This window comes from Carassius gibelio, chromosome B3 (genome assembly GCF_023724105.1).
Source record: "Carassius gibelio isolate Cgi1373 ecotype wild population from Czech Republic chromosome B3, carGib1.2-hapl.c, whole genome shotgun sequence".
Classification (NCBI taxonomy): domain Eukaryota; kingdom Metazoa; phylum Chordata; class Actinopteri; order Cypriniformes; family Cyprinidae; genus Carassius; species Carassius gibelio.
The window spans coordinates 49,230,733-49,473,994 of NC_068398.1; the positions used below are offsets into that span (position 1 = coordinate 49,230,733).

The 243,262-nt window shown below is 42.6% G+C and overlaps 2 protein-coding genes, 3 long non-coding RNA genes, 118 other non-coding genes and 1 pseudogene across 126 annotated transcripts; 3 read left to right on the top strand and 121 right to left on the bottom strand.

Moving 5' to 3' along the window:
* Positions 1 to 36,525: 36,525 nt before the first annotated feature.
* LOC127951824 (uncharacterized) lies at positions 36,526 to 38,805 on the top strand. Its single transcript, XR_008152748.1, has 2 exons — positions 36,526 to 37,423; positions 37,845 to 38,805. It is a non-coding gene; the product is annotated as an uncharacterized LOC127951824 (long non-coding RNA).
* Positions 38,806 to 46,358: 7,553 nt separating this feature from the next.
* Positions 46,359 to 49,026, top strand: LOC127951875 (uncharacterized). 3 transcript variants are annotated; one of them, XR_008152757.1, is made up of 4 exons: positions 46,359 to 46,520; positions 47,917 to 48,085; positions 48,364 to 48,517; positions 48,736 to 49,026. It is a non-coding gene; the product is annotated as an uncharacterized LOC127951875 (long non-coding RNA). The 3 variants fall into 3 exon arrangements; XR_008152756.1 differs by having other exon boundaries at positions 46,371 to 47,823; XR_008152758.1 differs by having other exon boundaries at positions 46,371 to 47,563.
* A 37,204-nt stretch (positions 49,027 to 86,230) lies between these two features.
* On the bottom strand, positions 86,231 to 90,336 carry LOC127953630 (uncharacterized). Its single transcript, XM_052552866.1, has 5 exons — positions 90,276 to 90,336; positions 89,627 to 89,959; positions 89,215 to 89,523; positions 89,017 to 89,062; positions 86,231 to 86,394 (listed from the first exon to the last, which is right to left on the bottom strand). Exons 1-5 carry the CDS (start codon positions 90,334 to 90,336, stop codon positions 86,295 to 86,297), a joined length of 849 nt encoding a protein of 282 aa, XP_052408826.1. The 3' UTR covers positions 86,231 to 86,294.
* Positions 90,337 to 116,017: 25,681 nt separating this feature from the next.
* On the bottom strand, positions 116,018 to 129,721 carry LOC127952272 (gastrula zinc finger protein XlCGF8.2DB-like; annotated as a pseudogene).
* A 15,748-nt stretch (positions 129,722 to 145,469) lies between these two features.
* On the bottom strand, positions 145,470 to 145,542 carry trnak-cuu (transfer RNA lysine (anticodon CUU)). The gene has a single exon. It is a non-coding gene; the product is annotated as a tRNA-Lys (tRNA).
* A 787-nt stretch (positions 145,543 to 146,329) lies between these two features.
* On the bottom strand, positions 146,330 to 146,403 carry trnan-guu (transfer RNA asparagine (anticodon GUU)). The gene has a single exon. It is a non-coding gene; the product is annotated as a tRNA-Asn (tRNA).
* Positions 146,404 to 146,552: 149 nt separating this feature from the next.
* On the bottom strand, positions 146,553 to 146,625 carry trnak-cuu (transfer RNA lysine (anticodon CUU)). The gene has a single exon. It is a non-coding gene; the product is annotated as a tRNA-Lys (tRNA).
* Positions 146,626 to 147,636: 1,011 nt separating this feature from the next.
* trnak-cuu (transfer RNA lysine (anticodon CUU)) lies at positions 147,637 to 147,709 on the bottom strand. The gene has a single exon. It is a non-coding gene; the product is annotated as a tRNA-Lys (tRNA).
* Positions 147,710 to 148,497: 788 nt separating this feature from the next.
* trnan-guu (transfer RNA asparagine (anticodon GUU)) lies at positions 148,498 to 148,571 on the bottom strand. Its single transcript has one exon. It is a non-coding gene; the product is annotated as a tRNA-Asn (tRNA).
* Positions 148,572 to 148,720: 149 nt separating this feature from the next.
* trnak-cuu (transfer RNA lysine (anticodon CUU)) lies at positions 148,721 to 148,793 on the bottom strand. Its single transcript has one exon. It is a non-coding gene; the product is annotated as a tRNA-Lys (tRNA).
* Positions 148,794 to 149,563: 770 nt separating this feature from the next.
* trnan-guu (transfer RNA asparagine (anticodon GUU)) lies at positions 149,564 to 149,637 on the bottom strand. The gene has a single exon. It is a non-coding gene; the product is annotated as a tRNA-Asn (tRNA).
* Positions 149,638 to 149,786: 149 nt separating this feature from the next.
* Positions 149,787 to 149,859, bottom strand: trnak-cuu (transfer RNA lysine (anticodon CUU)). Its single transcript has one exon. It is a non-coding gene; the product is annotated as a tRNA-Lys (tRNA).
* A 788-nt stretch (positions 149,860 to 150,647) lies between these two features.
* On the bottom strand, positions 150,648 to 150,721 carry trnan-guu (transfer RNA asparagine (anticodon GUU)). The gene has a single exon. It is a non-coding gene; the product is annotated as a tRNA-Asn (tRNA).
* Positions 150,722 to 150,870: 149 nt separating this feature from the next.
* trnak-cuu (transfer RNA lysine (anticodon CUU)) lies at positions 150,871 to 150,943 on the bottom strand. Its single transcript has one exon. It is a non-coding gene; the product is annotated as a tRNA-Lys (tRNA).
* Positions 150,944 to 151,954: 1,011 nt separating this feature from the next.
* trnak-cuu (transfer RNA lysine (anticodon CUU)) lies at positions 151,955 to 152,027 on the bottom strand. Its single transcript has one exon. It is a non-coding gene; the product is annotated as a tRNA-Lys (tRNA).
* A 647-nt stretch (positions 152,028 to 152,674) lies between these two features.
* trnan-guu (transfer RNA asparagine (anticodon GUU)) lies at positions 152,675 to 152,748 on the bottom strand. Its single transcript has one exon. It is a non-coding gene; the product is annotated as a tRNA-Asn (tRNA).
* A 149-nt stretch (positions 152,749 to 152,897) lies between these two features.
* Positions 152,898 to 152,970, bottom strand: trnak-cuu (transfer RNA lysine (anticodon CUU)). Its single transcript has one exon. It is a non-coding gene; the product is annotated as a tRNA-Lys (tRNA).
* A 788-nt stretch (positions 152,971 to 153,758) lies between these two features.
* trnan-guu (transfer RNA asparagine (anticodon GUU)) lies at positions 153,759 to 153,832 on the bottom strand. Its single transcript has one exon. It is a non-coding gene; the product is annotated as a tRNA-Asn (tRNA).
* Positions 153,833 to 153,981: 149 nt separating this feature from the next.
* On the bottom strand, positions 153,982 to 154,054 carry trnak-cuu (transfer RNA lysine (anticodon CUU)). The gene has a single exon. It is a non-coding gene; the product is annotated as a tRNA-Lys (tRNA).
* Positions 154,055 to 154,824: 770 nt separating this feature from the next.
* trnan-guu (transfer RNA asparagine (anticodon GUU)) lies at positions 154,825 to 154,898 on the bottom strand. Its single transcript has one exon. It is a non-coding gene; the product is annotated as a tRNA-Asn (tRNA).
* Positions 154,899 to 155,047: 149 nt separating this feature from the next.
* On the bottom strand, positions 155,048 to 155,120 carry trnak-cuu (transfer RNA lysine (anticodon CUU)). Its single transcript has one exon. It is a non-coding gene; the product is annotated as a tRNA-Lys (tRNA).
* A 1,011-nt stretch (positions 155,121 to 156,131) lies between these two features.
* trnak-cuu (transfer RNA lysine (anticodon CUU)) lies at positions 156,132 to 156,204 on the bottom strand. Its single transcript has one exon. It is a non-coding gene; the product is annotated as a tRNA-Lys (tRNA).
* A 1,011-nt stretch (positions 156,205 to 157,215) lies between these two features.
* On the bottom strand, positions 157,216 to 157,288 carry trnak-cuu (transfer RNA lysine (anticodon CUU)). Its single transcript has one exon. It is a non-coding gene; the product is annotated as a tRNA-Lys (tRNA).
* A 770-nt stretch (positions 157,289 to 158,058) lies between these two features.
* On the bottom strand, positions 158,059 to 158,132 carry trnan-guu (transfer RNA asparagine (anticodon GUU)). Its single transcript has one exon. It is a non-coding gene; the product is annotated as a tRNA-Asn (tRNA).
* A 149-nt stretch (positions 158,133 to 158,281) lies between these two features.
* On the bottom strand, positions 158,282 to 158,354 carry trnak-cuu (transfer RNA lysine (anticodon CUU)). Its single transcript has one exon. It is a non-coding gene; the product is annotated as a tRNA-Lys (tRNA).
* Positions 158,355 to 159,365: 1,011 nt separating this feature from the next.
* Positions 159,366 to 159,438, bottom strand: trnak-cuu (transfer RNA lysine (anticodon CUU)). Its single transcript has one exon. It is a non-coding gene; the product is annotated as a tRNA-Lys (tRNA).
* Positions 159,439 to 160,208: 770 nt separating this feature from the next.
* On the bottom strand, positions 160,209 to 160,282 carry trnan-guu (transfer RNA asparagine (anticodon GUU)). The gene has a single exon. It is a non-coding gene; the product is annotated as a tRNA-Asn (tRNA).
* A 149-nt stretch (positions 160,283 to 160,431) lies between these two features.
* On the bottom strand, positions 160,432 to 160,504 carry trnak-cuu (transfer RNA lysine (anticodon CUU)). The gene has a single exon. It is a non-coding gene; the product is annotated as a tRNA-Lys (tRNA).
* Positions 160,505 to 161,274: 770 nt separating this feature from the next.
* Positions 161,275 to 161,348, bottom strand: trnan-guu (transfer RNA asparagine (anticodon GUU)). Its single transcript has one exon. It is a non-coding gene; the product is annotated as a tRNA-Asn (tRNA).
* Positions 161,349 to 161,487: 139 nt separating this feature from the next.
* Positions 161,488 to 161,560, bottom strand: trnak-cuu (transfer RNA lysine (anticodon CUU)). The gene has a single exon. It is a non-coding gene; the product is annotated as a tRNA-Lys (tRNA).
* A 788-nt stretch (positions 161,561 to 162,348) lies between these two features.
* Positions 162,349 to 162,422, bottom strand: trnan-guu (transfer RNA asparagine (anticodon GUU)). The gene has a single exon. It is a non-coding gene; the product is annotated as a tRNA-Asn (tRNA).
* Positions 162,423 to 162,571: 149 nt separating this feature from the next.
* Positions 162,572 to 162,644, bottom strand: trnak-cuu (transfer RNA lysine (anticodon CUU)). The gene has a single exon. It is a non-coding gene; the product is annotated as a tRNA-Lys (tRNA).
* Positions 162,645 to 163,414: 770 nt separating this feature from the next.
* trnan-guu (transfer RNA asparagine (anticodon GUU)) lies at positions 163,415 to 163,488 on the bottom strand. Its single transcript has one exon. It is a non-coding gene; the product is annotated as a tRNA-Asn (tRNA).
* Positions 163,489 to 163,637: 149 nt separating this feature from the next.
* trnak-cuu (transfer RNA lysine (anticodon CUU)) lies at positions 163,638 to 163,710 on the bottom strand. The gene has a single exon. It is a non-coding gene; the product is annotated as a tRNA-Lys (tRNA).
* Positions 163,711 to 164,480: 770 nt separating this feature from the next.
* Positions 164,481 to 164,554, bottom strand: trnan-guu (transfer RNA asparagine (anticodon GUU)). The gene has a single exon. It is a non-coding gene; the product is annotated as a tRNA-Asn (tRNA).
* A 149-nt stretch (positions 164,555 to 164,703) lies between these two features.
* On the bottom strand, positions 164,704 to 164,776 carry trnak-cuu (transfer RNA lysine (anticodon CUU)). The gene has a single exon. It is a non-coding gene; the product is annotated as a tRNA-Lys (tRNA).
* Positions 164,777 to 165,564: 788 nt separating this feature from the next.
* On the bottom strand, positions 165,565 to 165,638 carry trnan-guu (transfer RNA asparagine (anticodon GUU)). The gene has a single exon. It is a non-coding gene; the product is annotated as a tRNA-Asn (tRNA).
* A 149-nt stretch (positions 165,639 to 165,787) lies between these two features.
* trnak-cuu (transfer RNA lysine (anticodon CUU)) lies at positions 165,788 to 165,860 on the bottom strand. The gene has a single exon. It is a non-coding gene; the product is annotated as a tRNA-Lys (tRNA).
* A 770-nt stretch (positions 165,861 to 166,630) lies between these two features.
* trnan-guu (transfer RNA asparagine (anticodon GUU)) lies at positions 166,631 to 166,704 on the bottom strand. The gene has a single exon. It is a non-coding gene; the product is annotated as a tRNA-Asn (tRNA).
* A 149-nt stretch (positions 166,705 to 166,853) lies between these two features.
* trnak-cuu (transfer RNA lysine (anticodon CUU)) lies at positions 166,854 to 166,926 on the bottom strand. The gene has a single exon. It is a non-coding gene; the product is annotated as a tRNA-Lys (tRNA).
* A 1,011-nt stretch (positions 166,927 to 167,937) lies between these two features.
* trnak-cuu (transfer RNA lysine (anticodon CUU)) lies at positions 167,938 to 168,010 on the bottom strand. The gene has a single exon. It is a non-coding gene; the product is annotated as a tRNA-Lys (tRNA).
* A 770-nt stretch (positions 168,011 to 168,780) lies between these two features.
* trnan-guu (transfer RNA asparagine (anticodon GUU)) lies at positions 168,781 to 168,854 on the bottom strand. The gene has a single exon. It is a non-coding gene; the product is annotated as a tRNA-Asn (tRNA).
* Positions 168,855 to 169,003: 149 nt separating this feature from the next.
* Positions 169,004 to 169,076, bottom strand: trnak-cuu (transfer RNA lysine (anticodon CUU)). Its single transcript has one exon. It is a non-coding gene; the product is annotated as a tRNA-Lys (tRNA).
* A 770-nt stretch (positions 169,077 to 169,846) lies between these two features.
* On the bottom strand, positions 169,847 to 169,920 carry trnan-guu (transfer RNA asparagine (anticodon GUU)). Its single transcript has one exon. It is a non-coding gene; the product is annotated as a tRNA-Asn (tRNA).
* Positions 169,921 to 170,059: 139 nt separating this feature from the next.
* trnak-cuu (transfer RNA lysine (anticodon CUU)) lies at positions 170,060 to 170,132 on the bottom strand. The gene has a single exon. It is a non-coding gene; the product is annotated as a tRNA-Lys (tRNA).
* A 770-nt stretch (positions 170,133 to 170,902) lies between these two features.
* trnan-guu (transfer RNA asparagine (anticodon GUU)) lies at positions 170,903 to 170,976 on the bottom strand. Its single transcript has one exon. It is a non-coding gene; the product is annotated as a tRNA-Asn (tRNA).
* A 149-nt stretch (positions 170,977 to 171,125) lies between these two features.
* Positions 171,126 to 171,198, bottom strand: trnak-cuu (transfer RNA lysine (anticodon CUU)). The gene has a single exon. It is a non-coding gene; the product is annotated as a tRNA-Lys (tRNA).
* Positions 171,199 to 171,986: 788 nt separating this feature from the next.
* trnan-guu (transfer RNA asparagine (anticodon GUU)) lies at positions 171,987 to 172,060 on the bottom strand. Its single transcript has one exon. It is a non-coding gene; the product is annotated as a tRNA-Asn (tRNA).
* Positions 172,061 to 172,209: 149 nt separating this feature from the next.
* trnak-cuu (transfer RNA lysine (anticodon CUU)) lies at positions 172,210 to 172,282 on the bottom strand. The gene has a single exon. It is a non-coding gene; the product is annotated as a tRNA-Lys (tRNA).
* Positions 172,283 to 173,070: 788 nt separating this feature from the next.
* trnan-guu (transfer RNA asparagine (anticodon GUU)) lies at positions 173,071 to 173,144 on the bottom strand. Its single transcript has one exon. It is a non-coding gene; the product is annotated as a tRNA-Asn (tRNA).
* Positions 173,145 to 173,293: 149 nt separating this feature from the next.
* trnak-cuu (transfer RNA lysine (anticodon CUU)) lies at positions 173,294 to 173,366 on the bottom strand. The gene has a single exon. It is a non-coding gene; the product is annotated as a tRNA-Lys (tRNA).
* A 770-nt stretch (positions 173,367 to 174,136) lies between these two features.
* trnan-guu (transfer RNA asparagine (anticodon GUU)) lies at positions 174,137 to 174,210 on the bottom strand. The gene has a single exon. It is a non-coding gene; the product is annotated as a tRNA-Asn (tRNA).
* Positions 174,211 to 174,359: 149 nt separating this feature from the next.
* On the bottom strand, positions 174,360 to 174,432 carry trnak-cuu (transfer RNA lysine (anticodon CUU)). The gene has a single exon. It is a non-coding gene; the product is annotated as a tRNA-Lys (tRNA).
* A 770-nt stretch (positions 174,433 to 175,202) lies between these two features.
* Positions 175,203 to 175,276, bottom strand: trnan-guu (transfer RNA asparagine (anticodon GUU)). Its single transcript has one exon. It is a non-coding gene; the product is annotated as a tRNA-Asn (tRNA).
* Positions 175,277 to 175,425: 149 nt separating this feature from the next.
* On the bottom strand, positions 175,426 to 175,498 carry trnak-cuu (transfer RNA lysine (anticodon CUU)). Its single transcript has one exon. It is a non-coding gene; the product is annotated as a tRNA-Lys (tRNA).
* Positions 175,499 to 176,286: 788 nt separating this feature from the next.
* Positions 176,287 to 176,360, bottom strand: trnan-guu (transfer RNA asparagine (anticodon GUU)). The gene has a single exon. It is a non-coding gene; the product is annotated as a tRNA-Asn (tRNA).
* Positions 176,361 to 176,509: 149 nt separating this feature from the next.
* trnak-cuu (transfer RNA lysine (anticodon CUU)) lies at positions 176,510 to 176,582 on the bottom strand. Its single transcript has one exon. It is a non-coding gene; the product is annotated as a tRNA-Lys (tRNA).
* A 770-nt stretch (positions 176,583 to 177,352) lies between these two features.
* Positions 177,353 to 177,426, bottom strand: trnan-guu (transfer RNA asparagine (anticodon GUU)). The gene has a single exon. It is a non-coding gene; the product is annotated as a tRNA-Asn (tRNA).
* Positions 177,427 to 177,575: 149 nt separating this feature from the next.
* trnak-cuu (transfer RNA lysine (anticodon CUU)) lies at positions 177,576 to 177,648 on the bottom strand. The gene has a single exon. It is a non-coding gene; the product is annotated as a tRNA-Lys (tRNA).
* A 1,011-nt stretch (positions 177,649 to 178,659) lies between these two features.
* Positions 178,660 to 178,732, bottom strand: trnak-cuu (transfer RNA lysine (anticodon CUU)). Its single transcript has one exon. It is a non-coding gene; the product is annotated as a tRNA-Lys (tRNA).
* A 770-nt stretch (positions 178,733 to 179,502) lies between these two features.
* Positions 179,503 to 179,576, bottom strand: trnan-guu (transfer RNA asparagine (anticodon GUU)). The gene has a single exon. It is a non-coding gene; the product is annotated as a tRNA-Asn (tRNA).
* A 149-nt stretch (positions 179,577 to 179,725) lies between these two features.
* On the bottom strand, positions 179,726 to 179,798 carry trnak-cuu (transfer RNA lysine (anticodon CUU)). The gene has a single exon. It is a non-coding gene; the product is annotated as a tRNA-Lys (tRNA).
* Positions 179,799 to 180,568: 770 nt separating this feature from the next.
* trnan-guu (transfer RNA asparagine (anticodon GUU)) lies at positions 180,569 to 180,642 on the bottom strand. Its single transcript has one exon. It is a non-coding gene; the product is annotated as a tRNA-Asn (tRNA).
* A 139-nt stretch (positions 180,643 to 180,781) lies between these two features.
* Positions 180,782 to 180,854, bottom strand: trnak-cuu (transfer RNA lysine (anticodon CUU)). The gene has a single exon. It is a non-coding gene; the product is annotated as a tRNA-Lys (tRNA).
* A 770-nt stretch (positions 180,855 to 181,624) lies between these two features.
* Positions 181,625 to 181,698, bottom strand: trnan-guu (transfer RNA asparagine (anticodon GUU)). The gene has a single exon. It is a non-coding gene; the product is annotated as a tRNA-Asn (tRNA).
* A 149-nt stretch (positions 181,699 to 181,847) lies between these two features.
* Positions 181,848 to 181,920, bottom strand: trnak-cuu (transfer RNA lysine (anticodon CUU)). Its single transcript has one exon. It is a non-coding gene; the product is annotated as a tRNA-Lys (tRNA).
* A 788-nt stretch (positions 181,921 to 182,708) lies between these two features.
* trnan-guu (transfer RNA asparagine (anticodon GUU)) lies at positions 182,709 to 182,782 on the bottom strand. The gene has a single exon. It is a non-coding gene; the product is annotated as a tRNA-Asn (tRNA).
* Positions 182,783 to 182,931: 149 nt separating this feature from the next.
* Positions 182,932 to 183,004, bottom strand: trnak-cuu (transfer RNA lysine (anticodon CUU)). Its single transcript has one exon. It is a non-coding gene; the product is annotated as a tRNA-Lys (tRNA).
* Positions 183,005 to 183,774: 770 nt separating this feature from the next.
* Positions 183,775 to 183,848, bottom strand: trnan-guu (transfer RNA asparagine (anticodon GUU)). Its single transcript has one exon. It is a non-coding gene; the product is annotated as a tRNA-Asn (tRNA).
* Positions 183,849 to 183,997: 149 nt separating this feature from the next.
* trnak-cuu (transfer RNA lysine (anticodon CUU)) lies at positions 183,998 to 184,070 on the bottom strand. Its single transcript has one exon. It is a non-coding gene; the product is annotated as a tRNA-Lys (tRNA).
* A 788-nt stretch (positions 184,071 to 184,858) lies between these two features.
* On the bottom strand, positions 184,859 to 184,932 carry trnan-guu (transfer RNA asparagine (anticodon GUU)). The gene has a single exon. It is a non-coding gene; the product is annotated as a tRNA-Asn (tRNA).
* Positions 184,933 to 185,081: 149 nt separating this feature from the next.
* On the bottom strand, positions 185,082 to 185,154 carry trnak-cuu (transfer RNA lysine (anticodon CUU)). The gene has a single exon. It is a non-coding gene; the product is annotated as a tRNA-Lys (tRNA).
* Positions 185,155 to 185,942: 788 nt separating this feature from the next.
* trnan-guu (transfer RNA asparagine (anticodon GUU)) lies at positions 185,943 to 186,016 on the bottom strand. The gene has a single exon. It is a non-coding gene; the product is annotated as a tRNA-Asn (tRNA).
* Positions 186,017 to 186,165: 149 nt separating this feature from the next.
* Positions 186,166 to 186,238, bottom strand: trnak-cuu (transfer RNA lysine (anticodon CUU)). The gene has a single exon. It is a non-coding gene; the product is annotated as a tRNA-Lys (tRNA).
* Positions 186,239 to 187,008: 770 nt separating this feature from the next.
* Positions 187,009 to 187,082, bottom strand: trnan-guu (transfer RNA asparagine (anticodon GUU)). Its single transcript has one exon. It is a non-coding gene; the product is annotated as a tRNA-Asn (tRNA).
* A 149-nt stretch (positions 187,083 to 187,231) lies between these two features.
* Positions 187,232 to 187,304, bottom strand: trnak-cuu (transfer RNA lysine (anticodon CUU)). Its single transcript has one exon. It is a non-coding gene; the product is annotated as a tRNA-Lys (tRNA).
* Positions 187,305 to 188,092: 788 nt separating this feature from the next.
* Positions 188,093 to 188,166, bottom strand: trnan-guu (transfer RNA asparagine (anticodon GUU)). Its single transcript has one exon. It is a non-coding gene; the product is annotated as a tRNA-Asn (tRNA).
* A 149-nt stretch (positions 188,167 to 188,315) lies between these two features.
* On the bottom strand, positions 188,316 to 188,388 carry trnak-cuu (transfer RNA lysine (anticodon CUU)). The gene has a single exon. It is a non-coding gene; the product is annotated as a tRNA-Lys (tRNA).
* A 788-nt stretch (positions 188,389 to 189,176) lies between these two features.
* trnan-guu (transfer RNA asparagine (anticodon GUU)) lies at positions 189,177 to 189,250 on the bottom strand. Its single transcript has one exon. It is a non-coding gene; the product is annotated as a tRNA-Asn (tRNA).
* Positions 189,251 to 189,399: 149 nt separating this feature from the next.
* Positions 189,400 to 189,472, bottom strand: trnak-cuu (transfer RNA lysine (anticodon CUU)). The gene has a single exon. It is a non-coding gene; the product is annotated as a tRNA-Lys (tRNA).
* A 770-nt stretch (positions 189,473 to 190,242) lies between these two features.
* On the bottom strand, positions 190,243 to 190,316 carry trnan-guu (transfer RNA asparagine (anticodon GUU)). The gene has a single exon. It is a non-coding gene; the product is annotated as a tRNA-Asn (tRNA).
* Positions 190,317 to 190,465: 149 nt separating this feature from the next.
* On the bottom strand, positions 190,466 to 190,538 carry trnak-cuu (transfer RNA lysine (anticodon CUU)). The gene has a single exon. It is a non-coding gene; the product is annotated as a tRNA-Lys (tRNA).
* A 770-nt stretch (positions 190,539 to 191,308) lies between these two features.
* On the bottom strand, positions 191,309 to 191,382 carry trnan-guu (transfer RNA asparagine (anticodon GUU)). Its single transcript has one exon. It is a non-coding gene; the product is annotated as a tRNA-Asn (tRNA).
* A 149-nt stretch (positions 191,383 to 191,531) lies between these two features.
* trnak-cuu (transfer RNA lysine (anticodon CUU)) lies at positions 191,532 to 191,604 on the bottom strand. Its single transcript has one exon. It is a non-coding gene; the product is annotated as a tRNA-Lys (tRNA).
* A 788-nt stretch (positions 191,605 to 192,392) lies between these two features.
* trnan-guu (transfer RNA asparagine (anticodon GUU)) lies at positions 192,393 to 192,466 on the bottom strand. Its single transcript has one exon. It is a non-coding gene; the product is annotated as a tRNA-Asn (tRNA).
* A 149-nt stretch (positions 192,467 to 192,615) lies between these two features.
* trnak-cuu (transfer RNA lysine (anticodon CUU)) lies at positions 192,616 to 192,688 on the bottom strand. The gene has a single exon. It is a non-coding gene; the product is annotated as a tRNA-Lys (tRNA).
* Positions 192,689 to 193,458: 770 nt separating this feature from the next.
* On the bottom strand, positions 193,459 to 193,532 carry trnan-guu (transfer RNA asparagine (anticodon GUU)). The gene has a single exon. It is a non-coding gene; the product is annotated as a tRNA-Asn (tRNA).
* Positions 193,533 to 193,681: 149 nt separating this feature from the next.
* On the bottom strand, positions 193,682 to 193,754 carry trnak-cuu (transfer RNA lysine (anticodon CUU)). The gene has a single exon. It is a non-coding gene; the product is annotated as a tRNA-Lys (tRNA).
* A 788-nt stretch (positions 193,755 to 194,542) lies between these two features.
* Positions 194,543 to 194,616, bottom strand: trnan-guu (transfer RNA asparagine (anticodon GUU)). The gene has a single exon. It is a non-coding gene; the product is annotated as a tRNA-Asn (tRNA).
* Positions 194,617 to 194,765: 149 nt separating this feature from the next.
* Positions 194,766 to 194,838, bottom strand: trnak-cuu (transfer RNA lysine (anticodon CUU)). The gene has a single exon. It is a non-coding gene; the product is annotated as a tRNA-Lys (tRNA).
* A 788-nt stretch (positions 194,839 to 195,626) lies between these two features.
* Positions 195,627 to 195,700, bottom strand: trnan-guu (transfer RNA asparagine (anticodon GUU)). The gene has a single exon. It is a non-coding gene; the product is annotated as a tRNA-Asn (tRNA).
* A 149-nt stretch (positions 195,701 to 195,849) lies between these two features.
* trnak-cuu (transfer RNA lysine (anticodon CUU)) lies at positions 195,850 to 195,922 on the bottom strand. Its single transcript has one exon. It is a non-coding gene; the product is annotated as a tRNA-Lys (tRNA).
* A 788-nt stretch (positions 195,923 to 196,710) lies between these two features.
* trnan-guu (transfer RNA asparagine (anticodon GUU)) lies at positions 196,711 to 196,784 on the bottom strand. Its single transcript has one exon. It is a non-coding gene; the product is annotated as a tRNA-Asn (tRNA).
* Positions 196,785 to 196,933: 149 nt separating this feature from the next.
* trnak-cuu (transfer RNA lysine (anticodon CUU)) lies at positions 196,934 to 197,006 on the bottom strand. Its single transcript has one exon. It is a non-coding gene; the product is annotated as a tRNA-Lys (tRNA).
* Positions 197,007 to 197,776: 770 nt separating this feature from the next.
* Positions 197,777 to 197,850, bottom strand: trnan-guu (transfer RNA asparagine (anticodon GUU)). Its single transcript has one exon. It is a non-coding gene; the product is annotated as a tRNA-Asn (tRNA).
* Positions 197,851 to 197,999: 149 nt separating this feature from the next.
* On the bottom strand, positions 198,000 to 198,072 carry trnak-cuu (transfer RNA lysine (anticodon CUU)). Its single transcript has one exon. It is a non-coding gene; the product is annotated as a tRNA-Lys (tRNA).
* Positions 198,073 to 198,860: 788 nt separating this feature from the next.
* On the bottom strand, positions 198,861 to 198,934 carry trnan-guu (transfer RNA asparagine (anticodon GUU)). Its single transcript has one exon. It is a non-coding gene; the product is annotated as a tRNA-Asn (tRNA).
* Positions 198,935 to 199,083: 149 nt separating this feature from the next.
* On the bottom strand, positions 199,084 to 199,156 carry trnak-cuu (transfer RNA lysine (anticodon CUU)). Its single transcript has one exon. It is a non-coding gene; the product is annotated as a tRNA-Lys (tRNA).
* Positions 199,157 to 209,580: 10,424 nt separating this feature from the next.
* Positions 209,581 to 209,653, bottom strand: trnak-cuu (transfer RNA lysine (anticodon CUU)). The gene has a single exon. It is a non-coding gene; the product is annotated as a tRNA-Lys (tRNA).
* A 788-nt stretch (positions 209,654 to 210,441) lies between these two features.
* trnan-guu (transfer RNA asparagine (anticodon GUU)) lies at positions 210,442 to 210,515 on the bottom strand. Its single transcript has one exon. It is a non-coding gene; the product is annotated as a tRNA-Asn (tRNA).
* A 149-nt stretch (positions 210,516 to 210,664) lies between these two features.
* On the bottom strand, positions 210,665 to 210,737 carry trnak-cuu (transfer RNA lysine (anticodon CUU)). Its single transcript has one exon. It is a non-coding gene; the product is annotated as a tRNA-Lys (tRNA).
* A 788-nt stretch (positions 210,738 to 211,525) lies between these two features.
* Positions 211,526 to 211,599, bottom strand: trnan-guu (transfer RNA asparagine (anticodon GUU)). The gene has a single exon. It is a non-coding gene; the product is annotated as a tRNA-Asn (tRNA).
* A 149-nt stretch (positions 211,600 to 211,748) lies between these two features.
* On the bottom strand, positions 211,749 to 211,821 carry trnak-cuu (transfer RNA lysine (anticodon CUU)). The gene has a single exon. It is a non-coding gene; the product is annotated as a tRNA-Lys (tRNA).
* Positions 211,822 to 212,609: 788 nt separating this feature from the next.
* trnan-guu (transfer RNA asparagine (anticodon GUU)) lies at positions 212,610 to 212,683 on the bottom strand. Its single transcript has one exon. It is a non-coding gene; the product is annotated as a tRNA-Asn (tRNA).
* A 149-nt stretch (positions 212,684 to 212,832) lies between these two features.
* On the bottom strand, positions 212,833 to 212,905 carry trnak-cuu (transfer RNA lysine (anticodon CUU)). The gene has a single exon. It is a non-coding gene; the product is annotated as a tRNA-Lys (tRNA).
* A 788-nt stretch (positions 212,906 to 213,693) lies between these two features.
* On the bottom strand, positions 213,694 to 213,767 carry trnan-guu (transfer RNA asparagine (anticodon GUU)). The gene has a single exon. It is a non-coding gene; the product is annotated as a tRNA-Asn (tRNA).
* A 149-nt stretch (positions 213,768 to 213,916) lies between these two features.
* Positions 213,917 to 213,989, bottom strand: trnak-cuu (transfer RNA lysine (anticodon CUU)). The gene has a single exon. It is a non-coding gene; the product is annotated as a tRNA-Lys (tRNA).
* A 788-nt stretch (positions 213,990 to 214,777) lies between these two features.
* trnan-guu (transfer RNA asparagine (anticodon GUU)) lies at positions 214,778 to 214,851 on the bottom strand. The gene has a single exon. It is a non-coding gene; the product is annotated as a tRNA-Asn (tRNA).
* A 149-nt stretch (positions 214,852 to 215,000) lies between these two features.
* trnak-cuu (transfer RNA lysine (anticodon CUU)) lies at positions 215,001 to 215,073 on the bottom strand. The gene has a single exon. It is a non-coding gene; the product is annotated as a tRNA-Lys (tRNA).
* Positions 215,074 to 215,861: 788 nt separating this feature from the next.
* On the bottom strand, positions 215,862 to 215,935 carry trnan-guu (transfer RNA asparagine (anticodon GUU)). Its single transcript has one exon. It is a non-coding gene; the product is annotated as a tRNA-Asn (tRNA).
* A 149-nt stretch (positions 215,936 to 216,084) lies between these two features.
* trnak-cuu (transfer RNA lysine (anticodon CUU)) lies at positions 216,085 to 216,157 on the bottom strand. The gene has a single exon. It is a non-coding gene; the product is annotated as a tRNA-Lys (tRNA).
* Positions 216,158 to 216,945: 788 nt separating this feature from the next.
* On the bottom strand, positions 216,946 to 217,019 carry trnan-guu (transfer RNA asparagine (anticodon GUU)). Its single transcript has one exon. It is a non-coding gene; the product is annotated as a tRNA-Asn (tRNA).
* Positions 217,020 to 217,168: 149 nt separating this feature from the next.
* trnak-cuu (transfer RNA lysine (anticodon CUU)) lies at positions 217,169 to 217,241 on the bottom strand. Its single transcript has one exon. It is a non-coding gene; the product is annotated as a tRNA-Lys (tRNA).
* Positions 217,242 to 218,011: 770 nt separating this feature from the next.
* On the bottom strand, positions 218,012 to 218,085 carry trnan-guu (transfer RNA asparagine (anticodon GUU)). Its single transcript has one exon. It is a non-coding gene; the product is annotated as a tRNA-Asn (tRNA).
* Positions 218,086 to 218,234: 149 nt separating this feature from the next.
* On the bottom strand, positions 218,235 to 218,307 carry trnak-cuu (transfer RNA lysine (anticodon CUU)). The gene has a single exon. It is a non-coding gene; the product is annotated as a tRNA-Lys (tRNA).
* Positions 218,308 to 219,077: 770 nt separating this feature from the next.
* Positions 219,078 to 219,151, bottom strand: trnan-guu (transfer RNA asparagine (anticodon GUU)). Its single transcript has one exon. It is a non-coding gene; the product is annotated as a tRNA-Asn (tRNA).
* A 149-nt stretch (positions 219,152 to 219,300) lies between these two features.
* trnak-cuu (transfer RNA lysine (anticodon CUU)) lies at positions 219,301 to 219,373 on the bottom strand. Its single transcript has one exon. It is a non-coding gene; the product is annotated as a tRNA-Lys (tRNA).
* Positions 219,374 to 220,161: 788 nt separating this feature from the next.
* Positions 220,162 to 220,235, bottom strand: trnan-guu (transfer RNA asparagine (anticodon GUU)). The gene has a single exon. It is a non-coding gene; the product is annotated as a tRNA-Asn (tRNA).
* Positions 220,236 to 220,384: 149 nt separating this feature from the next.
* trnak-cuu (transfer RNA lysine (anticodon CUU)) lies at positions 220,385 to 220,457 on the bottom strand. Its single transcript has one exon. It is a non-coding gene; the product is annotated as a tRNA-Lys (tRNA).
* A 788-nt stretch (positions 220,458 to 221,245) lies between these two features.
* trnan-guu (transfer RNA asparagine (anticodon GUU)) lies at positions 221,246 to 221,319 on the bottom strand. The gene has a single exon. It is a non-coding gene; the product is annotated as a tRNA-Asn (tRNA).
* A 149-nt stretch (positions 221,320 to 221,468) lies between these two features.
* trnak-cuu (transfer RNA lysine (anticodon CUU)) lies at positions 221,469 to 221,541 on the bottom strand. Its single transcript has one exon. It is a non-coding gene; the product is annotated as a tRNA-Lys (tRNA).
* Positions 221,542 to 222,311: 770 nt separating this feature from the next.
* trnan-guu (transfer RNA asparagine (anticodon GUU)) lies at positions 222,312 to 222,385 on the bottom strand. Its single transcript has one exon. It is a non-coding gene; the product is annotated as a tRNA-Asn (tRNA).
* Positions 222,386 to 228,009: 5,624 nt separating this feature from the next.
* Positions 228,010 to 229,974, top strand: LOC127953076 (gastrula zinc finger protein XlCGF8.2DB-like). The gene is made up of 2 exons (XM_052551969.1): positions 228,010 to 228,776; positions 229,968 to 229,974. The coding sequence occupies exons 1-2, from the start codon at positions 228,010 to 228,012 to the stop codon at positions 229,972 to 229,974; spliced, it is 774 nt and encodes a 257-aa protein (XP_052407929.1).
* Positions 229,975 to 234,850: 4,876 nt separating this feature from the next.
* On the bottom strand, positions 234,851 to 238,211 carry LOC127952274 (uncharacterized). 2 transcript variants are annotated; one of them, XR_008152892.1, is made up of 3 exons: positions 237,997 to 238,211; positions 237,564 to 237,768; positions 234,851 to 237,147 (listed from the first exon to the last, which is right to left on the bottom strand). It is a non-coding gene; the product is annotated as an uncharacterized LOC127952274 (long non-coding RNA). The 2 variants fall into 2 exon arrangements; XR_008152891.1 differs by lacking the exon at positions 234,851 to 237,147 and having other exon boundaries at positions 237,387 to 237,768.
* Between the last annotated feature and the right edge of the window lie 5,051 nt (positions 238,212 to 243,262).

The following is a 243,262-nucleotide window of genomic DNA, read 5'->3' on the forward strand; positions in this document are numbered from 1 at the left end:
TTAATAACATGTATTTTTGTCTCTTTTTGCAGGTTGCCATCAAAACAACGCGGAAATGGAACAACAGCTGTTCTCTTCAAATAGTGAGTTGTCAGAGAGTAAAGAACAGATGTTTAGTTGTTGAAAGCTCTCTAACGGTTGGTGGTCTTGTGCTGTTCTCTAGCCTGGTTGTTCCAGACGTCTGGCTACAGAAGTGGGGCTGATGCTGATGTTGAGACGTCCTCCAGTGTGCCCCTACATCATAGAAATGTACGAGTGGTTTGATCGACCCCTGGTCTTCTCACTCGTTCTGGAGTTCCCTCAACCCTGCGTGACCTTGCGAGAGTTCATCATGGATTCGTCAGGACTGAGTGAAGCGGTCGCGCGTGGCTTCATGCGTCAGTTAGTCCTGGCGGTGCAGCACTGCATAAACCACGGCGTGTTTCATAATGACGTCCATGCTGACAACGTCCTGGTGAACACCGACACTCTGGAGCTGAAGCTGATTGACTTCGGCTCCGGTCACCTGCTTGACAGCGCTGGCTATGACAGCCTCAAATATATAGGTCAGCTGCCTTTTCTATTGCACTGTGATTTATTTTGTTTTCTGAAAAATATTAATCATACAATGTCTTTCTTCCAGGAGCATTCCTGTTCTGCCCACCAGAGGTCTTCTCCAAACCCAAATACTACGCCGTCCCAACAAACGTCTGGACTCTAGGTGTGACGCTGTACATGATGGTCAACATAAAGCTGCCTTTTTCAAGTGTCAAGCAAATATTGAAAGCCTGTCCTTTCCCTTGGAAAGCTGACCTATCCAGCGGTGAGAAACTGATAAACATTTACCTCTCACTCTAGCTTTTATCAGATATTTGAGAAGGTGTTTACACACGTCAGCTCTGGTGTGTTACGTGCTCTTGACTGACTGTCTCTCTCCTCCAAACTTTTACAGCATGCAGTGATCTGATCCACCAGTGTCTGGAGCGCAGTCCAGCGAAGCGGCCCACGTTAGAGCAGATCTTACAGCACCAATGGTTTGAAAGTCAGCTCTAGGATGAAGACAGGCGTGGGATCCTTCTGTCCTCTGGGTCAGATGAAGAGAAGATCTGCAATTGTTCTCATTAGAGGTCAAGTACTGTTGTATTTTTCATTTCTGAATTATGGTCAGAAAACGAAGCAGTTATTGAACAGTACTGAACTGACTGGAAGACATTTTAATTTTCTGGTCCTCTTCTAAATAACATGATCAGATGATGAAACAGAGACTGGATGAAGACAGGGTCAAGAATACAGTTCCTCAGAGGACACACAACATCCAGTCGGCTGAAGAACCCAGGACTAGACAGAAAACACAAGACAGAGACGGAAACAATGTCTCATTCTCTGGAGATCATGAGCCATAGACCTTTCACATGAATTGGTTATGATTTCTGATTTCACATGAATGCAGTGCTTCCCGGTGTTTTTGATGATACTCTTAACCAGCGCTGCAGCTCTAATTATTGATTCAGCTTTACAATATATAATGCATAATAATTCATTATTATAGGTTTATTATTTTACATTACATTGACATTTTAAATTAAATGTGTTAAATTAAAGTGATTTCTTTTGGAAGAAATAAAAGTAGGCTCTTTTTAATCTTGTGACAGGTTGTTAAATACACAGTATTTAAAACAATGCTTCTAAATCCTGAAAAAAACAAAAAAAACTAACTTTCAAAGTAAAATGCCCAACAAGGAATTTTGGCAGTTTATTTATTGGTTAAAAACACTTATGTTACACTGCTCATTTATATCACATTCTGCTCCTTACTATCCATATGCATCTTTGCTCTTTCATGTTTTTTTACCTTCTCCGAGAGATGATGCATTTCGGTGGCACCTGTAGTTGTCCAAGAGATGTCCATCACTCCCTCGCGATGAAACAAAATGCAGAGGTAAATTAGCAGAATAAAACGTCTACTTCACAGCCTGCTAGCCTTTTTCTCTGCTCATACCATGTCCTCGAAAATCCTCATTTATATGACTTTGAGCCCTTTGTAGATACTAGTTTGATGTTTAAAATTAGTCTTGGTTGTCATAATTCTTTAATTGTCAATTTATCCTTATTGCTACACAACGAATGAATGGTATTTCTTTCAATGACAGGGAAGGGACCAGACTCAAGATGAGGAGCTCATCCTCTGAGCGTGGAGACGGCGGTGGAGATACAGGACGGGTCCGGAGAGCTTCTAGGAGCTGACGCTTTACCTCCGATGGCTGCACCCTACGCCTTCTCTGAGCTCTTCTTCTTGATGGTGCTATATCAATAATGATAACACATTTTGTACAGTGAGAAGGCAGAAAAGGATTAAACTGATTCACAAACCATCAGTGTGAGGCTATGAGTGGTTACTGTAGATATAATATTATTGCCTGTACACACCCGTGGGTCAGCAGCAGATGTTGAAGGATGTTGAACCAGTCGGCTCTGTCATGACAATATTAAATATTAATACAACATTACACACATTGTACATTACACCAGTAAGAGAAATATTAATTTAACACAACATATATGCCCTGTTGTGAACACACCTCCTGTCTCTGAGTGCTGCTGCTGCTTCTGTTTCACCTTCGTCCTCGGGGTGCTCGTACCCTGCGGCCTGGTTCTCCTCATCCCCCTCTCCATATTCCCGCTGGTCTCCCATGGGGAGACAAAGGGATCGAGGAAAGACAGGACCGCTGAGTACTTCCACTTTCTCTTCTCTGTCTCTTTTCTCCTCTCTTTTAAATATGTGTCCCTCAGAGTCTTGCACTTCTCTCTGCACACTTCCTCTGAATAAACACATGATTCAGCTGATTTCAAAGAGCTTCTCAACCAAGGGCACAATTGGGGGAAATGGCCATGAGAATTGGTGTCTAATTAGGCTTCTTCCTCTGCTCATTGGCCATAACATTCCTGAGGGTGACAACACATGGGAAATACTCATGCTCCTAAAGGACATTATTGCATTAGTTGTGGCACCTCAGTTTAATGAAGAATCATTATACATCCTTGACCTCAAAGTAGCAGAGCATAGGGACCTTCTGCAGTCAACCTTCCCTGACTTTACATTGCGATCCTGTTCTTTCAGAAAGAGAGCAGGTACAGCGGAGGAAATTCCGCCAGAGGCTTTCAGAGGACCTAGACAACACCGCTTTTCGGGTCCAGAGGGCAGATGCTGAAAAAGAACCAAAAAAAGCAATGAAATTTTGCAAATCTCATTGGCCTCCAGTGATTTCTTCAGAGGAAAGTGAAAAGATGAGACTGTTCCGGAAAAGACTGGAGAGAAAGGCTTCCCTCCAAGCCACCCCATCCACTAGACAGTCTAAGGAAGGTCTGCGGGAAGAGTCTTCTCTGCAAGCCAACCCATTCACCAGTCTGCAGTGGCCTCCAGTGATGTCTTCGGAGGAAAGTGAGAGGAGGAGACGGTTCCGGAGAAGATTGGAGAGAAGGTCTTCTCTCCAAGCCACCCCATCCACCAGTCAGCAGTGGCCTCCAGTGCTAAAAATGTCTTTAGACTATGAAATAATGTAAAATAATAAATTCACGTAAGAAGCAACAAATGTCTAATGTAAAAATCTATGTATTTTTGCCTTAAACAGTTCCTACATACACATCGCTAGCTGTGCTCCCTCCTCCATCGGCTGTATCTGCTGCAGCCCTTAAGAGGGTACCAAGGGCCACAGTCTGGAGACGGAAAAAGAGGGCCGAAGAGGACAAAAAGGCCCTAAAGCAACAAAAAGGCACTGCACAGAGAGCAGATCCAAAAGGATATCCTTGCAGACTGTGTGGACAGCCAAAGAGACTGGAGTTTGGACACAGTTTCTTTAGGGGGAAAAGTTTCTGTGCCACTGCAGCTGGAAGGACTGTATCGCAATGGCTTTCTGAGCAGAGGAGGGTTGCAGCTGCAGACAACTATGACAACGTGCCTCAGACAACTGCTTGGAGGAAGAAAAAGAAAGAGGAAGAAATTGCACAGGGCCTGCCTCAGAAAAGGCCAAAGAAATGCAAACCGCTGACTTGCTCTCTGTGTCAGCAGCCCAAAACCAAGGACTATGGTCATTTACGCTACGGTGGCAAATCGTTTTGTAGCAGTTACAGAGCAGCGGTCTATTGCTCCCCTGTAAATAATTGGCACTGATTTTTTTTTTACTCTTTTTTTGTTTTATTTTTTATTATCTGTTAATTTTAGTACAGTGTTTGTTTGTTTAGTTTATTTTTTTGTAATTAGTATTTAGTATTTCATTTACATTATATTCTTTTTATATATTTTTAAACTATTTTTAACTTGTTATACTGTTTCTTACAATTTTATTTTTATATTTGTATTATGTTTACCTTACCATATATTTCATTTTTTTCTTTCTAATGTGAACTATTTAATCTTTTCTATTATCTTTAATTTTGTTGTACTGTTTCCGCTGTTAATTCCTGTGTTTTAAAATTTGCATTTAGCATTTGTTTTTCTAGTGTGAACTATTTAATAAAATCTTTTATCTTTCATTTTGTTGTACAGTTTCTGCTATTATTTTTCAGTTTATTTATATATTTGTTAAGTAATTTGTTCACAATTATATATTTTATACTTATTATATTTTGTTTCTAGTGTGAACTATTTCATAAATAAACAAAGAACAGACTGAGTGTATATTGATATTAAATTAAACTTTAGTTTATAATAAAGTTTATTTAAAAAAAAGTGTAAATAATGTATTTAGAAAACAAGAACATTGGAATGCTAATGAATAATTAAAAAAGCTACACAAATAAAATAAATGGTCAAAACAATAACCGCCATGACGGCAAATAAATGATCTAAAATAAAATCATTTGGAAATATAAACATTGTCTTAATGAAGGTAGATAAACATTCTAAAATAAAGCCATCATTTAAGACAATTAACATGGCCTTAATGGAGGCAGATAAACCTGAAATAAGGTTTTGATCTATTGATGTAACCTTTAAGAGGGCAAATAAATGTTCTCAAACTAAAGAGCAGTCATTAAATGTTCTAAAATAAAGAATAAATATTATAATGACAGTTTGCATGAACAAATAAATGTCCTCAAATAAACAACAGACATAAAGTTAATTATTAAGTAATAATTATTTAGGACATTTTATATGTTCTTTATGTAGGCAGATAAAACTTTTGAAATAAAGAACAATCATTTTGGTCTGTGTACACAATCTTTATTAAATACAAACAAATGGTAATAGAATAAAATAAAATTCTTATATGTACAATATTTACAAATAAAACTATTTACAATGATGGATTTCCCTCATTCTTTTTTTCTTACAGCCACTGTCCTAATGTCTTTCCCTCTGCTGTGGCACAGAAGTAGAAATTGCCCACCCTGGTGTGCCCAGACTCTTTTTTTCTGGGCTGCCCACGCATATGGTTTTCGTGCAGGTTGCTGGGAATGGGGCAGCCCTTGCTCTTGAGCAAAAACCTCTGCTGCTTTCCTCTTCCTCCACAGAGTTGTTCTGCTCATTGATGCTGCTGGAGCAGAGAGGGCAGCAGCCGGTGGAGCAGAGAAGGATGCTGTGGGAGGAGCAGAGAGAGTCACTGGCTGTTGAGCAGAGAGCGCGGGTGCTGATGCAGGGGGAGGAGGTCGCTGCCCACATCGTGTGGCCTGACCTGATAGATCAGGGTTTGTGACGTAGGGGAAAGATTTAAGCGACGACCCAGGTGCAAAGGGCATTGACATCATCTGTATGATGATCATAATCTGAGAATTGTAAAATTACTTTTAACAATAAAATATAAAATATCAATAAAACTACTTACCAGACAGAAAGCGGACGCTGATTGACCTCAAACAACTGAATCCTCGTCCGTCCCCTCAGTGCTGGGCAGTTCCCCACCAGTCTCCGTATGGCCTGGTAGTCGTGTAGAATGGCAGCCCAGCGGTTCATTGAAACACCCCACTTCACCTTCTCTGCTGGATGAATGGAGCAGAGCTCCAGACATACTGCCTCTACAATTCGACTAATATTAGGCCACTGCGTAGGACCCGAGCCCTGCCCCAGCACACACCTGTAAAATGGCCTTGAACCTGCCTTGCAAAAGTCTGTCCTTGTGTCTCGGCGGATAGGAAACACCCTGTCTGTCACTGTCCGGCAGTCTGTCCCAAAGCCGAACAATGTCAGTGGCTTCCCTGTCTGAGACGCAAGGCGTTTCTCTCAGCTCAACAAGGTATCTGGCCAGGTCCACCACTCTGTCGAATCCAGGAGTCCCGTCTGGTCCTCTGCACACCTAACAAGAACAAAGAAGATCAGTTAGTATGGATGAAAATGTCCTTCAAGTGATGGCATGGCAAAGGATTCTTGTATGCATACATACATCTTCCTGTGGCTCTAGTGGCAAGTCCTGGGAGGACTGAAAGGGTGACTCTGAATCCCGAGACAACAATATAGCTTCCTTGGTCGAGACTAAAGAAAGAGGGGAGACGGTGTGGTCCTGCTCCTCTGTCTCATCCCCTAATCCCTCATCCTCTATGTCTCCCAAGTCCGCTGGGATTCCGTCTGGGACAAACTTCTCCCTGAACTCCCAGGACTGCTGCGAGCACAGATACTCCACCCCAATGAGCTCAACTGACAAAACAAAATTAAACAGAAAACAAAGTCTTAAAAAAGAAGTGCATTACAAGGGACGATACCAACAAAAAAAACATGGCCTTATAGACACAAACCTGTGTACTCTCCTGGCTTGGAGTAGTCTTGCACAAGACGACGCTGGCTGAGCTCATTGAGGCTGTGCTGGAGTGAGCCACTGAAGCAGCGCAGCGACAAGGGAGCATGTGTGACAGCAGCAGCAGCCCGGTCCTCGTTCCACCGCTCAAAACCCTCAAGCAGATAAGCCTGGAAATGTTCCAGGTTAGAGCTTGTTCCTGATTTAAAAAAGAGGAAACATTAAGACTTATTTAAATTTACAAATAACATGAAATAGACTTTCACAAAAACACACCTCAAGGTGGATGTGTATAATCTTAACGGGTATGAAGCGGTTGAGGTGGTTGTGGAAGGACTCCAGGGAAGTGGACCCCCAAGCACAGCGGTACACAAGAAGTGTGAGCCCTCGCTTTTTAACACTTCCTGTCTGTGTATACAGCTGCACTCCAGGAGGGTCCTGGATACAGGAAAGATGGCGCCTTTGAATGTCCCAGATGACGTCCATCCTCTCCTGGTCCACCAAGGGGATGCTCATGGTTTCCCTGGCATCCCTGAAGGCCTCCAGCATCAGGCCGATCAGCTGCTCTGTCTCCTCCAGGCCACGTGTGCAGCGACGACAGTGCTGCGCCAGCTGTTTGGAGGTGAGCCTGCCAGTCAACTGCTCCTCAGTGAGGCCTCTGATGCCCAGCTTTTGCTCCAGCTCCCTCCTTTTCGCCTCCCTCAGCAGGGCCACATCTCCCTCATCCCAGACGAAAATGCAGGCAGAGAGCTTTGCCATGAACAGACCGTAGAGCGGGTGGCTGTCAGTGTGCAGACCTGCAGCGAAGCGCCGCATGAAGTGCCACACATCCAGACAAACCACCAGATCACTCCAGCCGCTGAACATGGCAGCTGCTCTGGATGTTCCCACTGAAGAGCAGCAGTCTCTGTCCACATACAGGAGCGTGGGGGGAGCGACTCCAGCCGCATCGTCACATACAGGAGCGTGGGGGGAGCGACTCCAGCCGCATCGTACCTTCTCACCAGGCCCGTGGTCATGGGCAGCAGTCCCTGAGCCTCATGTGAGGTGAGCACAGACATGAGGACCTGTCCGTGCTCGTTGCCCACATTGGTGACCCAGGCTGCGGTCCCAGCTCCAGGTCCTGTCAGTTATTTGGCCACCTGTTATTGGAAAACAAAACTGTTAAATGAGCTCCAAACATATACAAAGAATCAAATCTATTTAAGATAATCTGTGATTAATATGATACCTTTTTTTTGTGGAGTCCATTTTCAGGATGGACCCGAACATTTTCAGGTGACCCTGGCTTTTAGCTCACTATACCGGGACCGGACATCCTCTGCGTGGACAGAGAGGAGCCACTGGGCAGTCGGTACAGGTGGCATTGGAGGTGGAGGTGTGATAGGCCGTGTACTCTGAAACCGGTCACACACAGACAGGTATTGCAGGGTCCTCTCCATCCAGTCCTCACTATGCTCTTCACATAGTTTGTGATATAGCATTGTGGCGCTATTGCCGAGAGTGCGTTCCCTCATCAACTTTGCCACATGCATATCACAAGAGAACCTGTTGCAAGAAACAGACAAACCAAGGCAAAGTTTTTATAAGTTAATCTAAAGTGTTTCTTTTTTTTAAGAGCAAAGATGTGATGTTTTCCACACACAATAAAACATGGGGGGTCGTTAACTCCTGAAAAGGTTAAAGGTGCAGTGTCTCAAGGTGTTAAATACTATTGTTCTGAGACTGACACCTTTGAAATTAAAGCTTAGTTCAATGAAGGTTTGTTCACACATTTCTGAAACGAAACTAGACTGGCAAACACAGTGTCTTGTGAAAAAACTTCAAAAGAAAGATAAGGCTTGTTTTCTGTACCAATGACATGTAATGTATTTTTAAAAGTAAACATTATTTTAAAAGTAAATTAAGTTGCATGATTATCCTTACAGCCTAGTTAATGGTGTAACACTGTAGTAGTTAACTGCAACTGCCTATGTATTTTGTCCTACAAAAAGATACATTTATTCATGACTCACCGGTAAGTGAGGATAGCTGGGAACATCCTGCGTTGAGCCGGATCCAGCTGGTCCAGGATGTCGTAGGACCAAGCAGCCAGTTTTTTATGGCAGCGCAAACACTCGAGGTATTCAGTCGCCAGAAAATACCAGCCGTGTAAATTCAGCACCCACCTCACTGTCTAGTAGAGCCCACAAGCAGTCAGTCGCTGACCGGACCGTCTACAGTTTGGTGAACTGCAGATCACCTTGTAGGACCACATCCTGTAGGGCATCCACAAACACAGCGGGCAGGTGAAGAACACGTCCGGCGATGCTGGAGGCTGATAATACAGCACACATGGCTGGGGAGGGTACCACCACATCTGCAGGTTGTCTGTCAGCACTGCCCTTCCACCCTGGTTTCGGAAGAGGGAGCGGCCGATCCACTCATGTTGTTCCTTTGGAAGGGAGCGCTTCCAGGCCTCAGGGAGAACAACCTATACACACACACACACACACAAAGAAATATATATATATGCACACTTATGGAGTGAAAACTGTACCACAGAAGCTCCAAACGAGGTGAGTGGATCGGCATTGAGGTTGGTGGTGGTTGATGCACTGTGAAGAAGTAATTTTTAATTTTCTAATGAGTAATAATGATTTAATTATTTTCAGTTTATAGGCATTTATGGTTACATAATACTATATGACACAAAAGAAAACAAAACACTCACCCGGTGTCTCCACCTCCATGGCTGAAGCCAGAAGATCTGCATCTGTTGGCTCTGAGTGCAGAAAATGTACAATGTTATTTATAATTATATTAGAACATGCATATAATTATGCCAGGTATAATCTCAAAACTCGCCGTGTACTGTAGCTGGCTGGGAAAGGGAGCTTTGGGTGGGAGGAGGAGAAGCCAGATGTGAAGTGTGCAGTACAGGCTGGGATGCAGAAGATGCAGAGGATGGCTGTTTTCTCCCTTTAGCCCTAATTTTCTTCCGTTCCCTCTGCAAGATGTACTTCTTCAGGGCATCCATCTTGCTGCCTGCACTGGTTTTGTTGCCTTTTATGAAATCCACATAGCTGCAACAATATAATATACATGCATGATTAGAGTAAAATACATACAAAAGAGCAATACAATTAGCAAGCAAAAGCATATATTACCTTTTCCTCTCCTTGTCCTTGGCCTCATAGAGCTCCTTTAAGGTGTTCTTGTTGTAGATCCCAAAACCCACCAGACAGTCACCCTCACAGCCAGATATTGTTCCCTCTCTCTTTGACGCACTTTGATGGCTTCTGCAACCTTCTCGAATGTGCAGGCATATTTGAGAAAAACATCTTTATTAGCCATGAGGGCACCTCTGTCCAATCTGCCAGCCTCGCGCTCCCGCTGATGTCCAGACAGGACCATGAGGGAGTAACCAAGGTCATTCTCCAGCATCCACTTGAAGGTTTTCCCTCTGTATTGACCAAACTGGATGGCACTTTGACTTTGCAGCAGCAGGTCATCAAAGGGACACCCTCCACCCTTGATAACCCTGACCTTGGCCTCCTCCAGCACAGCCTCAGGGTCCTTTGGTACAAAGGGCACCCCTTTAGCCACCTGTGAAAGGTGGACTTTCTCCAGAGGGGCTGCCTTTTTAGACGGCCTCAGCACCAGCTGTCCAGCCTCAAAACGAAGGTTGGGCTTGCTTTCCATTCTGCAACAGTAAAGAAATGCACCTGATGTTATACAAAACAATGCACTGAAAACCTGATACACAAACGTATTTATGTATTATTATTCATGATTAAGGGTAATTCATGGCATACACAAACAAACAAATAAAAAAATGTACTTGTGAAAAGGGTACATTATAAAGGGTTTTGTATTTTTTTATTTTTTTTTAATAAGGTTTGTATTGTTTTAGACGAATTTCATTTTCATTTCATCGTTGTTGATTATTAAAACTGACATAATGTGAATAAAGGGACAAACGAACGTCTCAGAAAAACTCTGAATGCATTATACATATTTAAAATGGCAATATATATATATATATATATATATATATATATATATATATATATATATATATATATATATATATGTATATATATATATATATATATATATATGTCGATGAAAATCATGAATGAAAATATACTCTTTATACCAAAATCTATTTTTTGTGGGTTAAACGTCATCATACCTTTATGAAAGACTCAAATTTTTTCTCATGCCTAATTTGAAAAAGAAAGGAAGAAAAACTGTATATTTATTGGGTGTTGAGGAGAATCATGAATTAAACTGTATTTTTTATAATGAAATATATGCTTAATGTCATCACAACTTTACAAACGACTCAGTTTTACCCTATATTTTTTTTTACCTCCCGCCTTTTTGCATCAATTGCACATGGATAAAATGCATATTGTGCGCCGGTTAAAATTATTTATTTTTTTTGTAAACCATACAGATAAAAAGTGAGAAAGAGTAAAATATGTTTACTCACCTGATCCGCAAAACTGCAGGGTAGCGACAATGCAGAATCGGTGCAGGATAAATTGCGGAAGTGCGTTTTTTAAAAAAAACTTTTGTGTTTTAAAGTGTTTTTTTTTTTAGTTAAAACTGGCGAAATTGAAGGAGATAAACAGGAAAACAGTATTGTTTAAAGGGGCTTCTGACAATTGTAAATCGCCGGCGCAAAGTCTTCGGCCAATGGGAGCAACGAGCGCCTCTGAAACAATTTGCGAGAGCCAATGGGGCGAGGGGCTACCGGGCGTGAAACAAATCGTCCGGCGGCCAATCGGAGCGTGGGGCCTGAAACAATTCCTTAGCCGGCCAATGGGGCGAGGGAAGCGGAGGCGGGACATGGTGAAACAATTCCTCCGGCGGGCCAATCCGAGCGAGGGGGCCGGTGAAACAAATCTCAACACATCCCCGAAGATTGGTTTCAGCCAGGCGGCAAGGAAGTCGACCGGAAGTTGAAGTCGGCTGTGTGCTGCCATCTTGTAGCAGAACTTCACTTGCGTTAGCAGTCCCATTGTCTCCCATTCATTTTGGCGTCACTTTGACAGCGAATAACTTTACATCTGAGGCGTTTAAAGACTCTGTTTGTCCATTATTTATTTCTAAAGATACACAACAATGTATAATGGGCTCCATTACCTTCTATGTTACATTATGGCCCCGTAGAAACAGTTTTTGTAAAAAATAGGCTAACGATTGCGTCATAACCACTCGACTCTCTGTCGCATTACCGTACAGACAGGAGGAGAAGCTCGCAGGCAATTAACTTAATATGGCGTACTGGCGTTACATTTTAAAATACTATACAAAATAATTAATCAGAATACTTACTCCTGATCACTCACACCAAAGAACTCCCCACTCAAGCTTGCCGTCTCTGCAAGATTAACGATGGCAGTTTGCACGCACAGCTACTAGAAGATTTACATCTGGCAGACAGGTTGCTGACGTCGTCAAGCTTCGTTTGAGTCTGCGCGTCAGAAACGGAAGTGCTAAAAAACGCTAAAAATGGGCTTCAATTGTCTCAGTTGAGTTCCAATGGGGTCGCTGTGTCCATTTCTTTTACTGTCTATGGTTTCAGCTTAGGTCAAAAACTACCTCGAACTCAAGCACTTCTTGTTGTACCATCTGTCTGCATTAATGGGACTGATTATAAGACAGACATGATACTTTCAGCTGGATCATGTTCAGGGCTACCTGATTTCAAGCAAATTACTCACATTGTTGCAGTGAATACAGAGGTACTTTTTGTGTGCAAAGTGATGACATCATGGTATTTTGAGCACCTTCGTTCTTTTGAGATTTGCTGCCCAGATATGCCATCTTTTTGCATACTTCAGCTTAAAGACCTGAATGATACTCTTCCACTTTCAGCCTATAGTGTACATGGTAAACTGATGGTGACATTGAAGCGTTTTATTCTTTGCTAAATTAACTCTCTTGTGTACTTACCTTCCAGATGGCTTCTAAAGAAACCATGACTTTGCAAGTTATTCTTATGGAAGCTGATATCAGAAAAGTAAAGCTGACATCAAAGCCAGGCTCAGTTGAAGAATTAATTAGTTGTTTAAAAAATACTCTGGGACTGGTCTACAATTTTACTTTACAGTTTCAAGATCCCGAGTTTGATAACGAACTTTGCAATCTGACTGTTTTGTCAGAGCTCCCTCAGAAGCCTACAGTGAAGATCATACCAGTTATTGAATTGGTGCCACTCTCTTCAGGTGAAATGGAGACATCAAGTCATATGTTGAGTGATGCCCCAAGTTGACCTCGGAATTACCCCAGGAAAAGAGAATGCCATGTCCTGATATCTTTTTGACTCCGAAATTCTCTCTGTCGATGTTGAATTTAGGCTGCGTCAAGCAAATTTGATCTACTTGAAAGATGGAACACACCTAAAAGTGACAAAGGAATTGAAACATGACATTCTTCAGAAACTTGCAGAGACCATATATTCCTTCAAAGCATACCCAACTACTGAGGATCTACGAGCTGTTGCAAAGGCACTGGTCAATACTCACCCCTGCCTTCAAGAACCAGGATCGCCTTCTGGAAACTGTGGATGGACAAACAGTTTGAAAGACAAAATGGGAAATTACCGATCCGAAATTAGGAGCCTTGGACACACAAGACGTCATGGTTAATGCTGGGAAAAGAGGAAGATACTCTACGAGCAGTGATCCACCTAACAAGAACATTAAAAAGCCCAGGAAAGGGGAGGTCAACTACTTACCTGACCTCCCAGATGGGCAGGATGCTTCCAGTCTTGAAATGCTCAGACAGCAATTGGTGGATGAAATTAAGAGAAAAAACCCTGATGCCATTTTATTAATCAGAAAATGGACATGACTCTGTCCTTGAGGAGAAAGGATGTTGTGATCAACAAGCCTCCTGTAAGGCAAATACTTCAACGTTGGCCAGCACTTTTTAGAGAAAGTCAGGTAAAGGGAAATGCAAATGATAGCAACATTTGTACTGAAATTAGTATTGATAAACACGATTTGACAATTCTTGTAACAAATGCTTTTTTCCTTGACTATTTCAGGTGTATCAAGAATTCAACCAGGTGGTTGGGAAGAACCTTAAGCAAGAATTTTATGGGTCTCTTGATCGTCACTGTCCTCAACTGATTCAGATCTTCAGGTCAAAGAGAGGTCTGGCCGGGCAGATTTTGAGCGATCTTCTGCAACAAGCCAAGGTTTGTACATTCAAGTTGATGTCATTGTTTGCTTCATTTTAAAATGCCGTCTGATATGATTATTTTTAAAAGAATGAAAATTCTTTCACTAATTTCTCACCTTCATGCCGTTCCACACATGTAAGACCTTTGTTCATCTTCAGATCACAAGTTAAGGTATTTTTAGATATTGTTCCATAGACCACAACTTAACCTCCACTTTCAAGGTCCAGGAAGATAGTAAAGAAATCGTTAAAATAGACATATCAACTATACTAGTTCAACCTTAAAAGATTAGTTCACTTCTGAATGAAATTTTCCTTATAATTTACTCACCCCCATGTCATCCAAGATATTCATGTCTTGCTTTCTTCAGTCAGAAAGAAATTAAGATTTTTGATTAAAACATTCTAGGATTTTCTCCTTTTATAGTGGATTTCAATTGGCCCCAAACGGTTGAAGGTCAGAATTAGAGTTTCATTGCAGCTTCAAAGGGATGTAAACGATACCAGATGAGGAATAAGGGACTTATCTAGAGAAATGGTTGCATACAACTAAACAAAAAAATGTCCAAAAAAATTATTATCTCGAAAAAAAAACTGTACACTGCTAAAATGTATTTTAATAATCTCCAATCTCTTGTCCAGGCTTCTGATAATGGAGACTCATACCAACTTGTGCCAGTTGGAATCCTCAGCTTAGAAAATTAAGATGTGGCTCTGCAACCCCTGTCCATCCATCTCCACCCATCCTCGTTGGGAATCATGTTGGAGGGGAATGTTGTAATGGACAATTTAGAGAACATTCCCCAGGCCATGTGTCTTCTTTTTGGTTTAACTTACGCACTGCACCTAGACTACCCAAAGTGCATGGGCAACACCTTTCTTTTCATTCAGCAAGTTTTGCTAGGTTTAGGAAAGAAGGAGTTGAAGGGCAAGATTCTGGTTGTTACAAATCAGCTTACCATGTAAACAGGTACAGTAAATGCATGTTTCTTCTGGTTCTTTCATAATTGTTAATGAAAACTTTCCCTTTCATTGAACTATGCTTAGGGTTGGACAAATGTTCATGTTGCTTATTAATACAGTGTACAACACTGTGCTTGTTAAATATTTGGAAAAGTTTTAAAATACTGTTTTAAAGATTTACAAATTGGGAAATTGGTTCTTTAGGTATTTAATTGTTTTTGTCAGTCTTGGTAAACAAAATTTTGAAAACGAAATTTGTCAGTCTTGGAACGTGAATTCAAATAAATTGTAAGTTCAAATGAATGATTGTTATGCTTTGTCCTTATTTGTAATGCAGGTGGATCTTTATTAAATAATTTACAATAAATAACTATATTTAAATTAAAGTTTTGGGTTCTGTCACTCACAACATTCATCCAGATTAAAGGTTTAATATATGTTTTTTGTGCATAACAGTATATGGCATACATAAGACTAATATTTTGGGTGGAAATCATATCTCTTCAAATTTCTTAGCTGTACCCATTTTAGTCCACCCCTGTCGCCTGGCATCTTGTTTGCTCTTTCAGATGACAAATGTATTATTGTTCTTTTTTTTTTTTTAACAGATAGTGCAGTAAGACCATGACAGCGATTCTCAGAGTAATCTTGGGGCCAGACAGCTGTCAGAGGGTGGTGTTTCCTTCTGGTCTACCTTCAACTGTTACTGACCTAGAGATTGAGATAAAGACTCAATGTAAAATAAAACAATCCTTTCTACCGCATTTTATGGATGCACTTTTTTTGGAAAAAGTACAAGACAAAAGCTACAGGGAGTTTGACCAAGTTGCTGATGCGCTCATCAAGAGGCATCCATGTTTACAAGAGAGAGGCTCAGCTACACTGTCAGAAAAAAGGGTACGGTTGGGGTCCGTTTGTGAACACTTAGGGTACAAATGGTAAATTTGTACCCTCAGTGAGTGATAGTTACACCTTAGGGTACTCGTATGTACCATTTAAGGATAAAAAAAGTACAAATATGTTTCCAACTGTCAAAGGGCCCATGTTTGGACCATTTATTCCACAAACAAAGGTACAATCACTTGTGTGACAAAAGTAGTAATTCAATATATACTTATATAAGAGCTGTTTTAAGTTTTGCTTTTAATTTAGAGCAAAAGCACAATGTAGACAAAATTATTTGACGTTTATTTAACCTTATATGGTGTACTTTAACTTGGTCTAAGTTCAAGAACGCATATTCGCAGCAGGCATTCTTTAAATTCATGTCGTCCAATGGGATTGTAGCCCGCGTGGTGCATTTTATGCGCGCAAAAAAGAAGAGAAGATTGTGCACGATGGTTATTCGACATCATGGCTGTCACACTTCAGACGTTGTCGACGGAGGATCTTCTTGAAAAACTAAAAGAAGCTGGAAAACATGTCACTGAAGACGAAGCACAGAAATTCAGAGGTACGTTTAGTTTTAAGTACTGTGAAAATCATCTGAAATGTTAGCTAACGCTAGGCCTAGTGAAAACGTTACCTGTGGGGTGTGAGGGAAACTTTTCTTCGAAAACACTGACCTGACGAAACCAATCCATTGTTATTAAATTTTACGTTTATTTTTATTATTACAATTACAATTATTTATCCAGAAATTAAGAAAGCTTTTCGCATAACTTGAAAATCAGTCAGCAGGGGTGTACAGTCAACCACACCCTCCCAGGTCATTCTGCCCCCAGCAGGGAAGAAAAGGGAGCACAGGGTCGTAACACCTCCCTCCAAAAAAAAAAAAAGATTCGGCAACGAATCAAAAAAAAAGAAAAGGATAATCAAGCAACACCAAAGGACAACACAATAAAGTAATCCAGCCGTCCAGGAAGCGTCCTCTTCACCCCACCTCGTTCTTCAACACCTCTGGGCTCTAGAGATGCACAAAAAAAAAAAAAAAAAAAAAGAGAGAGAGAGAAGAGAGAAACGTACAACACCGACGTCATGTTATACTCTAGAAAGAGTGTCAGCTATCACGTTGTCTTTTCCCCTTACATGCTTGATGTCTAAATAGGTTGTAGAATGAGACTCCATCGCATAAGTCGTTGGTTTCGATTTCTCATTCGATTCAAGAAAACCAAAGGGTTATGATCCGTATAAACGACAATCGGCGCGGCAATTGACCCCAAATATACCTCGAAGTGTTGTACGGCTAACACCAGGGCGAGGGCTTCCTTCTCAATAGTTGAGTAGACCTGTTGATGCCGGTTAAACTTCTTTGAAAAATAGCTTACAGGATGTAAAATATCATTCGAAGCTTCTTGCAAAAGAACTGCGCCTGCAACACAAGCACTCGCATCAATTGCAAGACTGAAAGACTTTTCAAAATTCAGGGCTTTCAAAACAGGGGCACGTGCCAGTAAAGCTTTACAATTTTCGAAAGCCTGCTGACATGTCTCAGACCACTGAAAAGCTATCTTCGGACTCTAAATCGGTTAGAGGTGAAATTGTCGCAAAAACTCCTGTAATATCCCACCATGCCGAGAAATTGACGCAATTCATGACGAGTGGTGGGGGTTGGGAAGCTACAAATGGCTTCTACCTTAGTCCCGATAGGTTTCACACATCCATTCCCCACTAACTTACCCAAGTACGTGACGGTTGCTTTTCCAAATTCAGATTTAGCCAGGTTGATCGTAAGATTGGCCCTAGCTAAGCGGGAGAAGAGTTCTTTTATCTGGGTAAGATGCTCAGACCAGGAAGAACTATACAGGACAACGTCATCAAGATACGCCTCACATCCAGACATTCCATACAGTATATGGTTCACTAATCATTGGAAAGTCGCGGGGGCGTTACGAACCCCGAAAGGCATTACTGTGTACTGCAGGAACGCATCAGGCGTAACAAAGGCGGATAACTCTTTTGCACGGGTAGTCAAAGGCACCTGCCAGTACCCCTTTAGAAGGTCAAACTTACTGACGTACCGGGCAGAGCCAACATGATCGACGCAATTGTCAACACGAGGTAACGGAAAACAGTCCGGTTTTGTCACAGCATTAAGTTTTGGTAATCTGTGCAAAATCGATATGAACCATCGGATTTATTCACTAAAACGCAGGGAGAACTCCATGAACTAAAACTAGGTTCAGCCAGGTGATGAGTAAGCAAATAGTTCACCTCTTGTTTTAACAAATCTCGTTTCAAAGGGTTAACTCTGTAAGCGTTTTGCTTGACAGGACAGGAAGTTCCTACATCGATGTCATGTTCAATGGCAGAAGTACGACCAGGAACGTCAAGGAAAAGAAAAGGGAATGACATCACTAACTCAATGATGTCATTCCTCTCCTTCTCTGCCAAGTAAGAAAGATGAGAAGGCAAATCAATAAGAATCTCAGAGATGTTAAGACGTCCGTTGACTTTTTCTTGAGAAAGCAGATTCCCTCATCAGCATTCTCTGAAAAATCACCACTCATACTGCAAGAAAGAGAAGACTGTTGTTCTGGATTAAAAGAGTCACAAGTGGTTACTACGCTAACAGAGACAGAAGGAACCGAAACTACATAAGATTTCAACAAATTAATGTGACAAACTTGCACTTTTCTTCGACGGTCAGGAGTATTCAGCAGATAATTATTATCTGAAAGGCATTTAATTACACTGTAAGGTCCTGTAAACTTTGCTTGAAATGGGTTAGCAGGAAGAGGCAGCAAACCCAATACCTGATCACCCACCTGGAAATTTCTCAACTTAGCCTTCCTGTCAAAAAGTTGTCGCTTTTTGGTTTGAGACTTACTCAGCTTCTTTTTAGCAATAGCTCGTACCTCATACAGTCTACACAGAAATCCGCTCACATAGTCGGAAACATTTTCAGAAGGTTTAGACATACGCCACTCATCAGCTAAAACAGCAGTAGGTCCTCGTACTGTATATCCAAACACTAGTTCATTCGGACTAAAACCAATGCTTTCCTGGATTACCTCACGTATAGCCAGCAACATCCACAGCAAGCCTTCCTCCCAATCCGCATCGAGTTCCACACAATACAATCTTAAAAGAGACTTCAAGGTTTGATGAAACCTTTCAAGAGCTCCTTGACCCTGTGGATGATAAGCACTAGAAATATAAGCGGACGCAGGACTTTTGAAAACTGTTTCGACATAAAATTTGAACGCTGATCCGATTGAATCACTTTGGGAATTCCAAAGGTCGACATAAAATTAGTGAGGGCCTTCAAGATGGACTTTGTAGTGATGGACCTTAATGGAGAAGCGGCAGGATAACAAGTAGTCTGGCACATAACAGTTAGAAGGTATTGATGACCAGTCTTAGATCGGGGCAAAGGACCAACACAGTCAATGATCAGATGCTCAAAAGGCGTGGAAACAACAGGAATAGGCTGCAACGGAGCAACAGGCACTTTCTGGTTTGGCTTACCGGTGATCTGACATATGGCAAGATCTTATATAGACAAGATCTTAGCCACATCTCGTTTTATTCTAGGCCAATAAAACTGTCGCGTAACACGATCATACGTTTTCCGGACACCGGTATGACCAGCAAGTCTTTCATGAGCTAGTTTCAACACAGATTCTCTTACGGGAAGAGGGATTACAATCTGGGCTCTAGGTTCCAGAGAAGAATCTTTATGCATGACCCCCTTCCGACAAAGCAGACCTTCATCAAGGAAGTACGAAGAATGATGATCAGAACACTTAGACCCTTCAGCAGAAAATAAGGGTTTAAGAGTATCATCGCTCTGAAGTGAAGTGACATTCAGCCAAGTATGGTGACCCATACTCAGAATTTGTGCTCTGCATTTAACCCATCCGAAATGCACACACACAGAGCAGTGAACACACACACACACTGTGAGCACACACCCGGAGCAGTGGGCAGCCATTTATGCTGCGGCGCCCGGGGAGCAGTTAGGGGTTAAATGCCTTGCTCAAGGGCACCTAAGTCGTGGTATTGAAGGTGGAGAGAGAGCTGTTCATGCACTACCCCCACCCACAATTCCGTCCGGCCCGAGACTAGAACTCACAACCTTTCAATTGGGAGTCCGACTCTCTAACCATTAGGCCACGACTTCCCCCCTGCTGAGCTCTTATTAAGTCCTGTCGAGAGATCTGTAACAGAGAAGTCAGAGAACGGTCATCAACAGAGAGATCAGCATTAGTTTCATCAAGAGTGGACAGAAACTCAGTTGTGTCAGCAGATTCATGTCGCAGTGCTGTAGAATCTTTCGGGTCAGAAGACAGCGAAGAACAGGCTTTCAGGTCTGGTTGTTTGGGACTCTTAGACACATCAGATACTTGCTCACCTGTAGTAACAGTGTAAAAGAAAGTGTCATGAAGTGGAATCTCAACAACTTGATTTTCAGATAGCGGTTTAGCCATTGAGCGAGTAACTGCACAAGCTGAGAAAAATCAGGAAATTGTTTATGGTTAACATCAGATTTCCTGGGTACAGATACTACTATGGGTGGAGCTGCCACACTACTCTCTCCCCAAACATTCCCACCAGCTAAATCATTCCCCAGGATAAACGTAATCCCTGGAACTGGAAGTGCAGAACGGACACCAACTACTACATCACCAGATACGATAGCAGAGGAAAGATGGATTCGATGCAAAGGCACTTCAACAAACCCCATCTCAAAACCTCGTACTAGTACATGGGTTCCAGTAGCAGTTTGAGGAGTTAAAGGCAAAATTCCTTCTAAAAGAAACGACTGAGCAGCTCCCGTATCTCGAAGACGACGTACTGGCACCGTTTCGTTTGAACCAGGCAATGACACATTTCCCTCAGTGATAAAAGGTGTATAATCAACGGAGGAAGTTATACACTGACCAACAGTTTTATCACTAGAACTAGATAAATGACGATCTTTCTCATCACGAGTGTCAACAGTGAATGGTGAGGTAGAAACTAAAGCAACAGGTTTCGACAATTTCTCTTTCTTCTTGAGAATAAGACAGTCAGATATTTTATGACCAGCCTTTTACAATAAAAGCAAACCATGTCCCGTGAGAGTGCCGGTTTACTAGCATATTCAGCAACTGTTGCCCTAATATTCCTACTCATCACAGGAGACTTTGTCTTAGGTTGAAAGCAAAACTTAGATTTACTCATATCGTTGGTTTTAAGACCGACTGAACTGAATGACCGACGATGGGTTAACACAAATTCATCAGCCATGATAGCAGCTTCAGAAAGTGTATTAACCTTGTGTTCAGTGAGATGCGTAGCCACAGCATGAGGAACACAATGTTTAAACTCCTCTAAGAGCACTAATTCTCTTAACTGCTCTTTAGTTGTAACTTTCATTGAAGTGCACCAACGATTCAATAGGTTATCTTTTTCTCTTGCAAATTCAACATGAGTACATTCATCAGCTTTAGTCAAATTCCTAAATTTTTGACGATATGCCTCAGGTACGAGTTCATATACATGTAACACAGCAGATTTCACAACATCATACTCACCACTCTGTTCCAGTGAGAGTGCAGAATAAACTTCTTGAGCTTTACCTGTGAATACACACAGTAACAATAAAGTCCAAAAGCTTTTCGGCCATCTCATGGATAAAGCAACCCAAAGTGATAGAAATATTTATCCACTTCCTTTTCAGAAAATGGCGGCACTAATCTCATATTTCTGTGAATATCAAACACAGGTTCACCTGCATTCGCATGCTGTTGGGGAATAGGAGGCGCTTGTGAAGCTTCAGCTGTCTTTGCTGCTAATTCTAACTCCAATTTTTTATCTGAAACGCTCTCTCCTCTCGTTCCTTCTCTAACTGAAAAGCTCTCTCCTCTCGTTCCTTCTCGAACTCAAGCTCCAACCTTCGCATAGCTAATTGGTGATCTAATTTTCTCTCTTCAAATTCTCTTTCTACCGCTCTCTCTTTCATAGCGCGATCATCACGTTCAGCACGAGTTTTCGCGGCATCTAAACACAATTGCTTTTCTTGCAAAGACAAATTTTATCTCACTTTCACTATCAACCTCCGCAGTATACTCAAACGATTCACTAGGAGCTATAAACTCAGCGCTTACCTCTATAACTCCTCTATCAATAAGTGACCGCTTCAAAGTAGTCACAATAGTTTCCTTCAGCCTCTTTTCCTGAGAAGTAAGATCAACACTGAAGCGTTCGGCGATTTGCACTAACTGCTCCTTTGTACAACTCTCAAGCAAAGCTTCTGATGGACACGCAACGAAATATTTGATCACCGAAGACATTTTGTTTGTATACGCACAATAACACAAACGAAACTACTAGCTAACACACGTGAGACGTGGTTTACAACTCTCATAAGCCACTTCAAAAAAATGCTGTCACCGTATTACGCAACCGATGTTCATTCACAAAAACTTCCGAAGATTAACCACAAGTCAAAACACATTGTAAGCACAAAGAGAAGAACGCGCTATACACACACGAGCGCAATTATTTCCTAATTTTTGTAGAATGGGTTTACCTCCAAAATCTGAGAAACTCCAGCTCCTATCTACAAAAAAACACTAACTAAATCCTACCCAGTCTTCAAAGGTGTACCGGGCTCGAGGCGGCTTTAATCGCTGAACTCTGTAACGATCAGTTAAACTGAAAGTCCGGAAGCGTACCCCCGACAGAGAGTTAAATCTCAACCCAGGATAACCCTTAAAAACAAAAATGGCAAAATAACAAACAAAACAACAAACAGTGTTCCGTCGGAAGGATTGCATACACAACCCAGCTGGATACACTCTAACTAACCGGAGTTCTCATTCATAAAAGGTGATCATTCACAAAAAATATACCATACTCACCAACATTCCTACACCAAAGGATCCCGGATGAGCCCCCAATTTATGTCACGGCCAGCTCGTTCTCGACCGTAACATAAAATAGGATCACACTTGCACAGATGGTTTGATTTGCAAGTTCGTTTATTACAATGAAAAATAATGCATTACAAAATAATATAGCATAATGTCTAGGGGTTTAAATAAAGAAATCATAATCCAAAAGGGAAGGAATGTTGACAAAGATAAACAAAAGCAACGGGTGGAGCACAAATGACTTCTCTGGAGACTGCCATTCCCCAGAGGAAAAGTAATGTGAGATGAATTAGTCCAGCATTTATTCTCTCCACAATCAGTGAAAATCAGTCAGCAGGGGTGTACAGTAAACCACACCCTCCCAGGTCATTCCGCCCCCAGCAGGGAAGAAAAGGGAGCACAGGGTCGTAACACACTGATAAATGACCATTGAAAAATACATAGATTTTTTTAATGGTAAAACCTTAAGCTCACACTGATCATATTTTTTTTTCTTTTTTTCAGAAAATGAAGTGGATGGGGAAACAATTGAATGTGGCCTCACAGAGAACATGATCTCATATTTATTTCAAGGCTTCTTGAAAAAACAGGCCAAGTTTAACAAATTTGTACACGTAATGACGGAGGTGGTAACAATAACACTAGAAACCGTGCCAGCAGAATCCTTTCAAAGAACTTTGACTACAGAAATGTAAGTATAACATTAAGTACTATGTATTTATTATATTGGTCCTATGTTTAGTCGACCGATATAGATTTTTTTTATGCCCGATGCCGATATCTTAGAAAGTAGGCTGGCCAAGCAGCACACAGAAAGAAACTCAGTTAACATATTGTGTTAACATTCCAAATGTGGAGTTTTTATATTTATAAAATGTGATGCAGTTAAGTTCAGGCTGGAATGATGTGTAAACGTAATCGGTTATGTAAACCGACTTGCAAGAAATTTGTGTACTCATCACACTGTTTATATTCAGCTGTTATTACAAAAAAAATATGTTCTTTATAGTGGCTAATCATTAATATTAATACTAATGCAAGTTCTTAACTACTACCCCATCCTCTCTGCAGAAATGCAACAAGTGGTAGACTGCCTTCTGGATTTGCCATTCCACCATTTCCTAGAAATCTTCAGGCCAAGCTTGATAACAAAGAACCATGCCAGAAGTCCTCTAAGGATAGACACAGAATCATTAGAGTTCTTCATGAAGCCATGATAGAACACACAATGTAAGTCAGCAACTTGAAAAGCTAGATTAATACTTTCAATGCATATATGAAGCAATGCTTTGTTGACATGCATTTAAAGTATTTGTTACTTAAAAGTAATGCAAATTAAAGATAATTGTATTATTTAAAGTAGTTTCTAATGGGCCAACTGGTTTTTAATTAAATCTTTCAGGTATCCAACCAATGCACAATATGTGTAGGTGGCAAAAGCACTTATCATGAAATATCCTTTCCTAAAGGATCTTGAAGGGAACGGCTATGTAAGTTACAAGCAATGGACTTTACATCATGTGAAATGATTTTACCACTGTAAATAAGAGTTACATAAGGCCATTGTTCCAATAATGATATGATCTTAAATACAGTTTACATCAACAATTTTAAATATCAAAAATTGGTGGTTCTGTTTATATGCATTCACAAAAATGACGTCAAAATCTCTTTGATGTTTCCCTCATGTGTTAGCACACTTGGCATCAGTCTCTGCTCCCAAATGCTCTCCGCTGCCTGAGCCCTCCACCCGCTCTCCGCTGCCTGAGCCCCCCACCCGCTCTCCGCTGCCTGAGCCCCCCACCCGCTCTCCGCTGCCTGAGCCCCCCACCCGCTCTCCGCTGCCTGAGCCCCCCACCCGCTCTCCGCTGCCTGAGCCCCCCACCCGCTCACCGCTGCCTGAGCCCCCCACCCGCTCACCGCTGCCTGAGCCCCCCACCCGCTCACCGCTGCCTGAGCCCTCCACCCGCTCTCCGCTGCCTGAGCCCCCCACCCGCTCACCGCTGCCTGAGCCCTCCACCCACTCACCGCTGCCTGAGCCCTCCACCCAGCCACCGCTCACTCTGTTCTCACAACCACAAGAAATCCTGACTCTTTATGATGAATCACTCTCTCCTTCATCTGTCCAAGAACCAATCATTATTCTTGTTGAACAAGATGAGTCGTGTGACATGCGTCCCGAGCGCTCGTCAGCGTCGCCCTGGCAACACATCGGAATCACCGGCACGAGCTCATCACGGGCTGAGCGGTCGCACCTGCAGCTCATCAAGGAGTGCCTATTTAGGCAGAGGAGGAAGACAGAGTGGTGAGGAATGTCTCCTGACAAAGACGCTAACCCTTACCTCCTCTTTTCCAGAGAGCAGCGTGTGACCGTCAGCCCCCACCAATGAGAGCACAGCACGGGATCCACCACTCAGGACACAGCGAGCACGAGGGACTTAAAGCGCCACGGAGAGCACCGCCTTCACCCAGAGCACTTTCATCTAATAAATCCACCCTTCGGGGACTTTTCTCTTCCATTGGTTGTCGTGTAGTTCCTCACCCCGCCACAGTCGGTTTCACAAAATCAATCTCCTGTATCAACACATCACCTCGGAAGACCTGTGGATGAATGAGTTTTTCTCATTAACTTGATTTTATATTTTTCTAGTGTATGTAGATGTTTCATTTTCTATATCATTTTACATTTAATCGGGTGGTTAAAATAAAATGCATGAACTTCTTTGTTTGCAGGATTGATCTACAGACCATATTGAAAAAAAATGGTCAGCAAAGTTGATGGGAGATTCTGTCCAACAAGCAACCAAATAAATGTGTGCATGGATAATGTTTTACTTTGTAGCCTGGGGGCATTCAAGCGTAGGTTCTTTAACCCTGAAGCAAAATTGGATGTTGTGTTTGTGGATGAAGATGACAATGGTGAAGGGGCAGTTGATGAAGGCGGCCCAACAAGAGAGTACCTAAGGCTGTTGATGAGGGCCGTCCACAAGTCAAATATCTTTGAGGGACACGAGAAAGACCGGCAGTTGTCTCTTGATACTCAAGGTAGGGAAGCCCAAATTCTTAGGACCGTACTCCTTCAACTGGCACAATTCTAGAAATGTATATCACTGAAACATGATTGCTCCCTTATTTCTCCTGTCTGATTTGTTTATTCTGTTTGTTTTTTATGTATTGGGCAGGTTTCTTCATGTGTTTGTCTGTATCGACATTTGTGTAGTTATTTTGCCTTAATTTGTTAACTCTTGGTTAGGATTTTTTCCATGATTCTTCATTTCTTTAATGTACTGAATCACCTTTTTGAAACATGTTTTGAAATGTGCAATAAAAAGTTATTTATAGTAGCACTAATATTAATCATAGCATTTTAAGGTGTTAAATTAACAAGCCTTACAGCAGAGCAAGATTTTACTGTTATTTCTTTCATTTTAGCTTTGCAGACTAAACTGTACATGTGGGTGGCAAAAATGATTGCTGTGTGTGTGGTCCATGGAGGAGTCGGTCCACATTTCTTTTCCGAAAAACTTTTCAATCAAATCTGTGGGATACCCACACCCCCGGCCACGGTGGATGAAGTTGGTGACCATGCTTTCAGGGAACAGTTAATAAAAGTAAGCAGGAGAAAGTTGTTACACATTGAATGTACAGTACAGTGACACAGCCTTATTTTCTATTATTTATGAATCGCTTCAAACATGTTCAGGTTACCTGCGTCACTTGGCCTTCAGCCTCATGGCTGCGGCCGAACCATAGCCGTGAGGATATCCATGAACATTCTCATGAACACGAGTGCTTTATTGCTTATTTATATATTATTTATATAGGGAAGGTATCTTTACAAGCCACTCACTATCTTTTTTTTTTTTTCCTCTGTCTTTCTTTTTAGATACAGGAAGCAACAACAGTCCGAGAGGCGAACAGCGCAATTGCAGAGGCAGCAGATAGTCTCAGCATTATAGGTGCCTTAAGACATGTGTCCAGCCTGGAGGAGAAGGACTCCCTTGTCCAGTCAGCTGCAGACTTCTTTGTCAATGGAAGATTGGCGACTGCCCTGGACCAGTAAGTGCCTCACCTGTCTGAAAAATGAAACTGTCATTTGCCCAGGACATTTTGCCCAGGTTTGTTGAGGGGTTAAAAACACTTGGTTTACTGGAGGAGCTGAGGAAGAATCCGGCAGTGTTTTATAACATGTTTGTCAGTGAGGAGATTCCACTGCAGGCGAAGGACCTATGCACTTTATATGATGTGGACTTCTCTGTGCATGGCAGCAACAGGAGAGACCGAGAAAACATGACAAAATGCTTTTGGCGTGACTGGTTAATTGATATTGAAGGTATGCTATTTATTGTACAAGTTATAATAACAGACTTCCTAAATACAATTATTAGTGGTCCTTATGTTGTCCTGGTTGGCAGGAAAATAAATGCTGAAAATGCCATAGTTGAAGTGACATTGTGAAGTCTGGTTGTTTGAACGTGGGTAACTCCCTTAAACTTGTTCATATTGTGTTGTAATATTTTACGAATAATGTACTTGACTGAGGCTTTTGTGGTCCTCTGTCAGCGTGCAAATTGCTCCAAAGTAACACATACAAAAGGTTAGGGCTAGACGTTATGGCCTAAACATAAAATCAATATGCGTGTTTTTCACCACTTTCTTTTGTTACAGAAGGAGAATGCAGTCCAGTCACCCTAGAGAAGGTATTGGAGTTTACATCTGGAGCTTCAACAGTGCCTCCACTGGGATTTCCACACCGTCCACAAATTCAGTTCCTTCATGAGGGCAACAGAATATTCCCAGAAGCAAATACTTGTATTCTTGTACTCCGCCTGCCACTGCACTCTTCCTATGAAGCCTTCAAACAACACATGATTGAGGGAATTTTGAAAGCTCCAACCTTTGGACTTACATGATGTCACTGTGTGTAAAACGTATGAATGGAAATTCAGATTTCACTTGAGCTATGTTTCTGCTTGAAAGTTATTGAACAGAATCCTGTTGAAGCAAGTCACTTCAACAAAAAATGTAGGTGCCGTAATCCTGTTCATTTTGCATGAGTAACAGTTCAATTCAGTTGATTGGCGGTAATTCAATATTGAGCTTTTTGAGCTAGCTCAAACTTGTGTAGTTTTTTTCTTAAAATTAGTTTTAAGTTATATGTTTATATATCTTATTTGTTTTGAAAATGTATTTTTTCTTTAGATTTTACGAGACACATATTGGGCTTATAGTTCATGGTTACTATGATGACACTGAGGTTGATCTAATGAATTAGATATCCTTTATTAACCAACTGTACGAAATTATTGGGCTTTTAATTCAGTGAGTTTGAATTCACTCATAACAGCCAGTATGTTTGGTTAATGTACATGTTAATGAATACACGGTGAATACAGAGAAGGCAAACAAAAAGTCTGGCTGGATGTCAACCTCAACTGCTTATCATAGTAACCTGTCCCCATCACAACTCAGTCTCTTTTCCGATTAGTGGATTGAAGTTAGGGTGTTTTTGGCAGTTAAACCTCTCTCCTCAACTGTTAATCTAAAATTCTCATTCAAGCCATTAAACATTCTAGGTTTTTCATACATTACCAGTGTATTCATCTTTTTTATTCATCTTTTCAATCCCCATTCAAAATAGTTGGATAATTCTACATTTTTCCAAGGATTTATATTGAATTTTCTTTTTCATGCATTTTCAAATCTTGTCTTTTAATTCATATTCCATTTAAACCTTAAGATGTTTAACATTTTGCATATATTAAGAGTTTTGTTCAACATGTTATATCTCATTCATACTAATTAGATGCTTTCCCACCTTTTCTACAAATTATAACATAATGGGAGTAGAAAGGAACCACACAAATATTGCCAGCCAACAGTACTACAAAAAAAAAAAAAAAAAAACATAACACAGCACCAAAAGTGTGCTAAATCTAGCACACCTGGCATTAACTCCATCAGCTGCACTGCCCATACCACCTTATTTTAACAGACAAAACTTAAAAGCGGTCTTTCAGTCCTGGATAATATATGCAGCCAATTAACTTTTGTCTCTGGGCTTGGAATAAGACTATACATGTGTTTGCAAAATACTGATAATTGCAAGCCTGATATTTTATCTTTAGATAAGAAAGGTGTTGGATTGCATTGTGCACAGATGTCTGTTGTTGCTGAGTGAGGATGAGTTGAGGTGGCTCTACATTAACAGCTGGGAACTCTTCCTCATCAAGTGTAGGCAGTGTTTGAATTCCATTCTGCGCTTCTCTTCATTATATATATGCTCCCTCTTGGTAATATTTTAAGGAAATATGGTATTAATTTTCAGTGTTATGCGGATGACACCCAACTTTACCTGTCTGCCAAACCTACCGGTTCTTTTCCTCCGCCATCTTTGTCAAGCTGTTTAGCTGAAATTAAAGACTGGCTTTCAGCGAACTTCTTGAAATTAAATGGCAAAAAAAATGAGGCTCTGCTTGTTGCCACTAGATCTGTTGTGTCTAAATCTAATTGTTTCTCTTTACACATTGATAATACTGCAATCTGTCCTTCCTCTCAGGTTAAAAGTTTGGGTGTCATCATGGATAGCACACTATCTTTTAAAGCTCAGATTAATAATATCACATGGATTGCATACTTCCATTTGCGCAATATTAATTGTCTACGTCCATTTCTTTCAAATAATAATACTGCAGTTCTCATTCACACACTAGTCACCTCACGTATAGACTACTGCAATGCTCTTCTCACAGGTATTCCCTCCAAACTGCTACATAAACTTCAATTGGTTCAGAATTCTGCAGCTCGTGTTCTCTCTAGAACACCTTATACTGATCACATTTCTCCGGTTCTCCAGCAATTGCACTGGCTTCCAGTAAAATATAGAGTTGAATTCAAAATCTTGCTACTCACTTATAAGGCACTTCATAGTCTTGCACCACAATACCTTACTCAACTTCTCCAGGTTTATACTCCTTCACGTGCACTTAGATCTCCATCTTCAATTTCTCTTGTGGTACCTCGGATTCGACTTACTACTATGGGTGCCAGATCTTTTAGTTATGTTGCCCCCCGCCTATGGAACTCCCTTCCCCTCGATGTTCGCAATAGCGATTGCTTGTTGACTTTTACAAAGCGTCTTAAAACATATCTTTTTATACAGGCTTTTTTATAAAAAAAAATTATTGAGACTTAAATCCACTTTATATGTATATGCTGTTTGTTTGTTGTTTGTTTTGTCTTATGCAGTGACCTGTATATTGCTTGTAATGTGACCTTGGGTGTTCTGAAAGGCGCCATGAAATAAAATGCATTATTATTATTATTATTATTAGGATGGCATCAATGTTTTGGTCGCTGTAGGGATTTTCCCCAAGCACATTGTTGACAGCTGTGCTGTCTGTTGCAATGTTTTTGAGCATGCCCTCTGTCCAGAGTTGAGATGGTGTGCGATTATTTTCTGTTCGCAACGGATGGAGGTTCCAGGCCTGTCTAAACTGCTCCAGTCTTTTTTGAATCTCAGGAAGATAAACAATATGCAGTGAAAGTCTGTGGACATCATCATCTGGGTTTAGAACCTCTGAATCCTCTAAGGAGTAGAACATAAGGTAAAAGTGCTGCAATACATCACGCCAAAGGCGTTCAATTCTCTGATTGTGAACTGAACGTCCGGTTATGAATCCTCTGTGTTCAAGTCCTTGAACTAGATGCATGAATAAAGCCACAATGATGTTTTCACCACCATGGTCAGATCTGACTCTTGATGGTAGGGCATAGAGGCATGTTGCTTTCAAAAACTGAGAAAGCACTGTTATGGCACGATTGTCTGTGCTGCAGTTGAGGTAAGTAATCAGACAGGAGTATCCATCAATTGCACCATGAATCACAAAACCCCATCTAGAAAGGTTAAAAAACAAATATTACTTGAAGATTATAATACTTTTGACAGTTGTCTAGAAACAATATAGCTGTAAACTTTTTTTACTTGCTGAAGTTATTTTCAAAATATAAAAAAAGTATAACAAGTATGGTAATAATAACCTTATGAGACGCATGTTCCCATCAATGTGCCACAAACTATTGGGGTAAGGTACATGACAAACACGTCTTGCAACTGTCTGGCTCCATCTCCTTGCAGCAGCAGTAGGATTGACCCGTGTCAACATCTCACGCTCCCTGGACCGTGTAACAAGCACACCCTGTCATCTGCAACAGATTTTTCAAAATATCTAAATTGGCATGATATTCACAAAACAATAGCACACAAATGTGAATGAAATACAGCCTAAATATGAAGACCTCCAATTACCTCATTTCCAGAATTAGGATATTGGCTCTGAAGTTGCCTCACATGTTGTTCTAGTTCACCATCATCTATTGCAGACAGCATACTTCTAACAGGTATACCCAAAAACTTTGACTTCTTGTACAAACATGATGAGGAGCATCCCAGTATTTCAGCAGTTTTTGAAGTTGTATGGCCTTGCTTCAGCAGAAATTCAATGTGTTCTCTGGTAACATCAATGGCTGGTCGGCCTCTTCTCCCTACAAAAAGAAAAAGTCAACTAAGTTTAAGCGTTTAAGCAGCATTGGACTGTTTATTTTTTGTAATTTATCATCATACCAATTCTCATACATGCACTGAAATAAAATATTGTTAATGAATAGAATAGATACACTGGAAATAGAGAGAGTTGTGGAATTGCAAATATTTATTGCTGTGACCAGTGGACATAACAGTGGTGTAAGACCAACACATTTAATGATTCACAAATAAGCACATATTAATAAATATAAATAATTATTTCTAATTAGTATAGCCATAAATGTGCAGCGCCGTTGTTTTATCCATTAAGCACAAATAAAAGATTGACAACGCCAAATGTTCAGTTTTCTGATAATATAATTCACATATATATAAGTGTGGCAATACATTATATAACAATTATATTAATAATAATTATAAAAATAACAATAGAGTTGCTTAATGCAAGTAAATGGTGGTCTAATTATTTTATGGTTTCTATACTGTTTATGGCAGAAGAATATATGATAATTTAACATGGCCCATGTTAAATGATCATATATTCTTCTATATAAAAAAGTTAGTAAATGGACTTAAACATAAAAAATAAAATAAAAACATAGAGTAGTGGTCTGGGTTTAAACATTCCACGCAAAGTGAAGCATTCACGTGTTTCTCTGAAAACCATAGATGTTAAAAATGGCCGGACTTCCCCTTTAATGTTAATGCATATGATAAAACATGAATAAAGTGATAGACTCACCTGAACTAATGCGCCTGACAGAGAAACGTCTGTCTTCCCCAGCATGGAAATTTGTGTCTATTAGAGTTTTCAGTTGAGCCAAAATGCTTTTGAGTTCATTATTTGTGTCTGGTGATAGCAAATGCTCATTTCTTTCGAGATTTCTTTCACAGTTTTCAATAGAACGACGTTCTCTCTCTCCACAAATCCCCTGTGTGAGGGCTCGTTGAATTTCATGCCATTTTCTGGTGTGTTTTTCGATTACAGCCAACGCCATGACTGCTTCTTTCTTCTTCTGTTCATAGAAATAAGGAAATTATCCCCTTCCCATTTAAGGGAAATTACATATTGATGGATATCTTAAATAGAGCAACGTCATGCACAAAAATTTACACTAGTGATAATGACGTTTGAGATATCTTTAACTTTCAGTCTGCCTAGGCAAAACTGAATTACAGATATCTGCAATTGTCATTTAAGATGTGTGACGAGTTGAATGTCGTTTTCAATGACGTCATTGCAGATATCTGTAATTCAGTTTTGCCAAGTCAAAACTGCATTATATATATCTCTATCTGTCGTTTCGACTAGTCACAATTACGTTACAGATATCTTGAATTACAATTCCAACTATCCAAAATGTAATTACGACTAGTCAGAAAAACGTTGGTGATATCTACAATGTTAATTCCGGATAGTCAAACTTAACTTTTAAATGTTAAAATGGCTTGCGATATGAGCGTGCACCTCTGGTCCATGATGATGAGGTAAGAAAGAGTAAGGAGAAGTTTGGGCACAAAAAAGTGAGACTCTCTGAACAATCTCCAGCAGCCTGTAGCAGATCTGATTTAGGGGTAAGTGGATTCCTGTAGTTCAAACCGTTTATTACTCAAGAGTCAAATTCATTTTGACATCTGAAAAGTAACTGAATTAGGGCTGTGTTTGTCATTATCGCAAATACTAAGTGTTTTTAACCTTATGCTTACTTTAGTTTTCAGACATTTAAATACATATAAGTACCGGCAAAACCATACATTTACAGTTTGTAAAATACATGCTGATGTCTAAGGGAACGTTTATAATGATCCCTACAAATATAATCTGACTATGTTTTTATTGATATCATATTCAGATTGTGTAGATAACTATGAAGTTTACACTGTTCTATAAGTATTGAGATTGATTTATAACTTAGTTTTGTGAACTAGTCATCAGTTTTTAACTCAAAATTAATAAAGTCAGTGCAGTACTATTCTCTAGAGTCACTAGGACAATAATGTTTCAAAAGAAAACTGTTAAACATTTGCATTTGGACAACTAAATTTTTAAACTGGTAATTTTTTAATATGTCATTTACATAGTGGACCCAAAGGTCTATAAACCCTAAAAGAAATCCCAGAACTTGTCAAAACTGTGGTAAATTAGTCATAATTTCATTCTAAACAAGCATGCAAAATTTAAGAGCGATTGGGCAAAAACTAACACTAAAATGGTCATAATGGTTAAAACACAGTTTTTTTGTACAAATTGCAATTATAACCACTAGATGGCAATGGAAGACCAATAATAGGCTAATTTAATGTCCTAAAAAAGTACTGTGGATTCATGCTAATACACTAAATCACAGTTATATCATTTAATATATAATGGAAGCACGCATGACCCCATCCACATTAATGGGCTGGCTGTAGAACGTGTTTCCAGCTTCAAGTTCCTGGGAACCACCATCTCGGAGGAACTGTCCTGGGCCACAAACACCTCCAGCCTGGTCAAGAAGGCTCACCAGCGCCTTTTCTTCCTCAGGACACTGAAGAAGAACCAGCTGTCTTCATCCATCCTGGTGAACTTCTACCGGTGTGCGACTGAGAGCATCCTGACCAGTTGCATCACAGTCTGGTATGGGAACTGCTCAGTGGCTGACCGCAAGGCACTGCAGAGGGTGGTGAAAACTGCCCAGCGCATCACAGGGACACCACTTCCTGCTCTTGAGGACATCCAGAGGAAACCCTGTCTACGTCGAGCTCGCAGCATTATCAAGGACTCCTCTCACCCTGACCATGGACTGTTTAACCTCCTCCCCTCCGGAAGGCGTTTCAGGAGCCTCCGGACAAGGACCACAAGATTCAGGAACAGCTTTTTCCCTAAAGCTGTCTCCTTGCTGAACTCTTCCCTCTGACACCCCTCAACACCCCCACACCACACATAGACTCCTCCCCCTCTTCAACACTCTGACTTATTTATTTATGTATTCACAACAAGCAAAAAACAGTAACCTGTTATTACTTGCACTACTGTCTGTTCATCCAGGAACACTACAATCCATTTGCACATTGTAATATTTTCTATGCACTTTACTGTCCATAGCAATACTGTAAATTATGTTCATAGTTCTGCCTATAGTGTACATACACTTTTACATAGCCCATCTGTATAGTATGTTCATAGTACACCTATCTGTATATCGTGCTTATAGTATTTAATATCTGTAAATTATGTCCATAATACTTATCTGTATAGTTATTGTACATATTATAGACCTTTATTCTGTACTTACTGCTTAATGCACTTCTGGTTAGATGCTAACTGCATTTCGTTGCCTTGTACCTACATGTGCAGTGACAATAAAGTTGAATCTAATCTAATCTAATCTAATCTAATCTAATCTAATCTAATCTAATCTTAATATCGCATTGAGTCTTAGTTTGTGAGCCTATTTTCCATATTGGATGTGTTTTACTGTCAGTCATACATCCAGGTTGGCCAAGATCATCTTAAAGTGCTTTAACCCCAGTAATCACTGCTTGCAGTTGTATTTTTTTATCATTATTAATATGGACTTTTAAATTTGATCCAATAGGCGGTTGCTGTCATTGGTGAGGATGCATAATCCGTTGAGGGTCATGTGAATGTCCTGCATATCCAGTACAGCAAGGTGCGACCAGACACCTTGGTGGTCAAAGACCGAATGCAGCAAACATTTGCAGTTAGCAAGTTTACTTCTAATTACAAAAGTTCTAATTATATATCAATCTGGCGAGGAAACTAAATATTTACTAGCCAATGACGATTGCCAAGGTTTCCGTAGAGGGTTGCATAGACTGAAGCGCATGACACTTGCAAAAATTTCAGCATCTGACGTCGCAATGAAGACATAAATACATCACCAGAACTGTTCTGAGTCACTTCACAAGCATTTAACCATTTAAATTGAGTTTTGTGATTTGCTTTGGAACCGAAATTGGTACCGAGAACCGTGGATTTTCACTGGTATTGGTACCGAATACTGAAATTTTTGTACCGTGACAACACTAGTTCTGGAGATGTTCTTCATGTGTTTTCGTCCTCATTTAGTAAGACGGCAGATGCTGAATTCACCACGCACACGCGCTCCGTGATTCTGTCTGCGTTTTTTACTTCAAGAATGAACAATGAGTCATACATAAGTTTTAAGTTAATTGTTTAAAAAAATGGAGCAAATGGAAAGAACGATCTATAGCTCTATAAGTCCCAGCCGGCACATGACCGACCTTCAACGTTGAAATATGGTTGAAATAAGGTCAGTTGTGGTTTCAACGTTGAAACAACGTTGATTCAACGTTTAAAGCTGAATGGTTGAAAAACATCCAGCACATGACCAACTTTCAATGTTGAAATATGGTTGAAATAAGGTCAGTTGTGGTTTCAACGTTGAAACAACGTTGATTCAACGTTTAAAGATGAACTGTTGAAAAACTTCCAGCACATGACCAACTTTCAACATTGAAATATGGTTGAAATAAGGTCAGTTGTTTTAATGAAACAATGTTAAAAATGTTTAATGCTAAATGGTAGAAAAAGGTTAACAAGCTTTTAAATTATTTATATTAAATTATTTAAATTAATTATTATTTTAATAGCATTTAAAAATATTTTAGTCATGATACCTATTCTAAAATCTAAAGGTATATGTTAAATATTATCATCATTAACAACAATAAAACTATACATTTCGCTGCTTTATCACACTGAAACAACTCCCATTGGTAGTTTTATTTTATTACTTCTATCATGATTGGTTAATCTGGCTGTCATTCAGGAAACTGGACAATTAATCGGTTCGCGCTTTTCTACATTTAAAAATATGACCGTTGTTGTCGTCTTTCTGTGAGTGACTGAGGCGGCTAACTGTGAGCTGCTGCTCGTTATAACTGACTGCTCGGTCGGTCCCGAATTATTTCATATTTGCCTGTACATTTTTTATTTATTTTGAGCGAATTTGAGTCGTGACCTGTCAATGGAGAACAAAAACTGTGAACACAAGAAAGGTCAGGTGTTCTGCGAGGTCCTGAAAACATCCTGTCAAAATGAGGTAAGAAAATCGCTAACTTTATCTTTATTATCTTTTGAAAATAGTAAAGTATTACCAGAGTTTACAAATGGGTAGTTTAAAGGACATGTAACCTGCAGATAAATAAATACCCGTGTGTCTATTTTTGCATTGCTTTATCACAGATGGTCAAGTTAGATGCTCACCTAATGTGTTGCTGGTGAGTTATGTGTTAATGTCTGTCTTTTAGAGATTTTCCCATATTTTCCTGATATGAATCCCATGCATTAGGTGTGTTATATATGTTTGTATTCTTATAATAGTTTCAAAGTGTTTTCTGCAACATATAAGTGCAAATGTCGGTATTTAAATAATATAATTTTAATGAATTAATGAAAATGAAAAAAGAAATAAAAAAGGATTGTTTAAAGCCATGGTTCTCAAAGTGTCAGGCCCCCTCTAGTTGTTTTGCAGGTGAATCACTAAATTAAACTAATTAATGTTAATACATTTTAACTTAATCTTTGAGTAAGTTTTTTTTTTGCACATTTAAGTATGTTACAGTTAAAGTACAGTACAGTTTTGTAACTTTTGTTACATAATTACATTTAAAATTAAATTTTAATTTAAACTTTTTTTTTTCATTTACCTGTGTATGTAAGCACAGTTGTAGTGTTAATGTTCAAACTGTATTTACCATGGTAAAGTGTCTGACAATTAATTTTCTTATTAGAATAAAACTGCCTCATTTTTTAACTATAGACCTGTAGCTGAATAGTTTGGCCTACTTCACTGCTGAAATGTAATGTTGGTCATTATGGTGCAACTTAATATTTAATAACAAATATTTTCTGAAGTGGTACTTATAAAAAGTTTGAGAATCAATGGTTTAAAGCAGTGGTCTCAAACTCAATTCCTGGAGGGCCACAGCTCTGCAGAGTTTAGCTCCAACCAGCTCCAAATCACACCTGCTTGGAAGTTTCTAGTAATCCTGAAGACCTTGATTAGCTGAATCAGGTGTGTTTGATTATGGTTGGAGCAAACTGTGCAGAGCTGTGGCCCTCCAGGAATTGAGTTTGAGATCAATGGTTTAAAGAAATGGTATAATATGAAATCCTGCTTTTTAAGAACTTTTCAGTAAACTCTTTCTTCTTTCCCCTTGTAGAGTCATCGAGGATCCAGCTTGTTCTTTAAACATTGGTAAGAAATTGTTCATCTGCTACATTGCACTGTCACTTCTGCTAGAGATGCTTTGACCTTTTGTGATAGGTTTTGATTGTGCTTAGTTTAATAAAAATTTACTGAATTTGATTTGACTTGTTTTACTACACTGCAATGTTAGTGTTCTGATTAAAACAGTGTAACTGGGGGCTCTGAAAACACTGCTTGTGAATAATTTGTTAATATTGTACATTTTCATCTGAATACATTAAATAAGTGTTTAATGAATAGTGTTGTCCACTTTGTTTCCAACCTCACTGTTACTGAACTGTAAAGTGAAAATATTGTGTGATTTATTTTGCATTCAGTTTTCAGTTAAATATATTTCACAATATCAAAGTTATTGTCAAACATTGTGAACATATCTAAACAAACTGGTTAAATCTTATGTTCCCTCCAGAAGTTTGCCCTCTGCAAGTGAACGACGCCTTGTGGTGCCATCCCAAAGAAGTTCACAATAACCCTCACGGATCTTTTCCTGGACTGTGCCCAGCTGGTGGAATGACCTCCCAATCTCAATCCGAACTGCTGAGTCTTTACTCATTTTCAAGAAACATCTTAAGACTCATCTTTTTCACCAGAACTTAACCAACTAATGCTAGCACTTTTCCTTCTTTTCTTGTCTTTCATATTGAAAACTAGACTAACTGACACTTGTCATGGCACTTGTATTCTGTTGTTGTTCTCTTGTACACCTGACTGCTTCTGTTCTTCTCATTTGTAAGTCGCTTTGGATAAATTTGTCTGTTTAATGATTAAATGTAAATGTTTATACAGGACGGTACAGAAAGTGCACAAGTGGGAGAGAGTGGAGGGGACGGCGTCAGAAAGGACCTAGCGCTGGGACACTTTCAAGGATCACCCGAAGCACAACCACACTGTATACACTAAGGCTGCTGGTTCTAACATTTTAGAGTGCCCTGCGGTAGAAATCTCATTCTGCATTCCCCACGGTAAAGAAGACACAGTCCGGGGGGGTTCCCATTAGAAATCAACTGGTGGAAGGTTCCCTTCTCGAACTGTTCAACACATTTTCACTGCACAAATGTACACAACTCTTGTAATGAGACACATTACTAAAACATGTTTTTGACAGAAACTGTAGGTTTCCACCAAAATAAAAGATCCACTGGTTTCAGTCATAAAGGTACAAGGGTTTGTCTTGTAAGTGCTGCAAAAAAATATGCATTTATGTGCCAAATTATTTCACAAAAACCTTTAAATATTATTGTATTTGGATTGTTCTCCTACATGTTTTTAGCATTACCTCCATGCATACTCTGCATAATAAAGTGTGGGATTATTTTCATCTGTTTTATATAGTATGTTTCCAAAATTAAACTGCTGTTTGACAATTTTGAGCATGTGGTAGTTTATTGAAGTTGTTTGTAAAGCCATTGCTGCCAGTCATTAGATTTTTAGCCTTGCATGTACCTTGTTGATCTAAATGCCCACTAGGATCTAGGTGTATTTACACACGGTGCAAGGTACGACGGGGAAACAACGTCGTGTTATCAACGCTGATTAACTTTTCGAAATCAACACCTCATTCAGCTTTCATCCCAGGGCTGCAGCACGACCCTAATTCACCCGTAATGCAGGTAAGACGGTGAAACAGCGTCGCGATTTCAACGGTGAATCCACGTCGTGATTTCAACGTTGATCCAATTTGCAAAATCGAAAGGTTTTTCAACGTTGATTCAACCATGGTACCTGACGTTGTTTCAACTGGGGTGCCGGCTGGGGTGAAGCATACAGACTTTATTAGAGCCACAGTAAAAAGAAAAAAGTTTCGATGAAAATGCTCACAATTTAGTATACAATTTAGGATTGTGCCGATAGATGATAGTATTGTGTATTAACGATAATAGATAGCAGATGTCTGTCAATAGTCAAGGCAATATTAGGCTCATTCTCCTATTAATGTATTAAATATTGATTATTATCATTATTATTATAAGGTGGCTTATTATAATTTGGCTATCAAACTGCACCGCTATTTCACTTCAGGGGCCCTATCTTGCACCCAGCGCAATTGACTTTGTACACAGACGCATGTGTCATTCCTATTTTGCACCCGCGCAAAGCGCGCTTTTCCCTCCACAGAAGCACGTCGCTAAACTAGTGAATGAACTTGCGCTCCCTGGGCGGTTCAGCGCAAAAAAGGAGGCGTGTTCCGGCGCAAACAATCCCTGGTGCTATTTTGCTGTTTCATTAAACAATTGCGCCACTGACCAGAAAAAACCTAGTCTAAAGTCAGTGGCGCGTTGCGCGTTGTTCATTCTGCTATTTTAAGGGCGCATGCTTGACCATAATGTATAGCGTGCACAACGCGCATACAATTCATGTAATCTACACAGATGCAACAGTTATTTTTGCAAATCATAAATTGTTACACTAAAAAATATTAACACGTGAGATGACAGAAATCATTGTGGTGTGCCACGAAGATGTGAAAAAATAGGCATAAATCTAGCTTACAAATTATTCAGGCTAATTGTAGTAATTAAGGATCAGACCTGTTTGCCCTATAGTGGCAAGACATATATGTATATGAGGACATCTGACAAATATGTTTGTCCGTCAAGAACCAGGAAAATAAATCGATGAAACAATTGTGGCTATTTCCTCCCACGCCTGTTTAACCGACGCAATTTTGGGTGGGTTTCTCCCATCCCCATACAACACAACTTCTCTGTCTTTCACTGCTCTTACAAGAACATCAGTCTCCTCGGCTGTGAACCGCTCCTGGCGTGCGCCTGGTAAATACGCCATAATAATAGCAATCCATAATGGAACTTGCGCACCTGCTTTTAAAGGGAATGTTGGATGACGCTCTGATTGGTTTATTTCACGTTACGCCCAAACCACACCTATGAATAATGAAGCTACTTCAGACCAACCCACTTTAGATTTGCGCCGGGCGCAAGAGCCATTTATCCCGCCGGGAAAATAGCAACAGCGCCGAGACCCGCCCACAAAGTTACTTGCGCTTCGCGCTTTGACACTTGCGTTTCAGATCGTTAAAATAGGGCCCCAGCACCACATTTTTCAAACACGCGCGCAAAGATTTGAGCCGGTAGTCGGTGAAGTCTCCATCCTCAAACAGACGTGCATTGTCTGCAGATATAAGGTATTTAATTGCACTTTAACAAGTAATCTGAACGGCCTATATATATGCAATATTTTAAACGAGCCCTCATTAACCGAGTTTAATGGCACAGTTATGTTAGAATGCATCTAATTCTTGTTTCTGTGGCGATGCGTTGGTCTCATCATGAGGCGCGCAGTCCGGAGCACTGTATGACTGATGCATTAGTTCAATAAAACTTTACTTCAAATATATGAACTTAACTGTTTTGAATACTTTATATTTAACGTGTTCATTTATCTCCAATATTAGGTTGTTGGACTTTAACCTGTCAGTGTTTACGAATAGATTAAATGGGAAAAAATTAATCTTGACAAACTATATATCATTTTAAAGATCCAAGCCTCAAGCATCGACGACAGATTGGTGTTTTTCAATGGAAAGCTTATAAAGACTCTATTTGTTGCATTTGTTTAACAGTACACATAAAAACATGAACATTAGAAACGCTGTACATACCAGATCCGTCATAATAATGAGTTATAAACACATCCACAGCTGTAAATCCCGGTTTGGTTAAGATGTTAAGGGTCCACTGAACGACATCTCATGGAGGACGTTTAGTCCAACGAAGCAATAACGTTGTAATATGGATCATAATTCCTTTGTTTACATTTCAGTTCTTCAGCGACAGAACTGTTTGTGTCCGTTATGGAATAACTCACGCAACATACCTGTCTTTACAGTGGAAGTTTGAGGCAGCTAAGCCGGAGCATAACACACGTTATAACCAAACATTATGTGATTGGCTTACGAGTACACCAATGATTTTAAACTTAGGACAAGCGCCATTAAAGATCATAAAGAAATCTTAAATGTATATGAAGCATTATATATTTTACACTGTTATTCTTTAACAGAAAAGAATGCAATAAGCTCATAATCATGACTTTATGAGTTTAAAATAGGAAATTTCCGATAGCACATGAAGATAGCAGAGAAGCTTGTGTTTTCCTGTGCTGGATATTATTATTATATATATATATATATATATATATATATATATATATATATATATATATATATATATATATATATTTTTTTTTTTTTTTTATGTAATTATTGGCCATGACTTAATTATTTTATTTTACAATAGATTCTGACTTTTGTGGAGCACTGATTCTGCTGCCCCACATCTTTAAAGAGAAAGTTGAGAGCTTTATCAGACTGGAAGAGGTATGAAACTGTTTAACTCTCACTTTGTAATGCTCTGGTACATGTCCAGTTATGCATTTCTGACAGATGTTGCATTGTTTTACTGATAGATGTTAACACTTTTTTTTTCTTTTCATTTCACAGTGTGATGCAGATACTCCATACCCAACCATACAGTTGGAAGAAACTGACTGGAAAATGGCTTTCTCCAAGAGGGTTCAAGTCTTTGTCAAAGTGGATGGCGTGGAGGTGTGCAGGGGAATAGGAGTTGAAGAAGGGATACATTTTACGGACTTTAATTTTTTACGGACTTTAACGGGATTTTAATTTTTATGAAGATGAATTTGAAGTTGTGAATCCTCTAGGTTCAAAGAAAACCAAGCACAAGCTTTGCGCTTTTTATTATTCAGTAGGCAACCTTAAACATCGCTCAAAACTGAAGCACATCCATCTGGCTTTATTAGTACGACAAACGTTTGTAAAAAGCTGTGGTTTAGCAACCATCTTAAAACCAATGTTAGACGATCTTAAAAAACTTGAAAGTGAGGGGTTTGTGGTAACTGTAGATGGGATTGAGAAGACTATTCATGCTGCACTAGCAACATTTTAAGCAGACAATCTTTCAGCACATATGTTAGCTGGTTTTACAATGTCATTTAACTCTGCTCAAGTTTGTCGCTATTACATGGCAACCCACAAAGAAATAAAAGAGAAATTCAGAGAGAGTGATTTTGTTTTAAGAACCCCAGAGGTACATCAGTACCATCTAACATGCATTGAAACCACAGAGGATCAAAGAATATATGGTGTAAACTATACTTCACCATTTAATGAGCTAAACTATTTTGACGTGACACAGGCATTTCCGCCTGATATAATGCACGATTTGTTAGAAGGAGTCATTCCTCTTGTAATAAAGCTAGTTCTGAGCTGGGCTCACAAAGAAAAACACATTACTATTCAAGAGTTAAATGATGAACTTCAGCAACTCTCCATTGGTCAAAATGACAAGAAAAACAAACCAGTGCAGTTGTCAGAGCGAACTTTACACAAATCTGGAATTGCTGGGTCTGCTTCACAAAAGTGGTTTTTGTTTAGGATTTTGCCTTTTTTAATGGCACACCGTATTCCTTCCAATATTAAACATTGGAATGTTTTCTTGTTATGTTGTGACATTGTTGACATTGTGATTGCCCCAAGAGTGAAAAGGGAAAACCTAGCAATGTTAGATACACTTGTTTTTGAGTTTCTGACACAGCTAAGTGATGTTTTTGGGGATGTTGTTACACCCAAGTGTCATTTTTTGACACAATACTCGAGACTAACATCAATGTTTGGACCTTTGCGTTTACTTTGGTGCATGCGTTTCGAGGCTAAGCATCAGTATTTTAAGAAATGTCATTAACATTTCCAAAACCTTAAGTGAGAGGAACCAGATGAAACAATGCTGGGAATTTTCCCAGCACAATATCCTTGATGAGTTTGAGATGGTAGTAGGTAGGAGTATAGAGACACCGTTGTCATCGCTCCGTTTAGACCTATGGAAAATTCTTTCAAATATACATGGTGATGAGGATTTCAACATTCAGTGTGTTTCAAATGTGACTGTTGACAGTGTGAAGTACAGTATGCTTTAAAAGACGTATTCATAGTTGACTATGTCCATGCAGAGGAAATTCCTATGTCTTTCCAAATTAAATACGATGTCATGTGATTGACACTTTCATGCATACACAGTAAAAGTTGACTTGGAATGGAGTGTAATGAAACCAGGGCAAGAGATGGACTTTCAGGCCCTTGACAAGTACTCTGCTGATGACAAATTGTTTGTGGTCCTCAAGAATGTTTAAAAAGTTTAAAAATTAAATGTGTAATACGGTTTTTGATGAAATGTGTTTGAGATTAAATGTTTCAAGAGTATACAGTTGCACTTACTGAAATGGGTACTGTTGGAAAAAAGATTGCTTTAAAATTCTTGATGTTCAAAACTGTTTTTAGAAAATGTAGAATGCAGTAGTAATATGTACTTAAAATAATGTAATAATGGTCTAGTGCTGCTGTTGTTAATTTCACATGTTTTATTTCATGGTTTAAAAAAATGGTTAATGAAATGCTATGTACTGTTTACAATTGATCAAATGTTAAGGTTATAGTTACAATGAATGCAGTGTGAACTGAAGGAAAAATATAGATTTTTCATTATTGTAAAATTGCTAATGATTGTAAATATATGCATCCTGTTGTGACACTGTGATGAAGCTTAAACCATTCATACTGTGAAAAATGTCAGAATTTTAATTGTTTTGAATGTTTAATAAATGTGATAAACAGTATACTGGTCTTTTAATGTGCTGTATCTAGTACAAATTTGCCATCAAAGGGTACAAAAGGCTTGGCACTGGGGCAGTACCCTTAAAAGAACAAATTTGCACCTTTTTTAAAGGTACATTATGGTACCATAGCACTATAAGGTACAATTTAGTCCACAGAGGTACATATTTGCCTTTGAAAGGTACATACTGAAAGGGTACAGATACGTACCAATATGAAAGGGTACAACAGGTGTACCCCTTGAGGGTACTGCCCCAGTGACAAGCCATTGTACCTCTAAAGGTACAAATTTTGCACATTTTTTCTGACAGTGTACTGGCTATGGAGGATGGAAGACCAGCCTCAAATACAAGTTGTCCAACTACCACACACATCTCCGGAAAGTAGGATGTCCTGGAGTTTGTGTAAATGTTTTGAAACATAAACCTGATGATAAACATAGTCCTGCCTTTGACGTTAAGAAACCAAAGAGGGGTGAAGTGGCCTACTATCCCTCCTATCTACTTGGGGAGTGTGAAGAGTCCCTGGAGACGATTAGGGTTGAACTCATTTCAGATATCAAACAGCGTAATAAAAGAGAGACAATTAGGGCTAAAATGGACAAAAAGAAATAGTACGATTTGCTCCGATGATCAGTGACTTTCAAGAGAGACGGCCAGCTCTCTTTGATTTAATGGAGGCAAGTAAAAAAGAGATTAGAGTGTGTAGATTAAGGTTAGACTAACACTTGGCTCCACTTTGCATGCAATGATGTGGCTTGCAGGCTTATTTAAATGCTTACAGAGGTTTATGTATTGTAGTATGTATGATGTGAAAGTGTGGTGGGCCTAAATAGTTTATTACATTCATGTTTGGAAATACTGCATTTGATCTACTCTTAAAAATGAAATTTCTATAAGGAAAAGAAGCATGAAAATATAAATACAAATAGAGGGATTATTGCAGCTAAGAAATAATGACATAATAACTTTACATTTGTTTCGTTGAATTCAGTTGAACCACATTTAAATTATATTTCTTCCCAACCTCCGTTTTAGATCTAACTAATATATTGTATGCATGTCCCTGTACTAATGTTTCAGATACTAATATTTTCAAATGTAGAGTTTAAACGGATCACCACCATGCCTCTACAGTCAAGGTTCCTCTCACAATTGGACGTTTTCACTGCAAATTTGCTGAAGGTATTTGAGAAGAGATCGGGGCAGCAGGGAAAGAAGATGAGAGACATGTCTGCCATGGTGACGCTAAGAATTCGAACTAACTTTCAGTCGCATTTTTCCCCATGTTGGAAAGGTTGGCAGAGGTGGGTAGAGTAGGCAAAACCTGTATTCAAGTAAATCTGGTCATCAAAATAATTATTTGAGTTAAGTTTAATTTATACTGCATCAAGTCTACGTAGGCATACATTTATACTTGTGTGTTGGTTTCTGCAATTACACCACCAAAACGCTAGTTGGTGGTAGCAATACAGCTTCCATTGTGTCGACTTTTGCCAGCCAAACAGGCTAGCAAAAGTATAAATCAAGCTAAGAGTACAGAGTTATTATTTGAAAATTTGTATTGTTTTCTACTGTAATTTATTATTAGGAAAACAAATCAAACAAACCTATGTGTTATGTCCATTGGTAGTCAATTGATGATGAAATGGATTTACCTTTGCATTCAAATAAAACAACTATCTGTAATTTGGAACAGCTTTGTGTTAAAATGCAGTCATATGCTTTGTTTTATTCTCTAAGGATGACATTGATGCTGGTTGGGAATGTGTCATCAAAGGATTCTGCATCAACCTACACGAGGATCCTGATCATCTCGTGCAGGAGTATGTGGTGAGTGTATAGTGAAGTAATAAACTAACATTGTTAGGCTCAGATCAGACAGTACTGCCCTACTGAAGCCTACTTAAAAAAAAAAAAAAAGGTGCAATTCATAGTTTTCAGTCATGTGACATGCACGGTGACCTGGAGGGCAAAACAACAGACCAACATAAGCGACTCACACCACAACTCCCCCATAGAAAAGCTGCAAAAGCAGTTACATTTTATTTGGATCACCTCTCAACTTAAGAAAAAGATGGACACAAACTGCAAGTGTTGGGCACTTCTGATCCATGTTACGGCATACACTGCCGCATTTCTATTCAAAAGAGCCAGGTCCCTGCCGCGGCTCGACTGCGGTATTGTTTACATTTACCTTGCAGGGAATCCCTCACCTACACTGTAATGAATTGCTGTAAAAATTACAGCATTATTTTACAGCCGCGGACTGTTTTTTAATAATATAGCATATTGCTGTAAACTGCAATGCATTCTGGGGTCACGTGTAGGTCTGACTCAAATTTACAGAATTTTGCTGTAAATTTCAAATCTTCGGAGCCGCATCGTCAACGGTCGAGGAGATTAACGTTAAAGACAAGAGGAGTGATTCACAACTGTGGTAAGTGACTTCAGTTTTTTATATTTCTTGTTTGGTAGTTTATAGTATATGAATGCATCTACATTCGCGGATTATATTGGTAACCCCAGATTCAAGCATCATCCGTCCGCGGGGCGCGAGGCAGAATTGCGCGGGGTTTCAGTAGCGCGGTCGCGGTAGGATTTCACACATCCCCCGGCGCTATAGCAGCCATGGACAGAAAATCTCTGGAATCCTTCGTTATGAATGACATGTTTCAGTGCTAATAGTTTATATTCACTGTAACTTAGTGTTTATCAGCACACTTCGTCGTGATTATTTTATGATGTAAAACAACTTTGCACATGCAGTCATCTGTTAACACGGGCGCCGAAATAAAACGCGTTTCTAAAGCCTCGCGGTCAGTCAGGGTCGCTCACGGAGGATGTGTGTGTCATATAAATTCTCAGTGGTGCTTTTCTAAGAGGTTAACGTAACCAGTGAGATGTAGATTTTTTTTGAGCATTTGCTAACTTCAGGTAACGTTAATGTGAAAACTTTAACAAATCTGTTTGATATAAAGTCTGCTTTGTATAGTTAGCCTAATTTATTACCTTAGGGCGACCAAATACGTTTTCCTTGAAATTATTAAATATGCTATTTATATATATGTGTCTATATTTATGTCGGCCGGCAAATCTTGTGTGTATTTTGGCACAGGGTGCACAAAGGCACCTTATCAGTGCGGTGACACTTGAACAAATGAACTGATCATGCGCGACACTGACCAATAAACAAACGAGTTGTTTTATTGCGTCTATGACTTGAATCTTATCATCAGTTGTAGTGATGGGAAGTTCGGATCATTTTACCGAATCAGACTTTTGAGTCTCGTTCAGCAAAATGAACGAATCTTTTTTCGAGTCATTTCAAATGAACGAACAACCAGAAGGTTCAGGAAGAAAAAAACAAAGTGCTTGCAGTCTGTTTCACATTAGGAGGCATTTTGCTGCATAATCGATCCACCACAAACCATATGCAACTATGGAAGCTCAACTTCCATTAAATGGACTGAAAACGCTCAAGTAACGTTATAGGTCTCAAAACGCTTGCTCTGCGCCAGTGGATACACACCATAGACAGTAAAAGAAATATGTGCATGTCACAGACTGTCTGGGCATGCACTTCAGCGTTTCAGAGATCCGCCTTTTACTTTCCGTCAACATTACATTAATTAACGTTTAGAAAATTTATTTTTGACATTTGTGAATCAGTTCAGAATCGTCTGCTTATGCATTGCGATACATTTAAGAATCACATTTTTATCCCACCCCTACTAAATATAGTATGTAATGTAAATGTAAAAATCTGAAATACAAAAAAAAAAAAAAAAAAATGGTATAGGTATTAATTACTATTGTGATATTGATTGTTTTAGGAGACACTTTGACAAGTGGGCACTGGATGCTGAGTATTGAAGGCGAGGTGGTGTGTGAGGGCACTCAGCCCAGTTTCCTGTCCGGCCTTGCCACTCTGTTTGCTGCTTATTACTAGTTTAATCTTGAGTATCAGGAGGAAGCAGTGTGTACCTTGGAGTTCATTCAAAGGTAATGGTTGAATTCTAACAACTTCAGAACCAGCATTTTATAGATAAGTTATATCAGAACATTCCTTTTAATAATGTTATGTTATCAGTGTTATTTCTGTTGATGCCTTTAAAACAATGTGTCTTAACTCGAGAAGAGAATATATTTGTCTCCCTATTTAACACCAGCAAGCTATTGAGTTAAATATGTTTTTTTTTATTATTAGTGGACATCTCCAACTTTCTTGGAGGTCCTAAAACCGCTCTTAATTACATATTGTCTGTTTCATGACCCTTTAGGTGCTTTGTGGGCATAAATCCAGAGAGAGGACCCAAAGCCAAGGGAAAAGTGCCATCGAAATAAAAACAGGACAAGTGATACAGAAGAAAATGTGTGGCAGTCAACCCACATGTTGCCACTCTTCTGTGCAAATTCCAATGGAATTTCTGAAATGTAAGGATACACACACACCAAGATTGCGTCTTCCTTTTATTGTTCTCTATCTGCCTTTGACTGTACCTCTCATCCCTCTGTCTCTCTCTGACTGTACCTCTCATCCCTGTATCTGTCTCTGACTGTATCTGTCCTCCCCCTATTTGTTTCTGAAAGTATTATTATGTTTTGTAATATATCTAATGTATTGTCCTCTTTACTCTTTTCAATATTTCTAGTCACACTTTGAATCCTGGGATGGAACTTCATCTGGAGCATAATTGTTATTTGGTTGATTTTTATCTGTTTGATGGAAAGTTTGTATGACTTCTGCAAGTGCGCGGCTCCTTCCGGTCAGTCATGCATCACTTTTTTTTTGTATGACTTGTTTGGCAATATTGGTCTATTCCTTAATGATGATAGCTATCTGAAAATGTCTTTGTGGTTTTTAAAGGATTAGTTCACCCAAAAATGAAAATTAAGTCAATAATTACTTATGTCGTTTCACACCCGTAAGATCTTCGTTCATCCTCACATAATAAGATGTGGCTCAGTGAAGCGTGCATTTCTAGCAAGATCATTTCTTTTTTTCAATGCCCAGAAAGCCTCTAAAACATTTAAAACAATTCATGTGACTACAGTTGTTCAACCTAAATATTATAAAGCGACGAGAATACTTTTTTTGCCAACCCCCCCCCCCCCCACCCCCATCTCCCAAAACAACGATTTTATTCAACTATATCTAGTGATGGGCGATCTCAAAACACTGCTTCATGAAGCTTAGAAGCTTTACGAATCTTTTGTTTCAAATCATTTGCTCAGAACGTGTATCAAACTGCAAAAGTCACACGAACCATTGAAATTTCAAAACACTTATGACGTAACGAAGCCTCATTTACTGAAATCATGTGACTTTGGCAGTTTGATATGCTCTGATTTGAACTGAAAGATTAATAAAGCTTTGAAGCTTCATGAAGCAGTGTCATCCATCACGAGATACTGTTGAATAGTCATTATTTAGTTTTTTGGCACACAAAAAGTATTTTCATTGCTTCATTACACTAAGGTTGAACCACTGTAGTCACATAAACTGTTTTAAATATGTTTTTAGTACCTTTCTGGGCATTGGAAAGGGAAATGATCTTGCTAGCAATGTAGGCATCACTGGGCCATCAGGTTTTATAAAAAATATCTTAATGTGTGTTGTGAAGATGAACAAAGGTTTTAAGGGTGTGGAATGACATGAGGGTGAGAAATGACAGAATTTTCACTTTTGGGTGAACTGTTTTAATATGACCATGTTGGTCATGTTTCGGTTATAACGCAGTTTGAATATTTCTTTGTGTCAAGGTCCATGATGGCCATTATGTTCCAAGTAATAAAAAAGAAATCATGCCAAAATTTCATATCCATTTAAAAAAAAAAGAAATAATTTTAAAATAAATAAAAATGAGTTCAAAATAATATACTTTTTATGTCATTTTTTTATGTAAATTTGAAAGTGATATATAACATTTTGACCAGTTTTTTTTTAGATTTTAAAAATGTTATTTTTTTATATTTTTTTGGTGAATTAAGTTATGCATAATATAACACTTTATGCAGTTAAAGTTAAGTCAGCAATAGGGAAAATATATTGTATGCTATCATTTTACATACTTTAAATATAGCAAATACACAGTATACAAAATATAAAAAAATTACTGTAAATTTTACAGTAAAATACTGGCAGCAGGGTTGCCAGCCAGTTACTGTAAATTTGACAGTAGTCTTACTGTAATTTAATTTACAGAATTTTACTGTAATTGAGAATACAGGAAAAATCTGTAAATTAAATTACAGTACGACTACTGTAAAATTTACAGTACCTGGCTGGCAACCCTGCTGCCAGTATTTTACTGTAAAATTTACAGTAATTTTTTAACAGTGTAACACAGCCCAGGCTTGTCTCTTTCTTCCATGATTAGTGTATAAGAAAGCACAACTACCATCCAGCAATTTGGCAACGCAAAAGTTACAAACTTAAAGTAACTGTGTATCATTTGCTTCCTGGTAGGCAGGCAGTGGAAATTTAATTTTTGTACATTTTAAGATACTTAACTGTCCCTGTAATAACACATGTACTGGTATTTCAGTTAACCAAAGAAAACATTTGTGTGTCTGCTGCTTCTTCATGCAAAAGCACATATGCCAGAGGGACTTGGATCTTTATAACTAGGGGTGTAACAAAATGGTCACGAGATGGAGACGAGATATTGACAGTGCTTTTAAGAGATCTTCAATGCTGAATCATATGAAGATTTTGAGCATGAATTTATTTTCCTGGCATTGATGGTAAAACATTTTTAAGTATGTAAAGAGTAATATAAAATTCTGTATTTTTAAGCACAAAAGTAATGTTGGAAATAACTTTGGTGCAGTTTAAAAATAAAAGTAAATCCAATGAATTATTTTTTTCAGTGTGATGTTGTTTTGCATAATTTGTATTCTGTGCCTCTGTGTTGTATGATTTTGAACTTTATCACCAATCAATTTATGAATAAATTAATTTTTCTCTTTTTCATCTTGTTCATATTATTCTGCATTATTATACATAATCTCAGTAAAACTAATCTTTAAAAATTGAATAAAATTCTAAATATTATCATCTGTTTTTAGGGTGAGTTTGTAACATATGTCCAGGAGCTACAGATTAAAACAAAAATCATCCTACATGTTTATTGTACAGTGGCAGCACAGTCTGATGAGATATTTTGCACTGTAAAATCATCTTACATGTTTATTGAATTTTTGTAGGACAGTCTGATGATGTTATTGCCACTGTAAATAGTCTACTCTAAACCATTGCCTAATAAGAATTTTCGGAAAAGTTACAATCACAGGATTGAAGCAGTAATCCGCGGTAGGATTTATTGATGAGGAAGGATAGATTGATAGATATAGCTCAAAATTTTCCCTATGGTAGTAAAATCTGACACACCGACAGAACAGCGACAGGCGAGAATCTAACGTGAACTTGGTCGAGTGTATTTTGCTATCTGGGAACATTCTGGCTTTAAATAAACAGGCATATGTTTAGGAAGTTTGAGTTATGAGATTTTTACGGTGTTAAAAATGAAACTAAAAGGTTTTTAAAAAATGCGCTCGAGACTCGCGCTCTGCGGCGTTCCATTTTGGAACGTTGGTGCATTGTGACATCACTCGACAGTCCCTTATAACCGCGCGCTCGCAGACTGTCTTCAGTCAGAGACAATGAGAATCTGAGCGAGTTTGAGTGCTAGAGAAGATCTAGATACGAAAGTCTGCAGACACAACACACACAGTGTACAGACTAAAGTCTACTAAACACTCGAGAGTTTGTCCACTCACTCTCAGCGTCACGATGTGTTCAGCATCTGAGTCCGTGTCTAATGAGACAGAAGCGGCTGCGTGGCTGGATAACATCAGCTTCTGCAGCGGCTTCTGTCAGTGGATCGACGAAGAGTTGATCGATTCACTGCCAGCGGACTCCCAGCAGCCTGTCGAGTCAACAAGGGCTTCAGAAGCAGAAGCAGAAGCAGTGAGTGCACAGCCTTCTGCTGAGAAAAGCCCCACAGGTCAGATTATTAAAAAATAAACCCTTTCATCTCATTATAAAATAACACACTTCATATAGTCAATAACTTTTTTTTTGTGAGAAATATTGTAGTAAAAAATTAGCCTCACAGTTTTTATTAATGGTTTTTTTAAGGGGATGTTCACACAGAAATAGTTTTAGAAATGCACTGCGCTACTTGTTCATTGTTTTCCAAGCAAACATGCGCAACACAGACATCTATTTTGTGGTCAGACATGTTTCTAATATGTTTCTTGTTGTTTTTCTTCAATGAAGAGATTCGTGCTGGAGGCAACAGGAGGAGCAGAATCCATGCGTTCTTCAAGAGAGCCTGGAAGGCCGTGAAGAAGCCGTTCCTCCGCTGCAGACGGACACGAGTGGAGTCTGATCCTGATCCGGCGTCTGTCCCGGGACCCTCTGAGCTCCAGAACGAGCCTGACACCGAGCCCACATCTGCTCCAGATCTCCCCGACTGGAGGCCAACTACCAGTGAGTCTGCTGTCAGATGCACACTTACTTTATCAGTTTTGAAGTGCTCTTACTTTGTCATCCTAGTGTCACCTACTTTAACACAGTTATAAAGCTTTGCTTGTCTAACAAATATTAATAACACATTTCATTTTTAAAGAAACATTTGTCACATGGATCTTATTTCATCTGTTTTTGCTACAGACAGCAGTACTATTATATCAGACATGTCATTTAATATAAAATAACAGCATATTCTGTAACCTTTTGTGTTTTTCAGAATCTTTGCACAAATTGTACACAATGCAAGATTTGATAGGAACAGGAAGCTTCGGCAAGGTGTATAAGGCAATCCGAAAATCCGATGGTCGAGAGGTAACACACTTTTACTGAACATTTGGCTCCTTGTGTAGAGATCCATGTCCACTTGATCTGAACGTGTTTAAAACAAAAGACAGATTGGAGAATGTGAGAAATATTAATAATATATGTGTTTTTGTCTCTCTTTGCAGGTTGCCATCAAAACAACGCGGAAATGGAACAACTGCTGTTCTCTTCAAATAGTGAGTTGGCGAAGAGTAAAGAACACATGTTTAGTTGTTGAAAGCTCTCTAACGGTTGGTGGTCTTGTGCTGTTCTCTAGCCTGGTTGTTCCAGACGTCTGGCTACAGAAGTGGGGCTGATGCTGATGTTGAGACGTCCTCCAGTGTGCCCCTACATCATAGAAATGTACGAGTGGTTCGATCGACCCCTGGTCTTCTCACTCGTTCTGGAGTTCCCTCAGCCCTGCGTGACCTTGCGAGAGTTCATCATGGATTCGTCAGGACTGAGTGAAGCGGTCGCGCGTGGCTTCATGCGTCAGTTAGTCCTGGCGGTGCAGCACTGCATAAACCACGGCGTGTTTCATAATGACGTCCATGCTGACAACGTCCTGGTGAACACCGACACTCTGGAGCTGAAGCTGATTGACTTCGGCTCCGGTCACCTGCTTGACAGCGCTGGCTACGACAGCCTCAAATATATAGGTGAACTGCCTTTTCTATTGCACTGTGATTTATTTTGTTTTCTGAAAAATATTAATCGTATGATGTCTGTCTTACAGGAGCATTCCTGTTCTGCCCACCAGAGGTCTTCTCCAAACCCAAATACTACGCCGTCCCAACAAACGTCTGGACTCTAGGTGTGACGCTGTACATGATGGTCAACATAAAGCTGCCTTTTTCAAGTGTCAAGCAAATATTGAAAGCCTGTCCTTTCCCTTGGAAAGCTGACCTATCCAGCGGTGAGAAACTGATAAACATTTACCTCTCACTCTAGCTTTTATCAGATATTTGAGAAGGTGTTTACACACGTCAGCTCTGGTGTGTTACGTGCTCTTGACTGACCGTCTCTCTCCTCCAAACTTTTACAGCATGCAGTGATCTGATCCACCAGTGTCTGGAGCGCAGTCCAGCGAAGCGGCCCACGTTAGAGCAGATCTTACAGCACCAATGGTTTGAAAGTCAGCTCTAGGATGAAGTCAGGCGTGGATCCTTCTGTCCTCTGGGTCAGACGAAGAGAAGATCTGCAGTCATTCTCATTAGAGGTCAAGTACTGTTGTATTTTTCATTTCTGAATTATGATCATGACATGATCAGATGATGAAACAGAGACTGGATGAAGACAGGAGGCGTTTCTCAATGTCAAGGATCCTTCCTTGGCAGGACGTGTCCTTCCAAGTCACTTCCTTCGGAGGCTGGGTGAGTCTCCTCTGTAGCATTCGGAGAACACATAAATGGAACAGACTACCAAGTGCACGTCATTGAGTCATTACGTCAGTGAAAAGGTCCGCTTTCGGCGCTGGAAAAATGGAAACGTTTGTTCTTTGGTTGCTGTACAGCATTTTTTCCGAAATGGAAATTGAATTGGTGAGGCAGCATCGGCATCAGGATCGAAGGAGGAGATTTTTAATTTATCGCCACCTCTGCCGTCAAAGACGTGGGATGGTAAGTAACATTAACGCTTTTATCATTCATTTAAAAATAATTACATCCATTATGTTATGGGTCAAATTGACCCGCACTGTTTAAACACACTTGAATTAATATGATTAAAATTGAGTTTATTCATTTAAAAGCGATTATATTGCACTTATATTGCCTGAAGGAACAGAACTGTGTCCATAGCAACGTCCATAGCAACTCTATGTCTGCAAAATGATCCCTTCAGTCTTTCTCTCCACATTTTGAACATAATGTATGTGTGTGCTTTCGCATTTGTATTTATTGCATTCAACACAAGCTGTACTGGTTTTACTGGCTTGTCGAGATGAGCATAGCTGGCATCTTCTCCATTGACACTTTTATTTTGAAAAAATAAATTGAAAAATTGTCAAATTGACCCACAACATAATAGGAGTGTTAAGCTTATTGACTGGTAACATTCTAGCTGTTAAAACACATGCAATGGTAAAATATGTGATCAAAAAGCTATATTAAGTAAAAATTACGGTGAATCACCAGTAAATGGGAACAGCTTTAAAAACCTAATGCAAATCAGTTGAGCTGATATGTTTAATAGTTTAACAAACATTAAATAAATGGCAAAACTGAAATTATACTTAAACCTTCCTCTCTTCTACATGTTGTACAGGATCAACACTACTGTGCCATCAATGCCACAGTGCCAGTAATGCAGCGGTAATGTGGAGGGGAGGACCCTCAGCCAGACTTCAGGCTGGGCAGAGAGGCCATGCAGCAGCTGATGGTGGCCCTGAAAACCGACCCTGGAGACACTCCTGTTCCTGTTCTGGCTGGCAACCCGTTCAGCCTACAGAGTTGTCTCCAGGGTCTTCAGCATGCCTCTTCCCACAGTGCACAGGGTTGTACACAAGATGATGGATGAGGTGGTGGCTGTGCTCCCCCACTTTGTGCACTTCCCTCGCACACAGGAGGAGCTCCAAGTGGTTGGGGATGGTTTTGCTTGCTTGGCTAATCACCATGCATTTGGCAAGGCAGCAGGGGCAGTAGACGGCTGCCACATTAGGATAAAATTTCCCGGCGACCCTGATGGTCACAATTACAATAACCGAAAGCTCTTCCCTTCAGTGGTGCTCCAGGCAGCCTGTGACCATCAGGGTCGCTTTATTGACATCTTTGTGGGTTACCCAGAACAGCCCCATCTTCACTAGGGGGACTTACCCTCCGACTGGGTATTTTCTCCTAGCTGACGGTGGCTACCCATGTCTACAGGAAGCCCTGGCCCTTATCACACCATATAAGAGGCCAGTGAGAGGCATGGCAGAGCAAAGGTTCAATCATTCAAAGGTTCACCATCATTCCAAAGGTCGCACAATCATTGAGCGTGGAGCGTGCATTGTGTAATCCTGCACAACATTTGTGTTGGTGTCGGGGATGTGCTTGGAAGAGGTCGTGGAGGAGGAGGACAACCAGCCACATGGGGATCTTGATGGTGGGGAGAGCCGAAGTGGAGCTGCTTGGCGGGCTGCGCTGACCAACGAGGTGTCTGCACTCCACCAGGCACCTCTTGACCATGACTATTTTTGCCAGGTGAATATTTAAGTGTGGACTATGACCTGCTGCGCTTACATTCAAGTACATACAACACCACCATTGGTAAACACCCATACAGTCAAGAAGGTAAATGAAATATACTTAATGTACCAGTGTTGTACTGTATTATGGTGACCATAAAAGTACATTTAAGTTATTTTATTTACCTACAATGATATATTAAATATACTGCAACTGTTGTAGGATCAATTATCATCTTACATGTCAGATTGGATTACCATTGGACTAACCTAAACTTTCTTCTTCTGTCTGCAGCCTTGAAGTAACAACAGCAGGAGCGGTGGCGGTGCTGTAGGCAGTGCGGCTGATGGCCACTTGTGTTCTTGTCTTGTTGTGTATAGTTGTAAATGTTTAGATTGTTGTATATAGTTGTAGATATGAGAATGTTGTTTAAAGGAATTTGCTGCTTCATGTATATAGTTTTCAATATAGAAATGTTTAAATAATTTTTTTTTTAATGCAACAAAGATGAAATTAATGCTTTCTGTAGAGCTTGGAATACTAAATCACAAAACGTTGTAAATAAGGGTGAAGATATTGTTCAATACAATTAGTTTTTCTATTGCTGTCTAAAGAACAAAGGTTTTAAAAAAAATGGATATACAGTTTATATTAAATAATTAAGAGGCAAAGACAAAACCAGTTAAATATAATTGAATTTATTTTATCCGCCAACCTCTCCAACAGCAAAAAAAAGGCAGTTTGCCCTCTCTCTAGCCTCTGCTTCCCTTCTCTCATCTGCCTCCCTCTGGTATTTGATATCCTCCTTAAGTAGTTGTAGGATTGGATCCTCTCGCTCCCTTCTCCTCTTCTCTCCTCTGTGCCCTGCTCTCTCTTTGATCTTGTCTCTCACGGTCTCCTCCTCATCGTCATCCTCGTCTCTCCCTTCATCTACCTCTTGTGCAGTGCTTGGCCCTGGTTTTTCCTCTTGGATCGAGGCAATAAGGCAAGGGGACGAGACTGCTGCAGACTGCCCTAGTGCCTCGTCCATGAGTGCAAACCAGGGCCAATTTGCTGTGGTCGCCTTGCAATCCTCTGTCCCTTGACCCGTGGCAGGACACTTACACTCCTAAACACTGAAGATCAAAAAGTTGTGATGATGTACACCACCGTTCAAAAGTTTGGGGTCAGTACGATTTTTTAATGCTTTAAAAAGAATTCTCTTCAGCTAACCATGGCTGTGCTTATTTGATTAAAAATACTACAAAAATCAGTTATAGTATAAATATTATTACAGTGTAAATCAGCTGTTTTCTATGTGAATATACAGTAATGTGTGATGTATGCCTGCTGATCGAAGCTAAATTTTCAGCATCACAAGTCTTCAGTGTTACATGATCCTTCACAAATCAGTATAATGTGAGGATTTGATGCTCAAGAAACATTTATTATTATCAATGTTGAAAACAGTCTGTCAGTTGTACAGTATCTTTCAGGATTCTTTGATGAATAGGAAGTTCAAAAGAACAGCATTTGTTTGACAAAGAATCTTTCGTAACATTATAAATATCTTTACTGTCACTTTCGATCAAATTAATTATTCCTTGATAAATAAAAGTATTGATTTCTTTCCTCCAAAAAATACAAATCTCACTGACCCCAAACTTTTGAACGGTAGTGTATTAGTACTATTGTACACTAAACTGCATATAGTTGCTGGAAGCAGGCCCAAGTCTGTCAGGTTTACATTCAAGGCTTACTTCAAAAATAACAAGTTACATTAAAATGTGGATAATTATTTCCGACATAATTTTTTTTAACAAGAAGCTGCACGCATAGGATTGTGGGTGATTTGAGAGAGCGAAGGCTACACATATGCATCCTTTCAATCAAACACACCTGATTCAACTCATCAGCTCATTATCACATGGTTTAATGAGCTGATGAGTTGAATCATATGTGTTTGATTAGGGAGAAAAAGAAAATGTGCAGTGTTGGAGTTACTCCAGGACAGGTTTTAGGACCCACTGTTCTAGTTCTATCTATTCATCTTCCTTTTCATTGACATGATTCTATTGTGAATGTAGTATTTGATTGCAGCCCAGTCTCTGTTTTTTCAAAGCCACTGGTTCTGCCTGGAGGCAGGAGTCACAGTCCTTTTTACCTGGCACTTTGCAGCCGGTTATGAAATGAATCGTGTGCCACTCACAGCCTTCACTTCATTACCTGTCCACTTGCTTTTCACCTTTCCCGCTGTCGAATGTAAACAAATAAAATGTATTAAAGATGAAACAATGGCTCTGCTAAAGTGAAACATCGAGGATTTTATAAAAAAATATATAATATTTTGTTACATCCGTTTCTTCCGATATTTCTTCCGATAAGTTATGTTTTTTTTTCTCCGTTTAGTATTTCCTGTTTTATGTCTGTTTCAAATGTTTGTGGAAGTTGGTTCAATTTGCGAACCTTCTCAGAACCTGTTTGCTTTTCCACTGACTAGAGAGCCCAGCGAACGATGTCGTTACGTCACTGTGTACATTGCCATACGTTTTAACTTTCCCAACTTCAAGCATTACAATTACAATGTTGGACTACATCGTCTTTCTGCAAATGTTTCTCCTGGCTTTGTGATCCTAAGAAGATGTTCAGAACACATTAGTGCTGCTCGTCTTGATTACTATAGACTAGTGATACCCGCCCCGTGCATCGGGGACATCACGGAAGTTACGTTGCTACTTAGACTTTCATATCATAACCTTATCAATATAGGCTATAGGTAATTGCACTATGATGGTTCGTTCGTGGACAAATCTTTTAGGTGAACGAATCGTTTCTTTTACGTAATCCACTGACCATAGACCGTAAAAGACTCATTTCTCGTTCAGTGAAGTTCCTCCCACAGCAGCGCGTTAGCGCAGTGATATTAGCAGCGCATGCGCAGCTCGTGAACATCTCTGTGAACTGTTTCATCCTGTCAAAAAGAATTACTCAAGATGTGACGGAGCATGTGACTTGTTGAATGTAGTGAACGAATACGATCTTCTCGTAGGTGAAAGAGTTGAATGAACTGATAGATCTCGTTCGTGAATTAAATGAACGAGAGTATACAGGGTCAGTGAGCCAAGCATGCAAATCTCGATCAGCAATCAGCAGATACAAAGCGCAGTTATTGGTGTACATACGCTTGTTTTCATATTTGGAATACAGACCATAACTCCACGTTTAATCCCCGATAAAACCTTGTGCTTTGTTAATCTGAACAATTTATTTAGACTATTTATTTAATGCGAGAAAGAATCAAAATTTCCACCACTAAATTCCATGAAACATAAATGGATTTTTTTTAATTTTGTTTTTAGTGACCCGCCCCGCAATGAAGTGCCAAGCTCTGAACGGGCACCAGCACTGCCTTGTTGGTAAAGTAGTACTAGTGTTATATTGACATAAATACGTCATGAGGAAAAAAACATATATAAGTCGCACTGGACTATAAGTCGCATTTATTTAGAACCAAGAGAAAACATTACCGTCTACAGCCGTGAGAGGTCATTCTATGTCATTGGTCTCAAACTCAATTCCTGGAGGGCCACAGCTCTGCACAGTTTTGCTCCAACCCTAATCAAACACACCTGATCCAGCTAATCAAGGTCTTCAGGATTACTAGAAACTTCCAAGCAGGTGTGATTTGGAGCTGGTTGAAGCTAAACTCTGCAGAGCTGTGGCCCTCCAGGAATTGAGTTTGAGACCAGTGTTCTATGTCTTCAGTGTAGACTACAGGAGCACTGAGCAGCATAGAGCGCCCTCTCACGACTGTAGACGGTCCATTTTTGAAACTTCCCCTTGCCTTCTTCTGTTAAATAGTACCACCTGCGTCAAAGTCACTTGTGCAAGATTGCCAAAGCTTTTGATGTTGGGTTCTTCCTCAAGGTCCTTCATGCACTTAGCACACTAAGTAGCAAGAAACTTGTGCAGCAGGTACACATCCTGTGTAAAGGGCAAAACATGTGATTTATTCCATTTGGCTTGATGAAGTGTACCCAGTGCAGCACCTGAAATTGATTCCGCCCATCTTTTCTCATAGAGAGTGGCAAATTGCTTGACAGACTCTGTGACGGCATTGCATTGTACAATGCCTGCAACCTTAGCCAAACTGTGACCCAATTTTAAAGCCAATGATGGGATTTTCAGGAAGCTTTGCAGGAAGTTTCAAGCGTCTCGGAGACGTTCCCGCAGTTCTTCTGGATTTAGTCTGTCATTGTTGGGCACTCGCAAACTGTCATTGGATGTGAGAAAGTCTGTCTCCTACGAAACAGAATGAGGAAAAAAGGGTTGAAAACCTCTGATGAATGGGAGGTTTATGAAAATACGAGACATATTGCTACAACAGTGTAATGCAAAGCATAAATTTCTGTTAAAGAATGGTCAAATTAAACCTATGCTCAAAGAATAACTGTCGTTGTGGTTGAAAATGAAGAAAAGTAAGTTTAATTACTTACCAGGCCAGGCCTGAGGAGACTGCAGCAGCAGAGACGGTCGGTGGATCTGGGTCTGAAATTTGGCTGGTAATTTGGCCATTTAGACTCCCAATTATATATTAAACATTATTGACATTATTGATTATTGATATATTAAACATTATTGATGCTGGTCCACGGTGGCTCTATTATGCTGTTTTTTAAAGTAAGTTCTTAATATTAATTACATTTATTTTATTTAATATGCATGTTCAGTTTGGATGTGGCTCTTATAATCAGAGTTTTGCAGAGTTTATAGTAGCCTGGTAGTAAATTGATGATGTTATTATTTTACTCTGGTGACATGGAATATGTGAATTACAGTAGGCTAATTCTAAATTATCTTAAAAAGTTGGTGTATGAAAAGTTTTTATTTCTTTATTATTATTGAAACCAATGACACAAATCATACAACAATCATCACAACAGCATACTACAAGAACGCTTCATAAGATAGATATGACATATCTTTCAAATTAACAAGTCATAAATAAAGAACAACAATCATAAATTTGTTATATTATAGTTATGAAAATGTACAATATGAGGACTCATCAATGTGTGTTAAAAGTGTATTAAAGTTCCAGATCTGACCACTAGTTGGCGTATCTGCAAATGAGCAAAAAGCATAAACACACTTAAACACTTCATGTCATAAAATTGTGATGTTTCAGGACGTTGGAGATTTTTGGTTTAGAGGCATTCTAGGAGCATCTACAACTGTTTAGTGAGCGTGGAAAAATGAGGACCCTGAAAATTCTCTAATTTTTCCGAGTGTCCTAATATTGCAGGTGTGTTATCTTAAAAATGTCCTCAGTTGTCATGAAAACAAAGTGCACCTGCATCTGATTACACAGCTGCATCTGATCACACACCTGCAGCTAATACACACACACACACACACACACACACATTGCTTAGCCCTGTCTAGCATTTCCGAGTGTTTTCTCTGTGTTTGTTCTTCCATGTCTGACCTTTGGATTGTGTATTTGGACTCGGATTATCTGCTGCCTGCCCTGATCTCTGCCTGTTACTGTTTATGATTCTGGTTATCCCTGACATACCAGACGCCATTCCTGATTTCTGCCTGTCTGACCACTCTTAAATAAATACTGCAATTGGAATGTCTCTGACTCTCTTCGTAAAAGTTGCTGTATAACTGGTCAGACTCACCTTCCCAAAAAATCCTAGTGACTTTTGTTATCTGAGCAATGAAGGCCTTAACACTTAATGTCCACTAGAGGGGGAGACAGGATTTCTGTTTACATCAGTTTAAATGGCAAGTAAATACATTCATTTCATGTGTACTGCCATAAATATGCCATATCTGTGTACAAGATTAACTTCATACTTCAAGCTGTACAACTACTATATATAGTTTTTCATAACCTCAAATTGCAAATCGAGGATCTGTTGGCTGCAGAGGAAAAATAAAAACTGCATTTTTAAATATTCTAATCAAAACACAGTAAGCTAGAAGGAACAAATATGGTGCTGAAACAGTTACATGGGTATTGCTCATCTTCAGTCTATTCAATGCGACATTCAGTGCAAGTGTGTGGCCCTCTATTCTACATTTGACTTGCAGTTTTCCAAAACATAATCATTTTTATTTGGCACCAGCTGCAGTAGTTAATGTTGTTTTATATTATATAGCTATCATTGAGCTAAGGAATACTCCACCCCCAATCTATGATTGATGTCAAAACAGAGGGATCAGCATCACTTTGACTATATATATAGTAGTTGTACAGCTTGAAGTGTGAGGTTTATTCAGATATGGCATATTCATCGCCCCCTCTAGTGGAAATTATGCATGGCGACACACTGGATGCGTGGCGCAAGCGTCTCAGACGCGCGTCTGAAACCGCGTGCATGTTAGAAATAGAACCAACGCCTATTTTTCATGCGACAGGCAAGCGTGTTGGAAGCATTTCCTGTAGTGCAAATATGTTTATATGTCATTTTGTACACAAATACATATTAATTTATGACATTTCGATGTTTGAAAGTCTATAAGTTGACAAATTCAGATATAAATGTAATTTTTTTTTTTTTAAATATCGATTTTCAAATATTGCACCTGTCAAACATAGTCTATTTTGCCGTCAATACTGTTGACAGCGTCCTTTATCAGTAGGCTATATTTAGGTGTGTAAAAAAAAAGTTGAAATTGTTGTCATGAAGACAAGAGCCTGGTCTGTCGGTGGCCTCCCTCTATGTCACCTACAGCAGCGGCAGCGCGCCAGCATGATTCTGGTGTGTAAAGACACAGAAAACGTGAAGCAGCCGCCACGCAACTGACACGCAGCAGAAACGCCACACTCACGCCACACAGCCAGTGTGTCACCGGCCTAAGTGTTAAGGCCTTCATTGCTTAGATAAAGTCAAAGTCACCTTTATTTTTATAGCGCTTTAAACAAAATACATTGCGTCAAAGCAACCGAACACCATTCATTAGGAAAACAGTGTCATTAATGCAAAATGATAGTTAAAGGCAGTTCATCATTGAATTCAGTTATGTCATCTCTGTTCAGTTTAAATAGTGTCTGTGCATTTATTTGCAATCAAGTCAATGATATCGCTGTAGATGAAGTTACCTCAACTAAGCAAGCCAGAGGCGACAGCGGCAAGGAACCGAAACTCCATCGGTGACAGAATGGAGAAAAAAAACCTTGGGAGAAACCAGGCTCAGTTGGGGGGCCAGTTCTCCTCTGACCAGACGAAACCAGTAGTTCAATTCCAGGCTGCAGCAAAGTCAGATTGTGCAGAAGAATCATCTGTTTCCTGTGGTTTTGTCCTGGTGGTCCTCTGAGACAAGGTCTTTACAGGAGATCTGGATCTGGGGCTCTAGTTGTCCTGGTCTCCGCTGTCTTTCAGGGCTGTAGAGGTCCTTTCTAGGTGCTGATCCACCATCTGGTCTGGATACGTACTGGATCCGGGTGACTGTAGTGACACTCTGATCTGGACACAGACTGGATCTGGTGGCCACGGTGACCTCGGAATAAGAGAGAAACAGACAAATATTAGCGTAGATGCCATTCTTCTAATGATGTAGCAAGTACATAGGGTGTTATGTTAAATGTTTCCGGTTCCGGTTTACCTAATTAATGCAGCCTAAAAATCCTTTAACGGATTTGGATATTAAAAGCATATTAGTATGTTAGGTTTATGCCAGGTTAAAGAGATGAGTCTTTAATCTAGATTTAAACTGCAAGAGTGTGTCTGCCTCCCGAACAATGTTAGGTAGGTTATTCCAGAGTTTAGGCGCCAAATAGGAAAAGGATCTGCCGCCCGCAGTTGATTTTGATATTCTAGGTATTATCAAATTGCCTGAGTTTTGAGAACGTAGCGGACGTAGAGGAGTATAATGTAAAAGGAGCTCATTCAAATACTGAGGTGCTAAACTATTCAGGGCTTTATAAGTAATAAGCAATATTTTAAAATCTATACGATGTTTGATAGGGAGCCAGTGCAGTGTTGACAGGACCGGGCTAATATGGTCATACTTCCTGGTTCTAGTAAGAACTCTTGCTGCTGCATTTTGGACTAGCTGTAGTTTGTTTACTAAGCGTGCAGAGCAACCACCCAATAAAGCATTACAATAATCTAACCTTGAGGTCATAAATGCATGGATTAAAATTTCTGCATTTGACATAACAAAGTCACTAGGATTTTTTGGAAAGGTAAATGTCTGACCAGTTATTCAGCAATGAGTCAGACGAGTCTGAAGATCTGAGTTGAATTTGGTGAAACATTAAAAGTTTTAGTCGGTGTCAGTTACTCTCATGATAAATAATAATAATGTTCAAATATACTGTATGTTCACTTTCTCAAGCCCAACAAAGAAGACTAAGAAGAGAAACATCATTCAATTTAGTATGTAATAAAACTAATATTACTCATTTGTTTCATAAATGTAACTATATTAATTTTCACAATTTATTAATGTCACACACACATACTTAGTGCCTTTTGACTTAAAAGACGAGAGTGGTAAATGTTACAGACATATCATGGAACTGTTCAGTATAATATTGATTTTTATTTCCACTTGACAGAAGGTGACAGAACTATTTGCACTGTATTTATCAGTGGGACAAAATTTATACAATAATTTGAACCTAGAAATAATTTAAAGGGTTCACTTGCAGGTCTCAGCAGCACGAAATGTGTGTCCAGCAACATCTGATTCAAATATTATGTTAATTAACAGTGATTGTGGTTTCAGACATTACAGTGACTCTTATTCTGTTTGAAAGAATGAAAAGACCGCACTGAAGGTGGAGCGATTCGACCAATCAGATGAAAGCAGCATTTCAGCTCTGCCCACAAGTGCGACTGAAATATTGAAGCCATAAACCAATTTGTAACGTACACGTTTTTATAATCAAAAAGTACACGGACCAACTGTCTTGTCCATGTTCTCTCACTTGAATTCTCTTCTTGAGATTTGAGTCTCTGACCTTCTGCAAGCCCCGCCTTGTTCACGCAGTGACGTGGCGTGAGGGGGCGGAGACGGAATGCATTTTCAATGTGCACATTGAATTTTGCTACATTCATTGCGGGACATTGAATGAAAATGCAATCGTGAGTGTCTTGACTGTGAGTGTTAATGCAATTAAGAAAAATAGCATTTGAATGATAATTTTGCCACAGTTTTTGCTTGAACATGTTACACCTATCTAATAATTTCTGTAATACATTTTCATTTTGCAACTTATAAAGCGTTAACATTTTTATTAATTTTACATATTAAAACTAGTGTATGAAATGGCAAATTAAAATTATGTAATTTAATTTTCATTTTGCACAAAACGTTGTACAAATGTATTGGAAAATGTAAATGTAAATACAGAAATGCATTGCCATTTTACATATTGCATTATCATTTTTAATGACAATGCAATATGTAAAATATTACAACTCACTACTCACTAATTTTCGAACCCTGGCTCTGGCCATGATAGTAAGTTTTGAATTGCAACAGAATGAGCATCGTCTGATGATTGGTCTCATGTGTGCTAAGTAGACCAAACAGTTATCTCTTATTTCATGCTAAATTAATAAAGTCATGAACACAGATTGACTGCTATGATGTTGAGCCATCCAGTAAAACGCTAAAATCTGCAAAGCAAGCCACATCACAGAACAAGAAAAGTTTGTAAATGAAGGCTGTTGAGCGCTGTTGGGGGTGGCACTACCTCGCTGAAATTAGTTTTTGAAGGGTGGGATGCCTGAGTTTATTATAGTAAAAATGAGAGAAGAAAGGACAGTCTCTGACTATAGCTACACTGTTAAAAATTTATTGTAATTTTACAGGAAATTCCTGGCAACTAATTGCCGTGAATTTACAGCAAGTAATATACAGGTAATATATTGTTTTTTTAATACAATAGAGTCCTGTATTTTTACAGCAGTGCTACTGTGATTAAAGTAGCATTATTACAGTAAAATGCTGTAATTTATTTTAATTTACTGTATATTTACTGCAACTCAGTTGCCAGGAATTTCCTGTAATTTTACAGGAGACAATTACAATATTGTAATTCAAAATATATTGTAATTTCTAAACATAATAAAATACTGCAATTTTCCATCTTCCAAAATTAAAACCAAAACTATGGCAACTTTTTTTTTTTTTTTTTTTTTATTAACACACTATGCAACATCACATATTACAAACTTATTTTATCTTTTTTTTTTCATACAAACAAAATTACAATTTCACTGAAGAATCTAGCTCACTTCCAGACGTCCAGACAGTCGATCATCAGGGGGAACATGGTAATAAATAACAAAAGGTCCCAACCAGTCTTGAACTGGGGAAGCTGTGGGGTGGGCATCAATACTAGCCCACCAACTCAAAGCCCGGAAGTCTTCTTAATAGTGTGCAGACAGGTGCGTTGATCCCCCGTCTCTTCTCTGCTTTGCTGACATCTTGGAGTTGATTCCACAAAAAGCTCTGAAAACAGAGAGAGTAAAAACAAGTTTTCATATCAGGTAATGATAAATACTGTGTAAAAAAAAAACATAAAAAGTAAACTTGCTTGTAGAAAAAAGATGACGTTGATGTATTTATTTAACATCAACACATTTAACAACATAACATTTAGAATTACATTGGCTTTTACATTGTTTTTCTTAAATATAGGGGTGCTCCGATCACGATCGGCCGATCGTTATGCGCTTCTCGTCAGTAAAGCCGGTTTTCTAATCAGCAGTTAATTCCATCAGGTGCATGATTTCACATAGAGCAGCTGTTACTACACAGAGCCGTTGTTAATAGAGAAGATGCGCAAATCACGTTAATTTTCAGCGTTTTTTGGTGCATCTTCTCAGTTAACAACGGCTCTGTGTAGTAACAGCTGCTCTATGTGAAATCACGCACCTGATGGAATTAACGGCTGATTAGAAAACCGGCTTTACTGACGAGATGCGCATAACGATCGGCCGATCGTGATCGGAGCACCCCTACTTAAATATATAATGTCACTGTATGCACTGTAAATTGAATGTCGCTTTGGACAAAAGTGTCTGCAAAATGGGTCATATGACGTTGCTAAAAAGAACATTATTTTGTGTATTTGGTGTAATGAAATGTTTAAGCGGTTTAAGGTTAAAAAAACACATTATTGTTTCTCCTCTACAGGTACTCCTCTCCTCGCCTTCTGAAACGTGTTCATTTTTACAAAGCTCATCGTTCTGAAAAGCGAAGTGTGCTCTGATTGACCAGCTATCCAATCTATCTATCATGTGACTGAAATGTTATGCCTCTTAACATACTGTGCCCTGTCCGGCAGAAGCAACGAGACAAACATTTAATTATAATGTTTATTTCATTATAATGTCAAAACCCATTATAAATGTGATATAAACATGATTTCTAGTCGTGTTCTCTTTTGGAAGGCCAAACAAAGTAGTTTCCCTTTTTAAAGAAACAGCGTTTAAGAGTGACGCTTCAATTCAAACGAACGAACAAACACATGAGAGCAATTTCAAAAGCATAAGGAGCTGTCTGTTCTGCTCTCTTTAGCTCTCGATTGACCTGTATGTTTTAGGCAATATTAAAATCCTGGCAGGGAGGTGTCCCGTATGAACGGCGCATATGGCCACCCATACAGATCTTCTTCATTCACCAAGAGCTTGTAACACTCCAAAGAGAAAGGAAAAAGTAAACTCACATCTAATGACTTTAACCCCCAAAATTTACTTAATGAAAATTGTAATGTTAAACTGCTGTCTGTCAGACTTCTCTGTGTTTACATAAATGTCTTGCAGGGCAATACCAACTCTATGTTAGACATTTAATACCAATAGCTTTGTCTCCATCCAGCTTTTTAATGCACATTTTAACATTTTGAAAACAAACAAATAAATCCTGAATGGAAACGGTTCAAATTCACATAAAATATTCTAATGTGAATAAAACTTTTTATGTGGATTGACTCGCTAATAAATGCAACATAAATGCACATTTGTTGCAACTCTATCGGCTGTTTTAAGTTGCCCCTTAAGTTTTGATCCCACAGCGTTTCATGACTACTCTCCAGTCCATTTCTAATTTACATAACAGAGCTGATGGAAATGCTCTCCAGTTATAGGGTTTCTTTGACAAATTTCTACGAATGTGCTTAAAAGGTGCAAAGGAATTGGATGGAAACCTGTCTTTTGACATCAATGCATAGAGTATATCATAGAGTCTATTTTCTTTATAAGTGTGCAAACAGTTTTAACATACCTTTAGTGCTTGAGGCCTCTTTAGGATACTGTTAGTTAGACACGTAGACAGCGAAGGTCGCTGCACTCCATTCAGAAGGTTGTTGTGGGGCACCATCACAGTTGTCCCTTCCAAAGACATCATCCATTTGTCTGCACTTAGTGCCTGTCCTGAAATGCATACACAATATGATAACTAAAAGAGCACTAGAACCCTTCACTACACACGCATGAGTGGCAGTATTGGCAGGATGGGCAAAAGTACCAATTTTATCAGGTGGGAGACAAAGTTATGGTATGGTTTTTCCTAATTTAGACTAGGCATTTTATGGATGCAATAGGCTTATGTTGAATTACAGCCTTTCCTTTCTTCTTTGACATATAACCATATGACAATTATTAACAGGACCTAAAGCAAGCATACGTATGTTCCATCTAGCAGCCAGTGTGCAGCTGATCCTGTGGAGTGTCTACAGCTGTTCCCGCGCAGTCTTTTCCTTCTGACTTGACCGTTCATGACCGTGGTACAGTTATGCCGCGTTTCCGCCGACCCCCCCTCATTTCAATAAGACGAAATATGATATCAAACACCACTGATTCCTTTCGTTCTCATTTTCATTCGTTAAACATATTAATAGCCGCAGAAATGAAGTTCAGGGAAATGTGTAACGTTAGGCCTTCATAATATAAATCAAAATATTATACCAAACAGTAGCCTATTGTTTCCTTTTTTCATTTTAACATATTAAAAGATTAACTGAATAAAGACCAAAGATTACCTGTTCGGTTCACCCAAAACGAATTATATTTTATGCCTTACCACTAAAGAGACATCACAGCCAGCGGCAAATGTCAGAAGGTCTAGCTGAGTTGAGAGTGCTCCCGACGGATTAATGATCACTGAGCTCCCGCTGATCGCGTGGAGTTGACCGTCTCCGACATCAGCGAAACGCATTTTTTAATAGACGCAGTCTTTATAAATAAACCGCATATTTGAGTTTTAAACAACTACATTCTCGCCTGAAATAGTTAAAACACTATACCTTTCATGACACGATGACAGTAATATTTCAGAAATTATCAAAAGAAATGGCGGTTGAAATTACAATGCTGCATTGCCACTCCCGAAAGTTCAGTAACGTTACCTTTGAACAAGTACCTCGCGAGCAGGGACTTTCTGAGGGGCATTTTTTTTTTACCCAGAACTTTATTTAGATCATGGTAGCTGCGGTGGAAGCACACCGAGTTCCAGCTCAAAGTCCATAGTTTCTGGGTAAAGTTCTTGCGATGGAAATTTGGATAGAGTATGAAGACGCGATTTTAACTAACTTCAGCCTATTCCACTGAATTATACCAAATGAAACAATCAGCACTCACTCAGATTACCAGTATTAATATATAAAGACTTATAAAACAAATTTTATGTTACATACCTGAGACATGTTCTTTCTTCCAAAAAAATGTTAAAATACTTCTGGTACCGTCCGTTGGCCGCGTAATTTCAAAATTCAAACAGCAGCGATCCCACAATGTTATGCAGTTGCTGTAAAAAAATGCTTCTACAGTGTAGTTACAATAATTTTACTGGACTGTCCGTTAATTTCCCATCATGCATTTGGATTTACAACAAAAACATGAATACAGTGCATTGTTGTAAAATTTATTGTAAAAATTACATCAATTGCTAACAGTGATCTAAATTTACCAGTTTAACGAACTCTTCAGTTTTCCATGCAACTTTCTAGTGCTGCTTAGTATTTGACACTTCATAAGCTCTAACATCCTTTTCTTTAATAATACATTTGATGTAAAACCTTAGCTCCACTAGATTATGACCAGACATAACCCTTTTCTCCATCATATGATTAATTACTGAGTACACAAAGTCAGCAGAATCAGAAACCCAAAATGAGCTTAATATAATTCAATTTACTAATTGTTCTAGAAATAAACCTCAATTTGTCTTAAAATGAAGTGTGTTTGCGATGTAAAGATGGACCTTGACTTTGTTTAAATACACTGTAGTGCAGTGCTCTTCATTTAGCTGTAGGTTAAACTGAGCTGCAGGTGTTCAGTGAATGAGATGCAGGCTTTCGAGCTGAAATACAGCACTCTACAGTAGTGCAGCTGTTGTGTGGATTCACTACAGAGTTTTCATCTGGATTGTGTTTCGAACTCTGACATCTACAACAGCAGTGAACAGACTTCATTAAATCACCAACATCAGAAGTGAATGAATGAAACTAGGAAAAAATTAAATAATAAATGCCATAATCACAGCAGGGAGAATGAGAAATGTGTAAGTCAACAGCACCAGGAACAAACTGCCCAAAATTAATTTGCGTTTGCAAGCAGTCAGTGATATTGAGTGAGAAAGACCTCGCCAAGTGCCATCAAAACAGAGAATGATTATGATATAGGGAATTAAACATGTTATTCACAGGGGTAGAATTTTAAAATAAATATGAGGGGGATCTATTTCTGTACAGATCAGAGGCATAAACCAGATGATCACAGAAATAAAACAGGAGAGTTTGAGTGAATGGTGAGATTTGTACCAGATAGGATGAGAAACCAGAATATATCGTTCAAACGCTACACATGCCATAAAATACAGACTCACAATCAGAGAATAGTGATGTGCACTAAACAGTGTCCGTTTCCATGAGTTTGCTGTTATTGTTAACATACAAATAACCTGTAAGAGATCTGAGAGTAAAAAGTTTGTATTTGTAAAAACAGATATCCTGACGTGTCTTCTGTCTAAATGTTTCCATTCAATGGGTGATGATTAATGTTATTGGGACAGTTCACCCAAAAATGAACATTGTGTCATTTCCTCACTCTCATGTCTTCCAAACCTGAAAAAAATCATTAATCTTCTGAACACAAATGCAGATATTTTAATGACTTCTGAGATATTTCTGTCCCTCAACTAACACTGAGTGGTTTAGTCAAAATTTCTGAAGTGATTTGATAACTTTAACTGGTGAACAGATTTAATTGAGGCTTTTGTTCACATATTTACACTGATCAGCAAACATAAACAGAACCAAGTTGGTTCTTACAGGGGTGTATTCCAGAAAGCAGGGTTAACTTAACGTGAACTAAACCCTGAACTCTCGGTTGATTAACCCCAAACCTTGCTTACTCGAGGTATGTGGTTCCAAAAACGCGTCCGGGTTGAGTTCTTTCAACTCAGGGTATGTTCCTGGTTAAGACTCAAGACATTCTCAACAGAGCGACGAATCGACGAGTCACTTATTAACGGGCGCTAAGAAAAAGCGTGCCAAGCTGTTTCTTTTTTCTTCTTTTGTCCATTACTTTTCCATTTAATCTTTAACCCTTGAGAATGTGAATTATATTGTTTTTTGGTAAATTAAAAATCACCTTGTCATAGTGTTTTATAATATATAAAGATAACTCTGATATACAGTAAGCAGTCATTCAAAAGGCCCTTTTTAACGCCACACGTAACGCCGCCGCGGCGTCTGTTAAGTGCATTTGCAGCTTTTGACCGCTGACTGGTGCTTTAATCACAAGTTATCAAACAAGCGCATGAAAGCACATTTTCGCTAATAGACGTCAGTTTTGCCTCGCTTATGTGTTACATTTGACGGCTTCATGGATTAATATGCAATGTCAATATTTTCATATATTATGCCTCATCTCTCTCACTTACAGCAGAGTCTGTGAGCAGTAACAACTTCCCCTCTGCGCTCAGAGCATTTGATATTCACTCCAATCTGCGCGCACTGATACCAGAAACACCGCTCACCTTCACTCCATGGATAAAGTATTTCAGTATGTTTGAAATGTTATGCTCATAACGTAGCCTATAAAAACATTAAAATATAAAAATAACAGGAGAGTTTCAAAGTGGCTTAATGTGTGTAAACTTTTTTCCCTATCAGATGCCAAACTTTGTGATGAAAATAACAGTACATTTTTGTCAGTTATTTTATATAAACAGATCGATTAACTTATTCAAGATTTTCAAAATCAGAAAGCCTACTGATAATGTAGTAGCACTATAAGATTACATTTGTTTGAATGCATTATTGCTAAAGCGATTGCGTGTGAATTTGCTTTATCTGTTTAAATCATGCTTTAACCTGAAAATAATCAGTAAAAGAAAGAGACAAACTCCTTAGCCTTTAATATCTTGCTCTACTCTTGCAATCATTATAACCTGATCAAGCCATAGCTAAATATGTTTAAGATGAATTGGTCCCACTTTATTACTTTATTACTTTACTACTATGTACTTACAAAAAAAAATAAGTACAATGTACTTATAGTGTTCATATTGTATTGTAAAACAATTATGCTGCTATTGAGGTGGGATAGGGGTAAGGTTAGGGAGAGGGTTGGAGGTATGGGTAAGTTTAAGGGTGGGTTAAGGTGTAAAGTGTGGGTCAACAGTGTAATTATAAATGTAATTACAGAAATTAAATACAGATGTAATTACATGTAGTTTTTTAATTTAAGTACAATGTAAAATATTTGTATGTCCACAATAAGTACATTTTACTAAATTATTAATTAAGATGTAAGTACATAGTATTTAAGGCCACTAATATAAAGTGGGTCCGATTAATTCATGCTGAATATGCAGTTATAGTATTTGCTGTTGGCATGAATTGTACTCGTGATGGAGCGCGCTTGGGCGAGTGAAAACCATGACATTCATTTACAAGGGTTTGTGCAAAAATTATTAATGCGCATTAATGACAGGGAGGCGCCGTCTCATCACTTAAATTTTTTCCTGATAATGAATTTATAATTTTTTAATTACCATCATATCGTGGTGTCTCACATACATTAAAAATATATCTACACAAAGCTTGAAACGTTTTTTTTTTTTAAACAAAAACAAATTATGTAATCTGTGAATGTTGCATTTCTCTCGTCGGAGCGAGCCAGCACTGTGAATTTCATCTTCCGGCCGACAAGAAAACATTTGTTTATTAATAAATAATTAAAATGTCTCTCTACTTCTGCATGTGCTTTGTTGCAAACTTAATGCATGTGCTTGAGCGCGGAATATATTAAAATATATTAAGTAAATTTAATATAAACCTCTGATTAGTTGAATATAACAAATGAACGACTAGAACTAGAAAAATCTTACATGGGGGCAGACCATTTTTTGTCTATAACCAAAACAACAGTCCTATATAAACCAGTTCAGCAACTTCGAAAGCCTCATAAGACACTGTCCACATGAAATAGCAAGAGATTCACACCTTTATCTCGACCCCCACAAGTCATACATAACTACCCACAAAAACCCAACCCCCTCCAGCTGAACTGAATTGGTCTGTTTTTTGGCTCTGAGGACAGATGTGTTTTCATGTTACTGGGCTGAAACTTTCTGGCACATAGTAGCGCTAATCTCTGTATTCATTATTTTCTCACAGCCCATATTATTATTTTCACAAGACCATAATGATAATAACAAATTATCAATTGATAATGAATCATTATTTTACAAAAATCATTGTTATTTGTGAACATAGCGTTTGAGGAAACCTTTAAGACCAAGCGGAATCCTCTGTTCCCGCCTCACAGCGCGCGGGACTCGCGCTCAGTGGAGCAGCTTCACTGTCTGCGGTTTGACTTTTCTGAATCAGTTTGAGGTGAATACAACTTATTGATCATGAGCCCAACATTTAGCAAGCAGGAAAACATTCATTCTAACTGAAGGAAGACGTATTTCATTGAGCTAATGCTGTTAGAGAGAGAGAGAGAACCTAGTCTAGGGCTATTCTTAAACCTGGAGCTCATTATATTGAAGCACAAATCCAAACACCAGAAACGTTATGAAAAGTATGCATTTTATTTATTCACATGTTGTATGGTTGAAATTATATTTTAGTTCACAACTTTAAGTTCCGTTGTTTAAAGGGGGGGTGAAATGCTATTTCAAGTATACTGAGTTTTTTACACTGTTAAAGAGTTGGATTCCCATGCTAAACATGGACAAAGTTTCAAAAATTAAGTTGTACGTTTGAAGGAGTATTTCTGTTCCAAAAAGACAAGTTTAGGAAAGTTTTTTTCGAGTATGGCTCTGTGTGACGTTAGATGGAGTGGAATTTCCTTATATGGGTCCTGAGGCACTTCTGCCGGAAGAGCGCGCTCCTGTATAGCAGAGCACTGAGAGCACAACAGACTTCACTGATCAGAGTGAGAGCGTCGCGAAATGTCACAAAAGGAGTGTGTTTTTGGTTGCCAGGGCAAGACAACCCTGCACAGATTACCAAAGAAAAAACAGCATTAAGGGACCAGTGGATGGAGTTTATTTTTTACAGAGCATCAACGGAGTTGTGCAAGTGTTTGTGTTTGTTCCCTGCATTTCGAAGATGCTTGTTTTACAAACAAGGTCCAGTTTGACGACGGATTTGCGTATCGTTTATTTTTTAAGGATGATGCAATCCCAACAAAAAAGGGTCTCGATCGTGTGTTGGAACCGCAGGCGGTGAGTAAAACTGCTTAAAATATCTCTGCCTCCTTGTTAGTGCATCCGCCTCCCATGCCTGAGATCCGGGTTCGAGCCCCGCTCGGAGCGAGTCGTTGCTGCTACTGCTCTCGTTCAGTTTCAGCTTCGGGATCTGATTCTGGATCATAAATAAACGGCTGAATCTGACTGTTAGCCATGGTTTGTTTTGGATGATGTTTTTTTCCTCACGGTAATGTCACAGCTTCCAAACGCTCTCAACGCAAAAGCCTACTGGCGCTCGTGATTCTTTAGCTCCGCCCACACGTCACGTTCTCTTATGAATATAATAAAACTAAAGACTTTTTGGAGTTATGAAGGATGCAGTACTGCTCTATAGGTACTCAAGATTAACAGGATATTGAGTGAAAACGAGCATTTCACCCCCCTTTAAAAAAAATGCTTTATTGGTTAAAGTTTCATAAACCTTCAGTTGATATGCTCTAAAATCCATGGCATTTGTCATTCACAGTATTTTCACCACCTAAATCACTAACCTTTAAAGTCACAATTCTATAATGGTAAAAATTACTCAGGCCAATGGTATTTTTTAATTACATTATTTTATTATTTTACATTTTATTTTTTTGAATAATTGTAGCCTACATAAATAGGTGAAGCAAAACAAATATTTGGATCGTCCCTTATATTTTTCCTTATTTTCTTAAAGAATAAACACTTATTTTCTACAAGAATAAACATGATAACATATTATTAATTAACAAAAATAATTTAAGCAATTAAAACCTTTTTTTTTTACTTGAATTTAAATACTATTAAACTAACTTTAAAACCTCAAGGAGTTTGTAAGTTAAAAATGATAAAATGTCACAGTGCATGTTAAATAGCCTAAATGAACTTAAAAATATAATTAGAACTAACAATATAATTACTTTTTTAATGAACAATTCCTGTGTAAAATGGGACAACAACCTTTATATCAAACATTTTTAAATCGTCCACAGCTGAAAATCGCTGGAGGCGGATCTGCGCCAGAGCGTGTGAACTGAATATGATGAACGAAGTCATTTTCAATGGAAAAAATCTCTGTTCTGAAGTATAAAATAATTATAAGTATTGTTAACACAGAATAACAAATTTAAATGGATTAATCGCCTATTTTCATTTGCTGCATGTTTTCTTTTTTTTTTCTTTTTTTTTTACATGCTAAAAAAGTTGCTAAGTTGCTTTATATTACATTTAGAAATAATAATGTCTGACCTATTAATGTGATAATGTACCAACAGGATATTTTTAGTTCCCTTCACATTACAACAATTCCTTTAAATTTAACAAATTTATCAGAACAAAACAAGAATGAAAAATATATAATTAATAATATAAAAATAATAATTATAATTTAAAGCTAAGCATAAGGTAAGGTTGGGCTTTCTCATTCGGGAGAAATCCAAACGTTTCCTTATTCGTGATGTAGCCCATTTGAAGCTTAAGTATTATTCATGAGGTAAAATAGGCTGTGTAGTTCACGCATTTCAGTATTGATGGAAAAAAACCATAATTAACAATATGTGGAGTAAGTTGACCGCTGCTAACGCTGAATGTCTGGTGAATGACTGCTGTTTCCAGTGAATATGTACGCGAGGCACCAGCTCGATCAAACAGCTGAAACAAATAATACTTCATTTTTGGTCACACATAAATTCAAAAATGCAAAGTGTTGGTAGTTTGAAAAATCATAGGCCTGTACATAGGCCTTATATTTATTTACTGTTTAATAACAATAGCATGCATATGATCCTTTGTGTAAAGGTCTTCTTTAAATTTTTGATGAGTAGACTGTAGCCTAAGACTATCTTACGTTTTGAAATTAACTCACTGTAAATTTTTTAATGTTTTTTAAAATTTGATACAATGTTATATCATAATGTTATTGTTGTTTTACTTCTTCCTTTTATCTCATTTTACAATTACATTAATTTTGCAATCTCACTTTGCGCCACCTGGCGGTAGTTTCGCGAATGATTTTAACACTCGACTGAATTACAGCCCATTTAGGCTGTCCACCTACTGTATGCCCACTGAAGGCTTGCTGAAGTGAACTAACCCTGGAACGTGCTCCGGAGTTAAGTTCAGAGAGTGAGTTGCTATGACTACTAACATAACCTGAAAGTTACCTTCGTTTTTGGAACCGAAAGTTGAGGTTATCCGCTTACTTACTCTTAAACATACCCGGGTATGTCACATAACCTGCTTTCTGGAATAAACCGCTGATCTCAAACGTTCTGGGAAACATGGGAATGATCAACATCAAATGATCATGATCACTGATTCTAGCCAGCAAGCGTGCTTGACCTTCTGTTTGCCATAACTGATGTGTGCATTGATTCATGTTTATACATCAATAAAATACTTTTTATTCAATCTATTCGTTCAAAATGGTTCATTCATTAATTCAGGAATAAAATCAAGTGGCTATAATATAATATATATCTATAATAATTGGTCATTGAATTGTTGTCTATAATAATTGGTCTCTTAAAGACTGATTATTTTAAGGAATGATACACCACTCTTTGCTCCTACGGTGAGTCAGTCAAGTAAATTAATTTTTATAAGATAAACTAAATGTTTCACCGGTACGTTAGAGAATGTATGCCTACACAAATGTAAACTCTGTCTAGGCTCTGCATCAGTACGGTTTTTCGTCAAGCCATTCGTTAATCTGGGCTTAGTTTCTCAATAACTATTGATCTTAGACCTTTAGAGCATTCTCTAGAGTCATTTTAGTATCATTTGTTACTGTTTCACATGTATTTCCCAAAAATGCACTTAATGCAATCTCGCGTAGCTGTGCCTTTTTTGAAATGTTAACCTAATAATGTTGCATTCCAGACAACCCGGTTTAGTGTATAATATTATACTATTATGGTATAGTGTATAATATTATACTTTACATAATAATATATACATAGAGAGAGGGAGAGAGTAATGTTATTTCCAGGTGTAATACGTGCCTGTTTTTTTTTCAAAGAATAGAATTAGAATTTTCAATCACTTTTCAAAATAGCAAGTGCTGAAGTTAGAGGGTCAAATAAAGATGGAAGAGATGGGTTTTAAGCCGATTCTTAAAGATGGCTAAGGACTCAGCTGCTCGGATTGAGTTGGGAAGGTCAAGTTATGATTAACCACATAAAGCAATCAAGTCTTTTCAGAAGATGCAGACTGAACCGCCCAATTCATCTGGGTTCCTTTATGACCTTTTGAAGCATCAAACTGTTAGTTGTGTTGACTGTCAGTGGAGGGACAGAAATCTCCCAAGATTTTTAAATAAAAAAAAAATATCTTCATCTGTGTTCTGAATGTGAACCAAAGTCTTACGAGTTTGGAACAACATGAGCGTGAGTGAATGATGACAGAATTTAAATTTTTAGGTGAAATATCTCTGTAATATGCTTAAAGTACATTATTCTTTTTAATGTATGTAATTTTTAATGTGTAAAGTTTAACTTGAAATAAACGTTACAATTTCTCTGTCCATAATTTTTTTTTTAAACAATATTGTAAGAATGTTGTTCTGAATATTCAGGTTCAAAGCTGCTAGTGTACTATTGCTTTAATAAAATAGTTCAATAAACAATAAATAAATATTGAACTACTTACATTTATGACAGAACTTGGCCAGGTCAGTTGGTTTGTGTTTCTTCTTCCACAAAGAAGTCAAAGGAGAACTTTTAGCATCACATTTCCACTTCCATGTTGTCCGTCTGATGAAGAACATAGTTGAGATGCAAACAAAAGTGAATAAACCTTTAGTCCATGTAGGCAAGTTTAACTCTAACATTTCTAATTGAGATTGTGAGATCTTACTGTCAGGTAAGGATCAAGATGACCGGGCAGCAGTTATAACATCTACTGAAATAAGACGAGAGAGTGGTGAACAGAACACAATAACATCGATGAGAAATAAAATAAACTGACTTTTCATGCAGGAATCCACAGAAGCAGATGAAGAGAGCATGTGATGTAATTAAACACGCTCAGTAAATTACTTATAATGACTGTTAAACTGTAATTAAAGCTGAAAAATGGTAGAGAAAATCTTTAATATATATATTTAGCCTCAACTACCCGAGTACACTAAAAACGCTTTCTAGTTTATTTTCACAGTCTTTTCATTTCCTCGGTGAGAAACCTGCGAACACTAAGAGAAAGCACAAATGCTCTGATTAAATACAAATATAGTTAACACCATATGAACTCATACATTTGAAAACATGATCTGCAATCATAATATCGGACCCACTTTATATTAAGTGGCCTTAACTACTATGTACTTACATTTTAATTAACAATTCAGTAAAATGTACTTATTGTGTACATACATGTTTTTACATTGTACTTATATAAAAAAAACTACATGTAATTATATCTGTATTTAATTTCTGTAATTACATTTATAATTACACTGTTGACCCATACTTTACACCTTAACCCACCCTTAAACTTACCCACACCTCCAACCCTCTCCCTAACCTTACCCCTATCCCACCTCAATAGCAGCAAAAGTGTTTTACAATACAATATGAACACAATAAGTACATTGTAGTTATTTCTTTATGTAAGTACATAGTAGTTAAGGCCACCTAATATAAAGTGGGACCATAATATCAATTACAAGACAGACATGATGTTTATGAGCTGATCGTCTCATTATTGAACACAACCCCAAAAATGAGAAGTGGCTCAGAAAAAGCTATATTAAACAACATTCAAGACGATATGAGACAATACTTGATCTTACCTGGATCAGACTGTGTCTTGAAGATGTTCATCAGTAGATGATGGTGTCTGTGAGCTGATGGTTGTTCTTTTATAGTCTGAATTCACTCCAGAAACAGCAGTAAATGAAGAGTGATTCTGTCAGATAATGAGCTGAAAGAAAGAGCAAATGAAGAAAGATGCATTAAACATAATGAATTCTTAATGCACATGCAACCACAACTTTAATAATGTAAAACCATTACATTTGTGATACAAAACCATTACATGAAATCAAAAAACAAAGCTGTTTCATTGCAGACAGTGGTATTTGTGAACCTCAGTCTTTGAGTCTGCTTCAGCTTCAGCTTTAGCTTTGGTTTAGTCAGACTCTGATTAATCGTAAAGTCCTGCTCTTCAGTGATGTTCTGCTACCTATGTTTGCAGATATTTAAGAAACATGCTAAGTTAACATTAGGGCTGTAACAGTTCACAAAATTCACGGTTCGGTTCAATAGGATACAGTGGTGTCATGGTTCGGTACGTTTTCAATACAGCAAAAAGAAAGAAATACCAGAAAAAAATTCCTACATTTTTATGAATGGTGTATTCATTAAAACAATTTTTTTTACTTTGAACAATGATGGCGCTATACTTGGCCCATCTTCAGGGGAGCACATAAAACAGCTCCGGTTTGAAGTATTCCAGCTGATGTAGCCTATTGTCAAGTTTAAATTTACTTTTTTACCTTTTATGGGTACTTTGACCTTTTTAAAGCGTTTTTATTAAAGTGTGAATCACCTTTTGAGTAATTTTTCTTTTCCAATAAGAGAATTGGGCTCTTACCAAGCAAATGGAGTCAAAATTCATCTTTGTAATACAGAGAAACACAGAAATTGCATCTGACACACTGTTTAATGCAGCTCTGAAGGACATGTAATGCTTTAACCTGCAGTTACAAATGCATAAATAATGTTTCGAGACTACAAAAATAAAATGTTAGCAACTGTTGTTTGAAATTAATAAAAATTTTAAAGTGACACCTACTTTAAATGTGAATTTAAAGTAGGTGACAGTAGATAGCAGCAAGTCACTGTTAATAAGAGTCATTACAATTGAATCTATCTAAAACAAAAGTCTAGCTAACTTCAATGCATTTTAATCGACTGAATCATGCAGTGAAAGAACCCACTCTCTATGATCACTCGCACTAGTCTAAACTAGTAGGATAATGTGCTGTAATAGGATTAGACCAACAAATTGTCCAGTTAGTAATGTGTACCGAACCGAAAGCCTGCACCAAACGGGTTAATACAAATACATGTATCGTTAGAGTGAATGTGATTTCACCAAGTACAACATGTTCCCGGATCAGTATTTCTGTTGATCCAGGAACAACATTCCAATCAACCAATCAGAATCAAGGGATACGTTTTTTTATTTATTTTTTATTTGAGTTTTAGGCTTACAATCAGGGTTAGGTGCTTCTACACCCTTGTTATATACACCTATCATTTCTCTCTGATTTTAGAAATAAATTATGGGTAGGGTTTAGTTTAGGGGTAGGGATTTGGTGTTGATCCAAGAACATGTCTTACATTGTAAAATCACAGCAACCGTATCATTACACTCCTGGTTAACATACTTGTTTATAGGGCTGGACGATTAATCGGAAAATAATCAAAACCGAAATTCATAACCTCTAACCGACGTAATTTTCCCATGTCGGTTATTTCGGTTTTTCAATCCTGTTAACACTTCCACCTTAAAAGCATACTACCCCGTGTGTAGTCACATGACAGTCAGTGGCATAAAAGCAAAACACAGAGGTGAACGCCGGTTCAACACATAGTGATGGCGAGTGAGCGGTGAGCCTTGCGTCTTCACTAAACTTTATCAGTTGTATTTGTTTTATGGTTTGGACATTCAGGCGATTAGATGAACGGATGTGTATTATTATATCGACCATGTTCGCGCAGCTGCATTGTGGCACGAACACTCATAAACAGTAGCTGTGAAGATCGTATGCACAAGAGGAACACAGAAACTAGTTGTCAGCGCTGTCCTGTGATTTATCACTAAAGTAGCTTAGAATCTCAATTAATGTTAATGTTTAATGTTAAATTAATGTTAATGTTTAAAATTAATGTTGTCATTAATGTTAATCAAAGAACAAAAGAAAATCATTCACTGATCTTGACTGAATATATTTAATAACTTTACTTGATTAATCTTTATTTTATTTATAAAAAGAAAACTATGCAGTGTTTTTAAACTTTTAATTACAGTTTCTGTACCTGAAATTTAGTTTAGTTGTATTTATTTATGATATTGCTTATTGATTTGTTTGTTCCTTTCTTATTACTTGTTTTTAACACTTTAATATTTGAAATTTATATTAATCTAGTTGTTTTTGCTATGGTATTTTTTTTTTTTTATCACAGGCAAAATTCCTTTTGCAGTGTTTTGTAGGCTGCTTATTTTTGCTCATGTAATACAGCTGCAACAGAATCCTTTGTAAAAATGTTTGACATCTAAATGTTTGATTAAATTTTTTTTATATTGGATTTTTTTATCTTATTGGAATCGAAAGTAGGAATCGATAAGAATTGGAATCGATAAAATTCAAACGATACCCAACCCTAGTAAGAAATGTTACGAACATAGATAAAATAACTGCTGATAGTCAATCATATTTACAGTACAAACCTTGTCAGTGAACTAGGAGGGCAAAAAAACCAAAAAAAAACAACAATACTAAATAATCTTTCATTAATCGTAATCGAGGTAAAATGTTCAATTAATCAAGGTTTTGATTTTAGGCCATAATCGTCCAGCCTTAATTGTCTATCTGAAAAACAATGCTACAATCAGTTATTCTCCTTTGAGGATGTGTGTTCTGTCATAATATCTGTCTCTGTTTTGGTCTGTGTTACTCTGCCCACTGACAGTTTACCCAATTATATTTTGGCACCCCAGATTGCCAAACTTTAATATTGTGAAATATTTTTAACTGAATGCAAAATAAATCACACAATATTTTCACTTTACAGTTCAGTAACAGTGGGGTTGGAAGTGCACAATGCTAATTATTAAACAATTATTTAATGTATGCAGATGAAAGTTTACAATATTAACAAATTATTCACAAGCAGTGTTTTCAGAGCCCCCAGTTCAACCATTTAGCATTAAACTTTTTCAACGTTGTTTCAATGTTAAAACAACTGACCTTATTTCAACCTTATTTCAACGTTGAAGGTCAGTCATGAGTCAACTCTTGACGAAACATTTAATTTGGACTGCAATATCCTACAAAAAGCACGTTTAAGTGTCAGAAAATTCTTAGTAAAAACTAAAGTAAAACTTTTAGAAGAGTTGGAACTTTTATAAAGAAGGCATCATCAACAGCTCCAACTACTTCAGGAAAGCCCACAATCCTTAAACAAAATCAGGGATACGCCGCACACAACCACTGCTTTTCTAAACAAATTTATTTAACTATAAAAATAAATGTATTGTTTGGTAATCAATGCAAGGCTAGAATTGAGGGGGAAAGCAGGGGAAAATATGAAAGAACCTTTCCCCCTAACCATTCCCTTTAGAAATGTTGTAGTGTTTTTAGTATTAAAGACATTTAAAGTAGATTAGTAATGTTGTGTATTATGAAAAATTTACTATGCAAATGAAATGTTAAAATTCTCTACTTATGATAATTCACAAACTAATTAACGATTGATTAGAATTTAAAGCCATTCCCCTGACATAACGTCATTGTGCTGAATATGTGACTGAGAGACCATAGAAGAGCTGACTGATGAGTGTCAACAAAAAAAGTCTTGAGAGTCCAGAAGCATTCAATGTGTGATTGAAGCCCATTAGAATTCAGTTAGAAAGCACTTATAATTCATGCAATGAAAGAAAAAATACCCATGTATGACTTTTTATATTGTGATATTCATTGCACAAGCAATGCACTTTTCTGAATATCAGCACATAAATATGCTAATAATTGTATACACTGTGTTTAGCAACGCGTTGTTAGATTCCTTGAATTAATCTGTTTTTGAACGAATCACGTGAGCCAGTGCATCCTGCTATAACAAGCTTGAGAATTTAAAGTGACATGCAGACGATATTGTCTCCTGGAGTGGGCATTAATTATCGTTATCTTTAACGATGTTATTGATCATTCTTGGTGTGAATGCGTTTTTCCTCTCTCCCATGTGGTACAGATCGGATATGACCAATGATGTGAAAACAGACTCGTACATATGTGGAAATAAATATTGTATAAATGAGATAGTCCCCTATCAACGTGAGTCATGTGTACTTGAAAAAGCAATGGTGGTGAATAATGTGGACTCTAGTGCACACCAACCACAATCACATGATTCTTTTCAGTGATGCAGTGGAGACTTTCTGGTCCTTATGTCTGCTCTGCATTGTTTGGTCAAGTGTACAGTGAAAATGCAGATCTTGGATATGGGTTACTATTACAATAAGATGTAAGCTGGTCATCAAAGACATCAGATATAGTCAACAAATAGAAATTAGGCATCAAGGACCTGCAGGGTAAATGTGGCTTTTGCAGACTAGACATGGCAAATAAATGTTTAACTTTAACCACAGAGTGTTAATCCACATCCACTGAGTATCTTAACTGGTTTGTTTTCTGTCATCTTCCTCTGTTGTGTGAGTGTTTTTCCCTTTAAGACATTGTCTGAAGCTTAATGGATTTAGATGTGTTGCATATCGCATGATTTCTCATCCAAATCAATACATTATGCATGTTACAAACCACTTTGTATATAACATGCGTAAAAGTATAACGAATTTTACTTTGTCTCACTGAATGGATCTGTACTATATATTTTAGAGCAATTAAATTGCCAAATCTCAACCACTAGGCTATAACTAACAATAAATGAAGAAGTGTCAATGCAATAAGAATATCTTCCATGACTCTTATTGCATCAAACATTGAAAATGGTGTGCATTTCCAATCCAATCTCACTCCTAGAAAACATAACTATTTTATGAGGTGAAAATTCTGTATGAATTTAATCTTTAACTTTTATTTATTCATATAGCACATTTAACTGCAACTTTGTTAACCAAAGTGTTTCACAAAAACAAGAATAAATGTAAAAACACAAACATAACTTATAATTAAAACAAACACTTATAAAAGCTTCCCATAATCAAAATTCCCTACTTAAGAGCCAGTCTAAAAAGATGTGTCTTCAACTGAGACCAAAAACCCTATATAAATGGGGCCTGCCGAATATAAAGGGGGAGACCATTCCACAATTTTGGACATCCTACCAAAAAAAAGCATGATCAACTTTTAGACTTCTTTTTGGACTGAGGGACAGTCAACAAAGTTTGATGTGTTGATCTCGGTGATTTGGAAATACTTAGGAGTTTTACAACCCCTTTGTGTGAAAACCTGGTAATTTGCATATGTAACCGGATCAGAAGTTGATATGCAAACTAGTACGATTCTTAGTAGGAGGAAGATTCTCTCCACATACTCTTAGATTGTAAAAGTTATCCGGTATAACTGAGCTGTCATGGTCTGGAGTCGTTCGCAGACATCCTGGCACCTACTATGTTTATTGGCTGAGGAAACTGTGATCATTTGTTGATCAAATGAATAATTGATTTGTTAAATCAAATGAAAAATGGTTTGTCTGATTGGTCCAAATGCTACAATATAATAATAATAATAATAATACCCTTTATTTCATGAAGCGCCTTCAACAGCACCTTCTCAAAGAGCTGAACACAACATAATAAAAAAAAAAAACAACAACAAGCAAATGCAATAAAAAAAAAAAAAGTCTTAAGTCGAACTTTAAAAACATCATAAATCTGAACTTAAAGAGGCAGGGAATTCCAAAGGACAGGAGCATAGAAAGAGAAAGACGTATCACCCATAGATCTTAGATGTGTTTGAGGAACAACCAACAAGTTTGACTGAGAGGAACACAATCTACGACTAGGAGTTTATGGATGTAACAATTCTTTAAGGTAATGTGGTGCCAGACCATGTTGTGATTAAAGTGAGCACGTACGACTGTAGAATTTAACATAGGACGTAATCTTGCAACGTTTCTGAGGTTGGGCAAAAAAGTTTTAACAAAAGCTGGTTAATGCTTAAATGATACAATTATGACTATGTTTTTCACAAAATAAAATTATGCTTTTTCTGTTATCATGTCGACAACATCACCTACACACTTCTTTTACTAACTCGTCTCTAACACCCTTGACTGACATCCTCACTGGCCAATCACAGTTGCCCTACTTGACATTAGGCGGGATTAAGTCACTTTTTTAACTAATAATATTAAATCAAACACAACTTCTTGACACAGACATGTCTGAACAGGTACATTTCTTTTATAAAAAATAGAAACACTTATGTCACAAGAAAAACAAAATACATACATGTAAATAAAATTAGAATATTAATAATAAATTAAACCAGGGTTACATCTGTAAAAAGTTTCATGTAAAATTAGATGAATCAAGGTTAGAAAATTACCATGTACTGTATTATATGTATATGGAGCAAATATCATTAATAGCTGCATGGAAATATCCATAATATCATTGCTGTAATTTGGCCTGTTATTTGTAGGGAGTATTTTATTTGAATATTGTATTCATCACTATTTCCTCTGGTCCTGTGAATTCTTCCTCCCTGCCAAAAAAATGAAACAGAAAATCATAACTTAGCTCTGGGATTATTAAAGATCTATGTGAATCATCTCAAATACTCACCAGCTCGTCTTGCACAGATGATCTGAAGAAGAATCACAGTAGAAGCAGCAAATGCTGCAAACTCAAAAATAATCACTATCACTGTAGGAAAGATGATAGACACAATCAAGAGAAAAAAAACAGACTTGATCTGTGAAACTGGGAGTCAAATCAAGGCATGGTAAAGATGTGTGGTACCTCTGAATAATGATCCAGCAGTCCTTCTGATTTCAGTTTCTGCTGGATCTGTGATCATATCTGATAGTTCAGTTCAAACATAATAAACATCATCAACATCAAATCATACTAGAGCTTCACATCACAGAAATGATGAATAAACTTGCACTGCTTTGAAATAAAATGATAGCAGATGATAGATTAAAAATCTCAAAGTGTAGGGAGAAAAACTGATGTTTGCCATTTTCCAAAAATAAATGTAATGACATTTTTTAAAAATCTTTCCCTCCAGTGTTATCTCTTTCTTACAACGGAGTTTTAGTCCCACCTTGAAAAAAAATAATCTAATGTCGTAATATTCTGAGAATAAAGTCGAAGTTACGAGAATAACGTTGAAATGTTACGAGAATAAAGTCGAAGTGTTTGGAGTATAAAGGCATAATATTACAAGAATAAAATTGAAAAGTTTTGAGAATAAAGTCAAAATATTACAAGAATAAAGTGATAATACTATGAGAATAAAGTTGAAATGTTATGAGAATAATGTTGAAATATTACAAGAATAATGTTGAAATATTATGAGAATAAAGTCAAAAATTTTCTAGAATAAAGTCGTAGTAATACGAGGTTAAACTCATAATATTTTGAGAATCAAAGTAAAAATTATGAAAAGAAAGTTAAAATTTTTTTTTACATGATTGCTGTAGTTTGTTGTTTTGTACAAGCACGTCTTCTGCGCCAGTAAGTTCTTAGTTCTACGTAAGGCCTTGCAAACATCAAAGGTAATTTAAAAGGTAAGCGTTATTAAAAACTTTTTAAAGGGATAGTTCACCCAAATATTAAAATGATGTCATTAATAACTTGTGTCGTTCCAAACCCGTAAGACCTCCGTTCATCTTGGGAACACAGTTTAAGATATTTTAGATTTAGTCCGAGAGCTCTCAGTCCCTCCATTGAAGCTGTGTGTACGGTATACTGTCCATGTCCAGAAAGGTAATAAAAACATCATCAAAGTAGTCCATGTGACATCAGAGGGTCCGTTAGAATATTTTGAAGCATTGAAAATACATTTTGGTCCAAAAATAGCAAAAACTACGACTTTATTCATCATTATCTTCTCTTCCGTGTCTGTTGTGAGAGAGAGTTCAAAACAAAGCAGTTTGTCATATCCGGTTCGCGAATGAATCATTCGATGTAACCGGATCTTTTTGAATCAGTTCACCAAATCGAACTAAATCGTTTTAAACGGTTGGCGTCTCCAATACGCATTAATCCACAAATGACTTAAGCTGTTAACTTTTTTAATGTGGCTGACACTCCCTCTGAGTTCAAACAAACCAATACCCTGGAGTAATTCATTTACTCAAACAGTACACTGACTGAACTGCTGTGAAGAGAGAACTGAAGATGAACACCGAGCAGAGCCAGATAACGAACAATAGACTGACTTTGTTCTGTCATGTTAAAAATAATAGTACTTCTAACTAAACTTCTCTGAAGTCACAACCTAATATCCCTTTAAACATGGACCAACTGCAGTGATGGGCAGCATCAGTCCTGGAGGGCAATGTCCTGTAGAGTTTACTTCTATCATCCCTAATTAAAGGGCAGTCACACTACTCTTTTCAACTTTCATTGCATATGTATGTCAGAGAGAGTGGGAACCATAGTACAAGTTTGGTGAACTCGAACCTGCAAATTCGTATGAAACCGTGTGGCCAATAGAAGATTAATACATCATGGCATTACCTCATAGCCAAATTTAAAGAACATAAGTCTAAGCTATAGCACTGCAGGAAAGTGGTGTAGATTGTTTTTACATTTTGGATTTCAGTTTTTAAAAAGACACTGCAAAACATGACATCATATCACAACCATTACAGCATACAATTACATTTTACGCTGTAATGGTTGTGATATGATGCCATGCTCTGCAGTGTCTTAATATATATATATATATATATATATATATATATATATATATATATATATATATATATATATATATATATATATATATATATATAATTTCATTAACTCACATTTCACTTACATTATATATGAATTTGAAAGTAGCAAACTTTTTTAGACCTTATTCTCAAAGTATTTTGATTTTATTCTCATAACATTTTGACTTCATTCCAGTATTTTCGACTTTATTCTTGTATTTTCAAATTTATTCTCGTAAGATTTTGACTTTATTTTCGTAACATTTTGACTCTATTTTGAAAATATTACAACTTTAATCTCGTAATTTTTTTTTATGTGGCACTAAAACGCCACCAAATATTACCATATTACCAAACATAATGTAATATGTTCAGCAGAATGGTTACCACAAAACTCTTTGTAAAGCCTAAAATATCTGAACTTCAAACACTAACAGGTCTTTCCTATTAAACTTTATTTAATCAATTCTGTTGATTTTAGTTTAACTGATTACATGCATTTCTTTAACAAGGACAGAGGATTCAGTAATACTCAAAACATTATGCGTTCATTTTTTAACTGTACCTTGTGTAGAAGTTTTTGGTGTCAATGCAGTTGATTTTGTGGTGTGGACTGAAATCACTGGTGATAGTGTATCATCTTGAGCTGTAAAGATGAATGTTAGTTCAGATGCATCAAACTGCAGAATATGACATTATTATTTTAATCAGTAAATGCACAAGATAACTTTAGCATCATTATATTAGCACATCTAGCGGAGACTCTTCAGTAAATGATTGATGAGATTGTTTTTTCACCTGAACTCTTGACAGTATATATGGCTGAGGTTTTGACTTGATCTCTTTGAGTAACTTCACATCTCCACTCTCTATTGTCATCTTCATTCGGGAGTGTTGTATTCAGTGTGATGATACAGTGATCAGATGAGAATAATATCTGATAGCTGGAGTCTGATCTCGTCAGTTTAACACCAGCCTGATTCACCCAGAACAGATCGATTCCCTCAGAACGGATCCAAACATCACAAGAGTCTGCAGTATATGAATACAACTGACAGAAGAGAGTCACAGAGCGGCCTGCACTGATCTCAGTCTGTGAGGAAGAGACTGAAACACAAAATGACACACAAATCACAGACTCTTCAATCTTCATGAGAGTTTAAATGAATAATTTTCCCTTTTTAAATTGGCATCAAATCTGTCAAATTACCATGAAGGACATGAGGAAAAACACGAGCATCAGTTCCTTGCTGTTTTTGTTGTCCTTGCAGACCTGTCCATTGTTGGCAGCTGTAAGATCCATTATCTTCTTTTGTGACGTTCTTGATGTTCAGAGAGCAGTCAGACCCCAGACTCAGTCTCTCATGTCTATCGGTGTCATTCTTTTTTATCCCTAAACCAATCAGTTCAACTGCTGCTGAATCTCTGAATCTGTTATAGAGCCATGTAGTTGATCTGCAGTCAGGAAGAGCATTATTACAGGGCAGACGGACATTTTCACCAGAACTGATGAACACATGAGTCTCATCCACTCCACTGGAACCTGAAACACAAGAACCTCTGAGTGATCATCATATGTTAATTAATGAAAACATCTAACATAACAGCATGAAAAGTAAAAGATTCAGATCAGTCTTTTTTCCTGACTTAATGTTTACCAACTCTACAGAATAAGCTGTTTTTCTTTATTAGAGAGCTGTTCGAATCACAAACACACTCTCGAGATGAAAATAATTCAGCGTCAGATGTTTGAGTGTGAAACTGTCTAGTTTTAGTTCATTAAGGAATAATCCAGTATGTTCTGTTTTTAACACAAGAAAAAAAAGTCATGTCTTATAGAGAAAGACAGATTTCTTTACCTGTGAGAAGTGAAGAGAGAAAGATCAGTCCCAGCAGAAACACATGACACTTACGAGCCATTTTCTATTTCCTCTTCATTATATGCTCTGAAGTCTTTCTTTAGATTCTTCCTGTGGTCGTTCACTTCCTCTGATCGGACTGACTGGGAGTTTAAATCATGTTAAAGTTTATATTTAGTGACACAATGCTTAAGCATAATGGAAAAGTGCTGCTTTACCTTTTGTGAAACATGTCAGAACTGTATTGTATTTTAACCATATTTGGTCTGTGCAAAAGTATGGCCTATAGACTGTGTTCAATAGCATTACTGTTAGTTTCACATCTTTCAGTAGTTTCCTGCATTCCATTCAATTCTAGAAATAATTTAGTTATTAGTCATAAAACACTATCCATGACTCACTTTTAGAAAATTTATTACACCGTTTTTAATGTAGTTTGAAATAGTTCGTATTCAAATCCAGCTTGGCCAAGCAAAAAGTCTTTGCACATGTTTGTACGAGACATAACTGAATTATATCAACACACAGACACACATTATTTTCGGTCGTCTTTTGTCTCTTTGTGTTGTAGTTTGAGTTCTAGTGTTTTCTGAAGTGTGTTCCCGCAGACTGTGGAAACTCAGTTAGTTTGACCGCACTGGTTTAACACACACAGATCTGAGATCATCTCTGAAACCAGTTTGGATGAATGATGCTGTGAATTCTCACACATTCAGATGAGATCACAGCTCCTCTTCTTACCTTAACTGAAAGTCAACTTTTCCCTTTCGCATAAAGGTTTGCAATAGCTGATACAGACCATCTACAAGTGCACTGTCAATTTCATTGGTTCAGTGTATCAGCGTTTATTTCAGTGATTTTAAGTGAAGCTGGGTTCCTCGTTCACACGCTCCACTTTAAAAGCCAGGTGAAAGGAAGAGTTTTATAATGACGGCACATACATTTATAAAACACTTTATTCAAAAGGAAGAGCAGCTGGTTCTGTGCGTCATACGTCATTACATTATTTCTGCGTCATTGCACATGCGCAGTTCTTTCAGTTTCGTGGTTCAATCCGATTGAGTGTTTACAAGCATCTTTACAATCATATTAGAAGTGGAACCACCCCTTCAATCCAATCTAAATTTCATTCAGATCAAGCTCAATCGGATCGATTAAAGGTGCCATGTGTAAAAATTGAGGTAAAAATATCCAAGAAATGACCTACACGCATCAAAAGAATTAGAAGAAATAAGGGCGATGATGTCGTTAAAAAAATGTCAAGTTATAGTGCTGCAGAGATATCAACCTTAATTAGCATTAGCATTACTAGCCCCGGCCCGACAGGTCTCGTAATTATAAGTAAATGTGAAATTGTGGAATGCATTTATAGTTTACACTCTGTTTGCACTATGATACAACAAAATTATAACACAGAAATGAAGAAAAACAGCAATGAAGAAAAAAAAGAAAACAAGAAAACGCCAATAATTTAGCCCACACATCACATTAGTCATGCTAAGAATGGAGACCATGTGGTCTAAAAAACTAATCACTGGTGATATTTGTATGTGTGCATTCTCAGTGTTTATTTGAGCTTTTATTTTTCACTCAGTAAGTACAATAAGATGTTTTATTTTGGTGCAGCTAGAAATATAGAATTAATCTCTTTTTCTATGCAAAATCTGATTGAATTATTGTTACATCTCTTAAAAAGTTGAACTGACTGTGATTATTCTAAAATTTGAAGAAAATGTTTGAACTGACATCACACAGATGCTGTCGACGCAAATTTTGCTGCATGGAGAATATATTTTCCAGTTTAGTTTATTAAAATGGCTGTTCCAATAAGAAACTGCAGCTTATGTTTTTAGCTGTAGAGCTCTAATTTTATAACTTTTATAACTTACACAGCAAACATATCACTAATAGGTGTATTTATGGTTTTATTAACGGGAAAGGTTAGATTATATCATGATCTCTCAGGTATTTCTGTGATTTGCCTTCTGCAATCCCCCCTTTCTTTTTACTCCTTTTCTTCTGTCTTGCTCCCTCCTCCTTTCTGTGTTCTCTGTCTATCTCAGTGTCTACACACATGTATATCGTCCCCTTGGAATTTGAAGGTTCTATCTGACATTTTTGTCAAAATTGAGGTATTCACATATTATTATTCTGTGACAATTTATTTACATTATGTGATGTTTTATTTTAAGTTGTGTACATTCTGGGATTTTTTATTGAAAAAAAAAAGGTTCTATCTACAGAAGTCTATGGAACACAAAAACTTTAAAGCTCAATATCTCAAAACTACTCAGAACGCAGATAGAACCTTATAATTCCAAGGGGACGATGTCTTCAGGAGTTCAAATATTCAGAGGAGGATGGGGGCTTTAAGCCAAAAGGTTATTGAATTAGACTGACTGCAGCTGACTCTCAACTGTATAGTTCAATTGAGAAATACCAGATGGAATAGCATCCATAACTGTCCCATACTCTTTAGGAGTTACTGGTACATCACAAACACTTTTACTATGATCTAAGCCACTTTTTTTGGTGAAACATTTTTGCACTTAATATATGTTAAAAGTAAAAAAGTACATTTTAAAGTTGTGAAATCATTGAAATATACTTTAAGAATCAATTAATTGTAACTAGACATATTAATTAATCTCATAAATAAAAATGAGAAGAGAGTAAGATGAACAAGGTGAGAAAGTTCATCAACAGCGTCATGGGCCACTACATTAATAAAATGGAACTGGGAGAAACTGTTCAGATGGGATGAGGTCCATTTATCGAACAAGAATTATATTTTTTTGAAAAACCTTGTGGGTGCCATTAGCTAATAATAATAATAATTTATATAAACGTCCCCTAAAACAGTTTATGTATTCACCAAACGGACAGACGTTTACTTCAAGAATGAAAAATTAGGCAAAGAGAAGTTAGTCGTTCAGTGTTTAAAAGAACGGAGCAAACGGAAAGGGCGATCTATATCATAGCTCTATAAATTAAGCATACAGACTTTATTAAAGCCACAGAAAAACAAACGTTTCAATGAAAATGCTCAAAATACAATTCATTATGTTCATTAACAATGATTTGTGGCGAATATAATGTAATTTAATGGAAAACTATGTGAATGGTGCTCTGAGGCTTGGCAGGATTTTCTTGCTCTGTTTAGCGTGCAGCGTCACGTGTCTAAACAAACAGCATGTCCTGTCTCTCTGTGCAGAGCGCCAGCTGGTCATTACTAACACCATTTTCCAGATGAAGAACAGGTTCAAGACCACCTGGCAGCACCCATGCTCAAAACATTGGCACCTACTTGACTACATGATTGTCCGTCAAAAGGATGGACAGGATGTCCTTACCAGCCGTGTTATGAGAGGAGCTGAGCACTGGACTGAACACCTCATGGTCAGATCCAATCTACTCGTGAGCATTCAACACCGTAGCCCGCCTCATACAAGGAACTCAACTGCACAGCACTGAACAATCAGACCACCAAAGACAACAAAGATCCCAGAAGAATCAGCCGACTGGCCGGCTTAAAGCCAGGCTATTTTTTGTGTGCAATTTATTTGTAAATAAGAGTACTTTGTACATTTTTGTATATTTTGGTTTTGCATATTCACCTGTAAATAAAAGAGAAGTACTTCTAGACTGTTAATTTTTTTAAATGCGCTTTATGAGTTATCCACAAAGCATTATTTTATATTTATTTTTTTGTCCTGTAAATATTTTTTTACATATTAAAACGAATTGTTCTGTACATTACTGAAAGTACTTTTACAACCATTTACGACATAGCTTAGGTTTAACATCAGAAAAACACCATCAGTTTGAGGCCACCGCTGCCTCCATGTGTTCTGGGGTCTTCAGGAGGTGAGTCTCTTGGTGAATTGCCAGCACCTCCTAAGCGACTCGGAGGACAATGTGGTGACAGTGGAATGAGGCACATGTCAAACACTCTGGAGACCACTTTGTATGATCTAGCACTAGCAGACAGAAGAGAAAAAACCAGGGTCTGGATTGTGGCACCCATTCATTGTTGGTGTTCACTTCTCAGAAGATCCTGCAGCTCTGTCAGGGCCTCGCTGCTCAGAACAAAACCATTAAAATCTGTCCAGCTCTGCCACATTCAGCTTTATACTGCAGTACAGGGGTCCGCTCTGATTTAGAGAAAGAAGGAAAAGAGAAATTGTTTAGAGCTATGACAACATAAATAGTACTAGAAATATTGATATACTTTTAGTAACTACTACTACCACATTGGGGAAAAACTACTAGTCATATTTAAAACCTTAGCTGAAGGGATAGATCACCCAAAAATGAACATCATAAACCTGGAACACTTTAAGAGTGAGTAAATGATTACAGAATTTTTGGCTGAACTATCCTTTAAGTAAAAGTATTATCTTTCATACTGAAACATACTTAAGTTATTGAGAGTATATGTGAAGGTATACAATGTTGTTTTGAAGAAAAAAAAAATATTTATCAGGATGGTGTTACATTAATATTACTTCTGCATTACTGTGTATGTAGCATTTTACTTCCGAATATGTTCAAGGTTAGTAAATTTAAAGTTGCCTACTTCATATAGCTGTTGGTTTATTTAATGTACATCATGTTGTGAAAGACCATATTTTGTGTATTTTGTAGTTTTTCAAGTCTATAATTACATTATTCAAGTAAGTTCAAGTAAGCTTGACGTACTTAACCAGCACCGCCGGTGGTGAAACATTCCTATCATCACCTTCATTGTGATATAAAACACAGGATCCACCTATCCTGGAAGGATGCCAGTGCTCATCGTACCATTTCTATGCGACAGGAGAAGGACGCTTGGACAGGAGCATTAACCTGGAACACCTGAGCCCCTTTCACACTGCCATTCCAGCAAATACAGGAGTTAAGTGTTCCTGCAATTGGTCCCTGGTCGCTAGATTTGGCACTTTCACACTGCCAGTGATGACCCGGTATATGTGCGTGCTTTCACACACAACCCTTGAAGATCCCGTAACGACACGTGACATCAGCGCGTGACGTGTAATGTACGAGTCGACAATGCTAGGCACGTTATACTTTCACTGAAGCAAGCAAACGGTCTCGGCGTCAGGGCGGAAAGTGTTGAACAAACTGATCTCTGCTTCATTACAGTTTGCACATATGTTTTCATCGCGAATGTTGATCTTCAAAACAGCCGGTCATCACTTTGACACGGAATTAGATCTGGCTTTTGTTCACACAGCGTCGTCCCGGGTCGAACCCCCCAATGTTACTAGATCCCCGACCCGGGTTCAATTCGGTAATCAATTCCGGGACGTGGTTGCTTTCACACAGAAGGCGACCCGGCAATGTTCCGCAAATATTGCGGGTCCGACGATGTCCCGCGATGGTGGAGCGTCTCATGCACTTCGGAGGGTTCCTCATGCACTTCGGAGGCGTGGCCTTAACTTTGGGATGCAGAGGACGTGTACGTGATGAACACTTCGCACCCTACACATCCCAGAATAAATTGAGCACAGGTGATGACGGAATTAATATTCAAACAACATGGCAGGTGAGACATCAGTGGCTTCTACAGATGAATTCACATTTAAATGTAAGTATCAATAAATAAATAAAAATCCAGCAAAATAAGAGTGAAAAGGTGGAGGTTTTCCTACAAAATGTGAACTTAAAATAACATTTGTACCACTGAGCACTCATTTGTTAGGTAGTTTGAGGCAAAACTTCTAATATTTCAATTGCTTTTTAGGGAGCAACGAGCAAACAGCTCAATTAATTAAATTAAGGGGTCAGAATGACCATTTATTCACGGGGGCCAAAAACTCGCCCAGCGTGGCTTGGAGGTAAGGCCATGACTTCCTTTGCAATTTTTCCACCAGGCTCTCTTGTTTATTATAACCATTAGCTGCCACCCTAGACAAAGCCTACAAACAATATGGCAATGAGTATAGAAGGCAGTAGTCTTTCAATTTGTGTTTATGTATTGCTCTCATGCAAGATGTGTACACATTTGAACCAAACTTGAGCACTTCATTTAGGACAATTCTGGAAAAAATGGGCCTGCTGGGGAAGGTTACTCGCCTGCAGGCCAAAAAAAAAAAAAAAGTAAATTAATATACACATTTACTGAAATTCATCATTTTCATGAAATTCATGGTTTATTTATTTTGCCTTAGGATTGCAAGTGTCCTGGGACCGGTGAGGGGGTGAGTGGGAAACCCACTGCTGAAACTTGACCCTTATTTGTCCTCATGGATGAGGTGTTAGGACAGAGGCCCTCAAACAACCCCCGTCCTTATTGCCTCCATCCCTGAGGAAACGGCAGCGCCAAGTTCAGCGGTGGGTGATCGTGAAGATGAGGAGCCATCAACAACACCAGCGAAAAGAAAACAGGGCCGTGATGATGAGCTGCTGGAGCTTCTCAGAGAAGACATGAGGTTACAGAAGGAGACGGAGGAGAGAAGAGCCCAAGAGAGCAGAGAGCGAATGAACCGACTGTTTGGTCTTCTTGAGAAAATGTATATATATATTACAAATAAAATAACCATTTTCTCAAGAAGACAACACCTATTTTAAGTCTGTTTGCCAACGAAATGTTCTAATTTCTGTCCAATAAATTTTTTTGTGAGTAAAAAAAATTAAAATAGATTAGTTGTTTTTGTTTTTTCTTGTGTAAATAAAAGGACTCTCCAGTAGACTGTTGCAACTTATAATTCTTACACCACATATGTCTTAAATTAAATTGCTACATTTAAAACAAATAATTTAAAACATTAATGAAACTACATAACATGACTTGGGTTTATCTTCAGAAAACCAACATAGAAATAGAGCATATAAAACAGAACAAAACATTTCTCCAAAAAGAATGCTCCCCCTCATCTCCTCCTCATGCTCATCCTCCAGGGCCATGATGTCACCAACCCCAAGGCAGATGTTATGGAGGATGGCACAGGCTGTTATGACCTGAAATAGTAAAAAAAATAAAAAGGGAACAAAAGTACATCTTCAGAAAAATAAATCTGTTTATTCTTTTACAGAATTTTTTAAATGTCTTTGCAATTCACTTATGTGAGGTACAAAGGTGTGGTGAACCTCCAGCGCTTGCAGGAAGATGGCCCTGAATCTGGACTTCATCATCCCAAAAGCACGCTCTATAATGGCGCGTGCCCTAGAATGATGTTAAAGCTTTGTGCTCTCACTCCTTGTACTGGTCTCTTGTAGGGAGTGATTTATGAACTACTTTACTTCTAAAATCGATACTATTAGAGATAGAATTGCAACCATTCAGCCGTCAGCTACAGTATCACATCAGACAGTGACATAAAAAAAAAAAAAAAAAAACACAATTTGACCCCAAAGAACTTGTTAATTATAGACCAATCTCGAATCTCCCTTTCTTTCCAAGATACTAGAAAAAGTGGTATTCTCACAATTATATTCCTTCTTAGAGAAAAATGGTATTAGTGAGGATTTCCAGTCAGGATTTAGACCATATCATAGTACTGAAACTGCTCTCCTTATAGTTACAAATGATCTGCTCTTATCATCTGATCGTGTGTGTTTCTCTCTATTAGTTTTATTGGATCTTAGTGCTGCGTTTGACACCTTTGACCACAGCATTCTTTTGCATAGGCTTGAACACTTTGTTGGCATCAGTGGAAGTGCATTAGCATGGTTTAAATCATACTTATATGACCGCCATCAGTTCTTAGCAGTGAATTAAGATGTATCATATTGATCACAGGTGCAGTATGGAGTACCTCAAGGCTCAGTACAAGGGCCGGTACTCTTGACGCTTTATATGTTACCCTTGGGAGATATCATCAGGAAACATGGTGTTAGCTTTCACTGTTATGCTGATGATACTCAGCTCTATATTTCCTCGCAGCCCGGTGAAACACACCAATTTGAAAAACTAATGGGATGCATAGTCGATATAAAAAATTGGATGACGAGTAATTTCTTACTGCTAAATTCAGAAAAAACAGAGGTGTTAATCATTGGGCCTAAAAACTCTGCTTGTAATAACCTAGAACACTGTCTAAGACTTGATGGCTGCTCTGTCAATTCTTCGTCATCAGTTAGGAACCTAGGTGTGCTACTTGATCGCAATCTTTCCTTAGAAAGTCACGTTTCTAGCATTTGTAAAACTGCATTTTTCCATCTCAAAAATATATCTAAATTACGGCCTATGCTCTCAATGTCAAATGCAGAAATGTTAATCCATGCATTTCTGACCTCAAGGTTAGACTATTGTAATGCTTTATTGGGTGGTTGTTCTGCACGCTTAGTAAACAAACTACAGCTAGTCCAAAATGCAGCAGCAAGAGTTCTTACTAGAACCAGGAAGTATGACCATATTAGCCCGGTCCTGTCAACACTGCACTGGCTCCCTATCAAACACCGTATAGATTTTAAAATATTGCTTATTACTTATAAAGCCCTGAATGGTTTAGCACCTCAGTATTTGAATGAGCTCCTTTTACATTATACTCCTCTACGTCCGCTACGTTCTCATAACTCAGGCAATTTGATAATAGAATATCAAAATCAACTGCGGGCGGCAGATCCTTTTCCTATTTGGCGCCTAAACTCTGGAATAACCTACCTAACATTGTTCGGGAGGCAGACACACTCTTGCAGTTTAAATCTAGATTAAAGACCCATCTCTTTAACCTGGCATACACATAACATACTAACATGCTTTTAATATCCAAATCCATTAAAGGATTTTTAGGCTGCATTAATTAGGTAAACCGGAGAGAAGAATTAGAAGAATGGCATCTACGCTAATATTTGTCTGTTTCTCTCTTGTTCCGAGGTCACCGTGGCCACCAGATCCAGTCTGTATCCAGATCACAGGGTCACTGCAGTCGCCCGGATCCAGTACGTATCCAGACCAGATGGTGGATCAGCACCTAGAAAGGACCTCTAGTGCCCAGAAAGACGGTGGAGACCAGGACAACTAGAGCCCCAGATACAGATCCCCTGTAAAAACCTTGTCTCAGACGACCACCGGGACAAGACCACAGGAAACAGATGATTCTTCTGCACAATCTGACTTTGCTGCAGCCTGGAATTGAACTACTGGTTTCGTCTGGTCAGAGTAGAACTGGCCCCCCAACTGAGCCTCCCAAGATTTTTTTCTCCATTCTGTCACCGATGGAGTTTCGGTTCCTTGCCGCTGTCGCCTCTGGCTTGCTTAGTTGGGGTCACTTCACCTACAGCGATATCATTGACTTGATTGCAAATAAATGCACAGACACTATTTAACTGAACAGAGATGACATCACTGAATTCAATGATGAACTGCCTTAACTATCATTTTGCATTATTGAGACACTGTTTTCCAAATGAATGTTGTTCAGTGCTTTGACGCAATGTATTTTGTTTAAAGCACTATATAAATAAAGGTGATTGATTGATTGATTTATGAGGGGGAATGGCTGTCGGAGGCATGGGTAACCTCCATCTGTCAGGATAAAGTGCCCTGGAGGAGGGTGCGGTGGACAGTGGAACGAGGCATGTCAAACACTCTGGAGACCACTCTGTATGATGTACCACATGCCAGCCAGAATAGAAACACCAGGGTCTCAATTGTAGCACCCCATCCATGTTGCCGTTGTCTTTTCAGAAGATCTAGTAGCACTGTCAGGGCCTCCTGTACAAGGTGTGTCACCATCATTGAAAAACCTTTCCAGCACTGGGACATTAAGGGTTATCCTGCAGTACAGGGGATCTGGTCTGATTTAGGGGCAGAAGGAAAAAATAAATAGTTTAGAAAGTAAATAGTAGAAGAAATATTGAGATACTTTAGGGCACGTCCTGATTTTGCCAAGTCCGATGTGTTCCTAGGTCAACATATTTTGTTGACCCTGGAACAACATTTTACTCCAAAAATATATTCTTAACCATATCCCTACACCTAAACCTAACCTTAACCATGAGTAATCCCTAAAATCAGAGGAAATGATAGATGAATGACACTGATGTACAAGCACCAAACACTGATTTTAAGCATAAACTTCACAAAATCTATAAACTGGTTCTTCAAATCTGATTGGTTAATCACAATGTTGTTCCAGGGTCAACAACGATGTTGTCCCAGGAACATGTCTCACTTGGTAAAATCAGGTTAGGCTACTTTAGGACACTACTTTTAGTAACTACTAATAACACATTGAGGAAATGTACTAGTAATATTTAGAACTTTAGTTAAAGGGATAGTTCACCCAAAGATTTTAATTCAGTAATCATTTTAACCCCCATTAACAACCATTGTATTTTTTTTCTCCATATGGTAATCAATGGGGGCAAGATCTGCTTGGTTACAAACACTGTTCCAAATATCTTTGTCCACAGCAGAACAAAGAAAGGTTTGTATAAAGGAACTTGAGAGTGAGTAAATTATTGAATTTTAATTTCAGTCCTATTAAGTGAAAGTATTATCTTGCATACTGTAATATATTTAAGGCATGAAGAGTAAAAGTGAAAGTATGTATTGTTCTGAAAAAAATAATTTATCAGAATGGTTTTGTATGGGGAAGTCGTGGCTTAATGGTTAGAGAGGTTGACTCCTAACCCTAGGGTTGTGGGTTGGAATCAACGGCTGACAATAACACGACTTGGGGGCCCCTGAGCTCAACTGCACAAAGAACCCCAAACTGCTCCCCGAGCGCCGCAGCATAAATGGCTGCCCACTGCTCCGGGTGTATGTTCACAGTGTGTGTGTGTGTGTGTTCACTGCTGTGCATGTGCACTCTGGATGGGTTAAATGCAGAAGACGAATTCTGAGTATGGGTCACCATACTTGGCTGAATGTCATGACACTAATGTTACTGCTGCAGAACTGTGTATGTTGCATTTTACTTCTGAATTTGTTCAAGTTTATTACATTTAAAGTTGCCTACTTAATATACTGCTGGGTAGTTTAATGTACAACAATGCATCAAAAGACCATATTATTATATAGTGCTGCTGTCCTGTGAGAAAAAAAACCACATAGTAACCCGCTTCGCATTTGTACTGAATACTTAACGAATGTGCTTTGTTAAAGTCCCCCACTGGTCATTTTGAAAATGAAACTAACATTTATTGTCAGAAAATTAACAAATTGTTGCTAACATCTGCAAACCATATCAGAGGCTAAATCTGAAGGACTCAGACTGGCCATACAGACCACTGTTCAGATGTCAGAGCTGCCACTGAACATTGAGCTGAACAAAAGTGCTCCATTTGTTTTCATTTACTCAGTTTTATCTTTATAGTTACGTAACTGCCTAAACCTTTCTAAATAAGTTCACCATGGTCAAGACGATAAACTATTTTAAAAGCGCACCTTAGTAAGATATCAGTCAACATTCCCCCCATCTCCTCCATTAAAACATAAAATATAAAAACAAATATTAATAATGCTGTCTCCATAACTTTTATAAATGTGCCAGGATGCCAGCTCTCCTCACCGTTGCTATGCGACAGAGCGCTAATCAGAAACACCTGGTGGCGGAACTAGGAAATCCAGCGAAGGTGGAGCATCTCACGCACTTCGGAGGGCCCTTCGTGCACTTTGGAGGCCTGGTCTTCGAAGTCCGTGGACTTTGGGCAACTTTGGGACACAGCTTCTCTCTCTCTCCCTCTCATTCTTGGTTTAACTTCCTGTTTGTGCTATCACCCGTTTAGACTCAGGTTTGTCCCTTCTCACATATGTTGGTTCTATTTATGTTATTTTTATTTTGACTTTTGTGTATTTTTAATATTCCTTTTGGTTTTCTAAAGCTATTAGGACATTTTTATTTTACCTTTTCCTTATTTTAGTTATTTGACCATCACCATCTTGTCATGAACCAGGTATCCCCTTGTCTCTGTCTCCCTCTTCTGGTTAGTCTCCTTCACACACTTCCACTCATCTCATTCTCCCCTTTCTCTTCTCTCTACACCTGCACCTCCTTTTCTGATTAGACCGTCTATTTCTAGCCTTCTCTCTCCTTTGTTCTCCTGCAGAGTATTTCCTTTATGCTCGCATACGCTCCTGATCCTGGAGTTATTGGCCATCAGAGAATGGCGACACTGGTTAGTGGGTGCCTCTGTGCCGTTCTTGGTCTGGACCGATCACAGGAATTTGGAGTACATTCGCACAGCTCAGAGACTTAACGCTGGTCAGGCTTTGCGTGCTTTGATTTAACCATTTCCTACCAACCCGGCTCTAAGAACATGAAGCCAGACGCGCTCTCACGGCAGTTCGCTCCTCCCGAGGTCACTCCTGTTAGGGAGGAGATTCTTCCTCAGGGCATGGTAGTGGGCGCAGATGTTTGGGGAATAGAATGTCTTGTTAAACGCGCATTAGCTCACTCCATCACCCCTCGCTCTTGCCTGAGAGACCGTTTATTCATTCCACCCTCTGCGCGGCTCGGCGTACTTCAATGGGGGCACTCCTCTAAACTATTCGCTCACATTGGTGTTAGGGCATTAGCTCACTCCATCACCCCTCGCTTCCATGGCACCATCGCTTCCATTCGCTCTAGATTCTGGTCTGTAGACCGTCTATTTCTAGCATTCTCTCTCCTTTTTTCTCTGCCAGAGTATTTCCTTATGCTCGCATACACTCCTGATCCTGGCTCTTCTCCCCTACCTTATCGTGTCATGTGGTGTGCATTGAACCCTCGCTAACCTCTCTTTTACCCAGCCTCCCACTGACATGAGTTGACTGTCACTGGCTATCCCCATCCGCTCACCCGGACCCGTTCTCTGCTCTCCCGGGAACCTCAATAACTGGCAGACTGACGAACCTCCTTAGATTAACCCTTTAGGCACCAGAGTTTTTTTCTTAATTTCAAAAAGCTATATCTTAAAATTGATAAAAAATAGAGACTTTTTGTAAATTATAGAAATATTAAGGATGACCCAATGTTTATGTAGGGATTACATTTTCCCATCTAATTTGCATATTATGACGTCATATGGTGGCGGCCATCTTGAATTATAGAATTTTCATGAAAAGTCACATTTAAATGATCAAATGCAGCACTTATTTCCCCCCAAAATGTCCCTCACCTTCTGTGTGCTATATTGCAAAAATACTGAATGCTCAGGTAAATAGTAAGTAATAAACAAACTGTGTAAATCATTACTTATAAATGGTAGAAACAAACTGAATGCATGTAGCGGGTGGCTTTTTGTTGTAGAGATTTTCAATTTATGACATACTGCAGGGACTCTGATTCCATGTATGAGGCACATATATTATTCATATGACACATAAACACAAGTAGACAAGACCCGTTTAGTTCAAAAGCTATGACCAATGTCACACCGCCTCTGCTCCTGCTACGAGCAGCGCAGCCAGATCTGCCTCGCGGGCGCCGAGTGTGCACAGCTCGGACTACTGTCAGTGTCATTGCGACTCCCCACCCTGCCTCCATGTTGCCCCCTAACTGTCCAGTGAATACTTCAACCTCGTCAAACATACTCAGTGGCATTAGACAAAGTCTCCATCACAATACTGTCGCCGCGATTGCGGAGAGGCACACGGTCAGAAGACAAAGCTACATGTCTAGCGCGGTAAAAATCTCCCGCCTCGTTCCCCGCAACACTAACACGACTGCTAAATTCACGATGAACTCTCTGACCCCGGGAAACATCGTTCCCACCACTGACATTGGGCAAAGGACCATCTACATTGGGCACATGGACCATCTACATTTGTGCTTGGTGTAGGGCTATACTTTCACTTTCAGAATCACAGTCTTCTTCTGAATGCAGATATTCCCCTTCAGAATCAGGGTCCGCGAATAGAAGTCCCAACACTTCATCGCGGGTAAGCTTTATTGATGCCATTAGATAATAATAATAATAATAATAATCTAATGCCAATACTCGCTGACGTTGACAATATTGCTCTGATAAAATGGCTCACTCTCACACTAGCTCCGCTTTTGTTCGCACTGATTCAATGCGCTCTAGCTCGAAGATTTTGTATAGAAGCATGGTGTTTTTTTTGAGTCAGAGATGAAGTATTACATGTCTGCCATCTGGTGCACCCTATTTTAATAGGGTGTAAAGTGAAATTTTACACCCTATTTGACAAGATCGGCCATTTTATTCAGTGCCACATCTTGTCGAGTAAACTCTACTTTGGCGCCTAGAGGGTTATTTGAAAGACATTTCTGTTTGAAAAGTTGCCTTGCGACAGACAGCCTGAGTTATTTCACCCTGTGAAGATTAATTAAAGACATTGTCTGCCTTCAAAATTGAGTCCTCTCTCTCCTTCAGCATTGTGACACATCTTCCCTCTCAGTATAGGTTAGATAAGTTCTAGCAACTGTTGTCACCTTAATGAATTGTACAGGTTTTAGTGGCCTGTCTCTTCTAAAACCCTTCTTACACCAGGCCCCTGAGCAGACGAGAAACACTTCATATTATTTCTGTTGATTACCTTGAGGTGTTTGATGTGTCCCTGCTAGCACAGCTAACAGTCTCCCTAGGTTTCATGACCATGCTACAGTTGGTAGACAGCCTAATTGGGCTTTACCGCCGCGTGTACCACTGTAATTCAGTCGCGTGTTAAAATCATTTGCGAAACTACCACCAGGTGGCGCAAAGGGACGGATTGTGAAATGAATGTAATTGTAAAATGAAATAAAAGGAAGAAGTAAAACAACAATAACATTATGATATAACATTGTAATTTCTTTAAAAAATATTCAAACATTTACAGTGAGTTAATTTTAAAACGTAAGATAGTCTTAGGCTACAGTCTACTCATCAAAAATTAAAAGTAGACCTTTACACAAAGGATCATATGCACGCTATTGTTATTAAACAGTAGATAAATATAAGGCCTATCTATCTATCTATCCATCTCTATATATATATATATATATATATATATATATATATATATATATATATATATATATATGGATAAAAAGCTAAATGTTTTCATTTCATTTTCATTTCGGTTAATTCTTGGTTTTAAAAAAATATTCACGTTCCATATGCAGAGCGAAATGGGAACGGTCCAGCATTTAGCAATAATTATTATTAACTCTGTTTTTATTGATTTTTTTCAAACAACTAACACTTTGCATTTTTTAATTATGCCTTATGTGTGACCAAAATTGAGTATTTTTTGTTTCTGCTGTTTGATCGAGCTGGTGTCTCGTGCACATATTCACTGGAAACAGCAGTCATTCACCAGACATTCAGCGTTAGCAGCAATCCACTTACTCCACATATTGTTAATTATGATTTTTTTACATCGATACTGAAACATGCATGAACAACAAAGTCTATTTTACCTCATGAATAATAGTTAAGCTTCAAATGAGCAACATCACGAATATGGAAACGGATTTCTCATGAGTGAGAGAATGAGAAAGCCCAACCTTACATTATGCTTAGCTTTAAATTATTATAATTTTTTGTTTGTTTATAGCTAAGCCTATATTATTAAATACTGCAATTAAGTTTATCCATTAGAATTCTATATTCTTGTCACGGGTGCGTACTGGACAGAGGACTCAGATGCAGAGTAAAGAAAAAGGAGAATCTTTATTCTCGCCACAAAACACAAAATAACATAAACAACAATGAAATGCTCTGGTGCACACAGAGATCTCCGAGCTGGCCGGATCTCCGAATTACGCATCCTTTGACACAAGAACAGAGGGTGAGACTGATAATGAGAATAATGCAAAACATGGGCAAAGACAAAACAATCTACTCACGACCACAGACAGAAAAGCAGAGACATATAAGGGAGTGGGGGAACGAGCGACAGGTGGGGAAGAATCAGCTCGTGATCAACCCCGCCATGATCAGCGCTGATTGCCCAGACCACGAGCTACTGAACAGACAGGACAACACAGACCACAGGGGAAGCTGAGACGGCACCCTGCACTGTGACAGTACCCCCCACCTCAGGGACGCCTCCTGGCGTCCCCGGAGGACTCACCATGACGCTGATGAAATTGATCAATGAGAGCGCGATCCAGATTATCGCGAGCCGGAACCCAGCATCTCTCCTCCGGACCATAACCCTCCCAGTCTACCAGATATTGATGACCTCTACCCCTACTCCGAACATCAATGAGCCGCTGTACAGTATAGGCAGGCAACCCCTCGATGAGCCTAGGAGGCGGAGGGGCAGAGGTCAGGGGCTGAAGGGGGGAGCGAAAGGCAGGTTTAATCTTAAGCCCCTTTCACACTGCACGTCGGACCCGCAATATTCCCGTAACATTGCCTGGTCGCCTTCTGTGTGAAAGCAACCACGTCCCGGAATTGATTACCGAATCGAACCCGGGTCGGGGACATAGTAACATTGCGGTAATCGATCCGGAACGAGCGCTGTGTGAACAAAAGCCAGATCTAATTCCGTATCGAAGTGATGACGCGCGTTATCGCGCGACTCTTTTACCGGCTGTTTTGAAGGAAGATCAACATTCGCGACGAAAACATATGTGCAAACTGTAATGAAGCAGAGATCAGTTAGTTCCTCACTTTCCGCGCTGACTCAGAGATCGTTTGCTTGCTTCAATTAAAGTATAACGTGCCAAGCGTTGTCGACTCGTACATTACACGTCACGCGCTGATGTCACGTGTCGTTACGGGATCTTCAAGGGTTGTGTGTGAAAGCACGCACATATACCGGGTCATCACTGGCAGTGTGAAAGTGCCAAATCTAGCGACCAGGGAACAATTACAGGAACACTTTACCCCTGTATTTGCCGGAATGGCAGTGTGAAAGGGGCTTTAGAAACTTGGAAAACCGGGTGGATCCTTCTAAACTGAGGGGGTAATTTGAGCCGAACTGACACCGGACTTAGCACTTTGGCTATGATAAATGGTCCAACAAATTTGGGTCCCAGTTTACGTGAGGGCAGTCTGAAGTTAATGTCCTTAGTAGACAACCAGACTCTCTGACCACACACGTAAAGTGGGGGCTTAGTACGGTGACGGTCTGCCGATGCCTTGTTCCTCTCGCCAGTCCGAGTGAGGGCTTCTCTGGTGATCCTCCAAGTACGGAGGCATCACTGAATAATCGCTTGCGTGGAGGGAACAACGGCATAGGATTCTTGAGAGGGGAATAGAGGTGGCTGGTAGCCTAAACAGCACTGGAAGGGAGACAAACCCGTAGATGAGACCGGGAGGGAGTTATGCGCATACTCTACCATGGTCAACCTGGAACTCCAAGATGACGGTTCAGCAGACGCCACACAGCGCAGGACTCTCTCCAAATCTTGGTTTGCACGCTCGGCCTGACCATTAGTCTGCGGGTGATAACCGGAAGATAGGCTCGCAGTCGCCCCCAGCTGTCGACAGAACTCTGTCCAAAACCTAGACACAAACTGGGGACCTCTGTCAGAAACCACGTTCACCGGGAGGCCATGAATACGGAAAACGTGATCTAAGACCGTAGTCGCTGTCTCCCTCGCTGACGGCAATTTGGGGAGGGGAATAAAATGGACCGCCTTTGAGAACCTGTCAACCACAGTGAGAACCACCGTCTTGCCCCTAGATGGAGGCAAGCCAGTCACAAAGTCCATCGCTATGTGTGACCAGGGCCGCGAATGGACCGACAATGGCTGAAGTAGCCCTGCAGGGGGTCGATTAGATCCCTTACCCGAAGTGCAAATCGGACAGGCCGACACAAACCGTCGAGCATCCTGCGCCACGGACGGCCACCAAAATCGCTGCTTGATTAACCTACAAGTACGAGTTGTTCCAGGGTGGCAAGCTAGACTAGAAGAGTGGCCCCACTGAAGTACGCTAGTTCGGACTGACTCAGGTACAAAGAGCAGACCCTCTGGGCATCCAGTGGGAACAGAAGCATGGCGTTGTGCCACGCGGACCTTGGACTCTACCCCCCAGGTGACCGCAGCCACAACCCGTTCGGGATGCAAAATGGCCACCGGGAGGGTGGGACTAGCCTCAGCCTCAAAAACCCACGACAGCACGTCAGGTTTACCATTCTTAGAGCCTGGGCGAGCTAAAAGCAAGTAAAGAAGGCTCCCTTTAAAATCACTTATGTTGTCAGTTAATGAAGCTCTTTTTTACATTGTGTGCAATTTGTTGTTTATAATTAGAGAACTTGAGATTAATCATGAGGACGGTTTATTAATCCGTCCATTCTTTCGATTTATGAAAGATTTAACTAAATCATGCAGGTTTAATTTATTCGTTTCTTGTTTTAGGCTAATTAGGCATAAATAATGGGAACGAAATTATACAGCGCTTCACGTTTAAACATGCAACAATTTCTTAATCAGTATACAGACAAATGTCTTTTGCCCAAGAAGTTATCTGTCAAAATAAAGTACAGGTAACGAATGACAGAAATGCAAGTTGTTTTATTAAAGGAATTTTAAAATATAAATTAAAATATAGGCATAATATATGAAAATATTGATATTGTATGTTAATCCATGTAGCCTACCCCCTAAAATAGGCTTCCACTTTTAATGCTCCGATGCAAAGTAAACCACAATTTATTTTGAATAATATAACACATAATTCATATAATATAAATAATACTGCACACATTTAAATGTATCACATCTAAAATATGGTTTAATACCATGTAGCTTAGAGAAAATATAATCACAGGTTCAGGCACAGGCTTTACATTTATCCTGCTTGAATTCGTTCGAATAAATGCACATAACTTCATAAGTACCAAACTTTCATCTGTGAATATTACATTTTAAATATATTCAATATTTTAACTATAGTCTTTTTCTTTCATTTTCCATGACTGAAGCCGTCAAATGTAACACATCAGTGACAGCGAGGCAAAACTGACGTCTGTTTGTGAAAATGTGCTGTGATGCGCTTGTTTGATAAGTTGCGGTTAAAGTGCCACTCAGCGGTCAAAAGGTGCAAATGCACTTTACAGACGCCGCGGTGACAGTACCCGCGGCGGTAAAAAAGGCCTTTAGGCTGTCTACTTAGTGTACATTCCTTTAAACAAGTGATAACAGCTTAGTCGTATCTCCTAGCTTTAACTAAATGAGGAAAGGCCTTTCTTTTTCCTCTATTTCTTTCTGATTTTATTTCAGTTTTGTTATTTGATACCTTCATAGAAACCAAACCTGTGAACCATCAGTGCTTTGAAAAATAGGTTGACCACATGTATGGCCCAGTCATTAGATGACCCCTGCTTACAGCCCCATCAACAAAGTTATTTAAACTCTCTCTTTGTGTTCACAAACACAAAGACATAGCTCCCTACCTCACAGGGTATATACAGAACTTCGTAAGTTAAATGTAATACCTTTTACTACCTTTTTTACAACCTTCAAAATATTTTTTAATACCAGCGCAACCTCAAGCTGCAACTGTAGTGGCTTTAATTAAATATCTTTCCAAATGGAATAACATACTGCATCACAATGTAACAAGGTCATTGGACTCAAAAACTGCCCACAGAGGTAAGAATAGAAATAAAGACAGAATAGGAAGGAAACATCTTCTTCATAGATCATTACTCAGTAAGTTAGTCAGTAAGTCTGATGTGTGAGCAATCTAAAAAGGAGGTGGTAGTGAAGTAAACGCAGTATAATACAAATTAAGATGATACATTTAAGTAAAGCAGAGAGATTAATCAAGATGTCACAATGGGCCTTTGTACATAGTTTTGGATAAAGCTTCACAGAAAACAAGGCTTCGCAGGGGTTATTGCTTTACTAGACAACCTTAGTCTATAATTATATCATTATTAACCTAAAGTAAAACATGAGCCAAGTGTTGGGCTACATTTGACAGTGATCGATTTGTCAGGACTGTTTTGTCAAAGTTCATTGGTTCTCCAGCTGTGGCTCACTATTGATGGTACTCAGGATACGATTAAACATACAATAAAATCATTTAAAGAAAATCCCTATAATTTATCTTTGGCTAAACCTTCAGATTAAGGCAAGACCCAGCTGGTGAATAGGATAAAAAATAACTAATAGTTATCACCTTTCTTAGTTGATTAATTACATTGCTAATTGCAAAACATTTTTGTATTACAAGTTTTCTAAAATGTTGTTTAAATATGCAAATGATACATTATTTAATGAAATATGCGCTGATTTGCATACATTTCTAGTACAAAAATCTGAACACTGGATGAAGTCAATTTTCAAAATACTTGTTTAATTTTAATCAAAAAGCCCCAAATCTAAAAATTGACAGGTGCATGAAAAAACTGTGTTTTTGCACACTGCTGTGTCTTGCCATTGTCACATTGTTCCTCCTTAAACATTACAGTAAGTCTATAACACTATGCCCATCACAAGCCATGTCAATGTTGGTAATTGGAGAGCCTAATATTTTCTGAGGGGATACTCTGAAAAGTTTAAGAACCACTGACCCACATATTTATTCAATTTGAGAGGTGGAGCAGGATCCCATGTCCTGCCTGCTTGTGTCCTAGACTGGAGCTATTAATCCTGAATTTATATATTTAACAGATAAGTTAGTCTACTCCAACCTCCATTTAATTAAATACATTTTCCAATATCATAGCTACTATTACCGAAAATCAACATTAGGCTAAATAATACAATTATCACAAATTTGTGTAAATGTTCGAATACAAACAACTATGTAACCATTAAGGTCTGCAAAGCTTTAGCCAGTCCCTCCAGGATTTAACGATTTTTTATTTTTTTTATCAAAATAACTGATTTTGCTGCGGCTTTTCTCAAAATTTGCAATTTGCGGCATTTCTTATTGTTTTGCAGTGGAAATATACCACAGACAGCATTCTTCTAACACTGTTATGACTTTTCTGACTTCGAGAACCATTGTAGGTCTCCAGACTAACGTTTGAGGACACCAGCATTAGTGCCATTTTGGGATTTATTTTGTGTGTTTTAGTTTTTATTTGTTCTCGGCAGTCGTCCGCGAGGGGCTGTCGAGCTGTGTTGTGTTTATTTTGAAATTAAAGTTGTTATTTGAAGAAAGAGAGAAAAAAAATCCCAGGCCTGGTCCTCTCTCGTCCTTTACTGTTGTCGCTCCTCTATTGTATCCTTCCATCTCCTCCGTGGAACTCGAGACCGGTGGGTGTCGCAGGTGTTGCTTATCTCCATTCACTCCACCGGACTCACTCCATTCCCACAGCTCTCGGCCCCACCCCACTTGTCACAGTCATATTTGTTTGATGTGCTTTAACCAATGTTTTATATTTGGTTTTTATAACACCGGTTTATATTGAGTGCTATTAATGTGTGTAAATTTGGAAAGTTTGGTATTGAACGAAAGCTCACATTATTTGCTTAAACTTAGAGCAAATGAAATGTCCAAATTGTGTATTGTGTGCATATTATGTCACTTTTTAAGGAATTAACCAAAGATCCACGAAGGAGGTCATCTCACGTGACGATGTCACATGATGTGTAATAAGTGTACAAAGAGAAATAGTATGGGGCATGTCTAAGCTCTGCAACAGCATCCCATTGGAAGATTTGGGATGGACCAAATCTGCTCCGATAAAATCCCAATGCTGGAACTAATTCTGTGTGTCTTGTCTTGTTGTGTCTTGACAGGTGGTGATCTGTCGTGTCGCTTAAATGCGCTGCGCTGCTCTTCAGTCTTCGCCATGGCTTGAACTACCTTCTCCAACGCTACTAGCATTCTTGTCCCTTCCCTTAGACGAGGCAATAAGCGGATCTCCATTCTTTTCAGCAAATGCAAGTAAAACAAACAAACTTAATTTCTTGCTGAAATGAGTGCAAATTGATCTTAAGCAGTAAAGATAAGACATCTCTGCTTTTGTGATTTTCTTTGTGCGCTCTAATGAATAACTAACTCCTGGGACTTCATTCAAATCCGTTATCATTCTCTTCAGTAACTGTGTGTGTGTGTGTGTGTGTGTCCATTAGGTTTTAGATCCATGTAATAGAGTAGCTCAATAATTCTTGTTTAATTTATAAAGTAGTATTGTCTTGTGTGGTTTATTTTAAGATTAAACTTTGCCTAGATCCTGAGATACCTAGCTCGTAATGTATAAATTATCATCCTGTTTGTATTCTAATTATCCATGAAGTAATATAAACAGAATTGTAAAGATATACTGATTTTAACATTCGCTGGACGAACCCCTGATTGGGTAATACTCGCTGCCATCGGTGGATTGATTGGTTTGTTTCAGGTTCACAGCCAATCAGAGTCAGAGGAGGGCGGGTCTCTTGACAGAGAGTCGATTTGAAAGAATGGAGGAGGCAGCTCCAGATACCCCACCGCGTCCAGCGCTGAAACGAAAGCGGAAATGAGTATCAAGCAGAGTTTGTCGACGAGTGTTCTCTGTTGCACACGGTGGCTTTTCAGATGCTCGACAGCATGCCTCGGGAGAACAACATTCATACACTTTATAATGAGGTTCATTTATTAAGCGTTAGTGTATTAACTAACATGAACTAACAATGAGTAAGAAATACATTTGTTACAGTATTTATTCATCTTTGTTAATGTTAGTTAATAGAAATAAAGCTGTTCATTGTTCATTTTAGTTCAGTGCATTAACTAATATTAACAAGATTTTAATAAAGTATTATTAAATGTGGAAATTAACATGAACAAAGATGAACAATTTTTATATAAGTGCAGATAAAATAGATTTAAAAAAATGTGTGTTTTACATGAATTTAGAAATGTTTGTAGATCGGTTATTTATTATGTGGTTTCACTGTTCGGATGGTGTTAATATTTTATCCAAAATCAGTGTTCACGCCACCTCATACAATTACTAAAGTTTATTAGCAATTAATGTTTTTATGAAAATATGTTTTAAGTTGTGATTTACCGCCACCGGCACGTCATCGGACCTGTGGTCATCGTGGTCCCGAGGGGTATCAGTGTATTATTTAATATAAATGTGTATATCGACATGAAAACTGTTTAAAATTGTTTTTTACTTAATTACTGTTGTCACTCCAGGAAAAAGAGTTCATACGCATGGTCTAGAATGTTCATACAGTGCATACATATTTACGCCAAGTTTATTTTTAGTTTATTTTATCCTGATATATGCATGGACATTTCCTACGCATGTTTCTATGCCCATTCTGTGCATACACAACGTTTATAAATATGAGACCCCAGTTTAAAAGAAATTAGCTTTCTCTGTCATGGTCTTAGAATTGGTCTAGTCCATTAATTGGTAACACTTTAGAATAAGGTTCCATTAGTTAATGTTAGTTAACTACTTTCGTTAACATGAACTAAGCAAGAACAATCCTTCTACAGCCTTTATACGTCTTAGTTCATGTTAACTTCAACATTTACTAATGCATTATTTAAATCAAAAGTTGTGCTTGTTAACATTAGTTAATGCACTGTGAATTACCATGAACTAACAATGAATAACTGTATTTTCATTAACTAACATTAACGAAGATGAATAAATACAGTAATAAATGTATTATTCATTGTTTGTTCATGTTAATTAATACATTAACTAACATTAACTAATGGAACCTTATTCTAAAGTGTTACCCATTAATTTAATAGGCTGATTTCCTGGAGGGAGACTAGAGGTACTTCAAGATTAAATTGAGGTTTAAATGAAACCTACGAGGAGGCAGATTTAACTTCGCATTAATGTCATTTGGAGGACACGTGGATTCCTTTGACTTTTTCAATGAAAACCAAAACTTACCTCCAGCTAGACGAGTTCTTGCAGACAGAAATAATCCATTGCAAAATTTTGATTAAATACATTTTTGAGATTGTTTCTGCATGCATGAAGTAAATGCACTGGAAATTATTTCACTTTTAGTATGGTTTGTCTCTGGGTGCTCATTATTTTAAAGTTTTTGGCATGTGATGCCTTCCATCGAGAAACTGGGGATCTATGTGGTGTCAGTGAACCAACAGTATATAAAGTCATTCACAGAGTATTCAGGACCATTTTTGACATAAGACCATATAATCTATAAATATAAATCTATACATTTCTAAGGTGTATGCACTCGCCAGTTATAGTTCTCAAACATTGTTGCACATTGGAAAGGTCTTGATTCTTGACTCTTGATTCACCAACTTTCCTCAACTCATCTCTGTATACTCTGTTTGAAAGAGCAGATCATGATGTAACATTGTTTGGTGACGGTGGGTATGTGCAGAAGAAACTGCTGAACAACAGCACTGCAGCCAGGCTCATGCTCACAAGGGGTTTAGTAGAGCACACGATTGGTGTTTGGAAAAGTTGCTTTCAATGCCTTCGGAAAACACTCCAATTCAAACCAAGATACTGCACTGTAATCACTGCAACAGCTGTTCTTCAAAACAACCTGAAACAGCAAGGATGCCCTGATCCCCCAATAGAAGAGGATGACAAATCAATTTACAACAGACCTCAGAGAAGGACTTGCATACAGAAATGCTTTTCCATTATGCCATATTAAATATATATTCTCACATTATTTACCTTTCTATCTTCTGCTTAGACCTTATACATGTAATGAGAAAATAAAATATATGTCAAAAGTATGATATATTATGAAATCATCATAACACCCACCTTGACCTAATAAAAGAATATTTCTTTCAGATTCATGTATTGAGACATTTGAGCCTGCTGCATCTCTCTCTCCATCTTCAGCTTGTTCTACTTGTAGTATCAATTCATGCTCCTTAAGACAATTCAACTTGTGTTCATGGAATTCATTATCTAGCCTTTCATGGACAGCAAGTCTTTTCTTTTGGTGACCAGTACTGGCAGACATTGCCAACCTTGCTCCTGAGGATATGGAAGGGTAAGGACCACAATATACTTCAAAATTATCAAAGAATTTTGAACAAAATCAGGCCGAATCAAAGATAATTTTTGCCAGTTCAAAACAGATGACCAAAGCAAACTTTCTGTGTGAGTTCATTTTGGCTTCTAAGCACCTTTGGGCTTCCATTGGTCCTGTCACAAATCCTGTCCATGAACTTTTGTCTGCTTGCCTTAGTCATTTGTGTCTTGAACCTAGCCAATATTTCTCATTTCTGTATGATTTCTATCTGTCCTGGAGTATATCACCTGTCTTGGATTAGCCCACTCATCTTGCCCTGTTTGGATACGGTTTACCCCTCACCTGGATCAATCGCCTGTGTTTTGGATTACTCTATATACCTGTCTGCCATTGTCCGACTCTTGCCTGTGATGACCATGTCTTTAAATAAAGCCTTGCAGATGGATCCACATGTCTCTCATCTTGTTCGCCTCGTAACAGTTCCTTAGCGGTTACACATGGTGGACGTGTTCTGAAACTCCACTTCCTTTGACATGTAAATTATTATTATTAATTAAATTTCCCAGTTTGCTTCTCATTCAATGAAGGATGGCCAGGAGAACAACATATCCTAGTCACTAGCATCATGAACACACTGGAGTGTCGAATAGCTGATCTTGCACAGATATACCTGCATCTGTACGATCGCTTCCGGAGAGACTTTAAAGATTCAGAGAAAGCATTTAATTCCTAGAAAGAAACTGCAATAAAGCTTGGTGTCGATGGCCGGGAGTTATGCAAAAAGTTATGTACAGAAACACCCAAGACAAGTTTTCCAAAGCCATGTAAAGATTGAAATTAAAGAGTAAAAGTTTTGAGGTAGCAAGTACCAAATGAGTTTCAAATAAATGGAGATAATAAATACTGCTGCTATTTAAAGTGTATACAATAAATGAAATGCCATACAAACATACAATAAACCTTTGTTTTTATCAAAAGTAAATCATGACACCACATAAAAAGGTTTAACAGTTTATCCAGTTTAATGAAATAAATGAAAGTAAACTTTTTTCACATCATGCTAAAGCTTTCAGACTGAGCCTTTCACACTTCCCATAAAGGACTGATTATGGAAATGGTTTGATTATTTTGTATTGCAAACATGGCACTTGTCTAAGAATCAGCTGTTAATCATTATTCTTTTGTCTATAATATTCTGACCATTGGAGCCAGTCTCACACCTAGATTGCCTACACTTCATTTCATTGTTGTTGTGTTTAGGGGCAACATAATTATTTACATGAATCTACACTTCGCATCCAGCAGTGTGGGTGTGTTGAAAGGTTCTGAAACACTATACTGTCGCTCAGCCTTTTCAAACTTCTTTTTGCCCACAAACGAAGTATGAAACAAACTTTGTTTGAAGTAAATCAGACCTTAAACTGCCTTCCAACTCTACAGTTCTGTTCTGACCTTTTCCTTGAAAAAAGAACAGTCAATTTATGGTCAAATAAATACAGATTAAATTGGAAAATGTTTAACATCAGATGACAGAAGCAAATTAAAGTTTGAGAGAAACAATAGCCAAAAAAATTATATACTTAATGTAGGTGTGTGTGATCCAGATGGTCATCATCCAGTATGATCTCCATTATTCCTGTCAGTAACTCATCCATCTTGTCACAGTCTTTATTTGCAGGTCCTCCACCAGTCTTAAAACGCTTTCTTCGAGCTGCAGTTTTTTTTATATATATTCTTCATCAAAACCTGTATTAAGTAACTACTATAATGACAACAGTGATTTAAAAAGCCATATAATAAAGCTGATTATTCTTACCTGAAGTTTTTTGTATTGTTCTTGTAGATGTGTTGATTTAATTAGTAATGATTAAATTCATTACAATTAGATTTCCAGGCATCCCCTTTTTTTATTCAACAGTTGATGTGTGCAATTTTTTTTTTTTAATCTTTAATAAAAGTCTTCTATTTAATTTAAAAGAATTCAGACTTGACTCGGACTCCAAGTTGAAGACTTGTGAACATCTCTGCCTTACACATTGACCACATATGAAATGTTTCTCTCTGGTGTGATTGGTCATGCGATATTTACGGCATAGTTGTGTGTGTGTAATATTTAGCGTGACAAAATCATGATGCTGTCAACACTGAATAAAGCATGATGCAAATCCCGGAAAGTACTCCCTCACTCTAATTATGACATAGTGGCACAACGTTCATATGATTTGCAATGGTTGCTTTGTCGTATCCAGCATCGACAGACTTTAGACTGTTCCTTCCGGTGTTCACACGATGTAAGTCCTCTCTCCAGTGTGAATTTTCATGTGAATTTAAGGTTTCCTATTTGAGTGAAACTCTTTCCACACTGTTTACAGATAAAATGCCTCTCGAATGTGAATCCACATGTGGACTTCAAGGTTTCCTTTTTGCATGAAACTCTTTCCACACTGTTTACAGATAAAATTTCTCTCTCCAGTGTGAATCCTCATGTGGACTTCAAGATTTTGTTTTTGAATGAAATTCTGTCCACACTGTTGGCAAGCTCTTGCCACTGTGAATTCTCATGTGGGCTTTAAGGTTGCTTTTATGTGTGAAACTCTTTTCACAACAAGAGCAAGTATAAGGCTTTTCTCCAGTGTGGCTTCTCATGTGGACTTCAAGGTTTCCTTTTTGCGTGAAACTCTTTCCACACCGTTTACAGATAAAATTTCTCTCTCCAGTGTGAATTCTCATGTGGGATTTAAGGTTGCTTTTATGTGTGAAACTCTTTTCACAACAAGAGCAAGTATAAGGCTTTTCTCCAGTGTGACTTCTCATGTGGACTTCAAGGTTTCCTTTTTCAGTGAAACTCTTTCCACACTGTTTACAGATAAAATTTTTCTTTTCAGTGTGAATCCTCATGTGGACTTTAAGGTTTTGCTTTTGATTGAAATTCTTTCCACACTGTTGGCAGGTGTACAACCTTTCTCTACTGTGAATTCTCATGTGGGATTGGAGGTTGCTTATTTGTATAAAACTCTGTCCACACTGTGAGCAAATATAAGGCTTTTCTCCAGTGTGAATTCTCATGTGGACTTCAAGGTTTCCTTTTTGAGTAAAACTCTTTCCACACTGTTGACAGGTGTAAGGCTTCTCTCCAGTGTGAACTCTCATGTGGACCTTAAGGTTTCGTTCATGATTGAAACTCTTTGCACAGTGATTGCAGGTAAAATTCTTAGATTCCATCTTTTCTTCAATTTTTAAATCATGATCTTTCTCTTTCTGCTCTTTCTCTTTCATATTCTTCAGCTCTTGACTCTCCTCAGTCAAGTCTAAAACAAGAAAAACATACAAAAGCAATTTAATATCTTTGTCAGCTTCATCAGCTTTAAATTCTTAAGATCATTGTTGTCCAAAAACCCAATCTATGTATACGAAACATGGAAGTTAACGGCGAACACTATCCAGAGGATAAACACGTTCCACTAGCAATGTCTCTGGCACATTCTCAAGATCAGGGCCCGTATCAACAAAACATTTTATCTTACCACTAAGAGTTCTCCTAAATAACATTAATAGTGTTTAGGGAAATAGTTTTATCTTAAAACCTTTTCACAATGCTGCTGAGTCAAGAGTAAAGGGGCAGGGTTGACCTCATTGCTATGGATGATATCATCATACTATCTATACACAAAGTGGCTGATAGTCTATATCAGAGATTTATTCATAGAAATATTGTAGATCACAATATTATATTGCCATATTCAAATAAAGGTTTTTAAAATGCAGGCTAAGTGACACTAATTAAACAAGTAGACTATATATTCAGTTATTTTCATCCTCATATGTACGCTTCTCATAAACAATTAGTCAGTATGCATTAGGGCTGCCCTCAGCTAAAGATTTTTCTGGTCGACTAAGTCGTTCATTTTCAGCATTAGTCGACTATTAGTCGAACTTTTATTAATAAACCATATAAATCATAATAATGAGCCTCTAATTGCCTACATAGCCTAATAAGTGCTCAATCGCATCAAGTGCATCTGCAAAATATAATAATTATGAATTTATTGGGGAAAAACAGCAAGTACACTTCATTAATGTTTTAATTTATTGTAATGTTGTAATTTATTGTTACACTAGTGCTTTCTGTTTTCGGTTTAAGATAAAGTCTGTGACAGTGACTCATCTCCGCATCACTTGTATGCATGTTTCATACGAATTACATAATGTGAGGATATTTGTTTTCTGTTTGAATTGGTTAATTTAAAAGTTTAACTCTCTATATATTTATTTGTCTGTAATAAGGCACGTATACACAAAGTTTTGAAGTGACATGCTCAAGTTCACAGAGTCCGAGATGACAGAAAGCACATCCTGTTTCCTTTATTTTACAAAATTGCAGTGTTTCGTTATTATTTTGAGTGCAAATAAATAAACGTAAAGTCTTTACAGATACAAAAGATGCATTACTCTTATCTGTATGACCAAAAATGATACAGTATTTTAAGAGCAAATGATCACACTGGCGCCTCTATCTGTCCTGCAGTAGCGTTCAGCTTCCACACTCCACACAAACATGCACACTTTTTTCTAGGCTAATATTAGATTGAGCTGCCATGTAAAGTTGCTACTACATACATATCTCAGATGATAAGCCATATTTGAGGTCGATGAATGTTGGGTGAGCATATGGATGTCCTGCCTGATGTACTGTATTACCACATAGACAATTTGTCTGTCACGGACTACATAATTTCACCACTTCAAGTGGAATTTTCTGTGACTAATTGCCTAATAAAATGTTTGTAATATGCATATAAACAGCCTTTTAATTAGCAGAATAATCATGACAGATATGAAAAAAAAAATGCAAACATAAAAGAAAACCTAATTGGACATGAGAACAGCTGTATATTAAGGATATAATCAAACATTTGCTGTTGGGGTAACCTCCAAACCAATTAGAAAAAATGTTTCTACAATGTTTATATTTCGAGGTAGATTGCTGGAAACAGCCATTTTAGGATATTTCAAATTTGGTCTTATACTCATTTCAGAAGTCCTATACTCCTTTTATGATCAGTGAGACCCCTGTGGAGAGGTTGAGCAGCTTCAAGAACCTTGGTCTTAACATCTCAGAGGACCTGAGTTGGGCTACACACATTCAAAATAATTAAGCCAGGCAAAAACTGTACCATCTGCGATATTCAGGGTCACACCAGCAATCCTGAAAACTTTCTATTCAGGGGCCATAGAAAGTGTATTGACTACACTTGACTACTATCTCAGTGTGGTATGGGAACATCTCCAGTCAAGACTCCAAAACCCTGCAGAGTTCTGCACTTATCTGAATACATTTCTGGTTCTGCTTTCCCCTCTCTGCAGGACATCTACCTCAAAGGCTGCAAAAGCAGAGCTGATAAAACCATCAAGGACTCTATCCACCACAGTAACCATCTTTTCACATTGCTGCCATCTGGAAAGCGCTTCTGTAGTCTTATGGCAAAAAACAGAGAGACTCTGGAGGAGTTTAGTCTCTTAGGCCATCAGGCTCCTAAACTCAAAACCAGCCTCTTATTAACTTCGACATGATTTATCAGAAAGATAGTTAATATACTGACATTGTCACTAACACACAGCATTTTCTATAATATTTTTTATTGCCTCTATTGCTTCTATGTAAATACCCTGTACAACCTTTTGCAGACAACAATTAGACATAGTCTCAGAAAAATGGTTGCAGGAATCTCATTTATCATGGGATCTTCTTCAGATTTTAAACAGAAACTCATAAAGCATGTGACTTTCTACCCATTACTTTTCTTTTCGGTGTATAACTGTGTATATCCGGTCACACTGTGTATAACTTTTCATCTTTTGGAAGTCGTGGCCTAATGGTTAGTGCATTGGACTCCAATTTGAAGGGTTGTGAGTTCGAGTCTCGGGCCGGACGGAATTGTAGGTGGGGGTAGTGCATGAACAGCTCTCTCTCCACCTTCAATACCACGACTTAGGTGCCCTTGAGCAAGGCATCGAACCCCCAACTGCTCCCCGGGCGCTGCAGAATAAATGGCTGCCCACTGCTCCGGGTGTGTGCTCACAGTGTGTGTGTGTGTTCACTGCTCTGTGTGTGTGCGCGCATTTCAGATGGGTTTAATGCAGAGCACGATTTCTGAGTATGGGTCACCATACTTGGCTGAATGTCACTTTCACTTTTTCATCATCAACTCTGAACGATGGACAGTGAAGCCCAAAGGATAATCTTTTAAAAGACACCAAAATAGTTTGTGTTGCACACTGAAATCAGGAACTATTGAAATTGTAAGTTAGGTTGGTCATTTTAAGCCTTGAGTCCCATAATGGGGGGGTCTGATTAACAGGTAAAATCAAGAACAACTATAGATGTTACGTTCACAGGGACATATAATTATTTTTAATACCACTATTGTTGAAATTAGTTTCACTGTTATTAAAAGGTGTGGGTGTGGTTGAATGCCCTTTTTCTTTGCTTTTGCTCTTGTCTCTCCCTTTTTTTCTCTCTCTCTCGGTTACTCCTCAGAGCAAATCATCACCACCTGTAGCTCACTTGTGAGTGAGTGCCTGAAGACCAAGAGGATATAAGGGCAGTTAAGATTCTGCCTGAATAAACACTTTTCCCCTGCTCCAGACTGAATCTTGTGCTAGCTTTTTGTGCAGAGATTATAGTTGTGTTTAGCAGTAGCTAATTTGTTTCTGCATGGACTGTTAATGGATATTGTTCCAGGTTGTGATTGAGCAAACGGTATTGTGGCTCTTTCTTTTATTTTAAGGTTAGTTGGAGCTCTTTCTTAAATTAGTTAGTGGACTATTTTGTTTATTTTAGGCCTTGCCCTCCCCTGAGCCTTCACTTCCCTTTTGTATTGTATTCTCTCTCTCTCTCTCTCTCTCTGTCTCTGTGTGTGTGTGTGTGCGCGCGCGCGCGTGGACGGACGGAGTTTGGCGTGGGTGTGAGTGACTCTGAGTTTGAGTGGATAATTTCTTTTCTTTATTTGTTTTTTTTCCCTTAATTTGTTTTGTTTTTGGTGGTAGAGTTGTTTAAGCTGACTTCGGTCAGCGAGTGCAGGATGGAGACAAACGTGGGTGATTTCTCGCGTCTGACAATCAGGCATGGCTGTAAATGCATGCCTGATGCGTCGGTATCAGTGGAAGATTGTTTGATTGCTGTGAGTGCGGTAGTTGGCAGCGTTAACATCAGGTCCGCTTCTCGTATGAATAAGGCTATAGTAATCTTTCTAAGTGAAAGCCAAATGGCAGATGGGTTGGTTGAGAGTGGATTAATAATCAGGGATAAGTTTGTGCCCGTTTTGCCTCTGTCAAGCCCATCAAAAAAGATAATTTTGTCGAATGTGATGCTGGAATGGCTGACTTTTTACTTCAGGACTTACCTCGTCTTCCAGATGAGGAGAAACATATGCTTGATCAACCACTGACCTTTGATGAATTTACTGTAGCTGTTAATGAACTTTCTCCAGGCAAAGCTCCAGGACTAGATGGGCTAAGTGCAGAATTCTACAAGCAGTTTTGGCCAGTCATCGGAAAAGACTTGTTTTTGGTCTTCTTGGAATGTTTGGAAAAGGGAACACTTCCGTTGAGCCTTAGGAGGGCTATGATAACCTTATTACCCAAGAAGGGTGACCTTGGAGACATAAAAAACTGGCGTCCTGTGTCTTTACTCGGTGTTGACTATAAGATACTTTCTAAAGTTTTAACTAATAGAATTAAATGTTGTATAGCTTCAGTCATCCATGCAGATCAATCCTACTGTGTTCCTGGTCGGTCGATTTTTAATAATCTTTTTTTGATTCGAGATTTGATTTCTTATGCCAAAGTGCATAAGTTTGATGCAGGTTTTATTTCTCTGGATCAGGAAAAAGCCTTTGACCGGGTTGATCATGGTTTCCTTTTTAAATGTTTCGAAGCTTTTGGTTTTGGTCGATCCTTTATTTCTTATGTAAAGTTGTTGTACACTGATGTGTACAGCATGCTGAAAATAAATGGAACACTTACAAGGCCTTTTGTAGCTGGCAGAGGCATAAGGCAAGGTTGTGGCCTTTCAGGTATTTTATATGCCATAGTAATTGAACCACTGCTGGTAGATTTGAGACGACAGCTCAGTGGGATTTCAACAACTTGCCCTGTATCTAGCAGTGGGGTGGTAACAGTCAGACTCAGTGCTTATGCTGATGATGTCACTGTGGTGATAAGGTCAGACGAAGATGTAAAGAATTTAATATCATCCCTCGAGGTTTATCAGAAGGCATCTTCCTCTAGAATAAACTGGCTGAAGAGTGCAACTTTTTTGATGGGTAATTGGGAGGATGGAGGCCCTCCAAAACTTCCCCAGTACTGCTCTTGGAACTTTGAGGGGTTTAAAATGTTGGGAGTGTTTCTGGGGGTGGATCATTACATGTTGAAAAATTGGGAAGGTCTTTTTGACAAAGTTTCAGGTCGTTTACAGAGGTGGAGGTGGATTCTTCAACAGCTGTCATACAGAGGAAGAGTGCTTGTAATTAATAACTTAGCTGCATCTATGTTATGGCATCGTTTTAATGTACTTGATCCACCAAACGATTTATTGCAGCAGCTACAAAAGGTTTTTATTGATTTTTTCTGGGATGGTTATCATTGGCTCCCTTCTGCAATACTTTATTTTCCAGTTAATGAAGGAGGTCAAGGACTAATTGACCTCAAAGCTAAAGTTAAATCAATGAGATTAAAAGTTGTTCAATGTTTACTGTATTCCAATGAACATATCCCATGGGTATCTTTTGGTCTGGCTCTGCTCAGAATGTTTGGTGGGTTTCACTTTGATAAGCACTTGTTTTTGATGTCTTTGCATAATGGGTTTTTTATACCTGATGTTAATTTTTATGCTTCAGTTTTGGATTCTTGGACTGTTTTAAGGAAGTCAAGAAAAGATTTTGACCATTTTGGTTTAAATGAACCATTGTTTTATAATTCCTTTCTAGGTGACAGTGATCTTAAGTCTAACACTATTGTGAAAAAATTCATCGATAAAGGTCTGACAAAAGTTGTAGATTTAATTGATGTTATCTCTAGAAAATGGATATCTTCAGAAGAAATTTGTGGTCAGCTTGGGTTAAGATCAGTAAGGATAGTGGAGCAGTTTATTGATGAGATGAAGGTTGCTTTTCCCTCACAGTTGCTCCAGTCGCTTGATAGTTTTCTGTCTGGTGGACCTATACAATGTTCTTTTCCTAAACTATTGGTGTCTCCTAGATTTTGTATTGAAGACGATCAAGAAAGGAAGATTTTGAAATGTAAAGGGTTAAAAGAGCTTAATTTTGAGACTTTGGGAAAAAAAGCGTGTTATCAGATATGCATAAAGTCAGATTGTTATAATGATATTAAGCACAGGTGTGATACAAAATGGAGAGAATATCTTAAGATTCCTGATAATGTTACTCCTTCTTGGAGGCTCTTATACAAGAGTCCCCTTTCAAAACGTTCGGGAGACTTACAGTGGAGAACTTTGCATTGTGTGTTGGCCACAAATAAGTTTGTTTCTAAGTTTAATGTAAATGTTTCACCTCTTTGTATGTTCTGTTCCGAATCAGAAACTGTTTTCCATGTTTTTATTGAATGTTCTAGATTAACACCACTGTTTGCTTTATTGGGAAGAGTTCTTGGAAATTTGGGGTTTCTCTTTAATAAGGTATTTTTTATTTGTGGATGTAAGTATTCTAAAGAACTCAGGGTGAAGTGTACCTTGGCAAATTTTATAGTTGGTCTAGCCAAGTTAGCCATTTGGAAAACCCGTAGAATGGCTGCTGAAGGCCATAATGTAGATGTGTTGAAATATTTTATCGCTTTGGTTGAATCTAGAATTAGGATGGAATATAAATTTTATCAAACCACAGGTAACTTACTTGAATTTGAATTTAAATGGTGTGTAAATGAAGGTTTATTTATATTTTGTGAAGAGGGGATTATATCATTTGATTGGTGATGTGATCTGTTTTATGTTGTTTGTGATTTATGTCATATTTTGAGCTCTATTGGTATTAAAGTATTTTAAAAGTCAAAGTCTCTCTCTCTCTCTCTCTCTCTCTCTCTCTCTCTCTCTCTCTCTCTCTCTCTCTCTCTCTCTCTCTCTCTCTCTCTCTCTCTCTCTCTCTCTCTGGGTGTCCTCTGCACTCTGGGACAGAGGATTGAAGTGTGTTCTCGCCTTTTGTTGTCTCTTCAACCTTTTTTATCTTTTTGTTACTTCCCCTTTTACCCCTAGACCCTGAGGGGATCGTAACCATAGACAACCTACAATAACTTAGCAGGTGAAATCAAACAGTAAGTCAGATCAAAATCACCAACATTCTAAATAAATAAAACTGTTTAGTTATAAGGTTAGTGCTTTTGACCTATGACTTCTGGTTTGAGTTAGTTTAAGATACTGAAATTATTACTGATTTGACTATGTATATTGATATTTACGGCTTCACTATTTATATTCAAGCATGCTAGTAATAGTTTGTTTGTAAACCAGCATTTGACCCTCTTTTTTTCAGCTTCTGAATATTGTCTTCAATGTGCATCATACTATCACAGACACGCCAGGTTCCAACACCACCCAATCACAGCACACTGAGTACTGATCACACACACCTGCCTCTCATCAGCACTCCCGTCATCCAGCACATAAGGCACTCACACCACCACTATCCGGTCAAAGTTGCATTGGCACACCCAGTGAACAACGGTAACGTAAGTGGGCAGCCACGAACGACCATGTCCTCTAAAGAGATAGGCTACATGTTATATAAATCTTTACTTAAGTAAAGAATAGATATTAATACAAAATAAACCCTAGATTGACTGCTTACATTTGCCATTATGAGGTACCTCCCCCACTGTGAGAGTAGCATCGCGCACCTGTAACCCAGCCAGCTACAAAGAACTAGTAAGCATTAAGACTTTTAACAGTTTTGAGATCAGCACCAGTGTATGGGGATACCCTGTTTACCACATAGTGGTATATATCGTGTGGAATGAAGTCGGATAGACTCTGCGATTTAATGAGGTCCGTGAAAACGGAGGAATAAAGATCCGTATCAAATCCTGCGATCTCCAAATACCGTTCTTTGTGAGCACCTACCAGATGCCCTACCTCGACCGATAACCAACTGAGCCACACGGGAGAGACGTGCTCTCCGGTCGCTTATTTATAGTCGCGCCGGTAGTGACGTCAGACACTGTCGCCGGCCAACGAGTTGGCGTTTTTTCAAAGTATGCTTCAGACACGGGTCACGACGAGGTGTTCTCCATAGTGTCCCTTCAGAGGACGCAGTGTCTCGTTCCCTCTCAGGGAACCATGGTTACATTCGTAACCTGAGACGTTTGTTTACAAGACATTGGTTGGATAAAGTGAGTGGTTTTGAGCACAGGTTAAAAACTCACAACAACCTCATCTAAAAGGCTCAAGTAGCCCATCTTTGAAACTAAACCAAAGAATCAATATTGTGAGTGAAAGACTGGACAAAATACTAGGGCTGAGAAAATAAATGGATGCATTTTGAATCGAGAAATGATCGCATAGATTCTGAGATTTTCCAAATGCATAGCAATTCTCTCTCGAGACGATTCTGAGCTTAGTAATAAGAGCAATTTATACTGAAATGAGCTGAACGATGACATCACTGAATTCAATGATGAACTGCCTTTAACTGTCATTTTGCATTATTGACAAGGTTTTCCTAATTAATGTTGTTCAGGTGTTTTGACAACCTTTTTTGTTTAAAGCACTATATAAGTAAAGGTGATTTGACTAGTTTTGAACAGCAGATGCCACTACGTACAAACTCATACTCTGCTTGTTTCCAAATTGTTCCAAAAGTTGCCAGCCACCGCAAGCATTCTTGTTCATTTTCACATCTGAACATGCAATACATCAAAATAAAGAACATATCCTCTACCTTTAAACAAACCAAATTTTCAGGTTCTACATCTGGATCATGTTCAGTAGGATGATCAAAGCAAATATGCAGTAGATCACGTCCATAAGCTCCCCCAAAGCTTAGACAGCCCTTTGCCACATCCTTGATAGACATTTCTCTCTGTAACATTAGGTAGTTTTCATTTAATTGCCATTTATTGTTGCTGATCACATTATTTTATGCATCACATGCTTACTAGGGATGCGCCGATCCGACGTTCAGTATCACTCAGATACTGGCATTTCCTGCTAGATCTGGGTATCAGTCAGATGAGACCGATTTAAATCAGATATAGTGCATAAACTATTCTATCATTATGCCCCATGAAAGCCACATAGACATTATAAAGCACAATAAAGTTTTTGTGCTCTATATTTTAAGTGTTCTGAAACTATTTCTCTGTTTAATGTGAGGTACAGGTGAATATTTGAGTCAAGTTCTCTAAACACTTCTCTCCGCTATGACTGTCTTTTATCCTCCATTCAGCATTCAAACTGCATGTCGCGTTCAGTTACTACAGTAAAAATGATCAAACTCTTTCTCAAGAGTAGGCTAATAATCAACTTCGATACAGATTTTTTTACTTGACCTACATGTTTGCATCTTTATCTTTTGCTGGATTGTAACAGCACATTTGTTTAGTGAAGTCAAAAAAAAGACTCCCTTAAAGCGTTAGTTCACCCAGATGGCAAAATTATGTAATTAATAACTTACCCTCATGTTGTTACAAACCCGTAAAACTTCCTTTTATCTTCTGAACACAGTTTAAGATATTTTAGATTTAATCCAAGAGCTCTCAGTCCCTCCATTGAAACTGTGTGTACGGTATACTGTCCATGTCCAGAAAGGTAAGAAAAACATCATCAAAGTTGTTCATGTGACATCAGAGGGTCAGTTAGAATTTTTTGAAGCATCGAAAATACATTTTGGTCCAAAAATAGCAAAAACAACGACTTTATTTTCTATTCGACTTTATCTCTAATATGCATTAATCCACAAATGACTTAAGCTGTTAACTTTTTTAATGTAGCTGACACTCCCTCTGAGTTCAAACAAACAAATATCCTGGAGTAATTCATGTACTCAAACAGTACATTGACTGAACTGCTGTGATGAACACCGAGCCGAGCCAGATAACGAACAATAGACTGACTCGTTCACGAGTGAAGAACCGGTTGCATCGGTGTTCAGATCACCAGTAGTTCTTTCGGACAGTTCGTTTCAATAAACCAGTTGAAGAAAACGGTTCACTGGTTCTTTTGCGCTCTATGTAATGGCGTCATTTGCGATGATTGCCCTTGATTCAAGTCTTCGGTTTACCCGCGGTCATAACACTAGCACAGAATCAGTTCAGTTCAGACGCTGTGTGTGTCGGTCTGCTTCCCACTGAATCACACATGCTCAGTATCATCAGCTCCTCGCTTCTCGAATCGGATGCGTCTGACAGAAACGGTTCTTGACTCGTGAACGAGTCAGTCTGTTGTTCGTTATGTGATGTTGTTAGTTCAGTCAGTGTACTGTTTGAGTAAATGAATTACTCCGGGATATTGGTTTGTTTGAACTCAGAGGGAGTGTCAGCCACATTAAAAAGGTTATAGCCAATAAAAACCTGCTACTGTCTGTGTCTTTAAAATTTAATCAAACTACAAAACAACTTTAGTAAAAAATTATCTATTATTAAATTAAACAGTGAACACGAAGCAGTTATTTTACACATAATTTTGACATTTATGGGACTGAAAACTAATGTCAGAGCTCACTTAATTTGAATCTTATTTATTCATGTTTACGATTTGTTAATTTGTTTTTAATACTGACCTGGACACGCAATTTCATAGCTGTAATTCATAGCTGGGGATTATTGGGCACATGCGCTCTACTTACGATGATTGGAATTGATTAACATACACGTTTAACTATCAAATCTGACATTTACAAAGCTCTTGTAAATCCAGAAGAGAGTTTTCGGGAAGGTCTGTATTACATGAAAATTACTCAAATTTTGCTGATATATTTACACAAGTTTGATTAAGGCCCATCGAGTGTGACGAAACATGCTCATTGATCAATATTCAGTAAAAGATTAAAAGCAAACCACAAGTTTGGATATAAAATTCTTCCACACCCACATTAAAATGGGTCCAAGCATTGGTTGGGTTGATCAGACTGACATTTTAATAAGGATCCAATGAGAATGAAAACCAACCTGTTTGTTCCCCAGTCTCTTCTTGTTTCAGACTGAATACTTCTTCAATCCTGAAGTCTTCACTCTCCTCTTTAATGAACGCCATCTCTATAATTGTGTCACGTGGATCGCAGCTGCTTCACCAGTTTTTGTACTGTCATGATGAAAATGAAGAAAAAAAAATAATAATTCCAAACTGAATCTCTTGGTGCCTCTCAAATTAACTCCTTTGTTCAGTAGTCAGTGCATTCAGTCATCTTTGTCTGAGTTAACAGCCTTCAACTGATTAGCCCAAAAAACTAAAAAAAAAAAAAAAAAAAATGGCATATGTATTTAATATTCAGAGCAACTGTAATCTATAACTGTTTACTATGAAGTGATTCATAATAAGAGAAATGAGATGCAGCTTTTCTATTACTAAGATGCGCTTTCAGAAATAATGCACAGTGACATTAGATGAAGCATTGCAATCTTACATTAAACATTAATTTACCTATTTCACATAATTTGAAGATAGCTCATATGTGCAGCGTTGACATAAAACCTTTGAAAGAGAAAAACAAACCTTTCCTCAGCCGAATCACATCTGCAGGAGCTTGATGCAGCCTTGTGATGTCACATCACCCCACCAAAATAAAAGTCCTGCTTAAATGCCAAAATGGCTGTGTCCAAATTCAGGGTCTGCATCCTCCTTACCCGGTTGAAGGAGGAGGGTTCCTCCGACGACCGCAAAACACGGAAGTCGGATGTAGATATCCTGTCGCCTAGCAACCGTGACAGCGCTAAGTAAGAAGCGGAAAAATGGACAAACAAAGAGTTATTCTCCTCATTTTAATTATTTTGGAAGAAATAAAGCAATTAAATAAATTAAATACTTTCTTTGCTCATTGTCAGAGAGTTTTTTATATCAGACTACAAGACAGTCATATCCAGGTAAGCCGTTAGCCTATTTTTATTTATGTTTTTAAGTATTCTCAAATTCATTGAGCCGAAGCATAAACTTTAGCTTGTTTTGTCAGAGGAAACTCTATCTATCTATCTATCTATCTATCTATCTATCTATCTATATATATATATATACACACACACACACATATATATATATCAATAATATATATATATATATATATATATATATATATATATATATATATATATATATATATATATATATATATCAATAATATGTATATAATTATTCATGTAATATGTATAATGTGCATTGTATTAAAACATAATTGGAGTTTATACTACATTGTCCACCGAGTGACTGAGGAGGTCATCTTCCTCCCGAAGACCCCGGAGCACCTGGAAGAAGTGTCCCGTGGGTTTGCAGGTCTGGCAAGCCACAGAGCTTTTATCAAAGCTGCAGGTGCCATCGACGGCTGTCACATCCATATCAGGCCTCCGAGCGGCCCTGATGGTCAGTGCTACAGAAACAGTAAACTGTTTCCATCCATAATCCTTCAGGCTGTTTGTGACCATCAGTCACGTACGTGGGATGGCCAAGATCGGTGCACGACTCCAGGGTGCTCCGCCACAGCCCACTGTACGCTCAGTCATCCTACCCTCCTCCAGGGCATTTCATCTTGGCCGATGGAGGATATCCATGCCCCTCATCACTCCTTACAAGAGGCAGGTACAAGGTGTGGGAGCCCAGCGCTTTAACAGCCATCATTCCATTATAGAGCGTGCTTTTGGAATGATGAAGACAAGGTTCCGGTCCATCTTCCTGCAAGCGCTGGAGGTGCACTACACTTTTGTTCCTCATGTAAGTTACCAGCCAGTGTTATATTAAATTATTTTTTTTTCAATATCACAATATACTAAATTTATATATGCTATTGCAGGTTGTGACAGCATGCACCATCCTCCACAACATCTGCCTCAGTGCCGGAGACATGTTGGCAACTGAGGATGAACCTGAGGACGATGTAGAGGAAGATGAGGGGGAGGCAGACATGGAGGCCATCAGTGGCGCTCAGTGGCGGGACCAACTCTGTGCTGAGGTGTCTGCCCTGAAGGTTGTACCACCAGGTCATGACTACCTTTGACAAGCAAGTAAACAATAACTTTAATATCTTATTTAAAAAGTACTTTGTCATGAAAGGATTGGATTCAATTTCTCCTGTTTACATATTTATTAATGCATGTTACAGATGTGACAGCCGTTGATTGAGTCGCTCTGCAAGCCCTGCTGGTGGACGATGTAGTGGACAATGGGAGGGGACATCCTGAAGCTCTCTGCTGTCCACCCTGTGATGTTTCACTTGCCAACCAGAGGACCAGCCAAGGATCCCTGCTGCACTCCATCCATGTCTCTCATCCTTTCAGAGGCTCCAGCAACACTGCCAGGGACTACCGTTGTAGTTAAACATAAAAATGGTCCAATACCTGGTCACTCAGATTAATCCTGCAGTGATTTGTTAAAATCTGTTGTCCTGTAAATAGTTCTGTAAATAGTTTCTGTATGTTCTTGAATTTTGTTACCTCAATTTTGTTTTCTGAATGTTATTAAATAATTGTACACTTTATTTTCTTTACAAATGTTCCTTTTACTTTGAAAAGTATGGAACATAAAAAAAGAAATACAATGAATGAGAAGTATTTCTTTCAAACAATTTCTTTCAAACAACTGAAGCTAACAATGGAAAAAATGTAATACCTCCCACCCCAAGAAAAAAATAAAAATTATTTGGGGACCCAACGCTCTAGAATCAGGGCCGTCGCCAGAACAAACCAAATGGAGGGGCATTTAATTTTCATAGGGGGGCACACTTTTTTTAATGATCTGAGACAGACCATAACATAAACCAATATTAGGCTATAACTAAAATAGACCACACTAGTCTTGTTTTGTTGAATTATTCAAATAAAATACTTTTAAAATACACCGTTTGATCTCAACGTCTCTGTTTATTGTCTCTTAACATTTCCAAAACCGCCAAAAATTTATTCTGAGATTGCATGCAACGCGCAGCTCAGCTGCGCAAAGGAATTGCGTATAAACAATACAATACTGTATGCTTAACTAAATGAATTACATGATTTATATATACATATACATATACTTACACACAAACTGCATATTGTAATTTGAATTAATAAAACTACTAACACAAAAATAACATATTGAAAGGTCTGCTGCTGGAGACTTGCCATTGGCTGTTGTATTTGAATAATTAATGAGTTAGGTCTTTGCAAGGTTTGGGTGCTGTTTTGGGATGTTTTATCAGTCATTTATGAATATAATTATATTTAAAATTATGTTCTGTGTAATAATGCGTTGAATAATGAATCGTCTGAATCATTTCTGAAGGTAATGTGTTATGCATTTTTAGTGTTACCGTTGTAGTGATTACTGTTCCTGTGAGCCAAGTTCTGCTGAAACAACGGTATTAGTGCAATGATCTAAATCAATAACAATCAATATTAGATGTGCAACTGCGCGCTCACACCGGCGGCGTCGGGGGCGTCAAAAATCGATTTTGTCGATCTGCTCACGATGCTGCAGAAAGATTCGTGAGCGCTCAAATGCACTGACGTAGACCGAATGCTTATTTTGTATTAGAAGTGGACACAAAGCAAACAGACTTGTTGATCTAATGCAGACTAACCACAAGGAGGGTAACGTTATAAATTGATCTCATTAAATGTTGTTGTGGACGAAATATTAAGATCCTTTACTTAAAATGAACGATCTCAGACACCTTGGTCCACGTATCACTTTTAATTATTTTTTTATGTCCCTGTACGCAAACAGGGGCACATCATAGATTACTGCAAACGCGAAACAGCAATAATCAACCTGTCCTCTATTTTGCTTGGGAACTAATGTGATCGGAGCTGCGTCCTCTGGAATCCTCTCAAGCGGCTGACTTCTACGTTCCGATTGGTTGCTGCCCAATCGCGTCATAGCTCATTACCATAAAGTTGCCTTTATTTAAACTCTGCTCGACGCTCTCAAAGGCCAAGTTGCGCCGCGCCGCTGCTCGACGCTGGTTTACATTGAAAATGAATGACTTCCGGCCACTTTGACGCTCTCGACGCCGGCGGTGTGAATGCACAGTAATGCAAGTTTGGTTAATTGTTCTGTGCGTTACGTTTAGGGGGGCACAAAAAGTCATTTGGGGGGGCACTGCCCCCCGATGCCCCCCCTTGACGACGGGCCTGTCCAGAATGGAGAAGAGCCTGTCCATCCTCTCCCTGCTCTCCTGTGCCCTCCTCTCTTCAGCCTGTGCTCTCCTCTCTTCAGCCTCTCTCTGCTGCCTCATGTCCTCCCTGATGAGGTCTAACAGCTCCTGGTCACTGTCCCTTCTCTTCTTCTTCTTCTCTCCCCGGAGCTTTATACAAACTTCTGTCTGCTCTTTCGTCCCTAGAAGCATTAAAAACAGCTTCAATCACTCGCTGTGTGTAAGGGGATATTCACACAGGCAGTAAGGAAAAAATGTTTTTTTTTTTTTTTTTTTTTACATATAAACATACAAATGTAAAAAAAAATACTTAACGCTAAAACAAAATGCTTAACTAGACAACCACTGAAAATATGTTTTTTTGAAAAGCCAGTTTTAAAAAAACTTACATCGAAAAGCATACTCCTCTCCCACTCCGCTACTGCATGCTTCGTCCGCCATTAGGCTCTACCGAAAATAATTATGGGATAGGTAGGACGGGAAAGGATCCACTACACCCATCCTTCCAATTCGGGGAAAAGGAGGACGTATTTGTGGGCCACATTTGAAGGATCTTACGAATTTGGACAGCCTTCGTCGCGGCACTGTGATGTAACATCCTTCAAATGAGTACTCCGAAGGATGTAGACCCTGAGGAGTTCCGACAAGTTGGCGGGCTGAACACACGCGCCCTCACTAAGCGGCCTAGTTCCCCGTTTTCTATTACGAATCTCCCATTTTCTAATACGAAAATAAGCTTGTTTCTCAATTACACCTACCCAGAGTGACTTTAAAGATTTCGTGTTATTGTTGTGAACCTAGAAAATGCGAAAATCTCACCAAACAACTCATCCCAAGATTATTATTATTCCTTCAGACCATCGCGTGGCTCAAACTGCAGTTTCAGAGATGGAAACAACAACTGATTCATTAGAGAAACGCCGTGATTCCTCTCACTTTACACCCACTAAAGTACATATGTCGAAAAAGCTAAAACCTCAAGAAGAGGACATCACCAACGCTACTCTGCTGCAAGCCATTACTTTCCTAACTGCTCGCTTCGATTCACAAGATGAAAAGTTAGAAGAATTGGCGAATCAAATGCGAAACAACTGCATCATGATTGCAGAGATTTCCAAAGCGGTTGAATTTAACTCGGCTGAAATTAAAGACTGCAAAGAAAAGTGCAAAGAGTTGAGCAAATCAGTCATGGATTTAACCAATGCACACAATGACTTGGAAAGCAGAACATCTGATCTTGAACGATATAAAAGAAGATGGAATCTTCGGATTAACGGCATGAAGGAGAAGTCTGAAGAGGATCCCCACAGGGAAGAGATTGACCTGATTGCCGAAATTGCTCCACACTTGATACAGAAGTTAGACGATATTATTGACAGAGTGCACCGGATCGGTAAGAAAGAATCAGGAAGACCAAGACAGATGATTGTCCAATTCACAATGCGGAAATACAGGGACGAAATTTGGAAATCAACGAACAACTCATCTGTTTGCCTTAACCGGGGAGTCAGATTTGTGGAAGATTTCACGAAGGAAGACCGTAACGCTCGTGCCGTTCTGTGGCCGCTGATTGCTCAAGCACGTAAAGAAGGGAAAAAAGCATATTACAGAGGTCCGTTTGGTTACATTGAAGGAAGACGCATTGACCCAACAAAATCCTTCACTTTACATTTTTATGGGTAACTGGTTTAGACCTAATGCCTCTAGCAAATCAAGGATCGATTATTGGTTAATCTCAGATAACTTGTTACATTTTGTTAAGGATTGCTCTATTTCACCAACACCTCTAACAGATCATTGCGCTATTGTCTTGGTTGTTGAGCCAAAGAGTAAGATTTCATAAAAAAGGGGTATTGGAAATTTAATTCTGATTTGCTTGAAAATGCAGGATTTAGTGCAAAGATTAAAGATTTAATTAAAGTAATTGAGATTAGTAATGATTTCAGCTCTCATAAAGCCAGATGGGAATTTCTTAAATTTAAAATTTGTGAATTTTCTATTAGCTATAGTAAAATGCTTGCCAAATTAAGAAGACAACATGAATACAAGATTATATTTGAAATTAATAAGTACTGTAGCAAAAATGCATTAAGTAGCATTGAAAAAAGTAATTTTATTTCTCTTCAGACACAATTGGATAACTTCAAGAAAGCTAAAGGTGCATACATTAACTCAAAGGCCAAGTTTATAAAAATGTCCTGTAAGGCCGTCGGGACCAGGGGATTAGTTTGACTTTAGTTTCTGAACTGCTAGATCGAGTTCCTCCATACCTAATTGTGCATCACAAAGATCTCTTAATTCATTGTCAATCCTAGGAATTAAATTACAAATTTTTTCAAAGAAGTCATCACATTCTTTTGGAGAAAAAATGTGATAAATATAAATCACTGTAGAAATTATTAACTTCTTTACTTACTATTGTAGGATCAGTACTTTCAGTATTATTCACCATTAGGGAAATAATACTGTTTTTAGACTGACTTCTTTTTTCTAATCTACAAAAATAGGACGTGCTTTTCTCTCCCTCCTCTATGGAACAATAGTCTGTTAAGGGGGGGGGAGAAATGGAAGGAGAAAAAGGGGAAAAAATGAGGGAAAAAGAGGAAAAAATGAGGAAAAAGGGAAGGAAAGGGAATTTTATGCCTCTACCATCAAAAGTGATATTTTAGGAAGTGTATGCTTGCAATCAATTATTTTTAAAACATTTTTCCCCTAGTTTCCTATACATTTCAATGGGAGAAAGGTTGATCACCAAGTCGCCGGTTCGAATCCCACTGTTGCCAGAAATTGAAGTTGTAACTTAATGATGTAAATCGCCATTTTTCATCAGTATAAGTCACACAAAGCATGTCCACATTAATGAAATTAGTTATGAAATGACAAATGAGCATTTTATTAATTCTATATCACTGACTGTTGATATTATATTCACTTTTCTGAGCTTTGGCACATTTATTTTGAATATATTTCTGCTCCAATAATTTTCTAAAAAAGTAAAAAATAGTAAATTTATTTCTGAAAGAATCCTCAAATTTCTCAACATTTTCAAAGTGCCTATGACCTTTGAATGATACTGTATAAAAGTAAAACATACAAAAAATGTGTTAATCATGACAAAACTTTTATTTTTCAATTTCAAGTCATAGCCAATTATTGTAATTCCTTGAATCACTCACATTTTTTTTCTTTAAGTTATTATGTTTTGCATATGCAAAAGAACAGAAAACAGATAAATACAATATAAATACAAATAAAATAATATTTAAGACTCTTGTGCATTCATTGCAAGTGCAAAAGAACGGAAAGCACAGACCATTACACAAATATAAAGCTTTAAAATGTACATGGCTCTTGTTTAGGCTGTGAGTGCAAAATAACAGAGAACACAAATACAAACAATACACATGATTAAATCTTTAAAATATGAATGACTCTTGTGAATTATTTAAAAAATGCAAAAGCACAAAAAAAAAACCTATACACATAAATAAAATGTTATAAAACTTTCTAAATGTCAATGGCTCTTTTACATTAAATAAATAAAGCTCAAGTTCCTATGTCTCTTGTGCAAAAAAAATAAATAAATAATAAAAAACCTTTTGGGAAAGGAACTATATACATATATAAATCTTTAAAATATTAATGACTACTCTTGTGCATTCTTTGAAAGTGCAAAAGCACAACAACAACAACAAAAAACTACACACATAAATAAAACATAATAACACTTTCCACATGTCAATTGCTTTGTGCAAAGAAAAACAAACAAAAAATGTGAAAAGATCTATATATATATATATATATATATATATATATAAATTTTAGAAATATTAATGACTACTCTTGTGCATTCTTTGAAAGTGCAAAATGCAAAAGCACAAAAAAAACTACACGCATAAATAAAACGTAATAAAACTTTCCACATGTCAATGGCTTTGTGCAAAGAAAAACAAACAAAAAAATGGGAAAAGAACTATATACATATATAAATCTTAAAAATATTAATGACTACTCTTGTGCATTCTTTGAAAGTGCAAAAACACAAAAAAACTATATACATAAATAAAACGTAATAAAACTTTTCACACGTCAATGGCTTTGTAAAAAACAACCACAACAACAACAACAAAATATGGGAAAATAACTATATACATATATAAATCTTAAAATCAAAGATCAGTTTCTCTTTTTTTTTTCATTTAGTTTTTTTTATATCCTCCAACCACTGCTCCTTTGGCACAGTCTCTACAGAGGGGCAGTAAATAATGCCCTTGTATTGGCTATGCCCAGTCTCCGCTGTCCTGAACTGCCCGCATTTTTTGCACGTGTTGTGCTGTACTTTGCGTGTCAGCTTCCGTACTGGGGCAGCGGGAGGGGCAGAAGAGAGGATGGTCATAGGCGCCTGTGGAGCAGCAACTAGGAATGGCCCTGTAAGTCCCTGAGAGGCCATTGGCGTCAGCCACACCAGTTGAGCACCTGGAGGTGGAGCAGGAAAGAGTTGCCGCTGGGTTTGAGGTCTCTCAGCTGGCGGTGACAAAACCGCTGGGGCTGGAAGTACTTTCCTCTTCCTCTTTGTTTGTGCCTGGCCCACGGTGCTACTGGGCAGGTGGTATTGGTGAGCTGGGCCTGTTTGGGGGGGTGCAGACGGGGGACGCACATTGGCAGGTAGCAGAGGGTCAGCCGCCACAGACAAGCGGCTAGGCAGTTGCAGCCCTTGCATTAATACTGCACTGTCCTGCCTTTTCACTCTTTTATTGTGCCACTGAACCAGTGTTGTGTGGCTTACATCCACCAGCTGCAGGGTGGTCTGCTGCATAACAGCAGCATTGGCCAGAATGCGCTGCCTGATTTTCTTGTAGTCCTCCAAGATGAGGACCCACCTGGACACTGTGCTTGTCCCCTTCTTTTTTGGGCTTTTATGGATGGCACAGAGCTTAACAAAAATGGTCTCTATCAGGCGACAACAATCTGGCCACTGGGCAAGTGGTGCTGTGGTGGTGAGTGCGTGCCTCTTCACACTTTCCACCCCTGGAGTGAACTCCTGCCTCTTTTTGGGGGACCTGAACCTCCCTGTGTCCAGCCTGCTCTGGTGTCTGGCAGCAAACACCACCCTTTGCTTATCAAAATCAAGCAGGTTCTGCCAAAGAGCAACTATATTGCTCACCTACGTAGAGAGAACAGATAATACATGGCATATGAGAAAACAAAACATGTGCAAGTGTTAACATATAACAGGTCAAGGAGGGAAAGTAGAGAAACTTGAATGTTCCATACCTGCTGGTTGGTGAGGACGAGAGAGGGCTGGTCCCTAAGCTCCACCAGATACTCTGCTAGGCTGTCGACTCTGTCCATGCCTGGCAGACCAACACTATCCAAAGCCTGAAAAAATACAAGCAAAACAAAATCAAAAATCAAAATGTGCAACATTACGAGGACGGTTAAGTGAGGAAAAAAACAACAAATACATATTTCTTTTTGTTGAGAAGCATAAACTGTAAGTTAAGTTTTATGTGTATGTCTTACAAAACAATCTGTTCTCAGATTTTATAAGAATCATTTTGATATTTGTAATTCAAAAGTAATATTCACTGCTCCTTTATTTTTTTCAGCAAAATATAAATACGTTGATTCAGTAAAATCAGATGATTTCCTGTTCAAAAGAATGTGACTGAATATTAGGGAATTGTGGCTCTGTTTACTTATGGTGTCATTAGCAATCCAGTCACATATATAAATCAGTATTAATGCACATATAACAAGGTATTTACATACCACAGACTCATCAGGAGATGCTGATGCACCTGGTGTGGAGGAGGCAGCAGCCAGGGTGGAGGAGGCAGCAGGCTGGATGGAGGCAGCAGCCAGGGTGGAGGAGGCAGCAGGCTGGATGGAGGAGGCAGCAGGCTGGGTGAAGGCAGCAGCCAGGGCGGAGGAGGCAGCAGGCTGGATGGAGGCAGCAGCCAGGCTGGAGGAAGCAGCAGGCTGGATGGAGGCAGCAGCCAGGGTGGAGGAGGCAGCAGGCTGGATGGAGGCAGCAGCCAGGGTGGAGGAGGCAGCAGGCTGGGTGAAGGCAGCAGCCAGGGCGGAGGAGGCAGCAGGCTGGATGGAGGCAGCAGCCAGGCTGGAGGAAGCAGCAGGCTGGATGGAGGCAGCAGCCAGGGTGGAGGAGGCAGCAGGCTGGATGGAGGCAGCAGGCTGGATGGAGGCAGCAGCCAGGGTGGAGGAGGCAGCAGGCTGGATGGAGGCAGCAGCCAGGGTGGAGGAGGCAGCAGGCTGGGTGAAGGCAGCAGCCAGGGTGGAGGAGGCAGCAGGCTGGATGGAGGCAGCAGCCAGGGTGGAGGAGGCAGCAGGCTGGATCGAGGCAGCAGCCAGGGTGGAGGAGGCAGCAGGCTGGATGGAGGCAGCAGCCAGGGTGGAGGAGGCAGCAGGCTGGGTGGAGGCAGCAGCCAGGCTGGAGGAGGCAGCAGGCAGGGTGGAGGAGAGAGACTCAGAGGAGGGCACAAAATGGGAGGAGACAGAGAAGCTTGGGTCATCGGTAAGACTTGACACAGTAATGTCATGGTCTTCCCCGAAGCCCTCATCTTCTTCATCCTCGCCTTCATCCACATCCTCCAGCATGTTCTCTGTCTCTTCTGAGTCAGGGTCCACCACCAGGGGCTGTCCGGTCTGACTCAGCAGGTAGTCAACACCAAGCAGCTCTCCTATTGAAAAAAATATAAGGACACACAAACATACAGGGCTTGTCAAAAATTACACATTACTGTTTTTCATGTTTTTGAAAGAAGACTCTTATGCTCATCAATCCTGCATTTATTCGATTAAATAAAAAAATACAGTAAACAACAGTTATACTGTGAAATGGTACTATGGCTTAAAATAGCTCTTTTCTATTTTAATATACCTTAAAATGTAATTTATTTCTGTGATTGAATTTTCAGCATGATTACTCCAGTCTTCAGAGTCACAGGATCCTTCAAAAATCAGTCTAATTTGCTGATTTATTATCAATGTTGAAAACACTTGTGCTGCTTTTTATATAATATGTGCTACTTTCTTGAATATTCATTAATAAAAAAAAAGTTAAATAAAGAACAGCAGTAGAAATGCATTATAGCATTATAAAGTACCGTTCAAAAGTTTGGGGTTAGTACATTTGTGTTCTTTTTGTTTTGTTTTTAAGAAATTAATACTGGTATTCAGCAAGGATGTTAGATAAATGATGTTCTTTTTAAAAGTTTATTCAGCAATGAACAATGAAAAACATAATAAAAAAATATATATAAAGGGATGACATACCAGTGTATTCAGCAGGTGGCCTGAAAGTTGGCACAAAAGGCCGACCAAACACCTTCAGGCTGTTGGTGTTGACGCAGTGGGCCATATCCCCGGAGTAGGTGAGAAGGGATGCTGGTTTGCTGGTCACTGATGCAGCCGCCCGATCCTGATTCCACCTATTCAAGCCTTCTAGCAGGTAAAGCTGGAAATTCAGTGCATTTGCACTGGTTCCTAGAAGGAGAAAAAAATATACCAATAAAAATTACAAGCCTCGCGATATGAATAACAGAAGTTGAAATTATTTCAAGCATCATACATGTGAGACACCAACCTGGAATGAACCTGTTTAGGTGGCAGTGAAAAGACTCCAGGGATGTGGACCCTCTGGCACACCGATATCTAGTCAGGGTGACCCCTGCCTTTGTGGTGGTGCCTACCTCAGTGTATAGAGGCACACCCGGCACATCCTGGATGCACTTGACATGGCGTTTCTGCACACGCCAGATGTGCTCCATGCGCACCTCTTCCAGCAGTGGGACACCCATAAGGTCCCTCCCATTTGCACCACCCAGCTCCTGCAGCAGTCTCTCAATGAGTTGGATGGTGGCCTCCTCACCTCGTGTCCTCCTGCGGCAGTAAAGACTTAGCTCCTTTTTACTGATGCTCCTGTCCATCAGGTTGTCAGTCAGAGCTGGCACACCCTCCTGCATCAGCTGTTTTTTCTTTGCCTGCCGCAACAGGCTGAGGTCTTCAGCATCCCACTCAAAGATGCAGGCAGACAGGCATCCCATGAAGGTGGGGTAGAGGGGATGGGCATCGGTGGTGCAGCCCACGGCCATCCTCCTCATGAAGTGCCAGATGTCCAGACGTATCTGAAGGTCTGGCCACTTGCCGAACCTGGTCTGCAGCTTGCTTGTTGCTCCCTCACTCACACAGCAGCCACAGTCCACATAAAGCAGCACCGGTGGTGGAATGGCAGCCTGGCGGTACCGCTCCATTACACCGGTCACCATCCTGTCCAGTCCCGGCCCTTCTTGCACTGACAGCACACTGGTCACTATCTGGCCAACCTCATTTCCAATGGAGGTTAACCAGAGTGCTGTCCCCCGTCCATGGCCAGCCAGCTTCTTTGTGATCTGGAATTTACAAATGTAATAAGACATTTGTGGTGTAACGTTAGCAATAACAATAATATTAATGTCTATCAGACGGTATTTATGAACATTACAGAACAGTTAAATATTTTTTTTTACCTTTTTTGTGGAATCCATCTTTAAGATTTTGCCATAGATGGATGTGATGCTGGCCTTTATGTGTCCAATTCTGGAGAGGATATCCCTGCCGTAAACTGAGAGCAGCCAACGACTGGTGGGGATCTCAATTGGCTCTGGAGGCTCCTGGCAGACCACCGGAGAAAGGCTGGGTCGATCGACAAAGTCAGCACACTCCCCAAGATAGTGTGCCAACCGATTTAACCATTCCTCCCCATGGTTCTCTTTCAACTGCCGCACCAAACGAGCTGGGCTGTTGCCCAGTGTCCGGTCCCGAAGCAGCCTAATGACACGGATGTCACAGGCATACCTGAAATCGCACATTGTTGCTGTGATCAGTTAAATGTTCTTTAGTCCTCACAATAACCATCTTTAGACTACTCTACTCACATTTTCTGGTGCGGCAGGTCAAGCTGGTCCCGGACAGTCTGGCTAGTGGACAGATAGTTCAGAGAACACACAGTGCACCTGAGTGTCTCTGTCACCATGACATAGTACCTATCGATGTCCAGAACCTTCCGTGCTCTGTTATGGACACCATAGCCTGTCAGGTTCTTGCCACAAGCTGGACAGAAAACATTCACCTTCCACAGGTCATAGGGCATCCACACCATCAACCGATGGGTGAAGAACCGGTCAGGTGTAGGTGTCTGGTGATTAATGAGAGCTGGGACAGGCGGCTCGTACCACAGCTTCAAATCTGGCCGCAGCTTGCCAGCGTGGAAAATAGTGCTGGCAATCCACCTCTGGTCCTGCACAGGGATGGTCTTGGGCCATTCACCTGGCAGCCAGAAAGAAGCTGGGGCCCCACTGGCTGGCTGGACTCCTCCAGGCTCCTCCTGTATGGAAGACAAGTTGTTATTCCATTAAATGTTGCACTACTTTATATCATAGCCTGTTCTATAAATAGAAGCCGCTGCACTCACAGAGGATGGAGATGGGCTGGGGGTCATCACAAAGGATGGAGCGGGAGAGGTGCTGGGAGGAGAAGGCCTAGCTGTTCCTTCAGAGGACGGAGGAGAGGGACTGGTGGTCTTCACAGAAGACAGAGAAGGGGTGGAGCTCCTCACAGAGGATAGAGGGGTGGAGGCAGTCCTCACAGAGGCCATAGCCTGAGTCCTCACTGATGAAGGAGGAGAGGGGCTGGGAAGAGAAGATGAGGATGCAGAGGGTGTAGGAGAGGGGCTGGGGGTCCTCCGATCCACTAAGTTGGGTTTTAGCATTGTCGACTTTGACCCACCAAAGCGTGACTTATTGAACTTAAAAAGAAAAAACAAAGTTAATTGATATCATGTTCATTACATAATTTTTTCTAGCCCAAACATATACATAAATCTATCCTATCAAACAAATACACAACGATTCTAATTAGACATTAATTGATTAAAGAGAAAATATTCACCATAGTCAAATTTAGAGGAGGCCTCAGGAATGAGGGTTGGGCAGAAGCAGCCGCTTCAGGAGCCGTATCAGAAGCAGCAGGAGGTGGAGCAGAAGAGTGAGTGGCAGTGGCAGTGGCAGACTGCTAATACAACCACCAAAGGGCATAAAATATAGTGAAATGGCATAACAACATTTTAATGGATATGTGATGATACATCAAATGTCATTACCTTATTAATGTGGAATCCACAATTGCAGGCCATGGAGCCTCCAAAGAGGGTGGTCTGCCCATGGGCCTGCATGGGGCATTTCTCAATCTGAAAAGATAATAATCATTGTTTACTTTACTAACTTGTCTGAACTATTGTCAGGTGATCTGCATACTACATACTATATAATGAATGAATGATAACTTTGCTTTACCTTCTGGTAGAGGTCATACCACTTGCGTTGCCTTGGGGCTGGTCTGTTGCCTTCTCCAGAAGGCCAAACCCCACAGCGGGCAAAAGTCCTCAACCTGGCCATCCACTCGCCGTCTCCCATGGCCTTGTGGCTTTTTGGCTTAGTGCTCATCTACACACAAAATGGTTTCATTCATAATTCCTATTTAAATGTTAGGTTGGCATAAGTGATTGTTAAAAAGAGAGGCTCGAATACTTGGAAAAAATAAGGGTGTGCAATAAGACCTAAATCTAACTTCAGGATTTGAGAAATTATTTCACAACAGCTACATATGTCAATATAGTTATTTTTGTTATTTGATTATAATTTAAATGAGAACAAAGTAAATTACAAATAATAGGACAAATACATTAGTAACAAATACAGCAGTAATAATAATAATACAACAATGTAATAAGAAATACTTAGTTCTCATCTACACACACAATTTAAAAACATGGATTTCATTCATAATGCTTATTTAAAATAAATAAATAAATGTATGTAATGTTAGGTTAGCATCAGTGATTGTAAAAAAAAGAGACACTCAAATACTAGGAAAATTTAAGCAATTATTTCACAACAGCTACATATCTTAATATAGTTTTTTTTGTTATTTGATATTTATTTAAATAGATAAAGAAGACAATTACAAACAAGAGGACAAATACATTAGTAATAATAATAGAACAATCAGAAATACTAGAGAAATTGCATAAAATGTCAAATTAAAACACTGCATAGTCTTCACTCTCTCAGATATGAACTGTTCCTTTTTAAAGCAGTGAGCGTTTTTATTTTTATTCTTCTTTGTTTTAAATGAATGACAGACAGGGACTAAATTAGGCTGCCGCACTGAATGCATGGACCCAATTTACTGATACACATCCGGTTTTCAAACAAAAGATTTATTTAAGTCTATTTATTATATTCATTTATTCAACAGGTAAACACAGTTGGGTATTTTGACGTAATGGTGTGTCTTTTTGACCATTCAAGTGCAATAAACCGTCACAGAAAAACAGAATTCGCGAATAAAAGCGGAGCGTGCGTGCGCTCGCATGCGCGCATGCCGCCGCTCCTTTCTTATTCTCTGCATACTGCGCTTACTAACTTAATTTGACATCAAGCAAGCAAATTCCGTTCTTTATTTATATTCATTAATACACATTCAATCTTACATTATGTGCCAATAACTGTAAGCGGTAATAATGCATACAGCGAAATAAACGATTGAACAAAATCCCTAACGGTCCACTCGTTATATCATCGTTAAGATATAAGTCATCATATCGCCCACAACAACGACCAATTAAGCACACGGTAAACAGAAACAAAGAAAAAATATTACTTACATTTTTCGATGAGAAGAAATACTATCTATCAAATTGCTCGATGATAATTTTGAAGTGCGCGCTCGTCAGAATAGACTCCGTCACCAGTGTCGTCACCCAAACTGACAGAGCAGCGATTGGCTCTCATAGCTCACTATGGAGAGCGGCACAGCGATTGGTGCCTGAAAGCTCACAATGGCGAGCGAGCTCAGCGATAGGCTCTCTTCCAGTCTGACAATGACAGCCGATCCTGATCCAGGTAGCGCCACAGAGACTGACGGTGCATGCTTCTATGGGTAACGGTCAAAAAAGAATTCGAAGCTGGGCGCGTCTCACAGGTTGGCTGCAGCACTGGTCCTGCGTCAGCAAATTGAGGTCAAAAGAACGACACCCGTTGGGAGGGGCCAGAGAGAGCCAAAGGACACACCCAACGCGGGGCTCGAACCCACAACCCTGAGATTAAGAGTCTCATGCTCTACCGACTGAGCTAGCCGGGCTGTGGTGGTCGAAAGATCAAGGCTGACCGCTGTTTTGATAAGTGCCAAACATTTCATGCGCAAAACGGAGCCTCGCTTCCAGCACAGGCTTGACGAAACATCTCACGGGTAAGGTAGGCTTAAGCCTAGCGGTAGGTTTAGAGCAGTGGCGTCCCAACTCGATCCTGGAGGTTCCTTGTCCTGCCGAGTTTGGATCCAAGCACAAAGAAACACACCTGAAGCTGTGTGTTGCAGGCAGGTCTGATGGAGCTGGCTGGAGCGAAACTCTACCTGACAGGGGCCCTCCAGGACAGAGTTTGGACACCCCTGGCTTAGAATGTTCTCTGTTTGTTTTAGCCACGCCTGTTGCTGGGGAATACAGATTGAAGGAGCAGAGCTCTTGTCCAACAGCCTGAAAGGCTACTAGTTCAGCCAACTCATCAAACGTTCCAGGTATGGAGTTCTGTCCCGCTGTGTGAATACAGTTTGCAAACTCCGACAGCATGTGATTGGAAAGCCAATTTGGTGGCATTTTGTGGCGCTCCAAGAGGGAGATTTGATCAGGACCTCCCTGGACCACACAGGCCTCCACCACCCGGAAAACAAAACGCGAACACTCCGCGTACACGCCACAGCAAACTTGAGCTGACGCAAACATTCACTCAGCACCCTTTGTCTTCTTTTAACACTAGACGACTCGCAAAGCTGTTCACTCTCAAAAGGGGCAACGGACGCTGCTCCACGCATGCGTCAGCGGACACGTGTGCTAAATTCTGCGCTTGTCGACATGGCTGCGAAAAGCTTCCTTCGTCCCTGGGTGGGCTCGAACCACCATCCTTTCGGTTAACAGCCGAACGCGCTAGCCTATTGCGCCACAGAGACTGACCTTGCATGCTCCTATGGGTAACGGTCAAAAAAGAATTCGAAGCTGGGCGCGTCTCACAGGTTGGCTGCAGCACTGGTCCTGCGTCAGCAAATTGAGGTCAAGAGAACGACTCCCGTTGGGAGGGGCCAGAGAGAGCCAAAGGACACACCCAACATGGGGCTCGAACCCACGACCCTGAGATTAAGAGTCTCATGCTCTACCAACTGAGCTAGCCGGGCTGCGGTGGTCGAAAGATCAAGGCTGACCGCTGTTTTGATAAGTGCCAAAAATTTCATGCGCAAAACGGAGCCTCGCTTCCAACACAGGCTTGACGAAACATCTCACGGGTAAGGTTGGACTTAAGCCTAGCGGTAGGTTTAGAGCAGTGGCGTCCCAACTCGATCCTGGAGGTTCCTTGTCCTGCCGAGTTTGGATCCAAGCACAAAGAAACACACCTGAAGCTGTGTGTTGCAGGCAGGTCTGATGGAGCTGGCTGGAGCGAAACTCTACCTGACAGGGGCCCTCCAGGACAGAGTTTGGACACCCCTGGCTTAGACTGTTCTCTGTTTGTTTTAGCCACGCCTGTTGCTGGGGAATACAGATTGAAGGAGCAGAGCTCTTGTCCAACAGCCTGAAAGGCTACTAGTTCAGCCAACTCATCAAACGTTCCAGGTATGGAGTTCTGTCCCGCTGTGTGAATACAGTTTGCAAACTCCGACAGCATGTGATTGGAAAGCCAATTTGGTGGCATTTTGTGGCGCTCCAAGAGGGAGATTTGATCAGGACCTCCCTGGACCACACAGGCCTCCACCACCCGGAAAACAAAACACGAACACTCCGCGTACACGCCACAGCAAACTTGAGCTGACGCAAACATTCACTCAGCACCCTTTGTCTTCTTTTAACACTAGACGACTCGCAAAGCTGTTCACTCTCAAAAGGGGCTACGGACGCTGCTCCACGCATGCGTCAGCAGACACGTGTGCTAAATTCTGCGCTTGCCGACATGGCTGCGAAAAGCTTCCTTCGTCCCTGGGTGGGCTCGAACCACCATCCTTTCAGTTAACAGCCGAACGCACTAGCCTATTGCGCCACAGAGAATGACCGTGCAGGCTCGTATGGGTAACGGTCAAAAAAGAAATCGAAGCTGGGCGCGTCTCACAGGATGGCTGCAGAACTGGTCCTGCATCAGCAAATTGAGGTCAAGAGAACGACACCCGTTGGGAGGGGCCAGAGAGAGCCAAAGGACACGCCCAACATGGGGCTTGAACCCACGACCCTGAGATTAAGAGTCTCATGCTCTACCGACTGAGCTAGCCGGGCTGCAGTGGTCGAAAGATCAAGGCTGACCGCTGTTTTGATAAGTGCCAAACATTTCATGCGCAAAACGGAGCCTCGCTTCCAACACAGGCTTGATGAAACATCTCACGGGTAAGGTTGGACTTAAGCCTAGCGGTAGGTTTAGAGCAGTGGCGTCCCAACTCGATCCTGGAGGTTCCTTGTCCTGCCGAGTTTGGATCCAAGCACAAAGAAACACACCTGAAGCTGTGTGTTGCAGGCAGGTCTGATGGAGCTGGCTGGAGCGAAACTCTACCTGACAGGGGCCCTCCAGGACAGAGTTTGGACACCCCTGGCTTAGACTGTTCTCTGTTTGTTTTAGCCACGCCTGTTGCTGGGGAATACAGATTGAAGGAGCAGAGCTCTTGTCCAACAGCCTGAAAGGCTACTAGTTCAGCCAACTCATCAAACGTTCCAGGTATGGAGTTCTGTCCCGCTGTGTGAATACAGTTTGCAAACTCCGACAGCATGTGATTGGAAAGCCAATTTGGTGGCATTTTGTGGCGCTCCAAGAGGGAGATTTGATCAGGACCTCCCTGGACCACACAGGCCTCCACCACGCGGAAAACAAAACACGAACACTCCGCGTACTCGCCACAGCAAACTTGAGCTGACGCAAACATTCACTCAGCACCCTTTGTCTTCTTTTAACACTAGACGACTCGCAAAGCTGGTCACTCTCAAAAGGGGCTACGGACGCTGCTCCACGCATGCGTCAGCGGACACGTTTGCTAAATTCTGCGCTTGCCGACATGGCTGCGAAAAGCTTCCTTCGTCCCTGGGTGGGCTCGAACCACCATCCTTTCGGTTAACAGCCGAACGCGCTAGCCTATTGCGCCACAGAGACTGACGGTGCACGCCCATATGGGTAACGGTCAAAAAAGAATTCGAAGCTGGGCGCGTCTCACAGGATGGCTGCAGCACTGGTCCTGCGTCAGCAAATTGAGGTCAAGAGAACGACACCCGTTGGGAGGGGCCAGAGAGAGCCAAAGGACACGCCCAACGTGGGGCTCGAACCCACGACCCTGAGATTAAGAGTCTCATGCTCTACCGACTGAGCTAGCCGGGCTGCGGTGGTCGAAAGATCAAGGCTGACCGCTGTTTTGATAAGTGCCAAACATTTCATGCGCAAAACGGAGCCTCGCTTCCAACACAGGCTTGACGAAACATCTCACGGGTAAGGTTGGACTTAAGCCTAGCGGTAGGTTTAGAGCAGTGGCGTCCCAACTCGATCCTGGAGGTTGCTTGTCCTGCCGAGTTTGGATCCAAGCACAAAGAAACACACCTGAAGCTGTGTGTTGCAGGCAGGTCTGATGGAGCTGGCTGGAGCGAAACTCTACCTGACAGGGGCCCTCCAGGACAGAGTTTGGACACCCCTGGCTTAGACTGTTCTCTGTTTGTTTTAGCCACGCCTGTTGCTGGGGAATACAGATTGAAGGAGCAGAGCTCTTGTCCAACAGCCTGAAAGGCTACTAGTTCAGCCAACTCATCAAACGTTCCAGGTATGGAGTTCTGTCCCGCTGTGTGAATACAGTTTGCAAACTCCGACAGCATGTGATTGGAAAGCCAATTTGGTGGCATTTTGTGGCGCTCCAAGAGGGAGATTTGATCAGGACCTCCCTGGACCACACAGGCCTCCACCACCCGGAAAACAAAACGCGAACACTCCGCGTACACGCCACAGCAAACTTGAGCTGACGCAAACATTCACTCAGCACCCTTTGTCTTCTTTTAACACTAGACGACTCGCAAAGCTGTTCACTCTCAAAAGGGGCTACGGACGCTGCTCCACGCATGATAAATTCTGCGCTTGCCGACATGGCTGCGAAAAGCTTCCTTCGTCCCTGGGTGGGCTCGAACCACCATCCTTTCGGTTAACAGCCGAACGCGCTAGCCTATTGCGCCACAGAGACTGACGGTGCATGCTCGTATGGGTAACGGTCAAAAATGAAATCAAAGCTGGGCGCGTCTCACAGGATGGCTGCAGCACTGGTCCTGAGTCAGCAAAATGAGGTCAAGAGAACGACACCCGTTGGGAGGGGCCAGAGAGAGCCAAAGGACACGCCCAACGTGGGGCTCGAACCCACGACCCTGAGATTAAGAGTCTCATGCTCTACCGACTGAGCTAGCCGGGCTGCAGTTGTCGAAAGATCAAGGCTGACCGCTGTTTTGATAAGTGCCAAACATTTCATGCGCAAAACGGAGCCTCGCTTCCAACACAGGCTTGACGAAACATCTCACGGGTAAGGTTGGACTTAAGCCTAGCGGTAGGTTTAGAGCAGTGGCGTCCCAACTCGATCCTGGAGGTTCCTTGTCCTGCCGAGTTTGGATCCAAGCACAAAGAAACACACCTGAAGCTGTGTGTTGCAGGCAGGTCTGATGGAGCTGGCTGGAGCGAATCTCTACCTGACAGGGGCCCTCCAGGACAGAGTTTGGACACCCCTGGCTTAGACTGTTCTCTGTTTGTTTTAGCCACGCCTGTTGCTGGGGAATACAGATTGAAGGAGCAGAGCTCTTGTCCAACAGCCTGAAAGGCTACTAGTTCAGCCAACTCATCAAACGTTCCAGGTATGGAGTTCTGTCCCGCTGTGTGAATACAGTTTGCAAACTCCGACAGCATGTGATTGGAAAGCCAATTTGGTGGCATTTTGTGGCGCTCCAAGAGGGAGATTTGATCAGGACCTCCCTGGACCACACAGGCCTCCACCACCCGGAAAACAAAACGCGAACACTCCGCGTACACGCCACAGCAAACTTGAGCTGACGCAAACATTCACTCAGCACCCTTTGTCTTCTTTTAACACTAGACGACTCGCAAAGCTGTTCACTCTCAAAAGGGGCAACGGACGCTGCTCCACGCATGCGTCAGCGGACACGTGTGCTAAATTCTGCGCTTGTCGACATGGCTGCGAAAAGCTTCCTTCGTCCCTGGGTGGGCTCGAACCACCATCCTTTCGGTTAACAGCCGAACGCGCTAGCCTATTGCGCCACAGAGACTGACCTTGCATGCTCCTATGGGTAACGGTCAAAAAAGAATTCGAAGCTGGGCGCGTCTCACAGGTTGGCTGCAGCACTGGTCCTGCGTCAGCAAATTGAGGTCAAGAGAACGACTCCCGTTGGGAGGGGCCAGAGAGAGCCAAAGGACACACCCAACATGGGGCTCGAACCCACGACCCTGAGATTAAGAGTCTCATGCTCTACCGACTGAGCTAGCCGGGCTGCGGTGGTCGAAAGATCAAGGCTGACCGCTGTTTTGATAAGTGCCAAAAATTTCATGCGCAAAACGGAGCCTCGCTTCCAACACAGGCTTGACGAAACATCTCACGGGTAAGGTTGGACTTAAGCCTAGCGGTAGGTTTAGAGCAGTGGCGTCCCAACTCGATCCTGGAGGTTCCTTGTCCTGCCGAGTTTGGATCCAAGCACAAAGAAACACACCTGAAGCTGTGTGTTGCAGGCAGGTCTGATGGAGCTGGCTGGAGCGAAACTCTACCTGACAGGGGCCCTCCAGGACAGAGTTTGGACACCCCTGGCTTAGACTGTTCTCTGTTTGTTTTAGCCACGCCTGTTGCTGGGGAATACAGATTGAAGGAGCAGAGCTCTTGTCCAACAGCCTGAAAGGCTACTAGTTCAGCCAACTCATCAAACGTTCCAGGTATGGAGTTCTGTCCCGCTGTGTGAATACAGTTTGCAAACTCCGACAGCATGTGATTGGAAAGCCAATTTGGTGGCATTTTGTGGCGCTCCAAGAGGGAGATTTGATCAGGACCTCCCTGGACCACACAGGCCTCCACCACCCGGAAAACAAAACACGAACACTCCGCGTACACGCCACAGCAAACTTGAGCTGACGCAAACATTCACTCAGCACCCTTTGTCTTCTTTTAACACTAGACGACTCGCAAAGCTGTTCACTCTCAAAAGGGGCTACGGACGCTGCTCCACGCATGCGTCAGCAGACACGTGTGCTAAATTCTGCGCTTGCCGACATGGCTGCGAAAAGCTTCCTTCGTCCCTGGGTGGGCTCGAACCACCATCCTTTCAGTTAACAGCCGAACGCACTAGCCTATTGCGCCACAGAGAATGACCGTGCATGCTCGTATGGGTAACGGTCAAAAAAGAAATCGAAGCTGGGCGCGTCTCACAGGATGGCTGCAGCACTGGTCCTGCGTCAGCAAATTGAGGTCAAGAGAACGACACCCGTTGGGAGGGGCCAGAGAGAGCCAAAGGACACGCCCAACATGGGGCTTGAACCCACGACCCGGAGATTAAGAGTCTCATGCTCTACCGACTGAGCTAGCCGGGCTGCGGTGGTCGAAAGATCAAGGCTGACCGCTGTTTTGATAAGTGCCAAACATTTCATGCGCAAAACGGAGCCTCGCTTTCAACACAGGCTTGACGAAACATCTCACGGGTAAGGTTGGACTTAAGCCTAGCGGTAGGTTTAGAGCAGTGGCGTCCCAACTCGATCCTGGAGGTTCCTTGTCCTGCCGAGTTTGGATCCAAGCACAAAGAAACACACCTGAAGCTGTGTGTTGCAGGCAGGTCTGATGGAGCTGGCTGGAGCGAAACTCTACCTGACAGGGGCCCTCCAGGACAGAGTTTGGACACCCCTGGCTTAGACTGTTCTCTGTTTGTTTTAGCCACGCCTGTTGCTGGGGAATACAGATTGAACGAGCAGAGCTCTTGTCCAACAGCCTGAAAGGCTACTAGTTGGCCTCCACCACAGGCCTCCACCACGCGGAAAACAAAACACGAACACTCCGCGTACTCGCCACAGCAAACTTGAGCTGACGCAAACATTCACTCAGCACCCTTTGTCTTCTTTTAACACTAGACGACTCGCAAAGCTGTTCACTCTCAAAAGGGGCTACGGACGCTGCTCCACGCATGCGTCAGCGGACACGTTTGCTAAATTCTGCGCTTGCCGACATGGCTGCGAAAAGCTTCCTTCGTCCCTGGGTGGGCTCGAACCACCATCCTTTCGGTTAACAGCCGAACGCGCTAGCCTATTGCGCCACAGAGACTGACGGTGCACGCTCATATGGGTAACGGTCAAAAAAGAATTTGAAGCTGGGCGCGTCTCACAGGATGGCTGCAGCACTGGTCCTGCGTCAGCAAATTGAGGTCAAGAGAACGACACCCGTTGGGAGGGGCCAGAGATAGCCAAAGGACACACCCAACGTGGGGCTCGAACCCACGACCCTGAGATTAAGAGTCTCATGCTCTACCGACTGAGCTAGCCGGGCTGCGGTGGTCGAAAGATCAAGGCTGACCGCTGTTTTGATAAGTGCCAAACATTTCATGCGCAAAACGGAGCCTCGCTTCCAACACAGGCTTGATGAAACATCTCACGGGTAAGGTTGGACTTAAGCCTAGCGGTAGGTTTAGAGCAGTGGCGTCCCAACTCGATCCTGGAGGTTCCTTGTCCTGCCGAGTTTGGATCCAAGCACAAAGAAACACACCTGAAGCTGTGTGTTGCAGGCAGGTCTGATGGAGCTGGCTGGAGCGAAACTCTACCTGACAGGGGCCCTCCAGGACAGAGTTTGGACACCCCTGGCTTAGACTGTTCTCTGTTTGTTTTAGCCACGCCTGTTGCTGGGGAATACAGATTGAAGGAGCAGAGCTCTTGTCCAACAGCCTGAAAGGCTACTAGTTCAGCCAACTCATCAAACGTTCCAGGTATGGAGTTCTGTCCCGCTGTGTGAATACAGTTTGCAAACTCCGACAGCATGTGATTGGAAAGCCAATTTGGTGGCATTTTGTGGCGCTCCAAGAGGGAGATTTGATCAGGACCTCCCTGGACCACACAGGCCTCCACCACGCGGAAAACAAAACACGAACACTCCGCGTACTCGCCACAGCAAACTTGAGCTGACGCAAACATTCACTCAGCACCCTTTGTCTTCTTTTAACACTAGACGACTCGCAAAGCTGGTCACTCTCAAAAGGGGCTACGGACGCTGCTCCACGCATGCGTCAGCGGACACGTTTGCTAAATTCTGCGCTTGCCGACATGGCTGCGAAAAGCTTCCTTCGTCCCTGGGTGGGCTCGAACCACCATCCTTTCGGTTAACAGCCGAACGCGCTAGCCTATTGCGCCACAGAGACTGACGGTGCACGCCCATATGGGTAACGGTCAAAAAAGAATTCGAAGCTGGGCGCGTCTCACAGGATGGCTGCAGCACTGGTCCTGCGTCAGCAAATTGAGGTCAAGAGAACGACACCCGTTGGGAGGGGCCAGAGAGAGCCAAAGGACACGCCCAACGTGGGGCTCGAACCCACGACCCTGAGATTAAGAGTCTCATGCTCTACCGACTGAGCTAGCCGGGCTGCGGTGGTCGAAAGATCAAGGCTGACCGCTGTTTTGATAAGTGCCAAACATTTCATGCGCAAAACGGAGCCTCGCTTCCAACACAGGCTTGACGAAACATCTCACGGGTAAGGTTGGACTTAAGCCTAGCGGTAGGTTTAGAGCAGTGGCGTCCCAACTCGATCCTGGAGGTTGCTTGTCCTGCCGAGTTTGGATCCAAGCACAAAGAAACACACCTGAAGCTGTGTGTTGCAGGCAGGTCTGATGGAGCTGGCTGGAGCGAAACTCTACCTGACAGGGGCCCTCCAGGACAGAGTTTGGACACCCCTGGCTTAGACTGTTCTCTGTTTGTTTTAGCCACGCCTGTTGCTGGGGAATACAGATTGAAGGAGCAGAGCTCTTGTCCAACAGCCTGAAAGGCTACTAGTTCAGCCAACTCATCAAACGTTCCAGGTATGGAGTTCTGTCCCGCTGTGTGAATACAGTTTGCAAACTCCGACAGCATGTGATTGGAAAGCCAATTTGGTGGCATTTTGTGGCGCTCCAAGAGGGAGATTTGATCAGGACCTCCCTGGACCACACAGGCCTCCACCACCCGGAAAACAAAACGCGAACACTCCGCGTACACGCCACAGCAAACTTGAGCTGACGCAAACATTCACTCAGCACCCTTTGTCTTCTTTTAACACTAGACGACTCGCAAAGCTGTTCACTCTCAAAAGGGGCTACGGACGCTGCTCCACGCATGCTAAATTCTGCGCTTGCCGACATTGCTGCGAAAAGCTTCCTTCGTCCCTGGGTGGGCTCGAACCACCATCCTTTCGGTTAACAGCCGAACGCGCTAGCCTATTGCGCCACAGAGACTGACCTTGCATGCTCCTATGGGTAACGGTCAAAAAAGAATTCGAAGCTGGGCGCGTCTCACAGGTTGCCTGCAGCACTGGTCCTGTGTCAGCAAATTGAGGTCAAGAGAACGACTCCCGTTGGGAGGGGCCAGAGAGAAACAAAGGACACACCCAACATGGGGCTCGAACCCACGACCCTGAGATTAAGAGTCTCATGCTCTACCGACTGAGCTAGCCGGGCTGCGGTGGTCGAAAGATCAAGGCTGACCGCTGTTTTGATAAGTGCCAAAAATTTCATGCGCAAAACGGAGCCTCGCTTCCAACACAGGCTTGACAAAACATCTCACGGGTAAGGTTGGACTTAAGCCTAGCGGTAGGTTTAGAGCAGTGGCGTCCCAACTCGATCCTGGAGGTTCCTTGTCCTGCCGAGTTTGGATCCAAGCACAAAGAAACACACCTGAAGCTGTGTGTTGCAGGCAGGTCTGATGGAGCTGGCTGGAGCGAATCTCTACCTGACAGGGGCCCTCCAGGACAGAGTTTGGACACCCCTGGCTTAGACTGTTCTCTGTTTGTTTTAGCCACGCCTGTTGCTGGGGAATACAGATTGAACGAGCAGAGCTCTTGTCCAACAGCCTGAAAGGCTACTAGTTCAGCCAACTCATCAAACGTTCCAGGTATGGAGTTCTGTCCCGCTGTGTGAATACAGTTTGCAAACTCCGACAGCATGTGATTGGAAAGCCAATTTGGTGGCATTTTGTGGCGCTCCAAGAGGGAGATTTGATCAGGACCTCCCTGGACCACACAGGCCTCCACCACCCGGAAAACAAAACACGAACCCTCCGCGTACACGCCACAGCAAACTTGAGCTGACGCAAACATTCACTCAGCACCCTTTGTCTTCTTTTAACACTAGACGACTCGCAAAGCTGTTCACTCTCAAAAGGGGCTACGGACGCTGCTCCACGCATGCGTCAGCAGACACGTGTGCTAAATTCTGCGCTTGCCGACATGGCTGCGAAAAGCTTCCTTCGTCCCTGGGTGGGCTCGAACCACCATCCTTTCAGTTAACAGCCGAACGCACTAGCCTATTGCGCCACAGAGAATGACCGTGCATGCTCGTATGGGTAACGGTCAAAAAAGAAATCGAAGCTGGGCGCCTCTCACAGGATGGCTGCAGCACTGGTCCTGCGTCAGCAAATTGAGGTCAAGAGAACGACACCCGTTGGGAGGGGCCAGAGAGAGCCAAAGGACACGCCCAACGTGGGGCTCGAACCCACGACCCTGAGATTAAGAGTCTCATGCTCTACCGACTGAGCTAGCCGGGCTGCGGTGGTCGAAAGATCAAGGCTGACCGCTGTTTTGATAAGTGCCAAACATTTCATGCGCAAAACGGAGCCTCGCTTCCAACACAGGCTTGACAAAACATCTCACGGGTAAGGTTGGACTTAAGCCTAGCGGTAGGTTTAGAGCAGTGGCGTCCCAACTCGATCCTGGAGGTTCCTTGTCCTGCCGAGTTTGGATCCAAGCACAAAGAAACACACCTGAAGCTGTGTGTTGCAGGCAGGTCTGATGGAGCTGGCTGGAGCGAAACTCTACCTGACAGGGGCCCTCCAGGACAGAGTTTGGACACCCCTGGCTTAGACTGTTCTCTGTTTGTTTTAGCCACGCCTGTTGCTGGGGAATACAGATTGAACGAGCAGAGCTCTTGTCCAACAGCCTGAAAGGCTACTAGTTCAGCCAACTCATCAAACGTTCCAGGTATGGAGTTCTGTCCCGCTGTGTGAATACAGTTTGCAAACTCCGACAGCATGTGATTGGAAAGCCAATTTGGTGGCATTTTGTGGCGCTCCAAGAGGGAGATTTGATCAGGACCTCCCTGGACCACACAGGCCTCCACCACCCGGAAAACAAAACACGAACCCTCCGCGTACACGCCACAGCAAACTTGAGCTGACGCAAACATTCACTCAGCACCCTTTGTCTTCTTTTAACACTAGACGAATCGCAAAGCTGTTCACTCTCAAAAGGGGCTACGGACGCTGCTCCACGCATGCGTCAGCAGACACGTGTGCTAAATTCTGCGCTTGCCGACATGGCTGCGAAAAGCTTCCTTCGTCCCTGGGTGGGCTCGAACCACCATCCTTTCAGTTAACAGCCGAACGCACTAGCCTATTGCGCCACAGAGAATGACCGTGCATGCTCGTATGGGTAACGGTCAAAAAAGAAATCGAAGCTGGGCGCGTCTCACAGGATGGCTGCAGCACTGGTCCTGCGTCAGTAAATTGAGGTCAAGAGAACGACACCCGTTGGGAGGGGCCAGAGAGAGCCAAAGGACACGCCGAACGTGGGGCTCGAACCCACGACCCTGAGATTAAGAGTCTCATGCTCTACCGACTGAGCTAGCCGGGCTGCGGTGGTCGAAAGATCAAGGCTGACCGCTGTTTTGATAAGTGCCAATCATTTCATGCGCAAAACGGAGCCTCGCTTCCAACACAGGCTTGACGAAACATCTCACGGGTAAGGTTGGACTTAAGCCTAGCGGTAGTTTTAGAGCAGTGGCGTCCCAACTCGATCCTGGAGGTTCCTTGTCCTGCCGAGTTTGGATCCAAGCACAAAGAAACACACCTGAAGCTGTGTGTTGCAGGCAGGTCTGATGGAGCTGGCTGGAGCGAAACTCTACGTGACAGGGGCCCTCCAGGACAGAGTTTGGACACCCCTGGCTTAGACTGTTCTCTGTTTGTTTTAGCCACGCCTGTTGCTGGGGAATACAGATTGATCGAGCAGAGCTCTTGTCCAACAGCCTGAAAGGCTACTAGTTCAGCCAACTCATCAAACGTTCCAGGTATGGAGTTCTGTCCCGCTGTGTGAATACAGTTTGCAAACTCCGACAGCATGTGATTGGAAAGCCAATTTGGTGGCATTTTGTGGCGCTCCAAGAGGGAGATTTGATCAGGACCTCCCTGGACCACACAGGCCTCCACCACCCGGAAAACAAAACGCGAACACTCCGCGTACACGCCACAGCAAACTTGAGCTGACGCAAACATTCACTCAGCACCCTTTGTCTTCTTTTACCACTAGACGACTCGCAAAGCTGTTCACTCTCAAAAGGGGCTACGGACGCTGCTCCACGCATGCTAAATTCTGCGCTTGCCGACATGGCTGCGAAAAGCTTCCTTCGTCCCTGGGTGGGCTCGAACCACCATCCTTTCGGTTAACAGCCGAACGCGCTAGCCTATTGCGCCACAGAGACTGACGGTGCATGCTCGTATGGGTAACGGTCAAAAAAGAAATCGAAGCTGGGCGCCTCTCACAGGATGGCTGCAGCACTGGTCCTGCGTCAGCAAATTGAGGTCAAGAGAACGACACCCGTTGGGAGGGGCCAGAGAGAGCCAAAGGACACGCCCAACGTGGGGCTCGAACCCACGACCCTGAGATTAAGAGTCTCATGCTCTACCGACTGAGCTAGCCGGGCTGCGGTGGTCGAAAGATCAAGGCTGACCGCTGTTTTGATAAGTGCCAAACATTTCATGCGCAAAACGGAGCCTCGCTTCCAACACAGGCTTGACGAAACATCTCACGGGTAAGGTTGGACTTAAGCCTAGCGGTAGGTTTAGAGCAGTGGCGTCCCAACTCGATCCTGGAGGTTCCTTGTCCTGCCGAGTTTGGATCCAAGCACAAAGAAACACACCTGAAGCTGTGTGTTGCAGGCAGGTCTGATGGAGCTGGCTGGAGCGAAACTCTACCTGACAGGGGCCTTCCAGGACAGAGTTTGGACACCCCTGGCTTAGACTGTTCTCTGTTTGTTTTAGCCACGGCTGTTGCTGGGGAATACAGATTGAAGGAGCAGAGCTCTTGTCCAACAGCCTGAAAGGCTACTAGTTCAGCCAACTCATCAAACGTTCCAGGTATGGAGTTCTGTCCCGCTGTGTGAATACAGTTTGCAAACTCCGACAGCATGTGATTGGAAAGCCAATTTGGTGGCATTTTGTGGCGCTCCAAGAGGGAGATTTGATCAGGACCTCCCTGGACCACACAGGCCTCCACCACCCGGAAAACAAAACACGAACCCTCCGCGTACACGCCACAGCAAACTTGAGCTGACGCAAACATTCACTCAGCACCCTTTGTCTTCTTTTAACACTAGACGAATCGCAAAGCTGTTCACTCTCAAAAGGGGCTACGGACGCTGCTCCACGCATGCGTCAGCAGACACGTGTGCTAAATTCTGCGCTTGCCGACATGGCTGCGAAAAGCTTCCTTCGTCCCTGGGTGGGCTCGAACCACCATCCTTTCAGTTAACAGCCGAACGCACTAGCCTATTGCGCCACAGAGAATGACCGTGCATGCTCGTATGGGTAACGGTCAAAAAAGAAATCGAAGCTGGGCGCGTCTCACAGGATGGCTGCAGCACTGGTCCTGCGTCAGTAAATTGAGGTCAAGAGAACGACACCCGTTGGGAGGGGCCAGAGAGAGCCAAAGGACACGCCGAACGTGGGGCTCGAACCCACGACCCTGAGATTAAGAGTCTCATGCTCTACCGACTGAGCTAGCCGGGCTGCGGTGGTCGAAAGATCAAGGCTGACCGCTGTTTTGATAAGTGCCAATCATTTCATGCGCAAAACGGAGCCTCGCTTCCAACACAGGCTTGACGAAACATCTCACGGGTAAGGTTGGACTTAAGCCTAGCGGTAGTTTTAGAGCAGTGGCGTCCCAACTCGATCCTGGAGGTTCCTTGTCCTGCCGAGTTTGGATCCAAGCACAAAGAAACACACCTGAAGCTGTGTGTTGCAGGCAGGTCTGATGGAGCTGGCTGGAGCGAAACTCTACGTGACAGGGGCCCTCCAGGACAGAGTTTGGACACCCCTGGCTTAGACTGTTCTCTGTTTGTTTTAGCCACGCCTGTTGCTGGGGAATACAGATTGATCGAGCAGAGCTCTTGTCCAACAGCCTGAAAGGCTACTAGTTCAGCCAACTCATCAAACGTTCCAGGTATGGAGTTCTGTCCCGCTGTGTGAATACAGTTTGCAAACTCCGACAGCATGTGATTGGAAAGCCAATTTGGTGGCATTTTGTGGCGCTCCAAGAGGGAGATTTGATCAGGACCTCCCTGGACCACACAGGCCTCCACCACCCGGAAAACAAAACGCGAACACTCCGCGTACACGCCACAGCAAACTTGAGCTGACGCAAACATTCACTCAGCACCCTTTGTCTTCTTTTACCACTAGACGACTCGCAAAGCTGTTCACTCTCAAAAGGGGCTACGGACGCTGCTCCACGCATGCTAAATTCTGCGCTTGCCGACATGGCTGCGAAAAGCTTCCTTCGTCCCTGGGTGGGCTCGAACCACCATCCTTTCGGTTAACAGCCGAACGCGCTAGCCTATTGCGCCACAGAGACTGACGGTGCATGCTCGTATGGGTAACGGTCAAAAAAGAAATCGAAGCTGGGCGCCTCTCACAGGATGGCTGCAGCACTGGTCCTGCGTCAGCAAATTGAGGTCAAGAGAACGACACCCGTTGGGAGGGGCCAGAGAGAGCCAAAGGACACGCCCAACGTGGGGCTCGAACCCACGACCCTGAGATTAAGAGTCTCATGCTCTACCGACTGAGCTAGCCGGGCTGCGGTGGTCGAAAGATCAAGGCTGACCGCTGTTTTGATAAGTGCCAAACATTTCATGCGCAAAACGGAGCCTCGCTTCCAACACAGGCTTGACGAAACATCTCACGGGTAAGGTTGGACTTAAGCCTAGCGGTAGGTTTAGAGCAGTGGCGTCCCAACTCGATCCTGGAGGTTCCTTGTCCTGCCGAGTTTGGATCCAAGCACAAAGAAACACACCTGAAGCTGTGTGTTGCAGGCAGGTCTGATGGAGCTGGCTGGAGCGAAACTCTACCTGACAGGGGCCTTCCAGGACAGAGTTTGGACACCCCTGGCTTAGACTGTTCTCTGTTTGTTTTAGCCACGGCTGTTGCTGGGGAATACAGATTGAAGGAGCAGAGCTCTTGTCCAACAGCCTGAAAGGCTACTAGTTCAGCCAACTCATCAAACGTTCCAGGTATGGAGTTCTGTCCCGCTGTGTGAATACAGTTTGCAAACTCCGACAGCATGTGATTGGAAAGCCAATTTGGTGGCATTTTGTGGCGCTCCAAGAGGGAGATTTGATCAGGACCTCCCTAGACCACACAGGCCTCCACCACCCGGAAAACAAAACGCGAACACTCCGCGTACACGCCACAGCAAACTTGAGCTGACGCAAACATTCACTCAGCACCCTTTGTCTTCTTTTAACACTAGACGACTCGCAAAGCTGTTCACTCTCAAAAGGGGCTACGGACGCTGCTCCACGCATGCTAAATTCTGCGCTTGCCGACATGGCTGCGAAAAGCTTCCTTCGTCCCTGGGTGGGCTCGAACCACCATCCTTTCGGTTAACAGCCGAACGCGCTAGCCTATTGCGCCACAGAGACTGCTCGTATGGGTAACGGTCAAAAAAGAAATCGAAGCTGGGCGCCTCTCACAGCATGGCTGCAGCACTGGTCCTGCGTCAGCAAATTGAGGTCAAGAGAACGACACCCGTTGGGAGGGGCCAGAGAGAGCCAAAGGACACGCCCAACGTGGGGCTCGAACCCACGACCCTGAGATTAAGAGTCTCATGCTCTACCGACTGAGCTAGCCGGGCTGCGGTGGTCGAAAGATCAAGGCTGACCACTGTTTTGATAAGTGCCAAACATTTCATGCGCAAAACGGAGCCTCGCTTCCAACACAGGCTTGACGAAACATCTCACGGGTAAGGTTGGACTTAAGCCTAGCGTTAGGTTTAGAGCAGTGGCGTCCCAACTCGATCCTGGAGGTTCCTTGTCCTGCCGAGTTTGGATCCAAGCACAAAGAAACACACCTGAAGCTGTGTGTTGCAGGCAGGTCTGATGGAGCTGGCTGGAGCGAAACTCTACCTGACAGGGGCCCTCCAGGACAGAGTTTGGACACCCCTGGCTTAGACTGTTCTCTGTTTGTTTTAGCCACGCCTGTTGCTGGGGAATACAGATTGAAGGAGCAGAGCTCTTGTCCAACAGCCTGAAAGGCTACTAGTTCAGCCAACTCATCAAACGTTCCAGGTATGGAGTTCTGTCCCGCTGTGTGAATACAGTTTGCAAACTCCGACAGCATGTGATTGGAAAGCCAATTTGGTGGCATTTTGTGGCGCTCCAAGAGGGAGATTTGATCAGGACCTCCCTAGACCACACAGGCCTCCACCACCCGGAAAACAAAACACGAACACTCCGCGTACACGCCACAGCAAACTTGAGCTGACGCAAACATTCACTCAGCACCCTTTGTCTTCTTTTAACACTAGACGACTCGCAAAGCTGTTCACTCTCAAAAGGGGCTACGGACGCTGCTCCACGCATGCGTCAGTGGACACGTTTGCTAAATTCTGCGCTTGCCGACATGGCTGCGAAAAGCTTCCTTCGTCCCTGTGTGGGCTCGAACCACCATCCTTTCGGTTAACAGCCGAACGCGCTAGCCTATTGCGCCACAGAGACTGACGGTGCATGCTCGTATGGGTAACGTTCAAAAAAGAATTCGAAGCTGGGCGCGTCTCACAGGATGGCTGCAGCACTGGTCCTGCGACAGCAAATTGAGGTCAAGAGAACGACACCCGTTGGGAGGGGCCAGAGAGAGCCAAAGGACACACCCAACGTGGGGCTCGAACCCACGACCCTGAGATTAAGAGTCTCATGCTCTACCGACTGAGCTAGCCGGGCTGCGGTGGTCGAAAGATCAAGGCTGACCGCTGTTTTGATAAGTGCCAAACATTTCATGCGCAAAACGGAGCCTCGCTTCCAACACAGGCTTGACGAAACATCTCACGGGTAAGGTTGGACTTAAGCCTAGCGGTAGGTTTAGAGCAGTGGCGTCCCAACTCGATCCTGGAGGTTCCTTGTCCTGCCGAGTTTGGATCCAAGCACAAAGAAACACACCTGAAGCTGTGTGTTGCAGGCAGGTCTGATGGAGCTGGCTGGAGCGAAACTCTACCTGACAGGGGCCCTCCAGGACAGAGTTTGGACACCCCTGACTTAGACTGTTCTCTGTTTGTTTTAGCCACGCCTGTTGCTGGGGAATACAGATTGAAGGAGCAGAGCTCTTGTCCAACAGCCTGAAAGGCTACTAGTTCAGCCAACTCATCAAACGTTCCAGGTATGGAGTTCTGTCCCGCTGTGTGAATAGAGTTTGCAAACTCCGACAGCATGTGATTGGAAAGCCAATTTGGTGGCATTTTGTGGCGCTCCAAGAGGGAGATTTGATCAGGACCTCCCTGGACCACACAGGCCTCCACCACCCGGAAAACAAAACGCGAACACTCCGCGTACACGCCACAGCAAACTTGAGCTGACGCAAACATTCACTCAGCACCCTTTGTCTTCTTTTAACACTAGACGACTTGCAAAGCTGTTCACTCTCAAAAGGGGCTACGGACGCTGCTCCACGCATGCTAAATTCTGCGCTTGCCGACATGGCTGCGAAAAGCTTCCTTCGTCCCTGGGTGGGCTCGAACCACCATCCTTTCGGTTAACAGCCGAACGCGCTAGCCTATTGCGCCACAGAGACTGACGGTGCATGCTCGTATGGGTAACGGTCAAAAATGAAATCAAAGCTGGGCGCGTCTCACAGGATGGCTGCAGCACTGGTCCTGAGTCAGCAAAATGAGGTCAAGAGAACGACACCCATTGGGAGGGGCCAGAGAGAGCCAAAGGACACGCCCAACGTGGGGCTCGAACCCACGACCCTGAGATTAAGAGTCTCATGCTCTACCGACTGAGCTAGCCGGTCTGCAGTTGTCGAAAGATCAAGGCTGACCGCTGTTTTGATAAGTGCCAAACATTTCATGCGCAAAACGGAGCCTCGCTTCCAACACAGGCTTGACGAAACATCTCACGGGTAAGGTTGGACTTAAGCCTAGCGGTAGGTTTAGAGCAGTGGCGTCCCAACTCGATCCTGGAGGTTCCTTGTCCTGCCGAGTTTGGATCCAAGCACAAAGAAACACACCTGAAGCTGTGTGTTGCAGGCAGGTCTGATGGAGCTGGCTGGAGCGAATCTCTACCTGACAGGGGCCCTCCAGGACAGAGTTTGGACACCCCTGGCTTAGACTGTTCTCTGTTTGTTTTAGCCACGCCTGTTGCTGGGGAATACAGATTGAAGGAGCAGAGCTCTTGTCCAACAGCCTGAAAGGCTACTAGTTCAGCCAACTCATCAAACGTTCCAGGTATGGAGTTCTGTCCCGCTGTGTGAATAGAGTTTGCAAACTCCGACAGCATGTGATTGGAAAGCCAATTTGGTGGCATTTTGTGGCGCTCCAAGAGGGAGATTTGATCAGGACCTCCCTGGACCACACAGGCCTCCACCACCCGGAAAACAAAACGCGAACACTCCGCGTACACGCCACAGCAAACTTGAGCTGACGCAAACATTCACTCAGCACCCTTTGTCTTCTTTTAACACTAGACGACTTGCAAAGCTGTTCACTCTCAAAAGGGGCTACGGACGCTGCTCCACGCATGCTAAATTCTGCGCTTGCCGACATGGCTGCGAAAAGCTTCCTTCGTCCCTGGGTGGGCTCGAACCACCATCCTTTCGGTTAACAGCCGAACGCGCTAGCCTATTGCGCCACAGAGACTGACGGTGCATGCTCGTATGGGTAACGGTCAAAAATGAAATCAAAGCTGGGCGCGTCTCACAGGATGGCTGCAGCACTGGTCCTGAGTCAGCAAAATGAGGTCAAGAGAACGACACCCATTGGGAGGGGCCAGAGAGAGCCAAAGGACACGCCCAACGTGGGGCTCGAACCCACGACCCTGAGATTAAGAGTCTCATGCTCTACCGACTGAGCTAGCCGGGCTGCAGTTGTCGAAAGATCAAGGCTGACCGCTGTTTTGATAAGTGCCAAACATTTCATGCGCAAAACGGAGCCTCGCTTCCAACACAGGCTTGACGAAACATCTCACGGGTAAGGTTGGACTTAAGCCTAGCGGTAGGTTTAGAGCAGTGGCGTCCCAACTCGATCCTGGAGGTTCCTTGTCCTGCCGAGTTTGGATCCAAGCACAAAGAAACACACCTGAAGCTGTGTGTTGCAGGCAGGTCTGATGGAGCTGGCTGGAGCGAATCTCTACCTGACAGGGGCCCTCCAGGACAGAGTTTGGACACCCCTGGCTTAGACTGTTCTCTGTTTGTTTTAGCCACGCCTGTTGCTGGGGAATACAGATTGAAGGAGCAGAGCTCTTGTCCAACAGCCTGAAAGGCTACTGGTTCAGCCAACTCATCAAACGTTCCAGGTATGGAGTTCTGTCCCGCTGTGTGAATACAGTTTGCAAACTCCGACAGCATGTGATTGGAAAGCCAATTTGGTGGCATTTTGTGGCGCTCCAAGAGGGAGATTTGATCAGGACCTCCCTGGACCACACAGGCCTCCACCACCCGGAAAACAAAACGCGAACACTCCGCGTACACGCCACAGCAAACTTGAGCTGACGCAAACATTCACTCAGCACCCTTTGTCTTCTTTTAACACTAGACGACTCGCAAAGCTGTTCACTCTCAAAAGGGGCAACGGACGCTGCTCCACGCATGCGTCAGCGGACACGTGTGCTAAATTCTGCGCTTGTCGACATGGCTGCGAAAAGCTTCCTTCGTCCCTGGGTGGGCTCGAACCACCATCCTTTCGGTTAACAGCCAAACGCGCTAGCCTATTGCGCCACAGAGACTGACGGTGCATGCTCATATGGGTAACGATCAAAAAAGAATTCGAAGCTGGGCGCGTCTCACAGGATGGCTGCAGCACTGGTCCTGCGTCAGCAAATTGAGGTCAAGAGAACGACATCCGTTGGGAGGGGCCAGAGAGAGCCAAAGGACACGCCCAACGTGGGGCTCGAACCCACGACCCTGAGATTAAGAGTCTCATGCTCTACCGACTGAGCTAGCCGGGCTGCGGTGGTCAAAAGATCAAGGCTGACCGCTGTTTTGATAAGTGCCAATCATTTCATGCGCAAAACGGAGCCTCGCTTCCAACACAGGCTTGACGAAACATCTCACGGGTAAGGTTGGACTTAAGCCTAGCGGTAGGTTTAGAGCAGTGGCGTCCCAACTCGATCCTGGAGGTTCCTTGTCCTGCCGAGTTTGGATCCAAGCACAAAGAAACACACCTGAAGCTGTGTGTTGCAGGCAGGTCTGATGGAGCTGGCTGGAGCGAAACTCTACGTGACAGGGGCCCTCCAGGACAGAGTTTGGACACCCCTGGCTTAGACTGTTCTCTGTTTGTTTTAGCCACGCCTGTTGCTGGGGAATACAGATTGAAGGAGCAGAGCTCTTGTCCAACAGCCTGAAAGGCTACTAGTTCAGCCAACTCATCAAACGTTCCAGGTATGGAGTTCTGTCCCGCTGTGTGAATACAGTTTGCAAACTCCGACAGCATGTGATTGGAAAGCCAATTTGGTGGCATTTTGTGGCGCTCCAAGAGGGAGATTTGATCAGGACCTCCCTGGACCACACAGGCCTCCACCACCCGGAAAACAAAACGCGAACACTCCGCGTACACGCCACAGCAAACTTGAGCTGACGCAAACATTCACTCAGCACCCTTTGTCTTCTTTTAACACTAGACGACTCGCAAAGCTGTTCACTCTCAAAAGGGGCTACGGACGCTGCTCCACGCATGCTAAATTCTGCGCTTGCCGACATGGCTGCGAAAAGCTTCCTTCGTCCCTGGGTGGGCTCGAACCACCATCCTTTCGGTTAACAGCCGAACGCGCTAGCCTATTGCGCCACAGAGACTGACCTTGCATGCTCCTATGGGTAACGGTCAAAAAAGAATTCGAAGCTGGGCGCGTCTCACAGGTTGCCTGCAGCACTGGTCCTGCGTCAGCAAATTGAGGTCAAGAGAACGACTCCCGTTGGGAGGGGCCAGAGAGAAACAAAGGACACACCCAACATGGGGCTCGAACCCACGACCCTGAGATTAAGAGTCTCATGCTCTACCGACTGAGCTAGCCGGGCTGCGGTGGTCGAAAGATCAAGGCTGACCGCTGTTTTGATAAGTGCCAAAAATTTCATGCGCAAAACGGAGCCTCGCTTCCAACACAGGCTTGACAAAACATCTCACGGGTAAGGTTGGACTCAAGCCTAGCGGTAGGTTTAGAGCAGTGGCGTCCCAACTCGATCCTGGAGGTTCCTTGTCCTGCCGAGTTTGGATCCAAGCACAAAGAAACACACCTGAAGCTGTGTGTTGCAGGCAGGTCTGATGGAGCTGGCTTGAGCGAAACTCTACCTGACAGGGGCCCTCCAGGACAGAGTTTGGACACCCCTGGCTTAGACTGTTCTCTGTTTGTTTTAGCCACGCCTGTTGCTGGGGAATACAGATTGAACGAGCAGAGCTCTTGTCCAACAGCCTGAAAGGCTACTAGTTCAGCCAACTCATCAAACGTTCCAGGTATGGAGTTCTGTCCCGCTGTGTGAATACAGTTTGCAAACTCCGACAGCATGTGATTGGAAAGCCAATTTGGTGGCATTTTGTGGCGCTCCAAGAGGGAGATTTGATCAGGACCTCCCTGGACCACACAGGCCTCCACCACCCGGAAAACAAAACACGAACCCTCCGCGTACACGCCACAGCAAACTTGAGCTGACGCAAACATTCACTCAGCACCCTTTGTCTTCTTTTAACACTAGACGACTCGCAAAGCTGTTCACTCTCAAAAGGGGCTACGGACGCTGCTCCACGCATGCGTCAGCAGACACGTGTGCTAAATTCTGCGCTTGCCGACATGGCTGCGAAAAGCTTCCTTCGTCCCTGGGTGGGCTCGAACCACCATCCTTTCAGTTAACAGCCGAACGCACTAGCCTATTGCGCCACAGAGAATGACCGTGCATGCTCGTATGGGTAACGGTCAAAAAAGAAATCGAAGCTGGGCGCGTCTCACAGGATGGCTGCAGCACTGGTCCTGCGTCAGTAAATTGAGGTCAAGAGAACGACACCCGTTGGGAGGGGCCAGAGAGAGCCAAAGGACACGCCGAACGTGGGGCTCGAACCCACGACCCTGAGATTAAGAGTCTCATGCTCTACCGACTGAGCTAGCCGGGCTGCGGTGGTCGAAAGATCAAGGCTGACCGCTGTTTTGATAAGTGCCAATCATTTCATGCGCAAAACGGAGCCTCGCTTCCAACACAGGCTTGACGAAACATCTCACGGGTAAGGTTGGACTTAAGCCTAGCGGTAGTTTTAGAGCAGTGGCGTCCCAACTCGATCCTGGAGGTTCCTTGTCCTGCCGAGTTTGGATCCAAGCACAAAGAAACACACCTGAAGCTGTGTGTTGCAGGCAGGTCTGATGGAGCTGGCTGGAGCGAAACTCTACGTGACAGGGGCCCTCCAGGACAGAGTTTGGACACCCCTGGCTTAGACTGTTCTCTGTTTGTTTTAGCCACGCCTGTTGCTGGGGAATACAGATTGATCGAGCAGAGCTCTTGTCCAACAGCCTGAAAGGCTACTAGTTCAGCCAACTCATCAAACGTTCCAGGTATGGAGTTCTGTCCCGCTGTGTGAATACAGTTTGCAAACTCCGACAGCATGTGATTGGAAAGCCAATTTGGTGGCATTTTGTGGCGCTCCAAGAGGGAGATTTGATCAGGACCTCCCTGGACCACACAGGCCTCCACCACCCGGAAAACAAAACGCGAACACTCCGCGTACACGCCACAGCAAACTTGAGCTGACGCAAACATTCACTCAGCACCCTTTGTCTTCTTTTACCACTAGACGACTCGCAAAGCTGTTCACTCTCAAAAGGGGCTACGGACGCTGCTCCACGCATGCTAAATTCTGCGCTTGCCGACATGGCTGTGAAAAGCTTCCTTCGTCCCTGGGTGGGCTCGAACCACCATCCTTTCGGTTAACAGCCGAACGCGCTAGCCTATTGCGCCACAGAGACTGACGGTGCATGCTCGTATGGGTAACGGTCAAAAAAGAAATCGAAGCTGGGCGCCTCTCACAGGATGGCTGCAGCACTGGTCCTGCGTCAGCAAATTGAGGTCAAGAGAACGACACCCGTTGGGAGGGGCCAGAGAGAGCCAAAGGACACGCCCAACGTGGGGCTCGAACCCACGACCCGGAGATTAAGAGTCTCATGCTCTACCGACTGAGCTAGCCGGGCTGCGGTGGTCGAAAGATCAAGGCTGACCGCTGTTTTGATAAGTGCCAAACATTTCATGCGCAAAACGGAGCCTCGCTTCCAACACAGGCTTGACGAAACATCTCACGGGTAAGGTTGGACTTAAGCCTAGCGGTAGGTTTAGAGCAGTGGCGTCCCAACTCGATCCTGGAGGTTCCTTGTCCTGCCGAGTTTGGATCCAAGCACAAAGAAACACACCTGAAGCTGTGTGTTGCAGGCAGGTCTGATGGAGCTGGCTGGAGCGAAACTCTACCTGACAGGGGCCTTCCAGGACAGAGTTTGGACACCCCTGGCTTAGACTGTTCTCTGTTTGTTTTAGCCACGGCTGTTGCTGGGGAATACAGATTGAAGGAGCAGAGCTCTTGTCCAACAGCCTGAAAGGCTACTAGTTCAGCCAACTCATCAAACGTTCCAGGTATGGAGTTCTGTCCCGCTGTGTGAATACAGTTTGCAAACTCCGACAGCATGTGATTGGAAAGCCAATTTGGTGGCATTTTGTGGCGCTCCAAGAGGGAGATTTGATCAGGACCTCCCTAGACCACACAGGCCTCCACCACCCGGAAAACAAAACGCGAACACTCCGCGTACACGCCACAGCAAACTTGAGCTGACGCAAACATTCACTCAGCACCCTTTGTCTTCTTTTAACACTAGACGACTCGCAAAGCTGTTCACTCTCAAAAGGGGCTACGGACGCTGCTCCACGCATGCTAAATTCTGCGCTTGCCGACATGGCTGCGAAAAGCTTCCTTCGTCCCTGGGTGGGCTCGAACCACCATCCTTTCGGTTAACAGCCGAACGCGCTAGCCTATTGCGCCACAGAGACTGCTCGTATGGGTAACGGTCAAAAAAGAAATCGAAGCTGGGCGCCTCTCACAGCATGGCTGCAGCACTGGTCCTGCGTCAGCAAATTGAGGTCAAGAGAACGACACCCGTTGGGAGGGGCCAGAGAGAGCCAAAGGACACGCCCAACGTGGGGCTCGAACCCACGACCCTGAGATTAAGAGTCTCATGCTCTACCGACTGAGCTAGCCGGGCTGCGGTGGTCGAAAGATCAAGGCTGACCACTGTTTTGATAAGTGCCAAACATTTCATGCGCAAAACGGAGCCTCGCTTCCAACACAGGCTTGACGAAACATCTCACGGGTAAGGTTGGACTTAAGCCTAGCGTTAGGTTTAGAGCAGTGGCGTCCCAACTCGATCCTGGAGGTTCCTTGTCCTGCCGAGTTTGGATCCAAGCACAAAGAAACACACCTGAAGCTGTGTGTTGCAGGCAGGTCTGATGGAGCTGGCTGGAGCGAAACTCTACCTGACAGGGGCCCTCCAGGACAGAGTTTGGACACCCCTGGCTTAGACTGTTCTCTGTTTGTTTTAGCCACGCCTGTTGCTGGGGAATACAGATTGAAGGAGCAGAGCTCTTGTCCAACAGCCTGAAAGGCTACTAGTTCAGCCAACTCATCAAACGTTCCAGGTATGGAGTTCTGTCCCGCTGTGTGAATACAGTTTGCAAACTCCGACAGCATGTGATTGGAAAGCCAATTTGGTGGCATTTTGTGGCGCTCCAAGAGGGAGATTTGATCAGGACCTCCCTAGACCACACAGGCCTCCACCACCCGGAAAACAAAACACGAACACTCCGCGTACACGCCACAGCAAACTTGAGCTGACGCAAACATTCACTCAGCACCCTTTGTCTTCTTTTAACACTAGACGACTCGCAAAGCTGTTCACTCTCAAAAGGGGCTACGGACGCTGCTCCACGCATGCTAAATTCTGCGCTTGCCGACATGGCTGCGAAAAGCTTCCTTCGTCCCTGGGTGGGCTCGAACCACCATCCTTTCGGTTAACAGCCGTACGCGCTAGCCTATTGCGCCACAGAGACTGACGGTGCATGCTCGTATGGGTAACGGTCAAAAAAGAATTCGAAGCTGGGCGCGTCTCACAGGATGGCTGCAGCACTGGTCCTGCGACAGCAAATTGAGGTCAAGAGAACGACACCCGTTGGGAGGGGCCAGAGAGAGCCAAAGGACACGCCCAACGTGGGGCTCGAACCCACGACCCTGAGATTAAGAGTCTCATGCTCTACCGACTGAGGTAGCCGGGCTGCGGTGGTCGAAAGATCAAGGCTGACCGCTGTTTTGATAAGTGCCAAACATTTCATGCGCAAAACGGAGCCTCGCTTCCAACACAGGCTTGACGAAACATCTCACGGGTAAGGTTGGACTTAAGCCTAGCGGTAGGTTTAGAGCAGTGGCGTCCCAACTCGATCCTGGAGGTTCCTTGTCCTGCCGAGTTTGGATCCAAGCACAAAGAAACACACCTGAAGCTGTGTGTTGCAGGCAGGTCTGATGGAGCTGGCTGGAGCGAAACTCTACCTGACAGGGGCCCTCCAGGACAGAGTTTGGACACCCCTGGCTTAGACTGTTCTCTGTTTGTTTTAGCCACGCCTGTTGCTGGGGAATACAGATTGAAGGAGCAGAGCTCTTGTCCAACAGCCTGAAAGGCTACTAGTTCAGCCAACTCATCAAACGTTCCAGGTATGGAGTTCTGTCCCGCTGTGTGAATACAGTTTGCAAACTCCGACAGCATGTGATTGGAAAGCCAATTTGGTGGCATTTTGTGGCGCTCCAAGAGGGAGATTTGATCAGGACCTCCCTAGACCACACAGGCCTCCACCACCCGGAAAACAAAACACGAACACTCCGCGTACACGCCACAGCAAACTTGAGCTGACGCAAACATTCACTCAGCACCCTTTGTCTTCTTTTAACACTAGACGACTCGCAAAGCTGTTCACTCTCAAAAGGGGCTACGGACGCTGCTCCACGCATGCGTCAGTGGACACGTTTGCTAAATTCTGCGCTTGCCGACATGGCTGCGAAAAGCTTCCTTCGTCCCTGGGTGGGCTCGAACCACCATCCTTTCGGTTAACAGCCGAACGCGCTAGCCTATTGCGCCACAGAGACTGACGGTGCATGCTCGTATGGGTAACGGTCAAAAAAGAATTCGAAGCTGGGCGCGTCTCACAGGATGGCTGCAGCACTGGTCCTGCGACAGCAAATTGAGGTCAAAAGAACGACACCCGTTGGGAGGGGCCAGAGAGAGCCAAAGGACACGCCCAACATGGGGCTCGAACCCACGACCCTGAGATTAAGAGTCTCATGCTCTACCGACTGAGCTAGCCGGGCTGCGGTGGTCGAAAGATCAAGGCTGACCGCTGTTTTGATAAGTGCCAAACATTTCATGCGCAAAACGGAGCCTCGCTTCCAACACAGGCTTGACGAAACATCTCACGGGTAAGGTTGGACTTAAGCCTAGCGTTAGGTTTAGAGCAGTGGCGTCCCAACTCGATCCTGGAGGTTCCTTGTCCTGCCGAGTTTGGATCCAAGCACAAAGAAACACACCTGAAGCTGTGTGTTGCAGGCAGGTCTGATGGAGCTGGCTGGAGCGAAACTCTACCTGACAGGGGCCCTCCAGGACAGAGTTTGGACACCCCTGGCTTAGACTGTTCTCTGTTTGTTTTAGCCACGCCTGTTGCTGGGGAATACAGATTGAACGAGCAGAGCTCTTGTCCAACAGCCTGAAAGGCTACTAGTTCAGCCAACTCATCAAACGTTCCAGGTATGGAGTTCTGTCCCGCTGTGTGAATACAGTTTGCAAACTCCGACAGCATGTGATTGGAAAGCCAATTTGGTGGCATTTTGTGGCGCTCCAAGAGGGAGATTTGATCAGGACCTCCCTAGACCACACAGGCCTCCACCACCCGGAAAACAAAACACGAACACTCCGCGTACACGCCACAGCAAACTTGAGCTGACGCAAACATTCACTCAGCACCCTTTGTCTTCTTTTAACACTAGACGACTCGCAAAGCTGTTCACTCTCAAAAGGGGCTACGGACGCTGCTCCACGCATGCGTCAGTGGACACGTTTGCTAAATTCTGCGCTTGCCGACATGGCTGCGAAAAGCTTCCTTCGTCCCTGGGTGGGCTCGAACCACCATCCTTTCGGTTAACAGCCGAACGCGCTAGCCTATTGCGCCACAGAGACTGACGGTGCATGCTCGTATGGGTAACGTTCAAAAAAGAATTCGAAGCTGGGCGCGTCTCACAGGATGGCTGCAGCACTGGTCCTGCGACAGCAAATTGAGGTCAAGAGAACGACACCCGTTGGGAGGGGCCAGAGAGAGCCAAAGGACACGCCCAACGTGGGGCTCGAACCCACGACCCTGAGATTAAGAGTCTCATGCTCTACCGACTGAGCTAGCCGGGCTGCGGTGGTCGAAAGATCAAGGCTGACCGCTGTTTTGATAAGTGCCAAACATTTCATGCGCAAAACGGAGCCTCGCTTCCAACACAGGCTTGACGAAACATCTCACGGGTAAGGTTGGACTTAAGCCTAGCGGTAGGTTTAGAGCAGTGGCGTCCCAACTCGATCCTGGAGGTTCCTTGTCCTGCCGAGTTTGGATCCAAGCACAAAGAAACACACCTGAAGCTGTGTGTTGCAGGCAGGTCTGATGGAGCTGGCTGGAGCGAAACTCTACCTGACAGGGGCCCTCCAGGACAGAGTTTGGACACCCCTGACTTAGACTGTTCTCTGTTTGTTTTAGCCACGCCTGTTGCTGGGGAATACAGATTGAAGGAGCAGAGCTCTTGTCCAACAGCCTGAAAGGCTACTAGTTCAGCCAACTCATCAAACGTTCCAGGTATGGAGTTCTGTCCCGCTGTGTGAATAGAGTTTGCAAACTCCGACAGCATGTGATTGGAAAGCCAATTTGGTGGCATTTTGTGGCGCTCCAAGAGGGAGATTTGATCAGGACCTCCCTGGACCACACAGGCCTCCACCACCCGGAAAACAAAACGCGAACACTCCGCGTACACGCCACAGCAAACTTGAGCTGACGCAAACATTCACTCAGCACCCTTTGTCTTCTTTTAACACTAGACGACTTGCAAAGCTGTTCACTCTCAAAAGGGGCTACGGACGCTGCTCCACGCATGCTAAATTCTGCGCTTGCCGACATGGCTGCGAAAAGCTTCCTTCGTCCCTGGGTGGGCTCGAACCACCATCCTTTCGGTTAACAGCCGAACGCGCTAGCCTATTGCGCCACAGAGACTGACGGTGCATGCTCGTATGGGTAACGGTCAAAAATGAAATCGAAGCTGGGCGCGTCTCACAGGATGGCTGCAGCACTGGTCCTGAGTCAGCAAAATGAGGTCAAGAGAACGACACCCATTGGGAGGGGCCAGAGAGAGCCAAAGGACACGCCCAACGTGGGGCTCGAACCCACGACCCTGAGATTAAGAGTCTCATGCTCTACCGACTGAGCTAGCCGGGCTGCAGTTGTCGAAAGATCAAGGCTGACCGCTGTTTTGATAAGTGCCAAACATTTCATGCGCAAAACGGAGCCTCGCTTCCAACACAGGCTTGACGAAACATCTCACGGGTAAGGTTGGACTTAAGCCTAGCGGTAGGTTTAGAGCAGTGGCGTCCCAACTCGATCCTGGAGGTTCCTTGTCCTGCCGAGTTTGGATCCAAGCACAAAGAAACACACCTGAAGCTGTGTGTTGCAGGCAGGTCTGATGGAGCTGGCTGGAGCGAATCTCTACCTGACAGGGGCCCTCCAGGACAGAGTTTGGACACCCCTGGCTTAGACTGTTCTCTGTTTGTTTTAGCCACGCCTGTTGCTGGGGAATACAGATTGAAGGAGCAGAGCTCTTGTCCAACAGCCTGAAAGGCTACTAGTTCAGCCAACTCATCAAACGTTCCAGGTATGGAGTTCTGTCCCGCTGTGTGAATAGAGTTTGCAAACTCCGACAGCATGTGATTGGAAAGCCAATTTGGTGGCATTTTGTGGCGCTCCAAGAGGGAGATTTGATCAGGACCTCCCTGGACCACACAGGCCTCCACCACCAGGAAAACAAAACGCGAACACTCCGCGTACACGCCACAGCAAACTTGAGCTGACGCAAACATTCACTCAGCACCCTTTGTCTTCTTTTAACACTAGACGACTTGCAAAGCTGTTCACTCTCAAAAGGGGCTACGGACGCTGCTCCACGCATGCTAAATTCTGCGCTTGCCGACATGGCTGCGAAAAGCTTCCTTCGTCCCTGGGTGGGCTCGAACCACCATCCTTTCGGTTAACAGCCGAACGCGCTAGCCTATTGCGCCACAGAGACTGACGGTGCATGCTCGTATGGGTAACGGTCAAAAATGAAATCAAAGCTGGGCGCGTCTCACAGGATGGCTGCAGCACTGGTCCTGAGTCAGCAAAATGAGGTCAAGAGAACGACACCCATTGGGAGGGGCCAGAGAGAGCCAAAGGACACGCCCAACGTGGGGCTCGAACCCACGACCCTGAGATTAAGAGTCTCATGCTCTACCGACTGAGCTAGCCGGGCTGCAGTTGTCGAAAGATCAAGGCTGACCGCTGTTTTGATAAGTGCCAAACATTTCATGCGCAAAACGGAGCCTCGCTTCCAACACAGGCTTGACGAAACATCTCACGGGTAAGGTTGGACTTAAGCCTAGCGGTAGGTTTAGAGCAGTGGCGTCCCAACTCGATCCTGGAGGTTCCTTGTCCTGCCGAGTTTGGATCCAAGCACAAAGAAACACACCTGAAGCTGTGTGTTGCAGGCAGGTCTGAAGGAGCTGGCTGGAGCGAATCTCTACCTGACAGGGGCCCTCCAGGACAGAGTTTGGACACCCCTGGCTTAGACTGTTCTCTGTTTGTTTTAGCCACGCCTGTTGCTGGGGAATACAGATTGAAGGAGCAGAGCTCTTGTCCAACAGCCTGAAAGGCTACTAGTTCAGCCAACTCATCAAACGTTCCAGGTATGGAGTTCTGTCCCGCTGTGTGAATACAGTTTGCAAACTCCGACAGCATGTGATTGGAAAGCCAATTTGGTGGCATTTTGTGGCGCTCCAAGAGGGAGATTTGATCAGGACCTCCCTGGACCACACAGGCCTCCACCACCCGGAAAACAAAACGCGAACACTCCGCGTACACGCCACAGCAAACTTGAGCTGACGCAAACATTCACTCAGCACCCTTTGTCTTCTTTTAACACTAGACGACTCGCAAAGCTGTTCACTCTCAAAAGGGGCAACGGACGCTGCTCCACGCATGCGTCAGCGGACACGTGTGCTAAATTCTGCGCTTGTCGACATGGCTGCGAAAAGCTTCCTTCGTCCCTGGGTGGGCTCGAACCACCATCCTTTCGGTTAACAGCCAAACGCGCTAGCCTATTGCGCCACAGAGACTGACGGTGCATGCTCATATGGGTAACGATCAAAAAAGAATTCGAAGCTGGGCGCGTCTCACAGGATGGCTGCAGCACTGGTCCTGCGTCAGCAAATTGAGGTCAAGAGAACGACATCCGTTGGGAGGGGCCAGAGAGAGCCAAAGGACACGCCCAACGTGGGGCTCGAACCCACGACCCTGAGATTAAGAGTCTCATGCTCTACCGACTGAGCTAGCCGGGCTGCGGTGGTCAAAAGATCAAGGCTGACCGCTGTTTTGATAAGTGCCAATCATTTCATGCGCAAAACGGAGCCTCGCTTCCAACACAGGCTTGACGAAACATCTCACGGGTAAGGTTGGACTTAAGCCTAGCGGTAGGTTTAGAGCAGTGGCGTCCCAACTCGATCCTGGAGGTTCCTTGTCCTGCCGAGTTTGGATCCAAGCACAAAGAAACACACCTGAAGCTGTGTGTTGCAGGCAGGTCTGATGGAGCTGGCTGGAGCGAAACTCTACGTGACAGGGGCCCTCCAGGACAGAGTTTGGACACCCCTGGCTTAGACTGTTCTCTGTTTGTTTTAGCCACGCCTGTTGCTGGGGAATACAGATTGAAGGAGCAGAGCTCTTGTCCAACAGCCTGAAAGGCTACTAGTTCAGCCAACTCATCAAACGTTCCAGGTATGGAGTTCTGTCCCGCTGTGTGAATACAGTTTGCAAACTCCGACAGCATGTGATTGGAAAGCCAATTTGGTGGCATTTTGTGGCGCTCCAAGAGGGAGATTTGATCAGGACCTCCCTGGACCACACAGGCCTCCACCACCCGGAAAACAAAACGCGAACACTCCGCGTACACGCCACAGCAAACTTGAGCTGACGCAAACATTCACTCAGCACCCTTTGTCTTCTTTTAACACTAGACGACTCGCAAAGCTGTTCACTCTCAAAAGGGGCTACGGACGCTGCTCCACGCATGCTAAATTCTGCGCTTGCCGACATGGCTGCGAAAAGCTTCCTTCGTCCCTGGGTGGGCTCGAACCACCATCCTTTCGGTTAACAGCCGAACGCGCTAGCCTATTGCGCCACAGAGACTGACCTTGCATGCTCCTATGGGTAACGGTCAAAAAAGAATTCGAAGCTGGGCGCGTCTCACAGGTTGCCTGCAGCACTGGTCCTGCGTCAGCAAATTGAGGTCAAGAGAACGACTCCCGTTGGGAGGGGCCAGAGAGAAACAAAGGACACACCCAACATGGGGCTCGAACCCACGACCCTGAGATTAAGAGTCTCATGCTCTACCGACTGAGCTAGCCGGGCTGCGGTGGTCGAAAGATCAAGGCTGACCGCTGTTTTGATAAGTGCCAAAAATTTCATGCGCAAAACGGAGCCTCGCTTCCAACACAGGCTTGACAAAACATCTCACGGGTAAGGTTGGACTCAAGCCTAGCGGTAGGTTTAGAGCAGTGGCGTCCCAACTCGATCCTGGAGGTTCCTTGTCCTGCCGAGTTTGGATCCAAGCACAAAGAAACACACCTGAAGCTGTGTGTTGCAGGCAGGTCTGATGGAGCTGGCTTGAGCGAAACTCTACCTGACAGGGGCCCTCCAGGACAGAGTTTGGACACCCCTGGCTTAGACTGTTCTCTGTTTGTTTTAGCCACGCCTGTTGCTGGGGAATACAGATTGAACGAGCAGAGCTCTTGTCCAACAGCCTGAAAGGCTACTAGTTCAGCCAACTCATCAAACGTTCCAGGTATGGAGTTCTGTCCCGCTGTGTGAATACAGTTTGCAAACTCCGACAGCATGTGATTGGAAAGCCAATTTGGTGGCATTTTGTGGCGCTCCAAGAGGGAGATTTGATCAGGACCTCCCTGGACCACACAGGCCTCCACCACCCGGAAAACAAAACACGAACCCTCCGCGTACACGCCACAGCAAACTTGAGCTGACGCAAACATTCACTCAGCACCCTTTGTCTTCTTTTAACACTAGACGACTCGCAAAGCTGTTCACTCTCAAAAGGGGCTACGGACGCTGCTCCACGCATGCGTCAGCAGACACGTGTGCTAAATTCTGCGCTTGCCGACATGGCTGCGAAAAGCTTCCTTCGTCCCTGGGTGGGCTCGAACCACCATCCTTTCAGTTAACAGCCGAACGCACTAGCCTATTGCGCCACAGAGAATGACCGTGCATGCTCGTATGGGTAACGGTCAAAAAAGAAATCGAAGCTGGGCGCGTCTCACAGGATGGCTGCAGCACTGGTCCTGCGTCAGTAAATTGAGGTCAAGAGAACGACACCCGTTGGGAGGGGCCAGAGAGAGCCAAAGGACACGCCGAACGTGGGGCTCGAACCCACGACCCTGAGATTAAGAGTCTCATGCTCTACCGACTGAGCTAGCCGGGCTGCGGTGGTCGAAAGATCAAGGCTGACCGCTGTTTTGATAAGTGCCAATCATTTCATGCGCAAAACGGAGCCTCGCTTCCAACACAGGCTTGACGAAACATCTCACGGGTAAGGTTGGACTTAAGCCTAGCGGTAGTTTTAGAGCAGTGGCGTCCCAACTCGATCCTGGAGGTTCCTTGTCCTGCCGAGTTTGGATCCAAGCACAAAGAAACACACCTGAAGCTGTGTGTTGCAGGCAGGTCTGATGGAGCTGGCTGGAGCGAAACTCTACGTGACAGGGGCCCTCCAGGACAGAGTTTGGACACCCCTGGCTTAGACTGTTCTCTGTTTGTTTTAGCCACGCCTGTTGCTGGGGAATACAGATTGATCGAGCAGAGCTCTTGTCCAACAGCCTGAAAGGCTACTAGTTCAGCCAACTCATCAAACGTTCCAGGTATGGAGTTCTGTCCCGCTGTGTGAATACAGTTTGCAAACTCCGACAGCATGTGATTGGAAAGCCAATTTGGTGGCATTTTGTGGCGCTCCAAGAGGGAGATTTGATCAGGACCTCCCTGGACCACACAGGCCTCCACCACCCGGAAAACAAAACGCGAACACTCCGCGTACACGCCACAGCAAACTTGAGCTGACGCAAACATTCACTCAGCACCCTTTGTCTTCTTTTACCACTAGACGACTCGCAAAGCTGTTCACTCTCAAAAGGGGCTACGGACGCTGCTCCACGCATGCTAAATTCTGCGCTTGCCGACATGGCTGTGAAAAGCTTCCTTCGTCCCTGGGTGGGCTCGAACCACCATCCTTTCGGTTAACAGCCGAACGCGCTAGCCTATTGCGCCACAGAGACTGACGGTGCATGCTCGTATGGGTAACGGTCAAAAAAGAAATCGAAGCTGGGCGCCTCTCACAGGATGGCTGCAGCACTGGTCCTGCGTCAGCAAATTGAGGTCAAGAGAACGACACCCGTTGGGAGGGGCCAGAGAGAGCCAAAGGACACGCCCAACGTGGGGCTCGAACCCACGACCCTGAGATTAAGAGTCTCATGCTCTACCGACTGAGCTAGCCGGGCTGCGGTGGTCGAAAGATCAAGGCTGACCGCTGTTTTGATAAGTGCCAAACATTTCATGCGCAAAACGGAGCCTCGCTTCCAACACAGGCTTGACGAAACATCTCACGGGTAAGGTTGGACTTAAGCCTAGCGGTAGGTTTAGAGCAGTGGCGTCCCAACTCGATCCTGGAGGTTCCTTGTCCTGCCGAGTTTGGATCCAAGCACAAAGAAACACACCTGAAGCTGTGTGTTGCAGGCAGGTCTGATGGAGCTGGCTGGAGCGAAACTCTACCTGACAGGGGCCTTCCAGGACAGAGTTTGGACACCCCTGGCTTAGACTGTTCTCTGTTTGTTTTAGCCACGGCTGTTGCTGGGGAATACAGATTGAAGGAGCAGAGCTCTTGTCCAACAGCCTGAAAGGCTACTAGTTCAGCCAACTCATCAAACGTTCCAGGTATGGAGTTCTGTCCCGCTGTGTGAATACAGTTTGCAAACTCCGACAGCATGTGATTGGAAAGCCAATTTGGTGGCATTTTGTGGCGCTCCAAGAGGGAGATTTGATCAGGACCTCCCTAGACCACACAGGCCTCCACCACCCGGAAAACAAAACGCGAACACTCCGCGTACACGCCACAGCAAACTTGAGCTGACGCAAACATTCACTCAGCACCCTTTGTCTTCTTTTAACACTAGACGACTCGCAAAGCTGTTCACTCTCAAAAGGGGCTACGGACGCTGCTCCACGCATGCTAAATTCTGCGCTTGCCGACATGGCTGCGAAAAGCTTCCTTCGTCCCTGGGTGGGCTCGAACCACCATCCTTTCGGTTAACAGCCGAACGCGCTAGCCTATTGCGCCACAGAGACTGCTCGTATGGGTAACGGTCAAAAAAGAAATCGAAGCTGGGCGCCTCTCACAGCATGGCTGCAGCACTGGTCCTGCGTCAGCAAATTGAGGTCAAGAGAACGACACCCGTTGGGAGGGGCCAGAGAGAGCCAAAGGACACGCCCAACGTGGGGCTCGAACCCACGACCCTGAGATTAAGAGTCTCATGCTCTACCGACTGAGCTAGCCGGGCTGCGGTGGTCGAAAGATCAAGGCTGACCACTGTTTTGATAAGTGCCAAACATTTCATGCGCAAAACGGAGCCTCGCTTCCAACACAGGCTTGACGAAACATCTCACGGGTAAGGTTGGACTTAAGCCTAGCGTTAGGTTTAGAGCAGTGGCGTCCCAACTCGATCCTGGAGGTTCCTTGTCCTGCCGAGTTTGGATCCAAGCACAAAGAAACACACCTGAAGCTGTGTGTTGCAGGCAGGTCTGATGGAGCTGGCTGGAGCGAAACTCTACCTGACAGGGGCCCTCCAGGACAGAGTTTGGACACCCCTGGCTTAGACTGTTCTCTGTTTGTTTTAGCCACGCCTGTTGCTGGGGAATACAGATTGAAGGAGCAGAGCTCTTGTCCAACAGCCTGAAAGGCTACTAGTTCAGCCAACTCATCAAACGTTCCAGGTATGGAGTTCTGTCCCGCTGTGTGAATACAGTTTGCAAACTCCGACAGCATGTGATTGGAAAGCCAATTTGGTGGCATTTTGTGGCGCTCCAAGAGGGAGATTTGATCAGGACCTCCCTAGACCACACAGGCCTCCACCACCCGGAAAACAAAACACGAACACTCCGCGTACACGCCACAGCAAACTTGAGCTGACGCAAACATTCACTCAGCACCCTTTGTCTTCTTTTAACACTAGACGACTCGCAAAGCTGTTCACTCTCAAAAGGGGCTACGGACGCTGCTCCACGCATGCTAAATTCTGCGCTTGCCGACATGGCTGCGAAAAGCTTCCTTCGTCCCTGGGTGGGCTCGAACCACCATCCTTTCGGTTAACAGCCGTACGCGCTAGCCTATTGCGCCACAGAGACTGACGGTGCATGCTCGTATGGGTAACGGTCAAAAAAGAATTCGAAGCTGGGCGCGTCTCACAGGATGGCTGCAGCACTGGTCCTGCGACAGCAAATTGAGGTCAAGAGAACGACACCCGTTGGGAGGGGCCAGAGAGAGCCAAAGGACACGCCCAACGTGGGGCTCGAACCCACGACCCTGAGATTAAGAGTCTCATGCTCTACCGACTGAGGTAGCCGGGCTGCGGTGGTCGAAAGATCAAGGCTGACCGCTGTTTTGATAAGTGCCAAACATTTCATGCGCAAAACGGAGCCTCGCTTCCAACACAGGCTTGACGAAACATCTCACGGGTAAGGTTGGACTTAAGCCTAGCGGTAGGTTTAGAGCAGTGGCGTCCCAACTCGATCCTGGAGGTTCCTTGTCCTGCCGAGTTTGGATCCAAGCACAAAGAAACACACCTGAAGCTGTGTGTTGCAGGCAGGTCTGATGGAGCTGGCTGGAGCGAAACTCTACCTGACAGGGGCCCTCCAGGACAGAGTTTGGACACCCCTGGCTTAGACTGTTCTCTGTTTGTTTTAGCCACGCCTGTTGCTGGGGAATACAGATTGAAGGAGCAGAGCTCTTGTCCAACAGCCTGAAAGGCTACTAGTTCAGCCAACTCATCAAACGTTCCAGGTATGGAGTTCTGTCCCGCTGTGTGAATACAGTTTGCAAACTCCGACAGCATGTGATTGGAAAGCCAATTTGGTGGCATTTTGTGGCGCTCCAAGAGGGAGATTTGATCAGGACCTCCCTAGACCACACAGGCCTCCACCACCCGGAAAACAAAACACGAACACTCCGCGTACACGCCACAGCAAACTTGAGCTGACGCAAACATTCACTCAGCACCCTTTGTCTTCTTTTAACACTAGACGACTCGCAAAGCTGTTCACTCTCAAAAGGGGCTACGGACGCTGCTCCACGCATGCGTCAGTGGACACGTTTGCTAAATTCTGCGCTTGCCGACATGGCTGCGAAAAGCTTCCTTCGTCCCTGGGTGGGCTCGAACCACCATCCTTTCGGTTAACAGCCGAACGCGCTAGCCTATTGCGCCACAGAGACTGACGGTGCATGCTCGTATGGGTAACGTTCAAAAAAGAATTCGAAGCTGGGCGCGTCTCACAGGATGGCTGCAGCACTGGTCCTGCGACAGCAAATTGAGGTCAAGAGAACGACACCCGTTGGGAGGGGCCAGAGAGAGCCAAAGGACACGCCCAACGTGGGGCTCGAACCCACGACCCTGAGATTAAGAGTCTCATGCTCTACCGACTGAGCTAGCCGGGCTGCGGTGGTCGAAAGATCAAGGCTGACCGCTGTTTTGATAAGTGCCAAACATTTCATGCGCAAAACGGAGCCTCGCTTCCAACACAGGCTTGACGAGACATCTCACGGGTAAGGTTGGACTTAAGCCTAGCGGTAGGTTTAGAGCAGTGGCGTCCCAACTCGATCCTGGAGGTTCCTTGTCCTGCCGAGTTTGGATCCAAGCACAAAGAAACACACCTGAAGCTGTGTGTTGCAGGCAGGTCTGATGGAGCTGGCTGGAGCGAAACTCTACCTGACAGGGGCCCTCCAGGACAGAGTTTGGACACCCCTGGCTCAGACTGTTCTCTGTTTGTTTTAGCCACGCCTGTTGCTGGGGAATACAGATTGAACGAGCAGAGCTCTTGTCCAACAGCCTGAAAGGCTACTAGTTCAGCCAACTCATCAAACGTTCCAGGTATGGAGTTCTGTCCCGCTGTGTGAATACAGTTTGCAAACTCCGACAGCATGTGATTGGAAAGCCAATTTGGTGGCATTTTGTGGCGCTCCAAGAGGGAGATTTGATCAGGACCTCCCTAGACCACACAGGCCTCCACCACCCGGAAAACAAAACACGAACACTCCGCGTACACGCCACAGCAAACTTGAGCTGACGCAAACATTCACTCAGCACCCTTTGTCTTCTTTTAACACTAGACGACTCGCAAAGCTGTTCACTCTCAAAAGGGGCTACGGACGCTGCTCCACGCATGCTAAATTCTGCGCTTGCCGACATGGCTGCGAAAAGCTTCCTTCGTCCCTGGGTGGGCTCGAACCACCATCCTTTCGGTTAACAGCCGAACGCGCTAGCCTATTGCGCCACAGAGACTGACGGTGCATGCTCGTATGGGTAATGGTCAAAAAAGAATTCGAAGCTGGGCGCGTCTCACAGGATGGCTGCAGCACTGGTCCTGCGACAGCAAATTGAGGTCAAGAGAACGACACCCGTTGGGAGGGGCCAGAGAGAGCCAAAGGACACGCCCAACGTGGGGCTCGAACCCACGACCCTGAGATTAAGAGTCTCATGCTCTACCGACTGAGCTAGCCGGGCTGCGGTGGTCGAAAGATCAAGGCTGACCGCTGTTTTGATAAGTGCCAAACATTTCATGCGCAAAACGGAGCCTCGCTTCCAACACAGGCTTGACGAAACATCTCACGGGTAAGGTTGGACTCAAGCCTAGCGTTAGGTTTAGAGCAGTGGCGTCCCAACTCGATCCTGGAGGTTCCTTGTCCTGCCGAGTTTGGATCCAAGCACAAAGAAACACACCTGAAGCTGTGTGTTGCAGGCAGGTCTGATGGAGCTGGCTGGAGCGAAACTCTACCTGACAGGGGCCCTCCAGGACAGAGTTTGGACACCCCTGGCTTAGACTGTTCTCTGTTTGTTTTAGCCAGGCCTGTTGCTGGGGAATACAGATTGAAGGAGCAGAGCTCTTGTCCAACAGCCTGAAAGGCTACTAGTTCAGCCAACTCATCAAACGTTCCAGGTATGGAGTTCTGTCCCGCTGTGTGAATACAGTTTGCAAACTCCGACAGCATGTGATTGGAAAGCCAATTTGGTGGCATTTTGTGGCGCTCCAAGAGGGAGATTTGATCAGGACCTCCCTAGACCACACAGGCCTCCACCACCCGGAAAACAAAACACGAACACTCCGCGTACACGCCACAGCAAACTTGAGCTGACGCAAACATTCACTCAGCACCCTTTGTCTTCTTTTAACACTAGACGACTCGCAAAGCTGTTCACTCTCAAAAGGGGCTACGGACGCTGCTCCACGCATGCGTCAGTGGACACGTTTGCTAAATTCTGCGCTTGCCGACATGGCTGCGAAAAGCTTCCTTCGTCCCTGGGTGGGCTCGAACCACCATCCTTTCGGTTAACAGCCGAACGCGCTAGCCTATTGCGCCACAGAGACTGACGGTGCATGCTCGTATGGGTAACGGTCAAAAAAGAATTCGAAGCTGGGCGCGTCTCACAGGATGGCTGCAGCACTGGTCCTGCGACAGCAAATTGAGGTCAAAAGAACGACACCCGTTGGGAGGGGCCAGAGAGAGCCAAAGGACACGCCCAACATGGGGCTCGAACCCACGACCCTGAGATTAAGAGTCTCATGCTCTACCGACTGAGCTAGCCGGGCTGCGGTGGTCGAAAGATCAAGGCTGACCGCTGTTTTGATAAGTGCCAAACATTTCATGCGCAAAACGGAGCCTCGCTTCCAACACAGGCTTGACGAAACATCTCACGGGTAAGGTTGGACTTAAGCCTAGCGTTAGGTTTAGAGCAGTGGCGTCCCAACTCGATCCTGGAGGTTCCTTGTCCTGCCGAGTTTGGATCCAAGCACAAAGAAACACACCTGAAGCTGTGTGTTGCAGGCAGGTCTGATGGAGCTGGCTGGAGCGAAACTCTACCTGACAGGGGCCCTCCAGGACAGAGTTTGGACACCCCTGGCTTAGACTGTTCTCTGTTTGTTTTAGCCACGCCTGTTGCTGGGGAATACAGATTGAAGGAGCAGAGCTCTTGTCCAACAGCCTGAAAGGCTACTAGTTCAGCCAACTCATCAAACGTTCCAGGTATGGAGTTCTGTCCCGCTGTGTGAATACAGTTTGCAAACTCCGACAGCATGTGATTGGAAAGCCAATTTGGTGGCATTTTGTGGCGCTCCAAGAGGGAGATTTGATCAGGACCTCCCTAGACCACACAGGCCTCCACCACCCGGAAAACAAAACACGAACACTCCGCGTACACGCCACAGCAAACTTGAGCTGACGCAAACATTCACTCAGCACCCTTTGTCTTCTTTTAACACTAGACGACTCGCAAAGCTGTTCACTCTCAAAAGGGGCTACGGACGCTGCTCCACGCATGCGTCAGTGGACACGTTTGCTAAATTCTGCGCTTGCCGACATGGCTGCGAAAAGCTTCCTTCGTCCCTGGGTGGGCTCGAACCACCATCCTTTCGGTTAACAGCCGAACGCGCTAGCCTATTGCGCCACAGAGACTGACGGTGCATGCTCGTATGGGTAACGTTCAAAAAAGAATTCGAAGCTGGGCGCGTCTCACAGGATGGCTGCAGCACTGGTCCTGCGACAGCAAATTGAGGTCAAGAGAACGACACCCGTTGGGAGGGGCCAGAGAGAGCCAAAGGACACGCCCAACGTGGGGCTCGAACCCACGACCCTGAGATTAAGAGTCTCATGCTCTACCGACTGAGCTAGCCGGGCTGCGGTGGTCGAAAGATCAAGGCTGACCGCTGTTTTGATAAGTGCCAAACATTTCATGCGCAAAACGGAGCCTCGCTTCCAACACAGGCTTGACGAGACATCTCACGGGTAAGGTTGGACTTAAGCCTAGCGGTAGGTTTAGAGCAGTGGCGTCCCAACTCGATCCTGGAGGTTCCTTGTCCTGCCGAGTTTGGATCCAAGCACAAAGAAACACACCTGAAGCTGTGTGTTGCAGGCAGGTCTGATGGAGCTGGCTGGAGCGAAACTCTACCTGACAGGGGCCCTCCAGGACAGAGTTTGGACACCCCTGGCTCAGACTGTTCTCTGTTTGTTTTAGCCACGCCTGTTGCTGGGGAATACAGATTGAACGAGCAGAGCTCTTGTCCAACAGCCTGAAAGGCTACTAGTTCAGCCAACTCATCAAACGTTCCAGGTATGGAGTTCTGTCCCGCTGTGTGAATACAGTTTGCAAACTCCGACAGCATGTGATTGGAAAGCCAATTTGGTGGCATTTTGTGGCGCTCCAAGAGGGAGATTTGATCAGGACCTCCCTAGACCACACAGGCCTCCACCACCCGGAAAACAAAACACGAACACTCCGCGTACACGCCACAGCAAACTTGAGCTGACGCAAACATTCACTCAGCACCCTTTGTCTTCTTTTAACACTAGACGACTCGCAAAGCTGTTCACTCTCAAAAGGGGCTACGGACGCTGCTCCACGCATGCTAAATTCTGCGCTTGCCGACATGGCTGCGAAAAGCTTCCTTCGTCCCTGGGTGGGCTCGAACCACCATCCTTTCGGTTAACAGCCGAACGCGCTAGCCTATTGCGCCACAGAGACTGACGGTGCATGCTCGTATGGGTAACGGTCAAAAAAGAAATCGAAGCTGGGCGCCTCTCACAGGATGGCTGCAGCACTGGTCCTGCGTCAGCAAATTGAGGTCAAGAGAACGACACCCATTGGGAGGGGCCAGAGAGAGCCAAAGGACACGCCCAACGTGGGGCTCGAACCCACGACCCTGAGATTAAGAGTCTCATGCTCTACCGACTGAGCTAGCCGGGCTGCGGTGGTCGAAAGATCAAGGCTGACCGCTGTTTTGATAAGTGCCAAACATTTCATGCGCAAAACGGAGCCTCGCTTCCAACACAGGCTTGACGAAACATCTCACGGGTAAGGTTGGACTTAAGCCTAGCGTTAGGTTTAGAGCAGTGGCGTCCCAACTCGATCCTGGAGGTTCCTTGTCCTGCCGAGTTTGGATCCAAGCACAAAGAAACACACCTGAAGCTGTGTGTTGCAGGCAGGTCTGATGGAGCTGGCTGGAGCGAAACTCTACCTGACAGGGGCCCTCCAGGACAGAGTTTGGACACCCCTGGCTTAGACTGTTCTCTGTTTGTTTTAGCCAGGCCTGTTGCTGGGGAATACAGATTGAAGGAGCAGAGCTCTTGTCCAACAGCCTGAAAGGCTACTAGTTCAGCCAACTCATCAAACGTTCCAGGTATGGAGTTCTGTCCCGCTGTGTGAATACAGTTTGCAAACTCCGACAGCATGTGATTGGAAAGCCAATTTGGTGGCATTTTGTGGCGCTCCAAGAGGGAGATTTGATCAGGACCTCCCTAGACCACACAGGCCTCCACCACCCGGAAAACAAAACACGAACACTCCGCGTACACGCCACAGCAAACTTGAGCTGACGCAAACATTCACTCAGCACCCTTTGTCTTCTTTTAACACTAGACGACTCGCAAAGCTGTTCACTCTCAAAAGGGGCTACGGACGCTGCTCCACGCATGCGTCAGTGGACACGTTTGCTAAATTCTGCGCTTGCCGACATGGCTGCGAAAAGCTTCCTTCGTCCCTGGGTGGGCTCGAACCACCATCCTTTCGGTTAACAGCCGAACGCGCTAGCCTATTGCGCCACAGAGACTGACGGTGCATGCTCGTATGGGTAACGTTCAAAAAAGAATTCGAAGCTGGGCGCGTCTCACAGGATGGCTGCAGCACTGGTCCTGCGACAGCAAATTGAGGTCAAGAGAACGACACCCGTTGGGAGGGGCCAGAGAGAGCCAAAGGACACGCCCAACGTGGGGCTCGAACCCACGACCCTGAGATTAAGAGTCTCATGCTCTACCGACTGAGCTAGCCGGGCTGCGGTGGTCGAAAGATCAAGGCTGACCGCTGTTTTGATAAGTGCCAAACATTTCATGCGCAAAACGGAGCCTCGCTTCCAACACAGGCTTGACGAAACATCTCACGGGTAAGGTTGGACTTAAGCCTAGCGTTAGGTTTAGAGCAGTGGCGTCCCAACTCGATCCTGGAGGTTCCTTGTCCTGCCGAGTTTGGATCCAAGCACAAAGAAACACACCTGAAGCTGTGTGTTGCAGGCAGGTCTGATGGAGCTGGCTGGAGCGAAACTCTACCTGACAGGGGCCCTCCAGGACAGAGTTTGGACACCCCTGGCTTAGACTGTTCTCTGTTTGTTTTAGCCAGGCCTGTTGCTGGGGAATACAGATTGAAGGAGCAGAGCTCTTGTCCAACAGCCTGAAAGGCTACTAGTTCAGCCAACTCATCAAACGTTCCAGGTATGGAGTTCTGTCCCGCTGTGTGAATACAGTTTGCAAACTCCGACAGCATGTGATTGGAAAGCCAATTTGGTGGCATTTTGTGGCGCTCCAAGAGGGAGATTTGATCAGGACCTCCCTAGACCACACAGGCCTCCACCACCCGGAAAACAAAACACGAACACTCCGCGTACACGCCACAGCAAACTTGAGCTGACGCAAACATTCACTCAGCACCCTTTGTCTTCTTTTAACACTAGACGACTCGCAAAGCTGTTCACTCTCAAAAGGGGCTACGGACGCTGCTCCACGCATGCGTCAGTGGACACGTTTGCTAAATTCTGCGCTTGCCGACATGGCTGCGAAAAGCTTCCTTCGTCCCTGGGTGGGCTCGAACCACCATCCTTTCGGTTAACAGCCGAACGCGCTAGCCTATTGCGCCACAGAGACTGACGGTGCATGCTCGTATGGGTAACGTTCAAAAAAGAATTCGAAGCTGGGCGCGTCTCACAGGATGGCTGCAGCACTGGTCCTGCGACAGCAAATTGAGGTCAAGAGAACGACACCCGTTGGGAGGGGCCAGAGAGAGCCAAAGGACACGCCCAACGTGGGGCTCGAACCCACGACCCTGAGATTAAGAGTCTCATGCTCTACCGACTGAGCTAGCCGGGCTGCGGTGGTCGAAAGATCAAGGCTGACCGCTGTTTTGATAAGTGCCAAACATTTCATGCGCAAAACGGAGCCTCGCTTCCAACACAGGCTTGACGAGACATCTCACGGGTAAGGTTGGACTTAAGCCTAGCGGTAGGTTTAGAGCAGTGGCGTCCCAACTCGATCCTGGAGGTTCCTTGTCCTGCCGAGTTTGGATCCAAGCACAAAGAAACACACCTGAAGCTGTGTGTTGCAGGCAGGTCTGATGGAGCTGGCTGGAGCGAAACTCTACCTGACAGGGGCCCTCCAGGACAGAGTTTGGACACCCCTGGCTCAGACTGTTCTCTGTTTGTTTTAGCCACGCCTGTTGCTGGGGAATACAGATTGAACGAGCAGAGCTCTTGTCCAACAGCCTGAAAGGCTACTAGTTCAGCCAACTCATCAAACGTTCCAGGTATGGAGTTCTGTCCCGCTGTGTGAATACAGTTTGCAAACTCCGACAGCATGTGATTGGAAAGCCAATTTGGTGGCATTTTGTGGCGCTCCAAGAGGGAGATTTGATCAGGACCTCCCTAGACCACACAGGCCTCCACCACCCGGAAAACAAAACACGAACACTCCGCGTACACGCCACAGCAAACTTGAGCTGACGCAAACATTCACTCAGCACCCTTTGTCTTCTTTTAACACTAGACGACTCGCAAAGCTGTTCACTCTCAAAAGGGGCTACGGACGCTGCTCCACGCATGCTAAATTCTGCGCTTGCCGACATGGCTGCGAAAAGCTTCCTTCGTCCCTGGGTGGGCTCGAACCACCATCCTTTCGGTTAACAGCCGAACGCGCTAGCCTATTGCGCCACAGAGACTGACGGTGCATGCTCGTATGGGTAACGGTCAAAAAAGAAATCGAAGCTGGGCGCCTCTCACAGGATGGCTGCAGCACTGGTCCTGCGTCAGCAAATTGAGGTCAAGAGAACGACACCCATTGGGAGGGGCCAGAGAGAGCCAAAGGACACGCCCAACGTGGGGCTCGAACCCACGACCCTGAGATTAAGAGTCTCATGCTCTACCGACTGAGCTAGCCGGGCTGCGGTGGTCGAAAGATCAAGGCTGACCGCTGTTTTGATAAGTGCCAAACATTTCATGCGCAAAACGGAGCCTCGCTTCCAACACAGGCTTGACGAAACATCTCACGGGTAAGGTTGGACTTAAGCCTAGCGTTAGGTTTAGAGCAGTGGCGTCCCAACTCGATCCTGGAGGTTCCTTGTCCTGCCGAGTTTGGATCCAAGCACAAAGAAACACACCTGAAGCTGTGTGTTGCAGGCAGGTCTGATGGAGCTGGCTGGAGCGAAACTCTACCTGACAGGGGCCCTCCAGGACAGAGTTTGGACACCCCTGGCTTAGACTGTTCTCTGTTTGTTTTAGCCAGGCCTGTTGCTGGGGAATACAGATTGAAGGAGCAGAGCTCTTGTCCAACAGCCTGAAAGGCTACTAGTTCAGCCAACTCATCAAACGTTCCAGGTATGGAGTTCTGTCCCGCTGTGTGAATACAGTTTGCAAACTCCGACAGCATGTGATTGGAAAGCCAATTTGGTGGCATTTTGTGGCGCTCCAAGAGGGAGATTTGATCAGGACCTCCCTAGACCACACAGGCCTCCACCACCCGGAAAACAAAACACGAACACTCCGCGTACACGCCACAGCAAACTTGAGCTGACGCAAACATTCACTCAGCACCCTTTGTCTTCTTTTAACACTAGACGACTCGCAAAGCTGTTCACTCTCAAAAGGGGCTACGGACGCTGCTCCACGCATGCTAAATTCTGCGCTTGCCGACATGGCTGCGAAAAGCTTCCTTCGTCCCTGGGTGGGCTCGAACCACCATCCTTTCGGTTAACAGCCGAACGCGCTAGCCTATTGCGCCACAGAGACTGACGGTGCATGCTCGTATGGGTAACGGTCAAAAAAGAATTCGAAGCTGGGCGCGTCTCACAGGATGGCTGCAGCACTGGTCCTGCGACAGCAAATTGAGGTCAAGAGAACGACACCCGTTGGGAGGGGCCAGAGAGAGCCAAAGGACACGCCCAACGTGGGGCTCGAACCCACGACCCTGAGATTAAGAGTCTCATGCTCTACCGACTGAGCTAGCCGGGCTGCGGTGGTCGAAAGATCAAGGCTGACCGCTGTTTTGATAAGTGCCAAACATTTCATGCGCAAAACGGAGCCTCGCTTCCAACACAGGCTTGACGAAACATCTCACGGGTAAGGTTGGACTTAAGCCTAGCGTTAGGTTTAGAGCAGTGGCGTCCCAACTCGATCCTGGAGGTTCCTTGTCCTGCCGAGTTTGGATCCAAGCACAAAGAAACACACCTGAAGCTGTGTGTTGCAGGCAGGTCTGATGGAGCTGGCTGGAGCGAAACTCTACCTGACAGGGGCCCTCCAGGACAGAGTTTGGACACCCCTGGCTTAGACTGTTCTCTGTTTGTTTTAGCCAGGCCTGTTGCTGGGGAATACAGATTGAAGGAGCAGAGCTCTTGTCCAACAGCCTGAAAGGCTACTAGTTCAGCCAACTCATCAAACGTTCCAGGTATGGAGTTCTGTCCCGCTGTGTGAATACAGTTTGCAAACTCCGACAGCATGTGATTGGAAAGCCAATTTGGTGGCATTTTGTGGCGCTCCAAGAGGGAGATTTGATCAGGACCTCCCTAGACCACACAGGCCTCCACCACCCGGAAAACAAAACACGAACACTCCGCGTACACGCCACAGCAAACTTGAGCTGACGCAAACATTCACTCAGCACCCTTTGTCTTCTTTTAACACTAGACGACTCGCAAAGCTGTTCACTCTCAAAAGGGGCTACGGACGCTGCTCCACGCATGCGTCAGTGGACACGTTTGCTAAATTCTGCGCTTGCCGACATGGCTGCGAAAAGCTTCCTTCGTCCCTGGGTGGGCTCGAACCACCATCCTTTCGGTTAACAGCCGAACGCGCTAGCCTATTGCGCCACAGAGACTGACGGTGCATGCTCGTATGGGTAACGGTCAAAAAAGAATTCGAAGCTGGGCGCGTCTCACAGGATGGCTGCAGCACTGGTCCTGCGACAGCAAATTGAGGTCAAGAGAACGACACCCGTTGGGAGGGGCCAGAGAGAGCCAAAGGACACGCCCAACATGGGGCTCGAACCCACGACCCTGAGATTAAGAGTCTCATGCTCTACCGACTGAGCTAGCCGGGCTGCGGTGGTTGAAAGATCAAGGCTGACCACTGTTTTGATAAGTGCCAAACATTTCATGCGCAAAACGGAGCCTCGCTTCCAACACAGGCTTGACGAAACATCTCACGGGTAAGGTTGGACTTAAGCCTAGCGTTAGGTTTAGAGCAGTGGCGTCCCAACTCGATCCTGGAGGTTCCTTGTCCTGCCGAGTTTGGATCCAAGCACAAAGAAACACACCTGAAGCTGTGTGTTGCAGGCAGGTCTGATGGAGCTGGCTGGAGCGAAACTCTACCTGACAGGGGCCCTCCAGGACAGAGTTTGGACACCCCTGGCTTAGACTGTTCTCTGTTTGTTTTAGCCACGCCTGTTGCTGGGGAATACAGATTGAAGGAGCAGAGCTCTTGTCCAACAGCCTGAAAGGCTACTAGTTCAGCCAACTCATCAAACGTTCCAGGTATGGAGTTCTGTCCCGCTGTGTGAATACAGTTTGCAAACTCCGACAGCATGTGATTGGAAAGCCAATTTGGTGGCATTTTGTGGCGCTCCAAGAGGGAGATTTGATCAGGACCTCCCTAGACCACACAGGCCTTCACCACCCGGAAAACAAAACACGAACACTCCGCGTACACGCCACAGCAAACTTGAGCTGACGCAAACATTCACTCAGCACCCTTTGTCTTCTTTTAACACTAGACGACTCGCAAAGCTGTTCACTCTCAAAAGGGGCTACGGACGCTGCTCCACGCATGCTAAATTCTGCGCTTGCCGACATGGCTGCGAAAAGCTTCCTTCGTCCCTGGGTGGGCTCGAACCACCATCCTTTCGGTTAACAGCCGAACGCGCTAGCCTATTGCGCCACAGAGACTGACGGTGCATGCTCGTATGGGTAACGGTCAAAAAAGAATTCGAAGCTGGGCGCGTCTCACAGGATGGCTGCAGCACTGGTCCTGCGACAGCAAATTGAGGTCAAGAGAACGACACCCGTTGGGAGGGGCCAGAGAGAGCCAAAGGACACGCCCAACGTGGGGCTCGAACCCACGACCCTGAGATTAAGAGTCTCATGCTCTACCGACTGAGCTAGCCGGGCTGCGGTGGTCGAAAGATCAAGGCTGACCGCTGTTTTGATAAGTGCCAAACATTTCCTGCGCAAAACGGAGCCTCGCTTCCAACACAGGCTTGACGAAACATCTCACGGGTAAGGTTGGACTTAAGCCTAGCGGTAGGTTTAGAGCAGTGGCGTCCCAACTCGATCCTGGAGGTTCCTTGTCCTGCCGAGTTTGGATCCAAGCACAAAGAAACACACCTGAAGCTGTGTGTTGCAGGCAGGTCTGATGGAGCTGGCTGGAGCGAAACTCTACCTGACAGGGGCCCTCCAGGACAGAGTTTGGACACCCCTGGCTTAGACTGTTCTCTGTTTGTTTTAGCCACGCCTGTTGCTGGGGAATACAGATTGAAGGAGCAGAGCTCTTGTCCAACAGCCTGAAAGGCTACTAGTTCAGCCAACTCATCAAACGTTCCAGGTATGGAGTTCTGTCCCGCTGTGTGAATACAGTTTGCAAACTCCGACAGCATGTGATTGGAAAGCCAATTTGGTGGCATTTTGTGGCGCTCCAAGAGGGAGATTTGATCAGGACCTCCCTAGACCACACAGGCCTCCACCACCCGGAAAACAAAACACGAACACTCCGCGTACACGCCACAGCAAACTTGAGCTGACGCAAACATTCACTCAGCACCCTTTGTCTTCTTTTAACACTAGACGACTCGCAAAGCTGTTCACTCTCAAAAGGGGCTACGGACGCTGCTCCACGCATGCGTCAGTGGACACGTTTGCTAAATTCTGCGCTTGCCGACATGACTGCGAAAAGCTTCCTTCGTCCCTGGGTGGGCTCGAACCACCATCCTTTCGGTTAACAGCCGAACGCGCTAGCCTATTGCGCCACAGAGACTGACGGTGCATGCTCGTATGGGTAACGTTCAAAAAAGAATTCGAAGCTGGGCGCGTCTCACAGGATGGCTGCAGCACTGGTCCTGCGACAGCAAATTGAGGTCAAGAGAACGACACCCGTTGGGAGGGGCCAGAGAGAGCCAAAGGACACGCCCAACGTGGGGCTCGAACCCACGACCCTGAGATTAAGAGTCTCATGCTCTACCGACTGAGCTAGCCGGGCTGCGGTGGTCGAAAGATCAAGGCTGACCGCTGTTTTGATAAGTGCCAAACATTTCATGCGCAAAACGGAGCCTCGCTTCCAACACAGGCTTGACGAGACATCTCACGGGTAAGGTTGGACTTAAGCCTAGCGGTAGGTTTAGAGCAGTGGCGTCCCAACTCGATCCTGGATGTTCCTTGTCCTGCCGAGTTTGGATCCAAGCACAAAGAAACACACCTGAAGCTGTGTGTTGCAGGCAGGTCTGATGGAGCTGGCTGGAGCGAAACTCTACCTGACAGGGGCCCTCCAGGACAGAGTTTGGACACCCCTGGCTCAGACTGTTCTCTGTTTGTTTTAGCCACGCCTGTTGCTGGGGAATACAGATTGAACGAGCAGAGCTCTTGTCCAACAGCCTGAAAGGCTACTAGTTCAGCCAACTCATCAAACGTTCCAGGTATGGAGTTCTGTCCCGCTGTGTGAATACAGTTTGCAAACTCCGACAGCATGTGATTGGAAAGCCAATTTGGTGGCATTTTGTGGCGCTCCAAGAGGGAGATTTGATCAGGACCTCCCTAGACCACACAGGCCTCCACCACCCGGAAAACAAAACACGAACACTCCGCGTACACGCCACAGCAAACTTGAGCTGACGCAAACATTCACTCAGCACCCTTTGTCTTCTTTTAACACTAGACGACTCGCAAAGCTGTTCACTCTCAAAAGGGGCTACGGACGCTGCTCCACGCATGCGTCAGTGGACACGTTTGCTAAATTCTGCGCTTGCCGACATGGCTGCGAAAAGCTTCCTTCGTCCCTGGGTGGGCTCGAACCACCATCCTTTCGGTTAACAGCCGAACGCGCTAGCCTATTGCGCCACAGAGACTGACGGTGCATGCTCGTATGGGTAACGGTCAAAAAAGAATTCGAAGCTGGGCGCGTCTCACAGGATGGCTGCAGCACTGGTCCTGCGACAGCAAATTGAGGTCAAGAGAACGACACCCGTTGGGAGGGGCCAGAGAGAGCCAAAGGACACGCCCAACGTGGGGCTCGAACCCACGACCCTGAGATTAAGAGTCTCATGCTCTACCGACTGAGCTAGCCGGGCTGCGGTGGTCGAAAGATCAAGGCTGACCGCTGTTTTGATAAGTGCCAAACATTTCATGCGCAAAACGGAGCCTCGCTTCCAACACAGGCTTGACGAAACATCTCACGGGTAAGGTTGGACTTAAGCCTAGCGGTAGGTTTAGAGCAGTGGCGTCCCAACTCGATCCTGGAGGTTCCTTGTCCTGCCGAGTTTGGATCCAAGCACAAAGAAACACACCTGAAGCTGTGTGTTGCAGGCAGGTCTGATGGAGCTGGCTGGAGCGAAACTCTACCTGACAGGGGCCCTCCAGGACAGAGTTTGGACACCCCTTGCTTAGACTGTTCTCTGTTTGTTTTAGCCACGCCTGTTGCTGGGGAATACAGATTGAAGGAGCAGAGCTCTTGTCCAACAGCCTGAAAGGCTACTAGTTCAGCCAACTCATCAAACGTTCCAGGTATGGAGTTCTGTCCCGCTGTGTGAATACAGTTTGCAAACTCCGACAGCATGTGATTGGAAAGCCAATTTGGTGGCATTTTGTGGCGCTCCAAGAGGGAGATTTGATCAGGACCTCCCTAGACCACACAGGCCTCCACCACCCGGAAAACAAAACACGAACACTCCGCGTACACGCCACAGCAAACTTGAGCTGACGCAAACATTCACTCAGCACCCTTTGTCTTCTTTTAACACTAGACGACTCGCAAAGCTGTTCACTCTCAAAAGGGGCTACGGACGCTGCTCCACGCATGCGTCAGTGGACACGTTTGCTAAATTCTGCGCTTGCCGACATGGCTGCGAAAAGCTTCCTTCGTCCCTGGGTGGGCTCGAACCACCATCCTTTCGGTTAACAGCCGAACGCGCTAGCATATTGCGCCACAGAGACTGACGGTGCATGCTCGTATGGGTAACGTTCAAAAAAGAATTCGAAGCTGGGCGCGTCTCACAGGATGGCTGCAGCACTGGTCCTGCGACAGCAAATTGAGGTCAAGAGAACGACACCCGTTGGGAGGGGCCAGAGAGAGCCAAAGGACACGCCCAACGTGGGGCTTGAACCCACGACCCTGAGATTAAGAGTCTCATGCTCTACCGACTGAGCTAGCCGGGCTGCGGTGGTCGAAAGATCAAGGCTGACCGCTGTTTTGATAAGTGCCAAACATTTCATGCGCAAAACGGAGCCTCGCTTCCAACACAGGCTTGACGAGACATCTCACGGGTAAGGTTGGACTTAAGCCTAGCGGTAGGTTTAGAGCAGTGGCGTCCCAACTCGATCCTGGAGGTTCCTTGTCCTGCCGAGTTTGGATCCAAGCACAAAGAAACACACCTGAAGCTGTGTGTTGCAGGCAGGTCTGATGGAGCTGGCTGGAGCGAAACTCTACCTGACAGGGGCCCTCCAGGACAGAGTTTGGACACCCCTGGCTCAGACTGTTCTCTGTTTGTTTTAGCCACGCCTGTTGCTGGGGAATACAGATTGAACGAGCAGAGCTCTTGTCCAACAGCCTGAAAGGCTACTAGTTCAGCCAACTCATCAAACGTTCCAGGTATGGAGTTCTGTCCCGCTGTGTGAATACAGTTTGCAAACTCCGACAGCATGTGATTGGAAAGCCAATTTGGTGGCATTTTGTGGCGCTCCAAGAGGGATATTTGATCAGGACCTCCCTAGAACACACAGGCCTCCACCACCCGGAAAACAAAACACGAACACTCCGCGTACACGCCACAGCAAACTTGAGCTGACGCAAACATTCACTCAGCACCCTTTGTCTTCTTTTAACACTAGACGACTCGCAAAGCTGTTCACTCTCAAAAGGGGCTACGGACGCTGCTCCACGCATGCTAAATTCTGCGCTTGCCGACATGGCTGCGAAAAGCTTCCTTCGTCCCTGGGTGGGCTCGAACCACCATCCTTTCGGTTAACAGCCGAACGCGCTAGCCTATTGCGCCACAGAGACTGACGGTGCATGCTCGTATGGGTAACGTTCAAAAAAGAATTCGAAGCTGGGCGCGTCTCACAGGATGGCTGCAGCACTGGTCCTGCGACAGCAAATTGAGGTCAAGAGAACGACACCCGTTGGGAGGGGCCAGAGAGAGCCAAAGGACACGCCCAACGTGGGGCTCGAACCCACGACCCTGAGATTAAGAGTCTCATGCTCTACCGACTGAGCTAGCCGGGCTGCGGTGGTCGAAAGATCAAGGCTGACCGCTGTTTTGATAAGTGCCAAACATTTCATGCGCAAAACGGAGCCTCGCTTCCAACACAGGCTTGACGAGACATCTCACGGGTAAGGTTGGACTTAAGCCTAGCGGTAGGTTTAGAGCAGTGGCGTCCCAACTCGATCCTGGAGGTTCCTTGTCCTGCCGAGTTTGGATCCAAGCACAAAGAAACACACCTGAAGCTGTGTGTTGCAGGCAGGTCTGATGGAGCTGGCTGGAGCGAAACTCTACCTGACAGGGGCCCTCCAGGACAGAGTTTGGACACCCCTGGCTCAGACTGTTCTCTGTTTGTTTTAGCCACGCCTGTTGCTGGGGAATACAGATTGAACGAGCAGAGCTCTTGTCCAACAGCCTGAAAGGCTACTAGTTCAGCCAACTCATCAAACGTTCCAGGTATGGAGTTCTGTCCCGCTGTGTGAATACAGTTTGCAAACTCCGACAGCATGTGATTGGAAAGCCAATTTGGTGGCATTTTGTGGCGCTCCAAGAGGGAGATTTGATCAGGACCTCCCTAGAACACACAGGCCTCCACCACCCGGAAAACAAAACACGAACACTCCGCGCACACGCCACAGCAAACTTGAGCTGACGCAAACATTCACTCAGCACCCTTTGTCTTCTTTTAACACTAGACGACTCGCAAAGCTGTTCACTCTCAAAAGGGGCTACGGACGCTGCTCCACGCATGCGTCAGTGGACACGTTTGCTAAATTCTGCGCTTGCCGACATGGCTGCGAAAAGCTTCCTTCGTCCCTGGGTGGGCTCGAACCACCATCCTTTCGGTTAACAGCCGAACGCGCTAGCCTATTGCGCCACAGAGACTGACGGTGCATGCTCGTATGGGTAACGGTCAAAAAAGAATTCAAAGCTGGGCGCGTCTCACAGGATGGCTGCAGCACTGGTCCTGCGTCAGCAAATTGAGGTCAAGAGAACGACACCCGTTGGGAGGGGCCAGAGAGAGCCAAAGGACACGCCCAACGTGGGGCTCGAACCCACGACCCTGAGATTAAGAGTCTCATGCTCTACCGACTGAGCTAGCCGGGCTGCGGTGGTCGAAAGATCAAGGCTGACCGCTGTTTTGATAAGTGCCAAACATTTCATGCGCAAAACGGAGCCTCGCTTCCAACACAGGCTTGACGAAACATCTCACGGGTAAGGTTGGACTTAAGCCTAGCGGTAGGTTTAGAGCAGTGGCGTCCCAACTCGATCCTGGAGGTTCCTTGTCCTGCCGAGTTTGGATCCAAGCACAAAGAAACACACCTGAAGCTGTGTGTTGCAGGCAGGTCTGATGGAGCTGGCTGGAGCGAAACTCTACCTGACAGGGGCCCTCCAGGACAGAGTTTGGACACCCCTGGCTTAGACTGTTCTCTGTTTGTTTTAGCCACGCCTGTTGCTGGGGAATACAGATTGAACGAGCAGAGCTCTTGTCCAACAGCCTGAAAGGCTACTAGTTCAGCCAACTCATCAAACGTTCCAGGTATGGAGTTCTGTCCCGCTGTGTGAATACAGTTTGCAAACTCCGACAGCATGTGATTGGAAAGCCAATTTGGTGGCATTTTGTGGCGCTCCAAGAGGGAGATTTGATCAGGACCTCCCTAGACCACACAGGCCTCCACCACCCGGAAAACAAAACACGAACACTCCGCGTACACGCCACAGCAAACTTGAGCTGACGCAAACATTCACTCAGCACCCTTTGTCTTCTTTTAACACTAGACGACTCGCAAAGCTGTTCACTCTCAAAAGGGGCTACGGACGCTGCTCCACGCATGCTAAATTCTGCGCTTGCCGACATGGCTGCGAAAAGCTTCCTTCGTCCCTGGGTGGGCTCGAACCACCATCCTTTCGGTTAACAGCCGAACGCGCTAGCCTATTGCGCCAAAGCTGGGGAACAATAGTCTGTTAAGGGGGGGGAAGAAATGGAAGGAGAAAAAGGGGAAAAAATGAGGGAAAAAGAGGAAAAAAATGAGGAAAAAGGGAAGGAAAGGGAATTTTATGCCTCTACCATCAAAAGTGATGTTTTAGGAAGTGTATGCTTGCAATCAATTATTTTTAAAACATTTTTTCCCCTATTTTCCTATACATTTCAATGGGAGAAAGGTTGATCACCAGGTCGCCGGTTCGAATCCCACTGTTGCCAGAAATCGAAGTTGTAACTTAATGCTGTAAATCGCCATTTTTCATCAGTAAAAGTCACACAAAGCATGTCCACATTAATGAAATTAGTTATGAAATGACAAATGAGCATTTTATTAATTCTATATCACTGACTGTGGATATTATATTCACTTTTCTGAGCTTTGGTACATATAGTTTGAATATATTTCTGCTCCAATAATTTTCTAAAAAAGTAAAAAATAGTAAATTTATTTCTGAAAGAATCCTCAAATTTCTATGACCTTTGAATGATACTGTATAAAAGTAAAACATACAAAAAATGTGTTATTCATGACAAAACTTTTATTTTTCAATTTCAAGTCATAGCCAATTATTGTAATTCCTTGAATCACTCACATTTTTTTTCTTCAAGTTATAATGTTGCATATGCAAAAGAACAGAAAACAGATAAATACAATACAAATACAAATAAAATAATATTTAAGACTTGTGCATTCATTGCAAGTGCAAAAGAACGGAAAGCACAGACCATTAAACAAATATAAAGCTTTAAAATGTACATGGCTCTTGTTTAGGCTGTGAGTGCAAAATAACAGAGAACACAAATACAAACAATACACATGATTAAATCTTTAAAATATGAATGACTCTTGTGAATTCTTTAAAAAATGCAAAAGCACAAAAAAAACCTATACACATAAATAAAATGTTATAAAACTTTTTAAATGTCAATGGCTCTTTTACATTAAATAAATAAAGCTCAAGTTCCTATGTCTCTTGTGCAAAAAAAAAAAATAATAAAAAACCTTTTGGGAAAGGAACTATATACATATATAAATCTTTAAAATATTAATGACTACTCTTGTGCATTCTTTGAAAGTGCAAAAGCACAACAACAACAACAAAAAACTACACACATAAATAAAACATAATAAAACTTTCCACGTCAATTGCTTTGTGCAAAGAAAAACAAACAAAAAATGTGAAAAGAACTATATACATATATAAATTTTAAAAATATGAATGACTACTCTTGTGCATTCTTTGAAAGTGCAAAATGCAAAAGCACAAAAAAACTACACGCATAAATAAAACGTAATAAAACTTTCCACATGTCAATGGCTTTGTGCAAAGAAAAACAAACAAAAAAATGGGAAAAGAACTATATACATATATAAATCTTAAAAATATTAATGACTACTCTTGTGCATTCTTTGAAAGTGCAAAAGCACAAAAAAACTATATACATAAATAAAACGTAATAAAACTTTTCACACGTCAATGGCTTTGTAAAAAACAACCACAACAACAACAACAACAAAATATGGGAAAATAACTATATACATATATAAATCTTAAAATCAAAGATCAGTTTCTCTTTTTTTTTTTCATTTAGTTTTTTTTATATCCTCCAACCACTGCTCCTTTGGCACAGTCTCTACAGAGGGGCAGTAAATAATGCCCTTGTATTGGCTATGCCCAGTCTCCGCTGTCCTGAACTGCCCGCATTTTTTGCACGTGTTGTGCTGTACTTTGCGTGTCAGCTTCCGTACTGGGGCAGCGGGAGGGGCAGAAGAGAGGATGGTCATAGGCGCCTGTGGAGCAGCAACTAGGAATGGCCCTGTAAGTCCCTGAGAGGCCATTGGCGTCAGCCACACCAGTTGAGCACCTGGAGGTGGAGCAGGAAAGAGTTGCCGCTGGGTTTGAGGTCTCTCAGCTGGCGGTGACAAAACCGCTGGGGCTGGAAGTACTTTCCTCTTCCTCTTTGTTTGTGCCTGGCCCACGGTGCTACTGGGCAGGTGGTATTGGTGAGCTGGGCCTGGTTGGGGGGGTGCAGACGGGGGACGCACATTGGCAGGTAGCAGAGGGTCAGCCGCCACAGACAAGCGGCTAGGCAGTTGCAGCCCTTGCATTAATACTGCACTGTCCTGCCTTTTAACTCTTTTATTGTGCCACTGAACCAGTGTTGTGTGGCTTACATCCACCAGCTGCAGGGTGGTCTGCTGCATAACAGCAGCATTGGCCAGAATGCGCTGCCTGATTTTCTTGTAGTCCTCCAAGATGAGGACCCACCTGGACACTGTGCTTGTCCCCTTCTTTTTTGGGCTTTTATGGATGGCACAGAGCTTAACAAAAATGGTCTCTATCAGGCGACAACAATCTGGCCACTGGGCAAGTGGTGCTGTGGTGGTGAGTGCGTGCCTCTTCACACTTTCCACCCCTGGAGTGAACTCCTGCCTCTTTTTGGGGGACCTGAACCTCCCTGTGTCCAGCCTGCTCTGGTGTCTGGCAGCAAACACCACCCTTTGCTTATCAAAATCAAGCAGGTTCTGCCAAAGAGCAACTATATTGCTCACCTACGTAGAGAGAACAGATAATACATGGCATATGAGAAAACAAAACATGTGCAAGTGTTAACATATAACAGGTCAAGGAGGGAAAGTAGAGAAACTTGAATGTTCCATACCTGCTGGTTGGTGAGGACGAGAGAGGGCTGGTCCCTAAGCTCCACCAGATACTCTGCTAGGCTGTCGACTCTGTCCATGCCTGGCAGACCAACACTATCCAAAGCCTGAAAAAATACAAGCAAAACAAAATCAAAAATCAAAATGTGCAACATTACGAGGACGGTTAAGTGGGGAAAAAAAATAACAAATACATATATACATATTTCTTTTTGTTGAGAAGCATAAACTGCAAGTTAAGTTTTATGTGTATGTCTTACAAAACAATCTGTTCTCAGATTTTATAAGAATCATTTTGATATTTGTAATACAAAACTAATATTCACTGCTCCTTTATTTTTTTCAGCAAAATATAAATACGTTGATTCAGTAAAATCAGATGATTTCCTGTTCAAAAGAATGTGACTGAATATTAGGGAATTGTGGCTCTGTTTACTTATGGTGTCATTAGCAATCCAGTCACATATATAAATCAGTATTAATGCACATATAACAAGATATTTACATACCACAGACTCATCAGGAGATGCTGATGCACCTGGTGTGGAGGAGGCAGCAGCCAGGGTGGAGGAGGCAGCAGGCTGGATGGAGGCAGCAGCCAGGGTGGAGGAGGCAGCAGGCTGAGTGGAGACAGCAGCCAGGGTGGAGGAGGCAGCAGGCTGGGTGAAGGAGGCAGCAGGATGGATGGAGGCAGCAGCCAGGGTGGAGGAGGCAGCAGGCTGGGTGAAGGAGGCAGCAGGCTGGATGGAGGCAGCAGCCAGGGTGGAGGAGGCAGCAGGCTGGGTGAAGGAGGCAGCAGGATGGATGGAGGCAGCAGCCAGGGTGGAGGAGGCAGCAGGCTGGGTGAAGGAGGCAGCAGGCTGGATGGAGGCAGCAGCCAGGGTGGAGGAGGCAGCAGGCTGGGTGAAGGAGGCAGCAGGCTGGATGGAGGCAGCAGCCAGGGTGGAGGAGGCAGCAGGCTGGATGGAGGCAGCAGCCAGGGTGGAGGAGGCAGCAGGCTGAGTGGAGACAGCAGCCAGGGTGGAGGAGGCAGCAGGCTGGGTGAAGGAGGCAGCAGGCTGGATGGAGGCAGCAGCCAGGGTGGAGGAGGCAGCAGGCTGGATGGAGGCAGCAGCCAGGGTGGAGGAGGCAGCAGGCTGGGTGAAGGCAGCAGCCAGGCTGGAGGAGGCAGCAGGCTGGATGGAGGCAGCAGCCAGGGTGGAGGAGGCAGCAGGCTGGGTGGAGGCAGCAGGCAGGGTGGAGGAGGCAGCAGGCAGGGTGGAGGAGAGAGACTCAGAGGAGGGCACAAAATGGGAGGAGACAGAGAAGCTTGGGTCATCGGTAAGACTTGACACAGTAATGTCATGGTCTTCCCCGAAGCCCTCATCTTCTTCATCCTCGCCTTCATCCACATCCTCCAGCATGTTCTCTGTCTCTTCTGAGTCAGGGTCCACCACCAGGGGCTGTCCGGTCTGACTCAGCAGGTAGTCAACACCAAGCAGCTCTCCTATTGAAAAAAATATAAGGACACACAAACATACAGGACTTGTCAAAAATTACACATTACTGTTTTTCATGTTTTTGAAAGAAGACTCTTATGCTCATCAATCCTGCATTTATTCGATTAAATAAAGAAATACAGTAAACAACAGTTATACTGTGAAATGGTACTACGGCTTAAAATAGCTCTTTTCTATTTTAATATACCTTAAAATGTAATTTATTTCTGTGATTGAATTTTCAGCATGATTACTCCAGTCTTCAGAGTCACAGGATCCTTCAAAAATCAGTCTAATTTGCTGATTTATTATCAATGTTGAAAACACTTGTGCTGCTTTTTATATAATATGTGCTACTTTCTTGAATATTCATTAATTAAAAAAAAGTTAAATAAACAACAGCAGTAGAAATGCATTATAGCATTATAAAGTACCGTTCAAAAGTTTGGGGTGAGTACATTTGTGTTCTTTTTTTTTTTGTTTTTAAGAAATTAATACTGGTATTCAGCAAGGATGTTAGATAAATGATGTTCTTTTTAAAAGTTTATTCAGCAATGAACAATGAAAAACATAATAAAAAAATATATATAAAGGGATGACATACCAGTGTATTCAGCAGGTGGCCTGAAAGTTGGCACAAAAGGCCGACCAAACACCTTCAGGCTGTTGGTGTTGACGCAGTGGGCCATATCCCCGGAGTAGGTGAGAAGGGATGCTGGTTTGCTGGTCACTGATGCAGCCGCCCGATCCTGATTCCACCTATTCAAGCCTTCTAGCAGGTAAAGCTGGAAATTCAGTGCATTTGCACTGGTTCCTAGAAGGAGAAAAAAATACACCAATAAAAATTACAAGCCTCGCGATATGAATAACAGAAATTGAAATTATTTCAAGCATCATACATGTGAGACACCAACCTGGAATGAACCTGTTTAGGTGGCAGTGAAAAGACTCCAGGGATGTGGACCCTCTGGCACACCGATATTTAGTCAGGGTGACCCCTGCCTTTGTGGTGGTGCCTACCTCAGTGTATAGAGGCACACCCGGTACATCCTGGATGCACTTGACATGGCGTTTCTGCACACGCCAGATGTGCTCCATGCGCACCTCTTCCAGCAGTGGGACACCCATAAGGTCCCTCCCATTTGCACCACCCAGCTCCTGCAGCAGTCTCTCAATGAGTTGGATGGTGGCCTCCTCACCTCGTGTCCTCCTGCGGCAGTAAAGACTTAGCTCCTTTTTACTGATGCTCTTGTCCACCAGGTTGTCAGTCAGAGCTGGCACACCCTCCTGCATCAGCTGTTTTTTCTTTGCCTGCCGCAACAGGCTGAGGTCTTCAGCATCCCACTCAAAGATGCAGGCAGACAGGCATCCCATGAAGGTGGGGTAGAGGGGATGGGCATCGGTGGTGCAGCCCACGGCCATCCTCCTCATGAAGTGCCAGATGTCCAGACGTATCTGAAGGTCTGGCCACTTGCCGAACCTGGTCTGCAGCTTGCTTGTTGCTCCCTCACTCACACAGCAGCCACAGTCCACATAAAGCAGCACCGGTGGTGGAATGGCAGCCTGGCGGTACCGCTCCATTACACCGGTCACCATCCTGTCCAGTCCCGGCCCTTCTTGCACTGACAGCACACTGGTCACTATCTGGCCAACCTCATTTCCAATGGAGGTTAACCAGAGTGCTGTCCCCCGTCCATGGCCAGCCAGCTTCTTTGTGATCTGGAATTTACAAATGTAATAAGACATTTGTGGTGTAACGTTAGCAATAACAATAATATTAATGTCTATCAGACGGTATTTATGAACATTACAGAACAGTTAAATATTTTTTTTTACCTTTTTTGTGGAATCCATCTTTAAGATTTTGCCATAGATGGATGTGATGCTGGCCTTTATGTGTCCAATTCTGGAGAGGATATCCCTGCCGTACACTGAGAGCAGCCAACGACTGGTGGGGATCTCAATTGGCTCTGGAGGCTCCTGGCAGACCACCGGAGAAAGGCTGGGTCGATCGACAAAGTCAGCACACTCCCCAAGATAGTGTGCCAACCGATTTAACCATTCCTCCCCATGGTTCTCTTTCAACTGCCGCACCAAACGAGCTGGGCTGTTGCCCAGTGTCCGGTCCCGAAGCAGCCTAATGACACGGATGTCACAGGCATACCTGAAATCGCACATTGTTGCTGTGATCAGTTAAATGTTCTTTAGTCCTCACAATAACCATCTTTAGACTACTGTACTCACTTGCGGGTCAGGATCAGCCGGAACATTTTCTGGTGCGGCAGGTCAAGCTGGTCCCGGACAGTCTGGCTAGTGGACAGATAGTTCAGAGAACACACAGTGCACCTGAGTGTCTCTGTCACCATGACATAGTACCTATCGATGTCCAGAACCTTCCGTGCTCTTTTATGGACACCATAGCCTGTCAGGTTCTTGCCACAAGCTGGACAGAAAACATTCACCTTCCACAGGTGGTAGGGCATCCACACCATCAACCGATGGGTGAAGAACCGGTCAGGTGTAGGTGTCTGGTGATAAATGAGAGCTGGGACAGGCGGCTCGTACCACAGCTTCAAATCTGGCCGCAGCTTGCCAGCGTGGAAAATAGTGCTGGCAATCCACCTCTGGTCCTGCACAGGGATGGTCTTGGGCCATTCACCTGGCAGCCAGAAAGAAGCTGGGGCCCCACTGGCTGGCTGGACTCCTCCAGGCTCCTCCTGTATGGAAGACAAGTTGTTATTCCATTAAATGTTGCACTACTTTATATCATAGCCTGTTCTATAAATAGAAGCCGCTGCACTCACAGAGGATGGAGATGGGCTGGGGGTCATCACAAAGGATGGAGCGGGAGAGGTGCTGGGAGGAGAAGGCCTAGCTGTTCCTTCAGAGGACGGAGGAGAGGGACTGGTGGTCTTCACAGAAGACAGAGAAGGGGTGGAGCTCCTCACAGAGGATAGAGGGGTGGAGGCAGTCCTCACTGATGAAGGAGGAGAGGGGCTGGGAAGAGAAGATGAGGATGCAGAGGGTGTAGGAGAGGGGCTGGGGGTCCTCCGATCCACTAAGTTGGGTTTAAGCATTGTCGACTTTGACCCACCAAAGCGTGACTTATTGAACTTAAAAAGAAAAAACAAAGTTAATTGATATCATGTTCATTACATAATTTTTTCTAGCCCAAACATATACATAAATCTATCCTATCAAACAAATACACAACGATTCTAATTAGACATTACTTGATTAAAGAGAAAATATTCACCATAGTCAAATTTAGAGGAGGCCTCAGGAATGAGGGTTGGGCAGAAGCAGCCGCTTCAGGAGCCGTATCAGAAGCAGCAGGAGGTGGAGCAGAAGAGTGAGTGGCAGTGGCAGTGGCAGACTGCTAATACAACCACCAAAGGGCATAAAATATAGTGAAATGGCATAACAACATTTTAATGGATATGTGATGATACATCAAATGTCATTACCTTATTAATGTGGAATCCACAATTGCAGGCCATGGAGCCTCCAAAGAGGGTGGTCTGCCCATGGGCCTGCATGGGGCATTTCTCAATCTGAAAAGATAATAATCATTGTTTACTTTACTAACTTGTCTGAACTATTGTCAGGTGATCTGCATACTACATACTATATAATGAATGAATGATAACTTTGCTTTACCTTCTGGTAGAGGTCATACCACTTGCGTTGCCTTGGGGCTGGTCTGTTGCCTTCTCCAGAAGGCCAAACCCCACAGCGGGCAAAAGTCCTCAACCTGGCCATCCACTCGCCGTCTCCCATGGCCTTGTGGCTTTTTGGCTTAGTGCTCATCTACACACAAAATGGTTTCATTCATAATTCCTATTTAAATGTTAGGTTGGCATAAGTGATTGTTAAAAAGAGAGGCTCGAATACTTGGAAAAAATAAGGGTGTGCAATAAGTCCTAAATCTAACTTCAGGATTTGAGAAATTATTTCACAACAGCTACATATGTCAATATAGTTATTTTTGTTATTTGATTATAATTTAAATGAGAACAAAGAAGTAAATTACAAATAATAGGACAAATACATTAGTAACAAATACAGCAGTAATAATAATAATACAACAATGTAATAAGAAATACTTAGTTTCCATCTACACACACAATGTAAAAACATGGATTTCATTCATAATGCTTATTTAAAATAAATAAATAAATGTATGTAATGTTAGGTTAGCATCAGTGATTGTAAAAAAAAGAGACACTCAAATACTAGGAAAATTTAAGCAATTATTTCACAACAGCTACATATCTTAATATAGTTATTTTTGTTATTTGATTTTTATTTAAATAGAAAAAGAAGACAATTACAAACAAGAGGACAAATACATTAGTAATAATAATAGAACAATAAGAAATACTAGAGAAATTGCATAAAATGTCAAATTAAAACACTGCATAGTCTTCACTCTCTCAGATATGAACTGTTCCTTTTTAAAGCAGTAAGCGTTTTTATTTTTATTCTTCTTTGTTTTAAATGAATGACAGACAGGGACTAAATTAGGCTGCCGCACTGAATGCACGGACCCAATTTACTGATACACATCCGGTTTTCAAACAAAAGATTTATTTAAGTCTATTTATTATATTCATTTATTCAACACGTAAACACAGTTGGGTATTTTGACGTAATGGTGTGTCTTTTTGACCATTCAAGTGCAATAAACCGTCACAGAAAAACAGAATTCGCGAACAAAGCCGCCGCTCCTTTCTTATTCTCTGCATACTGCGCTTTATAACTTAATTTGACATCAAGCAAGCAAATTCCGTTCTTTATTTATATTCATTAAAACACATTCAATCTTACATTATGTGCCAATAACTGTAAGCGGTAATAATGCATACAGCGAAATAAACGATTGAACAAAATCCCTAACGGTCCACTCGTTATATCATCGTTAAGATATAAGTCATCATATCGCCCACAACAACGACCAATTAAGCACACGGTAAACGGAAACAAAGAAAAAATATTACTTACATTGTTCGATGAGAAGAAATACTATCTATCAAATTGCTCGATGATAATTTTGAAGTGCGCGCTCGTCCGAATAGACTCCGTCACCAGTGTCGTCACCCAAACTGACAGAGCAGCGATTGGCTCTCATAGCTCACTATGGAGAGCGGCACAGCGATTGGTGCCTGAAAGCTCACAATGGCGAGCGAGCTCAGCGATTGGCTCTCTTCCAGTCTGACAATGACAGCCGATCCTGATCCAGGTAGCGCCACAGAGACTGACGGTGCATGCTCGTATGGGTAACGTTCAAAAAAGAATTCGAAGCTGGGCGCGTCTCACAGGATGGCTGCAGCACTGGTCCTGCGACAGCAAATTGAGGTCAAGAGAACGACACCCGTTGGGAGGGGCCAGAGAGAGCCAAAGGACACGCCCAACGTGGGGCTCGAACCCACGACCCTGAGATTAAGAGTCTCATGCTCTACCGACTGAGCTAGCCGGGCTGCGGTGGTCGAAAGATCAAGGCTGACCGCTGTTTTGATAAGTGCCAAACATTTCATGCGCAAAACGGAGCCTCGCTTCCAACACAGGCTTGACGAGACATCTCACGGGTAAGGTTGGACTTAAGCCTAGCGGTAGGTTTAGAGCAGTGGCGTCCCAACTCGATCCTGGAGGTTCCTTGTCCTGCCGAGTTTGGATCCAAGCACAAAGAAACACACCTGAAGCTGTGTGTTGCAGGCAGGTCTGATGGAGCTGGCTGGAGCGAAACTCTACCTGACAGGGGCCCTCCAGGACAGAGTTTGGACACCCCTGGCTCAGACTGTTCTCTGTTTGTTTTAGCCACGCCTGTTGCTGGGGAATACAGATTGAACGAGCAGAGCTCTTGTCCAACAGCCTGAAAGGCTACTAGTTCAGCCAACTCATCAAACGTTCCAGGTATGGAGTTCTGTCCCGCTGTGTGAATACAGTTTGCAAACTCCGACAGCATGTGATTGGAAAGCCAATTTGGTGGCATTTTGTGGCGCTCCAAGAGGGAGATTTGATCAGGACCTCCCTAGAACACACAGGCCTCCACCACCCGGAAAACAAAACACGAACACTCCGCGCACACGCCACAGCAAACTTGAGCTGACGCAAACATTCACTCAGCACCCTTTGTCTTCTTTTAACACTAGACGACTCGCAAAGCTGTTCACTCTCAAAAGGGGCTACGGACGCTGCTCCACGCATGCGTCAGTGGACACGTTTGCTAAATTCTGCGCTTGCCGACATGGCTGCGAAAAGCTTCCTTCGTCCCTGGGTGGGCTCGAACCACCATCCTTTCGGTTAACAGCCGAACGCGCTAGCCTATTGCGCCACAGAGACTGACGGTGCATGCTCGTATGGGTAACGTTCAAAAAAGAATTCGAAGCTGGGCGCGTCTCACAGGATGGCTGCAGCACTGGTCCTGCGTCAGCAAATTGAGGTCAAGAGAACGACACCCGTTGGGAGGGGCCAGAGAGAGCCAAAGGACACGCCCAACGTGGGGCTCGAACCCACGACCCTGAGATTAAGAGTCTCATGCTCTACCGACTGAGCTAGCCGGGCTGCGGTGGTCGAAAGATCAAGGCTGACCGCTGTTTTGATAAGTGCCAAACATTTCATGCGCAAAACGGAGCCTCGCTTCCAACACAGGCTTGACGAAACATCTCACGGGTAAGGTTGGACTTAAGCCTAGCGGTAGGTTTAGAGCAGTGGCGTCCCAACTCGATCCTGGAGGTTCCTTGTCCTGCCGAGTTTGGATCCAAGCACAAAGAAACACACCTGAAGCTGTGTGTTGCAGGCAGGTCTGATGGAGCTGGCTGGAGCGAAACTCTACCTGACAGGGGCCCTCCAGGACAGAGTTTGGACACCCCTGGCTTAGACTGTTCTCTGTTTGTTTTAGCCACGCCTGTTGCTGGGGAATACAGATTGAACGAGCAGAGCTCTTGTCCAACAGCCTGAAAGGCTACTAGTTCAGCCAACTCATCAAACGTTCCAGGTATGGAGTTCTGTCCCGCTGTGTGAATACAGTTTGCAAACTCCGACAGCATGTGATTGGAAAGCCAATTTGGTGGCATTTTGTGGCGCTCCAAGAGGGAGATTTGATCAGGACCTCCCTAGACCACACAGGCCTCCACCACCCGGAAAACAAAACACGAACACTCCGCGTACACGCCACAGCAAACTTGAGCTGACGCAAACATTCACTCAGCACCCTTTGTCTTCTTTTAACACTAGACGACTCGCAAAGCTGTTCACTCTCAAAAGGGGCTACGGACGCTGCTCCACGCATGCGTCAGTGGACACGTTTGCTAAATTCTGCGCTTGCCGACATGGCTGCGAAAAGCTTCCTTCGTCCCTGGGTGGGCTCGAACCACCATCCTTTCGGTTAACAGCCGAACGCGCTAGCCTATTGCGCCACAGAGACTGACGGTGCATGCTCGTATGGGTAACGGTCAAAAAAGAATTCGAAGCTGGGCGTGTCTCACAGGATGGCTGCAGCACTGGTCCTGCGTCAGCAAATTGAGGTCAAGAGAACGACACCCGTTGGGAGGGGCCAGAGAGAGCCAAAGGACACGCCCAACGGGGGGCTCGAACCCACGACCCTGAGATTAAGAGTCTCATGCTCTACCGACTGAGCTAGCTGGGCTGCGGTGGTCGAAAGATCAAGGCTGACCGCTGTTTTGATAAGTGCCAAACATTTCATGCGCAAAACGGAGCCTCGCTTCCAACACAGGCTTGATGAAACATCTCACGGGTAAGGTTGGACTTAAGCCTAGCGGTAGGTTTAGAGCAGTGGCGTCCCAACTCGATCCTGGAGGTTCCTTTTCCTGCCGAGTTTGGATCCAAGCACAAAGAAACACACCTGAAGCTGTGTGTTGCAGGCAGGTCTGATGGAGCTGGCTGGAGCGAAACTCTACCTGACAGGGGCCCTCCAGGACAGAGTTTGGACACCCCTGGCTTAGACTGTTCTCTGTTTGTTTTAGCCACGCCTGTTGCTGGGGAATACAGATTGAACGAGCAGAGCTCTTGTCCAACAGCCTGAAAGGCTACTAGTTCAGCCAACTCATCAAACGTTCCAGGTATGGAGTTCTGTCCCGCTGTGTGAATACAGTTTGCAAACTCCGACAGCATGTGATTGGAAAGCCAATTTGGTGGCATTTTGTGGCGCTCCAAGAGGGAGATTTGATCAGGACCTCCCTAGACCACACAGGCCTCCACCACCCGGAAAACAAAACACGAACACTCCGCGTACACGCCACAGCAAACTTGAGCTGACGCAAACATTCACTCAGCACCCTTTGTCTTCTTTTAACACTAGACGACTCGCAAAGCTGTTCACTCTCAAAAGGGGCTACGGACGCTGCTCCACGCATGCGTCAGTGGACATGTTTGCTAAATTCTGCGCTTGCCGACATGGCTGCGAAAAGCTTCCTTCGTCCCTGGGTGGGCTCGAACCACCATCCTTTCGGTTAACAGCCGAACGCGCAAGCCTATTGCGCCACAGAGACTGACGGTGCATGCTCGTATGGGTAACGGTCAAAAAAGAATTCGAAGCTGGGCGCGTCTCACAGGATGGCTGCAGCACTGGTCCTGCGTCAGCAAATTGAGATCAAGAGAACGACACCCGTTGGGAGGGGCCAGAGAGAGCCAAAGGACACGCCCAACGTGGGGCTCGAACCCACGACCCTGAGATTAAGAGTCTCATGCTCTACCGACTGAGCTAGCCTGGCTGCGGTGGTCGAAAGATCAAGGCTGACCGCTGTTTTGATAAGTGCCAAACATTTCATGCGCAAAACGGAGCCTCGCTTCCAACACAGGCTTGACGAAACATCTCACGGGTAAGGTTGGACTTAAGCCTAGCGGTAGGTTTAGAGCAGTGGCGTCCCAACTCGATCCTGGAGGTTCCTTGTCCTGCCGAGTTTGGATCCAAGCACAAAGAAACACACCTGAAGCTGTGTGTTGCAGGCAGGTCTGATGGAGCTGGCTGGAGCGAAACTCTACCTGACAGGGGCCCTCCAGGACAGAGTTTGGACACCCCTGGCTTAGACTGTTCTCTGTTTGTTTTAGCCACGCCTGTTGCTGGGGAATACAGATTGAACGAGCAGAGCTCTTGTCCAACAGCCTGAAAGGCTACTAGTTCAGCCAACTCATCAAACGTTCCAGGTATGGAGTTCTGTCCCGCTGTGTGAATACAGTTTGCAAACTCCGACAGCATGTGATTGGAAAGCCAATTTGGTGGCATTTTGTGGCGCTCCAAGAGGGAGATTTGATCAGGACCTCCCTAGACCACACAGGCCTCCACCACCCGGAAAACAAAACACGAACACTCCGCGTACACGCCACAGCAAACTTGAGCTGACGCAAACATTCACTCAGCACCCTTTGTCTTCTTTTAACACTAGACGACTCGCAAAGCTGTTCACTCTCAAAAAGGGCTACGGACGCTGCTCCACGCATGCGTCAGTGGACATGTTTGCTAAATTCTGCGCTTGCCGACATGGCTGCGAAAAGCTTCCTTCGTCCCTGGGTGGGCTCGAACCACCATCCTTTCGGTTAACAGCCGAACGCGCAAGCCTATTGCGCCACAGAGACTGACGGTGCATGCTCGTATGGGTAACGGTCAAAAAAGAATTCGAAGCTGGGCGCGTCTCACAGGATGGCTGCAGCACTGGTCCTGCGTCAGCAAATTGAGATCAAGAGAACGACACCCGTTGGGAGGGGCCAGAGAGAGCCAAAGGACACGCCCAACGTGGGGCTCGAACCCACGACCCTGAGATTAAGAGTCTCATGCTCTACCGACTGAGCTAGCCGGGCTGCGGTGGTCGAAAGATCAAGGCTGACCGCTGTTTTGATAAGTGCCAAACATTTCATGCGCAAAACGGAGCCTCGCTTCCAACACAGGCTTGATGAAACATCTCACGGGTAAGGTTGGACTTGAGCCTAGCGGTAGGTTTAGAGCAGTGGCGTCCCAACTCGATCCTGGAGGTTCCTTTTCCTGCCGAGTTTGGATCCAAGCACAAAGAAACACACCTGAAGCTGTGTGTTGCAGGCAGGTCTGATGGAGCTGGCTGGAGCGAAACTCTACCTGACAGGGGCCCTCCAGGACAGAGTTTGGACACCCCTGGCTTAGACTGTTCTCTGTTTGTTTTAGCCACGCCTGTTGCTGGGGAATACAGATTGAACGAGCAGAGCTCTTGTCCAACATCCTGAAAGGCTACTAGTTCAGCCAACTCATCAAACGTTCCAGGTATGGAGTTCTGTCCCGCTGTGTGAATACAGTTTGCAAACTCCGACAGCATGTGATTGGAAAGCCAATTTGGTGGCATTTTGTGGCGCTCCAAGAGGGAGATTTGATCAGGACCTCCCTAGACCACACAGGCCTCCACCACCCGGAAAACAAAACACGAACACTCCGCGTACACGCCACAGCAAACTTGAGCTGACGCAAACATTCACTCAGCACCCTTTGTCTTCTTTTAACACTAGACGACTCGCAAAGCTGTTCACTCTCAAAAGGGGCTACGGACGCTGCTCCACGCATGCGTCAGTGGACATGTTTGCCAAATTCTGCGCTTGCCGACATGGCTGCGAAAAGCTTCCTTCGTCCCTGGGTGGGCTCGAACCACCATCCTTTCGGTTAACAGCCGAACGCGCAAGCCTATTGCGCCACAGAGACTGACGGTGCATGCTCGTATGGGTAACGGTCAAAAAAGAATTCGAAGCTGGGCGCGTCTCACAGGATGGCTGCAGCACTGGTCCTGCGTCAGCAAATTGAGATCAAGAGAACGACACCCGTTGGGAGGGGCCAGAGAGAGCCAAAGGACACGCCCAACGTGGGGCTCGAACCCACGACCCTGAGATTAAGAGTCTCATGCTCTACCGACTGAGCTAGCCTGGCTGCGGTGGTCGAAAGATCAAGGCTGACCGCTGTTTTGATAAGTGCCAAACATTTCATGCGCAAAACGGAGCCTCGCTTCCAACACAGGCTTGACGAAACATCTCACGGGTAAGGTTGGACTTAAGCCTAGCGGTAGGTTTAGAGCAGTGGCGTCCCAACTCGATCCTGGAGGTTCCTTGTCCTGCCGAGTTTGGATCCAAGCACAAAGAAACACACCTGAAGCTGTGTGTTGCAGGCAGGTCTGATGGAGCTGGCTGGAGCGAAACTCTACCTGACAGGGGCCCTCCAGGACAGAGTTTGGACACCCCTGGCTTAGACTGTTCTCTGTTTGTTTTAGCCACGCCTGTTGCTGGGGAATACAGATTGAACGAGCAGAGCTCTTGTCCAACAGCCTGAAAGGCTACTAGTTCAGCCAACTCATCAAACGTTCCAGGTATGGAGTTCTGTCCCGCTGTGTGAATACAGTTTGCAAACTCCGACAGCATGTGATTGGAAAGCCAATTTGGTGGCATTTTGTGGCGCTCCAAGAGGGAGATTTGATCAGGACCTCCCTAGACCACACAGGCCTCCACCACCCGGAAAACAAAACACGAACACTCCGCGTACACGCCACAGCAAACTTGAGCTGACGCAAACATTCACTCAGCACCCTTTGTCTTCTTTTAACACTAGACGACTCGCAAAGCTGTTCCCTGTCAAAAAGGGCTACGGACGCTGCTCCACGCATGCGTCAGTGGACATGTTTGCTAAATTCTGCGCTTGCCGACATGGCTGCGAAAAGCTTCCTTCGTCCCTGGGTGGGCTCGAACCACCATCCTTTCGGTTAACAGCCGAACGCGCAAGCCTATTGCGCCACAGAGACTGACGGTGCATGCTCGTATGGGTAACGGTCAAAAAAGAATTCGAAGCTGGGCGCGTCTCACAGGATGGCTGCAGCACTGGTCCTGCGTCAGCAAATTGAGATCAAGAGAACGACACCCGTTGGGAGGGGCCAGAGAGAGCCAAAGGACACGCCCAACGTGGGGCTCGAACCCACGACCCTGAGATTAAGAGTCTCATGCTCTACCGACTGAGCTAGCCTGGCTGCGGTGGTCGAAAGATCAAGGCTGACCGCTGTTTTGATAAGTGCCAAACATTTCATGCGCAAAACGGAGCCTCGCTTCCAACACAGGCTTGACGAAACATCTCACGGGTAAGGTTGGACTTAAGCCTAGCGGTAGGTTTAGAGCAGTGGCGTCCCAACTCGATCCTGGAGGTTCCTTGTCCTGCCGAGTTTGGATCCAAGCACAAAGAAACACACCTGAAGCTGTGTGTTGCAGGCAGGTCTGATGGAGCTGGCTGGAGCGAAACTCTACCTGACAGGGGCCCTCCAGGACAGAGTTTGGACACCCCTGGCTTAGACTGTTCTCTGTTTGTTTTAGCCACGCCTGTTGCTGGGGAATACAGATTGAACGAGCAGAGCTCTTGTCCAACAGCCTGAAAGGCTACTAGTTCAGCCAACTCATCAAACGTTCCAGGTATGGAGTTCTGTCCCGCTGTGTGAATACAGTTTGCAAACTCCGACAGCATGTGATTGGAAAGCCAATTTGGTGGCATTTTGTGGCGCTCCAAGAGGGAGATTTGATCAGGACCTCCCTGGACCACACAGGCCTCCACCACGCGGAAAACAAAACACGAACACTCCGCGTACTCGCCACAGCAAACTTGAGCTGACGCAAACATTCACTCAGCACCCTTTGTCTTCTTTTAACACTAGACGACTCGCAAAGCTGTTCACTCTCAAAAGGGGCTACGGACGCTGCTCCACGCATGCGTCAGTGGACACGTTTGCTAAATTCTGCGCTTGCCGACATGGCTGCGAAAAGCTTCCTTCGTCCCTGGGTGGGCTCGAACCACCATCCTTTCGGTTAACAGCCGAACGCGCTAGCCTATTGCGCCACAGAGACTGACGGTGCATGCTCGTATGGGTAACGGTCAAAAAAGAATTCGAAGCTGGGCGCGTCTCACAGGATGGCTGCAGCACTGGTCCTGCGTCAGCAAATTGAGGTCAAGAGAACGACACCCGTTGGGAGGGGCCAGAGAGAGCCAAAGGACACGGCCAAAGTGGGGCTCGAACCCACGACCCTGAGATTAAGAGTCTCATGCTCTACCGACTGAGCTAGCTGGGCTGCGGTGGTCGAAAGATCAAGGCTGACCGCTGTTTTGATAAGTGCTAAACATTTCATGCGCAAAACGGAGCCTCGCTTCCAACACAGGCTTGACGAAACATCTCACGGGTAAGGTTGGACTTAAGCCTAGCGGTAGGTTTAGAGCAGTGGCGTCCCAACTCGATCCTGGAGGTTCCTTGTCCTGCCGAGTTTGGATCCAAGCACAAAGAAACACACCTGAAGCTGTGTGTTGCAGGCAGGTCTGATGGAGCTGGCTGGAGCGAAACTCTACCTGACAGGGGCCCTCCAGGACAGAGTTTGGACACCCCTGGCTTAGACTGTTCTCTGTTTGTTTTAGCCACGCCTGTTGCTGGGGAATACAGATTGAAGGAGCAGAGCTCTTGTCCAACAGCCTGAAAGGCTACTAGTTCAGCCAACTCATCAAACGTTCCAGGTATGGAGTTCTGTCCCGCTGTGTGAATACAGTTTGCAAACTCCGACAGCATGTGATTGGAAAGCCAATTTGGTGGCATTTTGTGGCGCTCCAAGAGGGAGATTTGATCAGGACCTCCCTGGACCACACAGGCCTCCACCACGCGGAAAACAAAACACGAACACTCCGCGTACTCGCCACAGCAAACTTGAGCTGACGCAAACATTCACTCAGCACCCTTTGTCTTCTTTTAACACTAGACGACTCGCAAAGCTGTTCACTCTCAAAAGGGGCTACGGACGCTGCTCCACGCATGCTAAATTCTGCGCTTGCCGACATGGATGCGAAAAGCTTCCTTCGTCCCTGGGTGGGCTCGAACCACCATCCTTTCGGTTAACAGCCGAACGCGCTAGCCTATTGCGCCACAGAGACTGACGGTGCATGCTCGTATGGGTAACGGTCAAAAAAGAAATCGAAGCTGGGCGCCTCTCACAGGATGGCTGCAGCACTGGTCCTGCGTCAGCAAATTGAGGTCAAGAGAACGACACCCGGTGGGAGGGGCCAGAGAGAGCCAAAGGGCACGCCCAACGTGGGGCTCGAACCCACGACCCTGAGATTAAGAGTCTCATGCTCTACCGACTGAGCTAGCCGGGCTGCGGTGGTCGAAAGATCAAGGCTGACCGCTGTTTTGATAAGTGCCAAACATTTCATGCGCAAAACGGAGCCTCGCTTCCAACACAGGCTTGACGAGACATCTCACGGGTAAGGTTGGACTTAAGCCTAGCGGTAGGTTTAGAGCAGTGGCGTCCCAACTCGATCCTGGAGGTTCCTTGTCCTGCCGAGTTTGGATCCAAGCACAAAGAAACACACCTGAAGCTGTGTGTTGCAGGCAGGTCTGATGGAGCTGGCTGGAGCGAAACTCTACCTGACAGGGGCCCTCCAGGACAGAGTTTGGACATCCCTGGCTTAGACTGTTCTCTGTTTGTTTTAGCCACGCCTGTTGCTGGGGAATACAGATTGAAGGAGCAGAGCTCTTGTCCAACAGCCTGAAAGGCTACTAGTTCAGCAAACTCATCAAACGTTCCAGGTATGGAGTTCTGTCCCGCTGTGTGAATACAGTTTGCAAACTCCGACAGCATGTGATTGGAAAGCCAATTTGGTGGCATTTTGTGGCGCTCCAAGAGGGAGATTTGATCAGGACCTCCCTGGACCACACAGGCCTCCACCACCCGGAAAACAAAACGCGAACACTCCGCGTACACGCCACAGCAAACTTGAGCTGACGCAAACATTCACTCAGCACCCTTTGTCTTCTTTTAACACTAGACGACTCGCAAAGCTGTTCACTCTCAAAAGGGGCTACGGACGCTGCTCCACGCATGCTAAATTCTGCGCTTGCCGACATGGCTGCGAAAAGCTTCCTTCGTCCCTGTGTGGGCTCGAACCACCATCCTTTCGGTTAACAGCCGAACGCGCTAGCCTATTGCGCCACAGAGACTGATGGTGCATGCTCATATGGGTAACGGTCAAAAAAGAATTCGAAGCTGGGCGCGTCTCACAGGATGGCTGCAGCACTGGTCCTGCGTCAGCAAATTGAGGTCAAGAGAACGACACCCGTTGGGAGGGGCCAGAGAGAGCCAAAGGACACGCCCAACGTGGGGCTCGAACCCACGACCCTGAGATTAAGAGTCTCATGCTCTACCGACTGAGGTAGCCGGGCTGCGGTGGTCGAAAGATCAAGGCTGACCGCTGTTTTGATAAGTGCCAAACATTTCATGCGCAAAACGGAGCCTCGCTTCCAACACAGGCTTGATGAAACATCTCACGGGTAAGGTTGGACTTAAGCCTAGCGGTAGGTTTAGAGCAGTGGCGTCCCAACTCGATCCTGGAGGTTCCTTGTCCTGCCGAGTTTGGATCCAAGCACAAAGAAACACACCTGAAGCTGTGTGTTGCAGGCAGGTCTGATGGAGCTGGCTGGAGCGAAACTCTACCTGACAGGGGCCCTCCAGGACAGAGTTTGGACACCCCTGGCTTAGACTGTTCTCTGTTTGTTTTAGCCACGCCTGTTGCTGGGGAATACAGATTGAACGAGCAGAGCTCTTGTCCAACATCCTGAAAGGCTACTAGTTCAGCCAACTCATCAAACTTTCCAGGTATGGAGTTCTGTCCCGCTGTGTGAATACAGTTTGCAAACTCCGACAGCATGTGATTGGAAAGCCAATTTGGTGGCATTTTGTGGCGCTCCAAGAGGGAGATTTGATCAGGACCTCCCTAGACCACACAGGCCTCCACCACCCGGAAAACAAAACACGAACACTCCGCGTACACGCCACAGCAAACTTGAGCTGACGCAAACATTCACTCAGCACCCTATGTCTTCTTTTAACACTAGACGACTCGCAAAGCTGTTCACTCTCAAAAGGGGCTACGGACGCTGCTCCACGCATGCGTCAGTGGACATGTTTGCTAAATTCTGCGCTTGCCGACATGGCTGCGAAAAGCTTCCTTCGTCCCTGGGTGGGCTCGAACCACCATCCTTTCGGTTAACAGCCGAACGCGCTAGCCTATTGCGCCACAGAGACTGACGGTGCATGCTCGTATGGGTAACGGTCAAAAAAGAATTCGAAGCTGGGCGCGTCTCACAGGATGGCTGCAGCACTGGTCCTGCGTCAGCAAATTGAGGTCAAGAGAACGACACCCGTTGGGAGGGGCCAGAGATAGCCAAAGGACACGCCCAACGTGGGGCTCGAACCCACGACCCTGAGATTAAGAGTCTCATGCTCTACCGACTGAGCTAGCCGGGCTGCGGTGGTCGAAAGATCAAGGCTGACCGCTGTTTTGATAAGTGCCAAACATTTCATGCGCAAAACGGAGCCTCGCTTCCAACACAGGCTTGACGAAACATCTCACGGGTAAGGTTGGACTTAAGCCTAGCGGTAGGTTTAGAGCAGTGGCGTCCCAACTCGATCCTGGAGGTTCCTTGTCCTGCCGAGTTTGGATCCAAGCACAAAGAAACACACCTGAAGCTGTGTGTTGCAGGCAGGTCTGATGGAGCTGGCTGGAGCGAAACTCTACCTGACAGGGGCCCTCCAGGACAGAGTTTGGACACCCCTGGCTTAGACTGTTCTCTGTTTGTTTTAGCCACGCCTGTTGCTGGGGAATACAGATTGAACGAGCAGAGCTCTTGTCCAACAGCCTGAAAGGCTACTAGTTCAGCCAACTCATCAAACGTTCCAGGTATGGAGTTCTGTCCCGCTGTGTGAATACAGTTTGCAAACTCCGACAGCATGTGATTGGAAAGCCAATTTGGTGGCATTTTGTGGCGCTCCAAGAGGGAGATTTGATCAGGACCTCCCTAGACCACACAGGCCTCCACCACCCGGAAAACAAAACACGAACACTCCGCGTACACGCCACAGCAAACTTGAGCTGACGCAAACATTCACTCAGCACCCTTTGTCTTCTTTTAACACTAGACGACTCGCAAAGCTGTTCACTCTCAAAAGGGGCTACGGATGCTGCTCCACGCATGCGTCAGTGGACACGTTTGCTAAATTCTGCGCTTGCCGACATGGCTGCGAAAAGCTTCCTTCGTCCCTGGGTGGGCTCGAACCACCATCCTTTCGGTTAACAGCCGAACGCGCTAGCCTATTGCGCCACAGAGACTGACGGTGCATGCTCGTATGGGTAACGGTCAAAAAAGAATTCGAAGCTGGGCGCGTCTCACAGGATGGCTGCAGCACTGGTCCTGCGTCAGCAAATTGAGGTCAAGAGAACGACACCCGTTGGGAGGGGCCAGAGAGAGCCAAAGGACACGCCCAACGTGGGGCTCGAACCCACGACCCTGAGATTAAGAGTCTCATGCTCTACCGACTGAGCTAGCCGGGCTGCGGTGGTCGAAAGATCAAGGCTGACCGCTGTTTTGATAAGTGCCAAACATTTCATGCGCAAAACGGAGCCTCGCTTCCAACACAGGCTTGACGAAACATCTCACGGGTAAGGTTGGACTTAAGCCTAGCGGTAGGTTTAGAGCAGTGGCGTCCCAACTCGATCCTGGAGGTTCCTTGTCCTGCCGAGTTTGGATCCAAGCACAAAGAAACACACCTGAAGCTGTGTGTTGCAGGCAGGTCTGATGGAGCTGGCTGGAGCGAAACTCTACCTGACAGGGGCCCTCCAGGACAGAGTTTGGACACCCCTGGCTTAGACTGTTCTCTGTTTGTTTTAGCCACGCCTGTTGCTGGGGAATACAGATTGAACGAGCAGAGCTCTTGTCCAACAGCCTGAAAGGCTACTAGTTCAGCCAACTCATCAAACGTTCCAGGTATGGAGTTCTGTCCCGCTGTGTGAATACAGTTTGCAAACTCCGACAGCATGTGATTGGAAAGCCAATTTGGTGGCATTTTGTGGCGCTCCAAGAGGGAGATTTGATCAGGACCTCCCTGGACCACACAGGCCTCCACCACGCGGAAAACAAAACACGAACACTCCGCGTACTCGCCACAGCAAACTTGAGCTGACGCAAACATTCACTCAGCACCCTTTGTCTTCTTTTAACACTAGACGACTCGCAAAGCTGTTCACTCTCAAAAGGGGCTACGGACGCTGCTCCACGCATGCTAAATTCTGCGCTTGCCGACATGGCTGCGAAAAGCTTCCTTCGTCCCTGGGTGGGCTCGAACCACCATCCTTTCGGTTAACAGCCGAACGCGCTAGCCTATTGCGCCACAGAGACTGACGGTGCATGCTCGTATGGGTAACGGTCAAAAATGAAATCGAAGCTGGGCGCGTCTCACAGGATGGCTGCAGCACTGGTCCTGAGTCAGCAAATTGAGGTCAAGAGAACGACACCCGTTGGGAGGGGCCAGAGAGAGCCAAAGGACACGCCCAACGTGGGGCTCGAACCCACGACCCTGAGATTAAGAGTCTCATGCTCTTTTTTTTTTTTTTTTTTTTTTTTTTTATTAAGAAATTTCAATCAATAAAATACAATAGATTAAGCACAATCAATAGAAATACAGAACATCGTCTTTACACATCTCTACATTACACCTCTTTCCTTTACATAGATAATTTAAAAAACTCTTCCACTTTCTGGCAACTTCCACATTAAATCGTTTAAAACACAACAGACTTTTGGGGTAAAAACATCATAAAAAGAGTCTAACATATTCACACCTTTAAAGTACACATACAGTCTTTCGATATATAATTCTGTTTTTCTTTTAAACACACTCCAAACATCCAACACAATTTTTTCTTTTTTAGCCACAGTTCTTCTGTCCCATATTGCACTTTTCATTAGCATTACACACAGATTAATGAAACTTTTGTTTTTACACTTTTTTCCCCAACCAAACATCACAACTCTATTCCATTCCATTATATTTTCATCCCACTCCTCAGTCACATCTTTAATTAAACATTTACATTTCCTTAAAAAGTCCTCTAGGTCTCTACAATGTAAAAACATATGTAAAATCCCCTCTTCCTCTTCCTGGCACACTTTACACAGAGCATTTTCTTCCATTCCTATTTTATTTAAAATTACATCAGTAAAAAACACTTTATGCCTTATAAAATACTCCAAACATTCCAATTTGGTTTCCACACATTTCCCCGTCATGTTTCTCCATATACACTCTTTTTTTAAATCTTTGAATTTCTGCACCCAGTATCCATTTACAATCGGCTCTTTAAAAACATAATCTCTAAAAGCACAATAAATCATTTTCACAGTACATTCCTTAAAATCATAATTTTTTTCCCCAAACTTCACATGAATACATTTCTCTTTTGGCTCTCCTTCCATACTTTCTATTCTTTTTATCCACTCTTTAGGTATTGCATTTTTAATGATTTCATATTTATTTTTTATTTCTTGTTCACTGTAATCCTCTTTTGCCTCCTCCATTGCATCTACAATAAATTGTGTCGGTAAAAACCCTTCTTTAAATTCATACAAAACATCTCTCACTCTTGTTATCCCCACATCCATCCATTTCTTTAAAAACAATTCTTTGTCTTGTTTTAAAATGTTTTTGTTTAAAAACAGAGGTTGATTTAAAATGTTTTCTCTCCCATGTGGATCATACTCAACTTTGTCTAAAAATTTTCCCCAGGCACTAAACATTTCCCTATAAAACTCTGGTAAGCACTCTGTCATCCAATTCTTAGTTTTCATCCATAAAATCCCATCCCCCATGTTAAAATCCCCACATTTGTTTAAAAAATATTCCATTGTCTTTTTCCATGCTGCTTTGTGACCATCATCTAGATATTTTTTTACTATTTTAACTCTTAAGCTATTTTTTCTCTGTTCAACATCAATTAATCCCATCCCTCCTTTCCTTACTTCTCCTATTAATGTACTGTATGCAATTCTTGACGGTTTACCATTCCATAAAAAATCTAAAAAACATTTTTTCAACCTTTTCTCCACCCACACTGGCATAGCAGTCACATATAAAACATACCACAACTTTGACACCATTAACACATTTAAAATTAAAACCTTCCCTTTTAAACTTAAAGTCCTCAATTTCCAAAAATTTAACCTTCTTTCAATTCCTCCTACTATTTCTTCCCACATTTTTTCTTTAACATTCCTTTCATCTTTTCCCATTAGAACACCTAAAATCCTTATTTCTTTTGTTTCTTTAAAATGAAAATAATCAGTTAAAGCATTTACTCCTCCATATCTCACATATGTTGTTTTTTCTTCATTTAACTTGCCTCCTGATCCCCTACAAAACATCTGTACCACTTCCATTACTTTATTAACACTCTCTATATCCTTAACTATTATTGTTGTATCGTCTGCATATTGAAATATTTTTTCATTTCCCCCACTTCCTTCAATGTTTATCCCTCTTATGTCTTCATCTATTTTAACAGCTAATCCCAATGGTTCTGCAACTAAAGAATATAAAAGCGCCGATAATGGACATCCTTGTCTTATTGACCTAGTAATTTTAAAACATTCTGTTAAAAAACCGTTACACTGTATTCTTGTTATTGCTCCCCTGTATAAAATTGTAATCCACTTGACAAAATTATCCCCAAACCCGTACCTTCTTAAAATTCCAAATAAATAATCATGCTCCACTCTATCAAAGGCCTTTTCAAAATCCAAACTAATAACATATCCTTTTTTGTTTTTTTCTTTCATATATCTTATTCTATCTATTATACTTAAAGTTGTATCTGCTATATCTTTCCCTTTTACTCCATACACTTGATTTGTTTTAATTATGGTTGGCATTACCTCTTTCAATCTATTGGCTAAAACTTTTGTTAAAATTTTCAAATCTGTATTCAGCATTGTAATTGGTCTATAATTTTTTAGGTCTACTTTATCTCCTTTTCTTTTATATATCAACTTTATTAATCCCATCCCCATTCTCTGATTCATTTCCTCTTTTTTAAAAATGTCTTCATATACTTCTTTTAAAATACTGGTTAAAAAATCTTTAAAAACTATATAAAATTCACTCCCCAAACCATCTATACCTGGACTTTTATTTTTGTTTAATTCACTTATTGCTCTTTTTATCTCTTCTTCTGTTATCTCTTCATCACAGTCTTTTTTGTCTACATCTCCTACTGTTGTTTTTATTTGATTTAGTAACTCCAATTTCTCTTCTTCTTTCAACCCCTCAGTACTAAACAGATTTTCATAATATGCTTTTACTTCTTTTAATATTTCCTCATTTGTTTCCACCACTACACCATTTTCCCCTCTTATTTCTTTAATCATTCCAGCTTTCCCTCTTATTTTTTCTAGATCAAAGAAAAACTTTGTACATTTTTCACCTTCCACCGTATATTTAGCTTTACTCCTTAGTCTTGCACCTTCATATTTTTTCTCTTCCATGTCTTTCAATAATCCCTCCAATTCTTTTATTTTTTGTATATCTTTCCCATTCTCATTTAATTCATTTTTCGGGTCTGTGTCTTCCTGGCTGGTTTGGGTCCAGCTTTCAAATAATATACAAGTCCGGGTCGGGACTGGGTAGGCATTTCTCGGATCTACAAGGGTCCGGGTCCAGGTATTGAAATATTAAGACTGGTCCGGGTCGGTTCGGTGTAGTACATCACAGGTCTCTTTCGGGTTCGGGCACACATTTTTGGACCTGTGGAGACCTCTAGTTATAGCGCTTTGAAGAATTTTTGGTCCATTCATCTATGCAGAATTGTAGTAATTCAGCCACATTGTAGGGTTTACAAGGACGAACAGCCTTTTTAACGTCATGCCACAGCATCGCAATAGGATTCAGGTCAGGACTTTGATTACGCCACCCTAAAGTTTTCATTTTGTTTTTATTCTGCCATTCAGAGGTGGACTTGCTGGTGTGTTTTGGATCATTGTTCTGCCGCAGAACCCATGTTCACTTCAGCACAACAACATTCATTAGGAAAACAGTGTGTCAATAATGCAAAATGACAGTTAAAGGCAGTTCATCATTAAATTCAGGGATGTCATCTCTGTTCAGTTTAAATAGTGTCTGTGCATTTATTTGCAATCAAAGTCAACAATATCGATGTAGATGAAGTGACCCCAACTAAGCAAGCCAGAGGCGATAGCGGCAAGGATCCGAAACTCCATCGGTGACAGAATGGAGGACAAAAAACCTTGGGAGAAACCAGGCTCAGTTGGGGGGCCAGTTCTCCTCTGACCAGACAAAACCAGCAGTTCAATTCCAGGCTGCAGCAAAGTCAGATTGTGCAGAAGAATCATCTGTTTCCTGTGTTCTTGTCCTGGTGGTCCTCCGAGACCAGGTCTTTACAGGGGATCTGTATCTGGAGCTCTAGTTGTCCTGGTCTCCGCTGTCTCTCAGGGCTGTAGAGGTCCTCTCTAGGTGCTGATTCACAATCTGGACTGGACCCTCTGACCTGGATACAAACTGGATCTGGTGGCTACGGTGACCTCGGAATAAGAAAGAAACAGAAAAAATATTAGCGCAGATGCCATTCTTCTGATGATGTAGCAAGTACATCAGGTGTTATGTGAAGTGTTTCCGGTTCCAGTTTACCTAATTAATGCAGCCTAAAAATCCTTTAACGGATTTGGATATTAAAAGCATATTAGTATGTTATGTGTAAGCCAGTTTAAAGAGATGGGTCTTTAATCTAGATTTAAACTACAAGAGTGTGTCTGCCTCCCGAACAAAGTTAGGTGGGTTATTCCAGAGTTTAGGCGCCAAATAGGAAAAGGATCTGCTGCCGCAGTTGATTTCTAGTTTTGTTTTCCTCCAGCTGCTCTCCATTTTTTGGGCTGCTCTCTTTAGGGTGCGAGTATGCTCATTATACCATGGTGTCATACTGGTTTCCTAAACCGTCCTTAAGCGTAAAGGAGCAACTTTATTTAAAGTGCTAGAAAAGAGAGAGTCCATAGTTTCTGTTACATCATAAAGTTGTGCTAAGTAATTTGGATACGTCAGGAAGATAACTTAAAAAGCAGTCTTTTGTGGTAGAAGTGATGGTTTTTCCATACTTATAGCCAAAATTGTAAATTCTACTTCTTGTTACATGAAGTTTGCACAAAACAAAATAATGATCTGAGAGATCATCACTTGGCTGCATAATTTCAACACTATCAACATCAATTCCTCGTGACAGTATTAAATCTAGAGTATGATTTCGACAATGAGTAGTTCCTGAAACGTGTTGTCTAACCCCAATAGAGTTCAGAATGTCTATAAATGTCTGTGTTTTTGATAGGCTCATTTAAGACTCATTCAGGACATGCAAAGTGTATGAGAGCGAGAACGCAGAAACCTGGAAAATCCTGTGTAGAAAGCGTAGTCTCATGTTAGGTTATTCCAGGTCAGAATTTGGACTTTTATTCAAACCTTTCTGAGCGTCTTTTATAAAACAGGCTTCAGATGTGCTGAATGCATCGAAAAGCTTTCCCGATCTGACGCCGGATATTGCATCTACAGTAATGACTGGTACGGCTGTAGGTTTGATCCTCATGGTCTTTGATTTTTCCAGGCTGATACACAGGCCGATCTTAATGGCTTCGTGGTTGATGTGATATAAACTGTGCTAATGATTGTTCACAAATGGCAACATAATTCTCATGCTGTCCAAATGAATTTGTGCTGCAAATAAAACTTTGGTAATGCTCTGTTTCACAAGGAGTTTGATAACTGCCAGGTTGAATGTTTGAAAGGAAAGAGTTACTGAGATTACAAGTAAACTTTTTTTCATTAGTCTTTTTTTCAGTAGACGTTGATGCTTTAAACTGTTTTTGTATTTTTTTTTTCTTCTAGACCTGATTGAGGAGAGTCAAGAGCTGATTTGGAAAAGAAAAAGCAGAATGAGAAAGATCATGATTTAAAAATTGGAGAAAAGATGGAATCTAACAGTTTTTTAATCTGCCGTCTTTGTGGAAAGAGCTTCAATCGAAAACAAAACCTTACGCTCCATATGCGAGTCCATACTGGAGAAAGACATTTTATCTGTAAACAGTGTGGAAAGAGTTTCACTCAAAGTGGAAACCTTAAAATTCACATGAGAATTCACACCGGAGAAAAGTCTTATATTTGCTCTCAGTGTAGACAGAGATTTACAAATAAAGGCAACTTAATTTACCACATGAGAACTCACAGTGAAGAGAGCTTGTTCACCTGCCCACAGTGTGGGAAGAATTTCCCTCAAAAACAAAACCTGGCAACCCACATGAGGATTCACACGGGAGAGAAGCCATACATTTGCACTCAGTGTGGAAAGGATTTTACTCATAAAAGCAACCTTAATTACCACATGAGTACCCACAGTGGAGCGAAGCCTTATACTTGCTCTCAGTGTGGACAGAAATTTGCAAATAAAGGCAACCTTAATTCCCACATGAGGATTTACTCTGGAGAGAAGCCTTACACTTGCCTTCAGTGTGGAAAGAGTTTCGCTCATAAATCCACTCTTAATAAACACATGTTAAGTCATACAGGAGAGAAGCGGTTTGCATGTGCTCAATGTGGAAAGAGTTTTGCTCATAAACACACTCATAATAACCACGTGAGAAGTCACACAGGAGAGAAGCAGTTTGCATGTGATCAATGTGGAAAGCGCTTCACAACAGAACTAAGCCATAGATACCACATGACCATTCACACCATGTGGTCTGTTGAAAGCGCTATATAAATGCAGTCCATTTACCATAAAGTAGGCCTAAATTACCACATAAGGACTCTCTCAGGAGAAAAATGTTTTATATGTCATCTATGTGGGAAGAGTTTTAAAAATTCACATGAGAGATCACGCTGAAGATAATTCCTTCACCTGCAAAACTTAGTGAACGTTCACTGCTGCTTAGTGTGAACCAAATCTGATTGTACACCACCTTTTATTTTCAACATTCACCTCTATCTACATTATCCACCTATGTTGAGGCTACATCTGACCATCTCCTTTGCTGTAGTTTCAAGCATTTATATTTACATTTATTCCAAATTAACTTAGAAATTTTGTAATAATATTTATTTAAATAAAGATTTGAATAGAAAAGGAATATCGAACAAGTGTGTGTGTGTGTGTGTGTGTGTATATGGACCTCCACTGTGGACTTTAATTGAATACCCCGGTATAGAGGCATCATTCCATTTCATACATTCATAACTTGGAATCAAAATAGTAGTTGAAATTCGGTCATGCTGTGAAATGCCACACTGTATAACTGAATGATAATATTAATGATGTTCATATAAATAAAATTAAAAGCTGAATGAAATAAAGATTTTTACACTACATTTTCTGATTAATCTTAGTGAGAGAATGTACTGGTAATACACTCATCTGATGATGTCATGAAGATATTTCCGTCAAGTTGGCACCCCATAAAAAGAAATAATCTATAAAACTATGCTATTCACTGATTTGTGTCGCAAAAACGAGTGTTTGTGCTGGTTTGGTGTTTGAGATATCAAACATTTTCTTTCACCGTGTGATGTCACCCTCCACCCCATGTTGCCCAAAATCGCTCCAAATCGGCCCAGTTAGTTTATGTTGGGTCTGTGCCATTAAAACAAATGCTTTATCTATTTTCCTTCCTTAAACTGGGGTGGGGAGTGACGTCACCAATCCCTTCTCTCTAAAACTGGTGTCATTCATTTGTGCTTGATTACCGTATTTTCCGGACTATAAGTCGCACTTATTTTCATAGATGGGGTGGTCCCGTGACTTATAGTCAGGTGCGACTTATTTTTCTAAATTAATTTTACATAAACCAAGAGAAATGAACCAAGAGAAAACATTACCATCTCCAGCCACGAGAGGGAGCTCTATACTGCTCATTGCCTCTCTTGCGGTTGTAGGTGGTAATGTTTTCTCTTGGTTCTAAATAAATAGTGAAAAAAAGTGACGTGACATTCAGCCAAGTATGGTGACCCATACTCAGAATTTGTGCTCTGCATTTAACCCATTCGAAGTGCACACACACAGAGCAGTGAACACACACACACACACACACTGTGAACACACACCCAGAGCAGTGTTCATCATTTATGCTGCGGCACCCGGGGAGCAGTTGGGGGTTCAGTGCCTTGCTCAAGGGCACCTAAGTCATGGTATTGAAGGTGGAGAGAGAACTGTACATGCACTCCCCCCACCCATAATTCCTGCCAGCCCGAGACTCGAACTCACAACCTTTCGATTGGGAGTCCAACTCTCTAACCATTAGGCCACGACTTCCCCTAAAAATACGACTTATAGTCCGATGCGACTTATATATGTTTTTTTCCTCGTCATGACGTATTATTGGACTGATGCGACTTATCCTTAGGTGCGACTTATAGTCCGAAAAAGTTCTGATTTGTGCCATTGAAATGAACTGTATAAACTAACTAAATGCTGTTTTTTCAGTTTGAGACTATGTCCCAAGAGAATGTCTGAGTCACAGATGAAAATGGCTTATTACTGTAATACAGTAAAGAAGTAATACGGGTTTGAAACAACAAGAGAATGAGTAAATTATATAAAGTTTACAGGCTCTTTATTTGCAGCTGATAAACCAAATGGAGAATAATAAGAAAAATAAATTCAGTTCAGTGAAATATTGCATATATCAATACAAAATAAATGTATTTTTATATTTAACGGTGACCATCTTTATGGATACATACAGTTAGTTATGCTAATGACTCTCTCTCGGTGCACGCGTCGGCTTGTGTGTGAGTTTACCGATGTCTATCATTTATGAACAGCCATATGTTAATGCTATATGTAACAAGATTTAATAAGTGTGTGTAGCCAAGATATTTATTATGATATAAATCCTCGTTTATGTTGCTATTTATAACACATTATAGCTCCATTATGTACTGCTCGCTGTTATTAAGTAATCAAAACAATAAACCAAATTAACACCAAAATGGATGTACAATCATTTAATTTAATTAATTCATGTGCTATTTTAAAGGATATAATACATCAGAAAACGATCTGAATGGGTTATAGAACACTCATAAGCAAAATAATCACTAAAATATGTGTCATTTAATTTCTATTAATTAATTTACAACCATTTTGACAAATTTTACATATTTGAATAGAAAATACAGAAATTTACTAAGAAATGTAAGAATCTTATATAATCTTAATCATATATATATATATATATATATATATATATATATATATACACATTTATTTATATATATATATATATATATATATATATATATATATATATATATATATATATATATACATACAGTAGGTGGACAACCTAAACCTCACGCGCACATATTCTTTGGAAGCAGCAGCCTTTCACTGAGCCATTCGGTGCGAGCAGCAGTGCACTGGCATATTTATGCTCATTATGACTTTTTTTCCATCATACAACATCATGAATATGGAAATGTTTGGATTTCTCCCGAATGAGAGCGATAAGCCCAACCTTACCTTATGTTTCACTTTAAATTATTTTTAACTATTGTTTTTTGTTGTTTATAAGCCTATTAAATACTGAAATTATATTTATCCACTAGAATTATATATATTTTTTTCTTGTTCTGTTCTGATAAATTTGTTAAATTTAAAAGATTTGTTGTAAAGTGAAATAGAAATATCCTGTTGGCACATTATATATCAATATTAGCCCTGCTGTTATAATTTCTGAATGTAATAAAATGCAACTCAATACAATAAACTCAAAAATAAACTTAATTTATTTTGTAGTGTGTTTATAAAAAATATGCAGCAAACGAAAATAGGCGATTAATCAGTTAAAATGTGTTATTGTTGGTTAACAAATTTACATTATACACTTAGGAACAGAGCATGGGCCTATCTAGGCTATGTTGTTAACTATTTACAAGTTTTGTGTATGTTTTTATCCAGTTTTTTTTTTCCATTGCATTTGAAAATGACTTTGTGCATGCACATTCACTTCGTGCGCTCAACATGCTCAGCTGTGGACGATTTCAGAATGTTTGATATAAAGGTTGCGGTTACATAGTTTACCATAATTGTTCATTAAAAAATATATATAAATCAAAATAAACTGTTATTTTTATGCTAACATGCAATCAAAGTCTTCGGATACTGTACATGATACAGAACATGATAATAATAGTAATACATGATTCATTTAGGCTATTTAACTTCTAAACTACTTGAGATTTTAAAGTCAGTTTAATAGAATTGAAATTCAAGTTGAATATGGTATTAAAAAATATTTTAATTGGTTTTAATTTATTTCTATGAATTAATAATATGTTATCATGACTTTTTCATCATATCATTTTTTTATGAGCTGTACTTGTTTTCCATTTCGGAAACCAAGCCCCCACTTTTTTTTTTTTTTTTTAATCTATTAATCGCTCACATACCTCTAACAACAGTAAATGTTTTGTAATTTGTCTTTATGAGGAACACTGTCAGGGGAGTCACGTTATCATTAGAGTTGCAATTGAACTCAGAAATGGAAAATAAGGGCTAATTGAGATTCTTTATTTTATTCTTTATTTATAATGTTTATTCTTGTAGAAAATAAGTGTTTATTCTTTAAGAAAATAAAGGAAAGAATAAGGGACGATCCAAATATTTGTAATGTATCATAAGCATATATCTGCCTGGAGTTTAAAAGTTATCATATTTGTTTTTATTCACCCATTTATGTAGGCAACAATTACTTTAAAAATAAAAATGTCATAAAAAATGCCATCGGCCTGAGTACATTTTACCATTATAGAATTGGGGTAATACAGTGAAATTACAAATAGCATGGGATTTTAAAGCATGACAACTGAAGGTCTATGAAACATTTATAGGATGCATTTTTTTAATCAACGGCACTTAAAGTTTTCAACTAAGATATTATTTCAACCATATAGCCTGTGAATAAATAAAATGCATACTTTTCAATGAAAGAGAGTGTACCGTTTTTTCCGGACTAGAAGTTGCACTTTTTTTCATAATATATAACAAATTATAAAGAAATTGTTCAAGACAAGTTTTAATATCATTCTTTATCATTTACTAGTCAAATTTATAACTGAGACAAGATGATAAAAAAGCAGTAACTGTTATTACCTTAATGCTGGAAATACCTCTATTTTTTTAATACTAGCCCATCATGCATCTAACCATCCACTCGGCGTTAAGAGCTGTTCAGATTAAAACTGGCAGCTCCGCAGTGATTTAGTGTCATGGACGGAAGACAGAGCAAGAGTAAATTTATTTTCTAGTCTATATTTTCATCTCTTTATGCCGCTGGTTTAGGCTATGTATTTATTTTTATTTTTTATATAAATGATTTGTAAATATAGCAGACGCTGTCTAACCGTGTCCACACCGGATGGTCTTGTTCATTTTGTAGGGTGAAACATTTCTCTCACTCGGCAGCAGATTCTGTGAGTGTGGAGCAGCAACAATCTCCCTCCATGCACTGAGCATTTAATAATCACTCCGCTCCGCGCGCACTGATACCAGTAACACCTCTCTGCTAAAGTTGAAATGTTATGTTCGTAACGTAGCCTATAAAAATAAAATAAAAATAAATAAAACAACAGGAGAGTTTCAAAGGGGATTATGCTATTGTGTGCAAACTTTTTTCCCTACCAAACACCAAACTAATAACATTGTCGGCATTAAAAGGTATAATAGTTGCTTTCTGCTGCGCACATTTTATTTGTGATGAAAATAACAGTACATTTTCAGTTAGTTATTTTATCTACAGATCGATGCATTTCTTACAGATTTCAAAATCAGTTACAGATGAAGTAGTACTGTAAAATTACATTTGTTTGAATGCATTATTGTGAAAAGATTCCATGTGAATGTGCTGAATCGGTTAAAATCATGCTATAACCTCAAAATAAGCAGTAAAAGGAACAGACAAACTCCTTGAGAACTAGCCTGTAACGCTCAATATTGCCATAATTACAACCTTCTGATCGGAGAGATTATGGGTATAAATATTTTGTATATTTTACTGCAAATTGGACCCTAAAGTCTTTGAGAACAGGTTTCTCAAGACAGGTGGTGCATTAGACCAGGGGCTCATCTCCTGTTTCCAAAATCCATCACAAACTGCTTGAGAAAGCTGTTAACTAATTCTACATCTACCCATAACAACGCATAACAACCTTATGCATGTTTCACACATAATCCATCTGAAGTGCGTATGCGTTTCGTATTTTTTTTACACACCCATGTTAACGGATTCCAGCGTTCACGAGGTTGCGGTCCGTCAGTGCGTTCCAGGAGCGTTGCGTCTGCAGCAGTGCAGCGATCGAGCACATACCGAGTAGCGGATTGCAAACGCATCCCCGGCGGCTTCAGCTGCATCCATGTTAGCACATCACGTTTGATGTGGTAATTTCACAGTAGGCATACACACAGGTTTAAAGACACATTCTTGCCCCCTACAGATTCGGCTAGGTATACATCCGCGGTAAAACATCAACGTGAAAGTCATCATAGCTGACATAGTATAGACCCAGCTCCCAACCCAACTTTGAGAATAGATTAACGGCGATATTTGTTTTATTGCCCGATAAGAGTCTCACGTTAAAGAGTCACGATAATGGCCCACCACTATTTGAAAGATATATTTACAATATATTGAATGAACCATCTCTTTAAGTTTTACTATAGACGTTTTATTAATCAGTCCATTCTTTAGAGTTTCAATGATTTAGTTCAATCGTGCAGGTTTAATTTATTTTTTTCTTGTTTTAATTAGGGCTAAATAATGGGAGCAAAATTATACAGTGCCTCACGTTTTACTAAAATAAACAAAATAATTTATAAAACATGCAAGCCTAGCTCATTAGGCTACCATGCTCCGATGCAAAGTAAACCACAAATTCATATTATATAAATAATACTGCACACTATTTAAATGTGTCAAATCTAAAATATTGTGTAGATAAAATATAAGCACAAGCTCGACATTTATCTTAGAACTGTAAACGGGCCATAAAAGTTAGGCCCGACAGGTTTCGGCCTGAGCCCGACAAGTACATTTTGATTGACAGCTTTTTAAAAGCCCAAACCCGTTTACAGCCTGACATTATTCAGATGTGCACAGACACACAGCTCTATTGCCTTTTGTCAAGAATGAGTCATTTATACATGTTTTAACATAATTTATTCATATCTAACGTAGACTAGACCACTTGGAAGTTGAAATAAAGAAATAAAATAAGTCCTCTGTGATATCTTAACATCTCAGCACTCTAAATAGACATAGGCTCATTTAGCCTATAAATAGACCAACGCACCAATAAAAACGAGTCTTTTTTAACAAATTAAATTAAAATAAATTTTAAATTAAGATAAGTATTTGCCAATAATGAAATTAAGATAAATGCTCCGCCGGATTTGCTTCATCCACTAGCAGCTGACATTTAATAAAAGATCATGCCAATATTAGCATATATAGGCTACTCTGTCCAAATTATGCACTTAATACTCAATTAATATTTATTTATCATTTGAAAAACCTTCCTCACAGAGATTAGGCTAAGCCTACATGTTTTTGTGGAGGAACATTATTGAATCCACTGCAGATGTCTTCAGCATATATATGTATATATGTATATATATGTATGTATGTATAAAAGAATATACTACAGGTGCTGGTCATATGATTAGAATATCATCTAAAAGTTGATTTATTTCACTAATTCCATTCAAAAAGTGAAACTTGTATATTATATTCATTCATTACACAGACTGGTATATTTCAAATGTTTATTTCTTTTAATTTTTATGATTATAACTGAAACTAAGAAAAATCCCAAATTCAGTATCTCAGAAAATCACAATATAACTTAAGACCTATAAAAAGAAAGGATTATTAGAAATCTTGGCCAACTAAAAAGTATGAAAATGCAGCTCTTCTGCATTCTCGGGTCTGGCATACCGCATCCTCACAATACTCCATAGATTTTCTATGGGGTTAAGGTCAGGTGAGTTTGCTGGCCAATTAAGAACAGGGACGCCATGGTCCTTAAACCAGGTACTGGTAGCTTTGGCACAGGTTGCAAGTCCTGTTGGAAAATGAAATCTGGATCTCCATAAAGTTGGTCAGCAGCAGGAAGCATGAAGTGCTCTAAAACTTCCTGGTATACAGCTGTGCTGACCCTGGACCTCAGAAAACACAGTGGACTAACACCAGCAGATGACATGGCACCCCAAACCATCACTGATTGTGGAAACTTAACACTGGACCTCAACACAAGGAATGACACAAGGAATGTGACAGCTGAAACCCATGCCTTGCATACATCTGTGTGTAGTGGTTTTTGAAGCACTGACTCCAGCTGCAGTCCACTCTTTGTGAATCTCCCCCACATTTATGAATGGGTTTTGTTTCACAATCCTCTCCAGGGTGCGGTTATCCCTATTGCTTGTACACTTTTTTTTCTACCACATCTTTTCCTTTCCCTTCGACTCTCTATTATTGTGCTTGGACACAGAGCTCTGTGAACAGCCAGCCTCTTTTGCAATGACCTTTTGTGTCCTGCCCTCCTTGTGCAAGGTGTCAATGGTCGTCTTTTGGACAACTGTCAAGTCAGCAGTCTTCCTCATGATTGTGTACCCTACAGAACTAGACTGAAAGATAATTTAAAGGCCTTTGCAGGTATTTTGAGTTAATTAGCTGATTAGAGTGTGGCACCAGTCTTCAATATTGAATCTTTTCACAATATTCAATTTTTTGTCACGGTGCAGGGTGCCTTCTCAGCTTCCCCTGCAGTCTGTGTTGTCCTGTCTGTTCTGTAGCTCGTGGTCTGGGCAATCCGCTGATTGTGGCGGGGGTGCGCAGATCACGGGTTGATTCTTCCCCACCTGTCGCTCGTTCCCCCACTCCCTTATATGTCTCTGCCTTTCTGTCTGTCGTCATGAGTAGATTGTTTTGTCTTTGCCCGTGTTTTGTGTGTGTCCAAGCTTCACTCTCACCTTCTTTTTTCCTGTCAAAGGATCTGTAGTTTGGAGATCCGGCAGCACGAGTGGTCCGCAGTGTGCCTGCCAGCTTGGAGACCTCTGTGTGTGCCAGAGCATTTCATTAATGTTTTTGTTATTTTGTGTTTTGTGGCAAGAATAAAATTTCTCCTTTGCCCTACTCATTGTAACCCTACGGTGGTATGTCCTGCTTATAGGCAGGCTAAGGATCTATTGTAGGACTTATCTAAATCTAGATTCGATGAGGAGGTTGGTTATGTACTAATCATATGGTCAAAAGACTCACAGATTCCACTTCAAAAGAAGCACAGGGCAATAGATTAAAGTTTGAATGTAGCTCTTATTCAAATTAATTTCCTTATTTCCTTGTTCAACATTCAATATTTAGTTCAGTTCACATAGCATTAGTACCACTGATGTTAACAAATCGGGCACAACTTTTGAGATCTCATGAAACAAAACAAAAGGGAAAATCCTTCAAAGAAAAAAATTGTTACCCTTGAGTGCACTCAAATATTTTAACTGTCCAACCACCCCTTCAATACTCAGCATCCATATCAAACCACCCAATGGAACCATTGCAGCGCTGTTAGTTGAGGCAGTGGACCAGGGAACCAGGCACCAGGGCAAAAAGAGAGGAATCCAGCTTCGGTGGAAAGAACACCAGGGATCCGTGACCAGAAGAAGCCTAAAAAAAACAGTCTACACAAAAATGTGCATAAAATCAATTAATGTTCAACTAAATGTCATTTTTTCCATCTTTTCATCATTTAAGAGTCCATATGTTCAATAATACAACTTAAAATGGAATCGGAACAAACAAAAGTACAGAATAGCATAGTAACTCAAAATTAACATACTTGACTCAAACTAAATTATTTCCTTTCAAAATGCATGTTTCATTGTACCAAAATATACAACAGAATTTACCTGTGTGGTAACATCCACTGCTATTGTAGATAGCCAGACTGTTTTTTTTAATCCACTGTAAACCAACGAGATAACTTCGTTTTACAACAGGTGTCGTCTAAATTTCAATGTAGTTCAACCTCGAGGATTTATTTCGTTTTCTAAATCAATTTCAATCTTAATATTTACTTCTGCTCTGGCTCCCGTTTTCCAAGCTTTTTTCAAGGCAGCTCGAATGACAGAAAACAGCAGAAGAAGAACGTTTCATTGTGCACTGCCACCTAGTGGCGAACTAGATATTGCATTTTACCCTAGTTTTACGTGTTTGCATTAAAGATCATTTCAGGAGTTTACTGGGCAAAATTGACAGGGTTACATCATCATCTGAGTCCTCTGTTGAGATCACACCCTGACAATTTTCTGAGATACTGAGTTTGGGATTTTCCTTATTTGTCAGTTATAAATATCAAAATTAAAAGAAATAAACATTTGAAATATATCAGTCTGTATCTAAGGAATAAATATAATTGACAAGTTTCACTTAGAATTAGTTAAATTAATAAACTTTTAGATGATATTCTAATTAAATGACCAGCACCTGTAGATAGATATATAGATGGATGAATGAGCATAAGAAATACCTTTAATCTTTTTCACAGGAGTTTCTTCTGCTCATCAAGTCTGCATTTATTTGAACAAAAACAGGAAAAAAAAATTATCTTGTGAAATGGTATTACGATTTAAAATCGTTTAAAACAGTTTTTCTATATTAATATACATTAAAATGTAATTCATTTCTGTGATCAAAGCTGAGTTTACCAATCTATAAGGCCTCTAACACTAGCTTGCTCTATGTTTTCTATTCTATCGGTTTTATTTTTATTTATTATACAATAAAAAAAACTTTGTTACCTTTACTGCGTTTACAAGCTAACTGAGACTTGTAATAGTACTTATATATATCATTGCTCTTTTGTTGATTTTGACTGCTTCCATTGTCCTCATTTGTAAGTCACTTTTGATAAAAGTGTCTGCTAAATGAATAAATGTAAATATATATGGAGCGTTCTGGGTTTTTTTAAATACTGTAATATGGTAAAATATAATCTATCTGACTCAATCTGGAACAGGTTTTCCTGTTGACCATGTGCTGTTTTAGTTATAATTTGAAGGGTATTGGAAACACAGCTATTATGATGAATTGGTACACATGACAGGAGAAAACAACATAAACCAACTGTGCTGCACACATAAAAAAGATAATTTGTTTAAATAAAATTGTATTTAAATTGTTTAAAAGTACACATGTAGATATTTAATTTAATATTATAAAAATACTGTCATATTAAAAAAGTGCAATATATTGTTAGAAACACTATAATATAAGTACTGTATTAATAATTTAAGTAATAAGTGGAAACAACAATGCGTTTCACTTCGTAATGTCCACGCACTCGGTCCAAGGAAGGTATCTGGAGGTGGCTGGAAGTTTGTCTGTGACCAGTCTAACCATTCTTCGCCTTTGCCTTTTAGATATTTTTCTCAGCCCACCACATCTTTGTTATACAAGGAGTATGTAGACAGAGACCTTAAACCTTTGTGATAACTTTCTTTTTATCCTTCTATTAATTTATATTGGTGGATTATCCTAGTTTAAGTTTTTATGGAGATCTTTTGAGGTTCCCATTTTGCTACTTTCCAGTAGAGAAGCACAACTAGCAATTAGGCTCCGCCTTCAGCTCTGTCTTTTTATTCTTTCAGGCAGAATAAGAGTCAGTGCGAGTGAAGCACTGTAATGTCTGAAACCCCCGCTCACTGTTAATTAGCATAATATTTGAACCAGAGCTGGGCATATAATTCGTGCTGCGGAGACCTGCAAATTATTTCTAGGTTGTAGTATATCAATATTGTCCCACTGATAAATACAGTGCAAATAGTTCTCTCTCTTTGGATAAAAGTGAAGTGGAAATAAAAATCAATAATAGACTGAACAGTCTGTAACATTTACCACTCTCATCTTTTAAGTTAATAAGGCACTAGGTATGTGTGTGTGTGTATGTGTGTGTGTGACATTAATAAATAATTGTAAAAATTAATATAGTTACATTTCTAAATAAAAATAGTAAAATTAGCTCTATGCTGCTCAGTGCTCCTGTAGCCTACCCCAGAGCGCCCTCTCGCGGCTGGAGACGGTAATGTTTTCTCTTGGTCCTGAATAAATACGACTTATAGTCCAGTGCAACATATATATGTTTTTTTCCTCGTCATGACGTATTTTTGGACTGATGCAACTTATACCAAAAAATACAGTTAACATTATTATTATTATGAGAGTAATTGACACAGACTAGAACTGTATCAGATCTTCAGACTCGTCCGACTTGTGTTGCTTGTATAACTGGCCAGACTTACCTTCCCAAAAAAATCCTATTTAATTTTATTTCATAAATGTAACTATACACTGTTATTCACTGTTATCCAAAAAGACAGAACTATTTGCACTGTATTTATCAGTGGGACAATATTCATACAATACTATAACCTAGAAATAATTTGCAGGTCTCAGCAGCACGAATTATGTGCCCAGCTACATCTGATTCAAATATTATGCTAATTAACAGTGAGTGCTTTCAGACATTACAGTGCTTCACTGGCACTGACTCTTATTCTGCCTGAAAGAATAAAAAGAATGAGCTGAAAGCGGAGCGATTCGACCAATCAGATGAAAGCAGCGTTTCAGCTCCGCCCACAAGTGCGAATGAAATATTGAACCCATAAACCGAAATGATCAAAACATACACAGACCAGCTGTCTTGTCCATGTTCTCTCACTTGAATCCTCTTCTTGAGATGTGAGTCTCTGACCTTCTGTAAGCCCCGCCTTGTTCACGCAGTGATTGACATGTCGTGAGGGGGCGGAGACGTGATCGGCTCGGAATGCATTTTCAATGTGCACCTTGAATTTTGCTACATTCATTGCGGGTCATTGAATGAAAATGCAATCGTAAGTGTCTTGACTGTGAGTGTTAATGCATTTAAGAAAAATAGCATTTAAATAATCATTTTGCCACAGTTTTTGCTTGAACGTAATAGACATATCTAATAATTTCTGTAATACATTTTCATTTTAATTTTGCAACTTATAAAACGTTAAAATGAATATTCATTTTACATATTAAAACTGGTGTATGAAATGGCAAATTAAACTTATGTAATTTAATTTTAATTTTAATTTTGCACCAAACGTTGCACAAATGTATTGGAAAATGTAAATGTAAATACAGAAATGCATTGCCATTTTACAGATTGCATTGTCATTTTGCATATTACATCCCACATTGAATAATGCTACCCATATGCTTCCATAGTTTTCAGTCTTCTTCTTCTTCTTCTGTTGAGTTTTATGGCAGTTTACAAACAAAGTGTATTACCGCCATCTGCTGGACTGAGGTGCAGTTCATTTTGGGTTTTAAAAGAAACTGAATAAAGCAAAAAAAAATCCTAAATCCTACATGCTAACTGTGTATCTTTGATGAATGCTACTATAGAGCTATTTATGCTTCCTGACCTGGGCTCTGCCAATAATGTTTCCAAGGAGAATACTTTCTTAGCTGTATTAACTGCCCTTTTCAGTATTTCTCTTTCCCTATTAAACCTTCTACATCTTAAAAGAACATGCTCCACATCTTCTCTCTCTCCACAAACCTCACAATTCCCAGATGGATGTTTCTTTATGATAAATAAATTGCTATTTAAACCAATGTGTCCTATTCGTAATCTGTTAAACCAAACCTCCTCCTGTCTATTTGTGTAACTGGTCCTTTTCCTTGATATTTCTTGTTGTAATTTATATAAATGTCTACCCCTTCTCTCCTGATCCCACTCAGACTGCCACATTGCATTCACTTTTTGTTTGATTATTACCTTTATCTCTGACTTACTAAGTAGAACATTTATTTTAATTTCCTCTTCTTTTGTTGCCTCTTTTGCAAGTTTGTCAGCTTGTTCATTCCCTTCTATACCTTTGTGTGCGGGGACCCATACAAACTGCACTATTGTTCCCTGTTGATTAATTGTAAACATGATTTGATTGATTTCATTCAGGAGGTCCTGTCTACACCCTGATTCACCATTCTGAATAGATGTTAATGATGACATAGAATCAGAGCAGATAACAGCTTTAGGGAGCCTAGCCTCTTATAGCCATTGCAATGCAATGATAATGGCTACCATCTCCGCAGTATAGATAGATAAATGATCAGTAGTTCGCTTTTTGATATATATCTCTGATTCAGGAATATACACCCCAATTCCAGTCTTACCCTCAGAATCCTTTGATGCGTCTGTATATATTTTTGCAGTATTGTAACACATATTCTCAATATACTGCCCTACCATATCTTTTGTTTCTATGATTACCCTGGGAGAACAAAACAACCAAGGTGGGGTTATTGCCAGAGGCAAGGTCTTGCTACAATGTATATCCTCTATCTTTAACTGATTTGCTAATCTGTTGGCATCCCACCCAAAGCTACATATCTGCGATCTCCCATATTCCCAACACTCACTTAGGACTTCCTTAGTAGGGTGTGATGAATTATGTCCTTTTAAATTGATCCAATAAGCCATACACAATTTCAGGCGCCGGAGGTTTAATGGCATTTCTTCTGTCTCTAATTGTAGCGCTGGTACAGGAGATGTTCTAAACGCCCCACTACATATTCTTAGACTTTTAGCCTGCATTCTGTCCAGTTCTTTGATTTGTGTCTTTGATGCAGATTGGTACACAATACATCCATAATCAAATACTGATCTAATCAAAGCAATATAAATTCTTTTAAGGGATGTTCCTGAAGCTCCCCATTTGTACCGTTAAACATTTCAATAAATTATTTCCCTTTTTACATTTTTCCAACATTTTTTGGATATGTTCCTTAAATGTTAATTTTACATCAAGCCACACTCCCAGGTACCTAATAGTATTAACTTGCTTTAATAGTTGTCCATATAGCTTTAGTTCTACATTAGGGTTATTTCTTTTCTTTGAAAAACAGATAACTTGTGTATTTTCCACTGATAAATGAAAACCTCATTCAAATGCCCATTTTTCAACCTTGTTAATAGCTAGTTGCATCTTAGCTGTAATGTTTTCTATATTACGCCCTCTTACCCACAAAGCTCCATCATCAGCATATAATGCTCTGTTTATTCTCATATCTTCTATTGACTCAAATATGTCATTAATCATTAGGTTGAAAAACACTGGACTACACACACTGCCCTGAGGT

Coding starts and splice junctions, on each gene's coding strand:
- LOC127953076 (XM_052551969.1), top strand. CDS start 228,010: ATGGAATCTAACAGTTTTTTAATCTGCCGTCTTTGTGGAAAGAGCTTC.
- LOC127953630 (XM_052552866.1), bottom strand. CDS start 90,336: ATGGCTCGTAAGTGTCATGTGTTTCTGCTGGGACTGATCTTTCTCTCT. Junction 89,960..90,275: donor TCTCTCTTCACTTCTCACAG/GTAAAGAAATCT, acceptor CTTGTGTTTCAG/GTTCCAGTGGAGTGGATGAG. Junction 89,063..89,214: donor ATATACTGTCAAGAGTTCAG/GTGAAAAAACAA, acceptor TCATCTTTACAG/CTCAAGATGATACACTATCA.